General features: G+C 53.5%; 81 protein-coding genes across 81 annotated transcripts in view; 37 read left to right on the forward strand and 44 right to left on the reverse strand.

Annotated features, from left to right (window-relative positions):
* Positions 1-290: 290 nt before the first annotated feature.
* Positions 291-3,330, forward strand: LY79DRAFT_509634 (SAC family polyphosphoinositide phosphatase; the record flags this gene model as incomplete). Its single annotated transcript, XM_060554075.1, has 3 exons — positions 291-1,239; positions 1,302-1,402; positions 1,471-3,330. The coding sequence occupies 3 exons, from the start codon at positions 291-293 to the stop codon at positions 3,328-3,330; spliced, it is 2,910 nt and encodes a 969-aa protein (XP_060417128.1).
* Positions 3,331-3,698: 368 nt separating this feature from the next.
* Positions 3,699-5,130, reverse strand: LY79DRAFT_509761 (uncharacterized protein; the record flags this gene model as incomplete). Its single annotated transcript, XM_060554087.1, has 4 exons — positions 3,699-4,241; positions 4,311-4,877; positions 4,928-4,989; positions 5,061-5,130. The coding sequence occupies 4 exons, from the start codon at positions 5,128-5,130 to the stop codon at positions 3,699-3,701; spliced, it is 1,242 nt and encodes a 413-aa protein (XP_060417129.1).
* Positions 5,131-5,781: 651 nt separating this feature from the next.
* LY79DRAFT_587982 (poly A polymerase head domain-containing protein) lies at positions 5,782-7,521 on the reverse strand (the record flags this gene model as incomplete). The annotated part of the gene is made up of 3 exons (XM_060560853.1): positions 5,782-6,044; positions 6,109-6,654; positions 6,726-7,521. The coding sequence occupies 3 exons, from the start codon at positions 7,519-7,521 to the stop codon at positions 5,782-5,784; spliced, it is 1,605 nt and encodes a 534-aa protein (XP_060417130.1).
* A 4,050-nt stretch (positions 7,522-11,571) lies between these two features.
* LY79DRAFT_667302 (uncharacterized protein) lies at positions 11,572-12,412 on the forward strand (the record flags this gene model as incomplete). The annotated part of the gene is made up of 2 exons (XM_060563352.1): positions 11,572-11,926; positions 11,994-12,412. 2 exons carry the CDS (start codon positions 11,572-11,574, stop codon positions 12,410-12,412), a joined length of 774 nt encoding a protein of 257 aa, XP_060417131.1.
* A 2,396-nt stretch (positions 12,413-14,808) lies between these two features.
* Positions 14,809-15,482, forward strand: LY79DRAFT_58319 (uncharacterized protein). Its single transcript, XM_060560308.1, has 3 exons — positions 14,809-14,932; positions 14,995-15,120; positions 15,196-15,482. Exons 1-3 carry the CDS (start codon positions 14,926-14,928, stop codon positions 15,348-15,350), a joined length of 288 nt encoding a protein of 95 aa, XP_060417132.1. The 5' UTR covers positions 14,809-14,925; the 3' UTR covers positions 15,351-15,482.
* A 132-nt stretch (positions 15,483-15,614) lies between these two features.
* On the reverse strand, positions 15,615-18,225 carry LY79DRAFT_509789 (pre-mRNA-splicing factor SYF1; the record flags this gene model as incomplete). Its single annotated transcript, XM_060554090.1, has 3 exons — positions 15,615-17,858; positions 17,911-18,081; positions 18,169-18,225. The coding sequence occupies 3 exons, from the start codon at positions 18,223-18,225 to the stop codon at positions 15,615-15,617; spliced, it is 2,472 nt and encodes an 823-aa protein (XP_060417133.1).
* A 699-nt stretch (positions 18,226-18,924) lies between these two features.
* LY79DRAFT_667305 (ATP synthase subunit D) lies at positions 18,925-20,163 on the forward strand (the record flags this gene model as incomplete). Its single annotated transcript, XM_060563353.1, has 9 exons — positions 18,925-18,939; positions 19,011-19,123; positions 19,190-19,200; positions 19,262-19,587; positions 19,644-19,692; positions 19,745-19,754; positions 19,807-19,847; positions 19,909-19,964; positions 20,017-20,163. The coding sequence occupies 9 exons, from the start codon at positions 18,925-18,927 to the stop codon at positions 20,161-20,163; spliced, it is 768 nt and encodes a 255-aa protein (XP_060417134.1).
* On the reverse strand, positions 19,994-21,543 carry LY79DRAFT_58424 (RNA recognition domain-containing protein). The gene is made up of 3 exons (XM_060560387.1): positions 21,206-21,543; positions 20,836-21,149; positions 19,994-20,731 (listed from the first exon to the last, which is right to left on the reverse strand). Exons 1-3 carry the CDS (start codon positions 21,229-21,231, stop codon positions 20,331-20,333), a joined length of 741 nt encoding a protein of 246 aa, XP_060417135.1. The 5' UTR covers positions 21,232-21,543; the 3' UTR covers positions 19,994-20,330.
* A 244-nt stretch (positions 21,544-21,787) lies between these two features.
* On the forward strand, positions 21,788-22,910 carry LY79DRAFT_678781 (uncharacterized protein; the record flags this gene model as incomplete). The annotated part of the gene is made up of 3 exons (XM_060564510.1): positions 21,788-21,964; positions 22,192-22,627; positions 22,715-22,910. 3 exons carry the CDS (start codon positions 21,788-21,790, stop codon positions 22,894-22,896), a joined length of 795 nt encoding a protein of 264 aa, XP_060417136.1. The 3' UTR covers positions 22,897-22,910.
* A 520-nt stretch (positions 22,911-23,430) lies between these two features.
* On the forward strand, positions 23,431-24,336 carry LY79DRAFT_58464 (uncharacterized protein). The gene is made up of 3 exons (XM_060560417.1): positions 23,431-24,001; positions 24,050-24,202; positions 24,273-24,336. The coding sequence occupies exons 1-2, from the start codon at positions 23,683-23,685 to the stop codon at positions 24,130-24,132; spliced, it is 402 nt and encodes a 133-aa protein (XP_060417137.1). The 5' UTR covers positions 23,431-23,682; the 3' UTR covers positions 24,133-24,202; positions 24,273-24,336.
* A 387-nt stretch (positions 24,337-24,723) lies between these two features.
* On the forward strand, positions 24,724-25,374 carry LY79DRAFT_577302 (uncharacterized protein; the record flags this gene model as incomplete). The annotated part of the gene is made up of 1 exon (XM_060559869.1): positions 24,724-25,374. The coding sequence occupies one exon, from the start codon at positions 24,724-24,726 to the stop codon at positions 25,372-25,374; it is 651 nt and encodes a 216-aa protein (XP_060417138.1).
* A 1,121-nt stretch (positions 25,375-26,495) lies between these two features.
* On the reverse strand, positions 26,496-29,483 carry LY79DRAFT_544178 (homoaconitase). Its single transcript, XM_060557104.1, has 6 exons — positions 28,865-29,483; positions 28,610-28,784; positions 28,199-28,561; positions 27,530-28,130; positions 27,163-27,470; positions 26,496-27,099 (listed from the first exon to the last, which is right to left on the reverse strand). Exons 1-6 carry the CDS (start codon positions 29,221-29,223, stop codon positions 26,587-26,589), a joined length of 2,319 nt encoding a protein of 772 aa, XP_060417139.1. The 5' UTR covers positions 29,224-29,483; the 3' UTR covers positions 26,496-26,586.
* Positions 29,484-30,401: 918 nt separating this feature from the next.
* LY79DRAFT_509431 (Sec7 domain-containing protein) lies at positions 30,402-35,587 on the reverse strand (the record flags this gene model as incomplete). The annotated part of the gene is made up of 8 exons (XM_060554055.1): positions 30,402-30,617; positions 30,671-31,053; positions 31,116-31,222; positions 31,279-31,667; positions 31,733-32,075; positions 32,128-32,417; positions 32,474-35,046; positions 35,128-35,587. 8 exons carry the CDS (start codon positions 35,585-35,587, stop codon positions 30,402-30,404), a joined length of 4,761 nt encoding a protein of 1,586 aa, XP_060417140.1.
* Positions 35,588-36,107: 520 nt separating this feature from the next.
* Positions 36,108-38,564, reverse strand: LY79DRAFT_544189 (Anp1-domain-containing protein). Its single transcript, XM_060557105.1, has 5 exons — positions 38,089-38,564; positions 37,317-37,996; positions 36,944-37,263; positions 36,792-36,887; positions 36,108-36,738 (listed from the first exon to the last, which is right to left on the reverse strand). The coding sequence occupies exons 1-5, from the start codon at positions 38,199-38,201 to the stop codon at positions 36,466-36,468; spliced, it is 1,482 nt and encodes a 493-aa protein (XP_060417141.1). The 5' UTR covers positions 38,202-38,564; the 3' UTR covers positions 36,108-36,465.
* Positions 38,565-39,359: 795 nt separating this feature from the next.
* Positions 39,360-40,755, reverse strand: LY79DRAFT_544194 (uncharacterized protein). Its single transcript, XM_060557106.1, has 3 exons — positions 40,394-40,755; positions 40,088-40,180; positions 39,360-39,741 (listed from the first exon to the last, which is right to left on the reverse strand). Exons 1-3 carry the CDS (start codon positions 40,637-40,639, stop codon positions 39,607-39,609), a joined length of 474 nt encoding a protein of 157 aa, XP_060417142.1. The 5' UTR covers positions 40,640-40,755; the 3' UTR covers positions 39,360-39,606.
* A 404-nt stretch (positions 40,756-41,159) lies between these two features.
* Positions 41,160-42,088, forward strand: LY79DRAFT_509703 (exoribonuclease; the record flags this gene model as incomplete). Its single annotated transcript, XM_060554083.1, has 2 exons — positions 41,160-41,277; positions 41,331-42,088. 2 exons carry the CDS (start codon positions 41,160-41,162, stop codon positions 42,086-42,088), a joined length of 876 nt encoding a protein of 291 aa, XP_060417143.1.
* A 1,296-nt stretch (positions 42,089-43,384) lies between these two features.
* LY79DRAFT_509629 (uncharacterized protein) lies at positions 43,385-46,252 on the forward strand (the record flags this gene model as incomplete). Its single annotated transcript, XM_060554074.1, has 1 exon — positions 43,385-46,252. One exon carries the CDS (start codon positions 43,385-43,387, stop codon positions 46,250-46,252), a length of 2,868 nt encoding a protein of 955 aa, XP_060417144.1.
* A 231-nt stretch (positions 46,253-46,483) lies between these two features.
* LY79DRAFT_587992 (tRNA intron endonuclease) lies at positions 46,484-47,365 on the reverse strand (the record flags this gene model as incomplete). Its single annotated transcript, XM_060560854.1, has 1 exon — positions 46,484-47,365. The coding sequence occupies one exon, from the start codon at positions 47,363-47,365 to the stop codon at positions 46,484-46,486; it is 882 nt and encodes a 293-aa protein (XP_060417145.1).
* Positions 47,366-48,017: 652 nt separating this feature from the next.
* LY79DRAFT_544205 (paxneb protein) lies at positions 48,018-49,662 on the reverse strand. The gene is made up of 2 exons (XM_060557107.1): positions 48,878-49,662; positions 48,018-48,805 (listed from the first exon to the last, which is right to left on the reverse strand). The coding sequence occupies exons 1-2, from the start codon at positions 49,317-49,319 to the stop codon at positions 48,102-48,104; spliced, it is 1,146 nt and encodes a 381-aa protein (XP_060417146.1). The 5' UTR covers positions 49,320-49,662; the 3' UTR covers positions 48,018-48,101.
* Positions 49,663-49,925: 263 nt separating this feature from the next.
* Positions 49,926-50,442, forward strand: LY79DRAFT_577310 (RNA polymerase Rpb8; the record flags this gene model as incomplete). Its single annotated transcript, XM_060559870.1, has 2 exons — positions 49,926-50,272; positions 50,337-50,442. 2 exons carry the CDS (start codon positions 49,926-49,928, stop codon positions 50,440-50,442), a joined length of 453 nt encoding a protein of 150 aa, XP_060417147.1.
* A 231-nt stretch (positions 50,443-50,673) lies between these two features.
* LY79DRAFT_509555 (NUDIX domain-containing protein) lies at positions 50,674-51,748 on the reverse strand (the record flags this gene model as incomplete). Its single annotated transcript, XM_060554064.1, has 2 exons — positions 50,674-51,637; positions 51,705-51,748. 2 exons carry the CDS (start codon positions 51,746-51,748, stop codon positions 50,674-50,676), a joined length of 1,008 nt encoding a protein of 335 aa, XP_060417148.1.
* A 489-nt stretch (positions 51,749-52,237) lies between these two features.
* LY79DRAFT_544212 (uncharacterized protein) lies at positions 52,238-53,215 on the forward strand. The gene has a single exon (XM_060557108.1). The coding sequence runs from the start codon at positions 52,533-52,535 to the stop codon at positions 53,154-53,156; it is 624 nt and encodes a 207-aa protein (XP_060417149.1). The 5' UTR covers positions 52,238-52,532; the 3' UTR covers positions 53,157-53,215.
* Positions 53,216-53,388: 173 nt separating this feature from the next.
* Positions 53,389-55,972, reverse strand: LY79DRAFT_58788 (GDA1/CD39 family protein). Its single transcript, XM_060560834.1, has 2 exons — positions 55,753-55,972; positions 53,389-55,669 (listed from the first exon to the last, which is right to left on the reverse strand). Exons 1-2 carry the CDS (start codon positions 55,763-55,765, stop codon positions 53,622-53,624), a joined length of 2,061 nt encoding a protein of 686 aa, XP_060417150.1. The 5' UTR covers positions 55,766-55,972; the 3' UTR covers positions 53,389-53,621.
* Positions 55,973-56,683: 711 nt separating this feature from the next.
* LY79DRAFT_544215 (uncharacterized protein) lies at positions 56,684-58,081 on the forward strand. The gene is made up of 2 exons (XM_060557109.1): positions 56,684-57,343; positions 57,409-58,081. The coding sequence occupies exons 1-2, from the start codon at positions 57,184-57,186 to the stop codon at positions 57,750-57,752; spliced, it is 504 nt and encodes a 167-aa protein (XP_060417151.1). The 5' UTR covers positions 56,684-57,183; the 3' UTR covers positions 57,753-58,081.
* Positions 58,082-58,512: 431 nt separating this feature from the next.
* On the reverse strand, positions 58,513-59,586 carry LY79DRAFT_544216 (uncharacterized protein). The gene is made up of 2 exons (XM_060557110.1): positions 59,439-59,586; positions 58,513-59,385 (listed from the first exon to the last, which is right to left on the reverse strand). The coding sequence occupies exon 2, from the start codon at positions 59,085-59,087 to the stop codon at positions 58,590-58,592; it is 498 nt and encodes a 165-aa protein (XP_060417152.1). The 5' UTR covers positions 59,088-59,385; positions 59,439-59,586; the 3' UTR covers positions 58,513-58,589.
* Positions 59,209-59,864, reverse strand: LY79DRAFT_58860 (uncharacterized protein). Its single transcript, XM_060560936.1, has 2 exons — positions 59,439-59,864; positions 59,209-59,385 (listed from the first exon to the last, which is right to left on the reverse strand). The coding sequence occupies exons 1-2, from the start codon at positions 59,755-59,757 to the stop codon at positions 59,330-59,332; spliced, it is 375 nt and encodes a 124-aa protein (XP_060417153.1). The 5' UTR covers positions 59,758-59,864; the 3' UTR covers positions 59,209-59,329.
* A 1-nt stretch (position 59,865) lies between these two features.
* Positions 59,866-61,008, reverse strand: LY79DRAFT_678807 (E3 ubiquitin-protein ligase CCNB1IP1; the record flags this gene model as incomplete). The annotated part of the gene is made up of 4 exons (XM_060564511.1): positions 60,690-61,008; positions 60,391-60,630; positions 60,241-60,339; positions 59,866-60,175 (listed from the first exon to the last, which is right to left on the reverse strand). Coding segments are annotated over exons 1-4 (726 nt in total), but the record flags the coding sequence as incomplete, so codon positions are not given.
* A 2,346-nt stretch (positions 61,009-63,354) lies between these two features.
* Positions 63,355-65,811, reverse strand: LY79DRAFT_601491 (fungal-specific transcription factor domain-containing protein; the record flags this gene model as incomplete). The annotated part of the gene is made up of 3 exons (XM_060561844.1): positions 63,355-65,529; positions 65,583-65,706; positions 65,763-65,811. 3 exons carry the CDS (start codon positions 65,809-65,811, stop codon positions 63,447-63,449), a joined length of 2,256 nt encoding a protein of 751 aa, XP_060417155.1. The 3' UTR covers positions 63,355-63,446.
* Positions 65,812-72,651: 6,840 nt separating this feature from the next.
* LY79DRAFT_58906 (ThiF family protein) lies at positions 72,652-74,871 on the reverse strand. Its single transcript, XM_060560993.1, has 5 exons — positions 74,456-74,871; positions 74,229-74,398; positions 73,605-74,177; positions 73,233-73,542; positions 72,652-73,179 (listed from the first exon to the last, which is right to left on the reverse strand). Exons 1-5 carry the CDS (start codon positions 74,646-74,648, stop codon positions 72,830-72,832), a joined length of 1,596 nt encoding a protein of 531 aa, XP_060417156.1. The 5' UTR covers positions 74,649-74,871; the 3' UTR covers positions 72,652-72,829.
* Positions 74,872-76,783: 1,912 nt separating this feature from the next.
* Positions 76,784-78,717, forward strand: LY79DRAFT_587999 (major facilitator superfamily transporter; the record flags this gene model as incomplete). The annotated part of the gene is made up of 5 exons (XM_060560855.1): positions 76,784-76,893; positions 76,982-77,277; positions 77,330-77,498; positions 77,570-78,276; positions 78,329-78,717. The coding sequence occupies 5 exons, from the start codon at positions 76,784-76,786 to the stop codon at positions 78,715-78,717; spliced, it is 1,671 nt and encodes a 556-aa protein (XP_060417157.1).
* Positions 78,718-79,634: 917 nt separating this feature from the next.
* LY79DRAFT_509404 (short chain dehydrogenase) lies at positions 79,635-80,774 on the forward strand (the record flags this gene model as incomplete). The annotated part of the gene is made up of 6 exons (XM_060554051.1): positions 79,635-79,936; positions 79,990-80,162; positions 80,228-80,364; positions 80,430-80,485; positions 80,578-80,686; positions 80,742-80,774. 6 exons carry the CDS (start codon positions 79,635-79,637, stop codon positions 80,772-80,774), a joined length of 810 nt encoding a protein of 269 aa, XP_060417158.1.
* Positions 80,775-81,634: 860 nt separating this feature from the next.
* On the forward strand, positions 81,635-84,418 carry LY79DRAFT_544243 (uncharacterized protein). Its single transcript, XM_060557111.1, has one exon. The coding sequence runs from the start codon at positions 82,114-82,116 to the stop codon at positions 84,142-84,144; it is 2,031 nt and encodes a 676-aa protein (XP_060417159.1). The 5' UTR covers positions 81,635-82,113; the 3' UTR covers positions 84,145-84,418.
* A 137-nt stretch (positions 84,419-84,555) lies between these two features.
* On the reverse strand, positions 84,556-87,733 carry LY79DRAFT_509556 (short chain dehydrogenase; the record flags this gene model as incomplete). The annotated part of the gene is made up of 8 exons (XM_060554065.1): positions 84,556-84,844; positions 84,904-85,517; positions 85,639-86,061; positions 86,114-86,522; positions 86,572-86,959; positions 87,024-87,113; positions 87,176-87,512; positions 87,575-87,733. The coding sequence occupies 8 exons, from the start codon at positions 87,731-87,733 to the stop codon at positions 84,556-84,558; spliced, it is 2,709 nt and encodes a 902-aa protein (XP_060417160.1).
* Positions 87,734-88,588: 855 nt separating this feature from the next.
* Positions 88,589-89,476, forward strand: LY79DRAFT_509716 (D-glycerate 3-kinase; the record flags this gene model as incomplete). The annotated part of the gene is made up of 1 exon (XM_060554085.1): positions 88,589-89,476. One exon carries the CDS (start codon positions 88,589-88,591, stop codon positions 89,474-89,476), a length of 888 nt encoding a protein of 295 aa, XP_060417161.1.
* A 269-nt stretch (positions 89,477-89,745) lies between these two features.
* LY79DRAFT_588004 (extracellular mutant protein 11-domain-containing protein) lies at positions 89,746-91,191 on the reverse strand (the record flags this gene model as incomplete). The annotated part of the gene is made up of 1 exon (XM_060560856.1): positions 89,746-91,191. The coding sequence occupies one exon, from the start codon at positions 91,189-91,191 to the stop codon at positions 89,746-89,748; it is 1,446 nt and encodes a 481-aa protein (XP_060417162.1).
* A 620-nt stretch (positions 91,192-91,811) lies between these two features.
* Positions 91,812-92,559, reverse strand: LY79DRAFT_678835 (uncharacterized protein; the record flags this gene model as incomplete). The annotated part of the gene is made up of 2 exons (XM_060564512.1): positions 91,812-92,207; positions 92,273-92,559. 2 exons carry the CDS (start codon positions 92,557-92,559, stop codon positions 92,090-92,092), a joined length of 405 nt encoding a protein of 134 aa, XP_060417163.1. The 3' UTR covers positions 91,812-92,089.
* Positions 92,560-93,732: 1,173 nt separating this feature from the next.
* On the reverse strand, positions 93,733-96,973 carry LY79DRAFT_509426 (exportin 1-like protein; the record flags this gene model as incomplete). The annotated part of the gene is made up of 6 exons (XM_060554052.1): positions 93,733-94,772; positions 94,823-96,106; positions 96,166-96,256; positions 96,357-96,638; positions 96,694-96,783; positions 96,845-96,973. The coding sequence occupies 6 exons, from the start codon at positions 96,971-96,973 to the stop codon at positions 93,733-93,735; spliced, it is 2,916 nt and encodes a 971-aa protein (XP_060417164.1).
* Positions 96,974-97,962: 989 nt separating this feature from the next.
* LY79DRAFT_509649 (LSM domain-containing protein) lies at positions 97,963-98,422 on the forward strand (the record flags this gene model as incomplete). Its single annotated transcript, XM_060554078.1, has 4 exons — positions 97,963-98,036; positions 98,093-98,159; positions 98,218-98,311; positions 98,367-98,422. The coding sequence occupies 4 exons, from the start codon at positions 97,963-97,965 to the stop codon at positions 98,420-98,422; spliced, it is 291 nt and encodes a 96-aa protein (XP_060417165.1).
* A 118-nt stretch (positions 98,423-98,540) lies between these two features.
* On the reverse strand, positions 98,541-99,343 carry LY79DRAFT_509653 (5-formyltetrahydrofolate cyclo-ligase; the record flags this gene model as incomplete). The annotated part of the gene is made up of 2 exons (XM_060554079.1): positions 98,541-99,190; positions 99,253-99,343. 2 exons carry the CDS (start codon positions 99,341-99,343, stop codon positions 98,541-98,543), a joined length of 741 nt encoding a protein of 246 aa, XP_060417166.1.
* A 2,897-nt stretch (positions 99,344-102,240) lies between these two features.
* Positions 102,241-105,094, forward strand: LY79DRAFT_59434 (AMP-binding enzyme). The gene is made up of 3 exons (XM_060561674.1): positions 102,241-103,271; positions 103,329-104,464; positions 104,520-105,094. The coding sequence occupies exons 1-3, from the start codon at positions 102,395-102,397 to the stop codon at positions 104,607-104,609; spliced, it is 2,103 nt and encodes a 700-aa protein (XP_060417167.1). The 5' UTR covers positions 102,241-102,394; the 3' UTR covers positions 104,610-105,094.
* Positions 105,095-105,182: 88 nt separating this feature from the next.
* Positions 105,183-106,703, reverse strand: LY79DRAFT_601524 (uncharacterized protein). Its single transcript, XM_060561845.1, has 4 exons — positions 106,283-106,703; positions 106,057-106,142; positions 105,699-105,994; positions 105,183-105,558 (listed from the first exon to the last, which is right to left on the reverse strand). The coding sequence occupies exons 1-4, from the start codon at positions 106,291-106,293 to the stop codon at positions 105,379-105,381; spliced, it is 573 nt and encodes a 190-aa protein (XP_060417168.1). The 5' UTR covers positions 106,294-106,703; the 3' UTR covers positions 105,183-105,378.
* A 1,730-nt stretch (positions 106,704-108,433) lies between these two features.
* Positions 108,434-109,373, reverse strand: LY79DRAFT_588008 (hemerythrin HHE cation binding domain-containing protein; the record flags this gene model as incomplete). The annotated part of the gene is made up of 3 exons (XM_060560857.1): positions 108,434-108,625; positions 108,729-109,241; positions 109,305-109,373. 3 exons carry the CDS (start codon positions 109,371-109,373, stop codon positions 108,434-108,436), a joined length of 774 nt encoding a protein of 257 aa, XP_060417169.1.
* Positions 109,374-110,209: 836 nt separating this feature from the next.
* Positions 110,210-112,892, reverse strand: LY79DRAFT_509427 (CDC45-like protein; the record flags this gene model as incomplete). Its single annotated transcript, XM_060554053.1, has 3 exons — positions 110,210-110,936; positions 110,991-112,066; positions 112,116-112,892. 3 exons carry the CDS (start codon positions 112,890-112,892, stop codon positions 110,210-110,212), a joined length of 2,580 nt encoding a protein of 859 aa, XP_060417170.1.
* A 1,932-nt stretch (positions 112,893-114,824) lies between these two features.
* On the forward strand, positions 114,825-115,600 carry LY79DRAFT_59312 (uncharacterized protein). The gene has a single exon (XM_060561516.1). The coding sequence runs from the start codon at positions 115,106-115,108 to the stop codon at positions 115,502-115,504; it is 399 nt and encodes a 132-aa protein (XP_060417171.1). The 5' UTR covers positions 114,825-115,105; the 3' UTR covers positions 115,505-115,600.
* Positions 115,601-115,741: 141 nt separating this feature from the next.
* Positions 115,742-116,868, forward strand: LY79DRAFT_588010 (methyltransferase domain-containing protein; the record flags this gene model as incomplete). The annotated part of the gene is made up of 4 exons (XM_060560858.1): positions 115,742-115,851; positions 115,918-116,105; positions 116,159-116,363; positions 116,415-116,868. The coding sequence occupies 4 exons, from the start codon at positions 115,742-115,744 to the stop codon at positions 116,866-116,868; spliced, it is 957 nt and encodes a 318-aa protein (XP_060417172.1).
* A 294-nt stretch (positions 116,869-117,162) lies between these two features.
* LY79DRAFT_59300 (methyltransferase domain-containing protein) lies at positions 117,163-118,953 on the reverse strand. The gene is made up of 9 exons (XM_060561501.1): positions 118,678-118,953; positions 118,553-118,615; positions 118,384-118,503; positions 118,297-118,315; positions 118,125-118,244; positions 118,017-118,077; positions 117,827-117,964; positions 117,351-117,770; positions 117,163-117,264 (listed from the first exon to the last, which is right to left on the reverse strand). The coding sequence occupies exons 1-9, from the start codon at positions 118,765-118,767 to the stop codon at positions 117,261-117,263; spliced, it is 1,035 nt and encodes a 344-aa protein (XP_060417173.1). The 5' UTR covers positions 118,768-118,953; the 3' UTR covers positions 117,163-117,260.
* On the reverse strand, positions 118,619-119,403 carry LY79DRAFT_59489 (uncharacterized protein). The gene is made up of 2 exons (XM_060561734.1): positions 118,678-119,403; positions 118,619-118,621 (listed from the first exon to the last, which is right to left on the reverse strand). The coding sequence occupies exon 1, from the start codon at positions 119,286-119,288 to the stop codon at positions 118,833-118,835; it is 456 nt and encodes a 151-aa protein (XP_060417174.1). The 5' UTR covers positions 119,289-119,403; the 3' UTR covers positions 118,619-118,621; positions 118,678-118,832.
* A 1,348-nt stretch (positions 119,404-120,751) lies between these two features.
* On the forward strand, positions 120,752-122,661 carry LY79DRAFT_509381 (cytochrome P450; the record flags this gene model as incomplete). Its single annotated transcript, XM_060554050.1, has 5 exons — positions 120,752-120,968; positions 121,181-121,377; positions 121,432-121,790; positions 121,863-122,484; positions 122,542-122,661. 5 exons carry the CDS (start codon positions 120,752-120,754, stop codon positions 122,659-122,661), a joined length of 1,515 nt encoding a protein of 504 aa, XP_060417175.1.
* Positions 122,662-123,398: 737 nt separating this feature from the next.
* LY79DRAFT_657193 (family 15 glycosyl hydrolase) lies at positions 123,399-125,677 on the forward strand (the record flags this gene model as incomplete). The annotated part of the gene is made up of 4 exons (XM_060562704.1): positions 123,399-123,880; positions 123,932-124,301; positions 124,355-124,810; positions 124,864-125,677. The coding sequence occupies exons 1-4, from the start codon at positions 123,682-123,684 to the stop codon at positions 125,675-125,677; spliced, it is 1,839 nt and encodes a 612-aa protein (XP_060417176.1). The 5' UTR covers positions 123,399-123,681.
* Positions 125,678-125,777: 100 nt separating this feature from the next.
* Positions 125,778-128,275, reverse strand: LY79DRAFT_667336 (fungal-specific transcription factor domain-containing protein; the record flags this gene model as incomplete). The annotated part of the gene is made up of 4 exons (XM_060563354.1): positions 125,778-127,136; positions 127,185-127,667; positions 127,722-127,755; positions 127,815-128,275. The coding sequence occupies 4 exons, from the start codon at positions 128,273-128,275 to the stop codon at positions 125,778-125,780; spliced, it is 2,337 nt and encodes a 778-aa protein (XP_060417177.1).
* A 1,359-nt stretch (positions 128,276-129,634) lies between these two features.
* Positions 129,635-131,742, forward strand: LY79DRAFT_577333 (major facilitator superfamily transporter; the record flags this gene model as incomplete). The annotated part of the gene is made up of 5 exons (XM_060559871.1): positions 129,635-130,179; positions 130,336-130,430; positions 130,477-130,558; positions 130,614-131,020; positions 131,048-131,742. 5 exons carry the CDS (start codon positions 129,635-129,637, stop codon positions 131,740-131,742), a joined length of 1,824 nt encoding a protein of 607 aa, XP_060417178.1.
* A 1,708-nt stretch (positions 131,743-133,450) lies between these two features.
* Positions 133,451-135,216, forward strand: LY79DRAFT_59883 (WD domain-containing protein). Its single transcript, XM_060561814.1, has 2 exons — positions 133,451-133,862; positions 133,920-135,216. The coding sequence occupies exons 1-2, from the start codon at positions 133,632-133,634 to the stop codon at positions 134,961-134,963; spliced, it is 1,275 nt and encodes a 424-aa protein (XP_060417179.1). The 5' UTR covers positions 133,451-133,631; the 3' UTR covers positions 134,964-135,216.
* Positions 135,216-139,192, reverse strand: LY79DRAFT_60135 (AARP2CN domain-containing protein). The gene is made up of 3 exons (XM_060561842.1): positions 138,959-139,192; positions 138,832-138,902; positions 135,216-138,777 (listed from the first exon to the last, which is right to left on the reverse strand). The coding sequence occupies exons 1-3, from the start codon at positions 139,023-139,025 to the stop codon at positions 135,469-135,471; spliced, it is 3,447 nt and encodes a 1,148-aa protein (XP_060417180.1). The 5' UTR covers positions 139,026-139,192; the 3' UTR covers positions 135,216-135,468.
* A 1,138-nt stretch (positions 139,193-140,330) lies between these two features.
* On the forward strand, positions 140,331-142,606 carry LY79DRAFT_509544 (branched-chain alpha-ketoacid dehydrogenase; the record flags this gene model as incomplete). Its single annotated transcript, XM_060554062.1, has 5 exons — positions 140,331-140,428; positions 140,501-140,569; positions 140,628-140,703; positions 141,229-141,407; positions 141,454-142,606. The coding sequence occupies 5 exons, from the start codon at positions 140,331-140,333 to the stop codon at positions 142,604-142,606; spliced, it is 1,575 nt and encodes a 524-aa protein (XP_060417181.1).
* A 356-nt stretch (positions 142,607-142,962) lies between these two features.
* On the reverse strand, positions 142,963-148,421 carry LY79DRAFT_667342 (class V chitin synthase; the record flags this gene model as incomplete). The annotated part of the gene is made up of 3 exons (XM_060563355.1): positions 142,963-144,331; positions 144,386-148,069; positions 148,123-148,421. The coding sequence occupies 3 exons, from the start codon at positions 148,419-148,421 to the stop codon at positions 142,963-142,965; spliced, it is 5,352 nt and encodes a 1,783-aa protein (XP_060417182.1).
* A 5,046-nt stretch (positions 148,422-153,467) lies between these two features.
* On the forward strand, positions 153,468-159,130 carry LY79DRAFT_577338 (chitin synthase; the record flags this gene model as incomplete). Its single annotated transcript, XM_060559872.1, has 2 exons — positions 153,468-153,778; positions 153,835-159,130. The coding sequence occupies 2 exons, from the start codon at positions 153,468-153,470 to the stop codon at positions 159,128-159,130; spliced, it is 5,607 nt and encodes a 1,868-aa protein (XP_060417183.1).
* Positions 159,131-159,535: 405 nt separating this feature from the next.
* LY79DRAFT_667344 (glutathione S-transferase) lies at positions 159,536-160,942 on the reverse strand (the record flags this gene model as incomplete). Its single annotated transcript, XM_060563356.1, has 7 exons — positions 159,536-159,787; positions 159,852-159,876; positions 159,934-160,202; positions 160,269-160,489; positions 160,575-160,662; positions 160,716-160,874; positions 160,928-160,942. 7 exons carry the CDS (start codon positions 160,940-160,942, stop codon positions 159,536-159,538), a joined length of 1,029 nt encoding a protein of 342 aa, XP_060417184.1.
* A 412-nt stretch (positions 160,943-161,354) lies between these two features.
* Positions 161,355-165,489, reverse strand: LY79DRAFT_544391 (ubiquitin-activating enzyme E1). Its single transcript, XM_060557112.1, has 4 exons — positions 165,081-165,489; positions 164,578-164,954; positions 162,543-164,532; positions 161,355-162,495 (listed from the first exon to the last, which is right to left on the reverse strand). Exons 1-4 carry the CDS (start codon positions 165,084-165,086, stop codon positions 161,752-161,754), a joined length of 3,117 nt encoding a protein of 1,038 aa, XP_060417185.1. The 5' UTR covers positions 165,087-165,489; the 3' UTR covers positions 161,355-161,751.
* A 1,052-nt stretch (positions 165,490-166,541) lies between these two features.
* LY79DRAFT_544399 (FKBP-type peptidyl-prolyl cis-trans isomerase) lies at positions 166,542-167,844 on the reverse strand (the record flags this gene model as incomplete). The annotated part of the gene is made up of 6 exons (XM_060557113.1): positions 167,239-167,844; positions 167,062-167,126; positions 166,906-166,966; positions 166,785-166,805; positions 166,651-166,692; positions 166,542-166,569 (listed from the first exon to the last, which is right to left on the reverse strand). Exons 1-6 carry the CDS (start codon positions 167,361-167,363, stop codon positions 166,542-166,544), a joined length of 342 nt encoding a protein of 113 aa, XP_060417186.1. The 5' UTR covers positions 167,364-167,844.
* Positions 167,845-178,869: 11,025 nt separating this feature from the next.
* Positions 178,870-180,234, forward strand: LY79DRAFT_509456 (uncharacterized protein; the record flags this gene model as incomplete). Its single annotated transcript, XM_060554057.1, has 1 exon — positions 178,870-180,234. A coding segment is annotated over one exon (1,365 nt), but the record flags the coding sequence as incomplete, so codon positions are not given.
* Positions 180,235-182,118: 1,884 nt separating this feature from the next.
* On the reverse strand, positions 182,119-182,535 carry LY79DRAFT_667348 (uncharacterized protein; the record flags this gene model as incomplete). The annotated part of the gene is made up of 1 exon (XM_060563357.1): positions 182,119-182,535. The coding sequence occupies one exon, from the start codon at positions 182,533-182,535 to the stop codon at positions 182,119-182,121; it is 417 nt and encodes a 138-aa protein (XP_060417188.1).
* A 465-nt stretch (positions 182,536-183,000) lies between these two features.
* Positions 183,001-184,187, reverse strand: LY79DRAFT_509779 (uncharacterized protein; the record flags this gene model as incomplete). Its single annotated transcript, XM_060554089.1, has 4 exons — positions 183,001-183,173; positions 183,219-183,654; positions 183,702-183,985; positions 184,034-184,187. 4 exons carry the CDS (start codon positions 184,185-184,187, stop codon positions 183,001-183,003), a joined length of 1,047 nt encoding a protein of 348 aa, XP_060417189.1.
* Positions 184,188-190,717: 6,530 nt separating this feature from the next.
* Positions 190,718-193,144, forward strand: LY79DRAFT_509485 (peptidase family M20/M25/M40 protein; the record flags this gene model as incomplete). The annotated part of the gene is made up of 1 exon (XM_060554059.1): positions 190,718-193,144. The coding sequence occupies one exon, from the start codon at positions 190,718-190,720 to the stop codon at positions 193,142-193,144; it is 2,427 nt and encodes an 808-aa protein (XP_060417190.1).
* A 557-nt stretch (positions 193,145-193,701) lies between these two features.
* Positions 193,702-194,988, forward strand: LY79DRAFT_60860 (RNA recognition domain-containing protein). Its single transcript, XM_060561915.1, has 3 exons — positions 193,702-193,796; positions 193,893-194,544; positions 194,607-194,988. Exons 1-3 carry the CDS (start codon positions 193,777-193,779, stop codon positions 194,829-194,831), a joined length of 897 nt encoding a protein of 298 aa, XP_060417191.1. The 5' UTR covers positions 193,702-193,776; the 3' UTR covers positions 194,832-194,988.
* Positions 194,989-195,886: 898 nt separating this feature from the next.
* On the reverse strand, positions 195,887-196,345 carry LY79DRAFT_667352 (uncharacterized protein; the record flags this gene model as incomplete). Its single annotated transcript, XM_060563358.1, has 1 exon — positions 195,887-196,345. The coding sequence occupies one exon, from the start codon at positions 196,343-196,345 to the stop codon at positions 195,887-195,889; it is 459 nt and encodes a 152-aa protein (XP_060417192.1).
* Positions 196,346-198,277: 1,932 nt separating this feature from the next.
* On the forward strand, positions 198,278-201,307 carry LY79DRAFT_509713 (phosphatidylethanolamine N-methyltransferase; the record flags this gene model as incomplete). Its single annotated transcript, XM_060554084.1, has 3 exons — positions 198,278-198,464; positions 198,521-201,195; positions 201,245-201,307. The coding sequence occupies 3 exons, from the start codon at positions 198,278-198,280 to the stop codon at positions 201,305-201,307; spliced, it is 2,925 nt and encodes a 974-aa protein (XP_060417193.1).
* Positions 201,308-202,186: 879 nt separating this feature from the next.
* Positions 202,187-203,469, reverse strand: LY79DRAFT_60917 (uncharacterized protein). The gene has a single exon (XM_060561922.1). It carries the CDS (start codon positions 203,070-203,072, stop codon positions 202,404-202,406), a length of 669 nt encoding a protein of 222 aa, XP_060417194.1. The 5' UTR covers positions 203,073-203,469; the 3' UTR covers positions 202,187-202,403.
* A 314-nt stretch (positions 203,470-203,783) lies between these two features.
* LY79DRAFT_577348 (Lactonase, 7-bladed beta-propeller-domain-containing protein) lies at positions 203,784-205,077 on the forward strand (the record flags this gene model as incomplete). Its single annotated transcript, XM_060559873.1, has 3 exons — positions 203,784-204,175; positions 204,225-204,687; positions 204,733-205,077. The coding sequence occupies 3 exons, from the start codon at positions 203,784-203,786 to the stop codon at positions 205,075-205,077; spliced, it is 1,200 nt and encodes a 399-aa protein (XP_060417195.1).
* Positions 205,078-208,857: 3,780 nt separating this feature from the next.
* Positions 208,858-211,327, forward strand: LY79DRAFT_60953 (uncharacterized protein). The gene is made up of 3 exons (XM_060561926.1): positions 208,858-209,365; positions 209,421-210,877; positions 210,926-211,327. The coding sequence occupies exons 1-3, from the start codon at positions 209,006-209,008 to the stop codon at positions 211,185-211,187; spliced, it is 2,079 nt and encodes a 692-aa protein (XP_060417196.1). The 5' UTR covers positions 208,858-209,005; the 3' UTR covers positions 211,188-211,327.
* Positions 211,328-215,178: 3,851 nt separating this feature from the next.
* LY79DRAFT_601594 (uncharacterized protein) lies at positions 215,179-223,589 on the forward strand. The gene is made up of 7 exons (XM_060561846.1): positions 215,179-215,795; positions 215,883-215,972; positions 216,025-216,531; positions 216,584-217,522; positions 218,251-218,310; positions 218,614-218,693; positions 220,039-223,589. Exons 1-7 carry the CDS (start codon positions 215,512-215,514, stop codon positions 223,440-223,442), a joined length of 5,364 nt encoding a protein of 1,787 aa, XP_060417197.1. The 5' UTR covers positions 215,179-215,511; the 3' UTR covers positions 223,443-223,589.
* Positions 223,590-223,873: 284 nt separating this feature from the next.
* Positions 223,874-225,185, forward strand: LY79DRAFT_577351 (FAD dependent oxidoreductase; the record flags this gene model as incomplete). The annotated part of the gene is made up of 2 exons (XM_060559874.1): positions 223,874-223,975; positions 224,061-225,185. The coding sequence occupies 2 exons, from the start codon at positions 223,874-223,876 to the stop codon at positions 225,183-225,185; spliced, it is 1,227 nt and encodes a 408-aa protein (XP_060417198.1).
* Positions 225,186-225,604: 419 nt separating this feature from the next.
* LY79DRAFT_61051 (uncharacterized protein) lies at positions 225,605-228,223 on the reverse strand. Its single transcript, XM_060561938.1, has 4 exons — positions 227,990-228,223; positions 227,863-227,931; positions 225,694-227,791; positions 225,605-225,635 (listed from the first exon to the last, which is right to left on the reverse strand). The coding sequence occupies exons 1-3, from the start codon at positions 228,010-228,012 to the stop codon at positions 225,742-225,744; spliced, it is 2,142 nt and encodes a 713-aa protein (XP_060417199.1). The 5' UTR covers positions 228,013-228,223; the 3' UTR covers positions 225,605-225,635; positions 225,694-225,741.
* Positions 228,224-230,410: 2,187 nt separating this feature from the next.
* On the forward strand, positions 230,411-232,882 carry LY79DRAFT_61078 (hsp70-like protein). The gene is made up of 3 exons (XM_060561942.1): positions 230,411-230,618; positions 230,682-230,880; positions 230,942-232,882. The coding sequence occupies exons 1-3, from the start codon at positions 230,592-230,594 to the stop codon at positions 232,741-232,743; spliced, it is 2,028 nt and encodes a 675-aa protein (XP_060417200.1). The 5' UTR covers positions 230,411-230,591; the 3' UTR covers positions 232,744-232,882.
* Positions 232,883-233,141: 259 nt separating this feature from the next.
* Positions 233,142-235,453, reverse strand: LY79DRAFT_647755 (signal recognition particle protein). Its single transcript, XM_060562495.1, has 3 exons — positions 235,037-235,453; positions 233,856-234,986; positions 233,142-233,807 (listed from the first exon to the last, which is right to left on the reverse strand). The coding sequence occupies exons 1-3, from the start codon at positions 235,225-235,227 to the stop codon at positions 233,282-233,284; spliced, it is 1,848 nt and encodes a 615-aa protein (XP_060417201.1). The 5' UTR covers positions 235,228-235,453; the 3' UTR covers positions 233,142-233,281.
* Positions 235,454-235,944: 491 nt separating this feature from the next.
* On the forward strand, positions 235,945-239,172 carry LY79DRAFT_577356 (pentatricopeptide repeat domain-containing protein; the record flags this gene model as incomplete). Its single annotated transcript, XM_060559875.1, has 1 exon — positions 235,945-239,172. The coding sequence occupies one exon, from the start codon at positions 235,945-235,947 to the stop codon at positions 239,170-239,172; it is 3,228 nt and encodes a 1,075-aa protein (XP_060417202.1).
* Positions 239,173-239,781: 609 nt separating this feature from the next.
* Positions 239,782-240,762, reverse strand: LY79DRAFT_509795 (cutinase; the record flags this gene model as incomplete). The annotated part of the gene is made up of 2 exons (XM_060554091.1): positions 239,782-240,362; positions 240,399-240,762. The coding sequence occupies 2 exons, from the start codon at positions 240,760-240,762 to the stop codon at positions 239,782-239,784; spliced, it is 945 nt and encodes a 314-aa protein (XP_060417203.1).
* A 1,137-nt stretch (positions 240,763-241,899) lies between these two features.
* LY79DRAFT_509428 (uncharacterized protein) lies at positions 241,900-244,362 on the reverse strand (the record flags this gene model as incomplete). The annotated part of the gene is made up of 1 exon (XM_060554054.1): positions 241,900-244,362. One exon carries the CDS (start codon positions 244,360-244,362, stop codon positions 241,900-241,902), a length of 2,463 nt encoding a protein of 820 aa, XP_060417204.1.
* Positions 244,363-244,569: 207 nt separating this feature from the next.
* Positions 244,570-245,488, forward strand: LY79DRAFT_577359 (uncharacterized protein; the record flags this gene model as incomplete). Its single annotated transcript, XM_060559876.1, has 3 exons — positions 244,570-244,698; positions 244,900-245,157; positions 245,255-245,488. The coding sequence occupies 3 exons, from the start codon at positions 244,570-244,572 to the stop codon at positions 245,486-245,488; spliced, it is 621 nt and encodes a 206-aa protein (XP_060417205.1).
* A 703-nt stretch (positions 245,489-246,191) lies between these two features.
* Positions 246,192-249,157, reverse strand: LY79DRAFT_544472 (RNA recognition domain-containing protein). The gene is made up of 5 exons (XM_060557114.1): positions 248,936-249,157; positions 248,760-248,881; positions 248,100-248,705; positions 246,913-247,913; positions 246,192-246,828 (listed from the first exon to the last, which is right to left on the reverse strand). The coding sequence occupies exons 1-5, from the start codon at positions 248,998-249,000 to the stop codon at positions 246,490-246,492; spliced, it is 2,133 nt and encodes a 710-aa protein (XP_060417206.1). The 5' UTR covers positions 249,001-249,157; the 3' UTR covers positions 246,192-246,489.
* Positions 249,158-249,617: 460 nt separating this feature from the next.
* Positions 249,618-252,401, reverse strand: LY79DRAFT_577361 (translation elongation factor aEF-2; the record flags this gene model as incomplete). Its single annotated transcript, XM_060559877.1, has 2 exons — positions 249,618-252,150; positions 252,394-252,401. The coding sequence occupies 2 exons, from the start codon at positions 252,399-252,401 to the stop codon at positions 249,618-249,620; spliced, it is 2,541 nt and encodes an 846-aa protein (XP_060417207.1).
* A 1,821-nt stretch (positions 252,402-254,222) lies between these two features.
* LY79DRAFT_667365 (fermentation associated protein) overlaps positions 254,223-259,432 on the reverse strand; it is a gene marked incomplete at both ends in the record, with an annotated part of 9,785 nt that continues 4,575 nt past the window's right edge. Inside the window, one exon of the mRNA XM_060563359.1 lies at positions 254,223-259,432. This exon is cut by the window's right edge and continues 4,373 nt beyond it. Coding sequence (XP_060417208.1) covers positions 254,223-259,432 — 5,210 coding nt within the window.

Consider the following 259,432-nt stretch of genomic DNA (forward strand, 5'->3'; position numbering starts at 1 on the left):
TTTATATATATATTATATATTTTAGTAGCAGAAAAATCAAATATAATTTTTATATTCATATTTATACTTTATATTCTATATATTTTGTTTTTATCTTATATCTTAAACTCTTATTCTATATTTTTCCTTAATACAGTAGCTAGTCAAGAGTTATTAGGGTTAAACTGATAACTCTAATAATTATCCGCGATGGTCAGCATTGCAACAGTCAGTTTATATATTATGACCTAAATAGTCAAGCACTATGACAACCAAAGACAAGGCATACAGCCAGGGCTTTCCGCCTAAGTATGGCTCAACCTTTGGCGTCGCACGATTTCAACCCCTCCAAGGACTTCTCTTTAGACGGCAATCAAGATGAATTAGGCCGGGATTTGTCACCGGTGTTTCCGCTGCTCAATAATGACGAGACTGCCAAAGCTCTATCCTCCGACGCCGCGACGCAAAACCAACCTGGAGAAGACGATGCCGACGACGAGCCCGCAGTCGCCAAACCCTTTGTACGGACTTCGAGTCCTGATTCTGCTGGCCGTGTAGCGGATACATACGACGAGATGGGCCTCGATCGCCTGGATCGCAAGATGCACAAGTTCAGCCTGTACGAGACGGCCACACGCTATTATATAGTCGGTGGTGATGTGACCGAGCAGCGATACCGGATTCTCAAGATCGAACGTACAGCAGACGACTCGGAGTTGAGCATTACCGATGACAAGATCATCTACAGCCAAAAGGAGATGAACCAACTGTTGGACACGATTGACGATGGGAACAAGGGCACGGGAGGCATCAAGCTGCGTTGTACGGCCTGGGGATTGCTGGGTTTTATCAAATTTACGGGGCCTTACTACATGCTTTTGATCACGAAAAAGAGTACGGTTGCCATGATTGGGGGGCATTACATTTATCAAGTTGATGGTACAGAGTTGGTGCCGCTCACACCAAATCGATTCAAGGCCGACGTCAGAAATACCGAGGAATCTCGCTTTCTCGGCATTCTCAACAATCTAGACCTTACTAGGTCCTTCTACTACAGCTACTCATACGACATTACACGTACTCTCCAGCACAATCTTACAAGGGAGCGCGAGGCGCTTGCCCGTGGACTTCCGGGGGCCATGGATGACTTCAATGGCATGTTTGTGTGGAACAGTCATCTCCTGCGACCGGCGAAGAAGGCCCTCAAAGACCCCTTTGACTGGTGCCATCCCATCATCCACGGCTACATTGACCAGGCTGGTGCGTCTTCTCTAACTCAAGCGCCGAAGTCGATGTTAGGTAGCTGATGATTTGTGCCGTAGCTCTGTCGATATACGGCCGCACTGCATACATCACCATCATTGCCCGCCGATCCCGCTTCTTTGCTGGAGCTAGATTTCTCAAACGTGGAGCCAATGACCTAGTAAGTTAACGTGATAAACCCCAATCTCCCAATGAATAATCGATCACTGACCTGTGGGGTGTCAAAAGGGTTATGTCGCCAATGATGTCGAGACAGAACAGATAGTTTCAGAGGCTTTGACTACGTCATTTCACGCTCCAGGACCCAGGCTCTTCTCCAGCCCGCAGTACACCTCGTATGTCCAGCATAGAGGCAGTATTCCTCTATACTGGACACAGGACAACACGGGTGTGACGCCGAAGCCGCCGATCGAGCTGAACCTAGTCGACCCGTTTTACAGCGCAGCTGCCCTTCATTTTGACAACCTCTTCGAGCGTTACGGTGCCCCCATCTATGTACTGAACTTAGTAAAGGCCAGAGAGAGAACACCGCGAGAGTCTAAGTTGTTGCTGGAATACACCAATGCCATCAACTATCTTAACCAGTTCCTACCCGAGGGTCGTAAGATCATCCACAAGGCTTGGGACATGAGTCGAGCGGCAAAGAGTCGAGATCAGGACGTTATAGGCACTCTAGAACGTATTGCCGAGGATGTGGTTACCACGACAGGTTTCTTCCATGACGGCGATGGGAAAGTGTACCCGACGAGTGTCCAGAATGGCGTTGCTCGGACCAACTGCATTGATTGTCTAGATCGCACCAATGCGGCGCAATTCGTCATTGGCAAGAGGGCCCTAGGGCACCAGCTTCACGCGCTCGGCATTCTCGAGGACACTTCCATCAACTATGACACGGATGCTGTTAATCTCTTCACCCACATGTATCATGATCATGGCGACACCATAGCTGTACAGTACGGAGGATCCCAGCTTGTCAATACCATGGAGACATACCGCAAAATCAACCAGTGGACCAGCCATTCCCGCGACATGATAGAGAGCTTCAAAAGATACTACAACAACTCGTTCCTCGACGGCCAGCGCCAGGAGGCATACAACCTATTCCTCGGCAACTACATATTTGCCCAGGGGCAACCGATGCTGTGGGACCTTGCGACTGACTACTATCTTCATCATGCTGACCCGCGTGCGTGGTCCGAGAAGACGAAACGAGACTACATCAACTGGTACACCGCGGAAAACTTGCAAGAAAGGAGGTTCCCAACGTACAGCCCGCCTCCCGGCGAGGCGAGAAAGATGCCAGTCTCGTTCTTTGATGATTACTGGGTTGAGTACTATCGGCCGTCCACCCTCTCGTCGTTCCTCAAGATGTTTCCTTACAAGATGAACTCGACCATCAAGTACATACCATTCAAGTCCACACAAGATGGTCGGTATGATTTGAGTCCTTTCAGGGTCCGTAACGAGACAGATATGGACGCCCACGAGAAGAAAAAGCCCAAGAAAGAGGTGACAATCGTGGACCCGCAAGATCTGAAGTCTCCTCGGGATATGGAGGCAGCATCCGCCATGTCAGACCGCACGACGGGTGGCAAAGGTATCTCCATTCACCGTTGGCTCCAGCCCATGCAGGATAGAGTGACAGGACACCATGGAATCATGAAGGAAACTCAGGCAGAACCACAAGGGTCCCCCAAGACCAAGCCTACAGCACAGGAAAAGACAAAAGCTGCCCAGTGGACGTTCACCAAGGCCGTCAATGAGTCTCTCAATCCATCCGTCAGCCAGCAAGAAGCTGTGGACTATGAGCGCTACATTAGCCATCCTCAGAACCTACCCTTGGTGGTATCGGCTGAGGTACAGGCTGAGAACCAGTCCGAATATCAGCATTATGTTCAGAGTAGCTGGCAGAGCGATGCTATCACCCCCGTTGGTGCTGACGAGGACATTGCTGTGTACGCCGAGCTACTTAAAGTCGGGAGCAACCCTCTTACCGTCACCGAAGAAGATTCTCAGAAGAAGCGCTACAAGGCATATAGGAAGTGGCTGCGCGGCAAGTCCTTCTTCAAGCAGCAGCCAATCGACTGAGATGGCATGTCTTGTGTTCTTCGCCCTCGGCCCCTGTTGCAATCCTGATATCACCCAACAGCCCCGCAAGCCTGGGTTCAACAGCCAACAGTTGTGAGTAATATTCGTGGGGAACAATGTTGGCAGCTGCCAAGATGGCACTCAGAATGGGGGCGAGCTTGGCCACGTCTGCCAAGGCTTTCTCGTTTGCCGCATTCCCTGGTGTTCTGATGTTTTCGTCTCGTACGTTCAGCCAGCAAATGCTGATGGTCCTCAGCACTGCACCTAAGTGTGATGTCTGAGTGATCCTTGGCCAGCAATTAAGCATGACAATGGATAATGCCTGGGCAGCAGCCTGGATACAGGTCGCGCAGGAAACGAGGAACGGGTCAGTCATGATGGCGGAGAACATGGACAGAAGTTCCTGTGTGAAGGGTTAGCGCGTGGAGAGCGGCACGTGTGAGTCCCGGACTTGCCTTCAGATGGGGTACGGCGTACGGACCAAGTTGGCTGATGATTGGAATGGACTTCTGAGCCAGCAGCTCTACAACTCCAACATATTCAGATGCGTGCCAGTAACCGGCAAGTACGCCCTCCCTGAGCACTTTGATGAGGAGTTTCATCTTTGCGGGTGTGCTCTCGCCATTGGGAAACCAGGTCTTGGCTAGCTCTGTGATGGCATTGTATGCTGGCCCAAGCAATTGAAGAGATTCATCTTCTGGCGTTACACCTGGCAGGGAGAGAAGCGAGGGGAACACAGACTGCTCGAAGACCTCGCCGAGACCCGTGTTTCCGATAAGGTGGGGCGGACATCTTGAGAGAAAGTCTTGTAGTGCGACAAGGCCTTTCTTTTTGAACTTGGTCTCTGTATCATCTATAAGGGCGAGCAGGACTGGGGTAAAAAGCGGCCAGCTCTGACTGATAAGAGATTCCTATAGAAAGCAGCGTGTCAGCTACGCATCTTATTCAGGCAATAAGTAGTGCAAGAAGAATCAACAAACGCTGGCATGTTTCACGGCCCATGCAAAGACCGTGATGGCATGGACCTGGGTGCTTTTCCAGGGCCTCGATTCAGTAGTTCCTGTGACAGAGTCGCGGGTGACCTGGCTCTTGTCATCATTGATGAAATGGGCCTTTCTACCAGTTGAGGTAATGCGGTTTGAAGCTGTCCTGGAGAAAACAGGCCGAATGAAGTGTTCTAGCACAGCTGACGCGATGAATGCATGTCTCGTGTCGTTATTCAAAGAGTTGCTCAGGATGTCTTCGGAGCTTGACGCAGCACTGGGGGTTGTCCATGCGTCCTGGCTGTCGGTGTAGGCGGCAACACAAACCAAGTCTTTTTCGTCCAGTGGTGCAGCAAAGTCGATAGCAAGGCATTTCAAAACATCCAATGCCTTTTCTGCCACGGCGGGGCTGTCCATAGAGTGTAAAGTAGAGAAGGGCTGGCCTAATAGTTCTATAGTATGGCTTGCAAGCTGCTGGATGGACCCTTTGTCTTGCGAGCCTCTGTTGGTGCATTTGATCTTCTTGAGGCATCGCAAAAGTACCTCAAGAACATGGCACTGTGGCTATTGTACAGTCGTCAGATTGCACACTGCGTGCACATGAAAGGACTCACCAAAGATTTGCACTCAGGTAGGTCGTGAGCGAGGTTCGCAAGGGTACACTTGTCTGGGAGAACTGGCTCTGACTGTCAGCTGGCAACAACAAGTGGCGGTAGTCTTGTAGAACCGGTGGGCATCGAGACACACTTTTGTCTGAATCCAATGCATTTCTGGTGGAGGCGGCTTTCTGCCATGCTTCAACTGTTTCACGCAACATCTTCTCTGATAAGAAAGTTGTTGTAGGCAGAAAGAAGACAGCTGAATGACTGACAAACTATCACTGAGGCGATCGCAGACGATGCGGTGAGGCAGCAGTTCCCAGGATAATATCACTTGAGTTGTAGGATAGAATTGATGGTGGAAAAGTCAGTAGCATTCGCGAATTGCGTGTGAAGTTGGTGAGGTTTGTACTCTAGCAATGGAGCTTGAATTCCCAATTCCCCAAATTCTATGGCACCCTGAGCTGAGACAGTGCTAATATGACACTAACGCACGGTATTATCCTTATCGAGCTTCACAGAGCTTATGTATTACGTGTAACTTTTTTTATTCAATTCTTTGTGTACCCGTGCAACCTATCCGAATTTCGGATGTGAGTGGAAACGTCCAGCCGAAAAATATGGGTTAACTTTGGCTTGGACTTTTCGTCACAGCTATGCATTTCCTTTTCTTCTGTGGAACGACCGTTTACTTCCGTCCCAACGTGTAAACATGACATGATGCACTATCAGGCTGTCCAAGCACAGCCCTAGCCTAGACATGAGTGTACGTAAACCTGGATACAAGGATGAAGGCGAATGTCCTTGTTGGTATCCAGATCGTTGAAGTCTATAGAGACCGTGGCCTGTTGCTGGTGGCTGTTATCATTTCATACACCTTGGATCCCCAACTCGCCTGCTCTCTGCCGTACTTCATCGATAGCCCCAGTCGGGTCCGTCTCTTCTGGGTGACGAAGCTGCCAGGCGACACACACGTCTAAAGCTCGCCCCATCCACTTGCCCGGGCGAATTCCGAGCTCCTTGGCTAGCATACGGCCATCGACCAGGCGCTTCAAAGACGGCGCCTCCATGACGTCCAGATGCGCCAAATGGTCCAAGAAAGTCTGCCAGCCCGAGAGAAAATCAATCTTTTCTATAGTAGAGTGAGTCTTGAGTTCCGACGTGCGAAATAGACCATGAGATCTTAGGCTTCTTACCAGCATCTGTGGTGCACGGCAGCTTTTCCTTGGCTTCAACAAGCAGGGCATAAAGAACCTGGACGCGCCAGTGGGTTCCTTGACCGTCCCACTTGCGAATTGCCATACCAAGGGTGTCCCGTTCGGTAGCAGTAGAATCCCTGGCACAAACACTCTGCTTCAGAGCAACAATGTTGGATCGATGGCGATATGCTGCAGTGATGACATCGCATAGCTTATTTGGAGCCTTGATACCCTCTCGGGCCACCAAGGTTGTTAACGGCAGCGTCACCCTGGGCTTCGGCAGGTGTATTTCATTCTCCACGTGTGAATACGGGATAACTGCGGTCAGGCTCCAAGCGTAGTATGCGGCCTCGTCAGACTTGACGAGGACATCGTAAATGGACCCCGGGACATTATTGCACGCAAGACTGCAAAGAAGATCGTAGACCAACTGCCACTTGGAGAGGTCCGGCCTTGGGTGCTGAATGTTGTTTGGATTCATAAAGATGGCCTCGTATAGGCCCAAAGTGCGGATGAGGTCCAAGGAACTGCGTGGACGCTTGCCTGTTCAAGTTCCGTTACGTTAGTCCATGAGTAATACGCGGGCAGGGCCATATAGACACATTCAGACATACCCTTCAGCATCTTCTCCATCTCAACCCCGACTCTCTCGCGACTGATCTTAAGTTTCAAGGCGTCAAGGACGCGAGCGTCGGCCATGACAGCAGTTGCGGCGGAGTCTATGGAAAAGTCAAGTCTGCTTGCAAAACGAACCAGCCTTAGCACTCTTAGGGGATCGTCAGTGAAGGTCTGGAATGGATCCATAGGAGTCCGAATGAGACGAGACTTCATGTCTGCCAAACCACCTGTCAAGTCCTCCACCAGACCGGTATGTAGATTGTAGAAAAGTGCATTGATGGTGGCATCTCGGCGCAGAGCGTCTTCTTCGGCGGTGCCAAACTCCACCATAGGGTTGCGACTGTCCTGAGTGTATGTCTCCTTCCGCAAGTTAACGAAGTCGACGTCAAGACCGAACATGCGTGTAGTGGCCGTCTCGAGATGTTTGGACTTGTCAGGGTTGGCAGAAATCCTATGGAGGCTGCCCATATCATCCGGGCCAATCTTATGCTTCTTGGCGTGCTCATCCTGGGCACAGTAGTTACGGAGCTCTAGGCTGAAGGCATAGCCGGTCATGGCATTGATGGCTGTGTCGATGTCGTGGCTCTCAATACCAAGCAGCTTGTCACGCACCCATCCTCCCGCCCATCGCAGGATGAGGGGCTCGGGTGAACGACCGGACGCATCGATGAAGGCGGCAACATCGATCAGAAGATCCTTCAGCTGTTCCTCTTTGGCACTCAGACTAAGCTTCAGCGGGACAGTCGGGGCGACGGCTTTGGTGGTTGTGCCGTTGCTATTGGTGACGACCATCTTTGACGGGGAAGAGGGAGAAGGACGGCCCACAAAAGTATCAAAGTTTCTCTTCATGAGGTACAGGCAAGGGGGTGGCGGTAGCACCTCGCAGCGTTTCCGGGTTGGGACAAGTCGAAGTTGGGAACAGACACGTAGCATGACACAGCACGCCCGGCAGTCGAGAGAGTATCAGGTCGAGCTGCAGACTCTCTCAATGGAGAGGAGCCTCTGGAGAAGGGACGAGCGAGTGTGCGCTGCGCAAGGCCGCAAGTTGTGATCCGTCAGTTTCGAGAAGCCGTTTTCGTGCAAGCGACCCAGGACCGCTTCTCAAATCAGCCAATGGGTTTGGTAGTGACGGGTAACAGCGATAGTGGAGACGGGGGCGCGAGCGCGAGCGCAAGCGCTGGCGGGGGACTCTGATGCCGATGTAGATTAGAGAACTGCCGTATAGGACATTTCTGCACGGGCTCAGAATGTCAGAGGGTGCCTATGAACGGGAAGGCAGTTTCCTGGAACAAATCGCGAGCCTGCAAACGTAGTTGACGTCTATATCGAGTCGGGTTTACTAACGGTTCGAGGTAAAGATGAGGTCTCGATACGAAGCGCTGATACGCGGCTAACTGGTAGCGTGTAAAAAGATGAGACATACGGAGTAATAGGTGGGGTATAGGGCCTGCCGCCGAGGGTGCAACATTACCTACCTAGTTCAAGGGGTAAAAGTGAGATGAGACGGGCTCTGGAGCAGGTCGTGTTCTGAGAGGACTCAGAGGAGCCACCTACCTTAACACCGCGAAGGTTACCTGAATGCTATCATGGCCATTTAAAGGCCCTGCAGGCGTCTTAAGCTTAAGCCCTCTTTGTAGGGAGGGTACCTTGCGTAGGGTGGTGAGTTGGCTACCTTATGGCCACGCATACGCTGGAGAAGACAAATAAATGCTCTGTCTGATACCTGCCTATGTAAGTGGACCATTTTAAACGGTAGCAAGGGCGCAACAATGACCAGATACCTACCTAGTACAAAGGTAGCAAGTGGATTGATTTCACCCCAATTAGACTACCAAAGACGTAATTGACATAAGGGAAAAAGTACTTGGTGGCAGAAAGAACAGTCTTCCATCAAATTTAATGGATGTGTATGGTATATTAGTTGATTTGATGTTGTGCGCTGTTTGCGATAGTAGCATTCTTGCGTCAATTAAAGTGTACCAGTTTTTGTGTTTTCTTTTGTCACCCTCAGGCATAGCACTTAGCTGCAAGGTACACAGATACTCACTCGCCTTGCTGTAATGTGCACGGGTCTACCGCGCTAGCACGTGCTGACAGCTTGTAGCTTCCCCGTACCTTAGCTGAAGGGAGGCCTTACCGGTACCTAGGTGGGCTCCTGATGAGGGTTTGACGTCGCATGTCATCATGTCATCCATTCTATAGGCCTAAATTAGAGTCGCTGGGAAGCTTGCGTTGAAACACAGTCCTTTTTTCTCACATTCGAGTCTATGTTTGAGATTGTTCTGTTTGATCGTCAGCCTCCCCCACACAGCACAGCCAGGTCTGACTTCTTTATTCCCCGTTCGTTGCGAATCTATAGTCGGCTATGGCCGATTATGATGTGCTGCATGGCTGCCTCTGGTCTTGCAGAAACTACCCAACTGACGCTGGCCGGATACACTTGCGATTGGCTCTGCAGTTATGGACATCAACTGCTCGGTTTCACTCATGGCCAGTGCGCAGCCCTTTGCAGTCTGTTCCAAACGACGCCTGTCTCATTGAGGCTTGTCGTGACTGTTTGTGCCTTGCTTCCAGACCTTCCGATTACTTTGTCCCGAGAGGAATAGTAGGAGTTCAACATGGCCCAAAGAACCTCTCTGCCTGCTGATGTGTGCTTCGGAGGGCGGCCCACCCCTTGCCACCATTCTCTAATACCTAGTGACAGAGCAATTACTTTAGGTAGTTCATACTGCAACTTCCAAGCCCTTTCCCCGGGAGCACATGCATGCATTTCAATGCTTGTCAATGATGCGTTACGGGGGCCCCGACCCAGGGCCCTGTCCCCTCCCCCTTTGCTCTCCTGTCTCCATCATGGGGGCCTTGCATACGGCGGTCAATCATGTTGATCATGGTTCCCGGCGTACATGCGCACGCTCCAACGGCGTCCGGTATCTCCACTAGCCGTTCGGATCTTTCTGTTTCACAGTCCGCTATTTGCTGTGAGCAACAATTGCAGCTCTTATTGTGGGCTCTAGGCGAATATTGACAACGCTATCGCTGGTGGCCTTAACTTAAAAACACGCAAACAGGCAAGGCTCAGGGGCTCTGAGGCAGGGTAGACAGACAGGCAGGGGCAGCATCACCACAGCCGCATTGCTCTCGCCGTCTCCATTGGCCGCCGCCCCTGCTCCAATTTCCTGTCCTTGTCGCCTCACTCGGTTTGCGAGTGGCTGGTCGTCGTCTTCCTTGTGCTGACCCAAATGGGTCGAACCGCCGTGCAAGAAGCACTCATCATTGCAGAGCACAGCCGACTTACCGCTGTTACCCGGCGCTTGTTCTGTCGTTGGTATCATGGTTTGCCATTCCCAACGCCGTCAACCCTATTCTATGCTGTCTCTGCGCGACGCGTATGACCACAGACCTTGATTTGACTGCGCCATCCGTGCGTGCTTTCTAGTATTGCTAGCTGCAGCAATCTGCTCCGTCTACAGCCGTTTGTCCCTCGCTCTCGCGTCATAGTAAGGCTAAAGCACTCTTGGAACGTTACCTTCTCTTCGTCTGGGGTTACTCGCCTTGCGACAGCAGATCATATGCGCACGTGTATTTGCCGTTGAATGCAGCACGGGATTCGATTGGGCCATCACCTTTTCCTTGGTGGCTTGTTTCTGCATCACTTGCCGCGACCTATTGTACCCAATGCTCCAGATCCGTTTTGGGTGCTCCCGCCGTAGGTCCAAACATAGTTGGGCATAGCTAGTTTCTGTGGCACTGTGTCCTACGTAGGCCCTTCACCTAACCTTGATCTTATTCAGCTTGCCGGGCAACGAGGCTGTCATTGTAACCATGCTGGTGGGTAACCGATAAGAACAGACACGGACCTATATCGTCTTCCCCTGTTTAGGTTACGTGCGCGTGTTAGTGTATGTGAACCGCGCAAGCCAGCAGCATCCTGCAAGAAATGGTGCCAACAACTGGCAGTCCCATCATCTACCTAGCCTTGTCTGGTGGATCATTCTTGGACTTCGACGATACGGCTTGCGTGTTCGGCGCCATCTTCGATACTCGTTTTAAGGAAACTCGGGAGGGAGAAGCTCAAAGGCCACATAAAATACGGGCCTGAGCGGCATAGGCGTGTAAGTGCTTGTTCTTTGCCCCTTTGGGATCCCTGCTGCATCATGGGTGGGTTAGATCAAGGCCGTCCTGATTTCGGGCCCTGAGCTTGGGCCTTCCGGCCGACATTCGGTCACACCAACTCCGAAACTTTGATGCCTGTCCCTGTTCATCATCGCCTCATGTTGCACACACCCCCCCCGGCTTGAGGTTTGCTTGAGGCTCTGTTCCCTGACCTCGCCACAGACCAGCCATATTGCACTCTTCGTCGTAGTTGTCGTCGACATGTCTGTGCTAGAGAGAGAGGGAGAGGGAGAAGAGAGAAGAGGTAGCCTGTCTGGATTCGAGCCACCCCCAATGAATGTCGCATCAAGGCCACCTCCAGGGAAACATATTTGGCTTGGCGGTTTTGGATGCTGGGTAGATCTTTGTCCAGCCTCGTCAGAGTAACAGAGGACAGTAGGCAATGGATTGAAGCACGTTACGAAAACGTGGGAGTCGGAGTAGGGTGAGAGACGGAGGCGTGTTACGGTCGTCCCGACATCAGATATTTCGACATCGCTCATACTCTTGGACCCTCATCTTCCTATAAAGACAGGTTCAACCTCCCGTCCTAACCTTCTTTTTCTTTCCTCGTCATCATCCAGCATTCAGCATCCAGCAGTCCTCGAGTCATCCGGCCATTTTTTTCTCCTAACGTTTTATTGTATAAATTATCCCTGCCGGCCAGGATTTACCTTCTCCCATATCAAAATGTCTTCTTCCATCAAGAGTGTTTTCGTCATCGGCCTCCTGGCCACCGCCGACATTGTTGCTGGCCACGCTGCCATCATCTCCGCCACTGGTAATGCTGGTGGAAAGGGCATGGCCCTCGGCATCGACACCAGCACTCCCCGCGATGGAACACGCCGCAACCCCTTCCAGGCGGACAGCACCCGCTTCAAGGGCGAGGCAGCCGACACATTCGGCGAGACCATAGGCGGTGGCACCAACGATCTCGAGGCCGGCACGAAGGCCTTGATGGCCGAGACCGGCGACGTGCTCCCTCAAATCACCGCTGGCGGCTCCGTCGACATGACTCTGCACCAGGTCAACGGTGATGGTGCTGGTAAGTGAACAAACTCATTCGCGCCCAGGTGCTCGGCCCAGCACGGGACTAACATGAGATATCGCAGGCCCCTACGACTGCATGATCAACGCCGACGGCACTGGTGCCGACTGGACCAACATCAACGTCATCACCACCCCTCCGGGTGAGAACTCTCGCAACCGTGACGGTGCCAAGACGGACTTCCCTCTCAAGGCCGCTATTCCTGCCGGCCAGACTTGCACTGGTACCGTTGCCGGCCAGCCCAATGTTTGTCTGGTTCGCTGCCAGAACGGCGCTCGTGCCGGACCATTCGGCGGTGTCGTTCCCGTTCAGTTGGCTAACAGCACCACGCCCGCTGCCGCTCGCCGGAATCTGATGCTTGCCATCAAGCGCTCCGACGATCTCCTTAAGAAGATGATCAAGCGTGCCCAGACACCCTCTGCCGCCCCCGAGGACGACCCCGATTACCTGGCTGAGCTCCGCGCTGACGGCGAGGAGATCTAGACAGGTAGACAGGTTGGAATTTTGGGGCTGTCACCGAGGGTTGAGAGAGGGATCCACGAGGACGGAAAGGATGGGTGACGATAAACAAGGCTGCTGACTTGATGCTGATGCTAATGCCCGTGTATCTGGAGAGGGCTCCGACTGTGTCTAGTCGCTGATAGTACATAATTCCAATCTCTGACTGCTTACTGGCAAATTGTTGTTTTCTCTCCACCTTGCAAGTGACTTTGCCACATTCGATTTCTATTGGTCAGGTGGCTGATCATGTCGTATGCGCTGCATTTGACGGTCTCTTCTCGTTCACGGAATATTGATTAATATATTCTGCTGGAAGAGAGAGCCTCAGAGACGATTTCCCAACCTAGGCTCACGACATTCTCTCGCTTGAAGAGATAGGCGAGGCAGGTATGGCAATGGGGGCTGCGAGGTCGTCGGGGTATGGTTACTGTCACACGGTTTGCATGACTGCAGGACTGTTTCGTTTGCAAGTTCAAAATGCCTTGCAAACTATCCGCCTTGGGGTATTATATTCAACCTAAACTGGGGTGTCAGGACAAATTACTTTGGGATGAGATAAAACAAGACGATAATATGAGTTGTGGCGTGATGGCATCGGACTGAAAGGGGGGGACGGGACCGAAGGCAAAAGGCAAAAAAAAGGGAAGTAGGTTTGAGAAGTAAGTTGCATCAGGAGCAAACGACATAGCTAAGTACCTAGGCAATTAACAGACCAACACCAAAGCTGTCTGTGCTTTGGTGGCGGCCGGACTTAACAAGACCAACACCAAAAACATAAACCGGTCAAGACCGGCGTCAATAACCATAACCTTCTTTTAAGGATGAACACATGTCGCAGTTCAGACCTCATTGCCATTGCCCACTGTTTTAAATGGCAGCAGAACTGTTCATCCTAAGTTAGCCCTTTTGGTAAGAACACAGTATAACTAAGTCAAGTTTAGATGGCTTGGGTGCCTTACCACGTGCAACCTTTTGACTGAGACGAGGTGTGTACTGTGGGTGCGCATGTGGACACAGTTATGCGTGTGTAGGTCTGCTTGTATTGCAAACAATAACAAATACGTATTGGGGAGGATCGATAAATGGATTTTGTCTGGATGCGGGTGTGATTATGGAGGCTAGAAGGAGGCATGTGTGTGTGTGTGTGTGTGTGTGTGTGTGTGTGTGGACAAAATGGAACACGACGTGAATAAATGAACCAGAAGCAAGAGGCACTCTAGACCACTGGAGCAAGTCTCACCAGAGCTTGGGGGATTACCGTTGCCTCCCACCTATCCATTCGCTGACCACGCCGTGTGTGTGTGACGTCAATGACGTTCACAGCATCTACTAGAAGAGCTAGGTGTTGTGCTCTCCAACAGTAATATCAACATCAAGCACCTGTTTAATTCTTCACTTTAGGTAAACAACCACCTACCCAAACTGCCTTTCTCTACGCAGTACGTACCATGAGAAACCTCTAACGAATAGTCGCTTACCCAATTACATCGACCTACACGATCGAACGTTAACCATCCTAGCGAGCCCTCATCACACCACCCCAGAAACGTATACCTATTCATAGGCAATGTGAGGGGTAGTATAACAAGCTACGTAATCCGCCCACCAAAGACAGCGATTAGTTAGGATACACTTCAAGTCGTGGAACCTTGGCTTCCTTCTGCCCGCCTACTTGCTGCTCTTCCTACCCAGCATCCAAAACCATCCTTAGCCATTAGTATGGCTGTGCTTCTTCATTGCCGAAGCAGAACATCTCCAAACTACACCCACCTCGCGAATCCAAACTCAAAAGTGACCTGAACCGAAGCCCATCAGTAAACACAGAAGAGCAGTCAGTCACCTCAAGTAGCTACTGCCACTCACTATCCAAGGCATGTAGAGGATGTGCGCCGGCGTCCCCCCTGCCTCAATTGGCTTAGAGCGTAGAAGAAGTAGCTGTGATCGACGGCTTCGTTCATCAAATCAACGCGATTGTGACGGGACAGCAACGCAGTGTTATTCAAACTCGTGCTTTACTCGCCTGAGAAAGGAGATGGCAAGCGGCAGGTGACTGCCCGACCTGCCCGCCGTCCTAGACTAAGTAAAAAAGTAGATGGTCTCTCCTTGTCGCGGTGTGGTGTGGTGGTGTGTGCACCCGCGGCCTCCTGCCGTATCTTGCCTACCTTGGTACCTCGGTCTTAGTGTCTCCTCCCTCACTTTGGCTTTGCCTCCGGCGACACCAGTGACACGCACCAAACGCTACCGGAACTGGGTATGGTGATTGACTGATCGTTCCGGACCTTCATAAACTCCATCTCCCCTCCTCTCTCCGCTAATCGTCCTGTCATTTACATTCTCTCCCCCAACCTCATAACCTATCCCCATCCGCGACACAGCTCAACTCACGATACTTTTAACCTACGTCCTTGCCAACCATTATCTCATCGGCCGAGAAGTTGATACGCTTGCCTTGAACTAACACAAAAGACTCCCACCGCCCTACACCAGACTTCAACATGTCCGGTTTGTTTCACTCCTTCATCACCCTCCGCTACACAAGCCGTCTGCTTACATCCTGAGCCCAGACGACCAGACCAGAACCGAGAATATGTCTATTGAGGTTGGCACCTCGCTAGCCATCCTTGACGGAGAGCCTGCTGTCGCCCTTTCCTCGTCGCCTGCAGATAGACGGGCCAGCACCGACGAATGGGGTGAGTCTTGACCGCCTGCTTCCTACCGCTGGGATCCGCGCCGGTGCATGCTAATCTCATGCAACCCTTATTCAGACGCCTCGAAAGTGCCACCGAGCCGCTTCCAGAAGCGCAAGGGTTCCATCTACGCCACTCCTGGTTCTCGTGATGGTCATGTCGACCGCAATTATGCCTCTAGCTTCCACGAGAAACACACCGAGAAGGGCTACACCAAGACGCCTTCAAAGTAATATAACAGCCTTTGAAGGGACCCGAGGGAACAGCCGACTGGCCCACGTTGTAAAAGTAGGGGTCAACAACCGTCGAGCGAGCGCCCAGCAGACTGTACATGGGGGAAGGGGTGTCACACCGTATCAGCGAGGCTGATAGTAAGAAAAACGAGGAATTAACTGAATTGCAAGGGTTGGGAACCGGAAATGGTTCTGAAGTCCTGTCTGTATGATGGTACCTAAACTAGTCAATGCGCCATCGCGCCGAGAAGAAACTTTTACGCCTTATTCGTCAAGGTCATCGATGTCGATAGCGTCTGGGTTTGTTGCTGCAGCTGGTAGTGTCTCAGTTGTGCTAGTCGTTTTGGCGGCGTCGCTGGCAGCCACGAATCCTACGGGGGCCTTTGCCTGTCGCTCGAGTGCTGCCATGGCATCGGCCACCTCCGGGTCGCCCGACTCTTCAGGCCGTCGCTGGCTACGGGCGAGGGCCTGCGACGCGATGAAGTTGACGTCGGTGTTGTACTGCGCCTGCACGCTCCGCTTGATACGCAGCATTTCCTTGAAAGTGTCCTCGTTGCCGTGCTGCACCTCGAACGACTCCCACTTTGCCCAAAATTCCGGGCTGGTGCGTGGGTCGCAGAACTGTGATGCGTGACCGTAAATAGCCCGTGCCCGGTCGATCTCGCCAAGACGCTTCTCCATGTCGGCAAACTTTAGGCACATGTCTCGTGCCTCGTTGTCGGGCAAAGTGGAGATGGCCTTTTCGTAGATGGGCCTCGTCGACGGCAGCCCAAAATTGGATGCCGACTTGGTGATGTAGAAGTTGAACATATCTGCCCGGTCCTCGTCTGCCACCGCTCTTGTCGCACGTTCGTAGATTCGCATCGCGTGTCTCGCTAGGCCACGCTCCTCCTCTAGGTTGCCGTACATGAGATATATAACTTTGGCGAATTTAGGTGGACAGTCCTCAATGGCCTGCTCAAAAAGGTCGCGCAGGCGCTCGATGCCGATCTTGCGATCAACAGCCTTTGTCAGGTAGAGGTTCCATAGCTCAAAGGCGACGGGATAGCTGAAGAGGTCGAGACCACGTTCGTAGATTTTGAACGACTCCTCGTAATACTGGTGCTCTTCTAACAGATTAGCGTAGTTGACCACCGTTTGCGGCGTCGCGATCCGCAGCTCGAAAATGCGTTCGTAAACCTTCCGTGTGTCCTCCAGGGAGCTGACACTCTCGACAAGGTCCACATAAAAGCTCCAGAGCTTCCAACTCTTGTGTACGCGCTGCTGCGGTGATAATGTCTCGTCAAAATAGTCAACTGCCGATCTCTTGGGTGCCTGGACCGCCTTGGCCATGATCCGAACGGCATCGTCAAAGTTTTCGTTCCTCAGCTCCATCTCGGCCCATTCAATCCACATGTCGGCCAGTTCCGCGACTGATTTGAACGGCACCTTAACAGCTTTTTCCATGATGATGCGGGCATTTCGTAGGTCGCCCCCGCGCTCGTAGAATTTGGCGTAATTGGCCCAGAGTTGGTGGAATGCCCCAATGGCCTTCTTTGGCTGTATTGTCGCAAGAGCAGCCGTGTATGTCTGAACTACTTCCAGCTTGTTGTCTCCCCATAGGGCTACCCTCTTTTCCCATTCCGATACGTTATTTGGGTTCTGGCGCAGGACGACATCATTGAGAAGGAAAGGTCTTCTGTCCATGAGCTGCTCGAAGCGCATCATTCGTATGTCGAGTTCAAAATCCGCCTCCTCATCGGTAATACCCTTGTCAGCACGATCCGAAGCAACCTCCATGAGAGCTCCAATAATAGACTCCTCGAACTCGGTGTATGAGTCGAAAACGAGTGTGAAGTCTCTGACCGTCATCACCGTTGTGATTGCTTCTTCAAACACGTCTCTTGCGCGCTCGAAGCTGCCTCTCCGTATCCAATATGTAGCCAGTCCGCACCATAGCTTGCCTCTTTGATCGGCAAATCGGACAATACCGCTCCTAACGATCTTGTCGACGTCAATGCCAGTTTCGTGGCCAGTTTCAATCTCGGCTGCATGCTCGACCATCAAGTCAACCATCTCACTCCACAGCTCGTAATGCCCCTTTCCATGCTTGCTCGTAAACCGCGGGTTGTCGAGGATGTCCATATACTTTTTGATGGCCTCCGTGAAGAAACCCACCTGCGTGAGAAGCTCTATAAAATCCTCGGCGTCCTCGGGATGGACTTGCATGTAGCGGCGCCAAACCTTGACGGCGCTAATTCCTGCAACGGAATTGACGAAGGGTTTGTAGAGGGCCCAGATTCGGTTGTGCTGGGTGAGTGGTAGTGCACGAAGGGCTCGATCGAAAGTTCGTCGTGTGGTCGTAACAAACGGTTGCTGGAGCAGAAACTTGAGATAAAGTTCCCAGATCCGAGGCATCTTGTTCAGGAGAGTCAGCGCGCGCTCAAACATGGCGTTGACCTTTCGATATTCGGCCGAGAAAGTAGCAGCGTTCAGCTTTGAAATGTGGTTAACGCGAAAAGTAAGATACTGTTAGACTGTCAGCCATTGCCCAAGTTAGTATGCAATCATGTTTATATACCATCTTCCAAAGCTTATACGATCGTGGAAGCTGAAGACAGGCACGCTCAAGAACAAACGCGCGCTCGTGTACGGTCCCATGCTGGGACTTGAAATGTATGTAGGCGAGCCATGGCTTGATGCTTCCGGGGTTGCGGAGGATGTCTTGCTCGTACACAGAGTCTTCGTCGCCCTAGCACACTTTGTCAGATTCATTATCAATGACAGCAGAAACATAAATTAAAAGCCGCTACGCAGGAGAAACCAGGAATTTACTTACAACCAGGTGTAGATCTGGACGCCTCTGAGAGCCGTGGAGAAGCACAGAGGCAGGCATATTTGATTCAGTCGAATGGCCCAAAAGCCATGAGAAAGACAATCGTGACAGCTCAAGTGCTGGACACCTTAAGCATTGATGCGCTAGTTGAGACAGTAGGTTGCTGAAAAGACGAGCGACGCGGTTCAAAGATAAATCATGGCGCGTCCTGGAGACAATCGTTTCCTTCACGATGCCAGCGCCTAATGCCGTGTTGTCCTTCGCGCCAGGCCCAAAGCAGCCCAGGGACGTTTTTCTTTCACGACCCACTTTAGGTGGAAGAGCCTCTAAGCAGGGTACGTTCTTATCGGGACTCTCAGGCATTGGACATACAGAGCTACGGGCTTGGTACTTGCCCCTGGACACGCTGGGCATGCCCCGCTTCTGAGCCGAGATAGGTACTCACATGCTACCTAGAATGCTAAAGCATCAGCTAAAGTGCCTTTACTCCGGTACCCGAGGGGAACTCCACTAGATACCTACCTGAAGGTAGGCACTTAGCGACGGGAGCCTTGTCTAGTATGCTTGAAGCACTGACGCAACGCCGCCCATTTGCCTAACGTCTCCAGATACTCGCCGACTCCATTGAACGGCCGCGCTGCGTCCACCTCCTCCTGTCAACCAGTGCCGTACAAATCGTCGCTGAGCGAACGCACCTTTTCTTTGATATCACCCCGTCAACTACAAGTACAATTTACCTTACAATCCCTATCAACCACTATGTCGGGCGCTCCTGTAAGCCAGGCTCCTCTTCAATTAGCCAAAATCAACGAGATCGTTGTCTGAGACGTCACACATTTATCTAGGATCGAGAGGCTGTGTTTCCTACGCGCCAGTCGCTGGGAATCATGAAGGCAAAGCTCAAGGGAGCTGAGACGGGTCACAGTCTGCTCAAGAGAAAGAGCGAGGCTTTGACCAAGTACGTCTCGAGAGGCTCAGTACCGTTCTTATAAGAAAAGATTCGCTAACACGTTATGCGCTGCAGACGATTCCGAGGTTCGAAGCCCAGATCTTGCCGCGATGGCTTATACTAACGGATGGTATTGCACCTCGGCAGAGATTACGAGACGAATCGACGAGGCCAAGAGAAAGATGGGACGTGTAATGCAAATCGCCTCCTTCTCCTTGGCCGAAGTTACGTATGCCGTGGGTGGTGATATCGGCTACCAGATCCAGGAGTCCGCGCGGTCAGCCCGTTTCCGCGTGCGTACCAAGCAGGAAAATGTTTCGGGTGTTCTGCTTCCCGCCTTTGAGAGTTACGTGACCGAAGGGAACAACGACTTTGGCCTGACGGGACTGGGCAAGGGTGGCCAGCAGGTCCAGCGCTGCCGCGAAACATATGCCCGTGCCGTTGAGGCACTGGTTGAACTGGCGAGTCTCCAGGTACGCAATCATCAAGATTACCTCTGTGGAAGATCGAGTACCCTAATACTATCAAGACTGCCTTTGTAATCTTGGACGAAGTTATCAAGGTCGTCAACCGACGTGGTAAGTTTAGCAGTAGATACATGCCCTGAGGTTTCGTACTGACGTTCTGCAGTTAATGCAATGTAAGCAATGCTTGGATGTTTACCGACTAATAATTCACTGACCGTTCCCAAGCGAGCATGTAATCATTCCGAGAACAGAGAACACCATCAAGTGTATGTCATTTTGAGAGGGTCACTTGCATGCTATTATGGCCTATCTAACCCTCGGCGATAGATATCAACTCAGAACTTGACGAGGTGGACCGAGAAGAGTTTTACAGATTGAAAAAGGTATTGATGATCACTTAACATTGGTAGCTCAATTTCTGACGGCCGATCGCAGGTAGCGAACAAGAAACAGAGGGATACGGCAGCCGCAGACGCTGAGATTACGGCCAAAAAGGCCGCCAATGCGACAGAGGAGAGGGGTGACTCGTCTGGGCCAAATGACCTTCTTGCGGCAGGAGAGGACAACGATGTTATTTTCTGAGCACCCCATAATATGCGGTCCAGTACAGAAAAGAGGCCGCGATGCATGTTTTGATAATTAGGGTAGCTGGTCTGGGTGCGCCTTTGTCTTGGAAGCATTCATACCTCCTTCTTAACCTACACGCCGACGCAACAGAGAAGCCCTCCCTCAATCTGAAAGCGGGTGACCTATTGCCGCTGGTATGTGACCTTGATAGTGTACGTGTCTCCAAGAACCATGCCTGCAGTGTTCTCCTTTGCCGTGATGGCCCCTTGTTCGCCGTCGTACTCGACGAACGCAATGCCCCGGCGACCTGGTACCAATCTGACTTCACGGAAACCTTCAAAACGACCAAATATGCTTGTAACAGCATCAATGTCGTAATCTTCTGGCAAGTTCTGCACAAAGAGGATTTTGTTCGGGGGGAGGTACTCGTCGGGAATGACAGCTGTTGTAGAGGGGTTCGTGGACTTGAGGCCGGCACCGCGAGCGGCCTTGGTAGGACGGTTGTCGGATGTGGTAGCAGCGCCTGGACCGGGTCTCTTGAGACGCTTCTGCTCTTCGGCGGCCTCGTAGGCCTTTTTCTTGTCTGGTAAAGAAGCGTAAGAAAGTCAGTAGAAGTGGTATTTTTATCCGCAGAGGGAGATGAACGCGCGCAGGACAATAGAAGGGTATCAGTAGAGTAGCCTGTACCTTTTTCGGCTAGACGACGGCGTTTGTGAAGCTCAAACTCTTCATCATTGCCACTCGCCTTGACGGTCGCATCACTTCTAGTGCGGGCGAGGGAGAGCTGCATAGGCTTCTCAAACAGTTCAAAACCCTGTACCTCCTCGATGGCTTTACGCGCGGCCTCGGGGTCATCAAAGACAACAAAGGCCTGGCCCTTGGCCTTCAAATTCGTCTTGGCGACGATGTCGATAACGTTGCCGTACTCAGAGAATATCTGAAGCAGCGCATCTTTCAGCTGGTCGACTTTTGCACGTTCCTCGAGGTTTCGTACGTATACTCTGTTGCACAAGAGATCAGCCAATAGCCCTACGTGTCGGAGTGCAATGACACGTACGTGGCGATAGGAAGACCAGAAGCCATGTCTACGGTTGTGTAGGAAAAAGTGCAACCGTTGGCAGATTGTGTGATAGGGAATGGACAGTCGCAGTTGAAGTTGTCCTGCACAAGGCACTGGATCGCTAGCGGAGGACACCGCTCACCTAAACTCTAAACTGGCGGTACCTAATCTTCGGTACCTACGGCAGTACGATGGTAGCAAATATCCCTTCTGGGCACTAGCAACGCAAACCGCAGTTTAGTATTACTCCATTTGTCACTCCCGGTAGTGCTCCAATGCGCAAATCCCAAAGTTAGACTCAGGTAATAATAAGCACATACGACCATATCCACTGGAAAACTCGGGATCCCGTCCGCTCTCCCATAGATAAGCCAGTGAGGGCAGTCTCATCCATGGGAGACTGTGTCTTCTGACAAATCTGTATAGGAAATAGAACAGACTTATAATTTATTTCATAGTACTGATAATCTAACAAAGTCCGTCTTAAGACCCAGATCAACTAATTCGTCGGCCGCCTAGTAATTGCTTAGCTTACAGTCGCAAAGCCAGTCGGTCAGTCGCGTTGTTTAAGGCAACATAATGACAGTCAAGTGCTTATTGTGTTCCCTACCGCGCGTATTCTTAGGCAGCAATAGGGTTGCCATGTTCACAGCTTGCAGTGCATTGCCAGATTGCCGTCAGCATCAGTTTCAATTGATTTGGCTGGGCGTGCCCTCTAAAGCAAATAGTGGCGGCAATTTAGATGTGCTTGTGACGGTAACAGCAGTGTTAGCTGTGGTGATTGTGGCAGGTTACGGTTGCAATAACTGCACTCCTGGGCTACCTGTCTCCTTAATCTTATAAATTAAAGTCAGCTTGCCCCTTAATGCTAGGAATTGTAACCCTTGTTGCTTGAGGCCTGTGCAAAGGTACTGTTCTATCTTCCCTTACGCCTGCGCCTAATTTGATATTCTCCTCTCCTTATCTTTCTTTGTTGGCGTTAGTTCGCCGTGTTGACTCGTTCCCCTCTTTCACCTTTGCTTACTCGTTCAACGGCTAAGGCAAGACATTTGCGACCCTGGGGTTCGTCGTCTAGCGATTTTCAACTCACAGCTATTGACGAGCGGCACAAGCTGAACGTGACCACGGAAGTCGTAAAGAAGCGTAAGCGTGAAGTGCGCCCCCGGCCGCAGCTAGCAGACTCGTCCGATGAGCTGCATGAATTTGTCAAAGATCTGGTAATGGACGAAGAGTTCCAGGCTGAGAGCACTCGTCCTGCTTCAGAAGATGGCTTCCTGGATGCGTATGATGGAGAAGCTGATCACGGCCAAGAAGACTCAACTATATCATCGCCTAATATGAAACTTGAACGCACAGACATCGACACCCTGATCGATGAGGTCGATAGGGTTTGCGGACCTAGACCTGAAATGGATTTACGTAAGTCAACTTTGGAAGTAGTGGTGTTGGAAAAAATCACCATCCTATTTTACAGCTGGCGGGAAACACTAACTCGTGCCTTGGTAGTTCCTCAAAACCTTGTCCAAAGGATTGAGGAGCATGACAGACGCTATATGTCAATTTTCGACGACATCTTCGACATGGCACTCACTGTCTCCAATGAAAACATAACGGGTTCCCCTTTTAGCGCTGCTATGCTACATTGGTGTCAAACAAATCAACAAGAAGACTCGGAATGCGCTACTTGAGTTTCTTCTGAACCCGTACGTCAGATCTTATCGTTGCCAGGCTGCATTAGGCCAACGTGACCAACGACTCATCTTCGACGTTCTCGAATCAATTCCACTCACAGAAGTTGGGAATGGCATTCCTAACGTCATTGGCACGTACCTCCTCCATGGGATCAGCACAAATGATGAATCACCGGATCTCGTATATGTGGGACAGTCGGCGAACGTTACTTTTGGGAGCGAAAGTATCGGCTTACGCCGTCGATCATGCCGACACTGGAACAGTATATCAAAAGCCATAATTGGTTGTGAAAGAGGGACTTTCCATGCCCATTATCGACTAGCGGACACCAAAATCGATAAAGTCGAGTTCGTGGTACTGTCTTACCGTTCCCCACAGCAGAGATAAAGCAAGCCTGCCGGCATTTTGCATGCCTGCTTACACTCATCGAACTCATCGACGTCGTTCTGATAGACTCCCTCAGTATGCCAAAAGCTGGAAGTTCCAACCCTTTTGCTGCATCTCAATATGTAGTGTTTGAGAGCCCGTCATGGCTGCCATCAGGAGCTTACGAAGGATTGAATCGAGCTTTGCCAACTAAACAGCTCACCAGGATACACTCTCATTCGATTATGAGTACTTGCTGGACTTCTTAAGAAGTTGTATCACTGATCAGTCTCGTTGCGCAACATGAAAAAGATATTTACGCCCATTCTGAGTCTATGGGAAGGATTAGTTGGGATTTCTTGGTGGCCTAGTTGCGTCTTCGAGGGGTTCAAAAAACGGAAGTCGAAGTAAAGTCAATGTACACACAACTACGCCACAATGCCGAGTCTGTGTTCATTTCCTACACAAGCAGTAGATGGAGACTCGTCTGGGACCAGATTCACCGCTTCAAACAGCATTTACACCAGAACGGTCTTATCCTCGGCTCTAGACATGACAACGATTTATTCTACCACATTCCAGCTCTGGAGGATGGGTTGAAAACCTCCTGCCATATTCGCGAACTCCTCGAACATTCAGGATACCCGACACACCACCACCGGATCTTTATGGGAGAATTCTTCCCCCGGCATCTGCCAAGACTGCTCCATAGAGATGTCTGGGAAAGAATCACAGGTAACACCTTACCAAAAACCTTGGAACGTTCTATACTTACAATAAAAGAATCACCACCAGACAGCTGGTTAATTAAAACACCATTTCAATCTGAGCACCTGCGTCGCCGGATTGTAGTACTCATCGTATAATTTATGCGGCAGATTTTGGCGGAAAAGGGCATTGGTTTCGGCTCACCCATCCCCACGAAGCCACCAACCGGTAATATAATAATCTGGCAAGACTTAGTTCAACTATGGCATCGGGTTAACTCCCAAATGTTGGCGGATAGGGTGCCGCGCGACCGTGTTCTCATCGGCGGTCTAGTCCGGCTGAAAGAAAGCTTATCCAGGCTTTGGGACAAGATCTTGGATCAATCTCTTTCTGAGCCTCTACAGCGCTGGAAGTACGATCCGTCTCTGGACGGGCTGAAAGACAAGCCCATCGTGCCGCAGCCATTCTCCCTCAGCTTTTCAGAAGACCAATAAAATCAGATTCTACACGAGACTTTGGTACAAGACACAAGTGGCTCTAAGGCAGTCCTAGAAGAGCCATTCGAGTGGTGGTCTGAAGCAGGTCGATATGAAGCCTTTACCCCATCGAACGAATTCCTCGCCCTCATGTGTGTGGGGGCTCGCACAACCAATGAAGCCCTTCGGGTCTTGAGGCTGGGACGTTTCTGGCGAAGGCCATGCGAACTCGCACAGCATCGTGGGTCCACTTTACGTGTTTTGATTCACATTATGCGAAACTATCATGAGAAAATATTCGACACTGACTTTGACGTCGCTACGGATACGGCATTTTGGGAAACCCTCTTTATTGGCGGTTTAGACAAATCGTGGAAAATACCTGACCAGCACCGTTTACAACAGCGGGTTGGGTGGGTATTGGAGTTCATCAGAACTGGATATCTCCCTCAAGATGCCCACACTGCCAGCGATATTCTGCGAGAAGCCTTGGCGGATAACGCGCTACATTTCCAAATGCACCCATACAGCTATCAAGGCAAGCATTCCACTGCTAGTTTACTGAACCCGGATCTATGCCCAAAATGGGCTCAGGAATTATTAAGTGTGAAGGGTGCGTTAGAGAGCGTAGAGACCAGTATTCAAAGTCGCATGTACGGAATTGGCATCAAAGGATTTCGTGATGCTTATGGCACCTTGATCTCGAATCTCTGGGAAGAGTCAGTGTACCAACCATACCATCAACATCAAGATGGGACACCTCTCGGCGGAGAAGTAGCAGTTTCTTACGAAGGTAGCGACGTTGCCGAAACAACCAGCTTGCCACTGACCGTCCTACAGCCCTTAGACTCATCAGGGTCTCTCTCTTCGTCCCTCTCTTCGCCCCCTCGTCACCACCGTTCTGATCTCTACGGTGCAACTTAACCAAACCTCTGAGGAGATGGGATCCTAAAGAAGATAACTACCTTGGATATGTTATGAACCCGGATCTCGCATACAAGACCAAAATCGAGAAATTTCAAGCACGATTCGGCCCTACCGTACCACAGAGTCATTGGCTGGGCGAATGCGTCATTTAAGGAAAGGCCAACCAGCGATGAGAAGCTTTACGAAGTGGGATCCTGAGGAGCGAGACCATTTGGAGATGCTTCTGCAAGCAGATACGACCTGGGTGGATATTGCGAAAGCAATGGAGGCAAAATTTGCGAAGAATCGGTCGCGATCAGCTTACCGAGCCTTTGCTTACGAGCGCAAGTTAAACATGTCCAAAGTCGTTGCAACTTCGCGCCCGTGGACAGATGAAGAGGATGAATACTTGAGGGTTCTCCGGGAAATCAAACGCATCTGAAAGAGTACCTTAAGCTTTGCCGAGAGAAGTTTGGTATTGAGCATTCCCGCAAAGCATTCAAGGGGAGGTGCGGGGTCAAACGTCTTGTTGGCGATGAAAAGGGTGACGTGTGGAATCAAGATCAGTTGGAGTTTTTGTTTGGTTTGTTTAATCGCGGTCTTGAATGGTCGGTAATATGTGGCGAGTTCTGGAAGATGTTTGGAACTGGTCGATCGGCACGTGCAGTCAAAAGCATGTTGATTAAGATGAAGGCAATCGGAGGCATCCCTGAGAAGATCCGGGTACACTGGTCCGTCGAGGAAGAACAATTTCTCAGGGACTGGCCAGATCCTACACAGGTCTTGTTGCCGCTTTCCATGCAAGATTCGGAACCGTTCGGAGTGTCTTTGCCATACAAGCAAAATCATTGGTACGAGAACGCGACACAAAGGATTAGATATCCGCAATGGGTGGGCTGAGCAAATCATGGCCTGTAGCGACAGTGCTTACTAGCACTTGGATACGCCAATACTCGGCCTTTGCCAATACCTCAGAGTAATAGTAGTGGTGGTAGTAGTAGTAGTAGTAGTAGTAGTAGTAGTAGTAGTAGTAGTAGTAGTAGCAATTGTTATTGTCGTCCTTGTTGCAGTAATAAGTAATAGCAGTTGCTAATGGCTTACACAGCCTTGTGAAGAAGAGGAAGGTTATGACAATAGAAGCCTGGTTTATTGAAAATTGAGGTTATTTCCACTTTCATTTACAAAGAAATCCGACCAGTATTGATTCGAAGATGTATTCTCACTTTTACTCTATAATACAGCAGTCTTTGCAATTTCGTGCTTAACCCATCCTGTCAGGCCCCCCTTGACGATGATCTCTTGTAGATTCTCGGGGAATAGGCCAACCTTTTCCTCCCAGGACTCTCCATTCTCGCCCTCTTGCACTTTTATAGTGCTCCGCGAGATGTCCCATGTCAAGGTCCAGCCTGTCCGCCGCGTCGGCACCTTCTCGGGGAAAGCAGTACGAAGACGCTCAACAAGTCGCGGTACCTCCAACCCCAAAAGCGCATTGTTGATGCTATTACGAGCAAAAATGCTAGAGAAGCTTCCAGCTACCACAAGCGGGATCTTTTTGGCAAGGATAGCTGTTGCTGCTTGCTCTCTTGACGAACCGCAGCCGAAATTGTGTCCAGAGACGAGGATGTCATTAGGCTTTGCGGCTGAGCCGAAATCTGGGTCGTAGTTTGACATGCAGACCTCTGCCATGCCCTCTTCTGTTATATCATCCTGATATGTCCATTTTGCTGCATAAATGTTGTCGGTCTGGCAAATAGCAGTGTTAGAACAAAATGCCTCGGAAGTGAAGTGAATTAGAGAGGCTCTTACATCGAGGTTGTCAGCGTCACAGAATAGAATCTCGCCACTAATTTCCTGAGGAAAGCCTGGAAGTATCTGAGTTGTTTCCTTTGCGGTGTCGTCGCCCTGGAGGGAGGACTCCAACCGATCGATTAGAGAATCCAGCTGTTCGACAGCGCAATCGAGCTCGCTCAGAGGGGATGCCGGTAAACCGGTACCATAACCGTATTCGATGCCGTTGTAGTTCTCAGAGGTCTTGTGTATGCCAGTACCTGTTATCTTGCCAGCAAGAGCACTAGCAGCGACCACCTCAGGACTAGCAAGGTAGGCATGAGCTACTGTTGACACTGTCAGCCAATCCACTGCACATATTTCCGAGCATAGTGGAGGAACTAACGTCTGGAGCCCATCCGGCCCTTGAAGTTGCGGTTAGAGGCGGAAATGCCGACTTCGCCGTCCTCCAACAAGCCTCGCCCAAGCCCAATGCAAGGCCCGCAGGCGGCAGGAAGAGGAATCGCGCCAGCATCGAGTAACGTTTGCCAGCTACCCTCCTTCTCCGCGACCTTCTGTTCGTGAATTGAAGCTGCTGCAATGTAGAGCTGAACGTGGTCCGCGATTTTAGGGATCTCCCCATTGCTGCTGGCTTTAGCAGCATCCTGAAAGACTTTGGCTGCAGCCTTCAAGTCTGAGCTGCGTGAGTTAGTACAGCTCACAACATAAGCCTTGTCCACTTTGATGTTTTTCGGGGCAAGCTCGCTCAGCGGGGTCGTTATCTTCACGGAGTTGGGACCTGTGATTTGAGGCGAAAGCGTGGAGAGGTTGAGGTGTAGCTTTTTGGCATATTGTGCGCCAGCATCGGCTTGGAAATCTGTAGGGTTGGCATAGAGCTGATCGATCTTGTCGTGTGTAATCCTCTCCCGAGTTGTCCGATCTGTGTATGATTCTGCTTCTGTAGCCTTATTTCGTAGCCAGCGTTCCAGAGTCTGGTCAATTGGGAACTATAGTGCACACACAGCATTAGACACAAGGGTTGAGGAGGGAGGAATATCATTATAAATAAACGTACCATTGCAGAAGTTGCAGACCACTCGGTCGACATGTTACTAATAGTAAGTCGATCGTCGATAGAGAGGCTAGCCATAGTATCCTCCGAGCCAACGAACTCAACGCTATGGTTCAATACATCTGTAGGGAAGAGCCCGCAAAGCGCTAGGATAACGTCCTTTCCAGTCACTCCAGGTGGTAATGTCCCTGTGAGTGTAACCTGTACGACAGGAGGAACTTGAAACCAACTCTTGCCCGTTGCCCAGATTGAAGCTCCATCTGATCTCACGACGGCTATCCCGAGGGATCCTATGGCTCCATACATGTTGCTGTGGCTATCCGAGCCAACGCACAACGTACCGGGCCACACAAAGAGCTCTTCGATCTAGGGAGGTCAGCGTAGTCTATGTATGAAGTCAACAAGGACACTTGCCATGACTTGATGGCCAATCGCATAGCCCGCAGGGAAAAAAGCTATACCGTGCTTCCTGGCAAACGCCTCGATTAACTCGTATTTGCGGAGATTAGCTTCGCTCTTCAATTGAACTTGATGGTCAAGCGCGAAGACAGGCTGGGTCTTGTCCTCGATTCGTGTGGCGTTCATCGACCTGTTTTGGTCAATCAAATGCTCTGGACCGCATTTCCATGCCTGAAAAGCCTGAATGCAAACGGTTCGGGGGTTTCTGACATGAACTTCTGGGCAATTGGCCATGTGTTGTCGTGACTGAGACATCTATGAGGCCGTATTTGTACGTAGTCTCCGCAGCGAACGAGCTTGCCTTCTGGCAGACCGACAGCATGGCGTTGCACGATCTTCTCGGTGAGAGTTTGCGGTATCTTGCTATCGCGAGGGCTATCTTTAATCGTGGGACTCCTCAATGGTTCGTTCGACGAAAGCCCTGCTCGAGCTGCGGCTGTAGTGATGAACGGCCGACAAGGGTAGTGCTGATGGCATCGCAAGCGGGCGCTATGTTGAATGTAGAGGCATCGACTAGACAGACGACCGCTCGCGCGGCCGAGCGAGCGGACCCAAGGGACACCTGCCATCTGAGAACGTCAGTACCGAAAGAAGAAGAGTTTTAAAAACTTATGAGACGTCACTTACTGCTCTACGCAGCATCGTGGGTTGGCAGTCGAACAAGGTACGACGCTGGGTGATGGATGTTGCTATTGGCAATCGTAGCAAAAAAAAACAAAAAACAAAAAAAAAAACCTTATTCCATTGGAATGCTTCTTTTCGGATAGTTACATAAAGTTGCAACGGGTAGCTGATATGAGTATATGTACTTATGGGGTCGGAGACACAATCGTGACAAGAATCTCAACTTGTGCATTTCCCCTCATCACAATCCGTTACCGACCATGCGTTCGCAAACTATTTTGCTACCCGAGGCCTACGTCTTGCTAGTATACGTAGCGCTAAGAAGAGGGAACAGGGGTTAAGACTTAGGTAGGTGATAGGTGCGGATTTTCATACTAAAATCCTGTTAATGACTTCCTACTTTTTTACAACAGCGAAGTACACTTATTCAAACGCTATGTACATACTACAATTAGATTGGAACAGGAAAGACAGAAGGACATCGTTTCGGTTAGCATTTACTTTATGCCAAAGTAAGCTTTGTCTTTCGATCATAGAAGTACCATGCTTCAAAATCAGGAGGCCAAGACTCTCACAGCTAACACTTCATGAGGGCCGGATTAGTAGTTGGGTCGGTGACGACCAGCGAATATCTGGTGTTGTATGTTCTATTTTTGCTTTCCCTCTCACTTTTTAGTGAGAGATTTGTGGTCTGTTACTTTTTGTTTTGTTTTTAGACTACTGGTCACCAACTTGTATGTTCCAGCGGGTCGAAGGTAAAGAAACCGCATAGGATGCCTAGACATGCTTTATGCCGATTAAACAAGATTTCCACTTCATTGCGACATCTAACTAGGCTGAAAGGCAAACGATCCTTAGTTGACACCCTCTACATAAATTAAAGGATTAGTGACCCCTTATTCCGATACTGTGCGAGGTGATGTAGAATGCATTCAGGACTACATCATCTAAGCGAAGCTAGTTAGAAACGTTGGCGGTAAAACGCACAACACACACTGCTCTACCAGCCCACATCGTAACTGCATCGACAATGTAATAGCTTGACGGTCGGATTTCTCAGCTATCCCATATCTATATAGACATATCGAACCCCTACTACGTGAGGTTACCTGTCTGAGAGTGTTTATGCATCTGCCTCTGCCGTTTGCGCCTGTTCCTCGCCGCATTGAGGTTCTTCTAAAGCCAGGTCGCTCTTCAAATCTGGCAGGAATCGGTCAATCCGTTTCCAAGTCTCATTCCACAGATTTTCTCTCGACGCATCTTTGGTGGGAGAAACCAGGAAGCCGCTGCTCGCCATAAAAAGAACCACGTTCTTCAAGTTTTCCCGAACTGCCTCTTCCTATTGATTTGTTAGCCTTACCCCGCGCCGTAAACCTGGACATGTTGACTTACGAGGCTATCGCCCTGACCACTATTCATCAGCCGATCCATGATGTCGATAATCTTGACCCAGAGATCCAACATTCCATCCCATTTCGAGAGCAGAACTAAGTATTGGAGGAAGACCTTACAGAGCAGCGACGCTGCTTGTACCCGCATTTCACTCATACCGTCTCTGTCCGATGAAAAGACTTCTGGCTTCAAAAGTTTGTGGATCAGTGGGAACAAGACCTCGCCAAAGATGGCTGTCCATTCCTTGTGATCGCTACAAGTAAGATCCGGGGAAAGCAGCGACCGCTGCAATGAGGTAAAGGCTTGGAGGCGTACGTCGCGACATGGGTTCGTACACTGTGTGGTGAGTGCTTGGAAGACGGGGAGCCAGTAAGCAGACCACGCTTGAAGACCTTATTAATCTCATAGTCTAAGTCATCCAGAATCGAGAAGAGGGCGGGCTTACCTTCGTCGCTCTCTAGGTGAGATTGCTTCATCAAAAAGGGAATGCGCATTGTCATGTTATAGATACTACTGACCGCCTTAGATCCGCGTGCAATAGCTTCATTAACGCTGCTGGCCGGTCAGTCCAGATCAATATTCAAGGGGCGACACACGTCGTTGCTCACTTTGTTTTCTCACGAGTTCCTTCGTGAGCTCTGCGTTGCTGTGAGTCAAGCTTGCGTTCCGCTAGTACAGCCCGTCCAGCTGCAGAGGCGAAGTCACCGAGGAGAGAAATCGCTGCTTCATAGTTGTCTGCAATGATCGCTGGGGGTGCGCCTCCACAGCCCAGCTCGAGAATGTCGAACACGCGCGGTGCAGATTCCTGCCGCCCTGCCAATGCGCGCATTATCGCCCAGAAGTCAGGAGAGGTCATGATCTCATTGCGTAAGGGGCTGGGCTCGTCAATGCATTGCCTTAACCCCTGAAGGACCAAGGCGGAAGTCTTGGTCAAAATCTCTTTCGCAAAGCTTGAGATTGTATGCAACAGAACCGGGACGTTGATGTAGTCATGAGCCTATGTTGTACCATGAATGAGACGGATGACTCCCAAGTAGTATAGAGAGGAAGAAAGATACATACGTAGCTAACTTGCAGTAGTTTAAGCAGGTAGAATGTAGCTCTCGAGACAATGATGTAGTGGTAATTTCCAGCATCTCGCAGTACAGCTTGTAGTGCTTCAATGACTCGTTTGCCGACAAGTTGAATAGTGTCTTGGTCTCGGAGGGCGAGCACTGTACTAAACTCAAGAATGTAGGCCATGGCAGGGTCGTACACAACGTTCGTCTGCGCTGGCTTCTGGCCGTTCATAGGCGCCGCTGGCGCATTCTCGGACTTCACAACTATAACCGTGGTGCTATGGTCTTCTGGCAGCGCGTCGAGCAGAGCACTAACCAGCGGTTCCAATTCTTGAGGCGAAAGCTTACTAGGTTGGACACATTAACGAGTGAATTTCTCAGAGATGTAGGACGACTTACGAGATGTTCGCGAAGACGTTGCCCATGTGGCAAGAGTTCACACAGTCGACAGTGCAAAGAGTACTCTCCAACTCCTCATCTGAGGGCTCTGGAGGGTCATCTGCCGCGTAGCTGGAGATGTAACTGGTGAACGCAGAGAAGAAGCCCGTTTCAACCGTCTTGGCTGCTCGATCAATAACTTGGGACGGGGTTTGCAGAGGAATCGGGGCGATGTCTAAGACTGGAGAGTCTGCAGAGAAGAACGGAGGAACCAGAGAGTTAATAAAAAGGTTGAGCCAGATACGGGTGATCTATAAGATGTTAGTCCTATCAGCATAAACATGTGCGCAGGAAGGGATTCGCATACGTGTTTCCAGCCATTCCGAATCAGCTTTTCACTACCGGTGACAACTCGGAAGAGAACCAAGGTCGCCAGCTGTGCCCTGAAGTCCCTCCCGAGCTTGACCGCCAACTCGCTCACCATAACACTACTCTCGCCAGCCTGAACCTCCGTGTTCAGGCTCGTGTTGGAAGGCATGTCGGTAGCCAACGTTGTCATATGACTGAGAGAGTAGATAATCTGGTCCAGGGCTTCGGTGTTTTGGTAACTAGCCGCTATTCGAGCGCATTCATCAAACCCAGTGACGATCCTGGCGAACACTGCATCGTCGGTGGCGGACATAAAAACGTAGGACAATGTGGACACGATTGGCCGCCAGGTTGAAGCAAACATGTCGGCATCGTAAATGTTCGTCTCGCAAAGAACCAGAGGCTGCACAGATTCCGACTTGACAAGGAGCTCTCGCCAAGCATAGTCAAAAGCGTGCTTGTTGTCGTGCTCGTCAGGCAGGATGATTTCGTTGGTCCTAATGTTGTCAAAAATTTCTTGTAGATACTCAGGCGCAAAGTCCTTGCCATCGTTTACGCCTCTCAAGTTGCGTGCGAAATCTTCCACTGTCATGCGCTTTTGACCCTTGAGATTAGGGTTGTGCTGGTCAGTATTCAGCATGATGATGGCGTATGTCAAGACGAAAACAGCGTCAGCGTTGGCGACCTCTGTTGGCTTTGCCCTGGAACAGTATTTGTCGGCGAAACAAGTGACGATTCTCTCGATCAGGGCCGACTCGCCCGGCAACCTGAATGTCTCCAACAGCCCCCTGAGTGCCTCGTCCACGCGCTTCTCGGAGAAGTCGAACTGGTTCATGTATGCTTCCAGCACGTCTTCACTCCCTTTCTTGGAAAGGTACTCACCGAGAACCTTCTTGGACACTCGAGAAGTACCTTTTAAAAACCTGGCAACGGCAGCTGGGTCTTTAACGTCCGCAATGATGCCTTGGGCCTCAAGATATGCGAGCCCGCCTTTGGGGTTCTCGTTAAACTTGCTGGTCCCCTTGATGATGATCTTCTTCTTGCGTCTTTGCTCCCTCAAAGCCGTAGCGTCTGGGTAACCATCGATGACATGCGGCTCATCTAGTCGTTCAGCTATAAACTGGACATATCTAAGTAGTGCATCCAGGCATAGAGGGGGAACACTCGTCGTGCTCCAGGTTGCAGAATCTGGCAGGGCATTACGAGAAAGAAGACCGATCATGTCTTCGCACAGATCCGCTCGGTCAGCATCACAATCGTAGTTGATAAAGAGCTCGGCCATGAAAGTCGGCATTCTCGACAGCACACCAATGCTTTCGACCATTGCCTGCCTCGCGTCAGGCTTCCTTGCACCGCCCTCCAAGCCGAGCTTCTGTCGATCCTTGACGGGTACTGGCGTTGAGCGCCCACTACTCGTTTGCGATGGCGGGGGCTTGACAAGCTTTGGGGATTGGGGAATGCCGGCGTACAATGATGGATCAATGCCGGGTTCGCGAGGTATTTCCACCGACGGATGAAGACATGCGACAAGATAGGAGAGAAACAACTCCAGCTGTAGCTTAAGAACACCACGGCACGTGGCCAGTAATGTTCCAGCAACAATGAGCGACTCCTGCAGAATGGCCATGTTGTCGGATCTAACGAGCTGGAAAAGATAGCAACAAAGACGGTCTTCAGCGATGCCGGCCAAAGCTGGATGCCGCGCAATTGAGGGCCCGGAGACCTCCAGGGCTACGTGAATGATACGCAATGCCATAACTCTCATCGTGTCCGTGTGCTGGCGGTCATTGGGGTCCAAGAAGTTAACCAAAACCCGGAAGAGCTCTCGGACAGAGGGCAGAGAATAAGGTCGGAGGTCCAGAGAATCGGAGCTTTCTGCACCATCGGCGTCAACCTCGCCTTCGGTCTCGATGCCTGTTCCAATGTCGGCCTTGCTGTCCCCGGACTCAGAGCTTATTTGAGAACGGGGGTCTGGATCCAAAACCGTCGAGCTTGACGTGGACAAGCGCACATCCTGCTCAGAACTGGTTACCTGCAAGCCTGGTGCATTGCTGGTAACGGGGTCCATCTTGACACTATCCATGTCGGCGCTCGTTTGCTTGTCAAGAGCATCAGACTCGACCCCGGCTTCAACCTCGAGATGTTTGACGTCTTCAAAGATGATCTGGCACATGCGAACCATCGACGCTTCGGCAGTTCGGCGCAAAACGGGTGAAAATCGAGGCTGTGAACAGATTGCCAACCCCCTGCCCATCATATCGCAGACACTCTCATCACTTAGAATGTCGCCTCCCGGGCCCGACATCATGTCCTCCATCAAGTGTAGAATCATCAGAAGAACGACTTCCACTTGACCAGCGTCGCTTCCGTCGAACTGACATCGGGTCACTGCTGCAGACAGTGACTGCATCGCAAGAGCGAATCTTGGAGAGGTGGGGCTGATGAAGCCGTACGCCAGAAACTTGCGGAGGGCTCCCAACGTAAGGATCGTTATAGGGGCCGCAGTGCCTTTGGTCTGGATAATCTGCAAGAATGGATTCAAGAGAGACAAGGCATCGAATGAGTGGATGTCTGAAGTGCACCATGGTCAACAGGACGGTTCCAGTAGAGAATTGGTATGTAGAGTTAGGCGAGAGGGAATCTGGATCCTACCTCTAACGCTGGCCAGTTCATGGCGAAGCTTCCCGAAGCCAGCCATTAAAGGATTGTCCTGTATACTGCGGCCCTTCTTCCCGCGCAGGCCCCATCTGTTGGCAGAAGTAATGTCCTGTGCACCATCTATCCCGAGTCCAGCCCCTGATGTCTTCAAAGCGGCGCCCCTTGGCGAAGGGTTTGGGGACCCAAGGTTAATAGGGTTTGGGTTCCCGCCCAGAATGGCTGATACGGAGGAATGAGGAGATCGCGCATGTTTCTGGATCGCTGAGGTGATCGATATGCATTCGGACATGACCAGGGAGACTGGATCTACAGCGACTGAAACGGGGCGGCTTCGATATTGCATCCTAGGCGCAATCGCTGGTGTGCTGCCCACGTGGCGTAGGTCTACACTGGAACGGGCGCCAACGGCAGAAGCCGTTTCTGTATGCAACAAGTCATCGTCATCTCGACTCATGTTATGGTGGTGGACTTGCGGTATTTGGATGTGCGCGATGGCGAGTCTTGCGTGAGAGTTCTTGCTCTCCCAGGTGGGCGGAAGGGAAAGGAATGGCAATGTTGACAAGGGGGTTGAACGGGCAAGTTGCGTTCAATTTCGTTTGCTAATTTCTTTATGCGATCCAGTTGAAAGGAAGGTTGAGGACAAGTATCCGGAAAGCCGTTCGATGTTGTGCCTCAAGGCTTGCAGTCAGCAGATTTGGGGTCGTTGAGATTTAGGTGTCTTGTCCAAGCTGTAGCCAAAAAAAGACCCCCAAGTGGAACTGACCAGGTTGCAGACGCAGATGTAGGAGCTTCAGCACGAACTGTAGTCTTTGTGGCCATCAGGTGCCTTCTGCCCCTGGCTTAGTTAGGTACCTAAGGTACCTTACCTAGGTAAGTAGAGTACTGCTGCAGAGCACCTTCGAGCTGGGAGTTACATTGGGCTTGCAATGGCCCGATAAGAGTCTCACCGATAAGACTTGCATCTACACTTTAGACCCACGTGACGTATTTCTCCACCAAAGGCAAAGGCACTTTTCTCCTAGTAGCCCATTAAAGAGAATTCCGCTTCATAAATCAACAATAATCAAATTAGGTACTCATGTCACCGCTGTGAGCCGCCCCATGCCCAATACGGTGCCCATAACATAGCCTCTTTGAAGCGCCCCAAAGATACCGGCCAGACCAACGCCTTTCTGCAACATCCCTATTCTGATGATTCAAGAGTAACATTTTACACAGCAAGACACGTTATGGAAGATCGTAACTATCCTCAACCTCTGAGGCACATGGATCATTCCTGGCCAGCATCGTAGAAGGGTTGTCCCATAACGATGCCTTCCCCCATTGATGGTCTCAGCTCTCTGCCTTCTTGACGAAAGCAGCGTCGTTCTTCTCCTTTCTTTCCTTCTTTGCTGGCTTTTCGTCATTGTCTGCCGCATGCTTCTTGTCTCCAGTCTCCTTTACTCCCTTGGCCTCATTCTTTTCTTCCGTCACCAGATTTTGCATGTCCGACTTGTCTTTCTCCCATTGACTGCTTGCATCTCCGAACTGCTCCTTAACCTTCTTGGCCTTCTCGGCCTTCTCTTCTTCTTCCTTTTCTCTTGCGAGCCTCTCCTGCTCCATCTCCTATGCCAAATTAGTTCCACGCTTTACGTTTGTATGTTGAGAAATCAACGTACCTCCATATGCTTGATGTCGTCAACACTTGGTTCGTAAAGGTGCCAAATCGTGTAGTGCGGTAAACCAACCACAGAGTACTGCATTCGTTTCGCCATCTATGCGGCGAAAGTTAGCATTGCTGCCTCCAAGCATACTGATGGAGGCCTCTTACCTTTCCAAATCCTTCCGTCTCGGCATGCTTCTCAAAACTGAAGGCTGGGAAATGGACTCCGGACCGGAAAACCTTAGCCTTAGCCAAGATACTGACACCACCCACCCCATCAATTTCCATCTCCATATCTGGGTCACCGTATGGGTCTCGCAGATATGCCAGATGAGGTCGCCATGTTGCGTATTCAGCGTAGCCTTCGACAATCACGGCGTCTTCGTCGAGGGTATCCGCAAGAGCCAACGCTGTCTCTGACTCTTGCCACGAGTTAAGATCGTAGGGCTGCTCTCCGCCGAGCCAGTCAGGCAAAGGACGCCATACATCTATAGCTGATTAGCCCAAGACTTTGAAACTCATGGGGAGCGTCAAGGCTTACTCGGCACAATGACGTCCTTGTTGTGACGCATGAGATCCTCGAGAATAGTGAAAGGGGCCGTCTCAACATCGACATCACGCCAGTATACCCAGGAGTGGTAGGGACGCAATGCAGCACTCAGAAGCCAGTTCCGGGCTTGCGCCATCAATTTTCTTCTGCTTGCCTGAGCTGCAAACCCATGACGGCTCTCGACGTCCTGGTTCACCTTTTGTCCAAAGTCTTTCTCAATGATGGAGATTTCTCCGTATGGCTGCTTCGCATCTTCATCAGCTTGGATTTCTTCAAGCATGTTGGAGAGGACCTGGAGAGTGCGGTCCTTGGAGTCGGACACGAGAAAGGCAAGATCGATGAGGTGGTGAGGATAGGTAAAGTTTCGCAAGTGGGAAAAGAACATTGGCAAATGCGGCTCGGCGTCTCTCAAAGGCACGCAAAGGAGAATGCGCTCTTCGCGTTCCCAACCCCGGGCAGTCCCTTGTACGTTGCTGAGGTCGTAGTATCGCACTGTCTCGAGCTGTAGCTCTTTGCTGGCGGACAGCAAGCCGAGAGAGAAGATGGAAGTCAAGGAGGCCCCAGGCCATGCGAAAACCAGGAAGAGGATGGAGACAGCGACAAAAATAACGAGGCGGGTCAATAGGCGTTGGCGGCGACGGTTTGCAGGTGTCGATGAGCGTGGTTGGTATCTATCAGACAAGGCCGGAAGGGTTAGCCGAGGCGCGGCGTAGAAAGACGAAGGTGGACATGTAGCAGGGCGTGATGATGTGTGTTCTATTACCTGTGAGGGGAGATCTCAAAGGTGTTTCCCCTTGGATATCCATTTGAGTAGCCACTAGCATGATGCCGGGGCACCACCTTTGAGGTGGTCGAGGAAGCATACGATGGCAACATCCGATCTTGAGCTAGAGGGTGTAGAGTTGGTAGTGAAACACCTCGCCCAGCTCTTCGGAGTTGTGAGGGTTAAGCAGAGGAGAGCATCTAGAGGCAAGAGGAGCGAGGATTGCGATCGGGCGACTGGGAGACAAAGGATGGGTCGGTTTGGGAAGCGAGTGTTGTTGAAGTGTCGTCGAAGCCGTGGTCGAGATGATGTGTGTTTGTCGGCTGTGTCGACAAAAGAAGAAGCGCTGTCGCGTCTTGAGATAGATGTAGTTGAATTACAGGGGAAAAGAGATGCGGCGGAATTCGAGATCTGGTCGCGGAACTCACCAGCTAATGGCTACGTATTATTTGATTTTCAGACTGCCCGCCTCTCTGTTATCCAATGGACCTGAGGGTACCTTGCCTGGCACTCCCTTGAATTAGCACCACATGTCCTGTGCAAGGGGTACGAATACAGCCCTAGCTACTCCCTTCAGCGCTCAAGATCACCCAATGGTGCGTGCACCAAGGTGTAAGTACCTTCCTTGTCTCAGGGAACATGGGACAAGCAATGTCTTGACTTTTACTGAAAGTGTTGTGATTGGACAAAATCCAAGCCAGGCTGTATCATTAGCTCCTATTTACTTTTGAGACAGCAGTCGATATAGTGGGCTTCGACAAGATAACTCGGTGCCCTGCCTCAGTACTGGTACCTCCCGCCTATATACAATCATGCCTTGGCTTCACCTCTTGTCGTAAGGAACCAAATATGCACGCAAAGAAGAGGGGTAGAACTATTCTCACACTTACACTACTTACTGGACTACCAACTATTGTGCCATAAGTTACAGCCAGTTATCTGTACGCCAGGTCAATGCCATACTGCCTGCTTCTCTATCCGTTGCCGAACACCATAGATGACGGCACTGATTCGTTTGCCATCATGTCTAATGACAAGACACCGAGACGAGTCATCGTACATGTTACAGCTGTTACCATGTGACAGGAAGGCCGCGAAGAAGAAAGTGGCTGAATAAAAATCAAACCTCATGAGCTCAATAAACTGAGGAGCAGCTGACACAGCCTGTTGCTTACGTGCAATGCCCAACAGTAAGCTGTCTGCAGGTTGAATAGCTGCTTGAAGTAGCCCGATAGCCAACGAGATGGACAGTTGCACCGTTTGATTTTCGAAGATGGCAGCTTTGTCGAATGATACTTGCAAAAAATGTTATCGAAGAAACATGCGATTGCAATCTGCCATTCTCACGCGCAAACACAGCAACACATTACCTCTCCTCGTAATGGCATGACGGTATCAAAACTGGAAAGCCAAGCATAGCCATATTGTGGCCTCACTTTATTAATCACGAAATGACAATCCATATGAATGGACCGAATGTCCTTACATACGGCAATTAGTCGAAGGTTCTAAGTTATCTTAGACATCACTCTCCATGAACTCAATGGTCGGCTTCAAACAAACGTCAAGCACGCAATTTGTGATCACAAGCGAAAAAAACATGTCATACGGTTCGGGCGTCACCATGAGTGCCGATAGAACTATCTCAGGAGCCTGCTGAAAAATCATATTAGCAACGGTGCAAACATGGCGTACGTCGTGCCCAAGCTAGATGATGCCATCGGGTCAGGCAAGCCGGTTTTACTCATTCAGCCAAGTCGGCCTCGACAGCCCAGAACCTCAGAACGAAGAACCACGAAGCGAAACACTGAAGTCAAATGATAGTCCCTTAAAGGACCAACTCCACCACCTTCCTCGCTCCTCCAAAGAGTAGCTCTGGTGTGGGAGGATGACTCGACTGGCGTGAGATAGTTGAATGGATAAGCTATAGTCATCATGGTGAAGGGACAAGCATACAGCTTGGGCATTGGACGAAATGAAAGCGAGTGGGGAGGCTTACCTGACAACCACGAGAGGGCGGGAATAGAATGATAGGAGCAATGGGCCACAACTCGCGATACTCAACATCGATACCTACACGTTGCATTTCCTGCTTAACACACATCTCGGTCAGCTAGATGGTTCTCCTCAGTAGCTTGTAACGAATTGGTAGAGATAGTCGTCGTATCAGACAAGGTTTTTGGTATATGGGTATCATCACAGTGTTCAGTAGCAGAACTGAATGAAAAGTTTGTTCATCATAGTCGACAGCCATCGAGGGAGTGGTACTGGCGGAAACGTGGGAAGGGAAATCTTGCTAACTTACCCGGGAAGAAACCAAGATAGTAAAAAGGGAGCTCAGCCATAGTCGAGCAACAACACCTGTCCATTGCTTGCACGAGACCCTGGAGTTTGAGTCAGCGATTGCCCTCAATTGTTGATGCAAACATTTGTTCGAAGCCCAAGATAGGTGGGGGGTCAGATGGTGATGCATGTTTGTTCTTGCGCTCAGGAGTTCGCGGGAACAGTGTGTATGATATACATCATAGAGTTGGGAGGCGGGTTGAGGCATGTTGCGGACTTACAGAGCAAGAAGTCCTCGAGGCTGACCTCGCAGCCGCAGCCTTTTTGCTGCGGCTGGCCGCAGAATCGTGAAGCCAGAGAAGTAATTGTTGTTGGGGTTGAAAGAATGTCCGACCCTGCAGAAATTTTCAGGCTTGAAGTATTTGCAGACTATATGGCCTAACAACATATACCCACTTGAACTCGCTAATGTACCTAGGTAGGTCAGCACCAATACGGTCGTTGCGTCTAACCGAGCTTAGCTGAGGCCCATTTGTTTAGCACATTAGGAAAGTACCTTACGTGAAAATTCATTTCAACCAACCTCAAGATCCATGGTCAAGCGACGGTCCTAGACAAAATAAGAGGGGCCGTTTTTGTATTTCAACCCGCCGAAAGACTCAATCAGTATACTCTAGAAAACACCGGGCGAGTTCTGCGAACTTGGTCTGAGGTCTTTGCATCCGTCACACATCTTCCTATTGCGTCACCAACCGACCACGCAACCTTTCTAAAGGACCGTCTTGACTATGGCCGATCGGCGAAGAATCAACGGGCCACCCGGCGCAACTTTACCGCCAGTCTACGACACCGTCAGCTCAAACTCAACTCACCGGGCAAGACCAGCAAACGGCATACGGGGCTTGTGTTGGTTCACTCTCACCTTCTCATCGGCGCTTAATGAAGCTGACAGTAGCAAGTTCTCAAGACTGGGGTTACTCCGACGGCGTCAGGCTCAGCCTATATGGAGATCGAGCCTCCTCACAGCGATGTGAAATCAAAATTCAAGACCAATGGCATGAAACTTATCTGCACTGTCCACGGACCTCGCTCCCTTCCTCGATCTGCACCATTTTCACCCTATCTGGTGCTCTCAACTCATGTCAAATACGCCCCTTTCGCCACGCGTCAACGCCGCAGCTACCTCCGCGATTCGAGTGAAAGGGACATCAGCGTTCATCTCGATACGGCCCTTCGTGGAGTCATCATCGCCGACCGGTGGCCCAAGAGTGGCGTTGACGTTGTTGTTACCATCGTTGAAGGCGATCAGGAGCGAGAGGTTTCTCACTTTCACGGCAATGATGAGTGGGACATGATGAACGTTCTCAGTGGGTGCATCACAGTTGCCGCGGCGGCTCTTGCGGATGCTGGCATCGATTGCGTCGACATGGTCACTGGCGGTGTTGCGGCCCTTGTTGCGTCAGACAAGGACGATATGGCCTCGCCATCCATTGTTATGGACCCAGTGTCTGTGGAACACGAAAAGATACTGGCTGCTTGCTGTGTCGCCTATCTACCAACTCGTGCCGAGATCACCAACCTCTGGGTGAAAGGCCATCTTTCACTGTCGGACCCTTTACTGCATACGAAACTCGTGGGTCGTGCAATTCAAGCATCTAAGGGCAACTACCGTGCGGTTCTTGAAAGACTTCAATATAACCAACCTCCCAACAGCTGAATTATCCATGGTTAAGCGAGCTGAATGGGCGGCATAAAAACTAGGCTACGGTTCATTGCTAGTTGCGTTGTGCTTCAATGAGCAAGGGGCCTCCTACATCGTTCGCCCAAACTATGGCCTGCAAACTTAAAATTTACTATAAAGTGCTCGGAGCGGCGGCAAAAATGAGGTCCCTCGAGCAATTGGAAGACTTCGAGCAATTGGAGAAGACAAAGCTCGCAGTTTTGCGAAAAAGGCTATGGTTAACGGAAGGGGTTGGCTACTTTGAGAGTCACCCTTCCATGCAGACGAAGCTCTGGTGTACCACGGCATATTCATCGCCGATGACATCAGATGGTGGGAGGATTATCTTTATGCTACTTCGGAATCTTCGATGTGGAAAGACTAGTATTGGTGTTATTATTGAGGGGCCTGGGTCATGAAGCTGAGCGTCGATAGGCCGAAGCATTCATTGCCTGCAGAAGCGTTGATACTTGTCCAACATTGTAGCTGAAGGCAATAACCTCACAGGCACTTTTACGAAGAAGTAGGCAAGCAAATGCTATGGGTTGATTGATACTCATTTCCAGCTGCATGTAAAATACAGTTAGTGTTCTGGAATGTGTGCATTCAAGGAGGGTCGCAGCACCAAGCCTGCTCTGACTCAGTAGTAGTTCACAACAATGTAGGTCGATATCCCTCTACCGGGCTCTAAAACTCCATACCCCCAGTGACCGTCATTATTCCACATAAGGACTACCCTACGTAGGTACCGTAGGCGACACCGCACTTGTCAGTGCTTTTGTATCCACTTTACCCCAAGCATACAGTTAAATGGGCCCACCTGTCGGAACGCCGTCTCCAGCTGCTAGCTGTACGTACATAGCGTGGTGGAGCGCACGCCGCTGCGCAGGAGCGACTCAGCGAGCTACCCGTCGCACGCGACATCCTATCCATCTCATCCGAGCTTCCGTCCATCTCCTCTTCGTCAACCTCCTTCCCCCTCCCACCTCTCATCTACCCACTTTCGATACCGCACCTATTCGACCGCTCGAGACAGATCTACCGATCCTTAAATTCGCCCGTCAATAGAGCACCACCAACAACTGGTTTCCCAACCTCCTCCCTAACCGCCATCATCTGTTAATCCTTTGACCGACATCTCCTTCTGCTCTCTGCCCGCATCATGTGCCGTCGCCTTCGATCCCACCGCTCATGATTTGTGTTGCGACACATACAGCCGCTCTGGGCGACAAGGCTGCAGTCGTTTCCTCAGCCGACACCCGATCTTAATACCAGTGTACTTTCTAGCAGATCATGGACACTCCTCAACAACCAGGTTCGCTAGACAAACCCGGGGTCTGGCAAAACCTTTCGCTGTGGACCGCTTACCGAATTCAATACGCCGTCAACGTTACCAAGCTCGCTCCCTCCCTCGAAGATCTGGTATGGGCTGGTCCGAGAATGGTCCAGAAGCTCACAGCCTACCTACCCTTTCCTGATTCACTTGACGCTCTCGGTCAGAGAGTCATCCCCGAAGCAACAGGTTCTGGGATACTACGCACTACCGACCTTGCCACCACTGTTGCCTTTATTATGGACATGGCGCCTCCCATGGTCCGTTCTCATGGACCTGGACCTGCTGTTCTGCTTGATTCGGATGTCGGTGGGGTCTCCCCTAAGTTCACCATGGAGGGCGCAAAAGGCCTTGGCAGTGTCTTCAGCTATGCTACGAGCAAATGGGCGCTTTGCTGTATCGCCATGGCCATCGTACTCAACCGAACCCACATATTTGCTGCTACACGTCGACGCTTGCGGCTCACCTTACCCGTTCGGCTGCTGCTCCGCGGTCTTCCAGTGCTCCTGTTTCTGGTACAAGCCCGCGGGCTTCTGCGCTCAATCCAGTGTCAGACCTCCCCCGACTTCTCACAGATGCGATGGGGAAACACAAACAAGAGCTCTGATCTTATGTTCTCCCAAGCCGGGGGATTCCTTCACACCATGAGTTCTACAATCTTGCTAGGCGCTTCAGACGAAGAGTCCTGCATGGCCGTGGGTATGGTGCCGGCAGATGTTGACGATGCAGCACAGGAACTGCGGGGTTCATTATCTCTCCTATGGCCCCTCTTTGGCACTTTTTGCCTTAGCCAATTCTTGGAGACCGTCTCCTGTGCCGTCCAGGGCCGACCTGTGGCAGCAGAGACGGGCATGACACTCTTCGAACACTCTCTTGCGTTTGCAGAAGCCGATGCCGCTATCAGTAATCAGCTGGGCTGGGGCTTATTTACTCAGTCGCAAACAGCAGAGGCTACATCTAGTGCTGGCGGTACTATTGCCATCAGTCGCTCCATGATTCTAAAGAGAGTCAATACTTCGCCTGAGGTACTGTTAATCGCTTTCCTCTCGGCTATGAGCCATATCACCAGCCATATGCTGGGTATTTTTAATCTGCAGGCCAAATTTCGTCTGGTCAGTACTGGGTTCTGGGGTCTCTGCTTTATGGCGAGCATCCTCTGGAGTGCCTTGACGTTCTCTTTGGACGATCCAGCAAAACAAGGACTGCTCAGATTTCCCACGGTCTGTATCATCGGCTTCATTCCTCACGTACTTGTTCTTGGTGGCATTCTTATCTGTTTGTTCATATACCTACTGGCTCTTGGATTAGCCGCTCTTACTCCTACGGATGGACAAACAGGACAGAGGTTGAGTCTTCAAGAACGACTGGTCCACGCCCACGCAAACATGCAAGCCAACCTCTCCTTGTCCGACATCCGCATTAGCATGGAAATGGACTTTTACACAGCCTTGCTACGAACTGGGTTTGGCGCTATTACAATGGCAAGCGAAGCTGTTTACCTGAATGAAGACAGGGACGTCACAATGCGGCCCTATACATGGCTTGAGGAGGAGAGATATCGGGAGCTCGAGGATCTGCGGACGCAGTGGATTGGAGCTGGTGCGACGGACTCCCACTACGACACCATAGGTACCATCGGCCTGGTGCCTGTGAAAGATGATAACATATTGGCTGCGAATGGTTATGCTCGTGAGCGAGCAGCACAGAAGGTGCCCAAGTCTCGTTCAGGAGAGCGACGGCTAAGGGACGGTGTCGGCGCTGCGGAACGAAGCGGCAGGTGGTTGATGGCGCTGGATTTCATCATGAATATCAACAGGCTGATATTCCGAACGTGGGCTACAGCCATGCTGAAGATTCTGTCCAAAATCGGTTTCCGCCATCCAAAGTTTCTGCTCTGGGTCGTTCGTCGACCAAAGGCTGCCAATGATACGAGGAGCTCAAGCCACGGTGTCAGTACAAGTCATGTACATGCACCTGCAGACTCGACAGAGTCTCTGAACATCCCCAGAATTGATGGCGTTGATGTCGAGTCCGAGTTCAGACAACAGGCATGGAGGGGAGGCGAGAACTGGGCCCCTATCGACGAGGCTGATCTTGACTCGAGGCTATACGGATGGTGGCTCAGAGGGGGTTGGTGGGGCTCGAAAGACAACAGCGGCGAATACCAACCATACGCGTCTGGCGACGCAGACGACGATGACGATGTCACAAGCGTTGTGTCTTTCAGCACCAATAATGATAGTGAATGGGAGTCGGAGGAGGATGGGCAACGAACACCTACGCAGACCAGGTCATGGGCTTCCCGGGAAGCTACACCAATCCCTGAAGATTCACTTCAGTTGTCAGATCTTGCACGCCTGCTACATCCGAGCAACCCGGAGGAGAGAGAGGAGGCGCACGCTCTAGCTGCCCATCTGAGCAGCGACAAAATCATGACCCGATCACAGTATCGTAGGGTACAGCAGCTACAGAAGACGAGGATATTACAACCAGGCGGACGAGCCAGTCGTATCATGGTGCGGCCGGTAAAGATGACGCCAGACGAGGAGGCTCAACGCTTGGAACAGTTGTTACTGTCTCGCCGCGCTAACTCTACACGTTCCATGGATGATGGTGCGTCGACGTGGGCTGAGGGTGCTGCCGGTCTTGGTCCGGATGGTCCGCAATGTGTTGTCTGTCAGAGTTCTCCTCGCACTATCATCGTATGGCCGTGCCGCTGCCTGAGCTTGTGCGACGACTGTCGCGTCTCACTTGCTATGAATAACTTCGATAAGTGTGTCTGCTGTCGCAGGGAGGTTATCAGTTTCAGCAGGATTTACGTTCCTTGAGTGTCAGCGGACTGGAACAGTAAGACTGTCGGCTGTGTATATTGGAGATGTATCTCAACGAAACAAGATTGTGGTAGAGAGCACGGTAGCCATGTAGGCGTCCGTGGCCATTCGGAAGACTTAGATTCGTTCATCCAAATGGGGTATCTTAGTGGTACGATGTTATACAGCAGCTCTGGGCTTAGCATCAGGCGGTATCCTTCATTCATGATCGTTCTTGTCCGTGTTCAATCACATCCCAGCCCATTCAACACAAAACGTGCGCACCTGCCTCGAGGATCCACCCAGGTCAGGTACCTCACCGCCAAACAAGAATCCCTTTTTGACCGAGGTGCCTAGGCGACCACTACCGACAATATCAAGCATGGGTATGTTCTCGTCGCAGTCGTAGTTTGTGGCGAGGAAGTGGGCGTGATATCGAAGTGGGTCACCGGGATACACGCTGTAGTCAGCGCCGAAACGGAGGCCAGGCGTCATAAAGTAGCCCTTCGATTGTAGGTGCCGATGCAACGGAACAGCAGGAGGCCAGCCCACAGGGTCCGACCCATCCTCCGAGAGGATCTGCAGGCCATCGCTGGTTGTTGGTGTGACTGTTAACGCTAATTGGGCACCAGCACTATCACGGGGTTTAGCAGAACTGTCCAGGATGGATGTTTCTGGAGGGAATAGGTCCAATTGGTCAGCTGGGTTGGGGGCAGCGGAAGGTCTTTTGGCGCCGTTGACCCTCCTCGCTTGTTCCATGGCTGCCTTTCTGGCCTGGTCCTCAGCCAGTAGCTTCTGGGCCGTATGCCGGCGATCCTTAAGAAGTGTAATGTAGGTCTGGCGGGTGATCCCCTCCGGGGAGCGCAAGGACGACAAGTGGTACGAAGCCTCATCGACGAGACGGCCTACCTTCTTCTCGACGAGCACGCTGGCCTCTTCAGGTAGCAGTTCAAGCGGTAAACTAAGAAATACGTTCTGGGTTGGATTCTGAGGTGTAGTTCCCACTAGTATTGAGCAGATGTTGTGGTTGCGCCGGATGATAGCCACGTCTTGGGCGTCGAAGACCAGATAGCGGTCTGCGATCTTGGAGATGCGCACAGGAGGGGGTACGGAATCCTCCGAAGCTGCCATGATTGTCCCTTGCGGCACGTCCTGCCTGGTGGGATTTTGCTGCTGTTATTTGCCTACTCGTCGAGGTATTAGCAACTGCTGAAATCAATATTTTGAAATCGCATAGCAAATGGGGCGGAAGCCACAAAAATCATATTGCATTAATGAAAGATATCGTCACAGAATGTCAGTGGATTGACAGATTGATTGAGATTAGGTGTTTAATCATTTGAGCTTTTCGAAGAGGGGATAAGAAAGAGACGGTTCAGTGACTTACCCTGATGCTTGCTTGTTGGGGTCAAAGGGAAGAATTCAGAATTTTTTTGGAGAGTTTGGAGTTTTGGAGTATGTTGGTGGAGCAAGGCGGTCAGGCAGTATCTTCCGGTGATTCAGTCTGTGGCGCGGTGGCTGTGCGATTGTAGTCCTTGGTACGTAGCATTCACTGTTGCCGTATCTCCTCCATCTTGCATCGCCGTTATATTCCTTGGCAACTTGATTAAATAAAAGGTGTAGCTCGCCTAGAAATACGGCCTCGCATTTCCAATGCCGTTGGCAATCAAGGCCCGTTGGTACGAAGCCATCTCCCCCAAAGCCACGTTAGTGGTTGCGTACAGCGCGAAGTATTAGTTGCTTCCATTGTTTTTGCATCATCGTGGGGCATCACGTTCAGAGTTTGTGTCTTGCGAGCACACACTGTTCTGCGATGCGCAATTTCGATTCTGTAGATATATTCGGGTTGATTACAAGCGGTTGCAACTCAAAACTCCAATTTTTGTTCCTTGTTCCCCTGATTCTTTGCCCCCGTGACCTCTTCGTCAAGCATAGGAGGCAACACGTAGGGCTTGAAGACTAGCCCGCTGAAACTGCTTAGCCTGAATGACAGGTTCTCCCGAAAAGACTGCCCTTCCAAGCCGCCTCCTCTCTCGTGATACATGGGAAGTTCATGGACCTTCAGCATGCCCTGCACCGCATCCTCTGACTTAGTGCTTGGCTGCACGTGTACTTTTCGCGGGAGAGGCAGCATTTCGAACACTCCATCACACAGGAGCTCCATCCATCTCGTAAAGCCAGTCGACCGCGGGAACAATGACGTCGAAAGCGATATCATGGCCGTTAATCTCCCATCGTGATGGCGCAACAGAGCTCTCAACTTGTGCAAGAACTGGAGCGCGTGCTCCGGCAGGCAAACCGAGGATCCATAAAGTGCGGGCGATAGAAGACTCGGCACTAGGACCCTATGAATAGTCCCAGGCGGTGACCCCTTCAGCCTTGCTGCGATGTTGGCAATGAAGGCATCTAACGGCGACAAGCTAGCAGATCCTTGGGATTGAAGCCAGCTCATCGTGACCATTAACGGTGTCGCATGAAGTTCCCCCTTGACATCACTAGGCTGCAGGCGCTTCCCGAGGTCAAACATGTGGCAAAAAGCTTCACGATAATTTGATGTGTCATTTTTCGAGTCTGGGTGGGGTCATGGGAGGTTAGCGTTTTTGGCCATAGTGGGAAGCACGAAGAACGGGAGCGACAACATACCAGAGCCGGGATCATTCCCTAAGCTCTCGTATCGCCACGCAATTTTCATTTTGCCGCCTTTTCCGGATTCCGGTTTGCTTCTACTCGAGCCGCTTGTTTTGGCAAGGCCTGGCAGCTCGCCTATCCATGCTTCACTCGGTCCAAGCACGTGCACTTGGTGTCCCTGTGAGAGGCCTTCCGCGGCATAATATCTGAGAACGACACCTGCAAAATCCGTTGTCCCAGACTCCTCAACAAGCATACTAGATCCGAGTGGTAGACCAGCATGTCCCGCCATAAGTTGATCAAGAGATGCTGTCCCAGTTGATATCGTAGGGCGGCCATCAAGGGGTGACGGACGGACTCCTACCGGAGGCAATACTTCTTGCCTGGGGGCGATTGTTTCCCCTCCCGAGCCTCTGGTGGATGAACCGAGAACGACGTTCTTCTTCCTGAACGACATAGCGTGGGTGTCGTGTCTGTGTGTTGTGGATTGAGGCACAACCACTACCCCTGATCCAACAAATTTGGACTCAGAGTTGTCCAAGTCAAGCGCCTGCGAGTGTGTCAGAAAGGCTTCACATGCAACGCATCCGGTGAGTAACTCACGCTTGCTTATCTCCTCGAATATGGGAACAAAACCAATCGATAATTGCAGGAAATATAGAAGAGTAATAGTAGAATAGATCGACTGGTGAATAGAACAAAATAGGCATGTATTGGATGCCTTGCTCAGCGTTATCTCAGTCCTTGCCTAGAATCGTCCTTTACCAACGTTGCTGAAGAGGGCAGGTGGGGGTGGGGAAATATCACTTACAAAAATTTGAGCCAGGCTTTACGGTACGTACTGCCTGAGGTTCTTCAATCGCTTGCTATACCGGATAACTACATTTCCAGACTTTTTTATTCTCCTTTCTAGCAGTGCTTAATGCAAGTCCAGTGTTGCCGACCACGATCTTGAAGCTTCTACAAGGGCGACTACGGCCCATTTCGCAAGTACTGAACCTCACACCACAGAAAAACCAGATTTCCTGCCTCGAAGCCATTTTCACAACACCCACTCATAAGCATGTCAGGCAGCGGTGATGTGACTCTCTTTGAGGAGTCCTTTACTGTCACCAACTACGATCAGTCCAAGTACGACCGAGTCGCCCGGATTTCCGCTACTTCTACGGACAACCAGACCCTTATGACCCTCGACATCAACATTGAGCTATTCCCCACCTCTGTATCCGACAGCCTGCATGTGGTATTGGCGACGTCCCTAGCCCACGACGGGAGCAAGGATGATGAGAAGGGATGGAGGGACGTCACCAAAGGCAACCAAGACCGAGAGCCTACGTTGGCCGATATGTTTGACTACGTATGCTACGGAAAAATCTACAAGTTTGAGGACGCCGACGACGGTCAGACCATGTTAGTCTTCGCGCCGAATATTCATTGTCCATAGCATTGGAAACTGACGATACCCTCGTTATAGCAAGGCTTACGTCTCCTTTGGCGGTCTCCTGATGTCTCTCGAAGGCCCATACAAGAAGCTTACTCCCCTGAGAGTCGATTATGTCTACTTGTTGATCAAGAAATGATGAACAACGTGCTTAAACTACCCACAATAGATGGCCTCCAGCTCCCTTCCGTTCGATTTCGTCGCGCACGAAACGCGAGGCGGCACGAAGTCCATCGAGCCTGAGTCTGTCCGAGGAGATTTCGAGAGCTGAGAGTTGGTCTGGATCAAGGACGTTCAGGAAGATAACAGAAACAGAAAAGGGCGGGTTGAACCGATAATAAGATACCCCTTTCTCCGAACTCTCGCTGGCTTATTCGTCAATGGCCCCTAGAGACGAGTCTTGGTTGTGCGGCCCAGGGAACGGGATTTTTCGATGGATTCTTCGCACGATTCGGTCGTAATGGGGTTCGTTATCTCTGGTCAAGATGCCGTGGCGGATAAAAAAGTCGAGAACGACTAGCGCACAGTTGGGTTTCCACTGGCCCTGTGCTAGCCCCTCCAGAACTTGTTCAACAGTGCAGAGGCTGAACTCGGCGACCTCGCCGTCCTTTGGTTGTGGCACAATGTCTTCGGGTAGTTCGAGATCATAAATCCACTGAACTTCGGGATAGATGAGCCCCTCTTCGCCCGCCTCTGCCTCTGTAACATAAATGTACGTAACCCCGCCGACATACTTTGCTCGGTGGCGAACAACCTGCTCTGGCAAGCTAGCTTCCTCGTCTGCTTCGCGGATTACGCACTCAAACGGGTCTTCACCCGTCACCAGTCCACCAGCGACTGTGTTGTCCAGCATTCCGGGAAATGTCGACTTGGTCGGAGAGCGGCGTGGCACCCAAATCTTGATTCCGTGGCTTACATTCGGATAGTGTACGAAGGCCGTCATGTGAACGCCATATCTCATGACGCCAAACAACCCAGAGGCAGCCCTTTCAATGTCAAAGAGAAGCTCACCATGGCGGCCATAAACAGGCCACAGCTCGTCACGCCAACCTCGAAGGATCGGAAAGGTGTCTCTGGCCCTCCAGTAGTCTGCTAGATCCGCTGCCAGCTTGCTACGACTTTTCAATGTCGATCCCTGAAAGGCGCGGATGGTGCGCTTCTCTGAATCAACTTGGACTTTACCCTTGATACTGTCGGGTACCTCGAGTAGCTTCTCCACAACTCGGGGCAGGACGTATCCGAGCGGCACCTCGCCCTCGGCATCATCCCAGACAAGAGTGTAAACGGACTCTGGAGTCTCGTCAGGCCGAGTCTTGCACTGTGCGTACGGGTATCTGTATTGATGGTCAGCTGTGGGGTTCAGCCTTCAAGAGTTGTGCTAGTGGAGGAGATGGCTCTCACGAGTCTACCTGGTCGATGAGATCGATATTAGTAAAAGTCTTCATCATGAAAGTGTTATTTCTGCTCGCAGTTCGCGTGACTGAATGGAGTGTGCGGTGGGGGTATAGCGTTCGTAACATGAGATTTGGGGTGTTGGTGAAGACAAGGGCTTTGGCCGTGACCCGAGAAAATGCTTGTGAGACAAGTACCTTTTGCCTGCTTGTTTCAATGAACATTGAGGTTTCGAGGACGGATCGCTACCTGCTTTCAGGCTGGTTGGTCAAAATACAGGCCAACGCTGGAAATCCTTGATTTATTCAGGCTAGGTACCTCTTAATACAGCTGGCACGCGTTCGGGGGTACGTACATACGATGTACCTGAACTAAAAGCCGCCGGCGGATCTGATAAAAAGATATGATTGGTCAATATAATCGACTCTTCTCCCAGCGTCTCGGGGTTTCTTGCTGCTGCTGCTAGCCCCACTCTCCAACATAACGACGATTGGTTAGATCGTACCTATCTACCTACCTACCTACCATACACATTTCCCCCTCCTAAGACCATCAAAGGGCCCGTATTGACTCTCAGAAGCTGGTGTATTAAAAGCGAAGTCTCGGCCGTCTTTAAATAACCTTAAAACGCATCCCTTGTATAATCACTGTCCAACTCTACTGTCCTTTTGGATTCCGTCACTGAAACTATTTGTTGACGGGTTATACCATCATCTCGCCAAGATCTGCAGCAACCAGCAAGAACACGGTGGAAGCAGCATACCGGCACAACCATACTACGCCAGATTGGACAGCCTATTTACAAATACTCCTTTAATCCAGCTCACCCAACCGACAATGTCCGGTCCCCTTTTCGGCATCGTTCCGGCTGGTCAGCCTCTGTTAACGGACCCAACATCGGCACCCTCAGAAACTTCCTTCCTCTACTCCGTGTCCGCCGTCCGACCATTCTCCCACATTACTGTCCTACTGCTCCCCGGCATCGTCCTACCTCCGAATACTGCCGCTGCCATTTACTTCGCCACGGCTTCCGATGTCTCCGCCGCCACAGCCACGGGTCAGACCCCAAACTTCAAATTCCTCGGCGGTATAGGAACGGGTAAAGAGAGCGCCACCTTCAAGATCAATGCCGGGGGTAGCACCAACAGTAGCGACAGAGATCCAAATACCGACAGTGTTATGGTTGGTGTCTCCATTGAGCCGGCCGAGTCGGTATTCTCGCGAATCCAGGAGCTCTCGGCAACCCGGTCATCCCAATCGGGCGCCGCTTCCCAACCGTTTACGCAGCTCTTGGCGCAAAACATCATCAAGAACGCGTTTAACTTCCTCGCGAGCTTCAGTGGCACAGCTGGGCCTGGTGGCGTTGAGGTTGTGCCATTGAAAGCGTTCGAGGAGTGGTGGAAGAAGTTCGAGAGCCGTGTCAGATCCGACCCCAGCTTTCTTGAAAGAGCGCAGGACTGATACGACGAAGCCACGTTGTAATCCGTACATAGTCATTCTAATTGATACCCCCAAGGAAAATATTGCTGTTATTGAGAACCATAGACCAGACATGCCCTGTTCTTTTAACTATGAAGTTCTGTCCAAGCCACGTGGAAAGGGCTAACAATCAGGTGTCATACAACACCCAGATGCAAGGAATCAAACACGAGTTCTGCAAAAGCTCAGTGCCATGCAATGCCATCCCAAATAATATCGTCTAAGCGGCCCGTGATACTCATGTGACGGGAGCGCCATTCTGCCTCAAATCCTAACTCCTAGCGGGGTGAAATGCCGGGAAATCACCGTCGTCCCGAAACGCCCTCGAAGAAAATAACGGAACTTCAGGAGCAAGGAAAAAAACGTAAAACACCGGTAAAACACTCTTATCCAATCGCTTCCCGTAATGATTATTCTTACACTGCAAATTGTGGGCAGTTCTGCCTCCTAATCCTCACCTAGTGGTTTCATGAGTGGACTTTTCAGCCTTGTTGGACTACCGGCACGACTGCGACGGCCCGCATTAACCGCACTTGGTACAAGTCTCTCTCGGCTTTCTGTTCTGACCGCTAAACCCCCACGATCCATGGAAAAAGGCGGACGTACATCATCGAACCGCTCAATATTGAGTTTTGGAGTGGCAAGTCCTGAGGACCGGCCAGCCCGAGAGCCCTCGCTGCTGTCAGAGTGCTCGTTCTCGTCTGACTCAACGGAGCCTAGCTCGAATTGGTCCGCATCGCCCTCCTCAAGGACCCGTTCGTAAGTCGCCGAGGACCGTCCAAAGAGTTTGTTGGCGAAGAAGCCCCGTCCGAACTTCCGGGGGCTGCCCGGACGTCTTGTTCCCCGCACGGCAGAAGCAACCCTGCCAAACCAGCGAGACCGGCGATCACGCTTGCGCAAGAGGAAGGCAAAAACTACCAGAATCAGGAGGAAGGCCAGAATGCCGGAACCCGACTTGGTTTTGGCTTTGTCCAACAGCTCGTCGGCAGTATCCCAGTCGTCATCGTCATCGTTTTCAACCGTGACGGGTGAGAAGCTAGAGCCCGCCGGCTCAAAGTCCGTAGCCCCAGCAACATTGCTTCCAAATCCGACTGGCTGAGCTGTGCCTCTGGGCGGCACCTGGCCTGCCGCGTAAAGAACCATCTTGCCCAATGTCCAGCTGACTTCAACGCCGTCGATCTCGTTAACAGGTTGGAATGGGTCAACAAACCCCTTTTCCTTCGCATCCTCCAGGGTTTCTTTGGTAACGTTCAGGCCAGGGTTCGGGGTGTGTTCGAGGCCAGGCCTAGGAATACCGATGCCTTCGTACAACACATTAATGAGCCAGGATGCCTTGAAGCAAGCTTCTTGAGCATTTTTAGCTTTTTCCGCAGCGGACTTTTTCCTGGCAAGGATGTTTGTCTCGATCTGCGACCAGTCCTGGGTGCAAAAGTCCACAACGTTCTTCTGATACGTTGCCAGGTCATATGCCGTCTTGTGGTCCTTTCCGAAAACTCCATGCGTAGTGTGCCAGAACTCGGACACGCCAACAAAATGGTTTACATCAAAGTCAATGCTTGGCACGTGCTGGCCGTTGAGCAAGCAGGGTTGGTCTTCACATGGTGTGTCCTTTCCAAGTAGTGGCTCAGTCCGTTTAAGACATTCGTCAAACTGGCCGGTACCAAGAAGCGACAGCTCCTTTCCCGCCAACTCGCTAGCGACCGGTTCGCCTTCGAGGGTCGTTCGTAGTCCAGCAGGCAGACATGGGTCCGGAAGCTCAAGACCATCAGGCTTACCGTACTGCTCCTCAAGCTTATTGACATATCGTTCGCGGGCCTGGTTTGCACCGTAGCCAAGCCAAGTGGCAGTGAAAACACGATGCTCGACGGTCGAGCCGTCAATGGTTCGCAGGCGAACAAGCTTGAGATCGTTGGCATGTTTCTCGGCCTCTGTAGCATTCGGGGCAAATGCGATTTGCGCCGAGGCGCCCCCCATATCCAAGAAGCCGTAGGTGTGGTGGCCTTTGCCATGCGCGTGTTTGTCGGGATGGTCGAACCCACCCAAGAGGTAGTTGGTGGCGAGCCAACCATACAACCCTTCCGTTTCACCAGATATGACTTGAATGTTGGTATTGCAATCGGGTAGCGAGAACCGCGTGTTTTGCTGGAGATACGAGCACATGTTCCTTAGCAAGGCTTTTTGTTGGTGATCGGGAAGAAGACGCATGCCAGCGGTGGCCATGAGGTAAACAGGTGTATCTGCAACCTTGCTGTCTGGCACTTCCTTGAGAGCTATGTCGATGAGCGACTGCAAGTGTTCGCGACCGATCTCCTCAGGTTTCTCGGCGAAGGACGACACGCCGGGGCGCGTCTTCTTGCTCGTCTGCAACTTGATCTTTGGCAGACTATGTAGTTCATCAATAGAGGCATTCTTGATGGCTTTGGCGTGATCCTTCCATTTGTAAACGTATAGACGCGTTCCTGAGGAACCCGCGTCGAAGATGATACCATATCGCCCTGTACGAATAAGCACTCGGTCAGCGTACTGTGATTCAAGATGTAGGCTCGGAGCGTGCTGGTCATCATGTCAGATTGCGTACATTTTTTCCCCATGAGGAGCAGCTGATGCCGTTGGGCTGCGCCGTGACCAAGGTCGCTAGAATACGGTTGTTGATCGTTGGATGCGAGAGGGACGGGAAAATAGATGGGATCGCGGCGTAGGGCGATGATGCGTTTCTTTATGGAGTAGTGAAGCGATTTGACGAACCGTGTAGCGCTTTTGTTCGCGGCTCGTGGTTTTCTTTCAAGCCTCTTGTCCAAGTGTATCGTTCGAGACCAAGGTTGTTCGTAATGGTATACAAGTCGGTGGTAGTTGGGCGGCGTGGCGAAGAATGCGGAAATGCTATCGCAAGAGAAATAAAAGGCCAGCAGTCGGAACTACAAAACAAGTGATGGGTAGAGATTCGTTCGGAATGGATTACCCGGGGTTCGTCGAGTGGAAAGTTAGCGAGCGTCGGTCATCCTAGGGATGTTCAGGAGAGATTCGGGAACGAAGGCTGGCAAAGGTTGGCAATTGATTGCTCGATTGATTGATTGCCAGCGTCAGGGGGGAAAGCTAGAAATGGGAGGGAGAGAGAAGTCTGGAGATTCGGTGGGTCGAGCTGGGACTGAACTTGGACTTGGAGGGGATGGGTAGGTAGTCAGTCGTTGCCACAAGCTGAGTGGACAGACGAACGGGAAATGGCTTGAGAACAAAAAAAGAGATGGAAATACGGATAGTCTGGGCTCGTATTGGAACTCTACGGGCAGGGGATTACTGAGTGGCAGGGTGTGACACTGCACTCAGCGTGCCAAACACTGTGCGCTGCCGTAAGAGTTATGTTAGATTAGCCTTGCAGGCTCGAGGCGCCAACCTGCTTCTTCGCACTGGTCTTCTTTTTTCAGTCTGACCTTACGAGAACAGCGATTGACAGAGGGGTGACGGTCAGAGGTGCGGCGCTGGGCTGCACTGCGCGGCGGCAGAGACTCATCTTCAAACAGGGAGTACGTAACCATCTGATGTTTGATTATGACTGTCTCTTCTTGGAAATCGGAAGTACACAGTACGGGTCAACTAGCGACTGTCCCTAGAGGTAGATTGTGAGGGTTATCGTAATGAAAGGTACTACCGTACCTTACGAATTACGACGTAAGCTGCCGCCTCTGTCTCGACGCAAGTACTCGAAGATACGGCGTATGTTTGCGAAAGCAAAGTCGCCTCTGCCTCGCCAAACCCCCTTCTGTCACATACTAGAGTCTGGTGAGACTGTAATATTGGGCCTCGACCCTCCCTTGAGCTTTATACCTTGCGTCCAGAAGAAAGAAAGAAAGAAACAAAAAAAAGGGCCTCGAGGGACCACATCAAGACATCCGTCTCTCCTTCCATAAGTACATTGTAGGTAGGTTCCTTACACTGTACAGATCCAGTAAATCAGGTAGTGTAGACGCTGTTCCCGCCTATCACTGGCCTATGCACTCTACGAATTCTATAGATGCCCCGAAAGCTTGGCGGATGTCAATGGTCGCGCGACCAGGTGGTGTGGGTTCCCTCCTCTACCCACTCGATCACGGAACTTGGTTGGACCCCTGACTTGGCGTGTCACATTGGCCAGCCGCCACCATGGAAGGCTACGGAACGCCTTAGGTACCTATGTAAGTAGGTGGCACACCGCGCACTGGTTATCTCTCTCTGCTAATATCATCTGCGACGAATGGAGCCATCTTTCTCTGTCGCGAAAGTCGTGGCGCTCGCCCTCTCTATCATAGCGGATACACAGTACAAACAACAAAGTACGGTGCCTGCAATGTCCTCTGGAATCTACAACACGGGGTGCCATGTAGTTTGGGCTGTTGCCACGCAATCAGTGCAATCCGTTTACGGTCGGTCAAGGAATGTTCCGCTTATGTCGCCAAGTTTCTTCTCAACCAACCTTGCAGAGTCGCGACGGACAGGGGTTTCACTAGTGTGGACTGTGCTGTCGTAGGTGTTGTGTACCTATCACGGCGAGACCGGTTGATTGCGGATAAGGTATACGTACCCACCCCGTCACTCCTTGTTTAGGTAGGTACCGAATGACAACCTCGGAGTGCCTGCCTGTGTCTTCCTCCTTGGCCCACCAGTACTGAGATAGGCAAAGATAAGATACGAGTACATGACTGGCTTTACGCGTGTAAACTCCCTCGCCTTACTAGACCTAGACACACTCTCGGTATACCTACCATCAGCGACCAATATTCTGCAAGGGGAAATCCAAAACAACGAGAACAGATGGATATATATACAGTGACGTGCAAAAAGTCTGGGCCCACCCCCTTAGTTCCCTCCAGCCCACACATCTACCCCATCACGTTTACTACGAATAGAACCACAAAATTAATAATATATATGGCAAGAGTATATTCAATTAAAAGCTAATTGTTTGTCTATCAGTATCGTGTATACCATCCCCGGGCCTGCTGTACAGCTCGTAAGCGCCGCGGTATTGACTCTATAAGACGGTTGATAGTATAAATGCGGGGTGGGCCCAGACTTTCTGCATGTGACTGTATATGGATGGAAGTAAACAAAAAACGGTTCACCAATGTGCTTTCGTTCCTTAATCCCTTGATTACTCTATCTGCTACAAGATGCCAATGCTTCTATGCTTCTCCGACTGTGAAATGTCTAACTGGAGCAAATTAATGTCAATGCCTACCTATACGCGCAGTGCAAGCCCGTCCAGTCGCCGGGCTCCAACCCTGGTGTTAAGTCAATTATCCAACGCTTCCATCTCCAGATTTCTCCGCATCATCCACCCTTTTTTTCCTCCCATCTTCCAACTCCCGTTTTCGTCCCAACGCATGTCTCCCGCTCGCAATTGACCACCGAATCCTCCGAGCGCCGATGTTGAGTCTAACGTCATACGCAAATCACATTATCCCCTCTAAGCCTGCAGCGAATCACATCCGCATTTCGCCGCGCAGCGTCTGTGACCCCTAACGTCAACGCTGACCGTGACCAGCCTGCTCTGATGGGACGAGAACCTAAACCTCCCACTGCGCTGCTAGGTAGTTCACTCATATCCAACACCCTGGGCCCCGGCTCACAAAACACGTTTGCTATAAACCATAACCCCCGGTTGCCAATGGCAAGCACGAATGACGACATCATCAACCTTGCCTGTTCTTTCTGGTCAACAGACCATGAGCTTTCATAGTCACATTCGGCTTGTTGGCATTCTTTAGTATGACGTTGAGTGCCATTGCACGGCGACTGCATCGTTCTGGAAGTCTCTGAATTGCTGTTGGCATTACGCATCAGCACTTGCCAGCTCGCTAATTGCTCCTGCTCATTTGGAAGACAATTTCCTCTGCGTTGACGCTGGCTGCCAAACAGAGTTTCATCGGGCCGTAACATGTGCTGCCCAGGTCCTTGGAGGGGATTATTCCCAGCTGCACTCCGTGATCCATTCTTGCACAATATTTTGTCCTTGTATCCATACTATGTGTTTCCTTCGCCGTCGATTCTCCACTAAAGGCATGCTTGACTTGTGCGCTTTCGTGCCTTGTTTCCGTTCCTCCCTTGGTTGTTCCACCTCGAGCGCAAGACCCTTGAAAGCAGGTATGGTTGGCAATCGATACCAGCTATCATGGCTTCTATCATGGACTCGGTATGTGACCAAATGTTGTAGGCACTAGAGCCGGGCATTGACCAGCTATCATCGGATGTCAGCGACGAAACATTAGAAATTGTGAGGCCAGCAGGCACCTTGAGAATATGACCGAGCTATGTTGCGCTCCATCGGACCATGACTGCCGCGACCGTCATGTTTACCATGTCCAATGTGACTGGTTCTAATACCGGATGAAAGACCTACGCCTAGGCCGTAACCATGCGGAACTGGTGGGTGTCGTGGGTTTGTATCGTTCTCGTGTGCACCAGAGTGGCCACGAGCCGAAGTGGCTAGCCCGGAAGCTGTAAGCAGCCCGAGTCTAGTATGGCTCTTTGCGTCATGCCCCTGAGGGGTTCCGCGAGGAGTCTGTATAACACTGCCTGCATCAGCCATCAGCCTACGAATTGGTAGCATAGAGCCGTTGGTGGGCTGGCCTTGCACCGATCCGGACTTTGACCAGGCGTTATCCTCACGAAGCGCCCCTGGACCTTTACCGGTGTGCGCTTGCCGGCTTCCTCGATCCTGCCCAATAGAATGAAAAGGGTCATGGTTTACTGGTTCTCTTTGCGGCTCGTATATGTTCAACCTCGTGGTAGGACCCGGGAGATCAGAGTCCGGTGCGTATGTACCGTACCGGAGACTCGATTCAATCGCGTCTATCGCAGCAGCCTCCATCTGCCCAAGGTCGGCTTTCCTCTTTACTCGGTCATAGAGTTCTTGGATCTGTGTGAGCTTGCGGCTTTTTTCTTGGTAGGCATATGCAAGCTCTTCATGTTTGCGTCGCTCGTTGTCGCAGTTATCTGAAAGGGCTGCTGGGATATTAGCCAGCATACTCAAAGCCAGAGATAGAAATTCGTCTTGCTGGTGGACTTGCCTTGCACTTTTTCTCGAAGGCACATAATTTCTGTGTTGGCATCATCCACGTTTCTTTGGAACCTCATGTCCAGTGACTTTAGCTTTTCTGTCAGGGTTTTTTCAAGATATCGCTGGTAAACGCTTCCTAGGTCAACGAACCAACTCGAGCTTCTGGTAGAAGTCAGAGCTTACATTTCCTGTGTGGTCTGGTAAGCCCAGAAACTCAGTGCTCTTCCTGCACATTCCATGATAACGTTTGGACTCAGTCCGCTTAATATGGTTGTCTTGTAGTCCTCGGATAAGTTTAGATGGGTCACCACCGCGTCGTCGGGGTTGATGATCTGGGACCTGCACGCAGGGCAGGTTCTGTGCCGCTCTTGAACTTGTCCGGTAAGGCCATGGTTGTTTGAACATTCGGTACAGAATATATGACTGTCGGGCGAGGTTTGTCAGTTCTGGTAGCAATTGGTCTGCAGCATTCCCCTGCTCACCTGCACGTAGTGACCAGTGCTTGGTCGCTAAGCTCCTTTCGACACTTTAGAACGTTGCATTTGAGTGTGTGTTCCATGGCTGAGGATGTATCCAGCTACCACGCACTGTAGTACCGAGGAGGAGGTAACGCTGGGTTGCTTTATCATTCGGCGATGGCAACGGATAGCTTCGTTAGAAAAAGTCAAGGATGAATACCGTGCAACGCCAAATCTTTCGTGAAGGCTTATTGCTCGTGTCCACAGGAAATTCTACGCGGCACGCCCGAGAATCGGCGCGGAATAATGTGTTCTGGTGCAGAATGTCAATGCATCACTGGGTTGGCCCAGATGCTGTGTCGGCGACATTGATGAAGCTGCGATGGCACCTGTGCTGTTCGATCAAAGTTCCGTAACTCACTTTCTTCTCTCCCTTGCTCCCTTACATGAATGGATAGGGAAGTGAGGTACATGCCTAATGTGCACAGTAGTCCACAATTGGAAAGTACTGCAAGATACCTGCCTCCTCTCGAGGAAAACTGCCTAAGTCGCCTTGCGAAGTTCTTAGTCTACCTAATCAACGAGTCACACTGATGAACTTCAATTGCTTGGTTTAAAGCGTCACCTTATTACCAGATGTGTAATCGTCTGGCGTGGAAACACCATGATATTGCAGTTATGACAACCAGACGTCGTCGACTAGGCTCACTGTGTTAACCAGCAACGCTCTCTAGATTCCAGCAAAAACCATGCGAGGGATTCAGAGGCTATTGAAAAGTCTCAGTGACACTCCTGCCCAACATTAGCGTCATCAAATTGACCTGTCATGGGGCACCGGTAGCCCGGGAAGTCGGTATTGCGGTCCTCCATGTATCGGTCCATCGGCCGTTATCGATTGGCCCACCATCATGGCTGTAAGTCCTTCCCAAACTATAGCTCTGCCAGTGGGGCCAGCAATTCAGTTGACAACTCGTATACGGTTCGTTTCATTAGTTGAGACTAGAGGGTAAGGTGCGAGGTGGCCTGAAATGTAAAATACATGACTTTCCGTATCTATTTACGATGGAGGGGTCTTCGAGAAGGGTTGGCATCGAGACATCCGCGAAAACTTGGTCGCTGCCGGATACCCCCCCTTCCTTGAGCCAAAATAATATTGGGAGATAGTTAACCATATTATAGAATCCTATCTCGGGCAAGTGCTAATCAGAGGAATCGAGCAACGAGTCCTCTCTCTCAGGAAATATTAGCTGGTGCTCAATTATGGCCATTTCCTTCATACGATATATTCATCCGTCTAAGTCGTGTCTACCACTACTAGCTCGCCGCGCTATATAAGGTAGTCCAAGGGGTCCAGTCGTGACATGTGGGGTTCACTACTCCCTTTGCCCAGATCACGAGAGACAGCTTAGTAGCAGATACACAAGAACGGACGAGACTTCCTCGTGCAGTCCGCACTTATCATTGTTGCGATATAAACATATGGGGTAGCAACGCTTAAGCAGGAGCATGGATCAAAGGAAGAGGAGGGGAGACGGCATGGAGTTGACATGGGCATGTATCACGGGACGAGGCTTGATGTGGGGTACTGGTGATGGACAAACATTGACCAGGGTCAGTTCTCCTCCGTCACATCTCATTCATCGTCTGTGACTCTGTGTCCCCATCCATCTTCCCTGAAAGGGAGCCAAAAAAAAGTCGCCACGGCCCGACAATCCAGATGACCATCCTCTCCTCGAAGCCCACCCCAACAACACATTTATCCGCCCAATCACACTACCGTCTCGGACACCTGCACGTCTATCCTAGTCCAGTTACTATACCTCGGGCTATAGCACCTCATTCACACCAGCCGTCCATACTACGTTATACAGTGACTCTGGTGGCCCATTCTCGAACCGTCTGCTCCGGTCCAGCCGCTCACGTCCCGCTAGGTTTATCTTAGCCGATCCCTGTCGGTCCGTCTTTCAATACGCACATACGTCAAATTACTTAGAGGCTGAATTGTTATCCTTGCCTCTTGCTGGACTGAGGATGGTTGTGCAACCTGAGGTAAGGTACGGCCGGCATGCTTACACATATTCGCTCAGGGGTAGGAGTTAATTGATACTACCTCCCGCTTTTCTTCGGCCTGCTCGTCCCTGATGCCGACATCCCTGCCCCCAAACACACCGGAACAGAATGTGATATGGGATGGTCTTCCACCATGAAAGTGAAAGGCGGTATGGCCTTCCATAGTTTCGCCATATTCATGAAGCTCCGTATCATTCGGGAGTTGTAGTCATTCTCTCAGGTCAGTTGTTTATGTCGTTCGCAGCAAAGTCGTCACGCTATGCCTCATGCGGGATTCTCAAGGGTCGTAGGTTCGAATTGCTTCTCTCTTTCCCTCCTCGTCCTGCTGACACTCAGAGGCCGCCGATTCTTTCGTACAGAAAAAGGACTGCGAAACTGGCCCAAGTCAAAGTCCAGGCTAAGTCTGAATCCGGTCCGTCACCTGCTATTTCTGATTTGATCTTGAATATGAGGGGTGGATGATATACATCGTCATCATCATTTCGGATATTCTCCATATTGTGTACTGTCGTTATAACCCATTTTTCAGTGATGCCAAGCGTCGTCTGCCCACCTCTGTGCAACCCACACTATGTACAGCGGCATGAGGAAGTGGCGCCTCTTCAAGCTCCGTGATCCAGACAGAGTGAAGTTGGGTGAGAGAAGAGAAAATATGTACCAGAATGAAAGAAAGGGGTGCCAGGCGAGGAATGTACCACCAAAGTGCCCACACTAGTGGATGAAGAAGTCGCCCCCTATTGTTGCAGTCTGACTGCCCATCATACCATAGTCCATGTGCATCATTTGCTCGTTGACGGTGTAGGGGGTAAAGTCCACACTCTGGTCCGGGCTTTGGCCCCAATACATGCCGTCCAGATCCCAGAGACCATGCTGATCAAGCATGCCCATCATGCCCATCCCTTCCGGCTCCAGGCCAATGGGTGACATGTGCAGTTCTGATTCCGCCAACAATAAGCCTTGATCGCTACTCATCCCTTGCAGAGGACTCTCTGACCGCACGGATGGCTGTCGAGAGGCTTCATACATTCGCCACACTACTTCTCGGCTACGTTTCGCTGCCAATGACCAGTCTTCCATAGCCTCTAGCAGATCAATGATCGTCTCGATCTGCTGGTGCCATTCGGGAACACGTGGACTGTTCCACTCCCAGAAAACACTGACCAGAGGGATCATGGCAGCCTGGTAGAGAAACCACACAGCGTTCCATCCCGACATTTGGTTGCGAGTCCATTCCCTTGCAATGTCCTCAATGGTGTGCTTGGCAATTTCGCGGCACGTCTCGATGGCCGTCACATCTTGCTCTCCAACTTGGGAGAGGGAGCCGTTGCTAGCCAAGCTGAGGAGAACCGGCCGGTTGAGCAGCATTCGTAGGTTCTGATATCGCCACTTCATGACACACCTCGCAATGTACAGCGGCTCAGCGCAGGGATCGGTCGTCCTGAGGAGCCATGGGAGGCTGCTGTACCAGTTGACCAGCTGACCGTCAAGGTTGCAACGATCCTCTGTACGCAGAAGGGGCGAAATCGCCAGCAGGTCTTGGATCTGGGTGGCAATCTTGCAGAATTTGATGTTCTCAATCAGTGGCAAGATGCCCGCGTGCTGAGAAGAGTCTCGGGTCTGATTGACGCCGAACTCGGGCGGCCTGATGTTGATTGCAGGGCCCCATCGACCAAACGAGGGTCGCCCCATTGTTGTTGTTGCCCAAGTGTCGAGGCAGAACAGACTCCACCAAGTACGGCGACGGGTCTCGGCGGCGACCACGTCACTTGAACCTTGAGCTAGGCTCTCTCGGTGAAGCCCAAGGGCGCTAGCCATCCTGATGGCAGCACCGAGAACAGCATTGGCCATGTTCGGTCTGTTGATGTAGTGGAGATAGTAACCCCCGATCAGTGCCAAAGCCTGGACCATTTCAATGTGACTACTGCCAAAAGCGTCCATTGGCAGATATTCCATGGCCTCGTTGTAGTAGTTGATGTGGTTGTAATCATCTGACTTCATGGCCACAATACTGCCCATGGCGAATATCATGTTCAGAAGAGCGAGCCAAGGGCCATCAAATCGTTGGCCTTCCAAATAATCGGCACGAAAGGCGGCCTCGTCGAGCATGGGGACGAATACATGGATGCGCTTGAAGTAGGCATCGATCAGCGTCTGGCCTTTCCACGACCAGGGGACGCGCTGCGTATCCTTGGTTACCGCGCTTTTCTGACGCAAACTTGGGAAGTTATGCATGACTTCGGCGCTGTGGAGCGGCGTAGTGAGCGAGTTTCGGAGTGCAGGCTGCACCTTCATCAGACACATCAGTGCTGCTTTTATCGAAGAGGCGCCAAGGTATGACGATTGCCGGTCCATAGATAGCGAAAGAGCGTTCACGTCGTCGGCCTCGATGGGGATGGGGTCGCGTACGCGGCGCTCTTCGTCCCACTCAGTATCTCGGCCGGGCATCAACTCGAGGCTGGAGAAGCCTCGCTCGGAACCGGAGCAAACAGGAGATTCCAGCTCTTGTGAGAGAGGAGAAGTATTCAGAGGCGGGGATGGAAGCGCAGTCGCCGTATCAAGTACAGGGCGTTCAAGCAGACTGAGGAGGTCCTGGCGACAGAGCGGGAGCAGTGATTGAATGTCTTGGTTAGGGAACAGCCGTTTCAAGATGGACCGACATTCCTCAAGGGACTGTGACAGGGCTTCGAGAGTCTTTCTTGAAGGGATGACGCGCTGTCGGTGTTTGTCATAGAAGCAGCGCTTGGGGGCCCGGCTTGAAAGACACTGACCGCACGGCTGTTGGCCATCACAGCGGCTAATGACGATTAGGCGATTTGGAGTCTTAAGACAGGGTTGGGTGATACCCACATCTTTCGTCTTTTGCATTCAGCACACGCATGGGGTGTGGTGATTCTCTTGGAAGTGTTGGAGCCGGCGGACTTTCCGCTTTCCTGGCTACCGGACGTTTGTTTTTGCGGCGTTACTCCCTGAACTATATGTTTATGAGCCAGGGAAACACCATTATGCCGAAGGCTGGCAGATACTAACAGGTATGGAACATTCCACCTTGAGTGGAAACTGGGATCGACGGGGCCATGTTCGCCGCCGAAAAGCAGGTAGTACGGCACTGGCAGAACCGGACACAAGGCTGTGTCCTTGAGAAAGATGTGATGAACTCTGAAGGTATTTCGAGGAGTGAGGGAATGATTGTTTGTGACTCTGCCTTTGCTGAACATGTGAAATGGGTTTGTCGATGATGTTGGCGCGGACAGCGAAGATATATATACAATCTGTATGGGAATCTGGTCCGGTAAATCCGAGGTGCTACCTTGCTGGGCGACGAGGCCGGCAGCTATTCACAGGAGAAGCGGCGCGGCAACTTTGGGTGTGGGGAAGGTTACAGGGGTCCAGATGTGAGATTGTTCAAAGAAAAAAGAGACGATGGAACATCAATGCCGTGTCGGCAGGGCAAAGCAGCAGACGAGTCACTTTGGCCTGAGGTGACGGGCTGGGACCAGACCAGACTAGTGTACGAGGTGACGGAAAATGGAATGGAGGGGGGAGGGTCGACCCAGGCCCGACAAGTCCGCGGTAGATAGTAGAATAGGATCTGCAGGATATCGATCGTGGCCAACGACCTGGTGAAGATATGATGGAGGGCTGCTTGTGGACAAAGTCGTGTACCAAGGCAAACTGGGGCAGGACGAAGGGGGAGGGGGGGGGGCTGTACCTTAGGTCTGTTGAGGTAGATAGATACAGGCTCATCTGGAAATGGGTGGGGAGCCAAAAAGGTGGTCATAATAGAGGCCGGATTGTGGTCCCAGGAACGGGAACTCCTTTATGGGAGGTGGGAAGGCAGGCAATGACAGGGCGGGTATGAATGATTCAAGCAGACGGCGAGACAGCGGGTGCGCGCTGTCACAAGGTGCCAGGCACTAAACCAACAGACGGGGAGGCAATTTTTTAAAAGGGCGCTAGACCGATACAAGCCCTGACAGCCGGCTCTTGTTGCGGTGCGGTGGATTGTAAATGGCGAATGGCGAGTGGTGTATCCGAAGAGTCCTTGGTGACCGAACGGATCCGGCAAGTTGATTATGAGACTCCTCGCAGCGCACCGTGTATCCGCGGAGGTGACTTGCATATTAGCCACTAAGTGAATGCTTCATTTAGGGCTATAGTAGTTAAGGGTTGTGACCAAGCAGCAACTGCAGTCGACGAGACGGGGATCATGTGATTGCAAAATCATGGTAGCTGGCTAACTGGCTGGCTGGTGAGGACGCCGGTGGAGGACCGAGACATCACTCAATCTGAAGATGAAGTGTGATTGGACAAGACCATCTGAAGAATACACAAGTAGAGGACGAGGAGGAGAGGGCAAGAAAGGCTTGTGCAACTGTGGCTGGTAAAAGACAGATGGGATGAATTGGATGGTGGATGAAAGGGGGAAGGGAAGGGCAGGTACATCTAACGGCACGACACCTGAGTTCAACTATTAGGGCAATGCAAGCAAGCATGACGAGAGGATGGAAAGCTCCATGGCGAGGAATGGGAAAGACATGGTGAAGCTAGACTCAAAAGGGCAATCAACACGATCACGGCATCGCGTTCCTGTGAAGGGATCGCTTGATGCGGAGAAGGGAGTAAGTATAAGTAGTACGTACAGTACGTAAGGTACACGATAGCGTTGTCTTATGCGGCCTGCTAAGTAAATAAATTACTAAATTAATTGAGAGGCAAAACAAGGCGTTCGTTCCAGTGAGGGGAAATATAGAGGAGGGGTGTGTGTGTGTGTGTGTGTGTGTGTGTGTGTGTGTGTGTGTGTGTGTGTGTGTGCCAAAAGCCGAGCAGAAAGGGAAAAAAATGATTTTTCTGTTATTTTTATTATTATTATTTTGGAAGAAAAAAACAAAAACAAACCACACCTAGGAACCTAGGTACTTAGAAAACGAGTGACCCGGGGTGTGGGGAAACCTGTGATCTTTGGAGGCATCGGGTGAAAGTTGGATAACGAACCGGGGTAAATGGACCAGTCGGGAAAGAGGTTCGGACTTGATGGAGGGTTTCTGCCATCACACGCATATACACATCACACCATGCCTCCGAACGGTTAAGGGGATCCTCATTCGTTAGTCGTTGGCTGTCACTATATCCGCAGCAGCTATCCACTTACACAATCGGGTGAAGTGGTGTTTAAGTTGAAGTGCCCAGAGACAGCCGTCAGCCATTGACTGGTGGGGAAATCTCAATCGGGCGGGGCCAAATCCTGGTCGTTTAAGTGCGAGGTTAAGGTAATTAAGCATCTGGAAGCACGTATCCGTACACGACATGCCGTTCGCACAGGCCGTCCATTTGAATGGTAGCTACGTACCTGGATACCCCAACCCGCTTTCTGTCGGTATTCGAGACAGTACGAGGAATTGCTTTTTCCCGTCACTTAATAACGGACAAGTTGGAAACGAACAGCTGGCGGCTTGTATTACTCCCGTCCCTTACTTTTTCGCGGCGTACCTCCCTTAATTCAGCCTCCACCTTGTCCACCATACCTGTCACTACCATAGCGGCGGCACCTTAATTACCCGAGATAAATGCAAGAATCCATTCTCCCACTTTTTCGACGCACGCATCGACAGTATGTCCTCGGGACGACGTTTCGTGTCCTTGAGCCAAAATGATGCATACTTATTGCCCTGGATCGATCCGCACGCAGGCACGCGGGCACGCTACATGCAGACCCGCATCGCAACCTCGTCTTCTTGTTTTTCTTCACTGGTCTGTCCCGAGTCAACTCCTCGACTCTTCCCGCCCTCTGCTCGCTCATCCCCCCCTGAGACTTGTACGGTTATGTGGGATATAGCGCCCTTCAAAGCATGCGCGTCCGGTCATCAAGTGCCCATCACTCGGGACGTGTGAGGGAGCCTATGTTCCATCTTTTGGTCCTTCTGTCCTTCTTTCGTCTCCCCCTTTTTCAAACACCCCTCCTCCTCCTTCTCCTCTTCCCCAACTGGCTGCCACGCGCATTCTCTTACCACCCTTGTTCAAGGATCGGCTTCCCCTCTCCTCTTTCTGGACAGAATAAGCAGGGCCGTACCGCCGCTCCAGGGGGCACCCCAAAGCTCCTTGCTTCTCCAAGCTGTCTCCCCAAACAAACCCAAGAAACAGCCTTCATTTCGTGACCAGACACCATATGACTTGCTCACATCGAGAGACTGCCGTATATCATCACCGCGTTGTCAGTGCAGCCTTCTTCCCGAATTTCAATACAGTTGATCACTCCGTATCGCGCCGCAACTCACGTATAGGGCCCTTCCCAGAAGAAGCGGCTTTCTGCAGTCCCCCACAGTTGGTACGCGTACCCTTCGCCGATTGAGCATTCATCATCTCGAGGCAACTGGAAGGCTCACGGTCGAGATCGACAAGTACCAGACCCTAGAGAGCCATTTTCCCGCACCTTAACCATATAATGAAGAACATATGTGCTTCTCTGGGTCTGCCGGGGATCCAGCACAAGTTAGCGAGATGCTTCTGAAGGGACCCAAAAGGCCTCAACCATTCCGCGTGCTGGATTTTCAGCCTTTTTCGCTTTTCGCACTGCTCAGCATTCAGCCCAGAAGCCTTCGGCTGTACCGAAACATGTCCCGCCTGTCAGTGCCGTAACTCGTGGGCCTCATGTTGGGTTCTTAACCGGCATGAGAAACGCCACTGTACCAGACCAGTCCGAAGAAGCGGCTTAGGTACACATCCATGTCACAGCAGCACGCTCTTCTCTTCATTAGACTGTTGTTCGTCCCCAATGACTTCAGATTCACTCCCACCCCATCGTCTCCTTTCTCCCCACACCCCACTCTTAAATACTCGGTTCCTCCAACCATATTTTCACACCCTCATCTTGCTGTTCCCTCTTCTGGCGCCCTATCCCGATCACCCTTCCTCGTCACTGGGTCACATCCAAGGCCCTCAGTGGTGGCATGGACTATGAACCACACCGGGATATCTGGCGAGTTCATTATCGCGTGCAAAACATGCCAGTTACCCGAAGTGCCGCCCTTAATGCAACGGCTTGGCTAGTTGCACATGTGTGCCTGACATCCCTCCCCGGCGAACCGTTCCAGTACCCCAGCTTTTCTTCTACCGCCCGCTACCCGCCAACGGACGAGATTTGCCTAAGTGTGACACATTTCATCCGTCATCTGGCATCCACCCTAATGCAGCTTATCTCTTACGGACTGGACTAACTGGCAGATGAACAGCTTATTCGACGACATGCTGTGCAAACCTAACATTACGCCCGTCATCTAACCACACCTGTACGAATACTAGTCTCTCTACTCACACACCCGGCCGGGCACACTGGATGGTATGCTGGTAGGTCATGTGTTCCTCCGCCGCGAAAGTCTATAAAATCGGTGGTTGACCTAATGCGATGCATCTGCACTTCCTGGGCACCAGCAACCCCACAATATCACCCTTCTAAGTCAACCAAAGGGGGTGAAGAGTGATGCCCGCGTACCAAAGACTGCGGTAGATTCGATCCGGACAGCCGATATTAACATTTGGTTACGTATCCGCCCTAGGTCTTGTTAGGCTCTTATTCTCCCTTATGCCTGCAGAAGAATGAGCATCATCTCGCTCTCACTTCGCCTTTCCGCTTCAGTACCAGGGATAAGGAGCCTCAAGGCGGCCTTGGAGGAAGGATGCCACTATGCCAGTAGGTATAAGTCACCAACCTACCTGGTTACAGGATGTGTCGGCTCTTGGTATATAATTTTCCAACCAGATATACTGTTCTCAAACTCACCTGCACTCAAACAGAGTCTTTATCTTGCCAGCGCTGTAGACTATGAGGTCTTTGCTATCATAAACCACAGTAGGAGTTGCAACCAGAAGCCACTCATGGCTTTGTCTACCAAGGGAGCAGCATCGTTCGGGCCGTTGTAAGGCCAGGAACTCCTATGGTGGCCTATTCCTGGGCCCGGAGTGGCTGCTTTCCAAGTTTGCAATAAATACGGTTCCGCAAGTTAAGAATTATGTGACACCATGGGCTATCGGACCCAGCGAACCGTCCTGTCTCCCTTCGCCTCCTGACTAGCGGCACCTTATGCTGCGGGAATATGAGGTCACGGGTTGTCGAGGTAGGGGTGCATACATGTGTTTGCATGTGTGGTGGATTGATTCTTAATTTTGGCCCATGTCCCCCCCTCTCCAAAAGGATGAATATGTCCCGTCGTGCCGAACATCAGCTGAGGCTGTCAGACGGCTTGCGGTTCATATCTGTAACCACTCGACCTACCGCCTACATCTTCATCACCAACACTTACTTATCTTGTTTGATGAATCAAGCTCAGTTGCGCAACGGCTACGCCTGGACACGAGGAAATTGGGTCCGTAGGCAGTGAATCTGCCTATGCAAGGGCTTCCAGGTTAAGTTGAGACACGAATGTATGTTCATGTGGCTACTGAGGAAGGGAAAGGAAAGCCCATCTCTGCACAGGATCGAGTCCACGCTGATGCGCAAGACTTGCCATGATTTCATTTCTTTTCCTTTCTTAATCTGCATTGCTTCTCAATGGTATCTTGATCAATCATTATGTAATCGATATCATTGCAATCTGGATGTTGTTTTAGGTTTCCTTAGCTACCAACTTACTGTCTACTTAGGAAAATCCTCCCCTCTCCCGCTTTGTAGCCACACCATCAGTGAATGAATGGCCTTGTGTGGTTCATGAGTAAGATCACGCACACACACACACACGCACACACACGCACGCACGCACACACGCACACCCATACAAACCCCTAGTTCCTTTCAAGACCTCTCATACGGATTAAATGCGGTTCAATACAAGAAAGAAGACCAGGATTGCGTGATTTAGCCTGTTCTTTCCCCCAGGGCGATTCCTTCGGAAAGCTAGCCGAAGCCCGCTGCTCCTTCTCGCACAGATGTAACAGCCCAGCCAGAGAAGGCGACTACATACACGCGTAACTTTCACAGCAGCTGGCCATAGAAATGATATTCATGCCCGGGCCCGAATCTCATCCATAAGGCCGGGGCTCTGTCTAGATCCATCTCCTGGGCCCCTTCTTCGATTCGGGGTTTCACTCACAGCCCACGGCCTGCTCTCTACATCCTCGCCTCCGTTTGCATTATCTGACATGCTTGTGACTACTGGAGCAGTGACGTTGAGAGAATGCTAGACAGGCACAGGGACATTCATAGCTGTGTAGACGCGGCCCGCCACCTGCGCCGCCTCTCAGGCAGCTTGAATTGCCACCTGACGTTCCACACCTATCACAACCTAGGCATACGCCTTGACATTGGTTGGTGACTGGAAATACACTGACCCCTCCGGTGCAGACCAACATCAAATCGAGGGACCGCCTCTTTCCGAGTCAATTCCAGTGTCTATCAAGTATGAAGGAGCCTTGAACAGCCTCAACTCGATGTCCTCAATCGCTGATAAGCACTATGAAAAGACACGCATCCATGTATCATTCACCTGAGGTTGTTGTTACAGCCAAAGAGGACTTACCAACAACACTTTATGGAATTTCCTGTTGTGAAGCTAACATGTGTCCTGGGAAAGTGGCGTTTGCAAATTTCACACTGATCAATTCGTCCGGTTTCCTTCGTTGATCTCGTCATTTCTTGGTCCCTGGCAGCGGCCCCGCAATTCCTATGTACAGTACTGAACCTCGTGAGGACCCATGACCACCTCCACAAGGGACTGCGGTCCGATATGATCACTATCCAGACACCGCACATCCCTCACCAGGGTTAAGTAGAGTGGGATCGAAGGGTAACATTCGACGGCTCTGCAAAGTATTCAGCTGTGCGTTAGAGGTGTCACACTAACGCCTCCATCTGTTGCTCTTTGAGTGCTACCATTTTGACTCTCTTCAAATTCCAGACGCCCATTCCTTCGGATCCCGCCACTTCAGTGTCGGATTCCTTCCGGGGTATGTTGTAGGTCATTTATTTCTGGCAAGGCTTATGTACTTGACTCAAGGCCAGCCCCCGGCTGACAAGGCATCGACAAACCCCTGCCCATCCTGAAGTGGAGCCCAATGGTGTGCGATGCGATGATCCATGAGACCCGAGCTGGGAGGCGCCTTTGGTTCTACAAGCGAAGAACCTGACACCGGCTTGCAATCCCGTCGAATATGCACGTGTTCTCAATGGGCACATACTGGTTTGTGATGATTTTGATCGTCTCCTGAGCCACCATGCCACCTGTCACGGCAGAAATGTTGTGTAGCTCCCCGCCACCAGCCCGGGATACCTCTTGTGCAGCTTGTACGAGCCGCTCGTTATCGCTAAAGTCTGGGAGAAGCGCTCGAATGTTTGTCAAAATTTCATCCGGGGATGCTGTGGCTGTGTGGGACGTGGAACGGAGGGCGAGGTAGATAGGAAGTAATGACAACGGCATCACACCCTCTTGAGCCATTTTGTCGTTGGCAAATTCTTGTTCTGTGCCGATAAGCATTGACCCTTCAACCCTTGACGATCTTCATGATACTTACCTGCCACTATGCGCAGCTGTTCGTTCCCACCATTTGAAGGGACAATCAACTTGACAAAGGCCGCATTCTTGCAGAACAGTTCGACTTCGGCTGGGTCGACGGCCTCGCCACCAGGTTTCTGGCGGACCGAATCTAGGACCTCGGCTGCATCCTTGCGAGCCTTGGCCTTATAAACATCCTGGAGTTGGATGTACACGCTAGACTGCGCCTTCATATCCGGGAGGCCGCCCGGAACAGGCAAGCATTGGTGCTTCTCATAGAACTCTCGGACTGCGTCTGCAATAATCCAAAAACTCGATTTTCCCTCTCGCTATGATAATCGATGAGTTAGTATATGATTCTGAGTTGTCTTGCACAGGTGGATTGACATACACTATCGGTATGTTTGTATTCAAAGACCTGCCTGACAGCAGATGGGAGAGAGGGAGGAAGAATGGTCTTCAAGACCGCGGCAATAGCCTCCTCGAAGTTCTCCTCTCCACCTTCTGCGTTATCCGTCCTTGTAGCCCTGGCTACCAAGTTCCGGAACTCAACCTTCTCCTTATAGTTGCTAGGCGCAGCGCCGTTATGGGACGCCTTCCAGACCTTAAGATAGTGTAGGAGGATGGCCACGAAGGGCAAGTGTCCATGGTCGTGGCTGTTGAGATTATCAATATCCTTGGTCATTTCTTCGGAAAATGTCTCCAACTCTTCCCATGGGGCCAAAAGCCGTAAATCTGTGGTCGAGGTTGCATCCGGATGGGTGTCGACAATAGGGTAAACTCCAGGAAGATGAATGCGGAAGTACGAATAGAAGCCAGCTGAGTGAATGGCTATCAAGGGAGTCTTGTGTTCGAGGCTGTAAGACTCGATGGCCTGAAGACTCTCAGGCTTCGTGGGTAGCGTGTACAATATCACGGTAAAAGGGGTTGCGCTGTCTAGGACGTGTTGGAGGTTCATCGGTTCCTATCTTTGCATTAAATCTTGCCGGTGAGCGCTGCAAACGGATGTTGTTACCGATTTTTGAGGATACCAGTCACCCTGTACCTCGGGGTTGAGCTCCAGCAGTAATTCGGTACAGCTCTGGGCTCTGGATTTGCCAATATGGGACTCGTCCAGGAAGAAGTTGACACCAAGGTCTGTCTCGTCTACTACGGCTTCGTCGGCGATAGTAAACTTGCCAATACCTAGGCGTGGTTATTGGTTTGGAAACGCGAGGATAGGGGCGTTTGCAGGAGGCTCACCTGGGAGAACAAGGTTCTTAAGGGTCTCAACACCGACAGTTCCCGAGCCCGAGTTCACGAGCAGAATGTTGGCAGACTCTAGGGCAGCTTGACCACTCGCAGCCCAGAGTCTAAGCTGACGATCGTACTTCTTCTCTTTTTCAGAAGGGACGGAAAGGGCTGGAGGAGCTTGATCGACGATGATGTCCGCCATGGTAGGCAGGCGCCGTGATGAAGGGCTCTGTCCCAGAAGCGAGGGGTCGAATGAATCCGGGAATTGAGCCTTGCTCTTGATCCAAATCCCAATCAGAGTGTAAAACACTATATGATGTCCTGATCCTTTGAGTTAGGTGCTGCAAGGTATGAGGTGAAGGTTGCTGGCAATGGCGATTGGATGTGGGGCACTGTAGTGGGCAGGATGAGGTCTTGAAGTTGGGTTGGTGGTGACAGTGCTTGCTCACCGAGTGCGTCGTTGATGAAGTAGTACTAGTGCAACGATAATTCACACTGTGTAGCTTTAGCTGACATAAGCGTATCTTCTCGTCCGAAGGCTTGAGTGCCTTAGGTCAGATACCTTCCGCAAGGCTCCCGTACTTCTGTTGAGGCGGTGGAGTTATCACAGCCCCTTGTGATTTGTTTTGCGGACATACCACTTTCTTTCCAGGATCTCTTGGAACATTTTTTACCCTTTTCTCTTTTGGCAGCGACGTGATTAACCTACCTTCTGCTATGTCCTGTGGTGGGTGTGGCACTTATAACGCGTTGTCTTATTGTGTGCCTGTGCATCCTCCCGACCTCAACCGCCTTGGCTTGTATCCCGTCATGGATCGATGCCCACGCTACATACAGTACGTTGTTCAATCTTACGCGATACTCAAGAACCGCTATTGCATATGAAACGAGCGACTGCGGCTGTTGGCAATCGTTGTTTGCAGGCTGCCATCCACTCCCTGTTTTGGTCGAGTGCCGCAAGCGAATACTACAGGGGAGCTTGAAGGGTCTCCCTCGCGAAGTTGCCTTTGCAATGTGTATTCCCTGCTTTTTAGCCAGAACCCCCCCACATCCAACGCAGTAAGTGGTGCCTTTCGAAGATTCCGACAAGCAGCAGGATTTGCCTTGGGAGTCGGAATGGTTCAGCACACTCAACGTCAGCAACTAATGTCAGTCATGAATGGGACGTGTTGCAATGGTTTGAAAATCGGCGGTCGCCCAAGTGCATGCTGCGAAGGGAGCAGCGTCATGGCCCAAAAGTCTTCACCGACGGGCTTGTCTTCCTCTTGCCTCTATTTTCTAGATACTGGCTTCGGCGTCGTACATGACAGCTTAGCCTGGCGGTATGTAATAAAATCGATCGGACTGATGGGATTGTGGCTTGTCGGCATCGGCATTGTCGTTGGTGCTGGTCAACCCACGGTACATGAAATTTCCTAGACCGAAAATGCTTGTACGGACGGAACTAATGACCTGGGGCATCACCGATGATCTGTCATTAAGCAGGTCGGGGTTGAATCAAGGCCACGTTATACTCATCTCTTTTAACGGGGTTGATGCATCAGGGCCGGGCTGGAATTCATTCCTCAGCAAACAACAAAATCGATAACAGGGCCAAACAACAATCCGACCGTGAGGTCCACCATTCTCTCGACGAGTAAAGAGACGGTTGGTTGTCTTGACCCCAGGGTGCTCCCTCCCTTTTTCTGTCTCACCACCTCTCAGTGTCTGACTGTCTGCGGTTGATGTGGCGCGCCGGCTCTACGCCGCATTCGCATATGGATCCAGCTTACGGCCGGCAGCATCGGGCCAGGAACAAACGAAGTGATATTCGGAGCTAGCGAATGTGTATGCGCGGAACGCCGAACGTTCTTTTTGCCTCTAATTCGTTGCCCCGAACGCCGACTTAGCTTTTATGCCTTGACCATGGCAGTCCCCTTTCTTAATTGCGACCCCCCAGAGCCTCGAATCCTGTATTGTATTTCACATTCCCTTCCCAAGGGCACCACCAACACACCCTTGTCGGATGCGCCTCCCGGACTTCTCGTGGCATTCTTCGCTATGAGTTGCCCCGGTCCATTGTCTCCTAATACTATACCTTTGCACCACTACGCGTTATCGTTGTCGTCGTCGTTGTTATCTTCGCCATTCGTTTAATCCCGGATGACTTTGCGGTCAAAATATCAGCTTTGCATCGAGAGCACATAGCCTGGAAACACGACAGCTACGTAGAAGGAGGATCCCTTCGATGGACGCCAGAATTTAGGCACCTCAGCAACAGTCATTCCCAATCCGACTACTGATATTTAGCATCAGCCCTGTCCGACCAAGCCTTCCGAGTTACCCCCGTCGGCAGTCATGGGCCAAAGCAGAAAGGACGTCGAAGCTACCAAGGCTGGTATGCCTCAAAAGTACCACTACAGAGATACTACCCTGCCGACATGGCGGTTCTGGGCTCTCAGTGTTGGGTAGGCATTCAGCGTCACTCGGTATATACGTGTATATCGAGTGGTCTCCGGACATTATCAAATCGATTCGTGCTCACCAGTTATTTAGGCTTTGCCTTGGACTATTTCTTTCAATGTTGGACGCTTCCATTGTCGCTACAAGTCTGTATACAATCGGCATAGAGTTCGACTCAATGGACATCATCAACTGGGTTGCCTTGGCCTACACTCTCACATACTTGAGTTGTGCGGTACTGGTTGCACGAGTTTCCGATGTTGTGGGTCGTCGGAATGCTTTTCTGGCAAGCTTCATTATATTCTTTGCCTTTTCATTGGGCTGTGGCTTTGCTCAAAGCCTGGAGCAATTAGTTGCATGCCGCGCTCTTCAAGGGCTAGGTGGATCAGGTGAGTTTTGCGTATAGATCTTGGCCCTGCCATTACTCAAACTCATTGCTAGGGCTATACTCCATGACGATGATCATCTTCCCAGAGGTCGCACCGAAGCATTTGCTCCAGTTTGTTTCCAGTCTTGTCGGTATGGTCATCGCCAGTGCCGGTGTGCTTGGGCCAGTTTTGGGAGGAATTCTCACCCACTATGCTTCCTGGAGATGGGTGTTTTGGATAAAGTAAATCCTACTTGAATGAGCATAACACTGCTCAGCAAACTCATGCAGTATGAATACTGACAAGATCACAGTGGTCCCATCGGCTTTGTCTCATTGCTTGTCTTTTATTTGGCGTGGCCTGATGCTGAGCACCTCCCGACTCTGCAGCGTAGAACGTGGAAGGAGTTGGATTTTGTAGGATCCATCCTCCTCGTCACCGCATCTGTACTTGTTGTCTCTTCCTTCCAGAACATCGGCACGGACAGTGAAAAATGGTCACAAGCCGTCTTCATCGCACCGGTCACCGTTGGCAGCATATGCTTCATGCTGCTGCTGGGCTGGGAGACACTGATTCCCAAGCTACGGAATAATCTCATTATGGCGGCCATCCCGATCGGTCTTCTGCGCAATCGCGTGTACCTTGCCACCACCTTCAACACGATGTTACTAGGCTTTCCGTATCTTCTGACCATCTACGCATTTCCCATCCATTTGCAGATAGTCAACGGCAAGAGCTCGCTACTTGCCGGTGTGCTTTTGCTGCCTATGTTGGGATCTGTCGCTTTGGGAACTGCACTCGGCGGGATTGTTAATAAGAGCAAGAATCGCCTTTTCGAGACCATGGCAATAGCAAGCTGCTTTATGGCTCTTGGATGTGGCTTGATGACGACATTGTCGTCAAGTGTCGATCTGGAACCTAAAGCACTTGGCTTCCTTACTTTTGTTGGCTTTGGCTTTGGGTTATCTGCCACTTCGTCCACCATCCTTGGAGCAACAGAATCAGAGATTTCAGATCATGGTGAGCTTCTCAGATCTGTTGCGTGTCGACTCGGCAAGCTGACAAGGTGAAGCGCCTGCACAGGCAATCATAGCACAAGTACGGATTCTCGGCGGTAGCTTGGGCATAGCGGCGTCGACGGCGATCCTGGGCAATTTCATACGAAAAGATTTGACCGGCGTGGTCAGCCCGGAGTATTTATCATCAGTACATGGAGTGGGCATGAGTCTGACGGAGGCGCAAGCCGCGGCCGTGCGCCAAGCCTATACGGACTCTTTCCGGAAAGACATGCAAGTGGGGACAATCTTGTCGGGCATAGGAATCCTTCTCAGTTTGGGGATCTACCGCCGAAACCGGGTTACATTCGAGGAGCAACGACAGATGCAAATCAAGACCGAGGTGGAGCGGCGCCGGAGAGCATCGGCGGTGACGACGTTGGTGTCTTCGATTACCACGGACTGAGAAGACTGGTTGTTGGGTAGGGGCGTTTCCGGGGCTCTAGAAAATCATGGCTTTGTATTGTTTCGAAAATGCCGATTGCATGCAATACAAATGTCGGTATTCACTATCCTCCCCCTACCTCCCGGACAGGGTAACTAACTGTTGCCAACAGGTTACTCGCTGGTTGTTCGCGATGTCACGAGAGAGATAACGTACGAGTATGGTAACAAACGTGACACCTAATTAGCCACCTGGCTGAAAGTCAATGATGCGCACGAACGCGGGTCGATGCAAGCTCTTCTTTTGTACGTGTGGCCTTGAAGACCAGGCAACTTGGACTGTCTTCCATGCCCGGGTGGTCGTTGATATGGGGATAGAAAAGATGTCCAGTTGAAGTTTGCAATCACCTCATCGGCGCAACAGCCTCTGAAAGCCTCAGGAACTCCAAGAAGCCCCAGCAAATGACCTCTTCAGCCCTGTGTTTCCCCTCCTATCAGGGACTAAGAGGCCGTAATCAAATGGTGCAATCGCGTTGTCCCCGCGCCGGTTATCGGGTGCTTGAAACCCCGCAGTGTGGGGCTCATTCATTCCGTGCGCCGTGCCGTTCACTCTGCTCCCCCTCGTCTTATCCGTTGCGCTACTATCGGAAACATGTTGAGAGCCATTTGTCCAAAGAGAAACCTTACCAATCCTCTGTTCTCATTGGACAGAACCCGGCAACCTGGCCTTCCCCTGGATCTTTAGATCAAGCATCTCCTAGGCATATATAACTGCTTCATGCTTAAGGCGACAGGCCGTTCCCCTCCCTCTTATCCCGATCATTACATATGCCCCATTACACCCGAGTAGCTCGTTCCTTCTGCTCCTCGCTCGCCTTTCATCGCGGAATTCCCTGGAGATTCCATCCATTCCGAAACGCCCCTAACTACAAAACAATCATGTCTGCTGCCACGAAGCGCCTCGAGGGCAAGACTGTGCTTATCACCGGTGCCTCGAGCGGAATCGGAAAGAGCACAGCCTTTGAATATGCACGAACGGCTCCCAACAACCTGAAGCTCGTCCTGACGGCCCGTCGGATCGATACCCTCAAGCAGGTTGCCACCGACATCCAGAAGGAGGTCGGCAACGGCGTTAAGGTCCACCCCGTCAAGCTGGATGTCAGCAACCCTGAGGAGGTCCGTCAGCTCGTGCCCAACCTGCCCGAGGAGTTCCGTGACATTCATATCCTAGTCAATAATGCGTATGTAACGAAAAGCTTTTCTCCGTGAACGACGTGCTTACTGCATGCATCAGGGGCCTTGTCAAGGGAGTCGCCAAGGCACCTGAGATCGCTGAGGAGGATATCAACGTCATGTTCGCTACCAACGTCACTGGGCTTATTAACGTGACGCAAGCCATTCTCCCCATTTTCAAGGCACGCCCCGATGGCGGTTCAGGAGACATAATTAACATTGGCTCCATTGCGGGTAAGCTAAGCCATGTCTCTGGGGTGTTGATTGCCGGCGCATTTGATTGACATTCATAACCCTAGGTCGTGAGCCTTACCCTGGAGGTTCCATCTATTGCGCAACCAAGGCCGCAGTGCGCAGTTTTACCGATAGCCTGAGAAAAGAGCTCATCTCGACGCGTATCCGCGTCATTGGCATTGACCCCGGTCAGGTTGAAACGGTAAGCCAACCCAATTTGACCGACGGTTCCAAAGACTGCTAGTTGCCTAAACTAAAACGATGTAGGAATTCTCTGTTGTACGCTTTTACGGCGACAAGTCTAAGGCCGACGCCGTCTACGCGTAAGCCATCACTTCTCTTTCACTAAACCCAGTGGACCATTGCGTCTTCTCACGAGAATGAGTTCCTGGTGATGTACTGACATGTGCCATAGCGGCTGTGAGCCCCTCACCCCGGAAGACATTGCCGAGGTCATTGTCTTCACGAGCACTCGCAGAGAGAATGTCGTGGTTGCCGACACCCTTATTTTCCCTAGCCACCAGGTAAGCTGGTCTTTTGAATATTAACTCACATAAACGTTACTAACTTGGCATACAGGGTGCTGCTGGTCTTATCCACCGCAAGTCTTGAACGGACGTAGGCATTACGTGGGAGTAGAAATGTGACCGAGGGTGTGCTCTGATACACGCAGAGCCGTTTAACGCCAAAGATGGAGATTAGGTTGTCGTGGGTCACAGTTCTTAGAATAACGAGCCTTTCGTTCTCTTCACTCACTGGCCTCGGCTAGTTCGTTGTAAGCCGCGCATTTTGGGTGTTTGGCGAAGGTAGATTTTTAGGAAGACATTACGAGCCTAAACTGAATGACCTGTACGCCCTGTAACTTTTTTGTCCCTTGTGTTCACCCGTGGCGTTGCAAACGGGTCTGATAGGAAAGCAGGGGAAAACTGTGGCGACCTGCGACTGAGGCTCATTCTATCTTGTCTAACGGCCGCTCATGCTTCTCACAAACCCCAAGGCAGGATACGCTAGCTGCGTTTATGTCCATGGCATAACCGACCAACCCACCTCCTCTAGAAGTAGTTCAGAAAAGACATAAACTAGTACCGTTGGTTAGAAGCAGTAGGTGACCTGTGACTTGTTAGCGTGACGTCGGGTGGTGCATACAGCAATCCCAATAAGATGACTTGAGTGAGTCTAGAGGTTCTGGAGACCGTTTATAACATTATCATATCTTCCTGCATACTGCAACTCTATTCTGGATCACGCCTATCAAACTATGAATCAGTGAGCATAGGAAGTAAAGCCTACGGCCGTTGTGTGGTAATTGAGCGGTCAGGCCGGTCAGGCCCCTGAGGGCTATTCTAATTTGCTGGCGAAGCCTAAGACCTACCACTAGAGGTACCTAGCGTGCCTACTTGGGTAGGTAGAGAGACGTATAGATATAGCGGCCTTTGCTGACTCCCCAGCCGTATTGCTATATACCTACTACCTACAGATATTCCAGATTTATCCAAACCTTCACTATTTCCGGTTTTATCAAGGCGCTTCGGATTCAGGCGACGGCTTCATCAAGACATAGACCACCTACTCTGAAGCGTCTGCCCTTGTGAGATTTCTGACCCAAATTTCCCTGTCGGCCACTTTTCATCGACAAGGGGCACCAAAAACAGACGCCGCCTTCCTTGGCATTCGACACTGCAAACATCAGCTCCGATCCAATATCCAGTGAACATAGTCACCGACTTAGTCCGCCGCAGACCGGACAGTTCTGTGACCGACCCTCTTCCCCAGTCACTGTTCATCCGACTGTGTCGTACACAGCACCGCTCGCACACAGAATATACCTCGCCTACATGTCGCGGTAGGCCTACTGCCGACCGCGCCGCGACTTCAAACCACGTCCGTCGACCATCGACCACCGACGCCGATACCCGCCATGCCCGGTCGATAATGGCCATGAACTGACAAGATGGGCTTCACAACATTTCTCGGCTCCTCTACCGACAAGCTCCAATCTAACCGACCCAAAACCTCCTCGTCCACCTCACTCGACAAACCCTCCGACGCACCCCTCTCGCAGATACCGCCTGAAGCTAACTCCCATCATGGCTACATCTACGACGAGTCCCAGTTGCCCGACGTGCCGCCCGACTGTCCTGATCTCCGCAAGCTCAACAACAGCCTTGAGGCGCTCGCGACCGTCTTCCCCGATATCCAAATTCAGGTCTTCCGCGAGATGCTGACCAACTTTGACGAGGAATCACGCTTGGCTGTTGTTGCCGACACTCTGCTGAAAAATCGGGTTTCTTGGGTCAAGGGCCGCTGGAGGGTTGTCGATAACGAACATCTCCGAACTCCGGTTGCTATTGGAGCGTCGCGGGGAGAGCAGCAGGAATCTCTGATTCCACGCGTTGAGGCCTTTCGAAGCCCCGAGTACAAGCACGCTGTTCAAGCGCTGGCGTGGCGCGAGTTCAAGGGTCTTTCACGGTCCACCATCAATGCCGTCCTCGCCGAGTCCAACTATTCATATCTTGAAGCCCGGAAGACGTTGGTGTCGCTCTCATCGAAGTCTTGGCGCTTCACCATATCATCTCTATTCCTCCGCCGGAGACCTGTTGCTACCGGCGAAGCCGAGAACCACCCGCTGATAGTCTGGAAATCGACCGGCCAGGGTGCCATTATACCAATGCTCAAGACTACAGGGAACGCCGAGCTCGACGTTGAGTTATACCGTGACCTAGTTCAGCCACTGAAAGAGCGGGCCAGGCAGACTCGGGAAGATGAGGACCGCGTCCTAGCTGTTCTCTTGAATAATGAGCAGGCTGAGGAGATTGGTGCCATGCATGAGTGTGCATGCTGCTTCACAGAGTCCACCTTCGAAGAGTTCACAACATGCAATACTGACGGCCATATGTTGTGTTTCCGCTGTGTTCAGCATTCGATCACGGAAGCCGTCTTTGGTCAGGGTTGGCATAGTAGTATCGACGCTGACCATGGTGCTCTCAGGTGCTTAGCTGTCGAAGGGAATGGCTGTCCGGGCCATATTCCTTACGATCATATGCACCGTGCTATGTTGCAGGAGAAGAAGGGCGCCGAAATCCTCCGCAAGCTCGACCAACGTTTGGCAGAGAACAGTCTCTTGGCATCCAATCTGCCCCTCATTCGGTGCACCTTCTGCGACTATGCTGAAGTGGACGACATTTATCTTCCCGCCCAGGAAACGCAACTACGCGTTCGACTCGATAGTCTCTTCAGCCTCTTACTGCTCGCTGTGTGCGTCGTCATGATGCCTCTCCTCCTGCCGGTGGTGCTCCTGGCATCTATTGTTTGCCTACTCATCAGTACGAAGCAGACGGTCGGCGATCATTTGATCATTCAATGGAATATGGCCCTTGGTCGTCACCGCCGACGTCGCCGTGGTCTCAAGTTTACCTGCCGAAATCCCTACTGCGGCAGAAGCTCGTGCCTGTCATGCACCAAACCCTGGAAGGACATCCACGTGTGCAACGAGTCTTCTCTGGTTGCGTTGCGGACACAGGTCGAGCAGGCGATGAGCATGGCCATCAAGCGCGTCTGTCCGCGGTGCCATACGTCATTTGTCAAGAACTCGGGCTGCAACAAGCTTACCTGTCCTTGCGGCTACAAGATGTGCTACGTTTGTCGTAAAGACATCGGTGGCGCCAACGGAGACGGCGAGGGTTACAGGCATTTCTGCGACCACTTCAGGCCGGACGGGGACCCGCGGCCGTGCACCGAGTGCACCAGATGCAACCTGTGGGAGAGCGAGGACACCGACCTGGTGCTGAGGCAGGCCAAGGAGGAGGCCGAGGCCAAGTGGCGCGAGACGGAGAAGCGAGAACTCAATGGGGCCGAGAAGGCTTTTCTGGAGACAGGCTTCGCCAGGAACGGAGTCTCGCCGGTCGAGAATCGCCTCAAGAACGGGCAATTCCCAACACTGCCGGAGCTCTGCGACTTCGTTGTCGAAACGATCTTCGTATAAAGCTTGAAACACAATGCGTATGCATGGGTGCTGTTCCAATTGCCGCCACTATGAGATTTGGGGCACGTCGTTTAATTTTTGCTGGGCCATGGGCATTACTGGGGCGTTGGGGACTGGCATATTGTTTGTAGCTACATGAGAGAGAGAGAGGAACGAGCCAAGCAAGCCAAGACGCTTGCCTGTCTGTCCCTTCACTTCATAGCTCAAAGGGCAGCACCATGCCATCATCATCTACAGCAGGTACAGTTTTGTAATTTGGGACATAAATTCAAATTCATCTTAATAGTTGATCGAGACCGAGCCCATGAACCATACGCACCCGTTTTACTCATACAAGGACGCAACCCCGATCCCAAGCCGTTGCAAACACAAGCCCAGTCAACAAACAGAACTCGAAAGTCCTGAACCCATTCATAGCTTGCTCTTGTCGCCGAGCAGCTCGGCGGCGGCACCGCCGATGGCTAGCTTGCCCGTCTCCTTGACCTTGGTCTGGAAGATGACCTTGTCACCGTCCTTCCACATCTCGGTCACGAGTGTCTGCCCAGGAATGACGGTGCCAGCGAAGCGCACCTTGATGTTCTTCAGGGGACCGAAACGCTCATACACTGCCTTGCCGGCGATGCCGAAGAAACAGAGGCCATGGAGAATGGGCGCCTTGAAGCCTCCCATCTTGGCAAAAGAAGGGTCGACGTGCAGAGGACTGTAGGGTGGTCAGCAATTTTTATCCGAGGGATGGGGGGATTGCAGCGTGAGTCTCACTTGTAGTCACCGCTCAGACGGTACAATGCCGCCTGCTCCTCGGTCGTCTTCTCCTCGACCACAACATCAGGGTGCCGTGAGGGAGGCTTGTTAGCCGCCGTGCTAGCACCACGATCCGCCGGCTTCTTCTGCCCGCCAAATCCACCACAGCCTCTGAGGAATACCGTCATTTCATTATAGAAGATGGGCTCCTTGGTTTCAGCGTGAATCGTCGTGATGCCGCTTTTGACGATGGCGGCGTTGCCCTTGTCGACGACCTCGAGAAGCTTGCCGGTGGAGACCAGCTTCGCGGCTGTAGGGATCGGGTACTTCTTAATCTCGAGGTACTGCTCGCCATGTAGAAGCATCATGGGAGAAAAGTTTGGGACAATTTCGTCAAAGTTGTACGGCATCTCCGTGTTAAACGGGGGTATGACGCCGAAGGTGGGAATGACCTGGAAATCATCGGCGCCCTCGAAAACGTACTTGAGTTGATCCCGCTTGGCGCCAATACCCAGGTTGTATAGCATCACGTCACGTTCGTCGTATTGGAACTCGGTGCCCTTGTCCTCAGCTTTCATGGCGGCACTGATGGCATCGAGGTATTGGCTGTCACCATCGGAGGATGCCTCGTGCTGCTACAAGACGGATTGATCAATAACTGTTCTGTCTTTCTTTCACCGCCTCCTCCCTTCCTTCCGAACTATCACTATTTTACAAGTCCCGCCGGCATTATGAGGAGGTGCAAGCTCATACCTTGTTGCTCTTGTTCTCCATATTCGCCATGACCTTTTGGAGACCATCCTGGGTCTTCTCTGGGTGATCGGCGCGACCATCCTCAAAGTTTCTGATAGCGTTCCAGTACTTGAGAACCTCTTCGGGGGTCAGGGGAGTGTCAACGGGGAAACCGTGACCGCCACTCCTCTGCCATCGGGTCTGGCCGACCCAGCCGCTGCCAACCTCGTAGAGGCCGCCAGTGGGGTTCTTGGGAACCTTGTCACTGGACAGAGCGAGAACGACAGGTGCAATGTAGTCCGGCTTGAAAGCCTGCACCATCTCCTCAGGCATGATGGTCCGCGTCATCGCAGTGCCGGCGTTGGGTGCAATAGTGTTGACATAGATGTTGTACTTGTAGCCCTCGAGCGCGAGCGCACGGGAGAAACCCAGAATACCGCATTTCTAGCAGGTGTCAGTCAGTTGAACTCGGAAAGTGTGACCTAAAAACACTCACCGCCGCGGCGTAGTTGGCCTGTCCAAAGTTGCCGTAAATGCCAGAAGTAGATGTGGTATTGATAATACGGCCATACTTCTGTTTAAGGAAGTAGGGCCAGGCAGCCTTGGTGACCTTGTAGGTGCCGCGCAGATGCACGTTCAGGACAGGGTCCCAGAGGCTATCGTCCATGTTGTTGAAAGCCTTGTCGCGGAGGATGCCTGCGTTGTTGACAACAATATCAATGCGACCGAAAGCATCAATGGCAGCCTTAACAACGGCATCGCCATCTTCCGCTGAAGCCTTGACACCGACGGCTTTGCCTCCCATCTTCTTGATCTCGTTCACCACATCGTCGGGGTTAGCCAGGTCGTTGACGACGACCGTGGCGCCATGCTTGGCGAACGCCAAGCAATAGGCACGACCGATACTATGGCTCGTTAGCGACGATTCATTGTGCATCCTGCCGCAGAACCTACCCGGCACCACCGCCGGTGACTAGGGCCACACGGCCGGTGAAGTCAACCTTCTCGCCCTGTTCGTTCGGGCCCATCTTCATGGAATCCTCCAGCAGAGTTAGGAAGTCATTGGGACCGGAAGGGTACTGAGGTTTGGAAAAGTCGATGGCTTGGTCCCACTTCTTGATGACAGCGCTCGGGGTGTAGCTGTCGTCGGCCTTGAGAAGAAGACCGCTAGATCTTTCCCAACGCAGCTTGGCAACGTGTCCACCGCCAACCTCGAAGATGGAGCCGTTCTCGTCTGTGTTGTCCTTATGTACCAGGACAGCGACAAGGGGAACAACCCAGTCGGGCTTCAAAATCTCCAGCACGTCAGGCGGCATCACCGTCTGTGTCATTCTGCTGGCGGCTGCCCAACCAGTTAGCTTACACGAACCCCTGTGCTCGCTCCGCTTGTCACACGTTGCGCTTACCGATTGGTGCAATGACATTGGAAAGAATGTTGTACTTGGCACCCTCTTTGGCCAGTGTTTCGGTGAAGCCAACCATGGCCAGTTTGGCAGCTGCGTAGTAGGTTAGCATGCCGAGGCGGTCCTCAGTCAGATCTGCCGGTCGCGATACGTACCCGAGTAGTTGCACTGGCCGAAGCTGCCAAACAGACCGGCAGCCGAGGCAGTGTTGATGACACGGCCGTACTTTTGTTTCCTGAAATGGGGCCATGCTGCACGAGCGCACTTGTATGAGCCCTTGACATGGACCTTCATGATCAGGTCCCAATCCTCGTCCTTCATATTCTTGAAGCTAATGTCCCGTAGGATACCCGCATTGTTGATCAGCACGTCAATGCGGCCGAAGTTCTGGATCGCCGTCTCAATGATCTTGTCGCCGTCTTCGACCGAATCGTAGTTGGCCACGGCTTTGCCGCCGGCAGCCTTTATCTCGTTGACGACAACATCAGCAGCCTAGATTCATGAGAGGTTAGCTGTCGTTCGGTCTAGGGAAATGTTGTCATTTTGGACCGTACCTTTGTGGAGGTGCCCTCGCCCTTGAAGGAACCCCCAAGGTCGTTGACGACGACACTGGCGCCGCGGGAGCCAAAGAAAGTGGCATAAGCCTTGCCCAGCCCGCCGCCGGCACCCGTGACAACAACAACTTGGCCGTCGAAACGCAGCTGACCAGCCATTATGTATGTATTGTGGTATAGAAAGGGGGGAAAGAGCAGTCGCTCAATGAAGCACGGATGGCAATGATAAATCCAAGCCTCGAGTATGAGATGTGGAAATGGAGGACGGGTTAAACGTTCGCGAAAGTTGCTCAATGAATGAGATGGTGGAGTGAAGAAAGGTGTGTGGTTTTCTAACTCAGTACGTCCGGCAAAGTGTCTTGAGTAGCAGCGTGACGGTCCACGGATGCCGCAGAGAGAGCCGAGGCAGCTTCTCTATCCAGAGCCGATAAACGACGCTAGTCCAGAACTGGCAAAGACCAGACTTCACATGTTACTCTGGCCGTGGGTTTAGGACAGGTCTCCATGAGGTCATGTGGGGAAGAAGTCGTCTCCCCGCCCCGAACCCCATGTCACATGCCCCCCGGTCGAGGTGAGCCAGGCCACTCACGGCGCCGCGACTCGCCGGCGCTGCCGCCTCCACCCCATACATCAATCAAAGGGTACGTACTGCCCCATTGGCTGCCCGACCTTGGGATGCCGTAAGCTTAGCACAAAGCAGATTTAGCCTTGGTAAGACTTCGGGTATTGATTGTGATACCGCACGTGCCGAGACCTCTACGCCAGCTGGCATGAGCCGTCGGATGGCCAGTGCTAACGTAGGTATACTCGGCATGAAAAATGTAGCGCACGTATTGTCTGATCAGAATGCCCCGCATCCGGCCCCGGCCGGAACCTCGGCGCAGGCGGCTCCCACGCGGTCCTGATTTCCAGCTTCCGCCTCCCAAAGATCACGCACACGCCCAAGCCACTCACCAACCAGCTCCGTAATCCAGGATTGCTCTACATGGCGGTTGTCGCTGTTAACCATTACTCATGGCCCTCACAGCGTCGTGTGTTGTCGACGACAAAAGCCCCCTCTGCATTCCCTTCATCACAGGACTGTTAGAGAAGCACTCGCCGCAACATGGGGTTCGCCCTTTCATAATCGGTCTTAATGGTGTCCAGGGCGTCGGCAAAACGACTCTCGTCAAAACACTGGCAGAGACGCTCACCAAGCTCGGCCACACCACGCTCGTCTTCAGCATCGACGATTTGTACCTCAGGCGCGAAGATCAGGTCGCCCTCGCGAGGTCTCACCCAGACAATCTTCTGGTTCAGCAGAGAGGCGAACCTGGCACCCACGACATGCAACTCGCTCAGGCCTTCTTCGACAGCATCATCAGCGGGAAGCCCACCAAAGTGCCGTCGTATGACAAAGCAGCCTTCTCCGGCCAAGGGGACCGTCTTCCTGAGAGCCAATGGGTTGAGGTAAACACTCTAGGCAAGCCAAAGGTCCAAATTGTCATTTTCGAGGGTTGGTGTGTGGGTTTCCGCGCTCTGCCGGATGCGTGGGTGGAAGCCAAGTGGAAGGCCCCTAGCAGGACACTCCAGCGGCACAGACTTGAGCACTTGCTAATGGTGAACGAGTCGCTCAAGGGCTACGATATTATGACCGACCTCCTGGACGCCTTCATCCATATTGATGCCGAAGACACGCAGTATGTCTACGGCTGGCGGTTGCAACAAGAGGCCGCACTGCGGCGGGAAAGGGGCGCCGGCATGACCGACGAACAGGTCGTCAAGTTCGTTGACGGCTACTACCCCGCCTATGAACTATTCTCGGACAATGTTAAGAAAGGGATTCTGCCAAACAGCCCCGGCCGCCAGATGAGACTGGTGGTCGCCAAAGATAGAAGAGTGAAGGAACATATGGTGATTTGAAGGCCCTCTGTCGGACGGGATCCAGGGCTAATCCCAGTACAAATGTATTCGCATCTTCCAAAGGAAAGAATGGTAGATCCTCCTACGCCCATACGCCAGTCATTAGAAGCATTAATCCTTGATCGTAAAGAGTCGTCAGAATTGTTGAAAATTACCGCCCACACGCTCCAACGCCTTGCTTGTCATGCATCTAGTGAGTCCATCGGACAAGAAACAATACACGCCGGGTAACTAAATACCGCAAAATTTCGTCGAGGCGGGAAATCCCCTCAAATATCCTTATCAGCAAGCATATCCTCGCCCTTGTGCTTGATTGTCTCAAGCTTCTTGCTGATATTCTCGGCCCGAACTCGAACGGTCTCCTCCCTGCCTGCTATCTCAGTCTCAAAGCGGTCAACCATGTCCCGTTTACTCTTGCGCGCTTCCTTCAACTTCTGAGCGACCTGGCCAAACTGCTCGAGAAACCAGTCTCCCGAGCGCTCCCAGTCGCTGACTGTCATCTGCTTAAAGAACTCCTTCTGGTCAGCTTCTCGCTGACCTCTGAAATGTTCGAGTTTGACAGGGAGGCTGTCGCCAGTCAGCGGTCCCACCGGACGAAGCGACGTTCTGGCTGGGTCATCGTCGAAAGGCTGCTCGCGCAGTTGAGAATATGACATCCCCTTGAGCTCGTCGTCAGCATAGTCGCAACTCTCACGGCCTCGCTTCCGGGATTTGTCCCGATGGCCATGAACAGTGGCCGGTAATGGGCTCTCCTGAAGAGCCGGCCCCCTTTGTGCCACCTTATAACTGGCTCGAGGAGTGCCGTGGTCATCCTCACTAGCAAGATAGTCACTGGCAAGGCTGCCTTCAATCTCTTCATCTTCCTTAAAGAGCGCTGGTCTACGAGAATCCTGAGCATTGTCTTTTCTGACGATACGCCTCAAGTTTGGTTGAGACTGCGTAACCTTGTAGTTTTTAGGGTCGGAGAAGACTTCTTCGTCGTCTTTAGGAACGGCTGACTCGTATGACCTTCTTACGGTTGTGGCATGAATAGCGACCTTTGGTGCGCGTCGCACGGGTGAATCGTAAATGGGCTCGGTCGAGTAGGCGTCTTGGACTTGTGGGCCCATTCGTGGAGGCATGTCATTGTGTGTCGCAGGTAGGCCTTGACCCTGGCCGTTGCCAAGCAGCCGCATTGAGCCGTCTTTACCAATAATATATGGGACATCATTATCTAGTGACCGTTGCATGCTTCCCAATGCAGTTCTGGTGGAAATCGGGGGCGGCGGGGAGCGAGTGTGATTGGTGATGCCAACATCGTATCGTTCAGAGCGATGGGTAGTGGGCGAGCCGAATTGACTATCGATATGGGACTCTGGCCAGAAGCCAGTCGCATCGCTGCTCCGAGAATGTGCACGTTGTCGCTGTTGTCTCGGCGAAGAGCTTTCGGGCATATTCAAAGAAGCCTGCATCGGTGCGGAAAATGTCTGTTGAGGCAGGCTCGACTGGTTCGGTTGGCGTATGTGTGAGGCTAAAGCTCTAGTAGGTGCGAGTGGTTTCGGAGCGGGCAGCTTGCTGGACTCAGTGATTGACTGGTGGGTGGGCTGGGAAGGGAGTTGAGGCGCGTCGGAACGCTGCTGATTTGACTGGATGCTGTTTCCGTTTGGAAGACCCGAATCTAGGGACGCATTCCTGGCGTACTGGGCCATTCGGTTTGCGCCGCTACTCGGGGGCATGGTGTTGGCGGGTGATTCGGACCACGCTACGAGTTGGCAGGGGAGATGTTCACTCCTCTCTCCTCTCAAGGTCGAGCGAGATCGAGGCAGGCGGCAGAACGTGACGAGGAAGAGGGACGCAAGAAGTAATTGTAGTGTGTTGTTGCCTGCCGTAGTCGGGTACTAAGTCGGGAGAAGATGCCTTATGCTGCCATGGCAACGAGACGCCAGGTAGTAACAGGAGCGTAATCGTGAGCTGATGCTGGGGCCTGCCTCTTTTAGCTCGCTGCGAATAAGTTCAAACCACGGTTGTAGAAAGGTACTGGCGGTCCCGGTTGAGGTAATGTCAATTGGGCAGTCTTTGCGACAAGACTTGACCTGGACAAAGGGACGGCCCTGCCTCGTTCCTTCCTATTTTTTTTCGGGCACCAGTCTTGACGTGACGCGTCGAGAACGTCCAGATCATGCTGCTGGGATATTAAGCACCTGCCCAATTACGGGACGCCTGTGCGCGACAGTTGCGTAGTCTGTGCGGGACAGTCGCGCAGGGACAGGGTTCCTGTGGGTTCATTGCATTAGGTGAACTGGATTGTACTTTTCTGATGGGACGAGTCTCACGCCAGCCATAGTGCGCGGCTCGCATACGTCTCTGCTCGATCTTTGTTGTTGTCGTTGTCTATTCGTCGACTTTCTTGGTTCTTTGCAGTCTCGTTTCGCCGTGCAAACACTAGATGGGTGAGAAGGAGAAGGACGAAGATGGCGGCAAGGCAGGCAGGTAGATCAGAGTATGCGCGCGACTCCCTCTCAATGTTGGGTCGGATGTCTACAAAGACCGATTACAATCATCTCGTCTATCACCTAAACAGCCACAGGCTTAACGACAATCCCATCCGCCCTTATCATCATGGTCGTATCTCGACTAGGCGTCCTTTGTCATCAACGCCAACAGTAACTTATGAACCTGCCTGCTCGTCAGGTATCCTTCATCATCGTGGTGGAAGATGACATAGATACCACCCCTGAGTAATACATAACACCTAAGTACTTATGAAACGTTGACAATTGTAAATATGTGATCAACCATATTCGACGTAGCACTCACCTCTGAAGCCCCTCAGCCACGTGGGTGTAAGTGATCTCGATGAATTCTGGTGCCAGATGGAACTTCTTCAAGGGTGTATTCAGCGCAAGAACTCTTGCCTGGGACGAGTCCCCAGCAGCGAGGGCTTTGAGCCGTCGCATAGCAAACCGACCTAGCCCATCTGCTTGAAGGGCCCAGATCACTTCGTTCGCCGGCAGCTCCAACTTCGTATTGATCTCTAGATTCCCATCCAGGGAGAGGTGACCAACTGGCACGAACTCTTGTGCTGTTGGCGGTCGATGCGTCATCTTTCCGCGTTGGCCGCATCCCTCAACGGCGTCATCTCGTCCGGGTATTTGACAAATGGGCTGTTCGAAAGCCCGCTTGAGTATTCATCACTCACGAGAGCCTAAGAAAAAGTCACCAATAAGCCAACATGTTCATCAACACGAAAGAGACATTAGACTCACAAACCACCATATAAACTTGGTGCTCTTAAGCCGACTATTTTCCCAATCTCCAACCTGGCCGCCCCCCAACACACTGCCACCACCACCACAAGCGACTCTTTGGGCATGGATACGCCTTACGTGCTCATCGGGCCTGGCATCCTGTGGGACCAGCTCGACTCTAGTTGTGAAGTGGGTAGCCGTTCCTGCTGTGTTCGCTCCCCCATGGTGTTACATGCGGGTTGCAGTAGCGTCGGTAGGCAGATTATCTGTAATGAGAATCATGCAGGGCAAGGTACGTGTAAACCGGCTAACTGAGTGAGTCGCCTTACTTGAGATATAACTCGAGCTCAAGGGAATATACGGTTTTTTTATGAACTGACGAACAGGCGCTTGGTTTTAAACCCACGAGCAATCGAAGGTCAAGGTTGCTTACTACCCTTGGATGTAATATACTTCGGATATATATAACAACAGCAACAATAGGGCGTGAGATCTAGTACTTTTAGATTCCCCAGACGACCGCTAGCAGCCTAGGTTTCAGCAGACCCTTGGTAGCCTTCATACAAACTTCTGCGCATGCTTACTGGCGACAAGTCTACCTTTATCCTCTGCCCGAAACATACTCATCGGCCCGCTCCCGCTTCATCTATCATCTTTTGTGTCTGCGGCGTAGGTGAGCTGAAGCCGATGTATATCTCGATAACTACAACCGGACCCTCTCACTCCCCAAGTAACGCTCTCTTATCATCGTTCATATGAGCTTTTGCTGCTTTGCGGTGTCCCGTTGACATGCACGATTGGGGCGATCCTAATGCAGAAACACCTACTCACCCAAGATCCTGGCATTCTGTTCGCACCTGACGAGGAGCATCATCACCTTCAGCCTTCGACATGTCATTTCCATAATACCGCAGTTCCAATCTTCTCAAAATAGAGCAGCTCAATCGAATTAATGGAGTGGCCTTCAAGCTTCCCTGCCACAACCTTCACTGCTTCCAACTTGCTGCACCACCTTCAAGACACCCGCCTCTAACCTGTGAAGTGGAAACGGGCTGCTTCCAGCTGGCCAAGACCCTCTCGTGGGGCCACGTACCGTCGACGATAAGTATTGGTGAAATCTTGAAGAAGCGCCCTCACCTGCCTGATGGTGGTAGAATCGTTAGCGCCAAGACGCTCCTTGATTTTGGCCATCAACCGATCCGCTTCAATAGGCGTGATGGTCCCTTGGGGCAGAAGCTGGATGGTATGCTCGACCCAGGAGGTCGTCTGTGCCGGGAAGAGTTCGAACATTGCCAGCAAGACGCCACTACCGTCGGCGAAGCAGTCCCGAGGGAATGTGATCATCATGCCGGCCATGACCTGTTTGACCAGCTTCTCGCCATGAGTCGCAAGTAACTTGCTCACCACCTCGCGGATGTGAGCAGCCACATCCGGGGGCAGCACATCTGACGTCGCAGGGTTGTCACCTCCGTACGTCAAAAGATCACGGAGAAAGTGCAACGTAGCTGAGAGCGGATCACGCTGCTCCAAAGTCAAAGCATACACAGCTGCCTCGAATATGGGGCCTAGAAGCTCTGACGGAATCAGCTTGGCTGGGTAGTAGAGGAGTGCGTCGATGAGGAGTCGGAAGAAATCTTCAATGACGTCGGGCAGCTCGCTAGGCTGGAGGTCGCTCATCACCCGCAAGAATGTAGTGGTCTGAGCCTCGAAGAAGGCGTAGATGCTCTGGGTGATCTCCTGGTTGACGTGCTCCCGATCCTCAGAAAACTCTCTCAGTATGGCTGCCGTAACCCAGAGGAAGGCGCCTTGCCGAGAGGCAGCGAACCCGCCCGCCAGCTTGTTAGCCATCTCTGGCAGCAAGGGGGTCATTGCCGTACGGTATGAGATGATCATGTTGCGCCAGCAGCGGCAGATCCTCTCGCAGATAGGAACAAAGCCCATGAAGTTGTCCAAGATCGTAGCCAGGACCGGGAAGACCTCTTGCCAGTACTTCACGGCGGGATTCTCTTCCCCGGGTCCGACGTACGGCACGACAATCTGTATGAAGATAGTGATAAGCTGGAGGTGGTCTGGTGTCATGTCAGCCTCAATTAGCGTTTCTATACTTGACTGTACTCACCTGCGAGCGCCAGTTTGCCCTTGTCGTCCGTTGCAAGGTTGGCCTTGTTCATCAGACGCTGAACTAACGGATCACAGTAAAGCTTGAGAAGCTTATAGATCTCGGAAGGCGGCTGCACCGCCACCACGCTTGCAACCCCCTCCGTGATCTCCTCCTGGCTCATGTCGGGCAACTTGTCAAGAATCTGGTCGTAAAATGTCTGCATCTGGAGCACCTGACCACTCAAGAGCTGTTTGCAATCGGTGCAAAAATACTTGATCGCCATAGCGGCAGCCCTCACCACCTCCTTCGAGTCCGTTTGAAAAGATGTAACAATGTAGTTGAACTGGGGCTCGAGGTATTCGGGATGAGCGGAAGTCCACTCCGTGTACCGACCGAGAACCATGATAGTGGCAAAACGGAGCTTCTCATGGCTAGGGATCTGAACGAGGAGGGGCATCAACTGCGGCAGCACGACGTTCTCGTCCTTGTCTACCATCTGTCCCATCGCACGCATGGCGAAAAGGGGGGCCTCCAATTCTTGCCAGTGAGGGACTGAGGTCGCCGAAGCCTGGCCAGCATATTTATGCATCCAAATCTTGATGGCTTCGAGCACCTTCGTGAGGCAGTCGGTCACGCCCATCACCTCGCAAGAATCCTTGAGTGTATCGCCCATCTGGTGACGGAATTCGCGAAACTTCTCCTCTGCCTCACGGTCGCCATCAAACAGATCCGTCTCATTTGACGATTCAGATTGTGGGTATTCCAGGTGCTTCAGCAAGATGTCGACGAGCTTCGAATAAATGTCCACAAGCTGAAGCCTGGCCTCGATGTACCGTTCCAGGACGATATACTGCTTCAACTCGTACCAGAACTGGAACGTATGCTCAATGACATCCCGGTCCTTATCTCTGGCTGCGCACTCAAGAACCGCATCGACAAGTGATCCGAAGTGACCAGGCTCGCGAGCAATAGCTACGACCCAGGCCTCAGCGGCTAATGCGAATATCTTGGTAAGGGACTTGTAAACCTCAATGTCCTCTTCCTCAACAGCCGCCGCAATCCTTGGGCGCAGGGCATTGACACGGGGTAGGAGGATCTGGATAGCCTCCAGGTTATCGTCCACATCCCGCGTTTCTCTGAAGATCGTGCACAGGCACTCCGCTGCTTCCTGTGATGCTTGATCGTTGCCGACGGCGTTGAAAATGACATCAAGAAGGGGTGAATTGACGACGGTGCTGACAGGTACCTCTCGCAGCCATGAGGTAATACACTCCATCAGTTGAGGGTTCTGGGCTGCATTCACTGAGACGGTAGGTTAGCATCCTTCGGTGTGGAAAGAGACTAGATCGGCGGTGGCGTACCAGAAGACTGAGCATAATTTATGAGCAACTGTACGACCTGATCCGTGTTGTCACCCAGCAATTCCCTGGTCCGTTGGGAAAGCTCTTCTTCCTGTCATTGCCAATTAGACTCTGATCCTTGTTGATATCGGCCCAGGGACACCACGCCGCGAAGAGTAAGAGCCTGGTCGGTGTTTCCGTGATCCACGTACAGTTAGGGTGATTTTGCGGCCTTCGGTCACCTCCTCGGGCAGCACGCGTAGAAAGTCGAGAACAGCGGTATGGCTGTCAATGCTGTCGCCAATAGACGAAACCACCGTAGGAAGAACGTCTTTCCATTCCTTCATTTGAACTGCCAGTGTCGCCAGACAGACGCAGAGCTGAACTCGTATCGGTTTGGGGCCCGCAGCATAGTGTTTGAGGAGGAGGAGAATCTGGTCCCGCAGTGCAGGCAGCTCGGTTTCTGATACTTGCGTTGCCAGGTCGTAGGTGATCTAGGAAAGCCTTTATTAGCTCATTGCCATGCAAAGTATCCTCTTAATTTTCTACCTTTCCGCGCAAAGTGATGGCTGCAAAGAGCTTGGCCTCGGGCTCGCCGTCCGACTGGAGAATGCCGATGATGGTGCCCCAAGCATCTTTCTGTAGCATCCGTTAGCGAGTGATCATCTCTCATAGGTCGTCGTGGGTCGAGGTATCTGACAGATTTCTGGAACCGCTCCAAGTATGCGTGCGCTTTCTTCTTTGTCTCCTGTTCTCCTCCTCGCATAGTCACCATGGCTGACAGGACATCATTGGGAGCGAAAGCCTCTGAGGCTCCGTTCGTGGCCATGCTGATAGACCAGAGTAAGATATCGCAGCGTAAATCGTTCGGAATGTAAAAAAGGCAGCGGGGGCGAGATCAGGATGAGGTGGCAATTGCAGTGCAATATGGCGTCGCGCTAAAGAAGCCGCAGATGCGGTGGATATAAGGAAGGTTGCTAAGGGGGCAGGGAGAAACCGTCGAATCGTTTTCTTTTTGAGAAGTAAGGAGCGTTTGGCTGCTGTGGTGGCAGTTGAGGCTATGAAAGCAGTGCGCCGACGACGTCCAAAATTGGCAGATGGAGGAGGGGTGGTGGAGGGAGGTCGCGAAAGGAAAATAAAACGTCAGTCAGGCTGGCGGGACAGCGGGCGGATTTGAAAGGAACCCATCCAGTCTAACTAGAGCCGGCTAAGACACTTTTAAGGTAGGCGACAAGGCCTGGCATACCTGGCTGGTCCCAGTAACATCTGCTGGCTTGGTCGGCTGGAGGTACTTGACCTGACCAGCCACGGGTGCTAGGCGGGGTAGGTACCTTGGGCAAACAGAGTGGGAGACACTGTCATTCAGAAGGTAGGACCCATACCGTATCCTCTGACTTAACTCGAAATCCGCACAGACCGCACGCTAGACCCCTTATAGAGGGCGGTCACCTTACCCATCCAATCACTCACTTACTCACTTGCCCACCCACCTGACCGCCTTCCATACTGGGCTAGAATGTGGTCTGTGCGTATATCCCGAAAGCACTGCATCACATCGGGCCTGCACCGGTGATGGAAAATCATTTCGCCATCTCCGCCAGAAATTCTCCCACAGGCTGAGCGAACCTTGAGCAGCATCGTGCATGGTAGGTGCTGAGCATAGTCGCCAACCTCAACTGCGGTTCAGTTGCTCTTTCGACCAATTACCCCACGACTTTCCACCAATCCAAGCTCAACGTAACCGACAAGCACGAAACGAGCACGAAGGAAGGCCAATAATTACCTACAATACCCGAAATTTAGCTCAGTCCCGCGAAAATGACCGGACGCGGAGGCGGCGGTGGTCGCAGGGTGTTGCTCCCGCCCATCAACTTCATCTTCAAGCTTCTCCAGTATGCGTGTTTTCAACTACTCCTGTTACATTGATAGAAAATTGACTAGTTGGCAGACAACACAGTACTGTTCAGATTTGGCTCTACGAGCAGCTGTCGATCAGAATCGAAGGAAAGATCAGGGTGCGCAGCATCCTAAACGTCATGTAAGGACATAAACAGCTGATCTAGAGTTGGACAGGGTTTCGACGAATTTATGAACCTCGTTATCGACGATGCGGTTGAAGTGAAACAGGTTACCAAGACGAACCCGGAGGAGAAGCGGAGAGCGTTGGGTAAGCTGCTTTCAAGACATTGCCATCACGGACGGATAAGCTAACGTGCATGCAGGGCAAATATTATTGAAGGGCGACAATGTCTCGCTGATTCAGAGTCTATCGAACTGAAAATGACCCGAGTTGAGAAGAGGACGACGCTACAACGGTGAAGCGCGCTTTGGGGCGATACACGAAAAGTTGATACCACGGATTTGTCACCATGAAGACAAGGGTAGGCGGCGCATGGCTATTTGCTGCGGGAACTGTCTGCCGGTCTCTTGATCTCTCCGTCTCCGAGAATCAAGCCATGGAGTTGTTGGTCATGCTGCGCCACGGGAATCGGGCTATCCGAGGGCAGGGAAAGGAACTGCTCCGATAGAGCCAGGCCATATAGTAACACAGGATGCTTAGAAGCCGACAACTCGTCATCGTACTTTGACGCGTACCTTCTAATGAAGAGATCATAAAACCCTTTTCCATGACCCAGCCGCCGCAGGGAGCCTGTGTTGTCGTCAATGTCAAATGCGACTCCAGGAAGTAGCATCAGGTCCAGGAAAGACGTGTTGGGGGATTCTGCCCCAGGTTCGCCGAGGACCCTGTCTCTTTGGATGACCGTCTTTGGATCAATGCTGGGAATGCCCCATTTGTCTGGTTGCAGTGACTCGTAGTCGTGTAGATCGCGTAGGCGCACCATGTCCATGACCCTGGGAGGCGTCTCTCCCGGTGCAAAGGGTGACTCATGCAGGTACGGGATGTATACATCTTTTCCAGCCGACAAGGCGTGGCGTACGATATTGTCCGTCTGAATTTCACCTGAAGGCATCGAGAGAAAGATGCTGACCCTTTTTGCCTCTACATAGGGTCCAAAAGTCTTGAGTGTCTCAAAGACGGTTTGGCCTAGAGGGTGGAAGGGAGGTTAAGATCGGGTCAAGGGGGGCTAAGCTTGAAGAAACACTTACTTTGGGCCTTGACGGAATCATGAGCGATGCCAGCGAGTCTGTTCCTCATAACAGAACGCAACTGGTTCTTCGCAGCCACCAATGAAGCCATGGTCATCGCCAGTTTTCGATTCTAAGTGGGTTGCTCGAGCTGAGGGAACTTCGCCGCAACAAATTAGAGCTGCAGTGTGTTATGCACTCGCTGGTTCATGTTCAGAGTCCTCAAGAAAGCGTTGAATCACTTTCGCTGTGACGTGAAACGACAGCGAATCGCCGTTGATCCTCCGGAAACAGGTGGGTCTGTATCATTTACTGCAGTATATGTATATATGCGTCAGCTGATGTATGCATTAAAGCATTTTGACGGGAATTTAGACAACAGTTCCAGTGCTAACGCCTTGATAAATGCAAGGTCTTGAACTCTCTAGCGAACGAATTCTAAGCTGGTAGAAACGTACCTACCTATGAAAGTGGAAAAAGAGGTCGTGCTCATTTGATGTCCTGTTACAGTCCGTTTCATTAACCATACGCGACCAAACCCTCTAGTCATATGGATACGTCGTAGCAGCCCTCTATTGTTTGGTATAAAGCGCAACGCAAGGTCTAGCGAAACAGAGGCGGCAAATACATTAGCGACATGCTGATTCTCTTCCACTTCCACTTGGAGCATATAGTTTGGATCGCCGGTTAATACTAATTATAAAGCCGAGGTCTGGTCACATGTAGTTGGAGCGACGGCAATTGGTGTACGGTGTACTGGTAAGAACCTTGCTGAGCATTTCTTCAACAGCCAAATACATTCACATCCATGAGATCAGACCCCGTGATATAGCTTATGACTGCGTGTTCTGTACGTACGCCAGTAAATAAGTTGGCGAAGCCGACCGATTGGTTAATCCCTAAGGCGGGCTAGGTGACACAGCTTGTAGCTCGAAACCTCCTTGTGGTTTCTTTGAGGGAGCCGTTAGCACGTCGAATAAAGCCCTACCTACAGAGTATGCACCCTGAAGGCTACAGACAGACCAGGCGAGCGTTTGATTGTTGTGGCTATGCCAAGTAGCTAAAATGGTGGCTATGTCGGTCACCTGCAAGCCATTGAGTTGGCGGTGTTGGATTAGGGGTTGCTAAAGGTCAAGTCTTCCTTTGGCTGCTGTATAGCCGTATGGGTTTGGCAGTCAGCCCTGACAGCTACTTTTAGAGTTCTCACCTCCACAGGTCGCGCGTGGCATGGTGCGTCCGGTGATGTTGTAGTAGCGCCTTATCCTCTTCGGGAACTAGAACCTGGCAGACAGCAGGTATAGAGGGAGGTACGAACACGGGTCCATTTTTATATAAGAAAGAAACCAGCAGTCAACAACTCTGTATAAACGTCAAGTGCGCTTACCAGGTCTCAGATGCTGAGGGTGAAGGATAGAGAGAAGCTTGTAGTTCGAGGGGAAGGCCAAGAAAAGAAATGGATTACAGCGAACCACTTTGGCTGATTTGCATGGGGGCGGGTTATGGATGGGGTGGCAACAATGATGCGAGAGGTCGGTTGGCTTTGGGATCAAAGGGTGGCCGGCTAGGTAGTGACAAGAAACGGAGGCACAGCGCCAACCAATTTGCCAAGGCGCGGCATTCCGCTACCTTGCTTCGTGACTCTCCTGGCAGCTTCATCGGGTTTGGGCCCGTTCTTGGTATTCGTCGAGGGTTGTCTCCTAGCTTTGTTCGAGTTTCTCAGGAGTGAGATGCTCCTGGGCGACTATGTACCCGGCTATCGTGTCCGATTAAGGGTTAAAAGGATTAGATGAGGGTTGGATGGAAAGGTGTGACTGCTGAAAGAACACCTTGAGACCAATGTACCTTTTTGAGATGAAATGCACACCCAAATGTTCCGTTGCCTGCCTGAGACATTTCCTCTCCCAGGCACGTCACCTTGCATTAGAAGCGGGTTTGACAGGAGACAGAATTACAAGACCTGAGGGGAATGCTGAAGAATTGAAACACTTGATGCGAATCAGGGTCATGGACAGTGTAGACGAGAGATGCGGGTAGAATGAAAAGAAAAAAAAAACTGAAAAAAAACTAGGCGATTGAAGGGAAGCTCGGGTTAATAATTATTGAATGTGCCTCGACATGCGGACACTGACGACCTGCAGCATTGGCGTGTGGAGTCCGTCCGTGTCCTGCAGCGCCCTGCATCTCCACCTCATTCTATGGTCACCTAGCCCATTATCTTCCCATGCCGCCAACTGTTTTCTGCACGCTGGACCATTTACAGACCAAGAACGTCCCATCCGTTAGTTACTGTCTCGCCTGAGATGTCGACCCGTTGAGCCAGCCACATACATACTCGTCTGCCAAAGCTGTCATCATGAGGGTGCATATCTCTGCCTGCGAAGATTCCGGGGCACCATACACAGGAAGATAAGTACGCAGGTACGCTACACGTTACACGTATTGCTTACGTACCTTAGGTAGGTAGGTAGGTATGTACTATGTACATACCTAGTAGAGAAACGCCCGAGGTACGCACCCCGTCCTTCCCACCTCCCCAAAGATCGAAAATACGCTAGCCCAGGCGCCCAGGCCGAGGTACCTACGCATCTGTCTACCTGGCTGGGTAGGTACTTACCTACTTTAGGTAGGTAAACTAGGTAGTACTTTCTTTGGCTTGCCAACGACCGTGGACCTTGAAGCTCGAGCCACACACAATTGTGGCCACTCACAGTTGAAATGCAATAGAGCTGAGAGACTGAGAGAGCGAGAGAGGACAGTTCTGTACCTGTAAAGCCAAGCTTTCCCCCAAGCTCCCTTCCTCCACCGTCTGGGTCTGGGTCTGTTTCTGCGCCTCTGCGTCTTGTATCCATTGCCATACCATTTGCCTTTCTCGTAGCACACTTCTGGTCCTACTCCCTACCCCCTTCGCCTCAGATTCAAATACCCTGTGTTGCCCTGCCCCTACCTCTCTCCACATCACCCATTTCCTTTACCTTTTTGCTACAGATTCTTCCACCCACCCCTACTCAACGGGACCTCAGGCAAGGTAACGTCGTCATCGCGACCCGCCGTTTCCGTGCTTCGTAGTCGCCTTTTTGAGAGTTTTCCATTCCAACCAGCCTCGATACCCTCCCTGATACCCAGGCAAAATAAGTTGCGTTGATAGTCCCAACAGCCGCCCACCATGGCTCAGATTCCGCCTCCCAAGTCAAAGCTTGACATCCTGCCCAAGATGCAGGTAAAGGGCCCCTTCTCCGTCCCATCTCCTGGAGTTGAGGCCAAAGACGGCGAGACCGTGCCGCGTCGACTGCCCCAGGCCATCCCGGATTTGATCACCATACCTGGAGGCAGCATCACCACCACCTACGAGCTCGTTAAGCAAAGTGCCGAGAAGTACGGCAACGCCAAGTGCTTGGGCTCGCGTAAGCTTGTCAATACCCACCGCGAGACAAAGAAGATCAAGAAGGTAGTCGATGGCGAGGAGCGTGAGGTCGACAAGCAGTGGACCTACTTCGAGCTGAGCCCTTACGAATATATTACTTTCCACGAGTACGAGCGTCTCACCCTCCAGCTCGGTGCAGGCCTGCGTAAGCTGGGCATGGCCAAGGCTGATCGCGTGCACATCTACGCCGCCACGAGCTCCCACTGGTTGGCCATGTCCCACGCTGCGGCCTCGCAGTCCATGCCCGTCGTGACAGCTTACGACACGCTCGGCGAGCAGGGCTTGAAGTACTCCATGGTTGCGACCTCTGCCAAGGCCATCTTCCTCGACCCCCATCTGTTGCCGACTCTTGTCAATGTACTTCAGGAGGCCAAAGACATTCGCTTCGTTATCTGGAATAACCAGAACCAGATCCAGCAGGCACACGTGGATCAGCTCAAGTCTGCTCACCCCGAGATTCAGATCTTGAGTTTCGAAGAGCTGCGCAAGCTAGGAGAGGAGAACCCTGTCGACGCTGTGCCCCCCACCACTGATGATCTGTGCTGTATTATGTACACTTCTGGTTCGACCGGCACCCCTAAAGGTGTTCCATTGAAGCACAAGGCCGTCGTTGCCGCTAGTAAGTTAGGACCAACCTCTCAATTTTGCACGCAGACGGGAACTAACATTTCCCAAGTTGCGGGTGTCAGTGCTGTCGTACAGCCCTTCATTGGTCCTGGCGACGGCCTCCTAACATACCTCCCGCTCGCCCACATTCTCGAGTTCGTCTTTGAGAACGCTTGTATCTACTGGGGTAGTACTATGGGATACGGCAATCCGAAGACTCTTTCCGACAACTCGGTTCGTAACTGCGCTGGTGATATCAGGGAATTCAAGCCTTCCGTGATGGTCGGTGTTCCTGCGGTCTGGGAAACAGTAAAGAAGGGCATCGTCGCCAAGGTCAACGCCAGCAGCCCTCTGGTCAAGACTCTGTTCTGGAATTCCCTGTCTGCGAAGATGCACATGATGAACGCCGGCATTCCCGGTTCTGGAGTGCTCGACTCTGTTGTCTTCAAGAAACTCAAGGAGGCAACTGGTGGACGTCTCAAGCTCTGCATGAACGGAGGTGGCCCCATTGCCAAGGAAACCCAGCAGTTCATTTCGATGGCCATTGCCCCCATGATCATTGGCTACGGTCTTACCGAGACCACCGCCATGGGCTGTATCATGAATCCTCTTGAGTTCAACGTCAACAACATGGGCGCTATGCCGGCGTCGGTAGAAATCAAGCTGGTGGACTTCGCCGAGGCTGGCTACTATGCTACCAACAAGCCTAACCCTCAGGGTGAGGTTTGGATTCGTGGACCCTCCGTCCTAGAGGAATACTATGAGAATCCCAAGGAGACGAAGGAGGCTCTTACTGAGGATGGCTGGTTCAAAACCGGCGATATCGGCGAGTTTGACAGCAATGGTCATCTCAAGCTCATTGACAGGAAGAAGAACTTGGTCAAGACGCTCAACGGCGAGTACATTGCCCTCGAGAAGCTCGAATCCATTTATCGTGCCGCTACTGTGGTAGCCAACATCTGTGTCTACGCTGATGCCAAACAGGCCAAGCCTATTGCCATCATCGTTCCTGCCGAGCCGGCCCTGATCAAACTGGCCGAGAGCATTGGTGTCAAGGGCAATAACCTAGAGGAGCTTGTGCATGACAAAAAGCTACAGAGCGCCGTTCTCAAAGAACTGCAGAACGCCGGCCGATCAGGCGGTCTCTCAGGCATTGAGATTATTGAGGGCGTTGTCATGTCCGACGAGGAATGGACGCCGCAAAACGTGAGTTTACATCGTTCCTTGCTATGGATAAGACTTGATAACTAAACCGACGTAGGATCTGGTTACCGCGGCGCAGAAGCTTCAGCGCAAGAAGATTTTGGAGAAGTACAAGGACGAGGTCGCCAAGGCTTACGGCTCTTCCTGATTGCGGACGTTGTGCTTGTTTCGATCTCTGAGGGATCTTTTCTTCTTTTGTTTTTCCCAGTTTTCTTTTCTAATTGGATCATGGGCTCGGATCTTTTAATTCTCCCGAAAGTTGCAGCATCGGGCTGGTTGGCTACGGGATGCTTGATATCCAGGAGTACAGTGTGCGCGATTCGTATTTGTAACAATATCAAACATATCTGGCCGCATGCTGAGCGTTCTCATTTCCGTGGGTGGCCGAGTCCAGCCAGGTGGGACTAACTGAGCATTCACCTTCGTACGCTGTTCCCAGCCCGTTCGAATCGACGGACGAAGAGGGTGCTATTTGGCAATCATGCATCCCATTTGACCGGGACCGGTCAAGTCGGTGTCCCACTATTTTGACCCGAGGATGCCGTGCTAACAGGAGCCTCTATGGGGGCCAATGTGACGCTCCGGATTGCCCAGCGTGTGCTGGTGTGAAGGATTCCCTTACAACGGGACGCTGGCCAGTACTTGCCGTGTTGGCCTTTTTGAAAGATGCAGTTTTCAAGTCCAAGGAGGTACTGCTCAGTTTTCCCATAATCTCCAGGCTCTCATGGCAGTAAATCATGTCATCCCATTCCTGCTAGCCCTGGTAATAATAATAATAATAAAAAAAAAGTCGCACCTTGGTCACTGCACAGCTCGCCATCCCAATAACAGAGAACCATGAAAACAACCCTTAAGAGGAAGGGTTGAACGATTTGGGAGCATTCTGCCCCCCTTTACCGCTTCTTCTCTTCTTTCATTTACACTAGGCCATCGTAGAGGGAAAGCGCCGAGACAATGGTCTCGTCGCGTTTGCTTCCCTCCTTAAACTCCTCCATATCCAGGCTGCCGTTCTCGTCCTTGTCCATCATGCGGAAAATTTTGCGTACGCGCTTCTCGGGGGTGTCTTCGTCTTCAGGAAGTTTAACCATGGAACCAACCTGCGCGAAGGGCAACATTGTTAGCCACACCGTATTGGATTTGGAGGATGTGCGGGCAAATGTCTTGGGTCGCAACGGTGCGCCCATAAGGTGACGGTCACCACAAAATCACAACCACAAATAAGCGTTGAAGTACTCACCATTTTGTAGATTGCCTCGACGATCTTGAGCATTTCATCGTAACTGATCTTTCCATCGCCATCAATGTCATATAACTGGAAGGCCCAGTCGAGCTTGTCCTCCATCTTGCCTCGGCTCGTAACACTCAGGGCGCAAATGAACTCCTTGAAGTCGATACTACCAGACTTGTCGCTATCGAAGACGTTGAAGACGTAATCTGCAAACGAACTCGGGTCTCCAAAGGGGAAGAATTGCCTATATATCTTCTGAAACTCTTCTTTCGTGAGCATGCCCGAGGGACAGTCCTTGAGGAAGCCTGTGGACAGTCAGTTTTCGTCCCCTATGATGCGCAATTTTAGGAGACGATGGTTGACATACCCTTGTACCATTGTTGGAGTTCCTTCTTGTCGAAATGGGTCGACTTCTGCAATTCAGCTAGCTGCTCCTGGGAGAGCTTGGACTGACTAGATGATGGTAACGCTATCAGCAAGTGCTCGAGCATTTACAATTAATATAGCAAGCAGATTCAAACTCTCTACGGTCCTTCTCCTACCGTACTATAGGGCCGTAAAATCGCAGGAAATGTGGCTGGAGGGCGACTCACGATTTACCCATAGCTGCTGACGAGCTTCAAAGAGGGGACTGAGTGCGAAATCCGAGGCCAGGTGGAGAGGTATACGTATGATGTCGGGGTAATCGCAGTGTGCGAGTGGCTGCGGTTGACGGCGGCCTGAATTCGTCGAGATGTGCGTCGAAGGAGCGAAAAAGAAAGCGATCTCGTCGCCTCGGTACAGGTGAGTGGGCCGATCAGGTGCCGGCGAGAGACAGCAAGCTGCAGGGTAAGCCGATGGTGAGGGAATTTAATCTAGTCGGACTCTATTGTATGTATGTGTATACGGGGACGAGTGGCGAACGAAGGCGATGTCGCGTAGGCGGCGGCGACGACGACAACGACGACGGCGACGACAACAACGAACAGGGCTGGCGACAGACAAGAGTGTGGTTGACAAGCGGGGGAGGGGAAAGAAATAAAGGGCCTAGGATGCTTTGCTGGTGGAGGTGGTGGCCAAGCGCGCTGGGTTCTGGTACTGGCTCTGGCTCTGGCGTGGGTGAGTGCTGCTAGCGGGGCCCGACGAGGAATGATGTACTTGGGCCAGGAAAATATGGCGACAGGAAGGGATACTACCTGTACGAAAGAGGTACCGTAGAGGTAGCTAGGGACAGGTATCGGGGCCAGCGTCCACACGGTACGAGGTGAGAAGGTGGGAAATAGGTGGGTAGGGAAAGGGGAAGCAGGGTTAGGATTCAATTAGACGAAGAAGAAGAAGAACTATCAGGAGGTAAGAGGACTAGAGGACAATGCGCCTGATGTCTATTCCTATTCTGGGCTCAATACGCAGCAAGTCGTCTGTCGCAAGTCGCAGTCGTGTAGTTTGCAAGCGTAAACAGGAGTTCTAGAGTTTGCGATTGGTCCAGTATGTAAACGAGAAAGAAGAGGGGTCGGAGGTTCAAGAGCCAATTAGTATCCATGTGCGAATGTCTGTCTGGCAGTTGGTCAGATAATGTAAGCTTCTGATCTGTTCCCCTTCTGCGCTGTCGCGGAATCGTGATACGCTGAACTCAGACAGTCACACAGACAACAGAATAGGGCAAGGCACAACACAATCCCGGGACCTCCTTCCTACTACATCACATCCAGCCATGTACACAACATTGTCTCAACAACGGCATTGAGTGAGTGACGGGATGCAGCGCCAAGTTCAGACAGGGAGTCGAGCAGCTGACAACTCGACCAGTCACATCACAGCCAATATCTTGCCAAGCATAGTACGTGTTGAGGCGCCTCACGCAAATACGCATCTAGAAATATAGCAATGGTAATGTCTTTCTAGCACCGGTTAGCTTCCGCATCAGTTCGGTAAGCCATTGGCTTTTTCTACTTGGGTTTTTTTTTTTTTCCTTTGAAAATTGAAAGATGATATTAAAGTCGTAGGACACTAGCCGCCACACCCCGCTGGCCATCTACAATTCCTCGAATGTGCCATCGGTCGTCTATTTCATTCTCGGACCCTGGAAAGATTGGGGAATTCAGCCGCTTTGTGAACGCAACATCGATTTAAAAAAAAATTCCACTTGGAATAGATGCTGATTTGGGAATTTTTGTCGGTGTTTTTCATCAAGAACACGTGTGGCACGGTCCGTCGTGAGGAAACGGGAGCGACAACAATCGAGAGTGCGCGACGACAAACGGTGAGTATTAGATCAGCCGAGGCCTCGCTCAGCCCCATCGTCAATTATCGTATGGATGTGGTGGTGGATGACCTTTCCAATTGGCACAGGGTCATCATTAACTGTTGATTAGGATACGCACCCTTATGACGTGCCTTGCCATTTTTCGACGGCGCCTAGGTGTCTACCTGCCTAGGTAGGCGCCGCCCCTGGCTAGTACTTCTGTCTTGGCCCTCTTCGCATATGATACCGGTATTCCTCACAGCCACTCTCGCTTACCCACCTCCACCGCAGTTTTCTCGGCCACACCAGCAGATAGCGCCACTGAAGATCCTTGGAGCAAGGGCATCAAATGTCATCATTGCTAGGTTTTGGCCGGACCCGGTAGAACCAGCTAGCTTCGTTAACTTCAACTAGGTACACCATCCACGATGATAGGATGCGACCCACGTTGGAGATGAGACAGGCTTGACGCCCACACACTGATCAGTCCACATCAGAGCCACTTGAAGATCCAAACAGTTCTTCATGCAAAGGGTAGCTCCTTGGGGACGCCCCGGTCGTCGCACGAAGAAAACCGCCACCAGTTCTTGTGTTTGGGGATGAGGAACCACCTCATCATCAACGTCACGAACCACGGCAACGCGGGCCACCACGCATAAATACCGCCCTCGAACGTTTTGTCTCGGTTGGTGAGGAGAAGTGGAATAGTCGTCGTCTGTCCCAATCACGTACGTCAGCTGCGGCTGTAGTCGATATCGTCTTTACGCTCCGTGGAAGATTGAACGAAGCACAATTTCGACGTAAAACAGATGTCTTACCTTGAGGTTGGGGTCATCTGATTTTGCAAGCAGCTCCTTTATGAGCTTCTCGAACCACCCATCCCAGTCGCGGTCATAGTCTCCCAGTTTCAACAGCGTGCCAATTTCGTCGCTTAGGTGCTGCCGCAGAACAGGCATGAACGAGTCGATGATACCTTTGAGTTTCTCTCCGCTGTACGCCTCCTCCCCTTTCTGCACCATTTCCAAGTAGCCCGTATACGCATGTAAGCCCTCGTGAAAAGCCTCGTGCTGTACGACGTTTGCCTGCATCAGCCCGGGCACGCCAGTCAGCTGCTCGATCTGGGGGAAGACCATCTCCTCTTCGGTGTGGTGATGCTCCTCAACCATTTTGGCCCACTCAATCGCATACGACACAAAGTCCCGGACGTCGTCGGGCGACTTCTCTATGTTGACGCACTGCAGGTAAACCGTGTTGAGGATTCGGATGATGAGATTGTGGATGATGGTCATGTCCTCGGCCATGCGGTTCGCCCCTGCTGTCCTGACGCCTTCCTGTTGAGCGGCACACGCTTAGTTCTTGCAGAAGACTATGACAGGCATCGAGAGTATGTGTACCTTGGAACCAGCGCGAGTGCTGCTGATGAGCTCAAAGGGCCCATCGGCCCATGGCTTCTTCTGCGACATGATTATTGATACTAATTGCGTCAAACAGGCTTGAAGGCCCCAGGTCATAGAGACACTCGCACATGGACGGCGAACGCGAGAGCTTCGTTTTATACTAGACACGCTCAGTGCTCCCAACACGCATGCTGGGCGTCTTCGGCTAATCGACCCCGGATACGCAGATCCTAGAGACGTGCCCGAAAATGTAGAGAAGGATTTGGATTGCTGACGAGAGCACCGGAAATAGGTATGTACATAGTCAGGAACGTTCCTAGTGCTGACGCCTGCAATGATATCGCCAGCCTATCGCTGCGTCTGTATGTCCACGTACCCGCTCCAGTTTGGGATTAGTCCAATCCTTAGTCTGACTACTTGCAGATGTTCGGTTTGTGACGTGGAACGGTAAACAATCTGGGGAACTCGTGTTGCAATGTCGATATGTGATAATAGTGATTGGTGATTGGCTTTGGGTACGCGGAACAGTAAGCTACATGACTCGCTCTCGACTACGTCCAGAATCGTAATAAGTAAATCAACAAAATAAGAGTACTCGCAGGAACAATTGGACTTGTATTATACCTACCACTTCAACGCCTAGGCTATAACAGACTGTGGCCCCCCTGCTCCAACAATTCTCCAAGAAAGGATGGTAATTACGAAAAGCACTTATGTCCGTGTCTCGTTAAGCTTTGTTTACTCCCAGGCCAGTCTGTCTGGTCCCCCCCCCCACCTTCCCCTCGATCATCGTGAATGTAAACCCCAAACGCAAATACGCCTTCGCACGTAATGTAAGGACAGCACCCCGACAATGTCTCCTCTATCGCGTCCCTTGTCTGCCTTCTATGCTTTTGGTTTCATTAACCAACAACGGCCTTCATGCTCAGGCTTTCCAAGAAGCCACCCAGATCCTCCTTCTTGACTTCCACCACGCAGTGCTCGAAGCTGTCTATGCGAACGCGAGCATTGGTTTCGGCCACGACTTCCTGGAACGCCGATCCGAACCGGTTGAGACCGTAGCCCTTTTCCTTGGCCTCTTCTTCCTCGTCTTCCGAATCCGAGCCGTCCGACGCCTCCGATTCCGTATCGAGCTCGTCCTCGTCCTCATCTCCCTGCCCCGCAGCCCGACGGGCAGCCCGCTTCTCCTCGCGAACCTTATGTCTGTTGCGTCGTGACTCCTCACGCCGCTTAAGCTTTTCTTCATTGGCCGCTTGCCTTTTCCTGGCGGCCTCGCGGTCAAGGAATGTAGTGTCAGGGCCGCCGCCGCCGCCTGTACCGACCACGAGGTAGACCCCGCGCTTGTCATTGAGGCTGGCGACCACAAGCGGCGTGCCGCGACCTCCATGAGAGAGGCGGCCTGTAGTGTCCTTTTCTTGCTCTACAAGAGCCTCGCCAACCCAGAGGGCCAGCTTAGTGAGAGCGGCCGGGTGACCGAAAACGGGAACGTCGGGTCCCTCCTTAACGACGCACATACGAAATGCCCGCAAGTGCTTGATTTGCTTCTTGTTGATAAGTGACGTACCGGTGCGGTATATCGCACGATGAAGAAACTGAGCTGTGGGAAGTCCGCCTTTGAGGGCATCGATACTGTTTACCATGTTAGCAGGGTATGGCATAGCTTCTTTTCGTAAAGGGACTTACTCCTCGAGTGCATCGTAAGCTTCCCAAAACCGGCGGACCCACTCCTCTCCTTGCGCCGCGATGATCTCGTCATCATCCACTTCTTCAAATTGAGAGTCCTTGGGTGCCTGCGTGAGTTCGGTCATATCGCTGTGCTTGCCCACCTCTAACAGGGCGCCGATAACCACGCCAACATCTTGTGCACTTAGAGTCGCTCGCCAGCCCCAACTGCGGACGAATCCCCAGCCATCCTTGGCACCGGACCGATCCTTGCCATCTGTATCAACCGAAGGGACCATGTCGTCCAGATTGTAAAGGGAAGCGTACTTGAGCAGCTTGGTCCGCAGCTCTCGCTTCAGCATCATGTCCATGTGCGTGTAGCTTTGCTTACACTGGACCAGACTGACGCCCATCTTGGCCAGGAGTTTGTGGAGTCGCTTGAGACCTGTCTCACTCCACGTCTTGAGCCGGGCAAACAGATAGGGCGAATGAAGCATGCTATCGTAGAGACTCCAGTGTCTGATCAAGAGAAACTTGGGCTCTGGCGACAGCCTAATGCTCGTGTCTTCGGGGCTGCGAGCAGTGGTAGGGATGATACCTGAGCTCTCGGCCATCGACGTGCGACCGTTGGCGACTTCAGGGGGGTTAAGACGCCGGACTTCATCTCGTAGGAGTTGGCGGATACGGGCGCCTCGTACTCCCATCCAACCGTTTTCTTGGCCCCTGTCAGAGTTGCGAGCTGGGACCGCAATGCCTGCAGACGATCTGCCGTAGAGCTCCATCGACGTGACGCCGACGATTGTAAGCCATAACAAGTCATTGTCTTCTCGGCCAAGCTCCGAGGCCAACGAGTACATCATAGAGGATATTGGCTCGGAGAAGGACGCGCCGATCTTGTAATACTTGCGAAGCACATCCTCGTTTTCTCTGCGCAGCCGCAACAGGCGGCGCCGCAAAACTCTGGCAGATGGCATGGGCGGTGGTTGAGCAGCAGATGGAGGCTCCAGGGGGTCACTTGACAGAACCATGCCAGCGTCCCGCAAAGAGACCAGCCCTCTATGAGCAGGCCGCTGTGGCGATGAGGGTATAGAAGACGACTGCCGCACATTAGCATCTGCAAAGACGAAGTCTTGAATGACGACTTACAGAGTTGCCTCTTCTTCGTTGGTGCGGCCGGTTATCGGCGTCACTGGAGTCGTCCTCTTCGTCTCGATCAGACCAGCTTTTCCTCTTTTGGCCGGCATGCGTAGATTCTTCGAACAAATCCTCGTCCTCGGCATCGTCGTCGTCGTCTTCTTCTCCCGAGTCTTCACCGTCGTCATCGACCTCAGGCATGTCGAGCAAGGCCAGGTACGCTTCTCTTTCCACAGAGAGTTCGTCTTCGATATCCCCGTCGTCGAATACGACGATACCGCCCTTTCCAGGCTTATAAGCGCGGTCGATTCGACCAGCTACCACTCCTACAGGGCACCTTGACTGTAGACTGGCTCCTTCCTCAGCGGCGGGCTCGAGAGGAAACCCACCAAAAACGTTGCCCAAGTTCCACGGGCGATGAGAGTCCATGACCCAGACTTCAACGCCGCCGAAGCTCGACTCGTCCCCCTCGGGTTCGAGCCCCAGCAGGCTTCCGAGATCGACCATGCCGCCGACGCCGAGGCAAACAACAACTCCTCCACCGCCTCCTTGAGTCTCCATCATGGGCTGGACCAGGTCCCGGCCAGCGCGATCGAGGTCAGCATAGCCGGAGATGGGCTGGATCTTGTGGGGAATATAATCGTGCTTCAGTAGGCGAGTTAGGATTCGACATGCGCAGAGGGCATCGGGTTCGAGCGCGACAAGGACGAGGACGGGAGGAGAGAGAGGGTGTCGCGTGTTCTGTAGGTGAAGGTAGAGTTTGGATATGAGGGGCCGAGGTAGATACATGACTAGGAGGATTCGGACGTGGGTCGAGGATGTATGTCGAACGGCTTCATGAGATGCAAAGATCCGGCTCTCTGTTGACGACGCGGTTTAGGCGGCAGAGGGGCTAGACAGTAGGTGTAATGGCCCACGCCAACAACGGCTGGATAGCAAACGCGGCGAGCAATCGAGAACACGGGGGATGCAAGTTATAAGTTGGAGGTTCTGTGTCGATGAAGGGCATGTGACTGAATAGAAATCGTCGAGTATCAAATGTGAAAGAATCGAAGGTGAGTAACCATGAGTATTGCACCTCATGGGAACGTAAATTCGACGTGTGCGCGGGCGAGTGTGGTGGATCGGATAAAGTGATTGAGCTGGAATGGGCTCGACGCGAACGCGTGATTTGACGCGACTGTCTCTGCACCGCGACCCTGGTCCGCAAACTTGTAAAATTGGGAGGGAGATGGATCCTCGGCCGAGTGCGCACGAGCCACATGATTTTAATCCGCTTCCCAAGGATCTAGACCATCAGCGGCTACCTGTAAGCAGGTCAGACACGGACTCGGCTGAACTTATCAACCTGATCACCCAGACGGTAGACCAGACCTACCTACCTACTTCCAAATATCCCGGCTAGGGGCCTGATCGGCAACGGTGGGAATGTTGGATAACGCGCCAACTTGGATAACGTGAGGGGAAATATTAGTCAGAAACCGAATAAATGCAGCGCTAGGCCAAAAGAGGCCCCTTTTTCATCAGCAGAGTTCGCCCATGAGAAACCTTGCCATTTCAACACGTACCTCGATAAGAATGACTTTTCTGCCGCCCAAAAGAGGGGAAATGTCAGATAACTGCCCTGCCGCCACCCATTGTATTATAAGGTCCTCACGAGGTGCTTATAAGCTATCCAGCACTTGGATATAATGATGACTAAGCAAGGGTTAGGGTTATATATTATAAAAGTGTAATAAAAACGCATTTTATTAACTTTTAAAAATCAGGGTTAGGGTTACAGGGATAGTATGGTACATCTTGCCTAATTAAGGTTTAACTTAATGCGCTTATATAAGCAGTAAGTACTCCTTATTCGAGGTACGGGCTGTTATCCAACTTCGCCGCCGTTGGCGATCAGAGCCTAGGTATGTTTAAAAGCGGCTTCGCTGTCCGTCAAACCTACCGGCTCCGCTGAGTCTAATTGCGGTCTTCAGTATCAATCCCTTGAGTTTCTCAACCTCAACGCCGCCCATCGTCATACAGGTACTTTTTTTCATTGGTATTGACTGTTCTATCGGCCGTGTCTCCTTGGATTGTCGAGCACGCGTCGTGTCTGTCGACGTAGTCCATGAGCAGCTGCATCCACTCCATTCCGTTACTCCACCCTGGTCGCAAAGAAAGCCATTCCCTTTCGTCTATATACTGCGTACTCTCCACCACATGCATGGGAGCCTTGGCTGGCCGGATACCTAATACATACACTGTATCGTAGACATAAAGGTGTTGCCTTTGGTTTCGGCTGCGACTATTACTGCTGCTTGTTTGTATTATATTAGACTCTCGTGGCTGGACAATGCAACATACCTCGTCACCTCTGCTCACCTCTCGAATCATTACACCCCGCATTTTCTCACACCGACCAGTACCGGTGCGGCGTGAGCCAACTGTGACAGCCATCTTAGCCGCACAAGCAAATTTTGCAGATCGCTTATGCGCGACTTCCTCGAAACGGTAAGGCCTCGCCTCTCTGCTTGTCCTCGCGGCGAAATCTCGCACTACGGTTGGCAAGTGCGCCTGTCACCGTACTCTTTCTGCCCCGACGCCCCTTGCGCTCGCTGGCTCGACACCCATACCCCATTGTGATAACCGGATAGCTAGTTTGTTGTTTCGCAAAACAAGACGCCGGGCTCGATCCTTTCCTCGCCAATCTATACGCCTGGAGACGTGCCATCGAATCGACTCAGCATCTAACGGTGCTCAGCCGACTTGTCATTGACTTCTGGTAAACCGGCGCCGACACCGGCACCGGCGTGCCTTGGGGTTGCCTTTATCGCCGTCAACGTTGGTTCGGACATATCCCGCACCAGCCCGTTGGTACCAGCATGTTTGTACCACCCTTGTAGGCATTGCTGGAACACTTGTACCAACCCGGCCAAGGCCAAAAACTGCATGAAAGTAGCGGAGTTGTTGGTGACTGGGTTACCGCCCTGCTGGTTCGAGACTTGGCCCTCAGTAGTACCATGTACTCCTTATGTCCCTCCGTTTCTCTCCTGTGGTTTGTCTTTCTCCCTGTCGTTCACACCGTCTTCTGCCTCGTCCCGTACTGGCGGCCTACAAGTGCTGCATGCGACTGGCTGGCCTGCGTACCATTCGTCGTCTGCGGCCTGGCGGTGTTGGAAACATTTCCCTTTATGCTGTCTACTGGCTGTACTAAGTTGACGAATACTTACGCTCGATTTGTCCTACGAAGCCTAGCAGTCTCGCTCAGCTGTTACGCAGCTCATGCCGTAGGGTCCTATGGTCAGAACATACCTTGTCACAACGCATATGCCGCGACTGGTTTCTCTATACAAGGTCTTCGATTGACTGAGAAGGGAGCCGGCATCCTTCGGTTGCTTGGCCTCGTGCCAGTCTATTGAGAGCATCTGGTAGTGGTACTCCCAGTCTCTCGTGTCGCCACAGCGTACTCCAAGGTTCCTCTCATCGGAGCCCGCTCCGAATCGGCTGTCAGACTCCAGGACCTTCGTACATAAGCAGTGCTGCCATGACCCTGGCATTGGAATCGTTGGTTTCTCAAAGACTGAATCCAGCCTTTTAAACGGTTCGCGGCCATGAACATGTCCAACAGCGGGCCTATAGAGCCAGCTCCAGCAGACATGTTAGACGAGGACGAATTTGAGGGATCGGACTACGCTGAGTCGCTTGCGTCTTCAGGCTTCACCTCGCTTGCTTCTCGTGTCTTGGAGCATTTCCATGAAGGCGGAAGGTGCGTAATTCATGGCATTCGCCCTTCTCGTTCAAGAACTTGTAGGCTAAGGTCGCGTATGCTCAGACGATATCAATCATTCCAGCAAGGCAAATACCCGCTACCAAACGATGAGACGGAACAATTCCGCGAGGAAATGAAGCATCAGCTAGTTAAACGTCTTCTCGGTGAAAAGGATTACCTATCGCCCATCGGCAATAACCCGCAGAAGATCATGGACATCGGTACCGGCACTGGCCTTTGGGCTGTTGATAGTGAGTTTGGCTATGCATGCTGCTTCAATATCCAATCATCTGACACTATTTAGTTGCGGACAAGTTTCCTAGTGCCCACGTTATTGGGGTGGACATCTCACCAATACAGAACTGTTATGCACCCCAAAACGTCGACTGGAGGATTGACGATATTCAAGAAATCTGGTCACCGCTGTATTCCGACCTCGATTTTGTCCACCTCAGATCGGTCAGTGTGACCCTTCGGGAGCCAGTCAAGGTCATTCGCTCGGCGTACGAGTAAGGCCATCGTCCTCAACGCCCCTCAAACATCTGCTAAACCGGTAACAGGAATCTCAAACCAGGCGGCTGGATCGAATTCCAAGACGCCGGCGTTAGGATCGGGTGCGACGATAACACGCTACCTGAACATTACGCACCGGCCAAATTCATGGACACTTTCATCCGCACATTCAAAACGCATTTTGGCTGGGACCTGGAATTCCCCAATGTTCTACCAGAGGTCCTGAAAGACACTGGATTTGTTAACATCCACCACCGGTACCATAAACTACCCATTGGCCCCTGGGCTAAGGACCTGCGCCAGCGAGAAATTGGTCTCTTCCTCAGCAAGGACGTGCTGTGGCAACTCGTCCGCGCTGTGCTCGTGAAGTGGCCACGAATGGGCCTGACGAAGCAGGAAGCCGATGCTATGGAACAGGACATCCGAGAGGCATTTGAAAACACCTCGTACCACGCATACCTTCCATGGATATCCATCTGGGCCCAGAAGCCACCCAGCTGACGCGTGGATTACAGTCTGCCATGCCTTAGGATCTTGCAAGCGGCTGATGTACGCTCAACGCTAGGGTTCCAGTCTGAAATCGACCATGAATATACCATTGCGGGCGATGCGGGCGTGATAAACTGGGGCAAATCTTGAGCGCTCTCTTACATGCCCGCATATGTCTTCGGGCCGAATGCTGCAAGCCCCTCTGCATAAGCACGCATCGTGGAAAGTCGGTGGATGAGAAGAGGGACGGATACGTGCACGTCAGACAGCATTCGTGCCGGCACTCTCCTCAGGAGAGCCAGGCCACCGCATCTTCGTTAGTGAAAGATCTTTGACTCCGGCCGTGGCCGCCGTCCTGGATGATTGGAAGTATGTTGGTCACTAGGCTGGCTTGGCGAAGTACTTCACCTGTTGGACACGGTCAGGAGCCGCGTTTGCTCGAGCGAGACACCGGGGCCGGGTTTTATTATGGCTTTCTCCCATAAGTAACATACACGTCAAAATACCCATGCCTTCCAATATCTCGCCACTCCGCGATCACCCTCGCGCTAAAGTCCCATACTTCTTCTTTTTTCCAGCCCATGAAACGGGTGAAAAGGGCTAGCGTCATGGACTCGAGTCCGACGCTAAAATTGGCCTCGGTCCAGAGCCCGAGTGTTTTATGCTTGACGTCCCGCGGCCACTGGTTGATTGGCCACTTGAACTGGATGCGCACGATGTCGACGAAGCCAACGCTAGTCATCATTTCCGCTGCCCTGCCGCAGGTGTCCAGCAGGAAGCCGGATCTTCTACCAGCTTCCATCATCAGCTCATTCCACCTACCCAGATCACAGTCTGCTGATATTGTCCCATCGTCGCACTTCATAGGGAAGTCGATATCCTGGATCTCAAGCCATCCTCCAGAGTTGAGGTTGCTGTCGATCATGTTAGTTATACATGAGTGCTCGGGCAACAGACTGAGATGACAGACTCAAAAGCTTGCCGATGGAAGTTGTGCCAATCCTTGAAAGCGCCCGTCATCATCATGCTGTGTACATAGTCAAACTTTCTCGAGAAGCTCCATTCCTCTTCAAGGTCGTCAATCTCGTAGTGGACGTTGGGTGGTGTGCTAGCAGCAAGGTCAGGGCCCCGGTATCAACGTTTTCGACACCAAGACTTACAAGCCTGGCTGGACAGGTGACAGATCTACGCCCACCACCTCGGATTCAGGGTGTTCCTCTCCTGTTCTGGGGTTAGAATGAGCACAGGGCTTTGTCATTGGAACACACCAAAATCGATTGTCCATAATCCAATGCCGCACCCAACATCCAAGACCCTGTGCGGCTGATGGACTGGGGCAAAGTTGAGCCTATTCTCAAAGGTGAGCTGACAAAGCTGATACTGAAATGCTGTTGCGGTCAGCAGACCACTCGGAGAATGCCATTCCGAAGTTAACTGTACCCTGTCGGTCAAGTTCTTCCTGTTCACGGGACGGGGTCAAATTACCATCAAAAGCTTTCTGCAATTTATCCAACGAGCAACACATACCTGGTCCGTGGGCAAGACGTATTTCCCATCCTTGTACCCGTGATATATGCGGCCGTTTTCTTCTCGCGCGCGTACTATGCTCGACCGAAGGGATGCAGTAGACGATGGCCATGCCTCGGACTGCTGAGTATCTTAGTATCTTTCTTTCACAAGCTGTCTTTGTGACTACCTCTCCCAGGGCAGAGTCGACGTCACTTCCCGGAAGGCTCTGCATCTCGGCGTCGTCAATGTCCTGTGGCTGCTCTTAGTTATGGATACCCGTAAAGATGCGGAGTTCTATAGTTGTGTGCTAACATTGTCCGGTTCCAGGTTAACGTTAGTCCCATGAGGGAATACGGTGTCTACTTGATGTATTGCATCGGACACTGTTTCTTCCATTTCCATGCTGAAAGATTGTATCGCGATCGTAAGTGTTGACTGTTATGTGTGCTCTCTCTCGGCTTGAGCAGTCAGAAGAACAGTGCCGGTGCATGAAGTTTTACCTCGTGAAGACATGGTTCTAGTGGGAAGTATTGGAATGGTATTTGTTGCTTGCTGGCTGTCAACCACCTTGACGAATGTTGGGGCAGAGAAAGCAACGGGTAGCGCTTGCTCCATGGAGGGGAACAGTGCGGCTGCGGTGCTACTAATGAGGCAACACAAACCAGTGGCCTCCTTGTCAGCCGGGCCTTTGGCTCAGTGTTACCAGAGTTCGTGTATCGTAACTGCTTCTTCTCCCAATTGACATGCTGGGGCACACTGTGTATTGTGGGCAGTATGAAGGCGGCATGTAAACTGTTTCCGAATGATTCCTGTCGGGTGGTTTGCTGCAGAAGAAACCAGCTGCTCTGTACCTTACTCATAGGGAAAAGCGCTAGTTCAGCAATTATATTAGGACCTGGCATCATCCAAGGAGATATGGCCATTATTAGTCTAAGCCGGAATGAGAGATGGGAGCAACACTGTGTATTGGCGCCAGCGGTGTGTGTTACACCACGCGGGGAACATATGCAACGGCTTATCACGATGATGGTCGGGCGCCAACCGAGTTGTCAACGTAGAACCTAAACAGTGACCTTTTCGCCTAAGAGAATTAGAGAGGAGGAGGCGTCAGGCATTTCAACGCCAAGTATTAGTATCTTGGTGTTTTGAAAGCCGAAGAAGCGTGGCGTCTCGTCATCGGCCGTCCCGCTGAGCTTCGGATTCTTGCATGTTATCATGCAGCCTGTTGGGTGGACAAAAGAATACGGGCGTGAGTGTTGTAGCTATGGCCTACCCGGTATAGCCTCTCTGTTTCGTTGCCCGGGAAGATCTTGGGGAATGACAAGCAGTGAACACCCGTCATAGGAGTAAGGAAGGCTAGAACATCTCCTGCCGTCTCCACCTATGGGCGCTTGCACAGCCGATTGTTTGCTTGCAGCACCGGTAAGACGAAGCCAAAGTGGCAGTAAGCCCGACAGGTGAGGGCCGGGTGAACAGCTGGTAGCAACCAGACATATCACCCACAGGGTACCTTACATTGGCTGTGACCACCCGCACACCTGACTCGTCGGAAAACCACTGTGCGATTGCCTAGTTGGCTGATGAAAGAACTCAATTCTGGCCACATCGCTCCTGTCTAAGTAGACAGACATGTAGGTACTGAAGGGAGAAACTTGATCTAGGAGCAGCAAGTAGATAAAGAGGGGGGTGGGCGGGGAGGGGGGGGAGCGGGGTCGGCCCGCCATTAATAATGGTGCCTTGCCAGTGCAACTGTCATATTTGCCTTTGACCGGCACCCGATGTCATGCGGGCCCTTGTGGAATACTGCATATGATAACTCACATTTCTTCAGGTATCTCGAAAGAGGTGAACGGGAGAGGAAGACGTAGAGGAAGAGAAAGGGTCTAAGGGGGGCATGAGGTGGTCGACAAGACACGATTGCTTCACACCGGGGACCAGTCCATGAGGGATTCGCTTCCATGTCACCCAATGCTTCTCCTTCCAAGCAAGCCAATAAGGTGCCCCTGCTAGCATTTCTTTTCTTGTCAGAAATTCGAAGGGGGTAACTTGGGCTTTGCTTCCTCCTCCAGTTTCCCATCGCCGCTATCGAGTGCTGCTGCTTCCTTTGGGGGTTTCTTTGCCGTGGCCACCCACGTCTAAGACAAGAAAGGCGCCATCCTCCATCTACCTAGGTACTGCATTTACTTTTACGTGACTGCCCGCCTTGAGCCCATCAATACCGTCGTTGACCAAGCCCTCACTGCCCCATCCAAGCGGTTTTCTCTCTCTTCTCCTTCTTCTCAACTTCGCTGACTCTTCTCAGCCCACAGTGGGATATTACCGCCGTTTCATACCCACCTTAGAATTGGTCGTCCTTACACCAAAAAGCATACACCGAGACATCAAGATGATCATCACCGAGCTCTCGGGCCACATCTGGAACTCGCTCCTGCTGCTCGCTACGGTTCTCCTCGTATATCTCGGGACATTGAGCTACCGCTCATGGCGCCGTCTCAGACACGTCCCTGGGCCACCAGGTGCCGCCTTCAGCAAGTGGTGGATGCTACGTAACACACTGGGTGGGCAGATGCATCTCGCTCTCAAGCGAGCCTGCGATGAATATGGTAAGTCCGTTCTCGCCGTCGACCTAATACATGGGGGGGAAGCACGGGAGCCCGGCCCCCATTTCTTAGCTGCCCAGCCGAGCGGTTTGTGCCGTGGGGAAAAGGGGATCAGGTCTCAGACACACATGACGACGAAAATAGCCATTGGGGAGAATCAGGAGGAACAACGTTGTCGTTTCGACAGGCTGCTGACAGAGAGCTTTGTGCTTTAGGCCCGGTCGTCCGCATCGGTCCCAATGACTTGGTAACCAATGACTCGGAGCTCCTTCGTCGTATGTGGGCTGTCCGCTCGCCATATTGCAAGGGCCCTTTCTACGACGCCGTCAGGTTCGACCCGACCAGAGATAACCTCATCTCCATGAGGGATGATCACGAGCACAATGAGCGGCGAGCCAAGATGGCTATCGGCGTGAGTTACGCCCTCCCGTTTCGATCCATTGTATTCTCTGACTCGATGGCGTAGTACTCGGGCAAGGAGAACGAAGGGCTGGAAGCCACTATCGACAGACAGATACAGGCCTTCATTAGACTTATAGAGGAGCGGTATGTCTCGACGCCTGGCTCCTTTCGTCCCATGGATCTATGCAGAAAGGTCCAGTACCTCACGCTGGACATCATCACATCGCTGGCGTTTGGTTACCACTTCGGCTACGTCGAGCAAGACGCCGACGTCCACCAATACATCCGGATGACGGAGCAGAGCATGCCCGTTATGATGACCCTGTCTGTATTTCCGCGACTAGCAAAGCTGCTGCAGTCTCCTCTATTCCGCCACGCCATGCCGTCGGAACATGACCGGGTGGGATTTGGCAGGTTCATTGCGTGAGCTACCTCTTTCCCTATTTCGCCTTGGTAGAGAAGAAGCGCTAACGACTTTTGGTTGATTGATGGTAGTGTTGCAAAGAAGGTTGTGGCCGAGAGATTGATGTCAGACATGACGACGAAGCGGCGAGACATGCTCGGGTCGTTCCTCGCACACGGCCTAACCCGAGAAGAGGCCGAGAGCGAGACACTGGTCCAGATCATGGCCGGATCAGACACGACAGCAACGGCGATCCGGATGACGATGCTGTATCTAATGACGTCTCCTTCATGTTACTCGAAGCTCGCCGAGGAGGTCCAAGAGGCGGCCCAGGCGGGTATCATCTCGTCACCCATCACCAACCGAGAGGCTGGCGATCTCCGCTACCTCCAAGCCGTTATTAAGGAGGGCCTACGGGTTTTCCCTCCCGTTACGGGTCTCATGTCGGCGACGGTGCCTAAGGGCGGGGACTTTATGCACGGCATGAGTATTCCCGAGGGCACTGATATTGGCTGGACGGCATTTGGCGTGCTCCGCTCTACGAAAGTGTACGGCTCGGACGCGGATGTCTTCCGGCCAGAGCGGTGGCTTGAGGCTGGTGAGGACCAGCTCAAGGCTATGATGGCGCAGTGGGAGTTGGTATTCAAGTACGGCAAGTGGCAGTGCCTGGGAAAGACGGTTGCTCTCATGGAGTTGAACAAGGTTTTTGTCGAGGTGAGTTATGCCGGGACCAAGGCCTCTATGATGAATGAAGTCGACTAACTTGCGCAGCTCCTTCGTCGGTTTGACTTTTCCCTCGTGGACCCTGCTATGCCCTGGAACTCGTTTTCGGCGGGAATCTTCATCCAGTCTGACCTCCTGGTGAGAGTGAGCAAGGCACGTTCACCATAAGAGAGACGGTGGCATACATGGCAATGAGTTACAAGGACAAGAGTCTAGAGGCACATGACGACCTATGACGGGATGACACTTACGGCTGAGGCAGATTGAAAATACAGAGATCCTTCGTTGAAGTTAACATGTCAGCCAGAGCAGGTCAAGATGCCAAAAGAGACAAGATGTCCGTCACCTGCCGAAATCCTCGTGTCGGTGATGCTAGCTCGCATGCAATAAAGACCCAAGGTTGAATGGCCGTGGATCCTGTCCATCTACCTCGTTGTATCCTAAGGTAGATGGAAGGTCTTCTGGGCTGGTTTGGACTCGGCGGCGACTCGTCGTTGCTGAAGATGCTACGACACCCCCGCGCATTCATCTGAACGCAGCTACGGAAGAACGGGAAGGGCCGGAGCAGCACCGGTACGGCAAGGTGGTGAAGCTGGGGAAAGTGACACCCCCCCGCCAGGAGCAGGAGCCCTCCTAGAGGTACATAGGTAGGCCATCCAGCGCAGTTGAGTCCTTAAAGCCGCGTGCATGCTTACTGCACGCCAGAGTTGGCCCTGCAACGGTGCTTGCCGCGTTGTGCTGCTGCGCCAATGGCCGTCAAGGAAGGAAGGAGCCTGGGGCTTGGTGACTTTGCCGTTGTACCTGCTTGCTTGGGGAACCCTGCCCATGCAGTACCGGTAATTTTTCTATGGGAATGCCGCTGTGCAGGAAAGGAAATGACGGCCACATGACGAGCCCCTTTTCCAGCTTAATTTACATACGGTACTGCCACAAGGTCTCATCCTTGTCTTAGCACAAGTCTGGATGAACCTACAGGGATCGACAGCGCGATGATGCCGGGAGTAACCTTTGCCAGCTAAACTACCTATGACTGCACTGTGCCAAGGCGACCCCGGGGCTTCGCGATACGAACATGTCTTATCCCAAAGACTCCGTCGGCGTCCGTGAAGGAAATCTTATTTGGGATACCTCTGTTCTGTACAAAGCACCTTGACGCCTTGATCAGCTTCTACTACAACAGCAACAGAGATGGTACTAAGATCAAGTCTTCTATGGTTCGCCGGCCTCGTTGCCAACGTCGCCGCAGCAGACGTTGATGCATTCATTTCCCAGCAAAGAGACATCGCTCTCAAAGGGGCTCTGAACAACATTGGTCCGAATGGCTCCCAGGTCCAAGGCGCCAGCGCTGGCATCGTCGTGGCCAGTCCGTCCAAGAATGACCCTGACTGTAAGTTAGATTTCTCCTAACTATGCATAGTTCTGTGTCTAATTTGATCAGATTTCTACACCTGGACGCGTGATGCCGCGTTAACAATGAAGGTGATCGTCGATGAGTTCATATTTGGTCGCAAGGAGCTCCAGGTCTACGTCGAAGATTACTACCGCTCTCAGGCTGTTTTGCAGACCATCACGAACCCCTCCGGATCCTTTTTACCGTCTGGACGCGGCCTCGGCGAAGCCAAGTATACTGTCGACGGCTCGCGCTTCAACGGCGCATGGGGGCGACCGCAGAGAGACGGCCCGGCATTGCGTGCCATTACTCTCATCACCTACTCCCGCTGGCTCGCAGAGAACGGCGAGCAAGCCAAAGCCAAAGATGTCATCTGGCCCATCATTGCTAATGACTTGTCCTACACCGGCCAGTACTGGTATGCCCCAGTACCCGCTTCTCGAGACCTCATCAGCCACTAACACGACGAAGGAACTCGACAGGCTTCGACCTCTGGGAAGAGGTCTCCGGCTCTAGCTTCTTCACAACTCAGAACCAGTACCGTGCCCTTGCTGAGGGTGCAGCCCTTGCGCAGTCTCTCGGTGTGAAGTGCACGGGGTGTGAGATGGCACCCGGCGTCTTGTGCTTCCTTCAGACGTTCTGGAACAGCAACGACGGTTACTACACCGCCAATATCAATACCCAAACTCAGCGCTCGGGCAAGGACGCCAACGTTATGCTTGGCTCTATTGCTGTCTTTGACGTCACTGCCAGCTGCGAAGACCCTTCCATTCAGCCTTGCCACAGCCGATCTTTGAGCAACTTCAAGGTCTGGGTCGACTCTTTCCGCAACGCCAGTCTCTACCCCATCAACAAAGGTATTGCCCAAAATAAGGGCATTGCCCTTGGCCGCTACCCCGAGGACGTTTACTTCGATGGAAACCCTTGGTAGGTTTCTACTGGTTCAGACCACAGAAAAGAAAATACTAACGTGTTGCTAGGTACCTCATTACTATCGGCGCCGCCGAGTTTCTTTACGATGTGGTAGCCCAGTGGAATGCGCAGGGCCAGATTAAGGTTGATGCGACGTCGCGACCCTTCTTTGCCGACTTGTACCCGCCTGTCAAGGAGGGAACCTACCAAAAGAGCAGCAACATCTCCGGCGCCTACGCTAGTATCACCAGCGCCGTCAAGGCATACGCCGACTCCTTCGTCGAAATCGCACAAAAGTACACGCCCGCCAACGGCTCCCTCGCCGAGCAGTTCGACAAGATCACGGGCACCCCTCTCTCGGCACGCGATCTCACCTGGTCCTATGCATCTTTCATCACTATGGCCGAGCGCCGCGCCGGCCTTTACCCTCCTAGCTGGGTTCCCTCTTCTTCGGAAGTACCGGCTGCCTGCGCCGCCTCCTCGGTAACAGGCCTTTACGTTCCCGCCATTGCTGCCGGCGCCCCCAACGTGACAGGCTCTTGCACCGTCGCTGTGTCCTTCCTCGTTAATGCCACAACCTACTATGGCGAGGAACTCTACGTTCTTGGTAACACCGCCGATCTTGGCTCCTGGAATGCGGAGAACGCGCAGCCCATGACGGCGTCCAGCTATACAGCCGAACGCCCGTTGTGGAACGTCGACGTCGAGCTGCCCGGTGGCCAGAACATTACATACGTCTACGTGAGGCGTCAGAACTGCAACCAGGGCTACATCTACGAGGAGAGGAACCGCACACTGGCGGTCCCTCCTTGCAATTCGACACAGAACCTGGTGACAGACGACGTTTGGACGGGGCGCCAGGGAACGAGTGGTAGTTGCTAGAATTGGCATGGTGTCGCTGGTATATAGAGGCATGAATTGTAATAAAGAGAAATTTTCCGCAACCACACAAATTTTTTCTCCTCAAGACCGGAAGGCTCGCTTAGTTTCCAAACATGTTTCCGTCCGGGTTCCCCATCATGCCTGGCCCTCCCATGTTGTTGCCGTTCAAGGGAAAGCCTCCGAAGCCCCCCCCAAATGCCATATATGTGTCCATATCATACCCCTGCATCAAGTAACTCCAGTCCATGTCAACGACATCGCTCTCTGGCGCTGGTGGGCCGCTCATTGCCGGTGTTCCCGCACCCACGGACGGCGGCGTCATCATTATGTTCTGCGGCATTTGCATGGCCCCAAGCTGCGACGTGCTGTTGACCGACACAGCTCGGGCTGTCTGTTGCGGGATGCCGGCGCCCATCTCCGCACCAGCCTGACCGCTTCGCTGCTTCTTGCCCATTCTCTCCGCCCTCTGCCGGAGCCGCGTGATCCACATTGGCTCCTGCATCGGCTTGCCGATCTGCTGCTGCCCGGCCTCGTGTGCGTCCCAGGCCTTGATGAAAAGGTTGCCAAACGCGATGTGCATGGGGCTATGTAGCGTGCTCATAAGGCCACGCCGCTCATGATTCTCGGCGATGGCGTCCCACGCGCGCTCGACCATCGGTCCGGTAAGCCGGTGGCGCAGCTCCGTCACCAGGAACATGTACGCCGGGAATGGAAAATGCAGGTACGTGTACCACTTGTACCCCTGCAGGCTGTCGGCAGCTTGAACGATGTTGTCGTACTCGATCATCTGTATGGCTTCGAGGAAGAGAGTATCGCGCTCGTGGTCTGCCAATGTGCTCGCCTCGCCGTTGCCCATCCTCACGAGGAACGAAATCACGCGCATCTTGCACAGCGCCTGACGCGTCATGGTGAGAGTGAAGAAGTGTAACGGGATCTTGGGATCGCACCACTTGAGGTATGTCCCCTCGATATGCGCGAAGAATCCATCGAGCGTGTAGCATTGGTCCTGGCCAGCCATGCGAACAGTCGGACCGGGGCGTGGTGCGACGGACCCTAGGGCGCCGTCCTTGTCGCTGTGTCTTTGGGGGTCCCGCATGCTGTCGATGTTGATAGCCATCGCGAGCTCCGTCCGGATGAGGACGAAAAGCATTTCGGTCACACCCTGGTGGGGGGTCGGGGCGTCTTTTCCATTGACGTGGAGGTCCGTGTCGTTGATATTCAAGGGTAGCTTGCAGTCCCCAGCTGTAGATAGGGCAGTCACAGTCGAGCCCGTCATCTCTCCTATCCGACGGTCGTAGCCTACAATCGTCCACCACAGCCGCCGCCTCTGCTCGACTTCATATGGCGACAGGCCGAACGCCGCGGCGTCTCGATGGAGACCCATTCGTTGGGCTATTCTCACGGCGATCCCGACAAGACAGAATATCTGGCGCGGATCAACGAACATGCGGACCCCGATCTGATCTGTTAGATGATTGTCCCAGGTGCTGAAAACACGGCAACTCACTAAGTAGAGCATATAAGCCTGGAGAACCATCGTATCGCTTGTGCGCATGAAGCCGGCATTGACCAAGGCTTGTTGGAGCCCCGTGTGAAACCTGGAGAGGACGGTGGGCTTTGGTTCATTAAACATCTTTGCAACCTCAACGTCCTCGAGTGAGGTGACTGCCATGAGGTATATCGCAAACATAAGCGATTCGACGTTCTTGGGGATCTTCTCGAGGTTGGCGCTGGCCTCGATGATGAGGCCCTGAACCGTTGGTACATGTGTGATTTTCAGGAGGGGGTTGACGTTGTTAATGTAGATCTGCCAGAGTTGGAAGATCTGGATGGGCGATGGGTGGAGGTGCATCACCGACGCATTGCGACTGCCTACAACAAACGGGAAGCCATCTTGGTTGTCATACATCTTGTCGAAAGCGTGGTGGATCGTTGAACCATCAACCTCGTCTTCTGAAGAGTCTCTGAGTAGCTCCTCGCTAGCTCTGAACTGCAACGCAAGTCAGATGAGGTCCGTGAATGGGAGCAGAGAGGAGTGGCAAACCTCTTTGTGAAAAGGAAACCATTTGTTGAAGGGTCTAGATCAAAGGCCTGTTAGCACATGGCCAGAAGTAGAAAGAGGGGTAGGATTGCGCACTTGTCGGATTGCGACCTTCGGCTACCTGCAACGGAAGGGGATGTGCTCCCCTCGGGAGAGGTCTTGAGCCCTTCAAAGTCGTTCGCCAGGTCGGCATCGTCGTCGATCTGATGGTCGTCGTCCATATGCACCGAGTTCCTATCCGAGGCCTTGAGATCCGCGGCGATGGGATCGAACTTGACGCCATTCTCGGCTAAGAGGTTCTCATATTTCTTGAGTCTGTCGACAAGATCCCGTTCTTGGAGCCGCTTCTTCCGCCGCCTAGGTGGTTGTGGGGGTATCACTCGACACTCTACGCGGGCCTTGACACAGTTGGCACACGGCTTGTTCTTGTCGCAGCGCACCTTTCGTTGCTGGCATAGCACACATGAGGTGCCCCTGGTAAGCTTCATGGCTGCCATGGGGTCGGGTTCGGGTGGAGGAACCCTCGTCGGGGGTGGGAGCTGAGCTTCTCCCGGCATGGTGTTGTTATGTGGATGCTGTTGGTCTTTGACATGCGAAACGATGACACGCCAGCCGCCTTGCAGATGTCTTTGTCGGCTGGCTTGCTACCGATTCGGATCCGAGGGGGGACGTTGTAGGCGAAACGCTGACGGAATGGGGCATATGTTTAATAACGAAACCCAATGAATAAACAAGGGGACCAGATGCCGCCAAGAGCTCGCCAAGGTTTCTCTGGGAGGATGCAATTGAGTGGAATTAAACAATGGACCTTTTGACGGGGGTTTGTGTTACTGTCCGAGACACTGTCGAGGTGAGTATGCCGATGTGAGCGGAGGACTAGGAGAAAGCCCTCATAAGCTGCTGCGTAGTGTAACTGCGCCCAAAACAACCAGACAAGATACGTGAAGATGTGGGTAGCAACGATAGACTTGGATCACATTTCGTACAGAGAGCGACGGTAATGTCAGAGTAAACGGATAGACGGGCATGTAGAGGCCTATGAGACGAACGATATGGCCGCGGTGTATACAGTCCGGTGCTACTGAGGCTCTTCGCCAGCTCGGGCCTGGTCTTTGATCACTTTAGTGAGACCGCAAGGGCGAAACTCGACGGTGTGAGATGCTGTCTGAGAGAAAGAAGCACAAAACGACATGAGATACCCGCCCGGGACCGAACCATGTAGCATTAGTGCAGCTCAGCAGCGCCCACAATCCAAGCCCCCTTTTACTGGCTGGTCCTTAGGCCTTACATAAGCCGGACATCTGATCGGAGGTGCCCGAGTATCCGACGCTAGGCTCTAGGCGGTTAAACGACGCGCTCTCCCGGACACAACATCAACCTCCAATGCCCGAGCAACGCCATGTCCGTAAACCGACAACAATGAATTGAACCAACTACGAGTCTTCTCTGGACATCCCCATCGGCCTCGATAAAAGAGGCCTTTGCATCTCGTCATGGATTCTATGCTGAGACATCTCTTTGAATTAGGATGGACTGCGTATGAGCTTCGCTTCGCGTCGCGCGCTCGGCACCATGTTGGACGGACACCGTCGTCCACCGCGTCTCTCTGCCTGCAGAAGGTGCTACACTGGCCATATATAACGATAATCGTCCTAGTCGATATATCATTTAGTGCATTTCCTTCGTCAGCAGCCCAGCATCTAGTCCGAACGTGATCTGTAACCTGAGACCCGACCGTGCGCTCGAGAGTGCGGACGAACCTCTAGTTCCTCGTCTGTCCATTAATCAACAATTTCCCGCTTGCCAAGCCAAAACCTGTCTGCATCTTGATTTTGTTTTGTTTACCCTTGTAGCTTCCTCGGAGTCTCAATTCTCATCTGTCTACTGTTGGCGCACCGGGTTATACGACAATTACAATGGTTGGTACAGCCGCGAAGCCCTCTGCGGGCGATGGCGCTGTCGAGAATCGCGAGATCGAGACGTCAAACAGCTCCACGCGGACGTTAACCCCCCGAGAGAGCGAAGAGCGCCAAGAGAAGAAGTCGGAAGAGAAGCCTGCCGAGGTCGAAATCGCGAGCGACGAGCCAAAGGAAAAGCGGCCGCTCCAGTCATCGGCAATATCGTCAAACGAGAGCCAACTAGATGTGTCGAAGCAGCCAGATATGGATGAGAAGGCTGACCTCGAGGGACCGCCGGTGATAGGGCCACCCGTTGAGGTGGATGAAGCCGAGGAAAACTTCAAGCCCAAGACCGTTACGTTCTGGCTTGTCATTCTATCCAACTTTGTGGCCATGTTCCTGGTCGCCCTAGATCGCACGATTATTGCAACGGCAATCCCTCGCATCACCGACGAATTCCAGAGCCTAGGCGATATTGGTTGGTACGGCTCGGCTTACATGCTGACAACCGCGGCTTCACAACTGGTCTTTGGTAGAATCTACAAATTCTACGATCTGAGAGTGTAAGTACATTGAATTGGCCAGTTGGGCAGGTGGAGGGAAGAAGTCATCCGCTGACAACAGGAAACCAGGTCATTCTTGAGCAGTATTCTAATCTTCGAAATCGGTTCCCTCATTTGTGGTGTTGCGCCGAGTTCACCGGTACTCATTGCGGGTAGAGCCGTTGCCGGCGTCGGCTCGGCTGGTATTTTCACAGGCGCTATGATGGTCATGATCCCCATGATCCCGTTGCACAAGCGACCGATGTTTCAAGGTAGGATTGATCTCGTTACCATATCGACATGCGCTGACGAAGAAAGGAATTTTCGGTATGGTTTTTGGCCTGGCCTCTGTGATAGGCCCCTTGGTTGGAGGTGGTTTCACAGGCGCTGTTACCTGGAGGTACGTCGTCGTTTGAACACTTGTGACTGGAGAAAGACTTACCATACATACGCAGATGGTGCTTCTACATTAACCTTCCCGTGGGAGGCGTGGCTTTTTTATTTCTTTTTTTCATGCTCAAGGCACCCAAGCGGCAGGCCCAGGAGCCGGTGACGCTATACCAGCACTTCAAGCGACTCGACCCCCTGGGGACATTGTTTTTCCTCCCGTCCATTGTGTCCCTCCTCTTGGCGTTGGAGTGGGGTGGTTCTGAATACGAGTGGAACGACGGCCGCATAATTGCCCTCTTTGTTGTGTTTGGTGTTGGCTTTGCTGCATTCGCTGCAGTACAGGTCCTCATGCCCAAAACAGCCACGGTCCCCCTCAGAATCATCAAGCAGAGGACGATGCTGGCCGGTGCCTTCTTTATGCTCTTTCTGGCTGGTTCTATGATGCTGGCAGTGTACTACCTGCCCATTTGGTGTAAGTGACGATGATTATCTGATGCAGATGACAAGTTGACACAGCCCATAGTCCAGGCCGTTCAAGGGGCCGATCCTGTCAATTCAGGAATCTATACCATACCACTGGTTCTCAGCATCGTCGTGTCTTCCATCATATCGGGCGGGACGACGCAGAAGATTGGTTACTACGTGCCGTCTATGATCCTCTGCCCATGCATCATGTCCGTGGGTCTTGGTCTAATGAGCACATTCCAGCCAGGCATCAGCTCGGGGCATTGGATCGGATACCAGTTCCTGACCGGCTTCGGCCTTGGATTTGGTATGCAGACTGTCGGGCTCGCAGTGCAGGCAGTATTGCCCAAAGAAGATGTCTCGACGGGCGTCTCGATCAGTTTCTTTGCTCAGCAACTGGGGGCGGCTGTGTTCGTCTCGGTTGGACAATCCATTCTCAGCAACTTGCTAGTGTCTGAGCTGTCGACAATACCTGGCTTGCCAGCTCAAGCCATCGTCAAAACCGGTGCCACCAACTTGCACAAGGCTGTTCCGGCCGAGTTTCTCGGCGTCGTCGTCCGGGCTTACAACTACGCCTGCACGCGTATCTTCCTTGCCGGTATGGCGCTGTCCCTGGCGACGCTCGTCTGTGCGCTTTGTATGGAGTGGAGGAATATCAAGAAGAACAAGAAGCAGCAGCGAGCGAGGCAACGTGCGAGTCAGCTGAGACCAGGGGACATGGGGGCGTAAGGGGAGAAGTAATGATGGTGACTTGACAACAGAGGAAAGATAACACACAAACGATATTGCATTAAACGGTATTTGATAAACGCATCGCCCCTCCTTGTCCAACAGCCACACGGTCGAGACCCAAAAGGCGCCTACATCCCGAATCGGCGGATGGAATTAGTAAGGGACAGAGACGAAGGATCGGTGATCGGCATCACCGTTGGTCACGGAGAAGTGCGAGAGAGATGGGAGTACAATTGCGGGGCACCACAAATGCCGGCCGAGATACATTCCGCCAATGCTGAGGAGGAACAGGTCCCAGACAGACTATCGCGTTAACGTTATTTCCATCTCTCCAATCCACGGCGCCTCCCAGAGAAAAGAAAATTCCTCCCAGGCAATAGGCATTGAGGACCCGGTCTTTGTCGGGGAAATCGGAGTGGCCCCGATGAGAGAAGCCCCACTCCATGTACCTACCAAGAGACGAGTCCGGGGCTTGCTTCGTTCTCAGCCCAGTTCGTCTTCCTCATAGCAGCTGCGAGACTTCCCAACTACTTATCGTCCCAACCAAGCTTACATGCAAGGCTGACTGTCCTCTATCCTCTGGCCACAGCCCCCAACCAGCTTAGCCTAGGTTGCCTATGACTTTAATTCAATCTCGTTCTATGAAGACCACCAACGCCGGCCTTAGTTTGCACGTTGTTGGCGACATAGCAGCTGACTTCTAGCTCCAACCCCGCCCGCCTACGCAGCATTCCCGGGTGTTTGTAGGCAAGAGGAACACTGCTTCAGCCCCTCCAAAGCTGACATGTCTAATTAATAAGTATATGTCCTCATCAGTTCGTGCTAACGCACGTCCATCATCGAGTCTCTTGAAGATTGAGCGGCTGCGAGAGCTGCGTCTGACGTTGATCGTTAATCGTCGCTTAGTCTAGACTCCATTTCTTATCCGCCAGCCCTAAACCGAGGATCACTGCGCCAATCCCCGGGTTTTGTTCTGGCTAGTAACTCTCGTTGACTCAATGGCATCCATGCTCTATGCCGGTGAAGATGCCATGGTGACGCCAGAGCAGCAGACCGCTCTCGCGAAACGAAAGAGGGCAAGTAAGCCCAAAGTTGCCATTCTGCAAGACTACCCTCAAAGGGAGAACCTGTGGGACGGCAACTTGGTGCATAGCCTGCTGGTTACCGTCGAGGATGCTAATTACAGACTGACAGATCTCTTGGAGGAGCCCCCTCATTCATTGGCATTTGGGAAAGGAATACCAGCTCTGTATGAGAAGTTGCATGGGCCACACATTCAGGCTGATGGAAATTAAGATGGGCTGGGATCTGGCAGCGATTTGCGGACCCCAAGAATGGATTAGGAGGTAACGATGGAGTTGTGTGGGCAATGAGACGAGCAGCTGCTCGGAAATAAATCTATAGAGCCAGGAACCAAATCCATCGGTCTCGATCGTCCGTCCTGCTTTGTCCGCTGTGGATCGACTCATTGTCTTCGACAGCTCACTCCACAAGAAAGGCAAAAGCACTGAAAAAATCGACATAAAACTAAAGTGAGTATAGGAAAGGCCCGATAGACGTGCTGCACCCTGCGTCACGTTCCATATTGAGCATAGGCGGACCTAGAAGACATGGGGTAAAAGTGTCTATACCTTGCATTCTCTACGGATATGTTCACCAAAGTGGCCGAATAAACTGCGTAGGTAACGCGTCGTTGTGATTGTAGATAAGCTGATGGGTACGTATCTTTTTCTCAGTTTGCGGGGCAAACACCGAGGACCAGCTTGCTTCCCTTGAGCTACAGTCCAACCAGTTACAACACCAAGCTGCGCGACCTTGCTGCACGAGCTATTGCAACCCTGCGCCTCACATTAATCGACCACTTCAAGCCTTTTCAATGGTGCAGGATGGCAGCGTTCCCTCATGATATACCTGCGATTGCCGATGAAAAAACGGGGTTTGACCTCAATGTTCAGCATGGGCACCATGACCTTGTTCAAGCGGTAGCATTCAACGCCTATGGCGACCGCTGCGCAACAGGTTCTGTCGATGGAAAGATCAAGGTCTTCAACCGGTACAAGGATGGCATCTGGCATCATTGCGATACTTGGGGTGCACACGGAGGAGAGATCTTGGAGGTACGGAGGGCTTCCTGCCCCGGATGTAAGCTTAACTGACCGTACTTCCTCGCACAGCTCCAATGGCTACCCCCGACCGTATACCCAAACCTCATCGCCTCCCTCGGCATAGAAGGCCGCTTCAAGCTGTGGGCGGAAGATCCGTCAGCAGCACCGGGCCGCCGCTTCAGCGCTAGTAACCGTGCGACGACGAGTAAGGCCGCCTACGAGATGCGATCCGCTAAATTCCCCTATCGCTCCTTTTCCATGAAGTACAACGAGGAGACGCGGCACACCTATCTCGCCCTCCTCGCTTCCGACGGCCGTCTGGTGGTGTATGAGAACGAACAGCCCGAAAATATGTCCGAATATACCGCTATCGACGAGTTCAGCGTCTGCCCGAAGCCGAACCGTGGCGAAGAGATAAGCTTCAAGGTGCGCTTCGACCCGAACCCGGACCCGTGCTATAATGCCCTACGGGCAGGAGTGTCTAGCGACTCGCTGGGACTTGTTGTCGCCGGTATGTCCTCGGTCAAGATATACCGTTCCAGAGACATCATTGCGACACCGTACGGCGTACCGCAGACACAGCGCGAGTTCTACCTCGCGGTGGAGGTGGGTGTCCACCGCGGCCTTGTCCGGGATGTAGCGTGGGCACCGGGAAACATCAGGGGATACGACACCATCGCGACGGCCTGCCAGGACGGGTTCGTCCGTGTTTTCCGGATCGACACGCCGCACTCGCCTGACGACGGTAAGACGTGGTTCACGACGGAGCTCATGAAGCACGAGAACCACCACGCACAGGCGTCGTCGAAGGCTGGGCAGCCACACGATAAGCATCACCAGTCGGGTCTCACTGTCAGCCTGGCCAAGTCCGGCTCGCATGCAGAGCGGCACTTTTCGGGGCAGCCGGGGCAGGTGAAGCACATCTTCAAGGAGGTCGCGAAGCTTGACAGCCACCGCACACCCGTCTGGCGGGTTGGCTTCGACGACGACGGTCAGATTTTGGCCAGCACCGGAGACGATGGAAAGCTCGTTTGTTACCGCCAGACCCCGAGTGGGACGTGGGCAAAAAGTTCGGAACTGGCCATGGTGAAGACAAGGATGGCGACGCCTTGAAAAAAGTACGACGTAATACTGTACTATCAAGTATAAACGATAAACAGATGACCAGTACCGGTGTCTGGCCGACAGAACGGCAACGTCATTTGGCACGGCTGAAGGGACAAGGAAGGATGCACACATCGTTCCATTCACCAAGGAGCCCGAACTTGCTGTCAAGGTGCCAAAAAGGTTTTGTGGTTTGTCAAACGTACCGGGCACCAGCAAGACCAATCTTTGACCTGTTTGTCCTAGGTTCGACTTTTTACCATCACCGACACCACCAATGACTAGAGGGGCCGCAGGATGGGCTTCACATATAAACCCAGGGGAGCACGGTAAATCGTCAGGGAACAGTTAGCATGTACAAGGAAACGATTTTGATGTTAGATACCCAATTGAGAGACTTCACAGCCTGCGCTGTCTCAAGTAGATGATTACCGAGTGCCCTTAATTACACACATCCTACAATTTGTAGGTTATTTCGTAGCCTTCTAACTCATCTTCCGTCCGGTACGATCATCTACTTTCTGCGCTTCTGGCCGCCACCACCAGCCCCTTCGTCGGGTGCCTGGCGCTTACGCCCATTTTTGCGCCAAAACTCCTTGCTTTCCTTCTTCTCCCTCGCCTCCTTCTTTTCCTCGGACTCAGCCAGCTTCTTGCGGTACTCCGCGCGCTTCTCCTCCTTCTTGGCTGCGCGCTTGGCCACCTTGTCATTACGGATCGTCGACAGCTGCTGCAGCAGATTGCGGGCTGTCTTCTCCTCCTTGGTCAAGACGACAGCGCGCTTCTGCATATATGTGTCCTTCTTCTGCTTGCGCGTCTGGACGATCTGAGACTTGAAGGGCAGCTCGGCGGCAAGCGCACGGGGCACACGCAGCGGGTTGAAGTGACGCGTCTCGCGCTCAATCTTGCGGTACTGGCTGTTCTTCTGCAACGGTGTCTCGACGCCCTCGGCTCTGCGCACCTCGCCTGTCAGCCGCATTGCCTGCCACCCGATCAGATTCGTCACGGGGTTATAGAAGCGGTGTGGCTTGATCGGGTACCATGCGCGCAGAAACACAATGTCGCTGTATAGGATTTTGTCCTCAAAGGTGGCGCGGAAGTGTCCCTCGGGCTTTGAGAGTGCGCGCTTGATCTGACCGCGCACACCAGACACCGTCTTGATGGACGCGCCCTCGAACTTAGCAATTTCGAGCGACGTGTTGAACATGCCCTTGATGAAAGCAGTGTTCTTGTGGATCTTGTCCGCCGTACCCGTGAGCTTGAGCTTCTTGACGATTTCGGTCGACTCATCGACGCTGAGCACCGTGCCCGTCGCCGCTATCCGGAAGCCCGGGTTCGCTGACGAGAAGGACTGAAAGCACACGAAGCCCGTGTTAGGCGCGATAAGCGGTCCATAAATGGTGCCGAAGCAGTGCATATGTTCCGGCGTGTATTTGAGCATGCGGTTTCTTGTTCTCGAATCCGAAATGCTGTAGATGGGCAGTGTCTGAAACCGCCGCCAGCCGAGGGAGAAGATCAATGGGTCGTTGGTCTTTAGGATCTTCTTGTGCCAGCGGTGCTTCTTTATGCGCACCTGGACGAAGCCGAAACGGTCTTCAGTGGGCGACAGACCACCAAGGATGATGGGGTTGCGGGGGTTGAACTTGGTGACGAACTCTGACGGAACGCCCTCAAGAACGATCTTCGCGTACTTGCCAGCTCGGTAACCCTCGACAGCAGTCCTTTGCCTCTCGTCGAGTGTCTCAAACTCCGCCTTGTTGATGTCGAGTTGCTTCTGGATCACGGCCTTTTGCGCTTCGTACCAATCGTCCTCTCCAAACTCCTGGTCGCCACCCTCTCGCCGGGCGTTGGCCTTGTCGTTCATGAACCCCTCCCTGTCTTCCTCCTCGAAGCGCAACTTTAGATCTTCTTTACGCTTCGCATTCTTTTCACGCTCGTCATCAAAAGCTTCTTCGGCAGGCTCTTGCTCGGCAGAGTTTTCGGCTCCGTGCTGTTCACCCGTCTCAAGATCCTCGAAGACACCGTCACCTTCATCATCCTCCCCTTCGTCGTCGATGCCGTCAAACTCATCTTCCTCGTCCCCGTCGTCTTCATCGTCATCACGGAGTCCTGCAGTGGTGAAACGCTTCCTCAGGGCCTCAACATTCGCAGCTTGTGACCACTTCGCCGCCAGATCCTCGTAATCATACTGCGGTATCGATCTGTCCTCCACCTTATCTTCTTTGTCCTGCTTGGACTTTTGGAAGAAGTCGTCTTCTTCGTCCGCTTCGATGTCCTCCTCATCTTGGTCGTCACCTCGCCATTTTTGTAATGCCTCCTCTGGTGTCAAGGAGTCCTCGTACATGTACCTGGCCAGGTCCGGTGTATGGTATGAACGCCGTTTTCCGTGGAGCTTCTTTGCACGCTCCGCCATGTTTTCCTTCCACTTCATGGCGGCAGCCTCCTCGTCCGAGTTGAAGTCTGAGTCGTCCATATCCTCGTCATCTTCATCTCCGTCCTCCAGCCCCGATAACGAACCAAGATCGGAGTCACTGTCGGCAAAGGCAATGTCGTCTTCATCGGCGTCCTTCTCAGTGTTCTTTCTGAACATCTTGCCCAGCTTGCCTTCGTTGAACTCCTCCTCAACATCGGACTCGCCGTCCTCTTCGCCGCTAACAAAGCCCTCGTCGTCAACCTCGACTTCGGAATCATCGTCACGGTCGGCGAAGCGTGCGTGTCTGGGAGTCTTTCTGCCAGTGTCCTCCTCCTCGGGGACCTGCTTGATTTGCTCGCCTCCCTTGAAGAGCTGTACACCCTCCTCAGTCTGGCCCAAAAGTTTCCGCTCGCCTTGCAGTCCAACGATAAGCTCCTCACCCTCACCCATCTCACCTTCCTCGGCGTCCCTGTCAAATGTGAATCCTTTTTCTCTCGTGATCCAAATGGCGTCACCATCAATTTTAAGACCACTGCGGTCAGACATGGGTGCATGCAGCTTCTTCTCCTTTTCGTCCAGGCGCCGCCGCGTCGTCTTGCCGGTGACCTTGGCAATAGCTTGCTCCATGGCTGGGGTAGGGCAAGGATCCGGGAGGACTTCTAGATTCGCGACAGTGAAGTCGCCAAGACCTGGGACATGAATCCTCTGTCCTTGGGAGGCGAAATTGGTCCCACGCAGGTAGCCCGACAACACAACTGAACGATCGCACTTGGGGTCCTCCTCAATCTTTGTGGGGTGGGTGATGTCTCGGTAGCTGTCGATAATGGTATACGGATGCGAGTTGCGCCAAATTAAGGGTCGAGGGTTCTTCATGACGGACAGGAAGCGCGAGAGGTTATGGACTTCACGGTCGGGGTATCGGCCGTTCATGACTCCGGAAAGATAGAAGAGGTGCGCGCCCTGATATAACTCGCTCCATAATCTCCTCTTGAGCCGCTTCTTCGCATCTTTCAGGGCTTGGGGCTTCCGGAAGAGATCGAGATGCGTAAGGATACCGAAGACGTTACCAGGCATGCCGGTGGCGGCAAGGATGTTGAGAAACTCCATCGTCTCCATCTCAAAGCCGTAGTTTCCGTCGATCATTAGCAGAACAATGTCTGCGATCTTGGCCATGTCGACCATCGCCTCAAGCTCATTGGGACACTCGACAAAGGTCAATCGCTGCTTCTTGGAGGTGACAACCGTGATGGGTCCTTGGGGGTCGGATAGTGTCTCCTTCGCGTATCTTCTAATCAGAGACTTGAGCAGGGTCGTCTTGCCGACACCAGGGGGTCCGACAATGGTGACCAGCCTTGGGGGCGGCTCATCGGGAAGGCGATCGACTTGGGGAACATGGAAACGTCTTTCCTTGATCTGTTTGAACGTATACGTTAGTCATTGTGTAGGGGCTTTGAGGAGGATGCGTACATCTGAAGATCTTGCGGCAGATCTGGCAAGCTTTCCGGGGTTGGAGAAGGCAAAGGCCTTTGGGTTTTTCTCTGGATGGCTATTAGTAGTGCGAACTGACAAACTTAGCAGCACAGAAGCAACCTACCCCCAGTGTGCTGCTTGTTCTTCTTGTCCTTGGACTTGCGATGAGGCTTATGTACTTGGTCCTCCATGGTGGCGTTAAGGGAACCCAACTGTATTGGGAGATCCTGTAACTGCACGACAAAAGACGGGTTCCGGTGGTTTTTTTTTTTCTTCTTGCTTTTTTGCCTCTGGTTCGCGACTGGACGGGCAGCGATTCAAAAATTTGTTGCGGGCCAGACTTATCTAATCTACTTATCGATAATGATTCAGGCCCCACAAGTCTCTATTTACCGTTAGTGTTATTATTAGTTAGGTAGGTTCGTAACTACTTTACCCCTCGTCCCCGTGCCCCTCCTCTTGGTCAACTGTCTGTGAACATGACCGACCGCCTACCTAGTAGGTTATTCGATAAGAAAGAGGATGGACGAAAGCAGGCCACAGGATAATGTCTGCCTTCTTGGCCACCTTAGAGAACTACATCAGTGGTCCATCATTATCATTATCATTAGTTTTAGAGAAAAACTTCACCTCGGCTGACCACGAGTAAAGCATTGGTAGCCTGAAACACTGAAAACAGCCTCCATAAAGACAACAGTCTTCCTGGTACGATAACCGTTAAGATTGCAGCCGCAGTCAGCAATAAGGGCTTCGCCGATGACGAACATTTATCGGCAATGATGACAATTGACTGGGGGCGCATTGATTGGTGTTTGTATCAAGTCACAAGACAGTCGTCGACTCCGCAATCTATGTGGGATGCGTGAAGAACAAGATGCATGAAACACCAGGTTTGGTTGGTAAGGCTCTTATCTGGGTCGGAGACATTTGAGAGAGGGTACGATGAAAGGGATGCGCCCATGCGCCCAGCGAACGATACAGCTTCTCGCTCTCTACCTAGGTACTTGGGTTGCTGGGTGGATACAATACCTAGGTAGGTGGAAGTGCCGTCAGCCATCTTACGCACCTCGACGATAGACACGCACAATCATGGGGATGACGTATTTCGAGGAGTGGGACGGGACTTCTCAGGGCCACCATACCTACCTACCTAGAACACAGACGAATCGCCGTACGTACCATACCTACGTTGCATGGACCTTCCCCTCGCTGTGCCACCTACGAACCCTTTCGGGCCTCTTTTAGTGCCCACTCCATCCTGCCAGCCTGTCACTGGTCGCCGGTGCTTTGCCTTGTCTCTGCCTTTGTGAGCCGGGCACACATGAGACCCATCGTGTTGGTTATAAAGAGAGTCTGCTGGCCATCTTCTCCCCTGCCTTCGCCAACACCACCACCACAATCTCACACTTCTACAACCGCAGCACACTGCAACTACTTCCAACAATTTTTCCAGACCAGCAAGCATACCGTCACCATGCCTACATACATCGTACGTCATGTCTTATTCGAGAAAGAGTGTTGCCTTGGGTCATCGACTAACACCGCCTCTCCAGGTCACCTGCAAGGAGGATGCTTCCGCTGAACAAGTTCAGGCGTAAGTCAGCCGTTTCCTGCTATCAAAGCGAGAGGAAGCGGAGCCAATATACGGCTACTAACACCAACGCAGGGCCAAGAAGCATGCCACCGACCAGGGCGGAAAGATTGGCCACGAGTACAGCCTCATCAAGGGTTTCTCGTATGTATACACCTGGGTTCAAACTGTCCCGTCATCGCACCAGCTAACGCATGCCCAGCGTTGAGTTTCCCGAGGACCAGATCTCGACTCTTGAGAGCCATGAGCACGTCAAGCACGTCGAAAAGGACCAGGAGGTCAAGACGCAATAGAAGGCTAGAGCCCGAGCTAACGAAGAGGGGGGTGGCAAGCTATACTTGACAGGCTACATAGGTACCTTAGGCGCTCGAGATTCTTGATAATATGATGCCTCGTTTGAACAGCGGTGTCCTCTGTGTATGCAACAGCGGTCTTGACTGGCGCGAGTCACAAACGCCCTCACCATGCTCATCATTGTCTTGGTCCATCCATTAGCGACGCAAGCCGCGCTTCCCGCTTGGAGTCGGCCCCCGCCGTCTTTGTCTCACGACCTCGGCGCGGGGCTACAGGGGTTCTAGACCGCCCCCTCCTTAACTTCGTCCCCCCCAAAAGCACGGAGCACACCACCCGCACTAACATCCGAGTCAAGAGAACCCCAATCCGTATGATCTCATCCTTGCCTCGATACACCCGGCAAACATCCCAACGCATTTCTTCCCCCGATCGCAACAACATCTTTTCACAGCATCTACAATGACGCCATGATACCAATCGCGAGACCATTGAGGCCACTGCGGTCCCAGAGGATACTCGTACAAGCTCATACGCCCTCGCCTTCACGTCTGCTATCTTCCTCTCGACATGCCCGTAGCCATAGCCATCGCGGCTCGTCCCACCATCAGCTGTCGCGTGTCGACGACCACGAAATCGTTCAGTTGGCCAGCAAGACGCAGCACCCCTTGAGCCTTGCAGATCTGGTCAGGTAAGAGAGCCCGATCCCCAGAGATCGTCACGTTTAACATATCCAGACATGGCCGGCCTCCTCTGAGCGAAAAGTCCCTCCTCTCCTCCGCCAACTTCACCCTCTCACTGCTCCCCATCCGCCTCGCCCACCGCATCCAGGCACTTCGCAATCTCCCCTACATCGTCGTCTCTAATCCAAACATCAGCCGCATCTACAACAACTACGTTCACTCCCTCTCGACCCTCTTGCCCTGGTGGTCCAAGGGCGGCGACAGCGCCGTCCGAACCCTAGATGACGAGATCCGCTTCACCGAGGTCCTCGCTGAGCTCGTGGCTACCCACACCGACACCATCCCTATCCTTGCCCGCGGGTTCCTCGAATGTCGTCGCTACATTTCCCCACACGAGGTCACCCGGTTTCTCGACGAGCACCTGCGCGCTCGCATCGGCACCCGCCTCGTCGCCGAGCAGCACATCGCCTTGCACTACAGCTCGCAGCCGCACTTCGACCCAGGTGCGAGCCCCACGCCTTGTCCGGAACATCCCAGCTACATTGGCGTAATTGATACGGCCCTACGCCCTGCACACATCATCGAATCCTGCGCCGGGTTCGTTGCGGATATCTGCGAGCTGCGGTACGGCGTGCGGCCACAGCTATACATTGATGGCGAGCCCGATACCACTTTTGCATTTGTACCAATGCATCTAGAATATATCGTTACGGAGCTGCTCAAGAATGCCTTTAGGGCGACCGTGGAACACAGGGATAATAAGGAGCCCATTGTAGTCACGATCGCGCCGGAGCCGCCTAGGCTAAACCAGCTCTTGAACATCGAGGTACCCAAGGAAACGAGAGGCGAGTTTCGGAGCGATGCCATTAAGCCGCTCGAAGACAACGTGCCGGGTGTGACGATCCGAATCCGGGATCGCGGAGGTGGCATTGCTCCCGAGGTGCTGCCCAACATTTGGTCGTACTCCTTCACCACCTTTTCCGACGAAGATGAGTTCCCAGGGTCTGACAACGGCTTGAGTATGATATCCGGAGCTAGCGCTGGCGGCAGCTCCATTGCAGGTCTTGGGTATGGCTTACCGCTCAGCCGGGCATACGCCGAGTATTTTGGTGGTGGCATTGCCGTCCAAAGTTTGTACGGCTGGGGCACTGATGTCTACCTTCGACTCAACGGCGTTGGCAAAATCCAAGAACGCAACCCAACGTAGACATAGCCCCATTTGAAATAACAACATCACAGAGCCCAATCACAAAGCGCAGCTGTTGCCACCGTCTCATATAGATTAGTTGAACTACTAGGAGATGTATTATCAGGTGGAAAGTGTCGTTCCACATTCTGTGCTGTGCTAATACTGAGCATGCCCCCCAACCAATACACGTTGTAAAATAGAAAAACATAACAGACAAAACATGCCCGAGTAATAAACTCGTCTCATAGACCAATCGCAACGCCCCACTGTTTCTTTTTTTTTTTTGACTAGCCTCCTTTGCAAATGTCCTCATTATACGATAGAGAGCAAATGTGACCTCTTTATGTACGATTCTCAAATACATCTCCTTCTCTTTACATGTTGGCCAATTCGTTGTCAATCTGGCGGTCCATGAATGTCCTCCTCTCGCCAACAAGCCCGGTCTGCAGTCTTTGCTCGACTAGAGCGCGCACCTGCTTCTTTGTAACCGTATCTAGGTCCACTTCGCGCAGGACACCCTGGATAGCTTCGATAATCATGCCGTCGTCAGGGCCCTGCATATTGCCACGCTGGAAGTCGAACGACGAGGTTGACTGGGCAGCAGCGTGGGGCCGGTTCAGACCGAGAGCTGACTGCGAGCGGTTGGCACCAAGTCCGGGAGAGGGGTTAGCCTGGCCGCGTAGGTTGGAAACACTCGGCCGACTGCTGGGAAAGTCCTGGAAGGGAGTCTGGCCGCGATTTATATCGTGGGTGCCCAGAGATGCCATCGACTGCCTGTTGGCCATGGTCTGGTCGTGGTGGTACGGGCTAGCGGCACCGGATGCTCGTGCCATGTGGCCAAAAGGCGCGGGTGACTGGGGCGGCATGTATGTGTTATTGCGGTTCATGCCAGTGAGAACGGAACCTTGGCGAACAGACGAATAAACGGAGCGGATCTCGTCCATCTCGTACTGGTCGTCGTAGCCCATGTCCGCTTTTTCCATGTAACCGCCGCGTCGGCCAGGGAGGTTGTTTGCCATGGCATAGTCGTCCCAGCGCTGCAGAGGAATGCTCCTGGGATCGAAACCCTCGTCATCGACGGCGACGATCTGCTTATTGCCCTTCTCTCCGATGACGATACGGGTGTTGCCCCATGAGAAGTTGTCTTGGTTCCAGAAAGAGTATATGGGGAGTGCGAAAGAATAAATGGGAAACGCAATGATGTAGATGATCATCCACCCAATGTGCTGCCACTGTCTCTTGAGGATAAAGATGAGGGCCTGAAGACCGTACACAGCCGCAAGCATTATGATGGAAATTATGGGGAATTGGCCATTACGGCTAGCGGCTAGGTAGATCATGTATCCAAGGTAGATAGTGGTGGCGGGGAGGATAATTGTTCCAAAAAGATCGATGAAGACGACGAAACGCATGCTGAAGCAGCAGAAACCGCACATCTCCTTGAGTTTCATCAGCTCAAAAAGGTTGTGGATAGTCGAGTTGATCCAGCGACGACGCTGGGAAAGCAGGACGCTCCAGGACTCGGGTGCCGCGGTTTGACAGTAGGCATCGGGAATGAATTTGTACTTCATAGACGGGAAGTATTTGGTCATCAGGGTGGTCAGGTACCGATCCTCACCGAGTGACAGCAGGTTCTTCTTATGGAGAGTGTCGACGTCGCACACAGCGTAGTCACGGATAACACCGTCGGCGATAATCAGCGGCTTGCCTTTGTCGACGGTACGCAAGCGATACATGGTGAAACTGGAAATATTAGCTGACTCACGCTGTACAGGGCGATCGTCAAGATACACTTACCATCCAGGCAAACAGGTGACACTGCCAAAGAGAGACTCGAAGGCCTTGGCCAAGTTGTGTGAAATGAAATACTCGTAAACCTGGATCATGGTCCACCAGGATTTGTCGTCGTTCTGCAGACCAGTCTCGCCACAAATACCGGCAATCTTAGCATCATTGGCACATGCTGAAACCAGTCGGTTGAGCGAGTCTTCCCGGACACACGTATCGGCGTCGACCATCATCAAATATTCGTACAGCTCGGGATCCACGCCGATAATGTTGTTGATCTGGTGGAACATTTCCAGCTCAAGTGGGCTCATGGGAGCTCTGTGATGGACTCGGTTGAGGAAACTCATCAGGAGAATTTGGGAGTCACGCTTGCCTCTGTTACCCGGCTTGGACTTGGTTTGTTCCGACTCCTTTCCGCACTTGACCACAACGAGGTAGGGAACAACGTTGCCCTCAAACTCGTACAACCCGGAGTAGACCTTGCCGTAGTTCAGCTGCTCGCTGCCTGTGCCAACAGACTTGAAGGGCAGCGCAGGAGGATCAACTTTGGGGTCGACACCGAGGATGTCCAGGACAATCTTTGGCGTGGGACGGTCGTTTCCAGCACCGACGATAATACCGTCGCAAATAACGCAGATGAGTTTCCGTTTGTTATCGTATTGAAGGGCGGTGAGGGAATCAAGTGCTTTCCGCAACGAGTCTTCACCTTCAGTGTAGGCCGGCACCTGGCAGATAACGAACTTGTCTTGAGGTGCAGGGCGACGCTTCGAGCCGAACTGCAAAGCAGCCAGGAACTTGACGAGAATGACGGAGCAGAGAATGATGGTCATCGCCAACATGATGTAGTTGTTCGTCTGACACCTGGCAGAGTAGCGGAAGTCCGGAATGCCAACGTAGAAGAGATTTTTGATGCAGTTCAGGCTGTTCTGGACAGATGCGTTCTCGGTTGCGTTGTTAGCTGCGCTCTTAATGATTCCATTCCAGTTGTCGGTGACATCCTCGCCAGCGTTGCTCTCAACGGTGCTGACAATCTGTGCGTTGAGGAACTTGGCCGAGTCGAGACGCTGGAATACCTCCAGAGTCTTGAAGTAGTTGGTCAGGTCATACACGCCGCCATTGTAAATGACCCACATGTGGCCGTTGTTTTGGCCGTCAGAGTAGATGTCCGCCTTGTCCCAGACAAGGTCTCCCTTGTAGAACTCCCTCATTTTGGGCAGCAGCGTCGTGCTGTACCAATCAGTTGAGCCCAAGGCACTGGTACGGTCATCGGCCAGTTGGCCGGACTTGTGAATGCCTATGATGTACTCGGGGGTGTTGTTGTACTGGAGCGTAGTGGTTGGCGCGATACCAAGACCCGGGCACACCAAAGGCAGGGGAGGAGGAAAGTAGTCGTCCATGTTCATTCCAGCGAATGGCATCATGTTCTCCTTGGTAGTTTCGATGGCGGTGTCGGAGTGTTGAATCTTCCAGAACTTGGAGATGTCGTACACACCGCCGCGGAAGCTGACGTAGAAATCGTTTTGGCCAGTGTGATAGGCAACTTCCTTTGCGCTCCAGGCTTTGTCGAAATTGGGACACAAGATCTTGCCAAAAGCGACAATCCAGAATACGATAGCAGCGTTGATGAGAACGATGAACCAGACGAGGGTGAGCTTCTCACGCCACGCCATGCGAACATCGGGACGCTTCATGCGGCCGACAAAGCTGAGTAAAGGAGATGGGATCCAAAACGTCCAGAACCAGACTATGGCAACCCAGATACGGCGATCCTTGTCCATCGTCTTCTCTTCTACGTGCTTGCCATCAGCGATTTCTGGGTCTATCTGACCAACGAACTCGCCCTCGTTATTGTAGAAGACCTGGCCCTTGAAAGTGTCACCCTTGGTACCGAGACCATAGTCTCCGGCCTGGACATTGCGCATGCCAGAAGGAGCGACGGATGGGGCACGCATGGCAGCATTATGGGCGAGAGTGTGTTGGGAGAGGTTGCCCTGGCTGAAGTTGCGCTGGTGGGCGATGAGATGGTCCCGGCTACCGTTGGGGGTTGTGTCCAGCATGGGCGTCGGGAAGTAGCCGCTGCCATTCGCTGAGTAGCCGGACTCGAGATTGTTGACGGCCAGGACGTTGCCCATGCCGGGGAGGTTGCTGTCCAAGGGCTTCATATCGAGCATACTCTCAGCTTCCCACCAGGCGCTCTCACGAACCCAGACGCGCTCTTTGCCGACCACGACTTCGCCGTTAGTCCAACCGCGTTCGAGAATCCACGTCTCGATGCCTTCGCGGCCATCCTTACAGCCCAGAAGAGCGTAGCGTTGCACGAACTCATCAATGTCGAAGTCAGCAGTGAAATCGAGGTTTTTGTTACGTCTGTTAGCCCACTCGGGCAATCGCCACGAACGAAGCTGGCGAGAAACTGTACCCGCAGACCATGCAGAATTGATCGAGGGAAGAGCCGCCAGACTTGCCGGCGAGTCGTCGGTAGGGTGGATGGAGAGGTGGTACCACACGCGGCTAGAGCTTAGCAGATTCGAGAGGTCAAGGCGGCCATCACGTCCCAAGTTAATGCCCTGGCCGGTAGTTGGGAAGAGCAGCCTCTTGAGGAAAGCGTCTTCATCGGCAGAGTGACCAATCTTCTCAAGAACCTCTTCCCGCTTCTCTAGGGCGTGCTGGCGGTCCCTACCCGTAGCACTAGTCATGATGCCAAGCTCGTGCCCAACCTCGCCAATGGCAGCCTGCATCTCCCGCACGACGGTGCTGCCAGCGGCGGAAACTTCAACACCGTCAGCAATCATCTCCGAATTGATTCCCAGAGTATCGTCAAATATGCCACGCATAGCCAGCGCCTTGCCCAAAGTCGGGTCAGGGATGTCTAGGATGGTGATGCAGACAGTATCGCCTTCGCCGTTGGAAGTGGGTGTGCGAGCACCTCCACCACCAATCGACTCAGTACCGTCTCTGATGCGGACCATCTGAGCAGAGATAGCCTCGTTGGCCTTCGAAATGACCCAGTCAACCAGAGCCTCGTACAGGCCGCCGACCAAAGTTGCCCGGTCCTCGGTTGTGCACTGCGTGGCAAGAGTCTCTGGGTCCATGCCAAGCAGGCCGCTCACATCCTCGCAAATCTCGTCAAAGACGTCCTCATCGAGGTTGTAGTCGAGGGTGTCGCCAAGCTTCAACAGACCGGCGAGGGTGGAAATGAGGTTACGATGAGCAGAACCCTTGATGCCGATGTCTTTAAGGGCAGATCGGAAGTCGTCGGCGGCGGCCGCATCATCAGCCGTTGGAAGGTAGGATGGCGGTTCGTACGTGCCGGATTTTGCAAGCAGAGCGTAGCTGGAGGCTGACTTGAGGCCCAGGAACTCTCTCTCTGCGGGTGTTGATGCGGAGGTCAAGAGATAGTAGAAAACGTCAAAGGCGCGGTAACCAGCCTCTGCAGGAATGTTCAAAAGACCCTTGGTGGTGTCGATGCCACCCTGGGATAAGGCAATGGCGGCTCCATGAAGGCTGCCGGTCAGGTTTAGGGTGAGGGTGACGCCAAGAGCTGTCTGACGGGGCGTGGAGGGGTTGTAGGGTGTAGAGCACCTCAAGAAGGGCTGGATGGCTTCTAACGACTTGTAGAGGGATGACGGGAGCGACAGTGGGAGAGACGATAGAAATGGCGTCAAGAGAGAAGGGCACGATGTGTGAAGGGAACTATGTGGCATTAGCATTTATCAGCGGTGTAGCGGTTGTTTTGGATTTCATACCCAAGAACAATGCATCCGTCTTCAGCACGTCTCCGAGCATGTTCCCAAGCTCTCGCGCCGAGGGCAGCATCTATGGTGCCTCCTGTCCTCCCATCGGGACCCGTCTGGGATGCAGTGAGCCATGTGTTGACGACGAGACTCGTACCAGCGTCCAATTTGAAGGGTTGGGACGACAAGTAGATGTTGTGAATGGCGTTAAGGAGGGTCGTGGTAGAAAACTGAGAGGGTTGCTGTCCGGCACGAGGCCCTCCGAGGCCCTCCGAGGCCACCGAATACATGGACATTCGACCGTTCGCCATGGCAATGGATTTCAGGTCGTGATGTCCGGCGTGGACAATCACGGAGAGGGACGAGACGCTGTTCCGGAGTCGTTTATGTCGTCAAGCAAGGGGCTGGCAGTGATGTAAACAAGAAGTCAAGGTTTCGGAAGCGAATGTGGTAGGCTCGACGATTAAGGGTAAATCGAGGGCGAGTATGGGTGAAGCGAGTGGCTCGATGAGTATATGATTAAGGTCTCGTTAGGGATTGAGGGAGATGGCGTATATCCTGACCGATTTGTCGCCGAGCAACGGTGAGAAGGGTGATGATGTGTGAAGCTGCAGCCGAATCTCTCCCTTTCTTACTTTCCAAGTGAAATTGAGGAGCAAAAAGGCAAAAAGGAGGAGATACAACAAACTAGCGATGGGACGATCAGCCAACCAGAGCGAGTGAGGCGGCTGTACGAGATAACAGTAACAACAAGGATGAAGTTGAAGGTTCTCTCGAACGCTTCTCTAGTCTGAAGTTGAGGGTAGAAGAAAGTGGCGAGCAAAAGGGGGAAAGGCAATGGAGTGGCAGCAACGGGGGAGTGAAGGCAGAGAATGACCTTGCTTTCCTCTAACTTCTCTCTCACTCGCTTTCTTACTCGGGCACCCGCTAAACGGGTAGGGTAACTAAGGCACAGGCGCAGAAAACGGCTAAGGCAAAGCGAGGCGAGGCAAGGTTAGGGAGCTGCAGCGTGGGTCTCGTAATGATGGATCATGGGGAAAGAGATGCTCTTCACTCACTCCCTAGACCGGTATTGCTACAAGGTGGCTCAAAGTATCATTCTCCCAAACATAGTAGGACAATCTACATAGCGTACGTAGCCCCAGTGTCCGATCTCGACTCGACTCGACCTACGCACCCAGGGCTTAGCACCCGATACAGTGATACATTAGGTGTGTCTGGCACGAGGAGCACTGTGGGATCAATTTCTTTATTTTTATTTACTCTTCCCTCTCTCTCGCTCGTCTTCTTCCATTCCTTCAGGTTCCATGTCTTGGCCCCTGAACTACGGCTGGCGGGACGAACCAAATACGCACCATCTCATTCCAAGATACCCCAGCTCGGTCTCTCGACGGAGAAAGGGGACCCTGGCGACACTGCCGCCAAGTTCGGTTCCCTAAACTTAGCCCGGACCACATGTACCTTGCGTCAGAGCCTTCCTACGTGCACCGAAGAGGATGGAATCGCACTGTCAAGAATGGGATTTTTTCTATGGCAAGCCTCGATCCTTCATGGCTCTGTTCGGCTGGTCACCTGAGCGCTTGGTGCTATCCGACGACTGAGGAAAGGATGATCTATCAAGGATGGAGCTGGCATTGATGGCTTTTAGTTCAGCATCCTCTGCTCCCAGATTGCTGAGTTTATGGGACTAGGGGCGTTGCTAAGCAGGTATTGCACATGATGGCCTGTCTCGATGTCTCCGTCTAGCATGGTATGGCAGCAAATGCAACATGCAACACCAGGGAAAACGACGTGGATCCAAGTACCAACCCCTCGAAGAGTGAGACCCAGCTGCAAAGGCAAGAAGGCAGTAGGTAGTCCTCACAAGCCAAGAGTCCACAGTTACCAGTCCGCACATATGATGTCGTGGCTACTGAATGCCCGACTAGACTGGGAGGCTGTAGATCCAGCCGCGGGCAGTCCTTTTCTTGGAACAAATACGAGCCCCGGTGGTGGCAGTGGAGGGGCGAAAGTCGGCCCACCCGTCCGATGGAATGGTGGGAAGCGCATAACAAGCACGAATGCTGCTACCACGTATATCGTACTCCGTCCCTGTGTAATGCTGCTGCTGCTGATGCCACTCCTCGCTAAGGGGGGCAGGTCGTGCGATGCGAGCAAGGATGTAAACCAAACCCGCCGTGCACGACAAAGCAGGTTCAAGCACTTGCCCAGTGCCTGAACGATGGGACGGGATGGGATTGGATTATCGGATCTTAGTAGGCGCAGCCAACGAAGGGGAGCCCTGCAACAGCTCAGCCGTGTCCATATACTCGGCATACTTCAACGATAGTCGACAGCGGTAGCATGACAACGGGCCACACAGGTGTCCGTAAGCATTGGAGTTCGGTACCGGTATGTTGCGTACACAGTATTATGTAGTCTTTCGAACCAATTTTCATGTGTGCAATCAAGTGAAGTGCTCGTGTGGCTGGTGCAGCAGACTGACTTTCTTGCTTTGCAGTGAACTACATTGTACAAGACCAGAGGCCGGAGTTGTACCTGTACATCTGATGAGACTACGGGCGGCACGCGGGTGCTATTTGGTGTTGCTCGTATTGACTGACCTCAGTCTTTGCCTTGTTTTTTTGTTGTCCCCGACCAAATCCCCACCTCGACTTTTCTTCTTCCTCACGCCCCGAATTGGGTTGGCGGGAGTGCAAATATCGCCACCAGCACCATCTCATGCGAAGCCGCGACAATAGCCAGCACCGTATTATAGCTTTGAGACTTTGGTTTCTTGCTTGATGATGCTGCGTGAGCATGGTCCATTGGCTGGGTGGAACTCCGAGGCTGGCTTGGCCGGATGGAGAGTGGTTGGGGTGAGGGCTGTGCTGCATATTCGATATGTGTGTGTGTGTTGGTGACTTTTTTTGTGTTCCCGGCGGATGGTGTTGATGCTTTAGCTTGCTTTGTGGAGTCGGTGGAAAGGTATGGAGGCTCGTTGTCGAATTCGATTCGATGCATACCTACCTAACTCCTATGGTACTCTACGTACCTAGCTAGTATGGGGTGTGGGAATGGAGACACAGGAAACAGGGAGGTAAAGCCCACCATGTGAAGCATTGATCACTGGACAGGGCACCTCGCCGAGTCTTTTTTTGGTTCTTTTAGCGGCCGATGGGAATTGACCCGCTGCTTCCAGACCCCCCTTGGTATATATCCCTGTACCTAAGCCCCTTTTCTCAATTTTCTTCCACTCTCCAGTAGGGTACGTACCCAAAGCTACCAAGAAAGCATCGGGGACATCGAGGACCTAGCACCCGCATCACGGGGAAACCCGCGGTACACAAATCTTCCACACTGTCTGGACTGTGTATCGGCTGTATGGATCTTCCTAAGGTATTTTCAATGGTTCAAGGTACATCCTACAACCTACAGCAGCCCAGCAGCCGCCCGTCTTCTCCACTACCACATCCAAGCACTGGGGACGTCCGCCACGGCTTGGACCGTCTGTCATCCCAACACCATGGATGGATCAACAGCACAATCCCGCCATCCTGCCTCATCCATCATGCAACAACACATTCATTACCCAAAACTCAAAAGCACCTTCAGCATACCGGCGGGTGCAGTGATGGACTTCGGAACAAGCACGGTTTGCCTTACTTACAGCCACACCCGCGGCGCAGACTAAACAAAGCATTGGGGGCAAACCACAATTGAATCCAGCATTCCCAACGCACCTGAACACCGAGATCATTGGAGTATTACTGATTCCTACATTTTTTCCAGACTGATCATCACTTAATCTTAATCATCAAATGTCGACCTATTTGTGAACAGTCAAGTGTTTGACTTTGGGAGATCCCCATGAGCCATAACCCTGAACACAATCGATATCCGAGTGGTTGGGTCTTCAGGTAACACGCCCCGGAGCGGTGTCAGCCGCCTCCTCGGGCCTTTCACTATTCTCATGTGCTCACTCGTCATTGTTTTTCTTCTCTGATGGGCCTAACCCCCAACGCTTCTGCTGACTTTCATAGACGTTTGGCATTCAAACCCGGGCGGTCCCCTCGGGACTCTTGCGGCGCGCTGGAGACGCCTACCAGCGCCACATCCAAAGTCCCAGCCGTCAGTTTCATGCCGCCGACTACTTTGTCAACCGCCAGGCTCAACACCAGCCCCCGGGTACCGTGTCAACGGCCGTTACGATCGTAAAGACGCCGGACATTCGGCACATCAGCTCACACCTGTCACCACCATACACTGCCACTGAGACTCGAGTGCCCGTTGCCCTCAGCGTCGTGCCAGCCCGAGCGACGAAACGTACATAGTGGTAAGTCGCGTTGCCAGACGCGTGCATTCTTCAAACTGGGCGTGCCACGACTAGGGCCACACAGCATTCTCGACAGGCCACCAATACTTACCACCCCGGCTGGGTCCAATGCTACTCGATGTTGCCATAGTTGGTAAGGGCACAAGAGACACAGTGCGGTGTGAACAGGGCCTTGTCGACCGAGACCGTGAAAAGAAGAAAGGGGAGAAAAATCGAGAAGAAAGTCGGGCAGGGGTGCCGTCCGTCAGTCATTTCATCTTTCCCGATCGAGCCCCCCTTGAGGCGGCATCGAGTCTTAAGAATGGACCGAGGCCACACTACAAGGGACAGAGAGAGAGTATGTATACCGGTAGTGTACAGGTACGCCAGCAGCCTTCGAGAGTCGCGTAGAGTCTAGGGGATAATCCACAGTATGTGGGTTGTGCCGGTGGCACAGAGTTCGTATGGACTGCTGCTGCGTCTTATGTTCGTACCGCCCGCCGGACCGAGAAACGGGTGCGTGTAAAGAAAACAATCCCCTTTCCTGGTTACCACACTCTGCCTTCGCTCGCTGCCGCTGTCACACCCCCGTCACACCCACCCACTCTCTTGCCTGTGCCTCCCTTCCTTACTACAGAGGCGAAGAGTGAAAGAGAAAGAGCAGAAGTGTGAGAAGTCGAGACTGGCTTGACCTTGGAGAGCAATCGCTTCGTTCGTTCCGTGCATCAAGCTTCTTCCCACATTCAGCCTGCCATCCCCTATCGCTATCCCAAATCCTCACCTCGTTTTCTTCACTTTCTTGCCGCACACTCGTTTGCTTGTCTCGCAACTGTACATCGTCTTTCGTTTCGGGTTTCGACAACACCTTCCTGTTTACTCCCTTGCCGTCACGACTAATCCAATCACCTGAGATTCTATACACTCAGTCTTCTTTCTCCCCGACGAACCTCGACTAGTTCATCTTCGACTCAAGTCTCTCGCTCGACTCAACCCTGCCATTGATTGACTAAACAAACGCGTATCTGGAGCTCATCAAGCGAGAGCTGGCGGCGTCGTGCCCAACATGGCAATGAACCTGCCACCCATCGGTGGAAACGGCGGGGGCGCCCATACTCAACCTTCTCTACCCTCGTTACCCGCACATTCACAATCCGACACGCAGTTGACAGCACACCTGGCAAGTCGCTTCCATGTGTCGCTGCCAACCGCTCGCCTCTCATCCCACGCCCTCATCTCGCTCAACACATACACATCTTCCGCAAAGGGTCCCGATGGCGGCAAGGAGGGAAGCGCCATGGGCGGCGCTGAGGATATCGCAGACCGGGCTTGGATCAGATTGGGCCACAGATCTGAGAACCAGGCCGTTGTTTTCTTGTATGTTGCCGTCTGGAGCCGATGTATTGAATTCGCAATGCTAACCACGTGGATAGGGGTGAATCTGGCTCGGGAAAGTCGACTATCCGATCCCACCTCCTGACTGCGTTCCTCGGCAAATCGTCCACTCCGCTCTCTACCAAGGTTTCCCTAGCCGCCTACGTTTTTGATACCTTGACCACGACCAAGACCGCTACCACTCCCACAGCCTCAAAGGCTGGCTTGTTCTATGAGCTGCAATATGATACGGCCACTACGACCAATCCAGTCCTCATTGGTGCCAAGCTCCTCGACCACAGACTTGAGCGCAGCCGCATCACGGATATCCCGACCGGAGAGCGCAACTTCCACATTCTGTACTACCTGATGGCCGGCACAAGCGCGGCGGAGAAGTCCCATCTCGGTTTCGAGACGCCGGCAGGTGTCGCCCAGAAGAGATGGAAGTACCTGGGTCATCCCACTCAGCTCAAGGTGGGTATCAACGACGCCGAGGGCTTCCAGGTTTTCAAGAACGCCCTTAAGAAGCTTGAATTTCCTCGCAGCGAGATCGCCGAGATTTGCCAGATACTCGCCAGCATTCTGCACATCGGCCAGCTTGAGTTCGAGACTACATCCGATACGCAAGCCACCGGCGACGACAGCGGTGGCTTCTCTCACGAGGGCGGTCAGACCGTGACGGCTGTTAAGAATAAGGACGTTCTCGGCATCGTCGCCGCCTTCTTAGGCGTCGGTACCCAGGACCTGCAGACTACTCTGTCTTACAAGACGAAGATGATTCACAAGGAGCGGGTCACCATCATGCTGGACCCCGTTGGCGCCCGGTCGCACGCCAACGAGCTCGCCCGCACGCTCTACTCCCTCTTGGTTGCGTACATTGTGGAGTCCATCAACCAGAGAATCTGCGCTCCGGAGGAGAACGTTGCCAACACCATCTCCATCATTGACTTCCCCGGATTCGCCCAGCAAGCGGCCACCCATTCGACGCTGGATCAGCTGCTCAACAACGCTGCCTGCGAGGCGCTTTACAATCTAACTCTACAAAACTTCTTTGACCGCAAGGCAGATATGCTAGAGAACGAGGAGGTCAGTGTTGCGGCCACGAGCTACTTTGACAATTCAGACGCCGTCCGGGGCCTGCTTAAGCCTGGAAACGGCTTGCTCAGCATCCTGGATGACCAGACCCGGAGAAACCGCAGTGACCTGCAGTTCCTTGAGAGTCTTCGCAAGCGCTTCGAGGGCAAGAACCCAGCTATTACCCCCGGCTCGGCCAACACCAGACTCCCAGGTAGCAACTTCTATACCGAGAATACGGCCGCTTCGTTTACGGTCAAGCACTTTGCCGGTGAAGTTGATTATCCGGTTAAGGGCATTATTGAGGAGAACGGCGAGGTCATTTCTGGTGATCTGCTCAACATGATCAACTCTACCAAGAGCGAGTTCGTTGCTAGGCTGTTTGGCCAGGAAGCCCTGAAGACTGTCACCCACCCCAAGGAGCGGTCGACCGTCATGCAGGCAACCATTAGCTCCAAGCCCACGAGAGCGCCCAGTGTCATGTCCCGGAAGACCACCAGGACGGCTCGTGACCAACGTAGGATCCAGCAATACCATCAGCAGCAGGACGAGGCTTCTCAGGACGAGCTCGACAGGGTCAGCGAGGGTGCCTCACAATCCGGTAGTGGTTCCAAGCTGCAAGTCTCCGAGCAGGGCGCGTCAGGTCAGTTCCTCGCGTCTCTGGACAATGTCACCAAGTCTGTGGCGGACCCGAGTACCAACTCATACTTCGTGTTTTGCTTGAAGCCCAACGACAGACGCATAGCCAACCAGTTCGACAGCAAGTGCGTGCGCACCCAAGTGCAAACTTTCGGTATTGCCGAGATAAGCCAGCGCCTGCGTTCGGCCGACTTCAGTCTTTTCCTACCCTTCGGCGAGTTTTTGGGTCTCGCTGACTCGGATACGATCCTGGTCGGCACGGAGCGAGAACGCGTTGAGCTCGTTGTCGAAGACAAGCACTGGCCTAGCAATGAGGTCAGAATTGGCTCGACTGGTGTGTTCCTTAGCGAACGGTGCTGGATGGAGATTGCCCAGCTGTCAGACGGCGCATCTGCCACTGGACGCTATAACCTGCCGTCTGATGCTGGTGACGGCCTCACCCCCCAGGACACCCCCTTCGCCGCCTCCAAGGAGCGCCTGCTCTCCGCCGGCAATACCCCCCTCATGTACGGCGAGAAGGGCAAGAACGGCTACTTTGGTCCGGATGGCTCCGACGCCCGCTCAGAAGCCGGTGTGTCGGCGTTTGGTGGTGGCGACATGTTCAAGAACCTTGACACCAGAGAACAGATGGCGGAGCGCGGCAATGAGAAGAGCTTGGAGGAAGTCGAGGAGTTCAAGGACAGTCCTAGCCGTAAGCGCTGGGTCTTTATGGTCTACGTTATGACATGGTTTGTTCCGGACATTCTCATCCGCAAGATGGGCCGCATGCCTCGCAAGGATATTCGCGTGGCGTGGAGAGAGAAGCTAGCCATCAACATGTTGATCTGGCTGTTCTGTCTATTCGCAGCCTTCTTCATCGTCGTCTTCCCGAAGCTCATTTGTCCCACACAACACGTCTACAGTGCCGCGGAGTTGTCGTCGAATGACGGCAAGGGCTCTGACCCTGCCTACGTTGCGATCCGCGGTGTTGTCATCGACCTGGGCTCGTTCGCTCCTCGTCACTACCCTCCTTACGTCACAGTCAAGCAGCTGAAGAACTACGCCGGCAAGGATATTAGTTCACTGTTCCCAATTCAGGTCAGCGCTCTCTGCCAGGGCAAGGATGGCTCAGTTGACCCTCACGTCACACTGGACTACCGCAACACCAACCTCACGGGCTCTGCACAACTGACACCAATCGACCTGAACTTCAAGTATCATGACTTCCGCTACTTTACCAATGATAGCCGACCCGACTGGTACTACGAGCAAATGACGATGTTAAAGAACTTGTACATGAAGGGCACCGTCGGCTACTCGCCGCAGTATGTCAAGACGCTCGCCAACAAGCAGCAGAATATTCTTATTTTGGGTGGCCGCGTTTACGACATGACACAGTACTTGGCCGGTGGTAACAAGATGCAGGCCAAGGCCGGCGAGTCAGTTCCCGACGATCAGTCCTTGTCCAGGTTCATGGATAGCTCGGTCGAAGCTCTATTCCAGGGCAAGGCGGGCACCGATATCACGGAGCTATGGGATAACCTCTCTATGGATGCTGCCCTGAAGCAGCGCATGAAGACATGTCTCGACAACCTCTTTTATGTCGGCGACGTTGACACGCGTAACTCGGCCCGCTGTAAATTTGCCGAGTACCTTGTCCTTGTCGTTTCCATCATCTTGTGTGCCATTCTCGGCTTCAAGTTCTTGGCCGCGCTGCAGTTTGGGGGTAAGAACATGCCCGAGAACCTTGACAAGTTCGTCATGTGTCAAATTCCCGCATACACGGAAGATGAAGAGTCTCTCCGCCGTGCTATCGACTCTGCCGCCAGGATGCACTACGACGATAAACGCAAGCTACTTGTCGTTATCTGCGACGGCATGATTATTGGACAAGGCAACGATAAACCAACACCTCGCATTGTGCTCGACATTCTCGGTGTCTCTGACACTGTTGATCCCGAGCCTCTCAGCTTCGAATCACTCGGTGAAGGTCAGAAACAGCACAATATGGGCAAGGTGTACTCCGGCCTCTACGAGGTTCAGGGCCACATCGTGCCATTCCTTGTTGTTGTCAAGATCGGCAAACCGTCCGAGGTGTCCCGTCCTGGCAACCGTGGAAAGCGTGACTCTCAAATGATCATCATGCGCTTCCTCAACCGCGTACACTACAATCTGCCCATGAGCCCTCTTGAGCTCGAGATCTACCATCAAATCCGCAACATCATCGGTGTCAATCCCACCTTTTACGAATTTATGTTCCAGATCGATGCCGATACCGTTGTCGCTCCTGACTCCGCCACTCGCATGGTGTCCGCGTTCCTAAATGATACTCGCCTCATTGCCGTGTGCGGTGAGACCGCACTGACCAACGCCAAGGCATCGTTCATCACGATGATTCAGGTGTACGAATACTGGATCTCCCACAACTTAACCAAGGCTTTCGAGAGTCTATTCGGCAGCGTAACCTGCTTGCCCGGTTGTTTCTCAATGTACCGCATTCGCGCCGCCGAGAGTGGAAAGCCCCTTTTCGTCAGTCGCGAGGTCGTCGAGGCCTACGCGACGATCCGTGTAGATACTCTGCACATGAAGAACTTGCTTCACCTGGGTGAGGATCGATACCTGACGACACTTCTCCTCAAGTTCCACAACAAGTATAAGACCAAGTACACCAACAGAGCGCACGCCTGGACCATTGCACCTGACTCTTGGGCCGTCTTCCTCTCGCAGAGACGTCGCTGGATCAACTCGACCGTACACAACCTCATGGAGCTCATTCCCATGTCCCAGCTTTGTGGCTTTTGTTGCTTCTCTATGCGTTTCATCGTCTTTGTCGACTTGCTGTCCACAGTCGTACAACCTGTCGTTGTGGCCTACATCGTCTACCTTATCGTTATGGTCGTGCAGAACCCTACTGTTGTGCCCGTCACGGCCTTCATTATGCTCGGCGCCATCTACGGTCTGCAAGCCATCATCTTTATCCTCCGCCGCAAGTGGGAGATGATTGGCTGGATGATTCTGTATATCGTGGCCATCCCCGTCTTCAGTTTTGCTCTCCCGTTGTACTCGTTCTGGCACATGGACGACTTCAACTGGGGTAACACCCGTGTTATTGCCGGCGAGGCGGGTAAGAAGATTGTCATCTCCGACGAGGGCAAATTCGACCCCTCCGTCATTCCCAAGAAGAAGTGGGAGGAATATCAGGCCGAGCTCTGGGACGCCCAGACGAACAAGGAGGACGCTCGCTCCGAGGCTTCTGGTTATAGCTACGCCACCAAGGGCCAGGTCCCCGTCTCCGAGTACGGCTATCACAGCCGTCCGGGTTCCATCGCAGGCGGCTACGCGCCTCCTAGAGCCCCCGGCATGGGCTACGACCAACGCAACATGTCACGCATGTCCCTCGCGGCCTCGGAAATGGGTGGCAACCGCAACAGCCAATTTGGCGGTTCGCAGTTCTTCTCCCCCGAAGACATGGTGGGCCTGCCCAGTGACGACGCGCTACTGGCCGAGATCCGCGAGATTCTGCGGACTGCCGACCTGATGACGGTGACGAAGAAGGGCATCAAGCAGGAGCTCGAACGTCGTTTTGGTGTTCCTCTCGACGCCAAGCGGCAATATATCAACAGTGGTATGTCTTTGTGTCTTTACAGAACTGTGTTTTTTTGACTAACCTTACCCGTTTAGCGACGGAGGCGCTGCTGTCTGGCCAATTGTAAGCTCCAGCGGTTGGTGATCTTATAACTAATTTAATGCATTGTTCATTCTGGATTATGGGGACATCAAAAAGGGTTCATTTGCGATGCTGGGTTTGTGGATTTCCAAATGAGTCCGGGAAACATATTTCTTTGTCAATATACAGTGGTATCTATCATAATATTGGATGAAAGTCTCCCGATGAGAGCAGACCAGTCAGTTCTCGCGGTTTATTGTGTATTTTTTTCGCGCCCGATAAGGAACCTGTATAGTTGGGATTATTCGTCGTCACAAGTTCGGGGCGAGTGGAGACGAATAGACCGAGAGTTTGTCTTTATCAGTACAACCAGCACATGAACCATGATGTTTTGGTACGCTTCACAGCTTGATGCTGACGGCTGCGACCTCCTGGTCGAGCGGTAAGATGTCCGGCAGCGGCCCGACGGGAGTGACAGAAAATGGGTTGATCTGCGTGTGGCTCTTGGTGTAGTGCCACTTGATATGCTCAAACTGCGTCGTATCTTTGAAAGCTGGCACGTTCCAGTACAGGTTGCGCATCCATTTGTGGATGTAAGGGTACCCGGAGCGGATGTCGCGGATGTTGCATTTAAAGTGTTGCACGTAGACGGGCTTGAGAAAGGGGGGTGATTGTTAGCTTCCTCCTCCGGCTGCGATTTGAAGGGGAGACACTCACATCGAAACGGATGATTGTAACGAAGCTAGGGCAAGTCGGTCAGCATTCTTGATCATGAGGTTAGCGGGTTCATAATACTTACAGCCTGATGTCAGCCTCGGTGATGTCTCTGCCAAAGTAGTATGGTCCCTTGTCGTGGACGGACTTGAGGTGCGCCTCTGTCTTGTCCAGGGCTTCGAAGAGAGCGACGACGTTGCGCTCGTAAGCCTCCTGTGTCGTGGCGAAGCCTGACTTGTAAACACCGTTGTTGATCTTGTCATACGTCCACTCGTTTGCCTCGTCGATCTGGCTTCGCAGGGCCTCGGGGTAGAGATTGACCTGGCGGTACTTCTCATCGACGAGATCGTCGAACTAATCTCGTCAGCAGGAGCGGTTTTGAGGCCAGCAAGCATGTCGACGCATCGGGGTCGGGCTCACCTCGGTGTAGAGCATCCGGATGATCTCACTGCTCTCGTTGCTGACAATCGTCTGGAGTTTGGTATCGTAGAGCACCGGCACGGTGAAGCGGCCGTCGTATTTGGGCTCTGACTCAAAGTACAGGTCACGTAGGTGCGTATAACCCTCGTGGCCCGGGACCGGGTCAGGAACCACGTTGTCGCCGGGGATGTTCTTGTCATCCTCGGTGACGAAGCGCCATCCTAGTGATTGTCAGTGCTGCCGCGTTACGCGATCCAGACGGGAACACCCGATAGCAGCTGCTCCTAGGCCATCAAACATACGTACCATTCTCGCCGAGGTGCCAGTGGACGACCGAGTAACTGATGATGTCTTCGAGGCCCTTGAGCTTGCGGGTGATTAACGTCCGGCAGGCCTGTGGTTCAGTCAGCTCCAACCTCGTCGACCCTCGCAGCGGGGACAACTCACCCACGGACAGGCGTAGCTGACGTAGAGGTGGTAGCGGCCCTTCTCGGGTGTAAACTTTGCTCCCTGCTCGCGGGAGATCCAGTTACGGAACGAGCTCTGCTGGCGCTTGAACTCGCCTGACGTGTCGCCGGGCTTAACCCAGTCGGTGACTTTGCTGGCCTGGCTCACATGTCAACCCTGGGTGTCCACCACAATGGCCAGCTCGGCCGTACGGCACCACCCACCATTCTGATTTGTTGTTTCTGTATGAGACCGTTTGGCAGGGGAATGGGTGTGTATCGCGACACTTGGCTGCTAGCAGTGAAAGACGAGAGTACGCGGTTGGCCTGGATGCTTTGGGATGTTCTACAGAAACCCGTGAGGCGGATCAGGGCTCTAGTGGTCATGAGAACTGTGTGATACGAGGGGTGGCAGACAGGAAGCGGGGTGGACAAAGGAACTTATATATCGATTCATAGCAGACCTTGAACCCCTACGGTAACGTAACCAACGACGTGGACGGGATGGTTCCGGTTTCCGCGTGCAAGGCCATACAGTTCACCCAGCCAGTGAGCGATTCATTCGACAAACGTCAAATCTTGCTGAGCACAGCATTACCCAAGCCCACTGGTGAAAAATCGCTTCGAACCAATTGCAGCTTACAACTCGCTATTGCACACAGCTCCAAGCATTGCTAATGGTGACGTAAACCAGGCGTCCCAGGCGCACTTCCACGCTAAATCACCGCAGCATGGCGCTTACAAATGACCGCGCTAGTGGTATGGGGCCTAGTAACGGCGGTACGTACTCCATATGCTGGTCCCATCCTACTTACCTGCTTACTGCCTACTTAGATACGCAAGTGGGGATAGGTAAGTACCTATACAGAAGAGTTGGCCATCAAATCCCACGACGGTATGTAACTACCAAGACTTTCTATTTCGCGTTCCCACTTCCTATTGGCCTGACCACCGTTTCTGGTCATTCTAAACTTCTTGTCTCTCTAGCCCTCCCTGACTAGACAGCAGATACTAAATAATTTCATACATCATTCATCCTACGCCATCTTCATTTTGATGTACGGAACCTCAACATCCTCGCCGTCAACATCCTCGGCAACCATCTCAAAGATGACCTCCTTCTGATGGGCCGGTACCGGCTTCTTTGAAACTGTCTCGACCAGCTGGCTCAGCTTGAGGTTTTGGCGGTCCTTGAGCTTGGCCGGCGGGAAAAAGCTGGCATAGAGCAAGCTCACACCGGAACTGAGCATCGAGATGGTGAGACCTTGCTTCTCAAAGTGCTCCAGGAGCTCCTTGAGCGTGATGTCAGCCACCTCGAAGCGGTCCCAGATCTTATCCAGCTTGACGATGCCGTTGGGACCCTTGAATTCGACCTTGGGGCTGGCGATCGGCTCACTGAAGCCAAAGAAAGGTAGCGCCAGGTTGATGAAGCCGTTCTTGTACTGCTCCAAATCCTGCTTGCAGTCAATGACCTTGTACAATTCTAGAATCACCAGACCTGTGACGAGCGCCGTTGTCGTTGCAATGGCAGGGATGATCTTGCCGGCGATAAACTTGGTCTTGTGGCGGTCGGCCGGCTCAATCTTGTAGTTAGCGGCGCGCAAGTTGCTGCAGGCCGTGATGAAGTCGATGTGGTGGTTCGAGTCATCGTCCTTCTCAAAGTCAACGGGCTGCAGCTGGAAGCCTGCAAGTTCGTTAGGTGAAGGCAAGCTCGCAATCATTTTCTGCAATTCGTCGTTGTCGTCGAAGGAGCTAGCCTGGCCATCTTCGGCGTTGGGGTCCTACTTTTGTCAGCAGTATCAAAAGCCGTTGGGGTGGTTGTGCTTACAGGTTCGTTCTCATTGGCCTGGATCTTGACGCCCTCCGCAGGCGAGAAGTCCGGCACAATGACGTTCTCGAGCTCGCGCAGGTAAATATCCTTGGAAGTGCCAGGAGACTTGATGTTGTAGTTGAAGGCATGCAGGTTGGCGGCAGACACGATGAAAGCAAAGTGAGTGGGGTCGTTGGGGTTGAACTTGAGCGGTTCGGGGGCACGCTTGGGGCCGGACCAGAAGGGCGTGCCGCTGGACGTTACCGAGTCCTTAGGAAAGTTGTACAGCAGCTGCTGGATCTTGTTGTTGAATTCCTTCTCAAACAAAATCCGCGCCCACGCGATACAGTCCTCAAATGTCCGTGGGCGGTCGGTGGTGAGGTAGTCGCGGAGAGTCTCCAGCGTCAGCTTGGCACTGCCGCCCTGTTTCAACGTACTTTCGATATAGCCGGGCTGTGTCAGGTATAGGTTGACCGTCGAGGGAGACGTAATGAATAGGTTCTCAAACATGTGGTCCTTGGACCACGCGATAGTGTGCTCGATTTTGTTCGGGAAGCTCTTCACCGTGCACATCGGGAATTCCTTCTCAGGGGGGTCCTGCGACGACGAGTACGACTCAGTGAGGTGTGGGAGGACAACCTGCGTGTTGCCCTTGGTTCCGAGGGTGCCACTTTCGAGGAGAGGCTTACGGAAGAAGACGCAGCGCCGGTCAACGTACGTACGAGCCTCAACGTTGTCCAGCGCGTTGGTGACGCCGTCCAGGTCGTTCCAGAAGTCCTCGTTGAACGTCTCCTCCGTCTCGGGGCTGACACGGTCCTTGAGGCATACAATGTGGCCGTTAAGGTCGGGGTTCATCGCCTGAACTGCCTCGGCCGCACAGTCGCTCTTCATCTTGCCGACATCCTTGGGTCGAAACAGGAACTGACGGTTCAGGTTGCTCTTTTCAATCGAGTCCATGTCGGTGACGGTGATCTTGCCCTTAGGACCGGTACCGAGACCTATCATGGCCCAGTTCTTAAGCATCTCACAGCCAATGGCTCCAGCACCAACGAGAAACTGCCGAAGGTTGGCAATCTTTTCCTGGTATTCGCGGCCAAAGACAACAATCTGACCGTCGTATCTGCTACCCAAGGGCTTGCAGAGCTCGGCGGTGCGAGGCGTGCTGGTCGGGAGGGACTCGAGCGAGTCGAAGTACATCCACTGTTGGATAGGCTGAAACTTGCCAGACACGGCCTTAAGAACCTCCTGGGCTACAATGCCACCAAATAGAGCGGCCATGGGGTTCAAGTCACCCAGCGCCTGGTAGCTTAGCTCCTTAATCAACTTCTCATCGAACTCGACCTCCACACCCTCAGCCTTGGCAAAAGTCTCAGCCGAACGAAGAATAACGGTCGCATCGGCGTCGTCCAAGGGGTTGGGGAAGCGGCCCTGGCTCTCGACGAATGCGTGCAGGGCCTGGAAACCGAGGTGCAACTGCTGCGGGCGGTCGAACTTGGCAAAGTCTGACACGAGGAACTCAGGTTCCTTGATGGCGGCGGTGATGCTCTTGAAATTGATCTTCTTGGGCATCTTGACCTGCTGGTACAGGCCTCCGCGCTTGTACTGGCCGAGGCCGGAAACATCGCCGATCGAGAAAGTATATGGGCCCTTGACGGTAATCTTGCGGGGCTCGCCTCCGTTCAAACCCTCCATACCCTCAACTTCGGAAAAGGTAACATAATCGCCGTCCTCCAGGCCATGACGGGTCTCGTCGAGTGCCGACACGACACCCTCCTCGTCGATGCCCGCAACAATGCCGCTCAGGGGAGTCTCGCCGGTTGGGTCGATAACGGTGAAATCGTCGCCAAAGTCGCAGAATATCGAGCCGAACAACCCGAAAGTGTCCGCAGCCACAACGTAGATGCCCTTGGAGTGGCAGTAGTCACCGATGAGCATCTGAAGCCTCAGTGGCAGGCTGGTCAGGACTACGACTTGGTACTTATCGAATTGCGAAAGGTTCTCGCCCAAGCTGCGCTCGTCAGTTAAATTTCCAATACCAGAACGGGCAACCTACTTTGATGACTGGTGAACCTTGACCGGTGTGTATGCGTTCAGCTCAGCGACCCGCGGTGCCGTGACTTCGTCTCTCGGCTTGCCGACATCCTCGGGGTGGAGGAAAAACTGCGAAGACAAGTCGGCGAGAGCGACCAGGCCAGGGTCGTAGAGAGTCAGACTCTTGACACCGGCGAGAGCAATATTTTTTGCAATCTCAACACCCAAACCCTTGAGGCCAACGACGAGGATGTTGGAAGCGCCCATGCGCTTCATGGCCTCGTGACCCAGGACATAGAGCTGGCGACTGTAGAGGGACTCATCAATCTCGGTAAGACCCACGACGGAGTCATCGACCTGCATTCGGGTCACCAAATCGACCTCCGGAAGCTTCTTGTCCTATGCAGAGAAGGGCTATGTTAGCAACGTGATGCCAGTAGCTGGTGGTGATGCGTTGCCGGCACCTGCAGGGTACGCTTCCGTAGTCGGCGGCTCGAGGGGTGCGAGAGTGGACGGAAGACATACCGCCATGGTTTTTTTGTTGGGATCAGGTGTCTCCCCGTTGGAGAGTTTGCGCTTCCCCAGCTTGACGATGCTATTCGGGAAGGTTGATTGTTGTGACGTTGAAGGGGACACAGGCGGTGGGACGATCGAGCTCAACCCCACCAAACAGTGAAGTGTGCCGTGAGGAGTATGTTTGTGGGCGATTCGGAACGTAGAACCGGCAGTCGTTTGTGGGTTTGTCGTCAAGTAAGGTATTCTCTGCGTTTCAGGAAGTAGGGAAATGCACCAGGCAAACTCGTGTCACGTTGGATGTGGACGCAGATGGCAGAAAGAGCAGCCTCGTTGCGGTGATGTAGAGGTGGTCGTGGATCCCAGGTGTGGAGGTGTTGACGAGGGGCGGCAAGGAGTGCTAAGTGGACGGCCAGGCTTGTGAGCAGTGGCAGGCTACCTCACCAACTCACGTAATGCAGGCACTCCACTATTAGAAAGCTCCACTGAAAGCTCCACTGTGCTATTGCTAACAGTAAACACTTGCCCCTCACTACATTGGTCATCCGATGCCCTATAACCATTAAGTGCATTTCGGTACTGTGAACTTCTTTTTCCCACAAATTTTCGCCCGTATTGGAGTATACTCATGCCTCCACCGTTTTTCTGCACTGTACGAAGACGCTGCGTCATAGCTTATTTCTCCGGGTATCTACCGACTTCCATCACCGGCAGTCCTGTCCGGTGTTGAGCTGGGCATCGCGAGAGACCCAGCCTACAGCCAGCGTGGTGATGTGGCTTTATGGGCAGCTTTCTGATGTTCAGAGCTAGTACATGTGGAATGGGACGTTGGCAGTAGGTAGGAAGATTTGTTTTATTGTTTGTGATCAGGAGAAGTTTAGAGCTTAGCTTTTCTTCACAGATTGAACCTTTACAAAGAACCCGAAGTAATTCACCTGGCACGCTAACTGATCAGAAAAGAGCCAAACACACTTCAGCCCATGATTTTCTACATGTGGTTCAAGTAGGCCTAGTACGTGAAAGAGATATCGTGTGGGCAATAATGTCAAACGCTGGCTGAGGGTATGCAGCAGGTAGTGTCGTACATTAAGACACATCGCCGAAGCAAGGAGTCAATTACTGACAGGACGATGGCGATATTTGCCCCAACCTCTTAACAGCATGATATTGGTCTTGAGACGTTGCGATTCACCAGTACCGTATGTCATGCAGGGTGGGCTATAGGAGCATCTGGATCTGTCCATGAGTTGCGGATAGCCATGTTGGACCCTGTGACTGCTGTTAAACACAGAGCGGGCAGAGAATCTGCGGCAGAAGAGGTGGTTTCATTGAGTTTGATATATCCAGTTCATCTGAAAAATCATGTGATCAAGCTGTCTGGCTTGGCTGCTTATCTGGCAACCCCAAGACAACCTTCCCATGCCTTCCTCACACCCAGCCTCTAATCTCTAGCTCATTATCCGACCTTGACATTTATTTGACGCTCTTGAGGTGGACATCGCTGTTGAGATTGTTAGCGGTTACCCGCAAATTGTACGAGAACAAAAGAAAATGGCACAGGTTGGCTGATTGGGGCACTAACAAGATGAGGTCAGCATTGGGGGGGATGTGACCGGTGAAGCCGCTAGATGGAAATGGTCAGCATTGATCGTGAGCAAAGCAACAGCAACAGCCTCAGAGTCCAGGTTGCTGTAGCTATGGTTGAGAGCTGCTTACCGCTCGCCATAGGCGTAGTCACTGGGGGGCAGATCGTTAGTAAGAGCAGAACATGTCGGGTGCTAGTGCAAACTGCGCTACCCGATACCAGAGCTCGGTCGGCAAAGGGAGGTCTTCTTACCTGGTGATGTCAAGGGTGGCCTTCTCGCCAACCTTCATCTGGGTGACACCCTCGTCCCAGCCTGCAAAGTATCAATCAGCCCAAAGCTATGAAACCTGGGGAACGCAAAGTGGTATGGATCTGATGTGGTTGTAGGGAGTCAAAGGCCAGACATACCCTTGATGACCTGGCCGACACCGATGCGGGTGACGAAGTCGCCACGGCCGACGGAAGAGTCGAACCTGCGATCCACATGACTCATTAGCATTCTGTTAACCTTTCCATCGTGCAGAAGCCACCGCAAATCGAGCAAGAAAGAAACAGGAGGGGTAGTAGGCCAGGCAGGATGCATACTTGCTGCCCTTCTGGTCGGGCTTGGAGGTGTCCTTGAGGTAGCCGGTGTACTCAATGGTGACGGTCTGGCCAGGTTGGGGGATGGCGCCGGAGCCCTCGGAGTGAGTAGTCTTGGTAACACCCATTTTGCTGTTGGTTGTCTCGTTTAGTTTTTGGTGGTTGGGGTTTGCGTGGGCTGCAAGGTGGAAGTGGGAGAATAAGAAAGAGAAAGAGGAAGCTGGAGCTACGCCTTTAAGACAAATGGTAGTTTAGTTGGTAAGAGGGAAGTGGGGTTATGGAGGGGTAAATTCGCGGAAGGGGGAGCTGATGCAAAAGGGTCATGGCGGGACAGCAACCTTGCGCTTTAGATACCTAGGAAGTCGAGGGTCAATTGACGGCAGGAACAGCAAAGGTGAAAAGGCATGTACACCATCCCGCTTGACCTTGACTGCCAGGGCCGTCCGCAACAGGGGATGTTAAACCAATACGATAGCTGAGGTGGTCGAATCGCACGCAAACCGCATTCTCTGCTCCGAGGTACACAGGCAGCTTCTGTCGACTCAGGCTGAAAGTGTCATCCCGCACCGATTGCACGGAAAAGTACTTGCCTATCAAGTACCCTCACCCTGTGCCCCCAAAAAGGGTTGTGGATAACCCCAACACCGACAAGATCTGCCGGTACCTGAGGAGACAGAGGGTGCAAGTCCTATTCCACGTGCTTCCCGCCAAAGCATCATGAGCACATACTATTAATCAGCGGGGAGCGTCTCAATTTCTGATTTAGCCTCCCCAGCCCTCTACTTTGCCTAACTTCCTGAGGAGGCATTTCTCGAGCGTCCTGACAGACTACAGACATGGGATCAGCTTTGTAAGCTTCAGCAATATTCTTCTGTATGATGTCGGGGAAACCCTGGGCTTGTGTCCTTATTTCGCCCATTAGGAAGTTGGCACCCCGTCGAAAGAATACCGGTTGGGACTGTGGCTCCAGTGTTGCAGTCAATAAGGTCCAGCGGCACGCATGCTGCACGTCCACACAATCCTACGTAAGTGTGTGAGTGGCTTTTCCGGACTCCCTCGCTTTGGGATATACGTACCTCACTGTGGAGAATTAGGCCTATCCGTTTGATCTTGCGTTGTGCCCGTCGTTGGAAACTCGGCGCCAGGTGCGGGCCTCGCCGCTGCGCTCCACCGGGTTGCCGACTTCCACAAAACGGCCATCTCCGTCGCCGTCGCCTAGCCCTTCCACCACTTTTCCCCTGGCGGAACTTGAAGTACGACTCGAGAACCTAGGTTCGTAGGTGCAGAGTAGCGTCAATTACGTAGTTGTAGGTATGTCGGTAACCCGGAGAAAACGAGGATCCATTACTTCCCGAATATCAACGCTTCAACCGCTGCCGACGACGCTACTGACCATGTCACCAAAGACCCTACGCCCTCACCTTGGAGCGGAAGTTGACCACGTAGCTACCTGAACGAACCACCAGACCTCGTCGACAACAGATTCACCACCTATTCTGGTACTTCGGCCGTTCTGTTGGCCGACCCCGCCAGCCACCGAAGATAGCCGTGTCGACAATGTGATAGGAAGACAGAGTCGACAAGAGAATATAAAAATATACACATCCCCACCGTCTCGGTCAACCCTCCAATCTCCGTCGTGAGAAATGGCAAGGCCCTAAAGGAATATGGCAAAATGCCAAGATAATATGTGCAATCACCCCCGCCGCGGCTTTCCTGGAAATATCTTTAGATTGTCAGTCAGAATACCTACGATGTGACTGCTCATGTTCATTGTCCACCTGCGTATGCATCCTCGCGGAATGCCCACCACAATCTCAGATGATTGCGACGAAGCCCGTCATTATCCTCGTCAGTCCGCAAGTCCATACTAGCTAGCCCCTGGGGGGTAGCCTGCGGAATTTGGAATTGTCATAAAGTGAGTCTCGGCCATCTGTTCCAAGAAACGCGGCAAGGTATGTCCTCGCATTGCAGCGCGTTTCTCATGGCCTGTCCAAGGCGGCAGAACCTCGCCAGAGAGAGTATTCGGAGGTCTTACGATGCATGAACGATACCGAACGCTTCAGCTAGGGCAGACAGGCCACGCGTTAGGTGCTCATTCATTGTATCGCCCATTGGTGCCATGATCGAGTAGTCTTGGCCGATGAAGAGCATTTGCCCCGGAAAGATGGGGTTTCAAGCTATGGCTGCAGACCCGGATGCCATTCAGACAAATGAATGGTCTGCCGGTTGTGTCAATAAACTCTTCTTGCCTGGCCATGTGAGGACTGAGAAGCATATCGGCTGACGGTCAAGTGTGAAGACAACCGAAGACCAAGACTGCCACACTTGCGACGCAGAGTTTGAAGCGGCCACCGGAATATCAACGGCCATCTCCTTCGGTATATGAGACGGTGCAACATCAACCTAAGCAGAGTTGGCTGGTTGCTACTAAGGGTCGAGCCATGTTCCCGTATTTTGACATAGTTGAACGCTATGCAGCCGCATGAAGCGTCAAAGGTTTACTCGAAACTTGGGTATCAGATCCAAACACAGGGAACAAGCGAGACCTGTATCGACAACCGGGGAGTACCCGCCAAGCCTTGCTCTAAATCATTCACGGCCCAGGAAGCGTGTCCTGGGCTGAATGGCATCGGACGTCACCCATGGGGAACTGGCGGGTCTACCGCTAAAAGCCTCCCGTGTCCTCCCTCCCTCCCTGGTGAGACCGGCAGAGAGGTGCCGGCTCGCCAGTTTGGAATCACCTGCTAAAACTGACACGTAGCTGGCTGGGTGTAAAACGAAATCATCACCGGCTTGCAGAAAGCGCCGGCAAGCCCGTGCTTGGAGGTATGCATTTGAGAGCCGATCGCTGAACGAAGAGCCGCAGAAGAAAAAATGTATGACACGGCGAGCTGGGAAGACGTTGCAAATAAACGAGGGTGGGGACACATGGCTGCATCATCAATTCCAGCATTTCAATTACGTGAGTTAGTATGGTGGCCAAAAGGGACGGAATATCATCGTTCACCGTGAGCAATGTATCGGTAAGACGACCAGGAGTGTTCATACATCCCAAACATGTCATCTGAATCCATATAAGCCATGGGACGGCTCCGGGGTATTCAAAGAACAATCACATGTGGGATGAAGACGAGGCGAAGCATCAGTCCTGGCCACGCAGAGGGAAGGCCTGCACCGACATATTAGACCTGTTTTGGTGTAGTTCAGACCATACCTGGGTTTTGTCTGGATTGCTCGCAGCTCCACGAATCAACATTCGATTCACTCGATACTAGAGACAGTGCCAAACATTGAAGATCATAATATAGCAGATGTACCGAAACTTGCCCGCTTGGAACGGAAGACACTGGTCGCCAACGTGAAGGGGCGGGTGATGGAACGACCGATCGACAGGTAAACAATCCAGTCACCGCGCCGGAGCGACGGGGGACCGGGTTCATCAGCAACCCCCAACACGTGTTGAAACGCCTTGCAAAAAATGAGTGAAAATAAGATAAAATAAAAGAAATGTTGCGACGGATCCGTGGGTGACTCGTTCAGCTATCTAACCCGTGCAGGATGTTTACAGAGTTTCAGTGTGGGAAGCCCACATTCTCAGGTGCAGCAAAGCCTCATGAGCCTAGCCGCACGCGCCGCACAGAGCGGGAGGCACTGGGTAGCCACGCGCCAGAAAAAGGGGGGGCTGAGAGAAGGAAGCGATTTCGAAGCAAGACAGAATGTTTGGGTGACCGAGACGCTTACGCCGAGCTCGGGTCATGGCATCTCCCTGACAGCGCCAGAAATTGAAATACGTCACTCAAAGGCATGAAGCTTTCTAGAGATGACACCTCATTCAGATAATGATACACTACCCCCTTCGACGTGTATCAGTCAACGGACCACGCCCAGGCTGTACGTTGAGCCGTCTCCCGCGCCGACGATGGCGCATGTCTCGGTGCCATTTGACCTAGTTTACGGAGTAGAGCGCCTCGGTATCCATGGTGACACACGAACCCATTTATGGTCCCCATTTATGGGTAGCTCAAGGGGTAGGAGAGGGCACAATAGCTATTGTTTGGACGGCAGAGCCTTGGCCATGAGGGCTCGGGGCTGGTCTGGAAGCCGTCGAGGTGCCACCGTAAAGCACAATTCAATCAGGCCAACATCGCAAAAAAGAGACATGATTTGGCCGAAAGCCACTAGTTGACCGGTTTCCTAGTCGATGGGTACTGGAACAGTGGCTGGCACGCTGCTGACACCGCCGGCCTGGGCTTGATGATGTGATGCGACATAGCATGAGACGGACCGGACGGCAAAGACTGCGACAGGAGAGCAGTGAGCCAGACCTAAACAGCCTCGAATCTGTTGTGTATCCAGGAGCCGTTCCACGGTCCCGCATTCCTTCTCGCAGGGCATCGACTCGCGTCGTGGGATTCGACTACGCTGCGGATCACGGACACGGTCCTGTATCCTTAGGGGGAAGGAGGTATGAGAGCTCGCGCTGAGCCGAGCTGCGAAAAGTCATGTATGTGTAGGTTGAGTTCCACAAACAAGTGAAGGATTCGTGTGGTGTCACGGTTGTTTATGAGATGGATTGAGCGACAACCAAGACATAGAAGATGGCTTGGAGGCAAGGAGATCGTTAGCCACGGCCCACAAGGGGTGTGCCCACTTGTGCCGATAACTCATCTCTTGGTTGACGTCCGGGTGTTTCTGTGGTTGAAGCAACGAGTCGCGCGTTCAACTCGCGTGAGAGCGGACAATCTCCAGGCCTGGCGCGGATTGCGATTCATTAAAGCAATGCCGCTGGGGTGAAGGAACCCGCTGAGAGAGCACCGCACGTGGTAAGACGTGGACGCAAGGTCATCCACGGTCATGGATCAGAACGGGCGAGACCGGTTGCTGGACCTTTAGCCCTCTCCGTGTGTTCAGGTCCGAGATCTTGCCCACAGTACAAAAAAGTCCAGGCCCTGGACGACGAGTGGCTACTCCACTTGACGAGTCGTGAGAGTAATACTGACGGCATCCGAATGGTACGTGCAATATAAGTTGGCAGTTCGCCGACTACCCTGAGACTCATACAGTGTATTCTTTGTGGACGATGAGAGGCTTTTGTACATTTTCATGCTCGAGCTGTCTTAGGAAAGTTGGTCGGTCCCCAGCACATCGGCCAGAGTGCATTCATTGCCTTGGTAAGTAGTGTAACTCGACGTCCAGATCTCGTGGTCCGCATTGGGTGCGTTCTGATTAAAGGCCTAAGCCCGGAGGCTCATGGGGCACTCGAGACAGGCTAAGGCGACTGGCATCGGCTCCCATTGGGCATGTGTTCTGAGCCATCCACAACGTCGCATGGGAAGAGAGCAGGGATGGCAAAGACGGGATCGGGACGAGAGCAACAACACACTCCAGCTTTGACCCTGTCCAAGAAACGGTACGAGCACCGTGGGTAGGAGGTACACGTACGTGTCTTGTACCTGCTTTGTGCATTTGCCAAGTCGGAGTCTTTGGTCGCCCAATCGCTTGTTGTAGGGGTTTGGGTGGGTGCTATGCACACGGCGCGTGTTGTCGACCCATTCTGTGGGTGTTAACCAGAGAGGATGTCTAATGGGAGTTCTCGATTGCCGCTATTATTGACATCCACTATGTAAGTAAGGGTTGACGACTGAACGGTCGTAAAGGCCCTGAGACCGTGTCCACATACCTAGCACACGCAACCATGTGGATTTGGCGACTGAGGGGTGTGAAGGGTGACAGCATTATTGATTTGACTGCAGGCTGGCGGGCGACCTAGGCACATCAATTCCCGAGGACGGCAGGTAGTAATCCATTGTGCTCACCAACGTCACACGTGAACTTGGGTCCAGGCTGCGAATTGCACCGCCGGCATCTGTATGGACACTCGATAGCATAATGGGTATTAAGCCCCAGAATGCCGAAGACATCGGAGGGGGCTGCCCGACGAGAGCCGAAAGGGTAGTACGCAAGCAAGGTAGCTCGCTGGCTACCTTGCTCCAGAGTCGTGAGTAGCGAAGGGCTCTTGTTGCGACGCTGGAACGTACACTATTATGTAGTCACCGGACCTTGGGAGATGCAGAGTGGAGGACAATGAGCGACGAGGGATTTCCACAAGAGGAGTTGCAGCATGGCAGATTGCCTCCGATTATCATTTCGTCCTAGTCAGGTCTTCCATGCTTTGCACGCTTCACCATGCTGTCGTAGGTAATGATCAACAACGGCAAAGTTCTGGCCTGCACCTACTTACACTTACGGGTACACTACAGTCACTGCTGTGTTGTGCGCAAGAGGGAAGCAAAAGAGGGGGCGGGCTGGTGCTGGTTGGAGGTTGCAACCATTGTTTGTGGTCATGGAGGAGGAGGAGGAGGAGGGCTGTGTTTTTCGGAGTGCGGCCGGTGCGCGCATACACTAGCGCACAATTTGTGCAGAACGTAGCATAACGGAAGAAGATCACGTATCTCAAGCACTGAAAGGGGAGATCCTTATGCAAAGCCTGGAGAAGGAGACTCCGTACAGTGTACAATAGATATCCATACAGCACGATCTTACCTACTGCCGTCATCGTGGAGGACACGCTCCATTGAACATAGGTACTGCTAGTACGAAGTACATTCCGAGGTGACCCGCATTTCTGCAGGGATCAGACGGCGTGAAATTGCCCGTAGCGTTGCTTCTTCGAGATTCGGCCAATGGTTCTGGCTCGCTTGCCAGATCCTCCCCTGTTTCTCGGTTCACTCAATCCTCGAAGGAAGGGGCGACAAGCCCCGACAGACGAACACGCGAGTGGGGAGGAGCTGGCAGGCACATGTACCGAGACTTGCTTCTTGGTTGAAATCAATGCGCTCGATAGGTACCCAAGCAGTAGAACTGGTCTTATGATGCCTGGACATCCCCGCTTCGTCCTGCCCCATCTCACATCATCTAAACGATACAGTACGTAACTAACTACCTTGGGCTCCACGAGTTTGCCCACCAGCATCTGCACCGTTGCCCATTCCCAGAACCCCAGTCCATGCCCCGAAAAAGTCAAGCCTTTCTCCGGGTTGCCTGTCTCTGCCGCTCAGCATCTTTCGCGGTACCTCGCTTTGCCAATCCGCCTCTTTGACATGTCACGAGTACACCGTACTGCGCTGGGCATCTCGCCCAAGGACCAGTGTCTGTCTACCGGCCAACTACGCCAGGCCCCTTCTCTGCACATACAGCACACCAGCTCCAATCACTCTTTGGGACCCGTCTGATGACTGGCGCGCAACCACAGCGTTCCTGCTAAACGCTGCCGTCAGGTATCCGATCTTGGATTGGCTAGCAGGCACTAGGGCTCCCAGGCTACCCCTGGTCGCTGATAGAACTGAGGGCCGGCCTTCTTTAGCTAGTGTACCTGCGCGCTACTGAGAAAGCAAGGGGTCCCAGGCGAAGGACACGGACACGACGCAGCGTGCCATGGGCAGAGGTCACTGCCACAACGGTAAAGTGACCTGAACGGTAGACCATGACCAGAACAGCAATGTCATTTCATGCCTTTCCACCCGTCCCACCGCAAACGCCCGATGTAGCAAAGGGCGCGCAGGGGATTAAAGACTAAAAAATAAAATAAAAAAAAGTCGCAGAATGGATTAACCCGGGCCATCTACACTAGGGTGACTGCCGCCCAGTGCTATGGTCGACTGCCGGTGAGAGCTGATGCTTGGGCCCTCCCCTCTATCGTGTATGGCGCCGTAGTATCGGAAAGCATGCTGCACGTACCTACCTACCTTAACACACCGTGCACTCCTGGGCTCAGTATTAGCCACTTATACTGCTCTTTTTTTTTTTTTTTTTTTTTTTTTTTTTTTTTTTTTTTGCACGCATGTCTTGCTGCGTGCCTGTGTGAAGTTGGCTTGCTGGACGGCCCGTCGGCTCAACTAGAAAAAGAAGACAGAATTATGCGAGTGTCTGCGTGTCTTGCTCCAGCCTCCTGCAAGGTTCGGAGAGGGAGACCCCGAACCGGTCACGCTGGCTTGCCGGCTTTTGCTTGTAATGGTACCCTTCAGCCTGACCATCATCTACAGGGCTCGTTCGACCAGTTGACACGTCATCCCGTGGTGTGAAAGCTCAAGCTCAAATCCAAGCTCGAGATCAAGCTCAAGCTCAAGCTTAAGCTCGGATTACGACGAGTTGGCCGACACACACCGTCTTCCATTTCGTCTCAAGGTTAATAGTTACTGTCCGTTCAGCATAACCTAAACGCTGATTTGCATCTGCCACGCTTAGGTTGGGATGTGAAAAAAGCTGCGCAGAGTTGAGATGGTCACTTCGCTGCGACTGTCATCGCTTTCGTCGACCAGATAGCCACGGCCACGACGCTCATGCGTGTTACAATGACCATCTATACCAGAACCGCCGTTCCGTCTGTAGCTGGGATCATCGTCGCAGGCGAGGCTGATACGAAAAGGGATAAGTTTGTAATGCTCCCCATGTTAGCTGCTTGGGGTACTGGCTGGGCCTGGGTGCGAGTCTGTACTACGTGTGATGGGTAAGTAAAAACTCCCTAACAGGTAGTGTGGAGTTGTGACCCACGTACGCGAGACTCTCACTGGCCAGAATTATGATGGATGTGCACAAGAACCTCAAAGTACCGTCGCTGAGGTAATCAGAAAAGCACGGCCATATTTACCTGACGAGGGGGTTAAACTTTGGCCCGATACCATAGTACACGATTTCCTGTGCCGAGTCGAGTTGCGTAATCGTTGTGCTGCATTAGCCGTCTGTCTCGGCCATTACGCATCCTTTGTATCCATACCGCACCGAGGAACCCAGCGGCGTTCTGGAGTGGTAGAAATGGATGTGGTAGATAATAGGAGGAGGTACTTACTCATGGTGCCTTGGATTGGGATGGGAATCATTATGTTATCCACATTTGCCAACTCGGCCTTGGCTCACCTGCAGGGCTTTATGACTATAATATGCACGTATACACACTAATCAGCTGGTGCCCCGGGTAAAATAAGATAAAAAGGAGGGGAGGGGGGGTAGGTGGATGGGTGCCGGGGAAGAGAAAGAAAGGGTTGGGAAAAAAATAATAGTAACAATACTCCGTACAAGCGCAATGCCAAAAGCTACTTTGGTATCCACGCCCACTTACTCAGGCCCACGCCCCCCTGCGCATCCTCCCCTCCTGCACGGTACCTACCTATCTATCTGTTGTGCATAGGCATGCTAATTGTACCAGCCATTCCAGCAGCTGTCATCCCTCCCTAGGTAGGTACGCCGAGTGCGAGAGAGGGCTAATCCCCCGATCCACCTTATCCTAGCCCATCCCATCGTGTCCCCCCTTCCTTATCCCGTTGTCCATCCGTGTCTCTCTCTCAAGCAGGTAGTCTTCCTTCCTCCTTTGCCTCTTTGCTGCCACCCCATCCCTGTCCTCCCCTGACCCCCAGTCCCTCGTCCCTTGTTGTGTGTTTCCATCAATCAATCAATCAATCAACCTCCCATCCTTCGCTGCTTCACCCATCCACATTCTTTCTTGCGTCCCCTTCCATTCCTTTACCACCCTCGCTTCTCCCCTTCCCTTTTACTCCTCTCGTTCGCTCTCTTCTGCCGACCCCACCCCTCACCCGACAACGTCTTCGACAAGTCGTCCTTGACATCCTCTCGCCTCCGTCAAGAATCTCATACGGCGACGTCGATTCCTGGATTCTCAACCTGCGCCCCTTTGTGTCGTGGAAGGGGTCTTTTTTCCGAGTCGATCCTGCAGCCCCTTCATGTGCCTTGAGCCGGTTTGATGACCCTCTTGAGGTCCCGCCAACAGATGCCAGGTTCCTCATGAATTCGACATCGGGAACTACCTCAATTACCCAAGACGTGACGGATCACTAAACGACGTCTTTCTCACTCCATCCGACGATATCTCGTCGAGTCGCTCATTATACATACCCAAACCTGCATCACACTCTTTGACAATACCTTGTCAAGTACATTCGTTCTATAACACCCTGACACAGTGAGTTGCTGCCGCCTCCCATTGGCGCCGACCCCGACTGACAACAAGCTCGAGATCACCAAACCCAAATACCAAGACTGGTGGTATATTCACAATCTTTCAAACCTATCCCGATTCCATTTGCAATTCATTGGAAGGAAACCATGCACGCCAAACCCGCCATTCTGGCCGCCGCCCTAGGCCTGGCCTGCTCCGCCTGCGCCGAACAAGAGCGGCCCAAGATCTACTTCCCCCGTCACATTAAACGACAGTTCACGAACTCGACCGTCACGAGGCAGGAGACATTCCCAGCGCCCGAAAGCACCCCCTTCGATTCTTCCTCATCATCGATACCCTCCAGCTCATCGTTCGGTGATATTCTGACGCGCCTGTCCGATTCTCTCTTCGGCCCGACATCGACCAATCCATTGATAACGCCGCTGCCCACTCCCACTTCTGCCTCCGACCCCAACTCGGCTGCGTCCCTCTCGACCATGTCCACGTCACTTCAGACCCTCACGGACGGCAGAGTGACGACTGTCATCATATCGAGTACCATTATTTTCGACCCAACCGAGACGACGGAAACCACTAACCCTGTTGGACCAACGAGCTCTTTGCCGCCTGTCACTGTTCTGCCCACGAGCATCGAATCGTCCACTATTGCAGCTAGCGAAACGCTCGCGAGCTCGCAGGCAACGCCTACAATTTCCGACGCCACTACTGCCAGCCAATCGAGCTCCGTTGAGGTCGCCCAGTCCGCCGCTGTTGACGTTTCCACTACCCAGTCTCTTCCGTCGTCTTCTTTGATACTTAGCTCCAGATCGGTCCAGCCGTCGGTGCAGGTGACCACTACTCCCGATTCTTCAGCCGCCATCCCGAGCTCCACAGCTCAGAGCACGTCTGAAGTGGCCAATTCGAGTATCGAGGCCAGTCTTACCACGCCCGCGTCCTCGTCTGGCATCCTTCTGGCACCTACGGGAGTTGTCACATCGACGTCTAACACGGTGCCCGCTACCTCGCTCACCGAGCCTGAGAGCACCAGTGCCAGCCAGGAATCCACTAATACTGTTGCCAATAACGCCGTCCCCGCCGTCAACACTACGGAGCCTTCAGCTCCGACCTCGGGGACTTCCGTCGTCCTCCCCCTGGAGACAACATCAGCCTCCGCGGTACAGTCGGGCCCGTCCGCTGAAAACGTCTCGATCCAGACGACTTCTTCCGCTGTCTCGGAGACTAGCAAGGCTCCTAACCCCCTGGACCCGATAGTGTCTTTCCTTTCCAGTGAGGTGGCCGTTCCTACCAACATAACTGAGCCGATCGCCAATGCCACCTCCATCTCCGAAGCTCCTGTTACGACATCTGGTCTCGTCATCCCAACGCCCACCGCACTCCCGGCCCCGACCGACCCCACGGCTACGACGCTGCCTGTCGCCACTGAACCTGTTGCCAACGTCACATCCTCGGCCGGTGCCACCGGCGCCCCTACCACATCGTTGCCTGTTCCGACTGAGCCCGCTGTGAGCGCCACCTCCACTGAGCTTCCGGTCGAGTCCACAATATCGCTGCCTGCTACTAGCGAGCCGGTCGTTAATATCACGTCCTCTACCGAGATTCCCGAGTCTGCTTCCGTAACTGTTCTCCCCACTGGTATTGCTAATGCCACCTCGACCGACGCATCTGCACCTACGACTTCGGCTACTGGTGGTACTGAGATTCCTTTGAACAGCACCTCTACGGGGCTTCCGACGACCACCGCGCAGCTTCCGACCTTAACCGAGCTTCCCACCTCGCTCACGTCCATCAGCAACGCGACCGCGACCGACACTGTGACTGGAGCACCCACTACGTCTGTTTCTCTGTCGTCCACTTCCATCGCCAATGAGACAGCTACCGCTACTGAGCCCGTTCTTACCACTAGCGATATCCTTACATCAGCTACTGAGATCCCGACCTCAGCTACGGTCCCTGCGAACACATCGGAGGCCCTCACGAAGACTGTTGTAGAGACCACTCCCACCGTCACGCCGCCACCACCTACGACCACCCCGGTGGTCACCAGTATCCCAGCTACGGCCACGATCACTGATTCTGAGTCATGGCTCCCGAGTATCATCATCGTGGAGCAGTCTACCTCGCTCAGCACGCCCACGGAGGCTCTGGCTCCCACGTCGACAGTTCCGCTGCCTACCGACCTGCCCAAGGTTATTAGTGGACCTAACCCCAATATTGAACAACCCAAGGACTCTATGCTTCTCCAGATCGGTTTCTTGCACGGCGAGAATTACCAGCACGTCAGCAAGAATCCCAATGCAGCTGCTCAGATCTTCACTTTCTTGCCCCAGGCTCTGGCGGATGCGGTTGGTATTGATGTCAACCAGATTCAGATGACGAAGCTCGTCCCATACGATACGTCTCAAACTCTCGGCTACATCACCACGCTCGCCAAGTTCTATTACCCCCGAAGCATGGTTGACACACTGCGCATGGATATCAAGATTGCCAACTCGGCCATTTACAACAACCCGAACCCCCTCATCTATAACCTTACGCAGAACATCAATCCCGCCATCGAGATCATTCCAGGCATGGAGGATGATGGCGGTTTTACCGGTGATAACGGCTCTCCTTCGTCCTCGACCCCCAACAACTCCAACGACCCCTTCGGCGGCGACGACGACAGCTCCAAGCAGTCCCCTATCCAGAAAGGAACCGCTGCTGCTATCGGTATCGGTGCTGTTGGTGTTGCTGCCGCGTATGGTGCTGCCATGTTCATCATTGCCCGCCGCTACAAGCAGAAGAAGCAGGCGCACCGTCGAGCAAGCTCCCTGACTTCCTCCGAGATGCGCTACGCTGATGCCGGCAGTCCGCCTATGATGGGAGGTGCTCTGATGAGCCGCGATTTCTCCAACTACGGCGGAGTCGCCGGCGGCCGTGAAAGTCATGGCAGTGGTCGCACTGGACGGAGCGGCATGGGTAACTCGGCGCGAACGGCTGTTATTTCGGCCCCGGTCGCTGCTGAGAACTCTCTTGGCTGGAACTGATTGACGACATAAACGCCATTTATAACTATCACCATTTTACGCTTCGATACCCTTCGGGAGGATCCTGTTTGATGAGATGCTTGGCAGTTGCTTCGTATCTATCGATGGCATGTAAAGGAGGCACGTCAGCGTGTCCTCGGTCATGTGCTATCTGCTCGAAAGATTTCTTTCCTTTATTTTTGTCTTCTGTCCACAATACCCTTCTACCTTGGAACCGGTCTAGGTCGCTCCCATTATCAAGATCTCGGCGCCGTTGTACGTGGGCTCCTTGCTTCCGTCTTTGTCCGGGCACCACTTGTGCGTCGAGTATTGTATTTTATTTTTTATTTTTTAATATCTTGTATCGGTGTCGAGGATCTCTGCATGCGGTGGAAAGTTGGATAGGGAAAGCATCAGTAACGTGTTCAATCCCGGCATGCGAGGAGTTGGCAAGTGGCAGAAAAGCGGCAATACCCTGGGCGGGGTGAAGGATGTCGGCTGTGTTCCCCTGTATATTTTATTTAAAGGCGTAAGGCATACACATAGCGCCTCTCCCTCGGTCCTTCTCCCATCCCTGCCCATTAATCTGAGATGCACCCGGGTTTGCCCTGGTGCTATCAGATTAAGGGTTGCCTCATGCCTGTATTGTCGCAGATACAGCAAATAGAGTAAGAACAAAAGAAAAAAAAATAACAAAACCCACTGCGTCCGAAGGGCTGGCGTTACAATGTGTGCCGACCTGCGCAGGCTGTAAATAGATACCTGGTTATTAGCCAGTCAAAAGTATACATATTTGTTTGCAGCACCTTATTTTTTCCGCCTTCGTCGTGTTCTCACGACTTCTGGACGGCAAAGGTGCACGCGCAGGTATATTGGTGGCTAGGTCCTGTGCGCTATACAACTTCATCTCTAAACACATGCCAGACCATACAGTAACATAGCATGGGAAGGCAGAAGCAGACACCTAGACAAAGACATGCTAATAATTGAGTCCGCACAAAAATGGTTCGAAAACCTTGTCTTCACCCTGAAGTACCTTGGGACCTTGGCAGCCAAGCATCTGAAGGCTCTCGCAGCAATGATCTAGTTGGGTCGGTCGAGCTGAACTGAAGCGCCCATACTGATGTAGGTTCACTAACCATATAAGAATGGCGACGAAGTGAAAGAAATGCGCCACTGTAACGTTTAGTGACACAAGAGTTAACAAGGGCAACTTGCACTCCTAGGCAGACTGCCTCTAGCAAGTAGCTTGGTTCCTACGTAATGGCTATCACAGAATGAGTTATATGGTCAAGAATATAGGAATATATCAGATCATGACCTTGCTTGGAGCAAACGTGGATGCCTAATACAATACCAGGGAAGCGCAGGAAGGTTCGAGGATTCCCACATTCCAGCAGAACAGTTTCAAGGAGAGACGGTCTCACCTCGCACAAGGAAACGCTGAGATGCCATATCGGAATGGGATGTGAGGGTTGGCTGGGCCCTTTGCCTTGCATTGTCTAGCAAGAGGTAAGTCAAGAATGCTGACACCATGGCAAGCTCATAGGAACCCGGACTGGGTTGATGAACCGTAAATGGCTCTAGTCTCCGTGGTTGGCAAAACCGAGCTGACTTGAAGTTGTCCGTTGGGTACTTGTGCACAGCTATGGTCTGCGACTGAATCTTGATATTCACGTTCACTGCGATTGGGTTGGTAGTAAAACGACAGATTAGCATGCAAGTAAATCGAGTCTGTTCAACTCGTACAGTCTCTAGCTGCTTCGGGGTAGGGGCTTCAAGACTGCTTCCGCATATTGCAAAGTTTGCGCGACATTGATGGTGGAAGTGAGAGCGAGTGAATAAAGGAATAGACCGCTGATCTGATTTGCCCATAAGTGTATCGCACCAACCAGCCGTCCCAGCTCAGATGTTTCCTGGTGACAGCCTAACATCGAGCAACGATGCACACAGCTGTACGACAAGCTTCTTGGCGCTCTTCTCCGACCCTCCTGTCCATACTGACTCGTCGCCCTCCCAAGCAATCGACACAATCCTCGCGTAGTCCCGGGCAACAACCCGAATCTCGACGATCGGGGACCTTGTCCAGCTCCTCGCGAACACCAGCTTGTCTTCTCCCGTTAACGAAACCACCCATCGGTCGTCCATGCTCTCGGGCTGGTAGCCCCGCTTCATGCGATCCCAGGCCTCGGCGGCGAGGGGACAATCCCACGATGCGGTAGTACGCTTCGATAGGCTTCTGCTTCGTTCCCTGTCCGCAACGACAAGTCTGGTGTGCGGTGTCAATCGGAACCTGCGGTGGAATATCCGTGAGAATCGCATTGTTGCGGAGTGTCAATAAGGAGTGATGAGAACTTGTGCTTGTTGAGAGGTTGAATAACAAGCCATCAGCCAACACTGTACCCGTTCTCTGGGTCAACTGGCGTCAGACGATTAGAACACCTGTCAGCTTACGCCTACCATCCATACCTTTGACACGTCATCATATTCGACTCGTAGTGGGTAGCTGACTTCCGCTCGGGCAGAGCACTTTAACATGTTGAAAAGGTTCGTTCGATGAAACACGATTCTCGACCGTGAGACTAGCTCGCTCTGCTTTGCTCCTGGCAAATATGAAGCCAGTTTCTTCGTGAACCTCAACTGTGTGGCTACCTCGTCACAACAATAAAAAGACGGCGACAATTTTCCTCTCGACGCCAGACACCAATGCAATAACCATTCCAACCCGCTCATTTGTCACACTTCGTTACGGCCATCCATTGCCAGTGATATGATACATTCCATACATCACGCCTCCTTTGCAGCCTCGCCAGAACCCGCAGTGATCGAGGGCGTAACGCGAGCAGTAATGCTGTCGTCCTCCTCAACGGCCGCGGCTCGGAGATGGGACGGGTTGACTGGCTCGCTGGGGTTTCCATGGCTAGTTGTGCCGGAGAGCAGATCTGTCAATTGTTTCTCTACTCGCGTGTCAGCCAAGTACCGCAACACCTGTAAAGACTACTCACCCAAGTCACGAATCCGGTGGCGCAGCATCTGGTTCTCCCTAACAAGCATTTGGGTCTCTGCCTGATAGAAGGCGCTCTCGTCTCGGCCGCCGAGAACCCAGTGATCACCACTATCGCCGCTTATAGACGTCGACCGCAATCTCGGGGAAGCACCGCGACTGGAGGTTCTGGACCGGCGCTGGAGGTCTGCTCTCGCCATATCGAACGAGCTACGGGGGTGAGGCATCACGGGTGATCTCGAGAATGAGCCAGAAGATGGCAGTGGCGTAAAACCTGACGGAGGCAGAATGCTGCTCGGCTGCGAAATCGGTGTTCCTTGATTGGATCTCTCGGATGCAATGGCAGAATCCTCAACGGCGGAGGAGTTTTGTCCCTGGGAAGCTTGCAGCTGCTGGAGTTGCAACTGTTGATGACGGATCATTTGCAAAAGTCGGTTCTGCTACTGTCAGTCTCTGGACACTGGAGGCACAAATGGTCACATACGACTTGCGCTTCCTGCTCAGCCTCGAGCTCCTGGTGGAGTTCACCCAGACTGGGAGCTCGGTTGTGGTGAGGATCACCGCCGGGAACAATCATCGGCGAGATCGCCATGGGCTGCGGACTGGCGTTCGTGGCGCCTCCAGACTGAGCATGTTGATTATCTGCGACCATCTCTCCAGGACCGGGAAGAGTAGGGTCGTTGAGTTGCAAGTTCATCAGAACCGTGGATCGTCTTCGGCCGGCGTTGGGGGATTGTCGGCTACGGGAGAGAGAACCGCTAGAGGAGCCTATAACGATCAGCACCAGACCATTACATAACTATATTTCACACATACGTCGAGACGGCTCGTGCTGGAGACCGGCGTTCATAGTGGCCGCAGCTTGCAGCGAGGTTGACAACCGACGGGGCGAACCGGTGGGCGACTCCCCTCGAGGAGCGGGACCGGCGGCGGCGGGAGAGAGGGACATTTCGCCGTTGGAGGAAGCCATTCCGGATCGGATGGGCAGAGACGGAGGAGATGAAGGGAGGGAGTTAAGATCCGGTGCCATGTCAGGTCATTGATGCTTTTGGCAAGACTGAGAGGGCAGTGTTGGTAATTCAGGTGGTTGACCTGGGGTATCCAGCAACGGCAGTAGCACCAGTGGATCAGGCAGACAAACGCTGAGAAGCGAGAGATCGTCGTTGAGATGGCTGCAACTCTCCGGAGGTGGGGTGAAAGTGCGTCAGAAGTGGCGCGCTATGTATCCAGTGAGGTAAAGTAGGAAGTATCAGGGCGGTGGACGTGATGGAAGTCGGAGGATATGAACTTGAAGGGGTGTTGGCCGTGAACTACCTGGGAGACTAGGATTTCAAAGGAGATCGAAAACGTTCGCGGACAAACATACCTAGATAGCGGTGGCGTGCCAGTTGGGCATCTGCTGACCGGTGATGGTTGAGGTTGTGGATTCTACAGGTCACGAGTTGCATCGGTCGATTTGTGGTCAGAGGAAGGAGGTAAGGTGCTGAAGGTACCTACCCTCCTAGGTACCTACCAAGGTATGTATGAGCTGACCCTCAGTAAGCACCGCTAATGGCCAGCAGGTTTGCAGCTCCAACTGTTTTTGGTAGCTTCCAGTACCTACTCACAGCTGTGACGTTTGGTGCCCTTCCTACCAATCAGATGCCGGACTCCTCGGAAGAGGCGAACTCCCCAAAAGGGTAGGCATGCTTAGTCATATACTCTCCAAGCAACCAGGCCTTGTCGGTTTGAGAACACCCGATTTTGTCCAATTGAACGAATGATTGTGGGCGCACACAAGCCGCGGAAGGCCAACGGTCCAGTCCCTACAAAGACCTCACACCTTCGAGCCACAGCCGGCTGCGCCACGTCGATTATGTCCATCCCCGGGTTCCAAAAGTGGTTGTCACGACTGATGGGTATGATAGCCAACATCCCGATTTTTATCGAGTTGGCGGAGACCTCACATGGCTCGACTTCGGTTCGTAAGTTTTCACCTGAAGGCCTTCAAAAACAGACGCTTAGTTTGGACAGCGCGCTGTCAAACGAAGCCTCGAAAGCGGATGGCCAATGTTTATCCTCCGATGTTTATTCTTGTCGGGGCCGTTCCAGCTGGCTTGTGTCTCAGGTGAGTACGTTGCGCAAGCCATCGCCTGGTAATGCTTAACAGAGCCAGAACTTTCTATTTTGAAGATCCTCGCCACTAGGTCTCTCGCCAACAGCGCCTGGCTGGGCAACCGGCGCAAGAACAAGTGCCGATCGAGGCGCCGCCCGTAGCCCTTTGCCGTGCTACCTGCCATTCACGTGCCTGGCAGAGCTGGTGGCATAGACGCAGCACAAAGTGATGGTGGCGTCGTTGCGCCCAAAGCCAATGTGCACCCATACATACGCTACGACAGTACACCCGAAGCCCTACTGAGCATTAGACTATGTCCATTATGCGTGCGCAGTCAAAGCAACTGATGAAGGTAAGAATGGGCACAAGAAGTGGGCAGGAAAGTGGCATGCACTTGCACCACGCGGCCGGCGACTGTGCGCTTGGCTAATGCCACTACGGAAGAGTCCGCTGGGCCTCTAGGTGTACCGCTCGAACGTGTCGCGCAGATCCGCGCGGCTGCTGCTTAATCGCCACGTTCATCAGATTCGCTGGTCTCTTCTGCTGCTGCGGCTATGGCTGCGGCTGCATCAAGGCTGAATGACTGTGAGTAGATTACCATTGCCGTCTCGTTATGGGCTGTTGCAAGGTTGGGATACTGATCTGCTTGCTGTTAATGAGTGAGGTATTGGGTAGGTGATTTGCCGCTGGCCTATGTACATTTTTTTCCAGAAAAGATAAGAAAGGTTAAATCCCCAAGAAAAGTTAAACATCCATCAAACTTTTACGTATGTACAATACGAGATGATGGTAACTCTCACCAGTAAAGGATATCCTGGCCGACAAGGGATGAACATCGGTTGTCTTGGAAGGCTGAAAATTTGGCAAACCCTATGCTTGTGTTTCCACTATGCCGAGACTGTAGCCGTTATTGTGTGTTGTTGATTCGCTGCCATGGCGTTGATTCCCTGTCTGATCACAGCGTTCTTGAAAGCTTATACCAGATCGGGCCCTGAGGGTTGGTGGAGGACGTAAAGGACGCTACCGGTACTGCAGGGGACTGCGTCATCACGTCAGAGCGATCTCGCCAGCTATGTTGTGTTGCTTCCAAGGGCCGATGACACAGTGCTTGGTCAAGGAAAGGGGCGACGCCTGTTAGCGAAAAATGCGCTGCCGACGCTGCATTCCGGACGGCTAAGCCAGCTGACCGATCACATAACTCGAGAGATTCTTTACGAGGCATGTAAATATTGTGTCGACAGCGGCTGGCGGCCGGGAAAGAGACATTCGGCCTTGAACGCAGAAAACCAGGAGCCCATCACGGTAGTGCCGGCAGTCTCATTATCAACAGGACCCCAGTCGATATCATAACGAGGAGCCTCCACAAAAGACTCGCTTTGAAGACCGTTGACCCGTTGTCGTCGACCGCGTAATCTGCCCATCAACCGTGCGTGCCCCTCCAACGACGCAGAACCGACCGGCGGGTAACTCTACGCCTGAGAGGAAACTTCAAGGCTGCAGCACGCAAAAACACCAGAGAGTGCGCCGTGTTACTCTCTGACCCCTATTGCTTGGGGCGACATCCCGTGTTTTACACGAGCGCCGTGTTTTCGTCCCGGAGAAGGGTCGGATGGCATCTGACTGGCCTAGCGCCGCCATGGAAACATGAATGCAAACATGGACTGATCCAGTCGGCAGCCAGGGGTGCAATCATCCTTAGCAAGCTTGTGAAGAATCATCTCAGTCGGAACCCGTTGTCCTCCATGTGGCGGTAGTGGCTTGCTCGTGCAAGAGTTTCGCCGAGTGTCAAGAAGAGACGTAAGCCAGTCCATCCGAAGAAGAGACGAGGCCAAAGGCGTCTCAAGACGCCGATACGTTCGACCATTGTCAGTTGACACAGAACACGGGGGCCAAGGGAAGCCAGGCGGCAGACGAACAACCGGCGGCAGTCGTGCGAGAGGCAGGGGCTGAGATGGCAGGTGGAGGCACAGGATGAGGATGTTGGGATTCCTTCTCCGCTTCCCACAGACGTTCAATCTGGGCTTTCGGAAGAGTCGCGGCAGTAGCAGAGTGCAGCTGTTTCGCGTCGCTGGGACCGGATGGTTGGATCCAAGACCAGGGGTGTAGAAGATATGGATAGGAGTCAAGATGGGTGGGCATGTGCTCTGCACCCTGGCCGCTGCCGGGTGGCGGGCGGCTACTACGACGAGACCCTGGCTTGGGGGCGAAGCGAAACCTTTGTGTTGGGACCTGGCAGGAAAAAGCACAAAGGAAGCGGTTGGAATCAAGCTGGCTGAGATTCTCAGGCAGTGGCTCGTGGGCTAACGTTTCGAGGGCTCGGAGAAACGGCGATACTAGTGTACCTAGCGAAAGGAGGCCATGCATGCGCATGCGCCCTCGATTCTCAAGCCAACCTCTGTGCACAAAGTCCTCGTGGCCCTGCAGTGTAGCGATAGATGAAGCTTAAGGAAAGTAGGAGGGGGGTGGACGGCAAACATGTAGGTGGCAGAGGCAGCTGTGCGGTGATGGTTGGGCCTCGTGTTGATAATGTTGTTTGTTTGTTTCTTGAGCCGGCCACACGTTTTCCCCACCATCTGCAAATGATATTCCTTCTTCTCTCATCTCTCCCTACCCCATGTCCCTGGGGCGCTTCCTTTTGTTCCTTCTCCGCGCCGAAGGGGGTGGTGGGGGTTTCATTTCTTGTAATTGCTTTTGGGCAGACATTTGAAGGTGGGTGCATTGGGGTGGAGAAACATTGGAGCACGTACTATTTTCGCATAGTACCGGTGCAAGGTACGGATACATACACTAAGGTACCTACCTACCTACCAGGCCGCACGGTACATGCCATTGCAGGGCGTCAGCTTCAGCGCTGTTGGCTGTTGGTGGGAGGGTGGAGGAGGTACCGGTATACCTCTTTGGTAAGATAATGGCCTGTTATTTTGCCCTTGCAGAGGCCAGAGCTGACCGCCCGGACGGATTTTCGGACGATTCGATGCAGGGCATTGATTGCCAGGAACCACAGGGAAGGGAGGAAGGACATCGGCGCGTTCCCCTGTCACACGCTCAAAACCCGTCCCCGGATGAGCATGGGGCATCGGCTCCCTTACGTAGTAGTCCTCCTTTCTTGTCGACTGTCTCCAGGGTGAGCCCTGAGCCTGCGATAAACACTACAACGCAGAGACGATCGTTTTGGTAGAAGGGCCAGATGGAAACGTTTGTTTTGTTGTTATTGATGTTTTCGCCGCGGTGCGGTTGGACCGATGGTGACGCTGGATCTCCATCTCGAATGCAGGTAACGGACGGGCGGACTGCAGCTGTGCAATGCACGTAATATTCTTCAGTTGAGGCGAGGTACGAGAGAGAGAGAGAAAGAAGGGGGGAAACATGAGCAGTCACAGGACGTGTCGTATTGTCATTTCGCGAATGCGCGCCGCTGCACGGCAAAAACATAAAATAAAACAATAAACCGACGTTGGCCTCGCGTTTCTGGCACATCTCTGATATATCACACTTTACTATGTATTCCTAGCAGGCCTTGTAGGGGATTGCCAGTCGGTCATCCCTTTTCCCCCGGTTGAGGCTTCATTTGCCAGGTGCCAGAAGTTTGGACGTTATGGTTGCATCAACCAGCACTGAGCAAGGGGGGTGGGGACCACGGGACCCGGAATGGGTTCGAGCACTCAGGGGGTCCCAAAGAAGCAGTGAACAGGAAGAACCCATCCATTTCAGGGTTGGATGGAAGCGATGGGGAGCGACCTCTCACTGCACTGCACCTGGAACCAAACGTAGTACAGATACGATACAGGACAGATAGATACAAGGCAGTCCCTTCCTAGATAGAGGTTTCTTCTCTCCTCACCCTTTCTTTCTCATCTCTCTGGCTCACTGTTGATTTTCTGAGCCAAGATGCCTGGATGGTTCACTTGCCTGAGGGTGCCAAATATAATGACTACCTATGGTTACGCCGTCAAATTCCTTGCTTGGGTGCCAGTTGCCGGGCGGCAGGTGTGCAGAGTCTGTCCCTCGGGCAGCCTCTGTGTGTTGCTTTTGGCTGTAGGGGATCGCTATATGGGACGAGCTGAAGGTGATCAGTTGGGTGGATGATGGGCTAAGAACTGCAAGGGGTCACCAAGGCACATGCAAGTCGGAGGGTTCAGGTTCATGGGACAGGGTCCTGCCCTGCAGCCCGGACGCCGACTACGCACTCTCTTCTTGGCCCTTTTTTTGTCTTTTTTTCTTTCCCGGTTCGTGGTCCTCCCCTGTCGTCATCAGGTTATCAGAGAAGAGGGAGGAGAGAGCAAGGAAGGGAGACCCTGGACCAGAGATGGGCGCAGGATCCACGGGTATTCGTACAGGACACTGCAAGGAACTTGAACACCGACAGGATGGATGGATGGATGGATACTTAGGTACTTAGTTAGAGAGATGGAAAATCATTAACACACACCTGAGGTGTGGGATGAGTTCGTCCTTGGCACAGGATGAAAATAAAATATACATTGCAGGACGGGTGGTGCGCTTGCGCCAGTGAGCCTGTGTGCCACGGTGCCTGTGTGTGTGCCTGTGCTAGCAGCTAAAGCAAGTCCACCGACCTGGCCTAGTGGCTCGACCGAGCTCCTTTGCACTTTTCACCGGCTCCTACTCTCCCGCCGCGGTCTTGGATTCTAGTGTCTAGCTCTCTGCTCTGCTCTGGTCAATGTCCTCCATTGTTATTGTTCTTATTATTGCCCGAATGTCCTCCCATTTCCTTCTCGCCGCGAATGCTGCCTTGTTTTATCTTCTTGTACTTCCCCCTCACTTTCCTTCCATCTGCCTTTCCGTTCCGTTAGGCAGGCCCTCTCTTCCATCTGAACTCACCCGCTCACACTCTCCCTCACGTCCAAACTTGTTTCCCTACCTATCCGTACATAGGTTATCCTTCACCTCAATTCTGTGAATTGCTTCTTTCTGCCTCGTCCCAAGATTACATCCAGCCCAAAACCAGCCTTTTCCGTATTTAAGCTCCCACCCCATCCCGGTCGTGTCGGACACGCCGCCTGGCCTCACATCAGCAACAAATTCCAATAGCGCAAACACTTACAAGAGCCCTCTTCCCCTTCAACCGGCTCTTCTCATCGCAATAGCTTGCTTGCCGACCAACCCACACCCCAGACGTCCCGTTGCCGGGGTTGAAGACCTTGGTCATAAAGATCCACAATTACACACCCTGCCAACATTTGGTTGTTTCTTTATGCCTACCGCCTCTACCTACATTACCAAACCCACTCATTTGCTCCCTGTTATGCCAGAGCGCATCGTCGTCCCTCACTGTCTTATACTCATATCACCGCCCACCCTCTTCCGCTCTGGAAGCAGCCTGCTCAGATCAACCTCATAAGCAATAGCCCAAAATTTACGTCTGGCTAGATCAACTGACCCCAGTCATGGCTGATGTTGAGCCGAGCAGCCCAAACGTTACAACCTTTGCGGAAACGCTACAGTACCGCGCGACCCAGTCCCGCAGAGCACGACCGGCCAATGTGCAGACAGAGACCGCCGCTCCCGCATCGTCGTCGACTCGCATTCCTTTGCGCCCCGAGAACAGGCTCGACAAACGAGATTCGCGAACGGGACTGAAGACCATTTTTGGCAGAGCGAAATCGGTTCGCGAAGTCGACCCTACGAAGTCCTACTTCGACACCGGACGGGGCAGCGGCCTTCGTGCCTCATTAGCTGGGATTAGCAACTGGTCTCACATGCGGTCCGATCTCGCGCTATCCGGTAACCACTCGCGATCCACGTCCATATCCGCCAATGCGTCCTCCACCGACTTGTCCCTCAAGACAAGGCCTACCACTTCGGACAAGACCAGGCCAAACAACGCCCCCGCCGCGAGGTCATCGCGAGGCAGTCTTGCGACGTGGGACCCTCCGCCCCTGTTCCAAGCATACCCCCAAGCGATCAAGCATGCCCAACTCCTCGCAGCCACGACGTCCGCCGACGTGATCCTCCGTCTCACTGACCGGAAAGGCAGTATCAGTCTACGAGGGGCCCCGACCCAGCTCGCGCTCACCCCAGAGCCCGCCGAAGAGCACGCTGCTAGGGTAGCCGAGAGGGCGCGGAGGAAGCACCTACGAACGCTGTCCACGGTCAAGCTTGAGTGGACATCCAAGACTTACGTGCTTTGCACATCAGGCTACTTGCTCCAGTATGCCGCCGACGGCAGTTTTGACCGCCTGCCGGAAAAGGTGCTGCACCTGAGCAAGGACTCTGCCGCGTTTGTCAGTGATGCAATTCCTGGCAAACATTGGGTTCTCCAAGTCTCTTCGGCTATGGAGTCCAATGGCCTCACTGCCACCGACTCCCGGTCGCTGCTGGCCCGCCTGCCCTTCCGTGCGTCCGACAAGAGACATGCCGCGAACTTCCTCATGGTGTTTGACAGTGCCGAGGAGATGGAGTCATGGATTGCTGTCCTGCGCCGGGAAATCGAGGCGCTGGGCGGGAAGAAGAACCTTTCGGAAACCGGCAGGCCTAGGCCAGATGGCAGAATCGCTCAGCTGCGGATCCAGCCAAGCCAGCGCACTCTGGTCGTCCGTGACCCGAACAGGTTCTCGCGAGTGCTTCCGCCGGACTTTTCCCTGAAAATGGAACAAGTCAGGCTGCGCGAGGACGAGCCTCGCTCCGTCACGGATGCTGATACGACCCGAGATCCCTCAATCGACGACGTCTCCACCACCAACAGCATCATCTCCCACGACGGCCACCAGCTCGACAGCTTGCGTGACAGCACCAACCGGCTCTCGCACATATCGTCCGGCCAACGCACGTTTCTTACGTCTGCTGGCTCGTCGCCCGCGTGCTCCCCCGTGCGCGATAGCTTTGCCAGCAGCCACTTTGAAGATCTGCCTCCTCCGGTACGCGAGCCCTCTACGGTTAGGCCGAGACCGAACGCTGCGGCCATTCTCGACCGCCGCCAGTCTCTGCAGACCTTGGGCTACTCGGAGCTGCGTGCTTCGCCCATGTCGCGGCCTCCGTCCACGTACACGGAGGCCGACTTTGCTCACGTGGCCATCAACTTCAGCATCCCCACGAGCAGACGTTCCAGCGCCGTGAGAAGTCCTCCTTCTAGCCCTGAGCAGGCAAGGAATAGGGACTCCGTTATCAGGAACGCCCGCAAGCCTCCTCCAACCACGCTCGCCATGGCACGGCCTCTGTCGATAGTGGCAGACCAGCCGTCTCCTGTGCACGGTCTAGAGCCGGTAGCGGGTCAGGCAGCTGGAGTCTCCCGAACCAGAGAAAGCCAGGGGCACCGGACTTCGGTCAGCGATGTATCAAATGCCTACCCTCCTAGACAAACCAGCCTTGGCCCCAAGAATAAGACGGTTACGGTGACCCTTCGGACGAGTCCGCGAAAGTACGCTAGTTCACCGTCTCTTCAGGACGAGACTCCTGTCTCGCCGGAGCTCCGGACCTTCATCCTCCCATCCAAGACTCCCAGCCCGGCATCTTCATGTGAAGTCCGTCTTCAGGACTCCTCTCCTCGTCCACTGTCTTCCTCAGGGACTTGGTCCCGCGCTCAGGCAGTCGCCAAGAGGCTCAGTGCGCCTTCCCTCGCGAGCCGGTCCCCCGGAGACGACATGATCCCACCTCCCCCCCCGCCTCTCAGGGTGGTGTCAGCATCACTTGCATCATCGTCGCGTGCCCCGACAACTTCTCCCGCTCCTTGGAGCAAGCAAGTGCCCTGCAACGACCACTCGCATGGCGGCATGGGCAGAAGTAGCATGCCCGCACTGGTCGAAGGACCCCCGCCAGCGCCGCCACCAAACTATGCGCTGCCACCCATTCCTCAGAAACCACACTCCAATGCGTAGCTTGTTTTCTTATTTCGCTTTGTTCCCCTCCGCGAGGTTAACTATTCCTCATTTCCTATGGTTTTGCTTAGTTGGGTCTGTTTGCGTCATACCCTTTGCTGCACAAATCGGCGTTTATCGGATGGAACAAGTTTCGCCATCTGGAAGGCATATGGACCGTTTTGACGGTGAGGTGAGGTGCATATCATGGCTGGTTTTCGGACAACATACAATATGATAGACACCCCTAGGACGGGCCTTGTTGACGGGCTGCGTAGACCGTATTAGTAGATACAGCGCCTCTTTAAAAGGTCGAAAGAAAATCCAAAGACATGAAAATGGTATTTTGCAACGCGAGACGCACGCTAGATGAGAAGACGTAGGCATGTTTGTGGGTGAAGAGAATGACACGACAAATGAATGGAAAGGCTTTGGGGACGATAAGACCCAAAATGGCCTAGCGCCCCATCGCCCCACACCAGCGCTCGGTGGCGCACCACGAAAATCAATCAACATCAAAATTCCTCCGTGACCCCACCACGAAGTTGACCACCGTGACAACCCGCTTCGAAAACAGCAAACCTCTGACCGATACGATCGATTTTCGAGCCTGTACCCGATTGTCACGCACGCGAAGAGTACCGACCGATAACATGGCTACGCCTAAGACCAAGTACGCCCTCCATTCCGACCCGTTCTGCACCGGAAAGAAGAAGACAGATGAAAGGGGGGAAAAACTCGTCCAAAATAGCTAACCCCTCTCAATCAGGCATGACTGGGCCGACGACGAAGACGTCGAGGAGACGTCGACTGAGCTTCCCGCGCCCCAGACCATCAGCAACAAGGACGGAACCAAAACCATCATTACCTTCCGCTACAATGACCAGGGCAAGAAGGTCAAGATGACCCGCCGCATCCGCTACACGACTCACACAGAGAAAGTGAACCCGCGCGTCGCCGAGCGCAAGACGTGGTCCAAGTTCGGCCTCAGTGCCAAGGACCCCGCGGGCCCGGCCCCGGACACGACCTCGGTCGGCGAGAACATCATTTTCCGCCCCAGCACGAACTGGCGCAAGGACGAGAAGGAGCAGGGCGAGGACGCCGGTGCCCAGGCCCTCAAGGATAAGCTCAAGGACAAGCAGGTCAAGTGCCGTATCTGCAACGGCGAGCATTTCACCGCCCGCTGTCCCTACAAGGACACCATGGCTCCCGTCGGCGGGGACGTCGCCGACGTCGCCGCGGGCTTGCCCGACGAGCCGGGCGCGGGCAGCGCTGCGGCAGCAGGCCCTGGCGCCAAGAAGGGCAGCTACGTCCCGCCGGCACTCAGAGCCGGTGCGGCCGGCGGCGCCTCTGCGGGAGACAGGATGGGCGGCAGCAAGTACGGCGAGCGGGACGACCTCGCGACGCTGCGTGTCACCAACGTGAGTTCTTCCTGTCCCCTGCGCTGTGACTCTTGGCTGGTATACTGACAAACCGACGACAGGTCTCGGAGATGGCGGAGGAACAGGAGCTTCGCGACATGTTCGAGCGCTTCGGCCGCGTCACACGTGTGTTCCTTGCCAAGGACAGGGAAACGGGTCTGGCAAAGGGCTTCGCTTTCATCAGCTTCGCGGATCGGAGCGACGCCGTCAAGGCTGCTGCCAAGATGGACGGCTTTGGTTTTAAGCACTTGATCTTGAGAGTCGAGTTCGCCAAGAAGGCGGCCTGAGCTAGGCACCATGTGGAACAGGGGGCGGGTGTGGTTGTGCGGTAACGACGACGGTTCTTTTGATGCTACTACTGGAGATACGGCCACGGCAACGGCAATGGTATAAAATTGGCATCCTGGGGGATACGGTAGTTAATCCCTTTTTTTCTATCTCTCGGAAATGCAAAGTCATGATCTCACGGGAAACTAGACGGTATGCCTGAAGGGGGCTGTCATATGCCGGCGAGGGTGTGATCAATGCAGACTTGCAGTGCATGAACCATCATGAGGAGGAGCCCCGGCAAACGGGTTTACAGAGTTTTCATGATTGCAGGGAGAAGACTGTAGGATTCATGTTGGAAAACAATGTTGCTAGAATTCTGGTAACAACGAGAGGGGGGAAATTCAATGCAGGTATCTCTGATGAAGCTCCCCCAAACCGACTCCTTTCCCTCCTTTTCTCCAAGCCAATACGAGTGCCAACCGGTGTACAAAGAAAATGTTGGGATAATGATAGTGAAAGCTCAATGACCAAAGCAAGCAAGGCCCTCGACAAGACGCCGACTGAAGAGACCCGAGCACGGCCGCCACATTCCTCCTCTGCGAGCATCTGCTGAATATATGCGGTATGTATTACTGGAAGAGTCCGTTTATATGTTGGCTCCGTCATCATTATCTCGTCCAAAGTCGTGGGGCGTCGTTTCAAGAAGAAGCACTAAATGAATATGAATAATGCAAGAGAAAGGGAAATGAGAAGAAGGGGCGGGGCGGGTTATGATATGATGATGGGAACGACAGTGGGTGCCCGAGAGCGTGTGTAGCAATTACGTTTGCTGAGCGAGCTGCATATGATGCTGTGAATTGGGCGAGGAGTACATTATGGCGCTGGCGTGGAGGAAGACGATCCATTCGCAGGGCGAGTTACGAAAAGACGAAGAAGAGGCTCAGCCTGAAATCACCACCCTGGGCGCGGGCGACGAAAGGAGCGCGAGGAAGGCGTGGCATACTAAGCACCTAGCATATTAAGCCTCGATCCCCTTCATCCACGTAATAGAATCGACCCTGCGAATGGTCCATCAGGCGGCATTCTCCTCGGCCGGTGCATCGTCAGCCGGTGCAGCATCGGCCTCAGCTTCGGCATCGGCGGCCTCGCGGGCGAGCTTCTCCTCGAGCTTCTTCTTCTTTTCGAGGGCACGCTGCTTCCTCTTGGCATCGGCCTTTTGGCGGGCAGCCTCCTGGCGCTCGTCGAAGACGTAGGGGAGCGACTTGACGGCGGAAAAGGTGACAGCGAGGCCGCGGGTGAGGTGCTTGAAGCACTCGGCGTAGTGGGTCTTTGCATCCGAGAGATCGGCGCGGGCGGCGGTGGCGCGCTTTTTGGCGCGGTAGGCACGCTCGGCGCGCTGAGCGCGCTGGTAGTTGTCCGAAGCCTGCCGGCGGTTCGTCTTAAGGATATTTTCGGTGCCCGAGGTGCCGGGGCGCTTCGGGAGCGGCCTGTTTTCGCCGACGACGGAGGATGCCGGGGTTTCGCGGGCCATTTTTGACGGCGGGGGTGGTGTTTGTGGGGATGATGAACTATTACAATACGTTGCCTGTGTGATCGAGTGCGGTGTTCCGCTTGCTTGAGGTAGATGGTGTCAACTGTGACGGTCAACGAGTGAATAGGGGTCAGCAAAGACTACTTTGGTGAGCAGAACCACGCGCAAAGGAGGTGCACAGGGACAGAGCATGTCCTGTGACTCCCAGCACTTGTTCTTATACAACGGCCGAACGATGATGGCCACCCGTTGCGTAGAAGGGTCGCAGCCCGGAGAGAAATTTGAAGCATGAGGGGCCCCGTTGCGCGGTGGGTTGTGATTTGATACTGTTCATTCTACAAATTCATGCAAAAGGCCGGCGTACCCTGGACACCCCAGCAAAGCATGCCTCCATCTCCCTGATCAGGGGACGAATAAGTGGTCACCAAGCAGCCTCCTGGAAGCATAACAATGAAATCTGCCATCAACGCGGGTGCCACGCCTGAATCCGCGTGGTCTTGAGGGAGGGATGTTGATGGGAGTAGTTCATGTTGGCGGTTTGCATCGCGTGGTGAGACGGGCATATCCCTGTCCAACGAAGTACGTGTACGTGCTGGCGCCGTTGGAAGCCAGATCTAGGGCTTGAATGATGCCGGGCGTGACGGATATGAGCGAGATCGCATCCACTCGCCCTTGGTCGGTAAGTTGATTCGATCGTTGGAGGCATGGCCTTAAATGAGGTCGGATATGCTGACTTGCTTACCCACCATAGGCCGATAAGTTCTTATCAGCACGTGCTTCTTGCGATGGGGGGGGGACTGGCCTGAGCATCAGAGCTGGAGGGAGCCGGTTACGGTTTAGGTAAGCTAGTACAGAGACCCCGCATCTGGGTTTGGCTCGGTGCGATAAGAGAGGAAGGTCATCAAAACAGTCCTCAGAGGTGCCTCAGGTACGGGTGCAACAAGCGCAGGTCTGGCGCATCTTCCGCTCGAAGAAAATCGAAGAGGCTGGAAGTACCCCCACCCATACCATACTACCTACTACTACCTAGTGTAGTCTCCCTATCTGCGCGAGCCGGGATGATTAGGGCACCAGGGCGGGGGAACAGTCCGAGCAAGAGACACGTATGTCTTAGACAGACCGCTGGTATTATGCTTGCTCTCCGGCTGGACGACGACGTCAATTGGGAGTCCCCAAGGCGTACCTACATGGGACCTTTTATCTTATTTAGCCTTTGACGAACTGGGCATGTACACCGGTACTTTGGCCTATGAAAAATTTGCTTTAGGCCGGCTTTGACCCGGAAAACGCCGTGCAACTGCCTGCTAGTGCCGACGCTCAGTCGCTCGGACGAGGCTTAGTTATCCAACCCACATACCGTACCTAATCTCGAGTTGTTGCCTCTTTGACTGAAACTGGGGAAGAGCTACTGTAGGTAGTGTGCATACCTTTTCCAGCAATCAATCACATGTAAAGAGTCAGCCAGCGGAGCGTCAGTCTCCACTTTGTTAGAAAAAGGCAAAGATCGTTCAACGACAGGCGGGATAGACAGGCATTCTTACAGTATAAACCCGCTGTTTAGTGGGGTGGGGCTCTTCCAGACGCCTCCATTGGAAACCGCCAGCTGCACCCTGAACCCTTGCCTGACTGTGACGTTTCCACTTGCTTCCTCCCAACAACTCTTTGCGCCTCTCTAGGTACATAACGGAATCTTTCCTCTCCTCATCTTGACTTTCTGATTCCACGTCCCTGCCCTTCTGTGCCAAAAGGGACGCTCGAAGCCTTCCGACCTCGAAACCTGTACTGAAACACTGGCGGCTCATGGACACTTTGAGCATCAGAACAACCCTCGCACAACGCCCTTACCGACGACCTCCTTGTGTGTGTGAATAACCTCGGGACTGACTGTCGGCCCATCTTCAGCTGTGACGAGGCTCTACTTATCCGGCTAGAATGAGCTCCTCCGCCGCGCCCGTCGCCAATGGTGATGGTTCTCTCCGCCAGCGACAGAGGCGGACGTCCTCTGCTGGCGACAGCGAGCATCTAAACCCCCCAACTGCCAGCGACTTTCGCTCCGACACGGGCAAGGGCCTCGAGCAGAAGCCCAAGAAGACGTTTGGTCGAACCCCCGATGGCACAGGTAGGCTCTCGCGGCGAGCTCGTTGTCTATCTCATCCGCTGACGGCTGTCTGTTAGTCTTCACCGTTCCCACGACCCATGACATGGTGTCGCAGCTGCTTGATCCGAGGCAGCCCAAGAACCTCTCTGATGTGCTCGTGCTCGCCATTCTCGTCCTTCAAATCGGCCTGGCCTACCTTCTCCCTGCCAACATGAAGCGCCCCGTCTTTGCTCTCGTGTTCCTTTTCTGGCGTGCCGCCTATAACATTGGCATTGGCTACCTCCTCACCATCCAATCCAACCACCGCAGGCTGGAGACATGGGCCGCCAGATGGAAGCTCTTCGAGCACCCCAGCTCCGGCAAGCAGCCCCGGCCTTGGCTCTACAACATGCTTAAGCGCGAGCTCGAGGCTAAGATCCCCGAGGACTACGAGTTCGAAAAGGCCCCTATGGAGTACAACACCTGGCTCGTCTTCCGTCGTGTTGTCGATCTGATTCTCATGTGTGACTTTGTGTCCTACTGCCTCTTTGCTATCATCTGCGGCCACACTCCCGAGGGTGAGAACGTGCTGGTCGGTGTCGGTCGGTGGTCCATCGGCATTCTCCTGGTTCTCTTCAACCTGTGGGTCAAGCTCGACGCTCACCGTGTTGTCAAGGACTACGCCTGGTACTGGGGAGACTTCTTCTACCTCATCGACCAGGAGTTGACCTTTGACGGCGTCTTCGAGATGGCCCCCCATCCCATGTACTCGATTGGATACGCCGGTTACTACGGCATTTCCATGATGGCCGCGAGCTACGAGGTCCTCTTCATCTCAATCGCTGCCCATCTTGCCCAGTTCGCCTTCTTGGTGATTGTCGAGAACCCGCACATTGAGAAAACATACAACCCGCCTGCGCCTCGTAAGCGAATCATTTCGACGCCAGCCACTGGCCAGTCGGAGCTTGTCGCGATCAGGTCTTCGGACACCGAGGAAATCTCGGTCGACCAAACGACCTCGTCCCCGGAACTGTCGTCCCAAGAGGCGCCTCCCCAAGTGCACAACTTGATTGGCCTGGACAACATTGATCTGTTTCGTGTCACGGACATGTCGGTGTTGCTACTTGGCTTTTACTTGGCAGTCCTGGCCCTGGTCACGCCATCCACCCCCTTGTTCCAAGCCCTCTTCGTTTTCCATGCTCTGCTCTGGCGGGTATGGTATCATCTTGGCCTAGGCGCCATTCTCGCATCGCAATCACGCAATAAGTTCTGGACGAGACACTTCCTCAAGTATGGCGAGAGCCACACCGAGGCCTGGAACCAGTGGAAGGGCATGTACCATCTCAGTCTGGTTATGGTGACAGGCTCCTTTATGGCAGCATGCTGGAAGATGTATTCGCCGCCTGAAGATTGGGCTTACGGATGGGTCCTCCTCAAGCACGTCGTTGGGGCTGGCCTCGTTGCGTTGCAGATCTGGACGGCCGCTAGCGTCTACGACTCGCTCGGGGAGTTTGGCTGGTTCTATGGCGACTTTTTCTACGACTCAACTGCCAGGCTGACGTACAAATCCATCTACCGTTTTCTCAACAACCCTGAGCGGATTTTCGGAACCGCTGGCTTGTGGGGAGCTGCTCTGATCACGTGGAGCAGAGCCATATTTATCATGGCACTGGTCAGCCAGCTGTTCACCTTAGGCTTCATCAACTTCATTGAAAAGCCGCACATGCAGAAGACCTACGGCAGAGGCATCCGACAAGAAGCAGGTCTGACCAAGTTCATCAAGCGCTCTCTCCCGCCGCCTGTTCAGGGCTGGCAGCGAGAAGTCGACAAGGTGATTGACGACACGGCCCAGTTCATCGAGGAGTTCCTTGATTCCGCACGTCCCAAGTTCGCATCCGGCATCGAGACAATCGTCCGCGATACGTCGGCCTTGTTCAATAAGTATCCGGCGCGGCTGACCGTGACCCGTCTGTCCCCCGACCTTGCCGGCCTGGACCCCAAACTCTACTCGTTGTTCGTGGAGGGTACTCCCTCGAGCCACTCGGCGGCGAATGAGCGGGCTACCGGCAAGGAGAGTGTGACGGCACGCTTCCACCATGGTACCGAGACCTTGATGTTTGACTACGGTTCCCCATTGAAGGTCAAGTGGCGCGCCCCCGCGAAGCACGACAGCAAGGACTGGATCGGGCTCTACATGGTGACCGACAATCGCTCTAGAAAAGTAACCGAGGTTTCTTCTTTGGGTCGATGGGCACCCACCACACCTGGCAACTACGACGCCGCGACGGCGGACAAGACAATCCTGGTTCCGGATCGCCCTGTGAAAAAGGAGGACCCGTCTGACCCCGACCTGGTCGAGGGCGAGGTCGTTTTTGAAGGTGACCGGCTCTGGTGGACTCAAGGGGTCTTTGAGTTCCGGTACCATCACGCCGGGGCTCACACTGTCATGACCATCTCGCAGCCCTTTGAGATCCGCATCGGCAAGCTTGACGAGGACGACGTCGCGGTCGACGCCAACGGCATGTACGAGAAGGCTGTCGAGCAAGCTTTGCTGCCCCTCGTGCAGAACTGCTGCGACCGGGACCCCGATATTGCGCCCGCCACCGTCGACGAGCCGTTCGGCGGCCACGTCGAGCGGGACGGCAAGTACGCAAAGCGCATCGTCTATGCCATCCACCAGATGTTTGGTATTGAGTTTGCCCCCGCAATCGTGCCTGCTGACGGAAATGTCAAGAAGATGGCCTGGAGAATCTGCAACGCAAAGCAGGTTCTTGTAAGTTTTGCGGCGCCTTTTTTCTTCGACACAAGCTTACTGGTTATAGGCACCCTATAGTTTATCACACTCCAGGGGAAACACTACACCCACGACATTTGAAAAAGCATAGATACGTTTGTGCATGCCCCATCCTCGCGATACCAGACGCAACCGTTGATTTGTGAGCTGCTGCTGGAAACATCAGTGGGAAACGCTTTGGAACGCGGCAGAGTGCTAACAGCACCGAGGTGGATGGATTGGTGTCGGAATTCTTTGACCCGAACAGCGACCCCGTTGCCTCCAATCAAGGAATGGTGCTGAGGACGGAACAGTATTGGCATGGCGTCCGTGAGTTAGCCTGGAGGAATAACATACCGCACTGCAGCGATTTACACGCCATACAGAAATGATAGACAGAATGACAACCTTAACAAACAGCTACCGAGGCCCCACGAGACGCGGCACGGAAGGACGGCTCCAAGTTCCTGTTGTCCTCAGTCTTGAGGTGAGTCGTGCAGAACTATCCACAAGATGACCCTTGCTCGCAGATTCGATTGGTCTCGACTTTAGCCTTTAAGCAAGAACGAGATGGGGCTCTGGTTGGGTAGAGAGGTTGATTGGATGCTACGTCCCCCGCATATATATGAAGCCGCACAGGGGATATAGCGTTGACCGTCGTAAGCTGGCTCCAGTCGCCGCCATTCGTGGCGGTCCAAAGATTGCCCTGTGGTAACGAAACTCGGGTCTTGGGCCTGTGGTTTGGGTTGCAGATTCGCGGAGTGCTCAACTGCATAGTTGCCCTGTGTGAAGTGTAGCAACCGGTGAGAAGATTGCATAGCAAGTCTGCCGTCTGCGGTGCGACCAACCACGATGCCGGTTTTTCCTCAGGCCCACTTGATTAGGGTGCATATCCAGGTACAGACGCCGATGGGTTGTTCAGAGCATCTCATCAAACGTGTCGCCCACATGCTGTGGTCTCACCGCCGCATGGCAGGTCGGAAGCTGTAGCCAACGAGGCCTGCAGCAAGAAGAAGCTTCCACACGTCGATCGGCATAGCACAATCAGACGGAGAGACGCCGTAACGGGCAACGGCTGCAGGACACCACCGATGCGGAGAAGACTGCCGGTACATGGCCGCCCATAGTGCATGCCCCCCATTCCAGCCGAATCCCCCATGCGAATGATTCGCTAGCAAGCCTCCCCAACTGTGTTGCAATGCACGGCGTCACTTGACTCCCGTCAGCACCCAGCCAGACGCCTTCGTGGAGAGCGGTCGAATAGCAGAAGAGGAGGTGCGGCATTTGATTGCTACAACGACAAGCTGTCTGTTTCCCGTGATATGGACCCATCCGGAAGCGAGTCGTCTTGCTCGGGCGCAACTACCGCCGACGTTGATGCCAACCTGTATTCTTGAAACAGGCTGCTGTGCGGCATGGGCAGATGAGGGAAAGTTGGACAATGCGCCCAGAGCGTGTGTCAGAGTTGTAACACGCCGGACTTTGACTACCGCCCGAGGAAACCCCCGTCGACGGCACCGCGCCGTGCCTGAAAGGCCACAAATTTCAGTCGGGTTTACGGTCTCATTGGGGGCCGGATAGATTAACTCAAATTGGGATATTTGGCAATTCCCCACGGCGCATCTCGACAACAGACGAAGACAAGGGCATATCCACTTCGCGGCAGAGGGGACCACTCTCACGATCAACGGGCTACGCTGATTCGTCGACATCTCCCTTCCCCTCACACTCTTCCCAGTCTTCCAGTCCTCCAGTCTTTCCCCTCTCTTCTCTTCTCCGCATTCTCCGCATTGGACACAGTACACGCTACTCCACCTGAACCAAGTCTTGTTGCGGGAACGGTGGTGGCATGAGACGAACGGGTGCTGGCCTGTCATTGCGGCTCGAATTTCCCATCCTCTGTACGGTCGTCGGCGTCGTCTACGACGACGAAGAGGGGAAGCACATCGACGGACTTCGGGCGGCACTCAACCCGAGGGCCATGCCAAGACTGAGCACGGCATTTGGCTACCATAACCGCGAGGCCCCTCCGTGGGCACAATGGGTCTGCTTTGCCCGCTTCGAGTCAGGCTTTAACATACGTACCTTTTGTGAATATGTCCACACCATACCCCCCCTACTCACACAGAACTCTGACCACCCGTCCGCCAGCTCGTGAGGCTGCTGCCGTCGCGGAAGCACTGTCCCGTGCAGAGCGAGCCCGGATTAAGCTCGCTTACCAGAAAGCACGGAAGAGTGTCGAGGGAGTCCCGAATAGGAAACACTGGTCCCTGTTTCGAGCCCACACAAACCACTTCTGTGAGCTTCCGAGACAGGACCAAGGGCCGATCGACGAGCCGTTGTTGAAATACTACGTAGTCATTCAGACTACCCCGTCTTGCCCCTGGTTTTCACTGCTGCCCACCATGGGCCGGCCTCGCTGTCCAAGACGCCAACAACATCCCCTTTTCTTGTCGTCCCATCGTCTAACGTCTGTACTTTTCACCCTCACACTCGTTCTGTGCCTCGTACCCGCACTGATTCTGTGCCTCTTCTGCCCACGGCAGCGCCACTCATTCGCGAGCGCCGTCATCCTGCCTCTGCCCGCCATGATGCGAGACTTGTTCGCCCCTTCGGGACTTCTGCCGCTATTGCTGTCGGCCCCGGCCGCGGCTACCCTGCTCTATGCGTCGTCATACAGCGGCGCCATCACCACGCTCAATTTCACCCTGTGCGCCAACCACGCCACGCAGTCTACCCTGCTTCCCATCTCGTCGTCCGACGGCTGCGCTCCCAGCCCGTCCTGGCTGACCCTCGACCCAGTCAACTCCCGGCTTTACTGCACGGATGAGGGGCTGACCACCAATGTTGGCACCGTCTCGTCCTTCACCACCGGCCCCAACGGTGTGCTCCAGCAATTGGCCAAGACGGAAACCATCAGCGGCCCCGTCAGCGCCGTTGTCTATAGTGACAGAGGCCAGGGCCTGGCTGTCGCCCAATAGTACGTCTGTCTTTAAGCTTGGCTGCGGATATTTGCTGACCCAAAGAAGCGGTGGCTCTTCCGTGAGCTGGTTCGACATTTCCAACCCAGCCGCCCTCACGGCGATCAAGTCCGAGACTTTCAACATGTCTGCGCCGGGCCCGAACCCGTCGCGCCAGGACGCCCCGCACCCCCACGAGGTGTTCCTCGATCCCAAGGGCCAGTTCGTCCTGGTGCCGGACCTGGGCGCCGACCTCGTACGCGTGTTTGCTGTTGACGGCGCCAACCTCGTCGTCGTCGACTCTCTCACGGCCGCCCCCGGCAGCGGACCTCGCCACGTCGAGTTCCTCGTCACTCCGGAGGGCAAGACGTACCTGTACCTTATCAGCGAGCTTTCCAACTCCATCACCGCCTACGACGTCACCTACCGCGAGAACAAGACTCTCGGGTTCACCGAGGTGTACTCGGGTTCTACCTTTGGCGAGGGTGCTAACGCACCTGCCGGAGCTAGCGGTGCCGAGATTTGGATTTCAGTGAGTCCCGACACTTTTGTTGCCGATTCACACTAACATATGCAGCCCGACGGCAAGTTCCTGACCGTCTCTTCGCGCAACGACTCGGCCTTCACCATCAGTAACCCTGACACCGGGAGCGGTGGCGTGCAAATCCCCTCCGACTCTCTCAACAGCTTCAGCATCAACGAGCAGACCGGCGCGCTCACGCTGCTGCAAACCTTTCCCGCGGGTGGCCGCATACCCCGGCAGTTCTCCGTCAACAAGGCCGGCGACCTCGTCGCCGTCGGTCTGCAATCGGACAGCCGCGTCGTCATCATCAGCCGCAACGCCACTTCAGGCAAGCTGGTCGACATCATTGCGAGTAGCAAGGTCGAGGGCGAGGTCACAGCCGTCATCTTTGGCGAATAATTAATTACTAATTAAACCACATGGGCCGTCGGTTTTTGCTACAGTGCCTACAGCGCTAGAATCTTAAATATATATATATATATATAACTATATATACATAAGTATACATGCAGACGAATAGAGTTCCAACAAGCTCGGGAGCTCGGGAAGTGACTGCGCGAGTCGCTGGCCACAATAACAATTGACCTTCGGCTCGCACTCGCACCGGGCCAATGACACCTGTATACCTACAGTACACTACGTGACATGCCCTGACTGACTTTAAAGAACCTCCCTTGATGCAATTTATGGTGCAGACGCTGCCATCCCAGATCTCACCGTTCGCTTATGCGGCCGCAATAAAAGGCATCGGTCCCGCAGGCCAGCCCATGTCATTGGTGGCGACAACTGCTGCGCACCTCCTACCTGGTTAGACAGGTAGTTAGGTAGGTAGGTACACCCACGTGAAGCTGCTTATAAAGAGACGAGATTAGGTAATTACAAGGGTTCGTACGAGTCTGCGAGACCGCCATTGCACAAACAGACGAGACCAGGGATAGCCAGCGTTGATGCCACAGTCGTCGGCGTCACACCTTTCAAGTGCCGGCTGTGATATTACCTACGTGCCGTCCTCACTCTTAGAATCCAGCCAAGTTTGACTCTGATGAGGGTAGTCGGGCGACATGCGGCTCTTGGGACACTGTTCAGACACACGGCGGAGCCCAGCCATGCAAGGTAGACTGCTCGCCGACCAAGGCTCGCCCACGCAGCGCTCTCGTCGCCGAAACAAACCCCGATGGCAAAACCTTGGCTCGATGGCACTCTGAATCCTGGATCCTAGCCTGCAAACCGGACTTGACTCACCCAAGTTGTCGCGCTGGGAGGAGGTCCTCGGACACGGCAGAGAGCAGGCTTTCTCCTTCCCGGGTCGTCCACCTGCAGCGAGCGATTAAACATCATAGTCTGGTATCGAATGGAATCTCAGAGACGACTTGTCGAGAAGTGACGGTGTGGGGAGACGTCGCTGCGGGGTGTCAGGGAACGCCCACCCCCCGTCCGCACCCCGGATTCGCGGGGAACAATGATGCTCAACAGAACAGGAAGAAGTCGAGCCGACTACATCGTTGGCTGCCAGCAGAGATGAGGGCCGGCAGTGATACATTTTCTGCACGCGGTCGGCAACAATAAAGCCCCCCCCCCGTCTTCTTATCTTGGAGGAGGGTAGTTAATTTACCTTCTGTCGGTCTCGACCATGTCCCGGTGACCAGGCATCTTGGCAGACCCACCCGCCGTGGATCTTCCCGTCCCTTTGAAGCGACGGTCCTGTTGCTGCTAGTCGTAATATGTTACAGCCATGCGATAATGGCACAGTTGCTGGAACCATTTCTGCCGGCAGCCTACCTAGATTGCTAGATTGGACCTGGCCACTCGGCTGGGTCTTGACAAATCGCTGGCGAGCTAAACGGCGGGATCGAAATGAAGTCGGCGAGGGGCCGATTCTTCCCCTCTCTTCATCAACGTCCCAGCAGTTGGAAGTCCGAAGGACGTCCTGTGGGTAAAACAACACACGCATTCGACAGGGTTACCACGTTCATGGGGACAATCTCCCTGGAGTCGGCCCGTTGAGGATCGGTGTCGTGCGGGTAGGACGGAAAACTGCCACAGGTAGTTGCCAATGTCGAGCTTCACGTCCCCAAGCAGATGCTTTGGAACCCTCCTCCTCCTCCTTCCTTGTACCAGGAATACACAAACTGGTTACCTGCTTGTAATCGACAGCCGACAGTCGCCGTTTGGTCCCGGTCGAAAAAACTTGGTCAGTTCAAGGGCTGGCTCGGGAGATGCTTGGTTTGAGTAGTAGACGATCGACTATTGGCTGGTGGTGTTTGGACCGAAACTCGAATATGCCTATACTATGTACCTAGACAGGCATCCAGTCGATATAATTACTGTGGTTTTGACGGTCCCTTTTTTGTCCCTTTTTCACCTTACCGGGAGTTTCCTGTCTTTTTGCCCGAACGATCTCACTCACAAAGCCAGCCAGCTTTCCCCCAACTCATGTCACCTCGTCATGTATCGCCTAGGTGTGCCAGGTGGAGAGCCTGTCTTTTCTACCTGGTGTCCCCGATCCATTTCTAGATCACACAAGACCGAGAAGGAATCAGATAAGGTAGGTAACATGGGATCAACGATGGTGCCCGAGTGGTTCGAGCGGTCGTTGACCCATCCCCGTCACATCACACCGAGCCCAAGGATACGCACATGGACCATACTTGGGCATAACGTATGTATTATTGCCTTTGATGATTACTGTGGTACCTTTTGTGGCGCCAAACTCGTCTTCACCATACAATGCCATTCTGCAGAACATGTCATTCGTTACTTTCTTTGCCTGTCCTCTTTCTTCAGCCCGTGGGCTGGTCCATCGTCGACGCCTGTGCCTATATCTCTTTACTGGTCTTATTCCAGTGTCTTACTCCCAGAAACCCATGCAGAGCCGAGGTGAATTAATAACATGGAACCCAACTTACTATTGGTGGCAAGTGGGCAGGTGTCCCCCAGCTCCAACAGACCTGCCTTCTCCTCTCCCCACGTTTCGCCTGCCAGCCCTGGGCAGTTGGGGGAGGCCCTCCCCCAGATGGGCAAAGTCGATCCGTACCAAGAACGGCATGATTCGGGGCTTTTTGGGGATTGAGGCCTTGTAACCGTACCGCAGTCCCCATGAGATTGCATTGAGCGGTACGGCACGGCACACACAAGGGCCATCATCCCAGACAAAGATCAACTGGACGGCCAGCAATTTGCGGTTCAAAGTAGAGTAGCCGGTGCTAGTCAGTCGAGATGCAGCTTCCTGACGGCATCACTTCCAACCCCTCCAATTCAACAAATGTACGATCCTCCGCAATGCAAACCCCTCTGACCCTGACTTTGACTTCTTCCGCGTCCCGACCAACTCCACCATCGCAGGCAAACGCAAACCTCCAAACCACCACCATCACCACCGCCGCCCTGCGCGACGGGCCTTGGGAAGGAACAGAACCAATCACCAAGCAAAAGTACTGTGCGGCAGCTCTTGAACTCGCCGCTAAGCTACGGGCAGGGCATCCACACACACACACACACACACACACACACGCATAACGTGGATTTCCGCGCGCCAGGCACCACGTTCCCTATCCCAGGCCCTCTCGGTCTGGATGACGGATTGAAAAGTGACATGGCCTGCAGCCTCTAGCGTGGGCCCGTTTACCCCGATACCCCATCTCGTCCTCCTCCATCCCCGTTTCGTCCAATGCCCGTTGCAACCATTGGTTCTGAATGGCCCAGCCTGACCCTACCTGTATCTGCTCTGGTGGGGATGGGGACTGCGTGTCTGTCATCAATCTGTTCCAACGGCTCCGACGACTCAAAGTTGGGGTCCGGGGCAGAGGGGACGAACCTAGAGCTTCCCTGTTGCACTGATGGCGAGAGTAGCGACTAAGGTACATTTCCGTCCCTCTGCACGGCGAGCGCTGCCGTCCCCCCCCCAAACAGGGTTGCCTACTCGGCTTCCGAGCAGCACCAACAACCCCCGTATATGGATGGAGACCTCCGCATTTTCCTCTTCCCTCATCAGCGCTTTTCCCATAATAACTGCTCCACTGCCGTGCATCCATTCATCTCACCTCGCTGTCCTGCCGCTCCCCCTCATCCGCTTTCAAAGTCATTAGTGAAACGGTGCCTCGATAGCTTCGAGAGTGGCCTGACGCCCCATCGGAACGGAGTCTAGTCGCATCGCATCGCACCTCGTTATCGCAGCTATTAAGCAGCTCGCCACCACTGCCGGTTCCGTCGTTGTCCAGGCTTCACCCGTCGCACCACTCCACCATCTGTCTTGTGCTGCGTTGTCGCAGCGCATCAACACTCGCCCACCACGTCGTCCACGCAGCTCTTTCGTCTCCAGACGCAGGCCATGTCCCCGTCGTCGACGGGTGACTCTCCCTGCTCGGCCACGGGCAACGCTGGGAGGCCCTTTTCTGTACCGTCGCGCGAGACGTTCAACATTGAGGTGCTCTCGCCTTCAATGACCAACGGCATACACCCTTTGAAGTCGCCTGCATCGCTCAAGACACAAAGAACACCAAGTTTCAGCAGAGATGGGATTCTCGGCTCGGCACAAAAAGCGCGGAATATGTCTCAGTCGTCCGAGAACCGCCCAGAGGCTCTGACCAATGGCATGAACAAGGCGCCCAGCGACGAAGGTTCCAACCCGCTCAAGAGGCGGAACACGGACGCCGGCATCGATTACCCCCGGAGGAGGGCTACAATTGCAGTATGTGAAGCCGGCAGTCGGTTGTCTATCTGTCCGTCGTGCTAACTACCGGCAGTGCGAAGTGTGCCGGTCCCGCAAGTCCCGCTGCGATGGAACCAAGCCTAAGTGTAAGCTCTGCACCGAGCTGGGCGCCGAGTGTGTCTACAGAGAGCCTGGCATCAAGCTCGACGCTGGGGACAAGTTGATCCTGGAGCGTCTGAACCGCATTGAAAGCCTGCTGCAGATGAACATGGTTGCAGGGCAGGGCAACGGCATCGCCATCAACCAAGAGTCGCCCTCCATGAGCAATGGGTCGGGGCTCAACGGAGAGAGCATAATGGGAGTCTCGGGTTCCGGGAACATCGTCTCCGTCATCCCCAACGGTGGCCTGGGCACTTGGAACAACCCGACCAACATCTCGACCATGCCCAAGATGCACACCAACGCCGCTCTCCACTTACTGCAGTGGCCTCTCATCCGCGATCTCGTCTCCCGGCCTTATGATCCGCAGGTTCTGCTCCAGCTCGAAATGGCGCGCGAGCCTCTGCACTCGCTCACAAAGACACCGTGCGTTGACCTATCGAACACGACCGCCTACATCGAAGCCTACTTCGAGCGGGTGAACGTATGGTACGCCTGCGTCAACCCCTACACCTGGAGGAGCCATTATCGAACGGCTCTCTCCAACGGGTTCCGCGAGGGCGCGGAAAGCTGCATCGTCCTGCTGGTGCTGGCCCTGGGCCAAGCGAGTTTGAGAGGCAGCATCTCGAGGATCGTCCCTGGGGAAGATGCTCCCGGCTTGCAGTACTTCACCGCCGCGTGGGCGCTTTTGCCAGGCATGATGACGTCCAACAACGTTCTGGCGGCCCAGTGTCATTTGCTGGCTTCGGCCTATCTGTTCTATCTCGTGCGGCCGCTCGAGGCCTGGAACCTCCTCTGCACTACGAGCACCAAGTTGCAGCTCCTACTCATGTCACCCAATAGGGTACCGCCAAACCAACGAGAGCTGACGGAGCGGATCTACTGGAACTCGTTGCTGTTTGAGAGCGACCTGCTGGCCGAGCTGGATTTGCCACACTCGGGCGTTGTCCAGTTCGAAGAGAACGTCGGCCTGCCTGGCGGTTTCGAGGGTGAGGAACAGGAAGCGATTGGCCGTGACGATCTCTGGTACTTCTTGGCTGAGATTGCCTTGCGGCGGCTTCTCAACAGAGTCAGCCAGCTGATCTACTCGAAAGACTCAATGGCTTCCACCACCAGCCTGGAGCCTGTGGTGGCGGAACTCGACTTTCAGCTGACGCAATGGTATGAGAGTCTGCCCATGCCGCTGCAGTTCCCCTTCACCCGCAACCTGCTCACCGACCCGGTGCAGACGGTGCTGCGCCTGCGGTTCTTTGCTTGCCGTACAATCATCTATCGCCCGTACATCTTGGCCGTATTGGACAACGAACAGGCAGTCCTGGACCCTGCGGTACGCGACAGTTGCCACAAGTGCCTGGAAGCCTCCATCCGGCAATTGGAGCACATTTCTCAACAGTAAGTCTCACTGCCATGGCGCAGCTGCCGCCTGCTAATACACCGCAGTCATGCGGGCCACATGCCCTATCTGTGGCAAGGGGCCCTCTCTATCGTGTCGCAGACGCTACTAGTCATGGGTGCAACCATGTCTCCCTCTCTCAGCAGCATCCTCCTCACACTCGTACCTCATCGGGAAACTATCGACCAGATTATCAATGACGTTGTGATGGAGATTGAGCGATATTCGACCCTGGCCCCTAGCCTGAGCCTAGCAGCAGAGATTATCAAAGAGGCCGAAGTGAGAAGGAGGGCATACCTGAGCGGATGAAAGCCATCACAGTCCGGTGCCTATACGGCTTGCACAACGGTTCTGGGAAGCTAGCCGACCCACCATCAAAGAGGACAACTTGTAGGCCCGCCAAAAGTCCTTCACCCCAGTTGCTGACACTGGCTCTGGAGGTAGCCGATCTGTTGTTCTAAATCCATGCCAGCAAGCAACCCTGCATTCAAGTGCAAAAACGCGCAAACAACGCAAGAGAGGCTAGAGTCGTTGATTACCCCTGACGACGACTCTCGGCCTCCCTCCCGCTCATGCGGGGCTGGGCGCTCTAGGTCTGGGGAAGCAGGCGGACGGTCGCAGCAGCAACAGAGTGCGTGCTGGATGGCGGATGACAGAAACATCCCGGGTACAGAAAAAAATCCGGGGTTGCGCCATCTGGAGGAGGGCTGATGATTTGCCTACGAGTAGGAGACGCCTGGTTGGCGGATAATACAAGGTCTCGTTGGCTGTTCGGACCGAAACCCCGGCACTCGTACGTTCGGCCAATGGACATGACTGGCGCCAACCCGGTTCGAGACGGCAACCCCGGCCATCTCCCGAGAGTGAAAGCGGAGGGCGGTACGCTGTCACTTTTCACAAACATGGAGCCGTTCAAGTGATGGAGCGATTCTTCAGCAATTGCGTTGAGAGATTGATGTCGGGCGAGTTGCGCCCCAGGCTCTCTTTTGCAGGAATATGAATAACGAGTATGAGAAATGAAATACCAAAGCCGGCTGGCGTGCCTGGCCTTGGGTAAGAGGGAACGGGGTTTTCTTAAGGGGTTGTTTTGGCTCGGGATTTAAGTCCAAAATCTGCCAACGTTCGGCGACACAGTATTGTATAACATAGCACTGCTGGTGAAATACCCATTCCTCTACTTGCAACTGCAACTGCGATGGCTGTTACAAGAATGCAAGATGTCCCTCTGATTCATGTCAAGTTGAAGAGAACAAGTTCAACAACCGAATCACGCCATTATCCCCAATACAGAAGGCCAAGATGCGAGCATGATTGGGCTTGGACCACGCGCGGCCTTGCTATTCGCCCTGGGAACCCCAATGACTTGTCTGCAGGGTACTATCCAGGCCTTGGCTCGAGTTGCATACGCGAAAGCAACTCCCGTACAGGAGGGTCACGCGGCGTTGCGGAAGAGTGTGCAGTGTATTCATTGGTGTACAAATGTGACTTGACAGGTCTCTCTGTACGACTTCAGCATGCATGGTAGAATTGAAAGCAACCATGGCTTCGGGCCATGCATTCGTGATGATGTTTGTTTCGACCACGTTGCTTGTCAGGGTAGCGACTGACTGATTACGAGCAGCCTCGCACCATAGGCCCACGATAATAGCTAGCATTTTGATCTCGTAAAACGGTAGTACGGGCACGGCATATCGCATCATGGCCCAGCACCGGCGTTAGGGGGGGATCACACGTCGACTGGCTATCAGTCCGAGGAGATGCGGAGGCTCGGCGTGCCCTGATGATATCTCGCCAGCTTGCCCATCTACAGGCCACCGTTAAGCAGGTAGGCGACTACATAGCACCTGGTTTTAGAGTCCGTTTCGAGTGCCAGCGAACGTGACGAAGACTGAGGACTCGGGGAGGAGCCGGTCTACGGGAAGTGGAAATCAGGAGATCCACCAATCAACGGGGCTTGGATCCGGACCAGGCCGGAACGGAGACAAACGTGAAGACGGGTTTCTAGGAGGATAGGTACACCAAAGCCCGTCGATAATCAACCGAAGCCAACGTGGGACCCGGCGGAAGAGCGACAGCCGAACCATTTCTTTCGCCGCAGGAGCCGATGACGATGGCGGCGATGTCCGAGACGGACAAGGGAGCTTGCGGACTGGCAGCTGGTGCAGGCGTGGGTAAAGCCACAGCCGTCGAGGTGAGGATGGCGTGTATTTCTTGCGACCGTGACACATCGAAGATGCGCTGCGTGTGAATGACTACGAGAAGGTTTCAGACGATTCGCCTAAGGTTTCTGGGAAAATTAGAGACGACTGTTCTCGATGCACGGTAAGGCGGTCTGCAGCAAGAACGAAAAGCCCTGACTCGGGTGCTGACCACCGGATCGGCCCCACCGCACTCGCCCCGAAGCGCCGTGGGCGTCGGCAGTCCCCAGTGTAGGTACTTTGGTGCCGGCCGAAGTGGGGCGATAGCGCCAAAGCAGCTCTACTTAGGTACCAAGGTAGGTACTGTAGGTAGATAGCTAGGTACCTAGGTGCCTCTGAATGTACGAATAAAAGTCGTATCTGGGCTTTTGGAGAGTCGGCGGATTTGGTAATTAGGGACAAACTTCAACTGGACCAGCAAAACAGAAAGCTCTGGCATCGTCTCTCCCCCCCTAAATATGAGACTGTTGGCCAAATCATATTGTCCGTGTCTGCCTAACGGCGTAGGTATGTAGGTACCTATTAGTCACCGGCTGGGATGATGGCCGAGGAATGCAGAGGGCTGTTGCACGTGCATAGGCTGTTTTCCAGCTCATCGGCGGTTCCCTCGCTTGGCGGTAGTGGACAGTACTGCATACTTACCTCTGTAATTGCCTCCATGCAGGGCACTGTCACTAGGTACCTACCTAGGTACCTACCTAGCCACACAGTGCTCGGCGACCGCCAGCCTCCCGCCCACGTTTCCCACCCTCCCTCTTTGGCTCAAGGTTTGCTGTCAGAGAGGTAGCCGCTCCCGCTGGGTGCAGATCGGACTGGCCGCTAGCTCGGACGACTGACCGTAAGATGATTGTCTGCGCATGGCACATAAGGCGATGTCGGTATATTCGTGTGCGTGCGGTGCAAAACAATCAAGGGGCTTGGAACCAAGGTCAAACAGCTCGGCGAGAGCTGGGCTTTTGCTGATTCGACACGGGAGAGTCTTTCAGTGTTCAAACCATGGCAGATGGGGCCGCAGCAGCAGGGCATGGGCCACGCACGAGACGACGAGCTTAGGTATTCGTACGGGTTGAAGGTGGGCTTCACGGGGCGCCTCGTCAGAGACAAGTTCACCCCGCCGGCCGCAGCCAGGGGCCAATCGATTTGCTCCTGGTGGCGCCCTATTAGGTACCTAGTCTACAACCTAGGTCTACTTTGGCTAACAACTACCTAGGTACTCCTACCTACAAGTAGGTAAGATACAGACAGGTGGCAGTGGGCAGCTCCCGCCGTGCTGGCTTGACTTGCCATGGATTTTCAGGTTGCACGAATGTCTGCCTGTCTGCGTGTCTGTCTTTTCTGCTCCTCCTCCTTACTCTCCCTTGCTTGAAACGGGCATTGCTTTCATGGGACCTTGCTCCAGCCTTCCATTCACCATTTCACCGATCAGCATGTCCAGCCCCTCCCGGCCTCCCACAACCTGATCCTGCGAAATCATCATCCAACGAGCCATCCTCGTACACCTCCTGGCTCCGTCCGACCAAACAACTTGCGCTGCTGCCCGATTGATACCTCACCGCAGAGCAAGGCAAACCCTCGCCGTCGTCTGCTTTTGCAGGGCGCACAAAATCATCTCTGCACGCCTGCATGTGCATGCCCGATATGCAACCCGTCATCCAAGCCCAATCATAGCTCCGCAGCATGCATTGAAGCCACCCACTCACGAGCAACCAGCTGTCCGGGTGCACCCCTTTCTCGATCCTCGATTCAACGGCTCCCGCCCTCGAACCCATCTCAAACTTCTCTCGTACCTCCCGCATGAGGCTGACCGCAGCCCAATGGCCTATCGAGATGGCGCAGACTTGTACAGGAGAACGAGCCGGCCGCGGCACCCTCCCAGTCCCCCGCCCATCCCACACTATGATTGGCAACCCACCAGAGAGACCGCCTTCGATCCCACGCCGTACCGGAGGCCCAGGGATCTTATACAAGGGCACCACGAGACGACTTCGTCCATGGGACGAAGCCGCTCCGTAAACACCATCAGGGCCGTGTCTGCCACCCTCTCAGCCACCATGCCCGCGACCCCCAACGCCCCTCCATACAGGAGGGGAAGGGTGCCGGTCGACGATGGCTACGATTCTTACGACGAAGAACCGCCCTTGAGCGGGAGAGAGAGAGAAAGAGAGGCTTCCAGGCGTGGTCCCAGTCCGAGGTCGAGCCACCACTCGAGGACACCTCGTATCCGCGAGTCGAGGCAGTCGTCGCGGTATTCGCAGTCTACCTCCGAGACGGATTCGGACGACGAATCTGAGAGCAGCGTCTCGACGCAAGAAGAGAAGCATGAGCGCCGTCGAGACAGAAACAGGCAAGAGAGAGAGAAATACTCGAAACCCTTACGCCAAACGGTCGTCGAGCGGCGGCGGCCGGCCGAGGACGACAAGACACCGAAACGCCGCATGAAGATAAAGAAGATCATCTACATGGAAGAGGACGACGGCTCCACCGAGGCCACCCCGCGACAGTCCACGGATGAGCGCAGCCGCTCGCTTTCTCGGCACCGTTCTCACATCTCGCGACCGGCTTCGGAGCGGCACTACTCCAGTCATCGTTCCCGCAGCCCGGCCCGGAGATCAAGCCACCATCACCAGCCGCCCAGCTCCTCCAAGAGGCTGGCTCGCGAGGTTTACCAGACTAGGGGCGATTCCGAGTTGACCCCAACTAGGATCTCGATAAGACACCCGTCCCAGACTGTGTACCCAAAGACGCGCACGATCCGCCGCTCCAACACGGTCTCAGGGGCATCGCACGTTACGTCGCGCACGCGGAGCACAACCTCGTCCAACAGGCGCTCTTCCAGCTTCCTGGGCAACCTGCTGACGGGGAGCTCCGTCTCCCATTCGTCCGATAAGACGGCCAGGTAAACCGACCAAAACTTGAATGTCTCGCGGACGCTGACGCTTCTCTACCAGAGTTGAGTGCGTTGTGTGCATGGAAGAATTTTCGTCGAGCAAGATTGCAAAACTCAAGTGCGGGCATCGGATGTGCAGCGTGTGTCTGAAGAGGCACTTCAAAATCTCCATCACTGACCCGCAGGAAATGCCTCCCAAGTGCTGCTCCGAGAACATCGCCTTGAAGCACGTCGACCACCTGTTCTCAGCCGACTTCAAGAAAAAGTGGAATCGGAAGTTCCAAGAGTACTCGGCACGGAATCGAATTTACTGTCCTTCTAAAAAATGTGGCGCCTGGATCAAGCCACATTACATCCGCAAAGAAGGAGGTCGCAAGTACGGTAAGTGTGGACAATGCCGGACCAAGGTGTGTTGCTCGTGTAACGGCCGGTGGCACCCATCGAGAGAATGTCCCAACGACGAGGAGACGACAAGATTTTTAGACCAGGCCAAGGATGAGGGCTGGAAGCGATGCTACAAGTGCCACCACATGGTTGAGCTCAAGGAAGGCTGCAATCACATGACATGGTAAACACTATTCTTGCTCCTTTGCTGTTTTGGAACTTGCTGATCGGAACAGTCGATGCGGAGCACAGTTTTGCATGGTATGCGGTACGAAGTGGAAGAGTTGCGACTGTCCCTGGTTCAACCACGAGACAGAAGACGCAGACCAGCTCTACGATGTGCAGGTGCCGGCTGCCATTCAACACATGGAGCCACTGGACCTGGCCCAGAGCTCAAGGAGTATGCGGCCAAGTGTTGCGCCCAGCGCACCCCGGTCGCGATCGCAAGAGTACGACAGCAGACTGATGCGGAGATTCCAAGAAAACCGGGACGAAGACCTTGCGCGGACGCTACAGAGTTACGAGATTGACGATGTTTACGACGGCGGATATGGGGACCTTGTCGATGTCGGCAATACGGCGGGCCATTTCATGAACGACGACTATCGCAGAGAACTGGACACTTTTGTGGCGGCACCTGTGCCGCCGGCACCAACGCCACCAGCGGCTTTCGAACGTCCGGCGCCGACGGACTACATGTCGGGGGTTAACAGAGCGAGAGGCATGCCTCCAGACGCATTGGGGCAGCGCCTCGCCGAGCGCTTCTCGGAATTCCGTTCGAGCCCGAGTGCCCCCCGGCCGGGGATGATGGCACCGCCGCCGGTACCCCCCCTCGGACCGATGACTGCTCCTCCAATGGGACCTCTTCCGATGTCGGCACCGATGGTAATGGGCCCCCGTCCGCCACTTCCGTTGCTTAGGAGGCACACGATAGAGGAGGAAATGTACAACAGGACCACGCGGCCATCCGAGCGCGTGGTGCCGGGGCGGATGGTACACGATTACGAGAGGGAGGCGGCAGTGCATGCGCCACGGAGCCGGAGACGAATGCGAGAGGAGCCCAAATCGTCGACGCTCGCCGGGCTCACGGGGATGGGTCGCGGCATGAATCGTGTGCATGAATGGCGGAACCATGTGCAACCAGGCATGCCGGAGGGAGAGCGGGCAGCCATGGCGTGATACGACAGACTAACGAGGCAAGCGCTTGACGACAGAACAGGACCCAGGACACAGCACGATTTGACGAATTAACTGACATTGCCGGTTTGTCCATGTTGCACGTTTGGGAGGGCTATTTGCTATTCAATGGGGTCATGCTTGTAATATTAGGCGCGTGATATATCCTCGGGGCGGGTATGGTATAAGGTTCTCGGAGAGTAGGCAGTATAGTCACGAGTGCATGAGGTTCATTTGGGTTCTTTTGACTTACCTTGCCTCGCCTGCCAGCTTGCTGTTCCTCATGCGAAGCTTCGGCCGCGGTTAGTTGGCACTGGGTGCTGCGGACCGAGTTACATATGCCTCGTCATCCAATGTCGTGGACCAACCAAGGACGCGGGGGGAGCCCATGTTGGAGGGCGCCGCGTTATTGGGCCCGCCCCGTCTCGATGCGAACGCCTACGCCTGGGCCTAGCAATTCCCTTGACCGAATCCATTTTGAGTATGATGGTGGGAGGAGAGAAAGAGAAGAGAAGTTTTGTCGTTAATCAATTTGTTTTTGTTTTTGTTTTTGTTGTTTTTGTGTTGTTGTTCTTGAAAGTGGGCGAGAGTTTGGTAGGCTTTGGGCGTCAAGGCCTACGGATCTGGCGGGGTCGACAAGGTTGTGGTTGAATGATTTCCGGATACATACGGAGTACCTACCTTGAGTCGAGGAGAGGCCGAAAGTGATCAGTGAATCACCATGTAGCAAGCAGGCAAAAGAACGAGGCTCGCTGACTCGCAATGAACGTCTCCGCTCGCTATCTCGGTTGTAGGGAGGGCATTGTGGCGTGGTGCGGTTCATGGCGTGCGTATCGTTCGCATTGATGGGCCGTCTTCGCATCTCAGGGTAGTGCCGGTTACATTGTTGCATGCATTGCCGCACTGCACTTTATTCCCTACAGGCAACAGGCGAGATGAGCGATGCGTGGCCCTTACACACACCACACACACATGGGCGCACGAACTCGAGGCAAACTATCACCGCGTCCAAAGTCTCATCGCACCGGTTGTATGTAGGTTTATGTAGTGTACACGAAGCTTAAGCATCGCGCCGCATTGTTGCTCTCAGGGGTGGACCCCTCTCACCAATGAGCATCTCAATGATTGTCCATGGATTGAGAAACGTCTGGTCCCCTGCCAAGCCTGGCGGTGCCTGCAACAGCTCTGGTCGAGGACTTCTGACGGTTTGGCTTGCTGTGGCGATGGATTGAAAGGCCGGAGAATGCTAATCTAACTAGCGGGGTTGATGCGCTCTTGGACCTCCCCCCCACCCTTTCCGAGCCAAGTCTGGGCTTTGGATATGGCATTCTCACTTTCTGCTGCCCTTGGTTGGATAATGGGAGCTGAGTGAGAAACAGAGTGAGAGTTTCGTTCCGTCCGGTATGGGGGTTTTCCCTTCCTCCCTCTCGGATTGAAACGATATCTTGGGTTTGGGTCCAAGATGGTCTGGATTGAACATCACGCCAGGGGCTCCGAGGTGGGGACTCTGCGATCGGGAAGAGGAGGGTGTCCCGGATTATGTTCCATTCTTCGTTGTTTTCCCACAGGAATACGGATAAATACTCGGGGAGATGGGGGTCAAACTAAACTACTTGACTTGTTGGCGAGACGAGGAGTTCCAGCTCGAGGCTCAACAAATCCATATATTCGTACAATACCTTACAAACACACACACACACACACACACACACACACATATACATGATCGACGCAAGTTGACGTAGCGTCGGCAAAGCAAAAGGGTAGGGAGGTATCTAGTACTTTGAGCTTAGCAGAGCGAATGCGGCTTCGGATCGAATAGGAAGTGGGGAACGAGGGAAATCAAAATGGGCGGGGCGTGGCCATAGGCCATTTAGCATTCTGGTCATTGACTGATGGTCCAGTGCTTGAATGCTCCAGGACTGCCGGATACCGGTACTTCGTCCAATGACGTTGTCTGTGCATCTGTACGCTCTTTAGCAGCCACACCCCCCCGGTCTCTCGGGTCCCTCGTGGTCTCCTTCGCTAGTATTCGTGTTTTTGCCGGATCGGCTTTCTGATTCTACGTCTGCATCTGCTTCTGCCCACTGCATGTACGTACGCACATAGTGTAACTGCCTTTGTTGCTGTGACCAGGTGTACTTCGACTGGAAACCTACTGCTATTTACACACCTCAACCAGCTGTGCTGTCGGATACCTAGGCCCCAGTGCTTTCTCCGTTCTTCCTCCTCTCCCATCTATCACTACCACTACTATTGCTATCATTACTACAACCTCCTCACCTCTTGAGTACCCTTCAACCCCCGGCTACACCTCACATACCCTACCGATTTTCCACGCATCTTACCTCCGAATGCGACATCGAAATCGCCGTTCGATAGACACCGTCATTATTAAACCAACATCAGCTCCAACCCCGCGAACTACGCTTCCTCTCGCCGCAACTCCCCGCTGGGCCCTTCGAGAAGCGGCCGCATGGACATGACGACGTCACCAACGGGCCGACGACAATAGCACACCCATATATCTTACCTGCCAGCCTCACTTCTCCCCGGTGCAGCGTGCTCAACATCACGATGCTTCTCGTCTACCAGGTCGGGAGCGTCAAGATTGGGGAGGTCATCCGTTACACCGTCACCTACACGCCCTCCCAGGACCGAATCCTGCCCTCGCCTGAACGCCTCTACCTGCGCGTCCGCAATTCCTCCGCCATCGCCCTGCGCGCCGCCTTTGTCCACGGCCCCTATACGCTAGGCGCCGCTGCCTATCCGTCCAATTTCAACCCCAACGTCAAGTTCGCGAACCCCCGCCGCTATGGCGTCCCCGAGTTCGAGCCAATGCTCAAGGCCGGCGGCTCGTGGGAGTGCGAGCTGCTAGTGCCAGAACACATACGTCAGAGTGCGGGAACCGGAGGCGGCGGCCACTTCGGCGGCGTGGCTCCAGCCGATCAGGAGGCCGAGAGCGCCTCGTGGATTGTCGAGGTGTCGTCGCAGGTCATCTTTTCAACTTCGGCCGCGGTTGGGTATGAGGTGACGCTCGCTAGAGACGCAAAGTCGCTGAACCTAAGCTCCTCACTGCCTGTCATCGGCGGCCAGGCCCAGGTACCGCAACCCGGCAGGGTTGCCGACCACCAGCAGAGCATCGGTGCCAAGGATGGCCACCACCCAGCGCAGCTAAAGGGCGTGTTCTCTAAGGCGATTCGGCTCAAGGTAGAGGACACGGCCACCCTGTGGAATACCCCGAGGCTTCCGGGCTGGGACGACCTCAACATTGACCGGCTCAAGAGTCGTAACAAGAAGGACCAACCTGTCGAGAGCGTCACCCAGGAAGCGCCACAGGAGAAGCCAGAGGTGAAGCAAAAGAAAGTGCACTTGGTTGTCCTCACCCATGGTCTGCACAGCAACTTGGGGGCCGACATGTTGTATTTAAAGGAGAGCATTGATCAGACAGTCGCGCAGGCCAAGATTGATGCCAAGGCCAGGCGTGCCAAGGAGCGCGCTGAGAAACAAGTCAGAGAGCAACAAGCAAAGGAAGACAGGAACGCCACAAAGGATGCCAAAGACAAATGTGATGACATAGCCCAAGATGACAGCCCTTTAGAAGATGATGGGGACAACGAAGAGGTTATTGTGCGCGGCTTCTCGGGCAATGCAACAAGGACAGAAAGAGGTATCAAGTACCTGGGTAAGAGGCTGGCCAGGTATATCCTCTCCATGTCGTACCCCGATCAGCCTTTCCTGCCGTCAAAGAAGAGCCCGGCAGAGACTGCAGTTGCTGCAGTCTTCAACAAATCTGAATCAGACAGCAAGGCAGCTCACAAACACAGCACGATACACAAAGAAGAAGCCAGCGAAAAGCGCCCGTTTAAGATTACCAGCATCAGTTTCATCGGCCACTCTTTGGGCGGCCTGATACAGACATACGCAGTTGCATATATCCAGAAGCATTCGCCAGAATTCTTTACCCTAATCAAACCAATCAACTTTGTCGCCCTTGCCACACCATTTCTCGGCCTAAGCAACGAAAATCCCTTATACGTCAAGTTTGCCCTGGACTTTGGCTTGGTCGGCAGAACAGGCCAGGATCTTGGTCTTACCTGGCGGGCGCCTACAATTGCGAGGAGCGGCTGGGGCGCCATCGTCAGCAATCTTGGCGAAAGCGCACACAAAAGGGTCATGGGTGAAGTCCAACCTGAGTCGAAACCTCTGCTGCGGATTCTGCCAACTGGCCCGGCCCATACGGCGCTCAAGAAGTTCCGCAACCGCACCGTCTACTCCAACGTGGTCAACGACGGCATCGTCCCATTGAGGACCAGCTGTCTCCTGTTCCTCGATTGGCAGGGTCTGGGCCGCGTGGAAAAGGCAAGACGAGACGCTGGGCTGGTCGAGACACTTGTTGGTGCTGGCTGGGCAGAACTGACCGGCGGAAGCTTGGCGCCTACACCACGGAGATCCAGCGCCCTCCCGCCAGACATGGAGCAGCCTTCGGATGACCAGTCTGGCAATATTACGCCGACATTCCCGACCAACGCTGTTGAAGTACCACAGCCGCCGCGGAACGCAATGATGGAAGATGACCAAGCTAGTCTTCGTTCGGTCCCCACGCCGTACAACGAAGCAGGACCCGAGGACGCAAAGGGCGGTGCCAGTAATGGACCGTTTGCTGGATTTTTGTCCCTTTTCAAGGGTAACGAACAAGCCCAGCCAAAAACACAAACCAAGACGCCCAGCATGTCCAACAAGCAGCACAAAATCTACAAGCGGAGTCAGACGATCAACTTTGACGACATCTCGCAGACGTCGGGGTCCAGGGTCACTGCAGGCCACGAGCTCGAGCGAGATCACCACATTGCGCCGCCGAGAACGAGCTTTTTCGAGTCTGCGCACGATCTGATCAACCCCAAGATCCCTACCACAGAGTACATCATCGACCCCTCCAAGCGCCCCAGGGCCATTTTTCACGACCGCGTCTACCATCCATCAGATATCCCGCCGCCGCCGTTGAAGAAGAAACCCACGGGCTCGCTGGCGTCTCGCAGAAGCACATTCAGGAGGGCTGCGTCGACAGGTTCTGGCGGATCGAGGACTAGCACCGACTCGTCACCCCATCCGTCCCAACGTTTCTCGCATGAAGGCACCGTGGACTCGACGCGGGACTATGACGACACCCCTAATATGAATTCAAATAGAGAGCCCTATGAGGAAGTGGATGGTTCGCAGATGCGGGTTGAAGAGAAAATCGCTCGAGCTTACCACCGTGGCCTGGCTTGGCGAAAAGTCCTCGTCAAGCTGGAGCCCGACGCGCACAACAATATTATCGTGCGCCGGATGTTCGCCAATGCTTACGGCTGGCCTGTTGTAAAACATCTGGTGGATGCTCACTTCAGCGATTCGGCGACCGCGAGGACTCGCGACGAAGACGAGTCTTCCGGAGAGCTGGCACTCGACATTAGCCAGACACCGAATAAGTACGGCGACGAGGTTAGGGATAGCGGTCTGGCATCCAAAGACGGCGCGATTGATAGGCCGCCCGCTGGTCTGCTGTCTCCAACTTCTCAACGGGAGGCCGAAGACATGGTGCCGGACATGCGGGCGCCGCCCAAACGACGCTCGTCCTCGCGCAGCTCATCCGCCAGCCCGCCTCGAATCACCAGATCGCCTCGGCCACCGCCAGAACGGGTTGATTCTGTGACGTGGAGTGACCGAGATTGGGCGGACAGCGACGATAGTGAGACAACGACCACGACAGCCAGCGCCGTGAGCCCCAGGGATGCTGAGTTCAAGGACAAGGATGGCAACCGGTCGACAACGCCACTCGGCACCTGGAACTGGACGGAGAAGATTGTAGGCAGGGGAGGATTGGCCCGCAAGACATCACCCAAGCCGACCGTCAAGAGCGACGACGGCGGCGTAGACTAATAGCCAAAAGATGAGGGTTGGATGCACATAAATACCTACTTATATACCTACTGTTTTAATCGATGAGATCACATTTTTTCATGACTTTAATTGACGACCATTGGCATCGTTTGGCTGGGCAATACTGGTTTTACTTCTTCTGTCAACGGGCTCCTCGACAATCATCAGGGTCGGAAGTTATCGGTTGTAGTGCTGGAGATATCGCGGTCTATGTGATACAACAGCGAAGCAGCTGTCAACAATAGTGGGCTACTTCCATTCGGCAGTGCTATCCACCAATATTCGGGTACATGACTAGCAGCAGATGCGATATCGGGACCCTTGCATCTGGCCCCGTTGCGTCATCGGCGAGTGGGAACGTGTACAAACATCTATCTCTTCTCGGATCCTTGCCTTGGACCAGCGCCAGGCCGCTTCGATTAGCCGTCATCATGTTGTTAAGTCCGTCGTCTCTCAGATCGATCAATGGGCTCCAGCGAGCATGGCGAGGGTTCTCGACCACGGCCTCCACACGAGCCGACTTCACCCACGTTGTGAGTTGATAGTCCGCGCGCCTCGGCGTGACTTTTCCGCCATGATGAAACCCTTCTTTCCGCCCTTGTGCTAACCCCCAAATAGGTCGTAGGAGGTGGCGCGGTAGGACTCGCAACGGCGCGCGCCCTCGCCAAGCGCCCAGGGACATCGACGGTACTCCTCGAGCGCCATGGTGCCGTCGGCACAGAGACTTCTTCGCGCAACAGCGAGGTCATTCACGCGGGCATCTACTACGGGGCGGGGACCCTCAAGACATCGCTCTGCATCCGCGGCAAGGAGCTGCTCTACGCCTTCTGCCGCGAGCGCGGCGTCGCACATGCCAACACGGGCAAGTGGATCGTTGCCCAGACGGACGCCCAGCGCGAGGCCCTCGAGCGCGTGCATGACTTTTGCAACAACGAGATCCACGTGCCCGTGCGCTGGGTCGCGGACGAGGAGGCACGGCGGCTGGAGCCGGACATCAAGGCCGAGACGGGCGTGCTCGAGAGCCCGACGACGGGCATCGTGGACTCGCACGGCCTGATGATCGGGCTGATGGGACTCTTCGAGGACGCGGGGGGCGTCGTGGCGCTGAGCTCCGCCGTGACGGGGGTGACGCCGCTGGGGGAGAGGGGCAGCGCCGGGTGGGAGGTGCGCGTGCGTGACCCCGCGACGGGAGAGGAAAGTGCCGTGACTGCCGAGGTGCTGGTTAATGCCGCGGGGCTGGGAGCCGTCGACGTGCACAACATGATCGTGCCCGCCGCGGAGCGGCGCGCCATGTATTACGCCAAGGGTAACTATTTCTCGTACGCCAGCTCGGCGCCCAAAGTCGGCCGGCTCATCTACCCGGCGCCGGAACCCGGCGCCGGCGGGCTGGGCACCCATCTGACACTGGATCTCGCGGGGCGGGTGCGCTTCGGCCCGGACGTCGAATGGGTCGATTCGGCCGACGACCTGGCTGTCAACGGCGCGCGGATGCCGGCGGCCATCGAGGCCATCAAGAAGTACCTGCCGGGCCTCGACGAGAGCTGCCTGGAGCCGGATTATGCGGGCATCCGTCCGAAGCTGGGGAAGCTCGGGGCTGTGGCGCAAGGCACGGGGTTCCACGACTTCGTCATCAGGAAGGAGGACGGCTACGAGGGATGGGTCAACCTGCTGGGCATCGAGAGCCCCGGCCTCACGAGCTGTCTGGCAATCGCGGAACGGGTCGACAAGATACTATACGGTTAACGTGCTTGAGCATTCTGTTTTCCGGCTCAACGTCGCCGGCCAACCTCCAGGACGTGTATGCTCTGATGGAATGTATTAATATACATACATGTGGTAGAGGTTACGTGGAAAAGGACCATTCATCCAAATGAAAAATAAAGCAAAGAAGGCCGGGCTTTCTCTCATACAACCTTTAGGACCCTTTTTTTCATCCTTCGGGGTTTTTCTTCTTTTTCGTCTCCTTTCATTGTCGATGAATGCATGTGGCGTAAGAAAAGAGAAAAAAAGAAGGGAGGGGGATAGCCATGCCTCCCCCAAAACCAAACCAAGCCAAGCTCCACGACGCCGTCCTAACAATTAATTCATATTCGGCTGTAGAGTCACTGACACAGTCCATCATGGGCCCGCCAACGCCTGCAGATAAATTCAAGCCATCGCACATGTCTACCGCAACGTCAAGCTGGGGTGGAACTTGCGGGCCTGTACATCAACATGGAACTCGTAAATACCGTTTTCAGCCCCCACGTACCTTGCGTTGGTTGTCAGTAAACACTACCTATTGCGCCATTCAAGTCACTCACAGTATCCTGCCATTCTCGCTCCACGAGATTCCGGCGGTGTTATCGGGCTCGGGGGGAGCCTCGTGAACGCCATGCTCAAGCACGACACGCCGACGGCTATTGCGCTCCTCCAGCTCGCGAATCGCAACGGAGTTGAGTAGCGGAAGTATTGACGTGCGGTCCCGGTCTCTGTCGCGGTCTCTGACGGCTTGCCGCAAATCCTGGATGTTGCTCTCGAAGGAAAGGCTGTAGAGAGCCTCAAGGTCTGCCCAGCCGCTCCCGGAAGACGTCAGGCTGCGGACCCCGCCTGTGCCGCGCTGTGCCGCGGCCGCCGCCGAAGTGTCGCTTGGCCGTATGCTCGCCGAACGCCTGGGTAGATGAGGATTCGCCAAGTCCAGCATGCGCTCTCGATCGGTGTTGGACTGCAAAATAAGCCGCTGAGTAGTTCGTATGCGTTCTTGCGCTCGTTCTCTCGAGTCGCGGATGTTGCCAAGGAGGTCACCAATAGCCCTGGATACGTTCTGGTTGGCATCGTCACTGGGCTCTCCGGGCTCGACAGCCGCACGCTCGCGGGTTGTCCGCATCGAGGCCGTTTGTTCTCGACGCGCGGCACTCCCGTTTCGTGCCCGTGCCAGTATTTCAGGGTCAATCCGGGCCCCTCTCCCTCCCAGAGGGGGCATCGCTCCAAAGAATTGCATTGGTGATTGCTGTGACCCTGGTTCTGCCACTCTTGCCGAGATTCGATCTCTCATTTCACGCCTCCTGCGCTCCTCCTGCAAAGCCTCGAGCACCCGCGTCTCATCGGGCGTAAGGGCTAGATGGTGGCGGCCGCTTGGGCCGTCACCGCGCCGCCGACGTATCTCGCCAGCATCTGGTAAAATGGAGGATAAAGTATCACTTGGTTCACCACGGCCCTCAAGCAGACGAGGGTCGATCGTGGCACGGTCGAGGATGGGGATGTGATCGTAGTCGTCGGTAGCACTGATATCCAGGACTTGACGCTGCACGAACCCACTCCTTAGATCGGCAATGCCAACATGTCCGCGGTCTTCTGTCCAGGCCAAGAGATCGTAAGGACCAGGGCAGAAAGCCATGTCGCGGACAGCCCCAGATCCAGCCATCGGACGTGACGATGTGAAAGAGGTCAGCAAGGGATCGGCAACATCAGGGTCAGTGAGGCCCTCGACATCGAATACAGAAATCGTGCCGTACTGCGTTCCCACAGCCAAGTATGCCCCAGTATTGGAAAAACATGCCGCAAAACTCCCTCTGCTGTCGGACCCGTCGTCTCTCCGCTGACTGTTGAGGAGGATTTTGCCGCACAGCTCCCAGCGGTACTCAATCTTGTCGTCGCTTCTGAATGGGCCGTTCTCATCAATGGCTGCCTCAACTCTGTGATGAATGTACAAAAAGGGGTCGTCGAGGATTGCAATCAGAAGACGGCCGTCGGGCGAAATGATGGCGCGATTGACATAGTCCGGGTACGTTACAATATCCAGCGGCTCAACCTTCTCTTGACTTTCAAAGTCGTGCAATCCGACCAGAACTACCGTCTTGTCGTTGTTGGCCAGGACGGCAGCAGGTTCGGTATAGGCACCGTGGTGCATCGGGCCGGCGGCTGGCGGAAACCACATCGTTATGCAGTTGACGCGGTCGCGCGCCAGCTTCTGGCTCCTAGCAACAACGCTTTTGTTCGTTCTGCTGCTCATATTCGTCCGCCGCGCCTGGCTGAGGAGAGAAAAGATGTTGTCTTCTGGCCGAGCAGAGTCGGAGTCGAGTCCGAGAGGCAATCTAGCGTCGGGTTCGAGATTGAGTTGGAGATCAAGGTTGTTGTCATCATCGCTAGCGCTGTCCGTCTGAATCGCCGTGAACTCGCCCGTCTCTCCTCCGCAACACACCCAGCCGTTCTCAGCCACCAGGCACCGTGGCGAAAAGGAGAGAAACCTGACGGTCTCGCATACCTTGGTCGCTGTGTTGAGCCGTTGGACGTGGTTGCTGCCGGTGCCTCCGGGAAAGTAGACAAAGTTTTGTTTCTCTGCGCTGATAAGGGATCGCAGTTGCCAGTGCCTGAAGAGAGGCTCTGATTAGCATGTTACGCCTGCAAGCGCGTTTGACGACTTGGCGATGGGAGGACACACTGAGATCGAACGGGAATGCGGTAGTGTTTCCGCGGCTTCTTCGAAATCAGGTTGTTCGTCGGGTAGTAGCTGCAAAGCCGAAGCGTTAGTATTGGAAAACGTGATGCCAGTTCTGGTCAGTACATACGAGACGCCATCTTTCACAGCCATGATAGCTTGTGGAGCGGCCAAAGTTTGTGTCGGGAAGCAAGCATGTAGCTGCTGAAGCACGCGAGGTCGAGGTGCGCCGGTCGTGCACTCGATGCAATCGGGTTGTCGATTAGTACGGCGACAGGAAACAGTTAGGAATCGGCGACTGACGAAGCCGGGATAATTTGGATGTTGAATGTCTGGAGGGCTACGTGAGTTGCGCAAGACGTGAGGCAACTTTCCGCATGACGTCCGTGTATGGCGGGAGGGGCCTGTTCTGGTTTCCCCTTGGTCCCGGTTGGTCGGCGCTGATATCCTTCCTAGGTAATCGTCTTGTAGTTTCCGAGGTGAGGTACCTCTGCAGGATGTACGTACTCTTCCTCTGCTGAAGCTGCTGCGCAGGCTGGTGCGTCAGGAGTTTGGGCTGCTTGGAATTCAGGTACCTAGGTGTCCGTAGTTTGGGGTCTAAACCGAGGCTCCTGTTGCTTAGGTACTGAGAGTCCAGGTATTATATGAAGATACGGTCCCCTCCCCCCCTTCCCCCCTGAAGCCTTCGCGGAACTACCCATCTCCAGATAGGTAGCCTCAAATAACGGGTCTAGGTGTCGTCTCCATCAACCATAATTTCAAGATCCCCCAATCCACATCCAATGTCATTGAACCTTGTCCGCTTATGGACCCACCTCCTGGTGGCCTGTCGACGCAACACAGTGTCTGATGACGGCGACGTCAGACTAGGCCGATCTAGTCCTGGAGTTATCATTGAAGGCATGCCGGGCTACAATGAAATAGACTGCTGCTGCCAGTCGGAATTCATGCACAATCCAAACAGTAATGTCCTAGAAATCCACAGCACTGCAGCAGCAGCAGCAGTGCTGTTATGTTTCAAGCTCGGACCATGACTTCTAACCTGTGCTGGCCCGTATGAAGAGGCCTTGGCTGAATTCCTGTGCTTGGAGGATGCCTCGTATATATCATCTTTCTTACGATGTCATGTGGCCCGAAACCCCAGCAATTTGCGACTGGAATCGTTACGACCTCCTAGCTTCTAGACTGATACCCGCAGATCCAGTTTGCTTCTCAGAAGGTCCCTTCAGAGGGGTGAGTGCATGGTACTACCTAGAGACCCTTGGGGGAAAAAAGCCAGCAACAGACGGAAGCAGAGGGCTAGTGTTGGACGAAGTGCGTTTTTAAGAATAGCCCTATTGATGAGTTGGGCGAAGAAGAAGTACTGGGTAGCTATCTTCGTTGTTGGGTCTTGTACCGTCCTATAAGGGTATGTATGTTCTGAGATGACACGAACAGCAACTAATCGGTACTAACCCTATAAGGTTCGCTATGTGCGTTGGTGGAGACGGGCCTTGAAGTTGGTAAGACATGCTTCAAGTCAGAGTATCAGGCAGCCAACGACAAGTTTACGTTTATGTTTGCTTGTGAAACCAGACGTCGGTGCTGTCGTTGACAGGTCGGCAGAGTGACCCATAAGCATGCCTAGCTACGTAGAAGTGGCAGCAGTGCCTTCCTTCTTATGCATTCATTGGCGTAGCAGAACAATTACCTGGTGCTGAGACTTCAACACCCGTGGCTGCCGTTATGGAAAAGCGTCAAGGCATTGATGAGCCAAGGAGTTTGTCTGGAATGGCATACGGTGTCACTGCAAAACTGAGGTGCTCTAGGCGGTGGCAAAGAGGTCTTCTTACCCGGTTGTGAAGCCCACCGGACCGGTGGGACCCACTGTCGGCACCGGAAGCGCTACAATCGAGGCCTATGGGATCGGGCCCGTGTTCCGCGATGCCTGTTTGCTTGGTACTATTACTCCGTACTGCATCTGTAGGTACCTAGTTCTGCTGCGACTGTTATACAATCTACGTTCGATTTTACGCATAACTTACGACTGTCTGGAGTGGAACAAGAGGCCGCGCTGTCTTAAGCAAGCATAGGAGCGGCTATCGTAAAGGCCAATGGGACCCAAAACCACGCTCAATTCAATCGCCTCCCCCGTGTCATGGATATTCATTCAATGGTGGATGGACACAAGGACAAGCGTCTGCATCCTCATGTTCTGGCTATGGGGGAAATGGAGCAAAGCATCAACCCGTCGGGACTTGCGCGCCGCCACGGCAAAGAGCACCGGGGTCTTGAAAATTTTACTGCCGAGCTGTCCTAGCTCCGACCCTGGTCGCTATCACGCCCGTTAGCGCCACGTCCATTACCTGCGATGGCCGGACGATCCCGTCACCTCCAGCTTTTTCCTGCCATTCATTCGTCGCTGCATGACGTGCCTCCACCCGCAGGAACCTTGCCCTCCCCTAGGAATTTCAGTTGGTGGATGGCAACTTGTCGGAATAACCAGCGCCGACGTCCGAGCCTGCGGTCTTCGGTCAGCTTCTATGACTGGGGCCATGCATCATTTTCGGGTCAAAAAAAAATTCGAACTCTCCTTGCCATCATCATTTCCTCGCATCCTCCATCCACCTTCTCCCTCCCCCCAATCCATCCACCCTGTACTCTATAATAACCTCTTTTCCATTCCTTCCCGCGTGCAATCCCTTTTGTCTTCCTCCATCCCCTTTTGTTATACCCACACATAGCCAGGCAAGATGATGTCTGCACGCTTTTCCAGAGCTGTAAGTCTTCTTCAGCATAGCTGTTGCGACTCGCGTCAGAGTTTGTATACTAATGCGCAACAGCTCCCCAGAGCTGCCAGCTCCGCCGCCCGCTCTGCAGGGTTCGCCCGCCAGCCTTTCGCCTCCAAGTTTGCTCGCTACGAGTCAACGGCGACTGATGGAAAGGTCACCGGCTCCGTGATTGGTATCGATCTCGGTACGACCAACTCTGCTGTCGCCGTGATGGAGGGCAAGATCCCCAAGATTATTGAAAACTCTGAGGGTGAGTAATAGATTCAGGCGCCATCCCGTACCGCATCATCCAGGCTAATTTCGCCCATCAGGTGCACGAACGACGCCCTCCGTGGTCGCGTTTGCCCAGGATGGCGAGCGTCTCGTCGGTGTTGCCGCCAAGCGCCAGGCTGTCGTCAACCCCGAGAACACACTCTTTGCTACTAAGCGTCTGATCGGTCGCAAATTCACCGACCCCGAGGTCCAGAGAGATATCAAGGAGGTGCCTTACAAGATTGTTCAGCACTCCAACGGTGACGCCTGGGTTTCTGCTCGCGACCAGAAGTACTCTCCCTCGCAGATCGGTGGTTTCGTCCTCAACAAGATGAAGGAGACCGCCGAGGCCTACCTCTCGAAGCCCGTCAAGAACGCTGTCGTCACCGTTCCTGCCTACTTCAACGACTCTCAGCGTCAGGCTACCAAGGATGCCGGCCAGATTGCCGGCCTGAACGTTCTGCGTGTTGTCAACGAACCCACTGCGGCTGCTTTGGCCTACGGTCTGGAGAAGGAGGAGGACCGTGTCGTCGCCGTTTACGATCTTGGTGGCGGTACCTTCGATATCTCGGTTCTCGAGATCCAGAACGGTGTCTTCGAGGTTAAGTCCACCAACGGTGACACCCATCTTGGTGGTGAGGACTTCGATATCCACCTCGTACGCCACCTTGTCCAGCAGTTCAAGAAGGACTCCGGCATCGACCTGTCTGGTGACCGTATGGCCATTCAGCGTATCCGTGAGGCTGCCGAGAAGGCCAAGATCGAGCTTTCTTCTTCCCTCTCCACCGACATTAACTTGCCTTTCATCACCGCCGACTCCTCCGGCCCCAAACACATTAACCAGAAGCTTACTCGCGCTCAGCTCGAGAAGATGATGGACCCCCTCATTACCCGTACCATTGACCCCGTCCGCAAGGCCCTGAAGGACGCCAACCTCCAGGCTAAGGACATCCAGGAGGTCATTCTCGTCGGTGGTATGACTCGCATGCCTAAGGTTGCCGAGTCTGTCAAGAGCATCTTTGGCCGTGACCCCGCCAAGTCTGTCAACCCCGACGAGGCTGTTGCCATTGGTGCCGCCATCCAGGGTGCCGTTCTCTCCGGTGAGGTCAAGGACCTTCTTCTCCTCGATGTCACCCCCCTCTCCCTGGGTATCGAGACCCTCGGTGGTGTCTTTACGCGTCTTATCAACCGTAACACTACCATCCCCACAAAGAAGTCCCAGACCTTCTCTACTGCTGCCGACTTCCAGACTGCTGTCGAGATCAAGGTTTACCAGGGTGAGCGTGAGCTCGTCCGTGACAACAAGCTTCTTGGCAACTTCCAGCTGGTTGGCATCCCCCCTGCTCACCGCGGTGTTCCCCAAATTGAGGTTACTTTCGACATTGACGCCGACTCTATCGTCCACGTCCACGCCAAGGACAAGTCCACCAACAAGGATCAGTCCATCACCATTGCTTCCGGCTCTGGTCTCTCTGACTCTGAGATCCAGCAGATGGTTGAGGACTCTGAGAAGTACGCTGAGGCCGACAAGGAGCGCAAGGGTGCCATTGAGGCCGCCAACCGTGCCGACAGTGTCCTGAACGACACTGAGCGTGCTCTTAACGAATATGCTGACAAGCTCGACAAGACTGAGGCTGATGGCATCCGTGAGAAGATTGCGTCCCTCCGCGAGTTTGTTTCTAAGAGCTTGGCCGGCGAGGGCAATGCCACCGCTGCCGAGATCAAGGAGAAGACCGACGAACTCCAGGTTGCCAGCTTGAACCTCTTTGACAAGATGCACAAGGCCCGTGCCGAGTCCGGCGAGCAGCCTGCTCAGGATGCCAACGCCTCCGAGAACAAGGACGGCGACAAGAAGCCTTAAATGCTTTGGTACAGTTTCCTTGATCGACTTATTCACCACCCCCTCAAGCCAGTGATGGCTTGTCAGCATGTTTGATTAGTTTGGGCGGGCATAGATTTGCTTCCCACATGTTTGTATTCCAACTGTACACGTATTTCGGTCGTATTCGGCCGCGCTCTCTCTTCCTTGTTACCCCTTTTACAAATGTTTGTTAATACCTGCGGTCGGCGGAACCGGCGTTGGAGCATCAAAACATTCAAACGAGATACCTTTTCGGTATTCATGATATGGTCGATGGATGGCATGGATCAAGGGGATAAGACGGGGTTGCATATGTACAAAACCAAACCAAACCGAACCTGGAGTAGCTAGATGTGATAATTCTACATCCCCTCTCAAAACAAACTTTTTTTTTTTCTGTTGGTATATTTTCGAATTACTTCATGACATAATCCATGATGATGTACCTCAAGTGAATCTGGGGCAGGATACTACCACGAAAATGCGTTGGCTCATGTGAAGAAGGGAATGAGGTAGCCAGGGGCTATCTTGTATTGATCTATCTACCGAAACCAAACCATCCTCTCTTTTGCGATTGCGGCTTGGTCCCACTCTCGGAGGCATGTTCGTCTTGGTTAGGTGGCGCGACTTCTTGCGGCTCCTTACCGGGGTAGTCGATATAGTTCCAGGCGACATCGAGGAATATCGGCTTCACAGGGATGGTAGACAGCTTGGGTGGAATGCTGACGAGGTTCGCGAGGTCTGTGCCTCCCGAAGGATACTCCCGCAGCCGCTCAATCAGTGGGACGTTCTTGGTGTCGTCTTCGCTTGACTCCGCGTTCCTGAGCAGGTTGGAGAGGTGTACGAGTGCACGGTAACGCTGAAGCTCGCCCTGGAGGAAGTTTGTCAGGGCCTTGGCGTCGTTGCCGGACACCTCGATGTTACGGGGAGAGTTGATGTTGGGTTGGGCTCCACCGGCGAGCGTCGAGGCGGCCTCTTGTGCTTCGCTGGCGGCGTGCTTGGTGAGAGCCAGGGCATTGACGGTGTTGCCAATGATGGCGTGGGAGCGAGCGATGGAGAGAGATCTATGTCTGTTAGCGCAGTACAATACCACCCAGGGGCGTAAAACTCACTTCAGTGCCTGGAAATACTGTGCGGTCGACTCAAGCTGCTCGGCAAGATCCTCGTCATTTGCTACACCGGGCAACTCTCGCGCAGCCTCAAGACTCTGCAAGGTTCCTTCATAGAGGGCAACGAGCTCCTTCAGTTTGGCTGCTTTGCGGCCAGGGGTCTCCTCCTTAGATTTCTTTGCGGTCCCATCCTTCGACTTCATGCGCAATGAGCTGTAGTTCTCGGCCAGGCCGTCGTCTCGACCCGTCAGCACACGGTTTCGGCCGATGCGCCAGCTGATCATCTCGTAGTTAACGGCAGTTCGGGTGATCTGCAAACTCTGCATACGGGAATCACCCTGAGAAACACCCTCACCTCGCAACTCGTCAATGGCTTCCTTAGTGGCGTCGGCGGCATCCTGTGTCGCCTCGAGAATGTCGTCATACGCGGCGGCAATGTCCTTGGGCTCAGCATTGGAAAGAGAGGGCCATTGTTCAGACAGTTTTGCCTTGACCTCTTCCACTCTTCCCCACGCCAAAGAAATTGCAGCATCTTCGATCTGGACCTCGCGCGAGCGCCACGTGAGCGTCCTAGGAGCGTTCTCGGCACCCTCGCCCTCCTTGGCGACCTCTGTCTGCGCTTGCTTCAGCAAGTTGGGGTCAATCTCATTGATCTGCTGCACTAGTACAATATCGGATTGGGGAAACGCTCGACTCGCAATCGCAGGAATGGGCATCGTACGCGGCGTCTTGAGCTGGTAGGCGGCATATCGGATCGAGGGGTCAATGGTATCGGAAAGAAGGTCCTTGAAGATGTCGCCCTTTGTCGAGGTAGCCATGGCGTTGTAGATGATGCGTGAAACAGCATAGCTATTCAGAGATGGCTCCCAATGTTGTTTCTCGAACTGGGCAGCACCGCGGATCTGGGCTGCGTAAGCACGGGACTCCAGCTTGTCATTCTGCGTGGCGCCAGCATCCGACTGCGAGAGGAGTTCGACGAGTTGCTCGGCAGTTTTCGCTGCTTTCTCGAGTCGGGACACGATGTGTGACCTAGTCTTCCCGGTCACGCCCTTAGCATCCGAGGCGTGAGACGACTTAATTGCCATAGCGTTGGCCCAGGCGCGCTCGCTCGTTAGCAGCAACAGGTGGATGTACCTTACGATATTAGTAACACAGCCAACAGGCCTCCAAATGGTGCAACATACTCATGATTCTCTGCAATCTGCGTGGCAGTGACATCGCCCTTCTTGCTGAATTTGCCGCGGTTTCTCGTGGCGATGCCTAGCTTCTTGCGGCTATTGAGCAACTTTTTGGCCAACTGGTTCTGGTATGTTGCGTAGTCTCCGTACAGTAGCGCCGCATCCCGGCCGGAGACAACAAACTTGGTGATGTCCATCCTTCTTATAGCGGCGTCGAACTCGGTCGATTCGGTTGTCGCCAGGAGGTCTCGGTGGGAGTAGACGTCGCGACTGACCTCTGCAGCTGCGCGGGGAGAGATGGTGGGGCTTACACTTGAGGTTCTCAGTGTCCTTTCTACCTGCGCGCAACGAACAGTGACTGTAATGTGGGATCAAAATTTAGAGGTGTGGTGGGATAGAGTACTAATGGCACCCCCCCCCCGGGCCTTCCTCACACCGAAGCCACGTCTAGGTAGGCTGTCCCTGCAGGCCGGGTTTCGGGTCAAGGATGTTCCATTACTCTCCATGATTGGCCGAAGCTCTCAGAAAAAAGTACACGACGGCTGGATATGGACTGATACTATTGAGATAGATTCAAAATTTCATGTTTCCCGGCGGCCACTCTCCTAGTTGCTTGCAGACTTCACCAATCATTTATCTGGCAGTGATTTAGTGGGAAAGTTCCAACACCAGTTGCCGCTCTCGTCGCGTGATAACCTCGGTAAGGTGGCCGGCTTAGCTCGGACAAACACCTTAAATCATCGACGTCTTCGATTTTGTCCGCCGGGACTCCACCCCAAAACTTTTCCAAACTACTTGACACGACAACATCAAAGATCAGTGCCGACGACTTCCAAAGTAGCATTTTCCCGACTCTTTTTGATGCCCGCCATACATAGTCGACAGATATCGCGTTGGTGACAGTCTCAATACCAATGCTTGAGAGAACGGCGGCAACGCTGGAATCATGCACCAGTCTTCATGCTCTTCCATCCGCCTCACGATCATTGAGAAGCCAGCGCAAACTTCACACTGGCTTCTGGCAGCATGGCGCCGCTGCTATCGACATATCCAGCTCCACTGCGGCTATACAGCCCAACAGTGTCAGCTTTCCCGCCCCCAACACGCCAACACCGTCACCCGAAACGCTCGCGGCATCCACCTTTCTACTCGGCTTCCTCTATCCCAGTGGGACGGTCACCTTCTTGCGTAAGCTTGCCCCCGGCCTGCACGACCACCACCAAGCTTCTATTCACCGACTTCCTCGTCGGTCCAGACCTTTCACCTCGTCCACTGTTGCGAGCCCGTTGCAGAATCACAATTCCCAATCGATACGACAAGGCCAGGCCACAAGTGCATCTGTGATAGAAGATCACCAGGAACTTGGCCATGAAATTGCCGAACAAGCGGAAGAAGAAGAAGAAGAAGAAGAAGAAGAAGAAGAAGCGATTAGGAGTGTACACGACACCCACAGTGGCCCCTCGTATGCTGGGGCAGGATCGCGACCAGAATTAATGAGGGAATTGATGGCCGATAAGAGTACGGAATATTTCGGCTCAATATGGCAGCTCTACTCGCAACTAGAGCCGAGCTTGCAGCCGGAGCTCCGCCCCGAAGTCATCGTATACCTTCATCGATCCGGAAGCCTCATCGACGCTCGCAGGGTGTCGCTCTTGTTCTCAGAGATAGATACTACCGAATGGACGCCAAGTATTCTAACGTCTGCTGTAACGGCACACCTGCGCCTTGGGCGTCGAATTGAAGCACTTTCGTTATATCATAAGGGGCTGAGCGCAAAGGGCATGGCCGGCGGGCTGAACCAGATGCTGCAATACGCGTTCAGGGATGCTGACTGGGACATGGTCAAAGACATTTGGGTGTCTTACCGCGCAAGCAATGCGTATTGCGACCGCTTTGTCAAGCGCCTGCGCTTCTTCTCCGTCCCTGGTATGGGAAAGCTTGTCCTTGACTTTGCGCGATTCATAAGGGCGTCCAAGATGCGAGAAGAGGTGGCGCAAATGCTCAATGTACTTCTCAGGCAAGCAGCCGAAGCTGCGCTTCGGCAACCCTGCGAACCAGAGGAGGCCCTGCCACTTCTCCAGATCGTCGACTCGGCCGACATGTATGTCACCTACTTCCGCGCAGCCTGGAAACGGGGTCAGCGAGATCAGTTGCCAGATATATACCGTGTCTACCGAAAACTGGCAAACAAGGCAATTCCTTATGGAATCATGCATTGCATGTTGGATATATTTATCCCTGACGACGTGCTAGGCCTCGAGCAGGTTTATGAAGATTTCCACCGAGCTGGCTCCAGCGGGTTGGATCGATATGCCTTCAAGAAGTATCTCACGTTTTACGCGTCACGCGGCGACACCAAGTCTATCGAGCGCCTAGTAGACATCTATCATCAGAGGCACGGGTCCAAAGTAGCTGACATCTTCGCCCATATGATGAATGCATACGCATCCGTGGGGGATTACTACAGCGCTCGGCGCGTTTTTGACGAACTGAGATACAAGCACCGAAAACCGGTGACCGTGCATCACTGGAATCTGCTCCTCAAGAGCTGTCTGCAGAGTCCAACATATGACCCCGCCATATCGGTCTTCGAGGAGCTCTGCCATCAGATTCGGCCCAATGCAGTGACCTTCGCGACCATCATGTCACTGGCAGCGCATAAGGGCGACCTGGAATTCACTCTCAACCTTCTCCAAAAAGCTCGGGACAACAACGTCGAGATGGATGTCGAAATCCTCAAGGCCGTGGTCAAAGCCTACTGTCTAAACAATCGGTTCCAAGAAGCCTTGGCAACTTGCGTAAAGGCCAAGGAAAAAAACGTCTCTGGTGATCAAGCCAAGCTCTGGAACGCCTTGCTGCGTCGATATTCGGATCGGCGGGAGTTTGACGAGGTGTGTGGGATCGTTGCTCTCATGGAGCAACACAATATACAGATGACGTCCGAAACCCACCAACTGTTGTTGAAGGCCTTGGTGGATTGCAAGCAGGTTCACCCCGCGTACAAAGTGCTGCGCTCACTTGTTCGGAAACAACCGTCCACTCTGACCCAGGAGCACTTCACCACTGTCCTTGAGGGTGGTCTGCGCTTGCGCCAGTTGAGATGGGCGAACAAGCTTGACAAGATGATGCGAATTCATGCTGGACTTCAGCCCTCGGTTGGTTTCCGTCTTGCTCAGGCCCGTGCCTTGCTTAAAGATGAACTGTTCAGCAACCGTCAAATGTCAAGGGAAGTTGATTCGGCAAAGGACTTGATGGAGTACATCCGGGGATTGGCCGATGATGTAAAGGCAGTGCAGATGGACGCGGCCTCTGGTAACGACATCCAGCATGCAGCAAAAGGTGCGGACTCGCTGTTCCGCCTGCGTCAATTTCTTATCAGGGCCACGGCCCTCTTCACTCGATATCGCCGTTTTGATATGGTCAGAGAGCTTCGAGAGATGCAAGCGAGCCTGGGCCAAGAGGGCGTCATGTTAGGACCCAAGAATCTGACAATCGACATGCTGCACTCACTCATGCGGGAGAACGTCCATGACAAGAAGTACAACGCCGCCAAGGACAATTGGGAGCTCATCTGGCAAAAAGCCTTGGAACTCGCCCAGCCAGCATTATCCCCGAGCCAGAGTCCGAGTGCTGTATTGCCACGATATCGCTACATCCTGTCTAAACCGTTTGAGACGCTGCAAGAAGTGTTGTTGGAGCTGCGCGACCCCAAGAGCCTAAAGACAGCCCTTGACCGACTTCTGAATGCGGGCTTTCTTCTCGACGGCCACAGCATGAACTATGCCTGTCAGGCTCTTGCCCAGATGGGCTTGTGGTTGGATGCCTGCAGGCTGTGCGAGCGGTATCTCATGCCAAACTGGACAGGATGGAGGATTAACCGAATCAGAAAGGGCCTTAAGGGGAACCTTCCCCTGGACAACCGGCGCAAAGGCAGTGCGCCGCAATGGTTGCGACCGACGTCATACACCCTCATCATCCTTGCCAAGGAGTACAGCGATCTTAAAGGGATGATGGCGTGGTCGTCTGCTGCTGCGGAGAAGGCTCGGATTGTCCAGGAAGAGTGCCCCGTAGTCGTGGACGCTCTTAAAAGCCTACCATACACGGCTAATGGTATCGAGAAGGATGTTTTCGGTCGGAAATAGGCCTTGACTACAACGCCTGGGAGAGGCTCGCGCAAAGCGGACGACGGGAAGATGTCAACCAGTCCGATCGACAAGCGGGTGTTTCACCGGTGACAGGGAGGAGTCATCGGGGCGGCGACAGCAAGAACTTACTTGCTCAATCAACGAAGGGGGTTAATGTGTGGGGGAAGCGAGAGAAGAAATCAGCTTATGAGCTGGCTTCGTTGGCGCAGGAGAAGCAGCAAGACTCGTCTACACATGAGGAAGACGCTGGGACCTTGGCTTGTAAGCTGGCTTCGTTCCTGGCGCCGGAAAGTGAATGCAAAGTGAGATGGCCAAAGTGTATGAACGGGGTCTATTTGTACAATATTTAGATATGGGCAATTCGTTATATGGTGGGGTTTCCACCCGCCAGTGAAGGAGGTCTGTATTGTCAAGTGACTGTATTCTAGAATGGTTCCAGGTCTTTCCCCATTCGACACGAAGCGTGTGTAACAATATTGTTTCTCCTTATTAGTTCGCCTCCCGATAAGTCAATCGTGATACCTCTTTTTATTGTACGATGCAAAAGAAAAGAAAACACGTGAAAAGACATAATTAACATATCTCTCGTAAGAAGAGCCCGCCTGTCTAATCGCTCGCTATTCCGTGCTTGGGAGAAAGCATGATACCCTGCACCTTGCCCACCACAGTCCCGCTCATCCCCTCGTTCTCCGCGTCCCGACTCGCGAGGCCAAGGTTGCTCCTTTGCATGACGAACAGCGCCGCCGTCGGCGCGTCGCTGCTGTAGTCGAGGTGGGGCGACAAGACGAGGTTGCCGCCCTCGCAGATGTTGTCGCCGGCGTGGCAGACAACGAGCAGCCGCGTTTCGTCGACACCGGAGACCGCCGCGCCGCCGAGGGGGTCGCCGAAGAGCACGACGCTCGAGATGCGGGCCTGCTGATCGGGCGTCAGCTGAGCAATGGCCAGGCGGGTCACCTGCGAGCCCTGTGAGTAGCCCGACATGGTGAGGCGCGTGTTGGGGCACATTGTCAGCGTGCGGGAGGCCACCTGCGCGGCTGCGGTGGCGCCCGTCATGGAACCACCCGCGAAGAAGCCCGCGGGCTCCGCGGGGTACTGGTTGACGCCTTGGATGGACAAAGTGCCGGTGCCGTTCACGTACGTCTTGAGGGCGTCGAAAAAGGGCGGGCCGGTGAGAAAGCCCACGTTGCCTGATGGTTGTTAGTCGTTCTAATTAGCAAATCAACCCCTTACGACCCGAGACATGCCTGGCTCATTCGTCCCCCTAGCATAGATGACGGCAATATTTGGACATGACACTGATGACGTCGAATTTCCTATGGGCAAGCCTGTGGTGCTGTTGAACCCGAGCGCTGTATCCAAGTCGTTCCGGGTCTCTCCATTGTCGTCGATTGTCTCTCTCAGCGCCCGCACCACAAGGATCGTTGTGCTGAGGACCTTGTTCACCAGGCCGGGCACCCTGTCGAGGACGTCGAGTTTGCCGGAGAGTAAATGTGACAAGTCCCGATCGCGGTTCTTCGGTACACTCAACGCCGCGGTCCGGTGACACAGCAGTCCTGCGAACAGCAGCAGAGCTAGAGACGGCCTCATCTGGCCCTTCTATAATAGTGACTCTTCGTAAGAATGAGGGGATGCTTCGCTTGGATTGCAGGGATGATGGTGCGGATGGTCGTCGAGGTCCGACCAGATCCGCAGAGCCGCAGGGTAATCAAGGTCTTGATCGTCCAAGAATCTCTTTACACAGGCGAAGGGGGAGGAAGGGACTGCCTGCCCAGGGTATTTGAAAGCTTGGGCATGGCCGTGGCATAGGTGGGAAAATGCGTCACAGCCACATGGTCCGAATAACCAGCAAAACGATGTGTTCCACGACGGCCATTGCGCATTTGGTGGTTCCATTCTACGTCGGTGACTTGAAGCCAACAGTTGCGCTCAGAGACATACGACGAAGGAATCGTTTAGGAAAATGACCAGAGGCGCGTTTCACCCTGCTGCGGGCGACGGCGACAACACGGCGTGGTGAAACCGTCTGATATCGACAACAGATAGATTTAAAGCCCAATGACAACTCAATGGGTATGCTTGGACATGAGAAGCAAAATATCAACCGCATCTTGTCTGTCATTGACGTATGTGGATCTCCCAGGTTGCAAGTTGAGTTGCGCCATTTGGTATCGCTCCTCCTGGCCCGATGTCTGAAGACGCAAGAACTGCGTCCTCACGATGCACCTGCCCTTTGACTTGGAATACGGGTCTACATTGCATTCAGTTAAGGTATCATCTGACGTTCCCGATCTAGACTCACCTCGCAGTACGGAACGTACGTCTTCGGCCCGCTTCACAGCTGCGTCGTCCGTGTCCATTCAGGACACAGGCCGTCAAGTGCTGGGATCGATCTCGCACTCGGCCGGCGGAAAGCTAAAGGTCCCCGCCGGGTCCTAGCGAACTGATGATTAAGGTTCTCGGAGGTATCGAGCGTCCACCCTTCACCACGTCGTTAGCCTGGTGAGCGTTCCAAGGGTCCTGTTTAGTCACGTTGCAAGACGCCTGGGAAGCCAGGATGAGTAATTATGTGTTGTGCTCCCTATGAGGAGTGCCGCCCCAGCCCACAACCAAAAAACCTAACCCAAACGCCCTCTATGATACACTCCGTATGACGAACAAAAACCCGAAACCTATGTAACCCAAAACAATAACTGTCATTTCAATGTGATATGTACAATATGCGATTTACTCCCGACTCGCCTGCTTGTTCGAAGGCAGCTCGTCCTGATTCTGTACTCCGAGGGACCGAAGGCGCTGAGAAAGTAACCCTTCCGTGCCGCCTGGGCTTCCGAGCCCAGAAGGGGCAAACGCGTTGCCGCCGTATCCTACGTCACCTTTGTTCAGTTTTTGGTATCGAGCGATGTGATCTTCCCAGCCGTCCTTGGTTGTCGGCCTGCTTGCTTGCGACGACTGCGGCGAGAGGATGCCAGGTGTGGTGGTGGTGGTGGTGGTGTTTGTACTATCGCTAATATCGCTCCCATGTCGAGTCCGCCCCGAGAGAGCGAATGGAATGGCCTCTACCGGCTGGTTGTTGTCGCCGAAGCTGAAAGGGGACGGTGATGATTGCTGTCCCATGGCTTGCGGTGACCGCGAGAGCCCCTCCAGTGCATCGAGCCCGTGCAAAGACTGGCCCAACGGGAAGACCGCACTCCGCCTCCTGAAGGCCTTTTCGGCTGTGAGCGTGGCTGCGAAACCGCTGCTGTTGGATAATGGCGGGTGCATCACACGGACGGGCTTGTACGGCGTGTATCGAGGCTCCGGACAGGTAGTCTCGTTGCGCAGCTTCTCCTTGCCGTCAGGCACTCGATTGGCGAAAACAATCCGAACGCTTTTATAGAGATAGTATCGCCCTTTGGCCAGGCAGCAAATGTGTAGATGCACGAGGTAACGCAAGATCGGTCGATCCGAGCCCACAGCCTCTTCGAGCCCTGGCGCGTTTTCCATGATGGGACCAGCCGAGTAGCTCCGCTGTCGGATGAACGTTTTCGTCCCGGGCTCCATGCCGGCAAGATCATACGGAACCAGAAACAGCTTCACGGCCGTCTTGTTCGGGTTTTTGATCACAATCTGTATCTGACCCTTCTCGGGTATCCGATAGCTTCCACCCGGCGGCGCTCTTGGTGACCCCGATCTCCGCCTTGCTCTTTGAGCTCTGCGTGCCTCGCGGTCTGAACCATCCGCCATTGCAGGGCCTTCGCCCATGGCCACGTCGTCTTCAATAATCCTTCGCTCGGCGACTCTGGTCTGCATCTTCCTCTTGGAACGCTGCCCTTCTTCGGGGTTCGGTAGTCCATTCTCGAGGTCAATTTGCCCCACGTATGGGCTTGGCCCGTCCTCTGATCGGACATGACCTTGTGGTATTCCTCCATAACTGTAAAATACGGCCGGGAAAGGCAATGTGACGTGGGCCGGGCACCTTAGACTAGATTTACATCTCCCCAGACCCAAGACACCAATCTGCGCAAGAAAATCGAGTGGTTTCGATGGCGTTGTCGACATTCGACCCCGGAGGATACTCTCTTCGTATGACCCCACCATGGACGCATGCTGCAAGGGGGAAGTATCCGCGTTGAAGGAGGGTCGCCTGGGTCTCAGAAATGCGGGCGTTTGGGGGGAGGCCCCAGAAGATATCACCTTAGGGGTAGATGTAAGGGATCGCCTGGGCTGGTGTGCTTGATATGGCAGCGTCGGTCCTCGTTGCGAGGAGCGCCTCTGAAGTGCAGGATAGCTCGGGGAAGGAACAGCAAACGGCGAACTCGCAACCGAGTTCAATGTGTGCCGGCGCGAATTCACGTTCAAGGGGCTCGCCGCGATGTCGATGCTGTGCAGCGGTTCCGACAGGTCAATGTCGTCGTTGCTCTCGGATTGAACGAGCGGGCTTGTCGGCGGCTTGTACACGAAACTCGACGAAAATGACGAGGATAAAGACGACGGCACGGATCTGTAGTCATCATGCGGGACCGGAAAAGGTATTCTTGCCTCAAATTGAAAGGCCGAAAAGTCTCGTGGGGGCGACGTCGCGATCCACGAGTTGCGAGACGCCGAGGACTTGATGTTCCTGGGGGTTTGCTCTTCCTCCTTCTGTGCCCCTTGCTGCTTTCCCCGCGGCTGGTCCTCGGTGAAGTCGCCGCTGTGCAGGGCAGATCTTGGCCTTTGTATGCTTAATCCATCGCGGAATCTCTCGTTATCCTCTCGTGATCCATCTGTCTTTTCCGGAGTGACGCTCGCTGGGGGTAGTAGGTTGGACGAGCTAGATGGCGGGCGGGTGCTTCGCGGCGTGGTTGGACGGGGCAGGTTGTTGAACAGCGACTCAAGCTGGGTAATGTTGTGAGCAAAGGGTGTGTCTTTGGCGCTTCTAGGTGATCCTACATGACGGTTCGGGACCCAGGTCGGGCTCTCTCCTCGCTTCAGTCGCTCAATCAACTCGGCTCTGTCGGATGTGACTGCAGCGGCGTCGCTTTCAGGGGTTGACAGTCTCGGGCTTTCAAGAACGAGCCCCTCGCAGAGCTCAGTCCGGATGCTCTCTTCGGAGAGCTTTCTCGTCAGGGACGGTATGTTGGTTTGCTGATGTACAGAGACCGATTCTGTCGCATCCGGGCAATCAGCGACGGGCGACGATCGTTCGAGATCGTCCTGAAATATTGGCATGATTTGGTTGGCAAGGTCTGAACCACAGCGCGGCTGTGGCTCAGATCTGGTGTTGAGTTCGCAATGTTGGCGGCGGGCAAGAAGAAATCAACCATGCCTCCCGTCGTCTATTCGCTTCGTTGGTGAAAGTGTTTTATGTGTTTGGTGGTCGTGTCTTTGTCAGGTGGTTTCGTCGTGTTAGTCACCAGGTTAATTATTCTTTAACAAATGGGTCCGGCGGTAGGACGTCATAAGCGCACCGCTTCGCCCGACACCCCCAATTTCGCTCCCTTGTCCCTTGACTTGGGTTCTGAGTCAAGCAAGGGTACCGGTGGTTTGAACGCTGACGCCAGTATCGTTAGTGTGTTGAGGAATGAGCCCATCCGATATGAAGAATAAAAATGCAATGCAAATGACAAGAGGGAGACGGCGCCGGGAACTGAAGCGGGTTTAGTGAGTTGCGGTCAGTTGTGACAGGGGCAGGCGACAGTGACATGCATCCATCCATCCATCCATCCGTGTGAGGAAGACTTGGAGCTTTTCGTTCCGTTGGACCAGACAGCGACCTCGGGGACGGGCGTACAGGTAGGTTCCATGCTGGTTGGTCAAGTCAGCGTCGCTGCCCCCGACCGCTGCAAACGCTATCTCGGAAGTCTGGTCAGCTGCGCACTTGCCGGTTTAGCGAGGAACGGCACCAATCCCCAGAGGGCCTGCGGGGCCATTGAGTCCCAGGGTCGCCCTGCACAGTCTCTCATCCTATCCCCCTTACTGCGTATTGTCTGTGTTGACAGACGGAGAGAGACTCGAGCCTCCCAAGTAAGTCCCTTGGACCGATATGCCAACCCGACCCTTGCTCATGCACACCCACCGGAGCCCAGCAAAACAGCTTCCTAATCACCACCAATCTGCGCAGGTCCACTCTCTTCTGCGCTGGCACTTGGCCTGGAGACGTCTCACTGGCCTGATGCAGTACGTGGCCGTGGCCGTGGCCTGCATTGCTTCTCGTCATGTCCGATTGGAACAAACATACAGAGGCGCTGGTGCCACGAGAAAAACGCTCAATAGCAGCAGCACTGCGGCACAGCTTCTTACCAAGCACACCTGGGCAGCAAGAACCGTCTGTGTAGGATCGCAGCCCAAAGACTAGTCCTCCGAGGAAAACGAGGGGGCGGATAGAGTGGAACTCAAGATCGGTTGGTTGCTTTGGAAAGTCTCTGGCTTAAGCCATGACCTGAAACGCACGGAAAGTCTTGAAAGTCGAATCAACGCCTTGACCCTATGCGTTGCCACGAGTCTTGTCCCTTACTAGTTGCTGTTGCTTTGGATCCGGTCCTGTGCAGCAGGTGCTTTGCATTCCCACCGAACAAGTTGGCGTCCGGGTTTTATGCGGCGCTAGAGCCCGAGCTGGTCGGCACTCGGCCCCACATCCATTTTCTACAGGCCGTGACGTCCCGAAGGCAAGCTGTTGTTGTGATATTGTTAGGAGAATTCGTAAGTCTGGGCTTCTCTATTGTTCGAGTGCTCGGCGTTTGCCATTGCCTCAAACATCGTGCTGCCTTGACTGCGGCAGCTCTTATGGTTAGATCCTCAAGGCTTGGAAGCCCTCTCTCTATCAAGTACCGCCACTAAGCGCTTCCGGACGGACGGACCCCAGCAGCCCCCGAATACATCAAAACCGAGGTCGGGGCTGGCTTTGATCCAAAGCAAGTGCGCTCCATAACCTAGAACAATGCCATGATTATGCATGGCAGGAGAATCAGTAGCTCCAATAATGTTTTGGCTCACCAACTCAAGCAAGTCATGATAACGCAGCACTGGGTATCACGGTGCATTGTGGGAGCCCAAAGTAGTGAGGGTATCAAGTCTTGGTATTAATTGTTCTTTCCTATTGCCCTGTCTCCCTCAGTCCCGTACTATGATGTATGATGGGTTACTCGAACCGGCTGATCACCGAAGAACCTCTGCCCAAGCCTCTCGTGCCGCCACCCGGCCTAGCTCGTTACTCCCAGGGTATACAGATAATAGTACAGAGGTGTTCATGAATCATAAAGCCGTTTGGCTCTCCGCGCTCTGTACGAACAAGGATTACATGAGCCAGATCGCAATGTGCATCTGCCGCATGGCAATCCCACAGCCGGGGATCCTCCCCTACTCGACACCCCAGTCATCGTCGTCCGCGACATCATAGTCCATCTCCTGCTGCTGCTCGGGCTGCTGGTCTGGTGCCGTCGCGGAAGACTCGTTAGGGGTGCCGTTGCCTGTGTTCATATCATGATCGAGCGCGTCCTGACGCTTCGATACGGCGTTCTCGGTTATCTTGACTGGTGTCAAGGATCTGGAGACCCAAGACAGCTCAAGTTGACCATCAATGCCAGGAATCTCTTGCTTCGGAAGACCATAGAAGAACTTTTCCGCCGTCTTCCGATCCTTGAAAGTGACTTCGGTCTCGAAAGCAGTGGTACGGATATCTGTAAATTCACCGACGCCCTGGACTTCATTAGCATCCTAAAATCAGAAGGGAAGAGATCAAAGGAAAGCAGAGAAAAAGGGGCGGGATGAAGAAGAACTTACAAGAAGGTATTGCCGAAGCACTTCATCCTTCTCAGGCGACGTAAAGTCCACACCCGTGACAGAAACAGTCTTGGGACGGTTGTCCAACGAGTACGCCGCATAGGCGGCATGGACATCACCTCTGTACCCACCGCGGTAGGATCCCCTGCCTCGAGAAGGGAAGCCACGCCCACGGGGAGCAAAACCGCCTCTGCCGCGACCTCTACTTGGTTGCCATGTTGACTGCCATGTTGTAGGGTCATCGGTTGCGCTCGGGTCCAAGCCGAGGAGCTTAGCCTCGTCCTCAAGAGCAGCGAGCTGCGCACGGAGCGCAGAGTTTAACGAGCCACCCTCGGCGTTTTCAACATCGCCATTTTTGGACGCCAGCTTCGCCTGCAGCTTCTGCTGGACTTCTCGGTGCTGGTCGAGCAATTCCCGCTGACGTTGCTCCAACTCCAGACGTTGTTTGTCGAGCTCCGCCTTCTTTTGCATCTTCTCTTCATATTGCCGCTGAGCCTCTTCTTGCTTCTTCATAAACTCTTCCAAGTCGATCTCGGGCGGATCTTGGTCCTCACCAGAGGCGTTTGCAGCGCGTGCTGCAGCCTGCTCTCTCTCATCGATAAACCAAAACACCCTAACGAAGCGGTTGTCAAAGATAACCTTCGGGGATCGATAAGCAGCATTGGCAGCGTCCCACGTGTCGTACTTGACGGTTGCAAGCCGCTTATGCGGTTGCATAGTGATTTGTTCGATGTTGCCAAACTCTGAAAAAAAATTGCGGACTTCTTCCTCTGAGAAGTACTCCTCGGGAATATTCTCGACAACAATGGTGGTTTTGGTTCTGTCATCAAGAGGGCCTTCCGCGGAGAAGGAGGCACGATTCTGGCGCCGTCTACCCTTAGCACCTCGGCGGTTCTTACGGCCGTCTCGGCTGCCTCGTTCGGCGTTGAAGGCCTCGATAAGCTGCTGCATCTGCTGAAAGTTTTGCGACATCATCATTGCCGCATCCCGAGGGTCAAATTCTGACAAATGGTTAGCATGCAATACTGGATAACGGATTTGAGTATTCATGATAATCAAAACAGGTGTAGCTTTCAGTAGTCAACCTTATAATAAAATTTTCTGAAGTCATTGCATAAATGCTCGGATGGAATTCTCATCATGCTACGAGTGAGACGAAACGAAACGAAAATAGACAGTGTACGCACCCTCGAACTTGGGAGGCCCACTGGGACCGCTGGGGGGTAGCCAGATGGGCTCGATGCCGTGATCGTACAGGCAGGAATTTCCGCGAGCACAGTAGCCCTTGGTTGCGAAGTCACGGCATTTCTGCCTGGTCCTTCGCAGGCCGTGAGGCGGACCGTGAAGCGCTCCTTGAGGATAGGCCGGCATCTGAGGAAGTCCGCGCCAGTCCTGGAGACCAGCCGGTGGTTGCGGGAAGTTGGGGTCGTATGGCGCCGTCGCAGGCGGCAATTGTTGAGAACCGTCGAGAGCATACGGCGGCTGAATGTGATAGCCGTTCGGACTGCCAAACCCTCTCGGACCAGGCACCCTCGAATCCAATTGTCCTCGACGTGGCTGTTTATATGCGCGCTCATCGCCGAAGCCAGAGTCTCGTTCACCAGAGGCGCTGGCATCACCTCTCTCATAATATGAACGTTTTCGCGACACACCCTGTGGCGCAACGTCCGATGACGCGACGGGAGTGGGAAAGCTCGGCTTCGATCGCTTCTTGGGTGGGGGAGGCGCGCCGGGGAGGTAGGACTTGTGCTCGATGACATTAAACAACTCTTCAACAAACTCCGGGGCGGCCTCTATTGCTTGGTTAGTGGACTGTTCCATGGACACGTGGATGCGACGTAGCTAACCTGTGTTTAGAAACTGCGGCAATTCGCTTTCGCATGCCTCGCGAATGTGCGCCGCGTCGCCTTCCTGGGAGGCGAGCAGAGCCAAGACATAGTCTGCCAAAATGTCTGTTTCCGTATCGGATCTACATGGAAATGTCAGCTTGATGAACAATGCTAGGGAATTGGAGCAGACGAACACTTCAGGCAGCTTGTTCATAAGCCATGTCCTGAGCAACGGTGTGTCCTCGGCCGCTAAAAACATGGTCGCAGTGCGGCACGCGCCGGACCATGAGGTAGGAAGAGAGGTTGTTGTATATATAAGTGTTAAACTTATGTGTTCGAAGAAAAGGATGGAGTCATTGTCGTCGTTCAGCGGGAAGACCCTCGAACAGACGAAAATTTGCTCAGATGGGAAGATTTGATGGAAGCTAGAACTTGATCCGAGCAAAGCTAAACCTTTTATTTACACAGGTCGCTAATGGACCCACTTTAAACCTAAGTGGAATCGGCGGGTACGTGTTACAAAGAAGCACTGACACGAGCTAATACCAGGTACCTACCTAGGTAGCTCAAATGCCCAAATCCAGGGGCTTCTGCGTACTTGTTCAGCGTGCTCCGACACTCAAAAGGATCGAGAGCTTTACTACGGCGTCACCGCATTGGCACATATCACAATAATGCCACATGTACATATTGAACTTGTCTTCATTCCGAGACTACGTGAAAGCTATGGAAAGAACGGGGTCATAATTTTTGATATCATCCACCAAACCCAGTTCGTCATGAATGCCCAAAAAGGCACAACGCCGTTTTCTATTAACCCGTGGGAAAGGCGTTTACAACTTGTCGTAGTACTGCAGATTGTCAATATACGTGGCTTCATGGGGGGTCAAAGAATAGACTCACGTTCTCAACACCGGGAACTTCAACCTTGATACCCTTGCGCTTACGCATCTCCTGGACGATCTGGCCGACCTTGGAGGTGGCATCAAGGGGAGAGCCACCGGGCAGAGGCTGCCAGTGGTCGAAGACAAGCTGGGGGAAGGCCTGTCCGGAGGTGGCCTGGCGCAGGTCACTGTTGAAGCCGAAGGACTCCATGACGGGCAGGTAGGCCTTGATGGTAAAGAGAGGAGTACCGGGGCGCTGCTCCTCGTTGAAGACGTGACCACGTCTGCGGGTAAGGACACCGTAAACACCACCCATGGCCTGCTCGGGAACCTGGATCTCGACCAAGAAGACGGGCTCGAGAAGGGCGGGCTCGGCGAGCAGAGCGGCGGCGTACAGGACTCTGCGCGCGGTGGGGATGATCTGGCCACCACCACGGTGAATGGCATCGGCGTGGAGGGTGACATCCATGATGTTCCAGCGGACGGAGCGCATGGGCTCTTCGGCAACGGGACCCTCGCGGGTGGCCCATTGGAAACCAGAGACGACGGAGTCCTTGATTTCGTTGAGGTACTGGACGGCCTTGGTCTGGTCGACGAGCAAGTTGGCGCCGGTAGTGTCAGGACCGAAGGTCCAGATCTTACGGGCGTCAGTGACGTCCCAGCCGAAGTCGTCGGCCAAGACACGAGCGCGGGCCTTGAAATCGTCACGGGGGCTGATCTTGCCAGCCTCGATCTCCTTGGCAAGCTCCTCCTCGATGGGCTCAGCGATCATGTAGATACGGTTGTGCTTGTTCGGAGACTTGGACAGAGCGGTCATGCTGGACTTGCCAACAACGGTCTCACGGTACTGGACAACGGGGTCGGAGATGATGAGGGGAACACCGGCGTGGTCGTTCTGGAGGTCGTTCAGGCAAATCTCCAAGTGGAGCTCACCAGCACCGGCGACAACGTGCTCACCAGACTCGTTGGTCATGGTCAGAACGCAGGGGTCGGACTTGGAAAGACGCTTGAGACCCTCAACGAGCTTGGGGAGATCTTGGGCGTTCTTGACCTGGACGGAGCGCTGGACGACGGGGGAGACGGAGAACTTCATGACCTTGAGGTTGTGGGCGGTGTCGGAGGTGGTGAGAGTACCAGACTTCAGGAGGAACTGATCAATACCAACCAGACCGACAATGTTACCGGCAGGCATGTCGTCGATGGCCTCGACCTTGCCACCCATCATCAGGACGGTACGCTGGATGGCCTTGATGAAAAGGTCCTCCTTCTTGCCGGGGGTGTAGTTGGGGCCCTGGATGCGGACCTTAATACCAGACTTGACGGTACCGGAGAAGACGCGACCGAAAGCGTAGAAGCGACCCTTGTCAGAGGTAGGAACCATCTTGGAGACGTAAAGCATGAGAGGACCCTTGGGGTCGCAGTCACGGATAGCAATGGCAGCCTCGTCGTCGGGGGGACCCTCGTACAGGGTCTCGGACCGGTACTTCTGGGCCGTGACGGGGGAGGGGAGGTGGAGAATCATCATCTCCAGAAGGGCGTCGGCGGCGGGAAGGAAAGTGCGCATGACAGCCTTGAGAAGCTGCTTGCCCTCCTTGTCGCGGTCCTCAGTGGACAGCTTGAGGTTGAGCTTCTCGAGGAGGGTGTTGACCTCGTCCTTCTTGAAGTTCATGACAGCGGAGAAGATCTTGAAGATGGGGTCCAAGATGAACTGGTTGAAGGCACGCTCGAGCTGCTTGCCCTCGTGGGAGCTCTTGTTGGTCCACTTCTTGGTGTGGGGGTTGAAGTAGTTGTCGCCCCAGAGACGCTCCATCATCTTGTTGCGGTCAACACCAAACTTCTTGGCGTAGCGGACAGCGAACTGGCGAACGGTGAAAGCCCAGCCGTGCAGACCGGAACCGAAGGCGACGGTACCCTTGTAGGGGTAAACCTGGACATCACCGAGAGACTTGTCGAAGTAGGTGGAGATGATGACGTTGACGGACTCGATGGTACGAGAGAAGGACTGGTAGAGGTCCTCCTTGGAGACCTGGAGCTCGAGAAGAGCACGGTCAACCTTGTTGATAATGACGACGGGCTTAATGCGCTCACCGAGAGCCTGACGCAGGACAGTCTCGGTCTGGACGCATACACCCTCAACGGTGTCGACGACGACGAGAGCACCGTCGGTGACACGGAGAGCGGCAGTGACTTCGGAGGAGAAATCAACGTGACCGGGGGAGTCGATCAGGTTGATGAGGAAGTCGGTGCCGTCAGTCTTCTGGCCAACAATGTCCTTGACGTCCTCAGGGTCGACGTTGTGGTACAGCGAGATGGCAGTAGACTTGATGGTAATACCGCGCTCTTGCTCATCAGCACGAGTATCCGTGGCTCTCGCGTCTCCAGCCTTGGCGGTGGAGATGATACCGGCCTTGGACAAAAGGGAGTCGGTCAGGGTGGACTTTCCGTGATCGACGTGGGCAATGACGGACATGTTACGGACGTTCGTGGGCTTGTCCATGAGCGCACGGATCTCCTCGACGGTGAAGCTGTAGCGAGACCATGGTCAGCATTGCGATGTTGTCCGTGGTGGAAGCTTATCTCCGAAAGGGGGCGGTGGTGTATGAGGGGCGGGGTAAGTAAGGCCTAACGGCTGAACAGCGCGGCGACCGAAGCTTCCCTCGCCTGGGTAGGTGTCCCGAAACAAAAGCTCAACAAGACAGCAATTGCTCGTCGCAAAGAAACGAATGGGAGACGATGTGCGAGATGGTGGGAGCTGACAGTGAACTTACTTGACCATTTTGACGGCGGTGGCTCAACGAGCTCTTTGAAATCTCTTGCGTCGGGTGGGATGTGAGGTTGAAGTTGGGCGAAGCGGGGTTGAAGAATCTGCCCCGCGCTCACAGAGTGCTGAATCCTATTTCTACTAGAGAAAAAGGCAGACAGAGAAGAACGTGAGGTGCCGAAGCGTTGCAAAAGTCGACGGTTCAAGGAAACGGACAGGGGAACTCGAGCTCCTCTACCGATTCTTTTATCGTCGAAAAGGTTGAATGAGATGGAGGCGGGAATGAGGAGGAGGGTGGGAGGGAAGGGGGAAAAAAGAGAAGTGGTGCCTCTTTCTCTCTTGCTGTGCGGCAGTGGTTGCCCCGAGGGAAAAAAAAGTTAGTGACTGGCCGGATGAGAAAAAAATGGGTAGGTGGGGCAGCGCAAAGAGTGGGAGGGGGAAAAAAAAAACACTCCCCCGCCACCTCTTTCTGGTTTTTTTTTCCCACTCCCACGGTGCCCCTCCTCTTCCCCTCCAGTGGGTGTCTAACTATTCCCCTCCCACCCCTCTTCAATCACAGCGCCTGCAGAGCATTTGGTAGGGTGGCTCATCAGTGTTGCGCACTGTGATGACCACCCTCCCACTTAGTGCGCCACCTGTGACGCACAGTGCCGAAATGCGTAATACAGGAGCATGCCATCAACCACGCAGATAGGTAGACTCACACATCGCCTCAGAAAGCTACTCTGCGACACCACAGCAATCGTCTTTCTCTATCGTCAGCAGCTATCGGCTGTGTGTGTGTGCGAGACGGGATGGAGGTATGTGTATGTGTGAGCGTGTGCGTGTGTGCCCCTCATCTCTCCTTTCCCCCCTACCTTGGTACCTACCTCACTTGACCGATCTGTGCATGGAGGGGATCTTATGCGAGAGCGAAAGGGCAACAACCCTGCCCCCCTCGCACCAGAACAGACCGTCTCAAGAGTCCAAGTAGGAGCACGAAAACATGGTCTGGCTGACCCCGGCCCAACGAGTCCAGCCCAGCACCTGGAGTCCAACCAGATGCATATTTGATACACGTCTTGTTTGAATTAGGCAAAGCTCTGGAAACACTGGCTTGCCATGTTGGTCGGGCAGTCTCAGAACCGAGTGCTGCCAAACGAAGCTTGTATGTTGTTCCCCCGTGTTCCCAACGGCTATACGCACTGTGTATCAACAGCCCACCACCTGGCTTCGTGGGATCAACATGGCCATTGTCCAACGCTGGAAATGGGGCCCTGCGAGGGCCCAATAACCAAGTCGATGTTGACGACATATGCCACACCATAATTACGCTAGTACTTCAGTGCACGGTGGCAGTGGTAGAACCGGATAATCATGTCCATCACGCTGCCCAACCTACCAACCTCCCACGCCATGGTTTATCCGGGGTGAGCAAGCTGGAGATGTCGGACGTGACCGAGCTTGACGTCGACTTCCTGATTAACTGGCGCGTCCACTCAGTGTCAGCCTCGACTCATCGGCCACGCCCTTTTTTTTTCTTTTTTTTTTTTTCTTTTGGACTACTTAGCCTATACCGTCAAACTCTTGTAGCGAGCGTTGGCCAAACATGCTTTAAAGCACGGCGGTGAGTACACCGAGGATTTCACATTGCAAAAGTGCGTCAGCCGGTAAACTAACATCATGCTTTGATTACTAAGTCGGTAGACTATCCTCTGGTTACGGGTATTCGCCGTCATGTTCCTGTTCCGTAGTGATGCTTACTGATCTCGGACCCCCAATCTTTTAACTCCCTAAACGCCGAAAAATGGGATGAAATGAAAACAACCTATGCCGAATGAGTCACTGCCGGCCTTCTTATGATCCCAATATTTTGGAGTAGGCATCCTCCACCTCGCCGGCTAACTCGAGCAAGGCTACAATGACAATCTGGTGAGTCAAGTTGGGCAGTCGGTCCCTGTGAAGCCCAATCCACTCTAGTGGTGGCGTCGCCTCGCCCATGTCCCTCAACTGAGGCGTTTCGATGATGGGCGGTTCGAGCGCCACATAGTCATACTTGGACTGCGGCACCGTGACCTCGGCCGTGATCTTTTGCTGCGACGACCCTTCCGTCCGCTGCTCCTCCGTGTCCGGCACTCCCGAAACCTTAATGGCTGTGAGCGGGAGCTCTTTGCCCCAGGTCTGCTCCAGTGACTTGGAATGGTTGGCCCACATCCCGCGGATGTAGCTGATACGGGAGTAGTTCCATCCCACCTCGACCTTGCCCTCAAAGGCGCTCTTGAAGATGTATTCGATCCGGTTGTGCTTGGGTGTTTGCCATGTCTGCATGACCGCCCCAACTTTGGGTACTTTGAGGATGGTTCCACCTCGCGAGCCTGTGGCCCTTTCGACAACATCTTCCACCGATATTTCACTGAGAGTTTTCGGCGCTTCAATGTTCCTGACACCGGCGAGGCCGATCCGCAGCTGTCCGAGGGTGAGTGCTAGGATGCTGTGAACGCGTCGCTGCTCAATGCTGGCTGCGAATCGTGCCTCGGCGCCCAACGCCTCCATCTTGAACACCTGGTGATCGGAAAATGTGCTCGGAAAGACGCCCAAGTTCAATGCCTTGAGCGTCACCACCACGTCGGTATCCAGTGAGATTGGAGACTTGGACAGCGTGTCTTCCTCTCGGAACTTTGGCGCAGTGGTGAGATGGGGAGACGTAGCAGTGTTCTGATACGATCTTCTTCTCATAAACTTTTCGATCTCCTGCAGCGACATCTCAAAGTTGGCCCGCCTCTCCTGTATGAGCTTTTGGAAAGCTTGGTACAGCGCGACGCCCTGTGCTGCTGATGTCGTAGTGCCAAAGACCTGCACTGCGTCTCCATCAAAGATGGCAACGAGCCGATCCCCCGTGCCCTCGAGGCTGCGGCGAACATTGTACATGAGGAGCTCGAGAGACGTGATGTCGGCAACGAGGAAGGCTTGGTAGTCGAATGCTGCCTTCACGCGGAATTGACTGAATCCAATAGACGCCTGTATGAGAGGTGTCTCGTTGAGCGCCGCCTCTCGCTCTGGCCACTGGATCGAGGTTCGCAACTGAAACTTTTGAAGAGCGATGAAGCCGCTCAACCTGCCTGTGCAATCTATACCAATCTTCTCGAAGCCAAGACACAGGTTCTGCTCCCAGTCTGAAGTTTTCTTTGATGAAACCCAAAATTCCTTGATGGCGAAGACTGACTTGCCGATCGCCTGGCCCATGTCTACGCTGACGTCGAGAGACGTAATGGATATGGTGGCTGTCCACGGGAATGCTGCTGTTGCGGCGACCTGCTGATATCTCTGTACCAGGTGACTTTGTGAAGTCTCCGCGTTCATCTTGGCAACTGGGGCTGTCGACGTGTTCCGTAGCTCAGTTGGATACCAGATTTCGCGGAATAGTAAAAAGTCCTGGAGTTGCTTGGCGTTAATCGAAACGGTCATCGGGCTGACCTTGAGTATGGCAGACACGCCGCTCGTCCCGCTGACGTGTTTGCTATTCATCAATGAGAGCACAATCGAGTCGACGTCGAAGCTTCCTGTGGACTCTCGGGAATAAACGTGCTGAACTGACGCTTGCAGCTTGGAGAAAGCGCCGGAGATGGAAAAGAAGTTGCCTTGTTCTTGCGAGCGCACTGTATTAACAGTGAAGTAGATGTCCTCGAAACATGTCGTCGCCGCAACACGCGCGATGGGTTGGCAACTCAACGAGAACTCTTGACGGCAAATTCGAAGCCCCAGGTTTAGCTTCAACCGTCCAATCACAGCATTTGGGTCGGCCGTAAGGATATTATCCTCGTTGCCAGGCTTGGCCTTCGCAGCAGCGGGTGTCTGCGTAGCAGCTGGCGTATCCTTGTCCTTGCCGACGACTTCTTTGACGCTGACCGTCATATCCATGATGAGTGGCACAACGGAGGGATACAAAATATTACTCGACGCGTCAATCTTTATCTCACCGTACAGCGAAGGATCTTCGCGCCCGTTGTCTCGGTACTCCAGCTTCCAGGCTAGGCCTGGCGATCTGAGAACAGTGCTGCTACCGGTGTCATCCGTGCTGAACTGGCCGTACTTGCCTGCCAGAGATGGTCGACCAGTCCTGGGGTTTCCACGGAGCCCATCTGTTGACTTCTTGCCCGAGACATAAACAACGGCGCCCGAAAAGTCTGCGTCGATTAATAGAGACTCGAGACGTTTTGTACCAAGTATACTTCGTTGCGGCGCGGTCGGCTCCTCGATTCTGTCAACCTTTTCGGTCTTCGTAGGAGCAATCCCAGTGCTCCAATTTTGAGAAGCTCGTTGCACGTTCTGCATCGAGAGGCTGATGGAGTCCTTCAGGATAGCAGCTGGAATTATGAAGCCTGATGTTAAGCGCAGATCCAGCGATTTGCCAACGGCTTGGAACGCTAGGCTGCGGGTGTTTGGATTGGATACATAGGCGATGTTGAAGATCACCTCAGGTAGCAAGGCCGAATGAAGAGACCTCAAGCTTTTGTCTTGGCCAGGCGGAACCATTTGGAGTTGAAAGTTTTCGATGGTAAGCCTGGCTGACTTGGTTTGGCGCGTTCCAAAACTGACGAGCTGGACCGACAGGATGAGATCTTCCTTGTTGCTCGCTAATGGCAGCAAGTCATCTGAAGGATCACCAACGAGCCAGGCAATCTGCGTATCGCGCACTTCGAAACGGTACACAATGGACGACAAGAACGAATCGATGATGTCAGGCTCTTCCGCTTCCTCCTGATCGTTGATGGCGATGCGGGGTCTTGTTTGCCGGATCTTGCGCAAGTATTCGAGCTCGCGTGACGTGTCGAGGTCTTTGATCTTGTCACCCATGTATCCCAAGGCGGCAACCACGGTCGAAACGGTTTCCGGCGACAAGTTAATCTCCAGTCCGTCACTTCTGAAATTGAAGGACCTCTCTTCCTTGCCATCTTCCATGTGTCGTGTGTTTGCCGACATGAGCGCGCCCAGAGCAAGGCTACCGCAAGATCGCATGGCGTTATCCCTACCCTTTTGCACGTCAATCAATATTTGACGCAGGTTGATATGCAACTGCGGCTGTGCCAGAATGGGCCCTTCCCCATCGCGGCGGTTAGCAACTTCCAGATGCACTCTATCGAGCTTGAAGGAGAGGCATGCTGTGGGATCCTTCTCTGAGACAAGCGGTGTCTTCCCAAAGACCTCAATACCAGCCAGAGTGAGATGGACGGTATAGACCAGGTTTGACACCTGCGCTGGAGGCGGTGCTTCCTTAGGGGCTTGCGTTTCACCGAAAATGTCGCTGATGTGACCCTGAATTGCCTTTGTGCCCTCTTGCAGCTCGCTGATGGCACTTGATATTTGTGGTCGGTTCAGAGCCGTCAACAGACTGTACACCGCGGAAGCGTCCAGCTGCATAAGCTCGACGGAGCCGAACACGGAGACTGAGTGCTCCCCTGGGCACATGTGACTAACTATCCGGCCGTTGGTCGGCGGGATTCGGAGGAGCGATATACTGCGCGGCTGGTTTCTGACATCCATCCTGATTTCGTGGGAGTTCTCCTTGACATCAAAGTCGAAGATGAGCTCCTTTCCAAAATTGGCTGCTACCGCTGCTCGCGCTACAACGCCTGAAATGTCGTAGGTCATTGATTGCAACAACGGCACGCTGATGCGGTACTCGTCCAGGAACATAGCGACATTGACACGGAACGATGAGAGCCGTTCGGCAATTTTGACGCTGTTCCTACGAGGGGGTGCTGGCGACTCCGGCAACTGTCTCTGAAGCTTGCGGATCTGCGCCAATTCATCTTTGACCAAGTAGTCAGCAATTTCAACCAGGTACAGAGGATCCTGCTTAACAACTAGCGTCAAAGTGCGACTGCTGGCTGTTGATTTGATTGTGTGACATGATTTTGTCTCCGTCTCGAAAAGCTCGTGAGAAACAATGATACTTGGGTCCTTGAGCTGAAACATCCCCAATAGCTCAGACCGATGGTGAAGTCGCGATGTCACGGCATCGCAGCTAATGATTAAGTTGATAGATGAGCCAGTTTTCTGGCATCCATCAAGTAGGCAAGACGCCTTCAAGTTATGGCCAAGAGACGTGGCGCTGAGGTTGATGGTGTCCACCTCCACCGAGCCTCGTCCAATTGCCAGTACAACATGGAAGGCGTCCTGTAGTTTTGGTTCGTCGACTGCTGCCTTCTCCTGCTTGGGCGCTGCATGCTTTTTGTTTGCGAGGCCGGATTTATTATAAAGTCGGAGGATGTCTTCGGCAAGCTCGCAAAGTTCCCAGTTGAGCATGACGGCTGCCTCACCGCAGTAGATGTTCAAAACGGTGATGCTCTTTGGCCTTGTCTCGATATCACTAGGCTGTGATGCTGTCTTCTTCTCCATTCGTGTCGTCAAGTCGGCAAAAACGATCCTGTTTTCCTTGGGCCCCGGGTCTAAAAGCAGCTGCAATTCCTTCAAACGAAGCGCCGCCAAGATCGGAAGGCTAGGTGATTCGGCTTTGCCGCCAACCTTGATTGTCCCAAAAACGTTCTTTATTAAGGACGAATCAGCCACATCATACAAGTCCCAGCTACGCCATCGTTGAAAAGCCTCAATGACACGATGGGAAGCGTCGGAAGGCGGAGTCGCTGATCCAGAAATGCAACTGAGCTGCAGATCATCTTTGAAGTTCACCGGCATGTGCGTCCATATCTGACGAAGTCTTGCGGCCATCTTCCATGAGTCAAAGGTTCGCAGATGCTCTGTGGCAGATCTCAAGACCGCCGACGGTCTTGTCAAGAAGGACGGATCGCCCACTGGATGCCCTTCTGTCATGAGCTTAAATACGAAGTGCTTGACGCGGTCCTCGTGCCGTGAGATCGTCTGCTCTAATGTCTCCCCAAGCTCCGAAGCGACAACTCCGGTCCTGTGGATGAGCGACGCAAGGTATTCGATCTTTTCTGAAGCGGTGCTGCTCTTGATGCTCCCAATTTCCGCGTCAATGTAGGTAACGTCCTTTGAGCCCAAAGACAACACGACACGCTCGATCTGCGCCATAAATGCGGCCTGGT

Source organism: Colletotrichum navitas (genome assembly GCF_030913465.1).
Source record: "Colletotrichum navitas strain CBS 125086 chromosome Unknown LY79scaffold_12, whole genome shotgun sequence".
Classification (NCBI taxonomy): domain Eukaryota; kingdom Fungi; phylum Ascomycota; class Sordariomycetes; order Glomerellales; family Glomerellaceae; genus Colletotrichum; species Colletotrichum navitas.

Bases quoted from the DNA above. Each gene is read 5' to 3' on its own strand.
- LY79DRAFT_544216 (XM_060557110.1), bottom strand. From the start codon at position 59,087: ATGTTACGGCCCGATGAAACTCTGTTTGGCAGCCAGCGTCAACGCAGA.
- LY79DRAFT_544212 (XM_060557108.1), top strand. From the start codon at position 52,533: ATGTCCGGTCCCCTTTTCGGCATCGTTCCGGCTGGTCAGCCTCTGTTA.
- LY79DRAFT_58319 (XM_060560308.1), top strand. The intron at 15,121-15,195 runs GTGAGTCTTGAC...ACCCTTATTCAG, and splicing joins GGCCAGCACCGACGAATGGG to ACGCCTCGAAAGTGCCACCG.
- LY79DRAFT_59300 (XM_060561501.1), bottom strand. From the start codon at position 118,767: ATGGAAATGGAAGAAACAGTGTCCGATGCAATACATCAAGTAGACACC. The intron at 118,504-118,552 runs GTAGTCACAAAG...GATACTCAGCAG, and splicing joins TCGACTCTGCCCTGGGAGAG to TCCGAGGCATGGCCATCGTC. The intron at 117,771-117,826 runs GTCTGTCATCTC...CATGATCGACAG, and splicing joins TTCCATCGGCAAGCTTTTGA to CAACCTCAACTCTGGAGGAT.
- LY79DRAFT_544194 (XM_060557106.1), bottom strand. From the start codon at position 40,639: ATGCCTCAACCCGCCTCCCAACTCTATGATGTATATCATACACACTGT. The intron at 40,181-40,393 runs GTAAGTTAGCAA...ATGTGTGTTAAG, and splicing joins CTATCTTGGTTTCTTCCCGG to CAGGAAATGCAACGTGTAGG. The intron at 39,742-40,087 runs GTAAGCCTCCCC...ATTTTTCAGCAG, and splicing joins CGCCCTCTCGTGGTTGTCAG to GCTCCTGAGATAGTTCTATC.
- LY79DRAFT_544189 (XM_060557105.1), bottom strand. From the start codon at position 38,201: ATGTTGCCATCGTATGCTTCCTCGACCACCTCAAAGGTGGTGCCCCGG. The intron at 37,997-38,088 runs GTAATAGAACAC...CTTGTCTGATAG, and splicing joins TTTGAGATCTCCCCTCACAG to ATACCAACCACGCTCATCGA. The intron at 36,888-36,943 runs GTAAGAGGCCTC...TTCGCCGCATAG, and splicing joins AGACGGAAGGATTTGGAAAG to ATGGCGAAACGAATGCAGTA.
- LY79DRAFT_61078 (XM_060561942.1), top strand. From the start codon at position 230,592: ATGATGTCTGCACGCTTTTCCAGAGCT. The intron at 230,619-230,681 runs GTAAGTCTTCTT...AATGCGCAACAG, and splicing joins CTGCACGCTTTTCCAGAGCT to CTCCCCAGAGCTGCCAGCTC. The intron at 230,881-230,941 runs GTGAGTAATAGA...TTCGCCCATCAG, and splicing joins GATTATTGAAAACTCTGAGG to GTGCACGAACGACGCCCTCC.
- LY79DRAFT_59883 (XM_060561814.1), top strand. From the start codon at position 133,632: ATGGCAGCGTTCCCTCATGATATACCTGCGATTGCCGATGAAAAAACG. The intron at 133,863-133,919 runs GTACGGAGGGCT...TTCCTCGCACAG, and splicing joins ACGGAGGAGAGATCTTGGAG to CTCCAATGGCTACCCCCGAC.
- LY79DRAFT_544215 (XM_060557109.1), top strand. From the start codon at position 57,184: ATGCCCCGAAAGCTTGGCGGATGTCAATGGTCGCGCGACCAGGTGGTG. The intron at 57,344-57,408 runs GTAAGTAGGTGG...CGACGAATGGAG, and splicing joins GGAACGCCTTAGGTACCTAT to CCATCTTTCTCTGTCGCGAA.
- LY79DRAFT_60860 (XM_060561915.1), top strand. From the start codon at position 193,777: ATGGCTACGCCTAAGACCAA. The intron at 193,797-193,892 runs GTACGCCCTCCA...CCTCTCAATCAG, and splicing joins ATGGCTACGCCTAAGACCAA to GCATGACTGGGCCGACGACG. The intron at 194,545-194,606 runs GTGAGTTCTTCC...AACCGACGACAG, and splicing joins CGACGCTGCGTGTCACCAAC to GTCTCGGAGATGGCGGAGGA.
- LY79DRAFT_60135 (XM_060561842.1), bottom strand. From the start codon at position 139,025: ATGGAGGACCAAGTACATAAGCCTCATCGCAAGTCCAAGGACAAGAAG. The intron at 138,903-138,958 runs GTAGGTTGCTTC...ATAGCCATCCAG, and splicing joins GAACAAGCAGCACACTGGGG to AGAAAAACCCAAAGGCCTTT. The intron at 138,778-138,831 runs GTACGCATCCTC...ACGTTCAAACAG, and splicing joins CTGCCGCAAGATCTTCAGAT to ATCAAGGAAAGACGTTTCCA.
- LY79DRAFT_601524 (XM_060561845.1), bottom strand. The intron at 105,995-106,056 runs GTATGTCAACCA...GACTGTCCACAG, and splicing joins ACTCCAACAATGGTACAAGG to GCTTCCTCAAGGACTGTCCC. The intron at 105,559-105,698 runs GTGAGTACTTCA...CCCTTCGCGCAG, and splicing joins TCGAGGCAATCTACAAAATG to GTTGGTTCCATGGTTAAACT.
- LY79DRAFT_58906 (XM_060560993.1), bottom strand. From the start codon at position 74,648: ATGGCGGACATCATCGTCGATCAAGCTCCTCCAGCCCTTTCCGTCCCT. The intron at 74,178-74,228 runs GTAACAACATCC...ATGCAAAGATAG, and splicing joins ACTGGTATCCTCAAAAATCG to GAACCGATGAACCTCCAACA. The intron at 73,543-73,604 runs GTATGTCAATCC...CGATTATCATAG, and splicing joins AATACAAACATACCGATAGT to CGAGAGGGAAAATCGAGTTT.
- LY79DRAFT_601594 (XM_060561846.1), top strand. From the start codon at position 215,512: ATGAAGATAAAGAAGATCATCTACATGGAAGAGGACGACGGCTCCACC. The intron at 216,532-216,583 runs GTAAACACTATT...TGATCGGAACAG, and splicing joins GGCTGCAATCACATGACATG to TCGATGCGGAGCACAGTTTT. The intron at 218,694-220,038 runs GTGCCTGCAACA...CGACGACAATAG, and splicing joins GTCCCCTGCCAAGCCTGGCG to CACACCCATATATCTTACCT.
- LY79DRAFT_544178 (XM_060557104.1), bottom strand. From the start codon at position 29,223: ATGGCAGGTGTCCCTTGGGTCCGCTCGCTCGGCCGCGCGAGCGGTCGT. The intron at 28,785-28,864 runs GTCAGAAACCCC...TGACCAAAACAG, and splicing joins CCAATTGCCCAGAAGTTCAT to GTCGATGAACGCCACACGAA. The intron at 28,562-28,609 runs GCAAGTGTCCTT...TGACCTCCCTAG, and splicing joins CGATTGGCCATCAAGTCATG to ATCGAAGAGCTCTTTGTGTG.
- LY79DRAFT_60953 (XM_060561926.1), top strand. From the start codon at position 209,006: ATGTCCCCGTCGTCGACGGGTGACTCTCCCTGCTCGGCCACGGGCAAC. The intron at 209,366-209,420 runs GTATGTGAAGCC...AACTACCGGCAG, and splicing joins GGAGGAGGGCTACAATTGCA to TGCGAAGTGTGCCGGTCCCG. The intron at 210,878-210,925 runs GTAAGTCTCACT...AATACACCGCAG, and splicing joins TTGGAGCACATTTCTCAACA to TCATGCGGGCCACATGCCCT.
- LY79DRAFT_59489 (XM_060561734.1), bottom strand. From the start codon at position 119,288: ATGGCCATATCTCCTTGGATGATGCCAGGTCCTAATATAATTGCTGAA.
- LY79DRAFT_58424 (XM_060560387.1), bottom strand. From the start codon at position 21,231: ATGGCTTCTGGTCTTCCTATCGCCAC. The intron at 21,150-21,205 runs GTACGTGTCATT...CTTGTGCAACAG, and splicing joins TCTGGTCTTCCTATCGCCAC to AGTATACGTACGAAACCTCG. The intron at 20,732-20,835 runs GTACAGGCTACT...CTTCTTTACCAG, and splicing joins CCGTCGTCTAGCCGAAAAAG to ACAAGAAAAAGGCCTACGAG.
- LY79DRAFT_544205 (XM_060557107.1), bottom strand. From the start codon at position 49,319: ATGTCGTTCAGGAAGAAGAACGTCGTTCTCGGTTCATCCACCAGAGGC. The intron at 48,806-48,877 runs GTATGTTGTCGC...GACCCCACCCAG, and splicing joins AGGGAATGATCCCGGCTCTG to ACTCGAAAAATGACACATCA.
- LY79DRAFT_544243 (XM_060557111.1), top strand. From the start codon at position 82,114: ATGGGCTTCACAACATTTCTCGGCTCCTCTACCGACAAGCTCCAATCT.
- LY79DRAFT_544391 (XM_060557112.1), bottom strand. The intron at 164,533-164,577 runs GTAGGTTGCCCG...TGACGAGCGCAG, and splicing joins AAGGTTCACCAGTCATCAAA to CTTGGGCGAGAACCTTTCGC. The intron at 162,496-162,542 runs GTAAGCACAACC...TGACAAAAGTAG, and splicing joins AGGCCAATGAGAACGAACCT to GACCCCAACGCCGAAGATGG.
- LY79DRAFT_61051 (XM_060561938.1), bottom strand. From the start codon at position 228,012: ATGGCTGTGAAAGATGGCGTCTC. The intron at 227,932-227,989 runs GTATGTACTGAC...TCGGCTTTGCAG, and splicing joins GCTGTGAAAGATGGCGTCTC to CTACTACCCGACGAACAACC. The intron at 227,792-227,862 runs GTGTGTCCTCCC...GCCTCTCTTCAG, and splicing joins CGCATTCCCGTTCGATCTCA to GCACTGGCAACTGCGATCCC.
- LY79DRAFT_59312 (XM_060561516.1), top strand. From the start codon at position 115,106: ATGTACTCCTTATGTCCCTCCGTTTCTCTCCTGTGGTTTGTCTTTCTC.
- LY79DRAFT_59434 (XM_060561674.1), top strand. From the start codon at position 102,395: ATGGCTCAGATTCCGCCTCCCAAGTCAAAGCTTGACATCCTGCCCAAG. The intron at 103,272-103,328 runs GTAAGTTAGGAC...ACATTTCCCAAG, and splicing joins CAAGGCCGTCGTTGCCGCTA to TTGCGGGTGTCAGTGCTGTC. The intron at 104,465-104,519 runs GTGAGTTTACAT...AAACCGACGTAG, and splicing joins AGGAATGGACGCCGCAAAAC to GATCTGGTTACCGCGGCGCA.
- LY79DRAFT_60917 (XM_060561922.1), bottom strand. From the start codon at position 203,072: ATGACAGGCCAGCACCCGTTCGTCTCATGCCACCACCGTTCCCGCAAC.
- LY79DRAFT_58464 (XM_060560417.1), top strand. From the start codon at position 23,683: ATGTACACACAACTACGCCACAATGCCGAGTCTGTGTTCATTTCCTAC. The intron at 24,002-24,049 runs GTAACACCTTAC...TTACAATAAAAG, and splicing joins TGTCTGGGAAAGAATCACAG to AATCACCACCAGACAGCTGG.
- LY79DRAFT_647755 (XM_060562495.1), bottom strand. From the start codon at position 235,227: ATGGACATCACCAAGTTTGTTGTCTCCGGCCGGGATGCGGCGCTACTG. The intron at 234,987-235,036 runs GTATGTTGCACC...TAATATCGTAAG, and splicing joins CAGATTGCAGAGAATCATGA to GTACATCCACCTGTTGCTGC. The intron at 233,808-233,855 runs GTGAGTTTTACG...TAACAGACATAG, and splicing joins CAGTATTTCCAGGCACTGAA to ATCTCTCTCCATCGCTCGCT.
- LY79DRAFT_58860 (XM_060560936.1), bottom strand. From the start codon at position 59,757: ATGCTACCAATTCGTAGGCTGATGGCTGATGCAGGCAGTGTTATACAG. The intron at 59,386-59,438 runs GTGCCTGCTGGC...ATCCGATGATAG, and splicing joins AGCTCGGTCATATTCTCAAG to CTGGTCAATGCCCGGCTCTA.
- LY79DRAFT_544472 (XM_060557114.1), bottom strand. From the start codon at position 249,000: ATGTTTTTAGCGGCCGAGGACACACCGTTGCTCAGGACATGGCTTATG. The intron at 248,882-248,935 runs GTTCGTCTGCTC...ATTTCCATGTAG, and splicing joins ATGAACAAGCTGCCTGAAGT to ATCCGATACGGAAACAGACA. The intron at 247,914-248,099 runs GTGCGTACACTG...ACCATTTGTCAG, and splicing joins TGGGCCTCCCAAGTTCGAGG to AATTTGACCCTCGGGATGCG.